We start from the raw sequence: 223,575 nt of genomic DNA, 5'->3' as shown, positions 1-223,575 counted from the left end.
TGCCAAGGGACTGTCAGTGCCACTAATGCCTGTTGAGATGTTTCTGTGGAAAGGTTTGATGGATCTTCAAAAAAGGTCCAAAGTTTGTCCTAAAGCTTGCACTAACATAGTCTTTGGCTTCTCTGAACAGTGCTGGATTTAGTTCTGTGTAATGCTCTGCTTTTGATTTCATTACCACCGTAGCAACACGATGTAAATACAGACTAGAAAAGTTATTAACTGCTAAAATGACAAGGGAAAAAAAATCCCTCTCTCCAGTGCAAGTGTTCCTCCTGGATCTTCCAGACTGGATTGGACTACCTGCAGACTGAGAAGGTAGACTGCTAAATGTACCTGACCTTGCCATATAACTTGAAGTTGAGCGGGAAGTTGTTCAAATGTATCTGAACACGCTCCATGCTTTCACATGCTGCAGTGTGCTAATGAATGCTACCACACTGTACCCAGGGGGCTAAAGGGCCCTGAGCCCAGGCATGCAAGAGCTATTAGGAGATATACAGTAGCTCCTCTTCTAATGTGTAGACAATATTCATTTGTCAAAGAAGTCTTTTCCTGTCTAATGGGAAATTACCACCAGCAGTGCAGACAAAGGATATTTATTTTCTCCAATTGTGTCAGTCTGAGGGTCTGTCTGTCTTTCAGGAATAATTGAAGTCTGTGTGTAGCTCAGAAATCTCATTGTGCTCTGCAGTCTCGGTAAGCAGTGATTATAATTTCCTGTGACTCATACACAGGGAAATTCTATCACTGAAGGGGCTTCTGTGAAACGGGGCAGCATTCCCTGCCATCTTAACTGAAGAAGGGGGCACTTCAATTTCAGGTTTTTCTGGTAAGAACCCGTGTCCTTTCAGCAGAAAAGGGAAAGAGACCCCTTGCCAGCATACCACTGGCACAGGCTGTTAGCCTCTCTGTCTCAGTGCTTCTGAATTTGTCAGGAGGACTTCTGACAGCTAAAACCAGGTTACTGAGGTTCACTTTGAATGTTAGAGGGGAAATGCTAGCTTTGCTTGAGTCTGTTGGATATTTTCTGTTGGCTTTTCACACAGCCAGTGTTCTTCTGTTTGTGTGTGTATAAATCTACATCTCAAGATGCCATTCACACACACAAACATCTACACCTACAGACGTGTCAATCCATCTCCTTGTATTCTTCCCCTGCAGCTGAATGCGTAACAAAAATGTGAGACTGGGACATGAGTAGATGAGAAGACAGAATAATGTTAACCACAAGCGAACTTCATGGGCTTTGACTTTTTTTTTTCCCACTTCTTTTTTTCCCCCTTACATGATCTGTTATAACCTTTGTTCCCAGACCAGGAGAGAGGTGATAGCAGCAAGCTCTGCTGCCGCAGCTCAGTCATACTGGAGATCTCTGACTACTGCAAAGAGTGACCTGCTGCTGATTTTCAAGTCAGGAAGAGAAAACATTTCTCCCAAAGCCATGGCTGCAGTCTGGGTGCTGTGATGTGAGTATGCAGTGGGGCTGAAGGGCACAAGAGTGCTCTCCCAGGAAAAGACGGTGATTAGCTGGGGCAGGCTGTGCATCATGTCGTAGAGAGGGAGACCCAAAGGCTGCAGCACCAGCTGTGCTCACAGTGTTTGTGTTTGGCAGTGCCCAGGGATTTAGGTGATCAGATTAGAGCAGGCTGGTGAGCATGAACTGCAGTTTCTGTTACCAAGTGAAAATATCTTCTGTGTCACAGGGGAGGGGTAAATAGTTCAAGATGGGAAAAAATATTGCAGGACTGGTGTGCCTGTGAGTGGTGGGCAAATGTTGCATCTGCCTGGCCAGGCCAGCTGGAAGTTTGATTGTTTGGCTCATTGTTGGGAATAAGTCAGCATTAAGCTCTCTGAATAGCCAAAAGGGCAAAGAGCAGAGAAGTGAGATTATCCTCCTTGCTCTGCAGCCGGGCTAGAGCTTGCCGAGGGCTCTGGTTTGCTTTTCTGTGCATCAGCGTTTGTTGCCGAGGCCCCACAGCCCTGTGAAGTTTGCTCAGCTACTTATTGTCACAGCTTCACACAAAATCCCTGAGCCCTGTAATGGATGGATTTTCATCTGGAAAAAGAAAAAGCAATGCAGAGAAGCTGTCTAACCATGTCATAGCCTTTGTCACTGACCCTCAGGCTCAGCCTCACGCTGGAGGCCTGTCCAAAATCCCTGGCATCCTCAATGCTTTATTCACTGCTGCTGTTCAGGCTCTGGGCTGCCTTCCAGCCCCACTACACTGCTGTATTTCCCCAGCTAGAAGATGCTAGTCATACAGGAAGGTTTCTTGGTGCTAGAAAAGGAGTGTGGTGGTCCCAGCACATCTTTCCTGTCGCTGCGCAAGGCCAAGGTCATCCTTGCCACTGAGCCAGGCTCCCAGAGGGGAGAAGGATGTAGAAGGGACCTGCAGCTTCCCTGGATGTCCCTTTGGCTCCCAGAGCTGACATGTTCCTGGCCATTGTCTGCAGCTCAGGCATGACTGCACATAGCTGCAGCTGGGTCTTGGGGTTGGACTAGATGATCTGTTGAGGTCCCTTTCAGCCCCTAACAATCTGTGATTCTGTGGCTTGGTCTGGGCTGTGTTGATACAGCTTGCAGTACTGGTGACAATGGAGAAGCAGATGCTAACTCCTGCTGAAGCAGAGGTAAAGAGCCAAATTAGGAACTGCTTTGCATCCTGAAGACAGAGGAGAGGTATGTTTGATCATACAAGAGCTTGAGTGTTCCTTCAGATTCCCATGTCTCCCTGAAGAAGCACGGCTGCCAGCTGAGCTTTGTACATGACCTCATATACATCCAGTGGATAAAACACACCCCACATACTGAACATTTGCATATGTTACACATCTTTTGTTCCACTTGGGTGGCCTTCTTCTCTCCTTCCCCCTTCCTCTCGCCCCATTACTCACCCACGCAGCTCCCCTCATGCTATTCTAGACGTGTCACTTCTGAGGGACTACACACCCCAGTTCTGTGGAGAGTGGGGGCTCTGTTAATTGTCAAATGTTGAGTGGGTAATTATCAATGGATGACTAATTGGAAGCAAGAGGGAATAAAATAGGTATTACTTAGCTTCTGCTCTTAATTAAGAGGATGCATAATGCTGTGGGGAAAAATCTTAACAAATGGCAGGAGGGATTTTTGTCATTATGCAAGCTTTAATTAGAAGCATTGCACAAGCTAACATCCTGGTACTGTTTTCTTTCCTTCCAGGTGCCCTCTCCAGGGTGTGACTGAAAAATGCCAAAGCAAGGTAAAAAAGGAAAAAACAAAAAACAAAGTAAGTGGGAAATATTTTTTGTAGAGATGTGCCTAGCAAGACATGGAGGAAAGCCCCAGCTTCAGGCACAGCACAAAAGCAACAAGGGGCAACCCAAACGCTGAGAGCCAGAGTGAGAGCGCTCTGTGTGTGTTGTGCTGAGGCAGACGGGATTAAATACTCATTGCAGTGTCTCCAGGTTAATTCACAGCACCAGTGTTAAAGCAGAGTAACATGACAGCTCTTTATTTGAACACTAAATCATCTGGAAGCAAAACCACTCCTGATTTAGTTTGCTGAATATATAGATGTGGTAGGCAATACAAGAAGTACATTCAATACTCACATTCCCTGCCTAACCAAAAAAAGGAAATATTACAACTCCTGAAGGATTGGGAATAATTTAGTGTTAAAAAAAAAAGTCCATGTTAGTTGCCTTGCCAATGAAAACACTCATCCTGCACTTGAATATTTATCTGTACTTTCTAGGGAGGGCCCAAAAGGATGTGTCACACTCTGCTTGTAAATAATGTACATACGAGATAGAAAGTCTAATGAGTTCAGAGCGTGATATAGCTTTCAGTCAAGTCAGTAAACATAAATAAATAGAAGAAAAAAGAAAACAAAAGAAAGCAATGAGGATGGCCTGAGTTTGGGGGCCAGAAAAGGCTTTTGAAATGCTGAAATAAATCTGGATGGGTCAGACCGTCATGGGGTTTCTCTGGGAGGCAGGTAAGCTCAGGATGCAGGGTGTCACTACACTGCCACTGATACAATTGTATTTACTGTCGGGCTTGAGAATGCACACTGCTCCCAGCTGCTTGAGTTTTCCATCCAGAGATGTGAGCAGTGATTCCCTGACAAGAGAACAGAAGTGCCTGGCTCACAGCTGCACCTCCTGGCCATGAAAAGGGGCTGGCAGAGCAGCGGGCACCCTGCGAGGGCCTGTGCCAGGGAAGGAATGCTCCCGCCTCCGCCCCAGTGGCAGAGGAAGGAGAAGTGGTGGCACTGCCCAATGCAAGGAGCTCGGGGATGGTTTAGATGTCCCTGCACATAAGGACTGGTCGATCAGATGCTGTGGCAGCAAGTGGCGGCAGCCCATGGATGCCTGAAAGATGAAGAGCCATGCACAAGCTGCAGCCGAGTCAGACTCCTCCTAGGGTTAAACTGAGAGAATGTAGGCTAAAGATCAGGCAGAGCTTCTTGGCAGGGAGACACAATGAGTGGGAGGTCAGGAAAGCGGTGTCGGCTGGGGGGGACAGCTCTGACCAGCGGGCACAGCAGGGACCAGGCTGTGGAGCCTGGCACTGTGGCCGTGTACCAGCTGGTGTGGCTTACTGGGGCTCTTCAAACCCCACCGTGCCCCCCATCAGCAACGTGTTGCTCAGCTGTCAGGAGCTGTGCGGCTACCCAAGGGTTTCAATGTGTGGGAACAGCCAGCTTCTGCTCCTTGAGGGCGCAGAGAGAAAGCTGGAGCTGTCTAGAAGTCTAACCTAAAAAGAAAGGGGGAAAAAAAAGAAAGAAACAGACAGGAAATCCTTTTTTTGTTCTTTATATAGTTCTTATAACCACCATGTGATTGGGTTCAGTAGCCTGAATCACAGCTGGTTAAGCATTTGGCAGCGAGTGACCGAGGACTGAAAGGGAATGGTGATTTGCCGGTGAGGCGCACCGGTGAGGAATCAGCCTGGGCTTCTCCCACGGCCAGCTGTGCGCCATGCCGCTCCAGAGGCAGCCCCGCTTTTCCTCGGCCGCCCCGCTTTTCCTCGGCAGCCCTGCTTCCTCTGCAGCCCCGCTTTTCCTCGGCCGCCCCGCTTTTCCTCGGCCGCCCCGCTTTTCCTCGGCCGCCCCGCTTTTCCTCGGCCGCCCCGCTTTTCCTCGGCAGCCCCGCTTTTCCTCGGCCGCCCTGCTTCCTCGGCCGCCCCGCTTTTCCTCGGCAGCCCTGCTTCCTCGGCAGCCCTGCTTCCTCGGCCGCCCCGCTTTTCCTCGGCCGCCCCGCTTCCTCGGGGAGAGGCAGCCCGCCGCCACACCAGGCGCTCCGAGAGAGTTTTGGGCGTCCGAGTGTCACTCCCCCGCCGAGGCTCTCCCGCCACCGCCAAGCCGTGCCGAGCCTCTTCCACTTCCTGCTGCCGAGCCAGTTCTGCCGCTTACCTGGGAGAGGCCGGGAGGGTGTCGTAAAAGCAGGCGAAGGGCGGCGAGGAAGCAGAGCCGGGGAGCGGCGGGGCGGGCGGGAGGCCCAGCAGCCCTCCCGCTGTGCTCGGCCCCCCTCAGCCCGCAAGGTAAGCGCTGTCAGAGATGCTGCCGGTCTCGGTCCCTGCTTGTAATTAGCTCTTGACCCACTTCTGGCTCTCAGGGGCTGGGTTTTGTTGGGGCTTTTTTGCTTCCTTGCTCCCTTTCTCCTCTTCTCTCGTCTAACGAGAGCCTGAGTTTCGCAGATGGTTACAACATGTTTTAGCCATTTCGCTGCAGTTTTGTTGGTTGTTGTTTTTTTTCCTCTTAAAGTCGGGAGGGTTTGGGGGTAAACAGAGGGAAGGGACAGGCCTGGTGTCGAAATGTTGGCCTGCTGGCTTTACGGAGCGGGGCCTGGCAGCCAGGCCCCAGCCCGCCCCGGCCCTGCGCCACTGGGCAAGCTCAAGGTGCTCTGCTGGCCCACGGCTATTCTCTACCCGCTTTCCTCTCTCTCCCCTTCTTTCCCCTCTTCCCCCTCTTCTCTCTCCTCTCTTTTCCCTTCCTCTCTTCTCTCTCCTCTCTTTTCCCTTCCTCTCTTCTCTCTCCTCTCTTTTCCCTTCCTCTTTCCTCTCTTCTCTCTCTCCTCTCTTTTTCCCTCCTCTTTTCTCTCTTCTCTCTTTTCCCCTTCTCTCTTCTCCTTTTCTCTCTTTTTTCCCCTCCTCTTTTCTCTCTCCTCTCTTTTCCCCTCCTCTTTCCCCTCTTCTCTCTCCTCTCTTTTCCCCTCCTCTCTTCTCTCTCCCCTCTTTTCCCCTCCTCTCTTCTCTCTCCCCTCTTTTCCCCTCCTCTCTTCTCTCTCCCCTCTTTTCCCCTCCTCTCTTCTCTCTCCCCTCTTTTCCCCTCCTCTCTTCTCTCTCCCCTCTTTTCCCCTCCTCTCTTCTCTCTCCCCTCTTTTCCCCTCCTCTCTTCTCTCTCCCCTCTTTTCCCCTCCTCTCTTCTCTCTCCCCTCTTTTCCCCTCCTCTCTTCTCTCTCCCCTCTTTTCCCCTCCTCTCTTCTCTCTCCCCTCTTTTCCCCTCCTCTCTTCTCTCTCCCCTCTTTTCCCCTCCTCTCTTCTCTCTCCCCTCTTTTCCCCTCCTCTCTTCTCTCTCCCCTCTTTTCCCCTCCTCTCTTCTCTCTCCCCTCTTTTCCCCTCCTCTCTTCTCTCTCCCCTCTTTTCCCCTCCTCTCTTCTCTCTCCCCTCTTTTCCCCTCCTCTCTTCTCTCTCCCCTCTTTTCCCCTCCTCTCTTCTCTCCAGTTTCCCCTGGAACAGGGAGAAGCAGTTGACAAGCCTGCAGAAAGCAGGACCATAGACCCCTTTTGTGCCATCCTCCATGACATTGGTATGGAAACAGAGCAAGGCAGTAGTGTTTCTTCTTAATTAGGATAAAATCAGCTGTATAAACCCCACTGCCATTTCCCTGGTTGTTTCAAGACATGGTTTTTGTGGGATTAGCGTTGGTTGGGCAGCTACAATGGCAGATCTGGGCTTGGTGGTCCTTGGCTACTACCAGTGCACACCAGAGCAGAAATTCATGTTTGCTGCAGGCCCAGGTGGGTTCAGAGCCTGGTCTGGCTATGTTCATACTATCTGAGGCAGGCAGCAGTGCCTAGCTACCACCAGACAGGGCTGTGAGCCCCACAGTAGGTGACATTGAAGACAAGAGTGCAGGCAGCAGGGCTGTTTCACCAGCTGCTGGCAAGCATCCACCAACTGTGCTGCTGCCTGTGGTGCCATCAGCCTCTGAGGCTGGCCTTGCTCTTGCTGAGCACCAGCAATGTCTTGAAGCATGATGTTGGTCTTTTTTTGTGGGGTTGGGTTATCTTTTTGTCTTTCTAAGGCCAGAAACATGGTTCTGGTGTTTTTGTGTGCCAGTGCCCTCCACTGTGGCTTTTAAAGTGTAGCAAAGGCTACATATCTGAAAGATAAATACATTCCTGCATGTCTGATGAAAGCAAGTGATCAAAGCTGCTCTTACACCAGCTGAGGAAGATGAATCAGGTCCCCGAGGCTTCCCTGTGCCCTTCCACCACCCACACACCCTGCAGCCCTTGCCCTGCAGAACAGGGAGAGCAGTTAGGGACAAGGGATACTTCAGCCCTGTGAAATGCTGCAGGTTCTCCCTTACTGGGAAGTGAAGGCTTCAACATAAGGCAGGACGCCATGGGAAAGCAGGCTAGGGAGATTCACTCCTTTCAGGGTTGTCCCCCCATCCAGTCACACTCAGCTAGCCCAGATTTTGTGCCAGGATTTTTCCATGTCCTGGGGCTGTGGGATCTTGCAGTTTGTGGGTTATTCAGTGCCTGTGAGAGTTTTGTCAGCATCAGAAGTGGGTGGGAAGTAATTTCTGGAAAGCAAACATGCTTTTAAGGTTATCTGAGATCATTGCAGGCATTTTCATATTCCACAGATATCTGCAAAGTGACAGGGAATGCTGCCTGTGTGTGAGATGCCTCTTTGGATCCTACTTGAAGGTGTTGCTCTTCCAGTTTCTTACTACTTGTTGCCTAGCATTCCAATTACATGAGTACTGAAGTCTACACTGAAGAGGCAAAAAATATCAGGTCTACACTGGCCTTTGCAGCATGGGTTGTCCAGTGAAGCAATATTAGTGCTGTAAAATGTGCCATGCAGGGAGGATGGAAGGATGTTCTCCTGGCTCATGTAGTCCTTCATGCCATGGCTGCAGAATAATGTAAGATCAGCTATATGGTCAGTGTGGAAGAGGAGCATTGCTTCTGTGTTCTTTTACTTCTTTTTTTCCAAAAGCCATAAAAATATTCCCTGCCCTAGAGGGCTTAAGATGTGAGTTAGGAAGGTGGCACATTGCTCCAGTCTTCTCTCTGGAAGATACCCAAGGGAGAGGCTAAGTGCCCACGGTGACAGCAGCCAAAATTCTTTGTGGTGAAGTGTGAAACTCTGGAGTTGGTATTTCCTTGGCTGTGTTTATTTAGGTTGTAGACTCAAAACAGTTCCCACATTTGCACTTGCTCTTCCAGGATTCATCTCTGACAGCTTTTTTTGAGGCAAGTTGTGTCTAGTGTTTGTGTAGAGAAAGCTGCACTTAAGGCAAGTGTATTTATGTACTTTTATCTGACCCCACGGCAACAGCATTTGTTGCAACCTCAAGCTGTACATCTGTCTCCATTTAGTCACTTCTGCCATTCAGTGACCTCCTGAGGAGGGGAGTTGGGAAAAGGAAAAGTGACCTGTGGGTTGAAATGGAGACAGCTTTGATAAAATAATGATAATAAACACCCCACTGCCCCCTAACATTAATACAAAGGACACAAAGTTCTGCTCAGCCCAGGTAGCGATGGGGAGCCGTGCCCTTCCCAGCAGTGGATGCTGGATGTTGAGCACCACTCCTAGCAAAAGCAAGACTGACAGCAAACAGGAGAGCTGACCCTGGGAGCAGTATCAGGGGCAAGACCCTCCAGGGATAGTGACCACTGAGGTGAAGAGATCATGCCCAGTAAATGTAAATGTATAGTGAGTGTGATGTTTATGGTATGGAATACTTCTGCTGGCCAGCTTGGGTCAGCTGCCCTGGCTTTAGCACCTGGCTAGCTCAAATCTGCTGAAGACCGTGATCACTATGGAGACCTGCATACCATGGCTGTCCAGGAACAAAAGCAAAGTGTCTTATTAACTTTGTTCTTACCAGCTCAGGTGCTGCAGTGTTCTCAAAAAACCCACAGCTTTCTTCAACAGAATTCTGATTCAGTGATTCTCCCCCAGCAAAACCACAACAACATCCTTGTGGCAGACTGCACACTCTGCATCCGCTGGCTCCCATCCTGCAGACGGATATCAGCAGTACCAAAGACCTTAAAGGACTCAAGCAAAGTTCTGTCCTCACCCCTTGTGATCTCCCCTTAATCTATACCCTGTGCCATTTCAGAAGTGCCATGACCAGTGAATAAAAACCCCTTCCCTTGTGTGTTGTGCACCAAGGAAGGTGAGTTTCTTTCTCATGCTAGCATTTCCTTTTCTAGCAGTGTAGGCAAATACAAATTCAATTCAAAGAGCCAAGACATCTTACCCCTTTCTGGAAGTGACAGGGAGCACAGCTGTGCCTGCATTGCAGAGTCTCTCTTCTGTTTCTTCATGACAGAAGTTTCCTAATCAAAAACAGATAGATGGTTCAGTGTGGTTTGGGGCAGTGCATCCTGACAAGTCTTTGTGCTGGGAAGCAGATGAAATACCTGATGGATTTTGCAATTAGCCACAAGAAAACTGCACATATGAGCCCAAGCCCAACACCTTTCCTCTCTCTGGCCAGACCCTGACCTTTCTTGGACAGTTTTTAGGGAACTTTAGGCCTTGCTTCAAATTTGAGTGCTGAAGTCTAGCTCCACTAATCTGCATAAGAATTTCTTCTTCATTTATGCTCTTCCTGCAGCTTCCCAGGAGCAGCCATCACCAGCAGCTGCCAACTGTAAGCAGGAAGGCTGGGCAGGCTCCCTCCCAGCTCCCAGGCAGGAGCCCTGGAAGAACTTCTCCAGGTGTGGGAAGCCTCACAAGGGAGCAGGGATGGTTTTTTTCCCAGGAGCCTGGGTCACTGAGCACCCACATGGGAAGGTTATTTGCTGAATTAATGCACATTGAAGCACTGGATGCATGAGCAGAAGAAGGAGGAGAAGGAGAAAGGGTGATTTGAGGAGTTGCCTCAACATTTTTGAGAGCAGCCCAGGCCTGACTGCTCTGTCCCTTTAGGAAGGGCCTCTTCACTTTATTACATGCAAGGGCTCCAGCTGGTTATCAGTAATCTCTGCATAGTCATAGGTGCAGGGGGGATATTAACTTCATGAAGCTTTCTGGCAGTATCATGATCTGACTTGAAGCTGCAGTGCCTTTGGAAATTACATTGGGCACAGCCTGTGCTCTCCAGCAGTCTCTGTGCCAGAAAGGGGATCAGGCTACAGGTTTTGGAGGATGTTTCAATATGCTAAAGCATTCCTTTACCCTCATGCTTCGATGTGGGAGACCTAAGCTGTTCTGCCCTACACATAACTATGCTTGCAGGGTAAGCTAACCAGAAAAGTCCAAGGAAACTTTGCAGCATAAGGCAACACAGAATACCAGGATAATGGCCTCAGTGTTGGGTCTTTTTCCAAAAGCTGAGGCTCTTCAGCAGAGCAGAAACAACATCCTGAAGCACTGCTGTTGGAAGAGGTTTCTGAATCATCTGTAAAATGTCCAGCAGCGTGGGGATTTCTCTCGGGAATTCCCATCCACATACCATTGCCAGCATTGCTCAGAAAGTGTTCAGCGTGTCCTGGGCTTCATTTATTCTCAGGGCCATCTCTACAGACAGAGCACTGCTGTTGTAACAGCTTCTATCTCCAACTCGAGCTACTGAGGGAGGAGGAGGATGAGGTCGTTTTTCCTCCTTTCTAACCAGGTGTCTGTTTTCACCACTGAAGCCCTCAGCCCCTCCATGTCTCCTACCTTGGCTCCACAGGGATTGTGCATGGGTATCAAAGCTCAGCTGTCCTGCAACAGAGTCTAAGCAAAACCATATTTAAAAACACTAGAAGTTTTGCAGGTAAAACCAGCAGTGATGGAATCAGATCTCCCTTCTGTCTGACCACATTAGTTTTACTGAGATACTTGAAGTGATTGTTGTTGTACTGTTTAGCTCCTATTGCACAGGAAGGAAATAAGGCTGTCATTTAAATCTTAAGTTGATGTGAGAGATAGAGAGGCATTTATACTCACAGAGGGCTAAGCTAATAGGAAAGACATCTTTAAACTTCTCCATTTGAAGAGTTTAGTAGCTGATCATTTGCAGTACAGTTCAACAAAGCCATAATATCTCCTCCCAAAGGCAGAGTGAATACACTACATAACAAACTTGAAGGAAACAAGTTCTTTTCTGCCCATGTTATGCCTTTCATTAGCTTCACTCAGCCTGTGCATGATCCTTTTCACAGAGAGTCAGAGGTTAACAATGGAACTGGAAAAAAAAAAGACCAAAAGCTTCAGAGGTTGTAGGCTCCAAAGGGATTTGGTAATCTTTAAATCCCATCTGACACCCAGTCCAAAAATCTCCTGAAGTCAATAGAGAGATTCCCTCCACTGAACTCTGGACTGTGTTCTTGCTTTCTCCACAGAAATTTCTTCTTGGCATGGTGCTAAACTAAAGGCTGTTGAATATAGAGGATCAGAACTCAAAGTTGTCCTGGTTTCAGTTGAGAGAGGGTTCATTTTATTCCTAGTAGCTGGTACAGTGCTGTGGTTTGGATTTGGGGGAGAGTAATGTTGATAACACACTGCTGGTTTAGTTGTTGCTAAGTAGCCTTTATCCTAAGTTAAGGATGTTCCAGTTTCCCAGGCTCTGCCAATAAGCAGGTGGAGAAGAAGCTGGGAGGAAGCACTGCCAGGCCAGCTGACCCAAACTAGCCAAAGGGATATGCCATGCCATAGGATGTCATGCTCAGAACATAAACTGGGAGAAATCGGCCAGGACAGGTCGATCACCGCTCAGGCATCAGTCAGCGAGTGGTGAGCAACTGCATCGTGTGTCACTTGTCCTGTTCTTGGGTTTTCTCTCTCTCTTTTCATCACATTCCTCTCCATTGCCATTATTATAATGGTTTTTTAAATGATTGTTATAGTTTAGTTGTTGTACTCTTCTCAATCCATGAGTTACACTCTGGTTTTGGGTTGTCCCCATTCTCTTAGGCGTGGGCAGTGAGCCAGCAGCTGCTGATTGGGGTTAAACCATGACAGAAGTACTTTGTAGCTTTTTTGCCCTGGCTACTTCAGAGACCATCACGGAAGTGTCTTAGTGTATGAAGCATTGCAAGTTTGTTTCTGAAAAGTCATGTCTGGGTGTTTGCCCAGGATTACATCCAGTGAGAGGGGTGCTCAGGTAATGTGTGTGGCTCATGAGGTGGAGCTGTGCCCCATGGCTGAACTTGTACTTTGTGATCACCAGGGTGAATTTAACAAAAGGAACTAGTTCTCTGGAGATGCTCAGTAGGTGGAATAAGAGTTTACAATATGATGGGTGCAGCTCAAGTGTGTGTTGTTCATCTTACAAGCGACTGGATGGAGATGTCCACAAGTTGAAACATGCCTGAGAAGTCAGTTCAAGGCCAGATGATCCTAGGGTCAGGTTTATAAAACTGTTGAGAGGAGCAAAAGGCAGATGCCATGCAGGGAGTTTGACACCTGATCTTCACAGGCACTTCTGAGTCTGGCAGGGGACCACTCAGCGGCTTTACAGCCCAATTCCTGTCACTCTGACTTGCACTGTGCAGTCCCAGTGAGTCACTGTCATGGGGCAGCCGTCATTTAAACTGCCACCTGACCAAAGGTCTTGGGGAAATGACACTGCCAGCACCACACAGGACAGCATGGCACGAGTCCCAGCCATGGCCCTGAGCTGATGGTGAGAGCTCAGGGTTTTCCCTTTCCCATCACACCAGTTATGGCTGTCAGAGCACCATGACTCAGCAAGCAGAGCTGGCCCTAGTGATGTGGCATAGAGGAAAAAGGATGCAAACCACAGGGAGAGATGTGTGAGGGTGCTGAGCTGACTGTCAGCATTTCCACGCTGGGAGCTTGTATGGGAGGGAGCTGGCTTGGCAGCAGCCCCAGCGCTCTCACGCAGGAGGCTGCAGCTGTCAGAGCACTCTGGGTGGGTGCATCCAATAGCTGTGCTCAGGACTTGCCTACGTGGGGAAATTTCCCCCTTATCCCCCTGCAGTTATCCCAGGATAAATCTCCCTGTGGACATGCTTGTTATAACGTGAGATACATACAAATGTTTGGTAAGTCTTCTGCAGAGATGAGTTTTTAAGTTACACAGAGGAGATTTATGTTGCAGCTCAGCAGCACAGCACAGTGTTTTATCCTGCTTCCCAGCAAATAAGTCGAGGTTACACCCAGAATTTTCTATGCCAGAGGTACTTTCAGGGGCAAATATGTATCCTTTTTTTCTGATCAGCAGAAATGTAAAGCCTCAGCCTTGCCCTACAGCACAGGGCACATCATTTGCTTTTACAGAGTTGCTGTGGGATACAGGGTAAAGGTTGTGGCACTGCCTTATACTTCCCTGTGATCCTATTCAAGTGGTTTTTAATTACTGTGGTCATTGTTCTTCATTTGAGCTTTCTGTTGAAGATGCTGTGGCTTAAGTTGGGAGAAATCCTTAGACTGCTAAAATCTCCCCAAACTTTCTTTACCAAGCTTTCAAGGCAGATTCTGTTGCCAAACATAATTCCCATCACTTGAGTGCTTAGTGCATTCTTTGATAGCTCTCCTACTTGGGATTTTAGCTCCTCCAATGTGATAGAAGGAAAATAGCTGGGGAAATGGAGCATTGGGCTTGTTTCTCTGTACTCAACAGTAACAGACTCAGATTTGCTGGGAGCAAGCTAATCAGCACCCCTGTATGAGGGTGAAGATGGCTGCACTTCCTGAAGCCCACTCAGCATTCACCCACCACTGCTGCTGTCATTCTGAGTGAAGCTGGAGCAGAGGCATCCATCACCAGGGATCATTTGGCTGGACCAAATGTACTGACAGCACGCCCAAAATAAAGTGATAATTTTGATGTCCTGATGGGAGGGAAAAAAATCTCCAAACAGTAACTAACATCTCTAAATTGTCTTTTAATTTTCAGTCTTTTGAAACAACAGCAGCCATGTGGTAATGGGCTGGATGAAGTGGTTTGATAAAATCAGCAGCAACGCTTCGGAGACAAGCTGTAGAGTGGAAATTACTCAGCTAGGTGTGTGGTGAAGTCCAGATCCAAGGCATCAGTATGAAGCTGATTAGTATTAGAAGGTCCAGAGTGAACTAATTGCAAGTGATTGTATTCCCTGGCATGTGCCTGAGCCAAACCTCCAGACCTAAGCAGTCTGCCCTTTTGACAGGTGCAGAAATTACCTCTGAAAGACAGTTCATGTGCTCTTACCACCTTGAGAGACAGTTCATGTGCTTTTCCCTGCTCCAGCCTCAGCAGGAACAGTTGAGTTCCAGAAACCCCATAAAAGCCTCTGGTTTGCACAATGCAGTTTCCAGAACTCTGACCAGTATTTCTTTTCCAGTCTCTCAGATGGAGTTATTTTAGGGTTATTGCCTGTGTGAAACTGTACCACGTTCACAAGAGTCCTTTCTCTTGTTTTCCAGTTTGCTGGGAAATCCTGGCCTTGCAGTAAGGCAGCTGACTCTTGTTTCCAGTGTGACTTCAAAACTTGGAAATGGCCTCTGTCTCAGGTTAGTCCAAACTGTAACTCTGTGCTAACCTTCTACTTTCTTGCCTCACCAAAATTCAGCCAGATTTTTCTGGCTGTTTTCTTGCTTCTTGCTTTGTACAAAACCCTGAAATTCTCGAGAAACCTGTTCCTCGGTCCTCCAGCTCACAGTCACTGAGGGATGGCTGACAGCAGGTATTTCTCTGTAGTGCTGTCCCCCTGAGTATTTCTTCTCCCACTTCTTCAGGCACTTCTGTGGGTCGAAGCATACCAGTAGAAGTGGATGAATCCATGCCGTGGTCCCCATTTCCTGAGCATGTCTTGGAAAAGGATTTGCCGCCTTCTGGAGATGATACTGAGGATGAGGAGTCCCAGAGACCATATGTCACAGGGATGCCTCAGCCTGTGGCTGATCCATCATGCCTCTGCAGAGCACCAGCCCATCATCAGTCAGCACCATCAGTAGAGCCAGACAGCAGCTTGTGGTCAAGATATACCAATCCTGATGGAGATGGACACTTCTGTCCCCCTGGTGAATCAACAGCTGGAGTAGTTCCCTCCGAGATGCATGCTGTAGCAGTGGACAGAGCAGACGTGCAGCCAAGATCACAGCTTTCAGCTGACACCGAGCACAACTCCAGTAAATCAGAGCAGAGCTTGTCTGATGCCCCTGAGGTCTCTGTGGAGGAGAGCTGCCAAGGGAGTACACAGTCACAGCAACCCTCAGGAAGCTGCCACCTGGCAGAACTGGGGAAGGCGGACATGGGGTGTGACTCCCAGTCACAAGATGTCATGGGCATCAGGCATCTGGAGCCTCCCTTACCACTGGTGTCTGTGCTGAACTCCCAGGACCTGCCAGGACCACTGATCTCCAGGGAGTTCTTAGGACCTGAGCAGCAGCAGTGCCCTATGTGCCAGCGCTTGCCCCATCCCAACGCCCCCTCGCAAGCCCATGGCTGCTTTGGGCACCGCTGCCCGGTGGAGCAGCCCCTCCAGGGTCCGTGTGAGTAGCACTGCTCAGCCCACAGGGGTATCCCAGCCACCATTCACCAAGCTAATGTTTTCTTACTGTACTCCATGGCAGTGCACTGCATGCAATTATTAACCTTTTTACCTGCTGTGTGTTCTGTATTTCCATGTTTTGGGGTTCTGTAGCCAGACTCTCTGGTGCAGAACCACTGAGCCAGATCAAGAGTTCCAAAGCTCACAGCTCCTCATCAATTGAAGGCTAATAATTTTGCCTAGAAACTAGCCTTTGTCAGTCATGCTGAGCAGACACAGCCTTCTCCCTGCTGTTATTTCATATTCTAGTCATTTCCTTCCTCCTTGCATCAGTCATTCAGCAGCCTCCTATACCAAGCTAATTCCTGTTGTTTTCATAAGCTTTCCTTGCTCCCGCTTGGGTCCCCAAAGTGCAGAATTTCCTGCTGAATCAGGATGGGAGGTTACCCTTGATGTTTGTCAATAGTAGCTCCCAGCATTGTGCCCAAACTGACCCATGTGTTCTATTTCTGTGTGAAAAGAGCCACCACATCCATCATCCTCATATATTTTTTTCCCCTGTTGTCAGCTCCAAATGAAAGCTCATTACTTAAAATGGAGCCCTCTCAGCTGCTGGTGATTGTATCACTGAGCACTGGTGTGACTCTATCAATATGGGTGTTTTGGCTCTTGGAGACTACACAGTTTACAGCCTGCTGCTAATTAGTATTCCTTTGCAGTCTCTGAGATTTTTATCTCTTATGAAGTGAGCTTTGAACATTCAACAGCAATATCATTGTTTTAATATAATTCATATTGCATTAGACTCATGAGACCCTGACCTGTTTTGGGCTGGCTTTGTAATAAAAAGCCAGTTCTGATAACCCTTTTTGTTGTTTTCTTAACCTTCTCTTGACTCCACTGCATTTATATGATGTCTGTTTGAGGAGTTTTGTCCTTCCAGCAATGTGCTCTGATTAGGTATGTAAGGGAGAGGGGGTTCCCAAGCCTCAGTTTGCACCTCTGATCTTGGGACTTTGTAAAGGGGAAGGGGCTGCAGATTAACTTTCGTCAGTGTCCACAGCTGAACTCTTGCAAAACATCCTCTGGTTTTCTTTCTGTACCTTCTCCTTTCAGTTCAGCTTGAAGCAGACAAAGGCCTAGTTGCACAACACCCCTCAGTGTTTACCTCCATTTACCTCCTCCACATGCAGGCATCGTGAGAAGTAGGACGTTTACTGAATGAGGCCATTTTGTTTTCAAGCAGGAACTCTGAAAAGGCTTTCTTTAGAAAAATCACTACCATTTCAACCATATCCAGAGGGCAAAAAGAATGAAATAAACTCAGATGGCTGGAGCAGACTTGGGCAGGGCCAAGAGGCTGGCAACAGCACTTCTGTTTCTCACATGGCCGGTACAGCCTAAATCACCTCCTGACAGCTCCTTGTGCTTCAGATAATCGTTGGGCAGTGGCAACCCACAACAAAGCTCTGCAGATTGTGTGTTGCAACATGCCTCACCCAGCAAATAGCAACTGTGCCCATAGGCTCTGAGCTGGCTCTGGACACCTGCTATTTGAGATGCATCAACAGAAGTGCTTCTGAAGTGAAAGAACTGCTTGCAGCAGTGCTGTGCGCCATGGGACTGCTGGCTGCTGGGGTGTGCAGACACCAAGGCTTGGCTGTGTCGTGTTTCTGTGCATCCACCAAAATCCTGCAGCATCAGACAGATCCAAAGGAAGCTGGTGAAGCACTGGCCTAAAAACCTGGAGACCAAACTGATCTCCCACAGCCCTGCCACCTTCCCTTCTCATGTTTGCAGATGTCACCAAGTTATGCAGGAGTGCTGATTTACTTGAAGCTAGGGACACTCTGTAGAGTGACCTGCACAGGCTGGATTGATGGATCAAGGCCACTTATATGAGGTTCAACAAAGCCAAGGGCCAGGTCCCACAACAACCCTATGCAATGCTACAGGCTTGGGGCACAGTGGCTGGAAAGCTGCCCAGTAGAAAAGGGACAGGGAGTGTTCATCAATAGCTGACTAAATATGAGGCAGCAGCATGTTCAGGGAGCCAAGAAGGCCAACAGCATTCTGGCCTGTAGCTGAAATAGTGTGGCCAGCAGAAGGAGGGAAGCAATTGTTCCACTGTACTTGGTACTGGTGAGGCCACACTTCAAATACTGGGTTCAGTTTTGGGCCCTTCACTAGAAGAAACAAGTTGAGGTGCTGGAGCATGTCCAGAGGGGCAATGAAGCTGGTGAGGAGTCTAGAGAAGCATTGTGAGAAGAGACTGAGGAAACTGGGGTTGTTCAGTCTGAAGAAAAGGAGGTTGAGGAGAGATCTCCTCACTCTCTGCAGCTACCTGAGAGGGGATTTTAGCCAGGAGAGGGTTGGTCTTTTCTATCACAGTATAACTAAGGTTGGAAGAGGCCTCGAGGATCATCGAGTCCAACCTATCAACACAGACCCCATGACTACACCATGGCACCAAGTGCCACATCCAATTCCCTCTTGAACACCTCCAGGGACGGTGACTCCACCACCTCCCTGGGCAGCACATCCCAATGATGAACGACTCGCTCGGTGAAGAACTTTCTCCTCACCTCGAGTCTAAACCTCCCCTGGCGCAGCTTAAGACTGTGTCCTCTTGTTCTGGTGCTGGTTGTCTGGGAGAAGAGACCAACCCCCACCTGGCTACAACCACCTTTCAGGTAGTTGTAGAGGGCAATGAGGTCACCCCTGAGCCTTCTCTTCTCCAGGCTAAGCAACCCCAGCTCCCTCAGCCTCTCCTCACAGGGCTGTGCTCAAGGCCTCTCCCCAGCCTTGTTGCCCTTCTCTGGACACCTCCAAGTGTCTCGATGTCCTTCTCCCAAGGAACAAGTGATAGGATAAGAAGAGGTTGCCTTAAGGTTCACCAGGGGAGGTTTAGACTGGATATTAAGAAAAAAACTTTCACTGGAAAGGTTGTAAAACATTAGAACAGGCTGCCTGAGGAGGTGATGGAGGCATCACTCCTGGAGGTATTTAAAAGGTGTATAGATGTGATGCTGAGGGACCTGCTGTAGTGGTGACTTGGTAGTGCTAGGTTAATGGTAGGACTTGATGATCTTGAAGACCTCTTCCAACCAAGATGATTGTGTGACTCTTTGACGTTGCCCAGTCACAGTTTCATCAGGAATCTCTTTGCAGTTGCTTGGTTGGGGATGGTTTTTTAAGTGTCGTCTCCTGTAATTGGACTTTTTCATTAGAGCTTTGTGTCCCCTCTCTTCTAAAAAACAAAAAATGAGCCCTCATGGCTGCTAGGGGAGGGAAAGCATGACCCCAAAATAGCTTAAAGGATTAAAAAAAAACTTCTAGGGGTGGAGGAGGGAGAGTGTTTGAGTACTGCAGCTTTCAGAACGCCATAATCATGCAGTGCTAATAAGCCCTGCCAGGCTGGACTTTGATCTGCACACAGCAGCTTGAAAGTGCACAGAGCTGCTGCCTAATGAAAACTGCAGGCAGAAAGACTGAAAAAAATGGTGGTGGTGGGAAATTCCTTTTCCCTGTTTGGGAAACAAGCAGCTTACCATGCTTTCCCTTTCAGTTTATGCCAACAGTTCCCCTGCACGTTAGTTATCCAGCAGCATTCGGTGTGCGCGGCTTTGCAGAATTACTTGAGCAAAATTGTGGCTTTGGGCTTCCCCTGCAGCCTCCTGGATAGCAACAGGAGCAGCAGCAAGGCCTTAAAAGGTCACTTAGGCAGAAAATTCATACAGGGTGAAGCAGCAAACCAAGAGATTCTCTTATCTCTTTTTCATTTACAATAATCACAGCCTGTTTAGCCTCAGCGTTGCAAACTGATTTGTTCCAGGACTTTGCATCTCCTTTCGTGAGAGCACTGAGATGATTCATTTTCACAAGTTATTGCCAAAAAGAAACTTTAAAAGGGGGGGGATTACAAAATAAAGCAGCTGAAAACACTGAGGTGTGGTAAGTGCAGGGACAAAGCAGCCCTGAGTGTTTAACTGTTGTGCTAACAGCCCAGCCCAGACTGGGAACCTGAGCCTCACCATATGTGAATGGGAAATAGGAAACTTCAGATTGTAGACCCTTCCTTAATCTGGGTCTGAGATACCTGCAAATGCCTCCAAACTGCTCAGTTTCCCAAGACATGAAGGGAGGACGTGCCTGGGAAGGAATAAACACAAATGAAGGCAAAAAAGTCTTGGCTGGAACGTTAAGTTGCTGTCTTTTGTTTTCTCACCCTCGCAGATGGCAGAGCTGCTTACCAGCGCTTCGCACACGTATCACAGCCGCTTCCTCCTGCGCCTGGGCCTTGCATCCGAGTTGTCCGCCCGGCCCAGCAAGTCATCCCCAACTACTCAAACTTTCCTCCTCCCAAGGGCACTGCAGAGCGACCGCCCCAGAGGATGTGCTCCTCCCCTGGGCCTCCTCGCTTCCCGTAAGTGTGCCTCGAGGGCTGGGTTGTGTGTGCTGGGAGCTCTGATTTTGCTGGACTTTCAACCAGCAGCTGTGATACTTTGCGGCATGAGTGTGCCCAGGCTGCAGGGGTGCCTGCAAGATGCTGGGTAGTTGTCTTTATTTGCTGTTTCACACTCAGCAGAGGCCTGACCTTACCCTAGAGAACTTCAAAGCTGGATACTCGATATGTTGTTACTGCACACCCTGAAACGTGTGCCTTAAGGAAGTTAAACACTTGAAGGTTAAAGGGATGAGGGCTTGAAAAATATCTCAGTTGAAACCTTAGAGCTTTGCTGAAGAGCAGAGGTCAATTTGGCAGTTCACTGCAGGCTTCAGCTTTATGCTGCACCAGCCTGGGACGCCTCAATCATTGGCTTCCACTGATTTCCTTCTTATCTCTTCTGCAGTGCAGAGAAAAAGGGAGAAAATCTGGTCTGTCACTGCTATCTCTCCCTACATTGCAGTTTGTAGCCTGTTCTCTGCTGTTTCATCTAGTAATAAACCATGTCTAGCACTTCTCAGCCCAGGCTTTTTGACTAGATTTCCCATCTTAATTTACTAGGCATTAGATCTGCCTCCTTATAAGGACGTTATGGACAGATAGGCAATACTGTCTGTTCAGGGCTTTCTCTGGACTCAGCTACCTGAAGACAAATCAAAGCTTCAGGTATTGAGGACATCTGAAACCAGGCCATTTTTATTTAAGTTCCACCATGCTTTCAGAGGTGCTGAACTCCCAGGCATCTGTGTTTGAAAATGTCCACTTCCATGACATGCTCCTGGCAGAAAACTGGGAGAATAGGTGGGAGAAAAAAGGGTGGATGACCAAAAAGCCACACTGCTCTGGCCTGTGAGGAGTTAGGGTCTGTGACAGAAAAGTGTCAGTGAGATGAGGCAGTACCAGCAGCAGAGATTGTTGCACTCAGGAGTTTGTATGAGTTTGTGGGGGTTGGGCTCTTCTCCCAGGCAACCAGCACCAGAACAAGAGGACACAGTCTCAAGCTGCACCAGGGGAGGTTTAGGCTGGATGCTAGGAAGAAGTTCTGCATAGAGGGAGTGATTGCCCATTGGAATGTGCTGCCTGGGGAGGTGGTGGAGTTGCCATCACTGGAGGTGTTTAGGAGGAGACTGGATGGGGTGCTTGGTGCCACGGTTTAGTCGATTAGGTGGTGTTGGGTGATGGGTTGGACACAATGATCTCGAAGGTCTCTTCCAACCTGGTTTATTCTATTCCAAAATGGAAAAGTACTACTTTGCAACAGTAACATTTCCAAAAAGACTCCTAATAAGTAGTGTATTTGTTAGATAAGGTGAAGTGTTGGGAAGATCATAGTTTCATTCAGGGTTGGAAGGGACCACAAGGATCATCTAGTTCCAACCCCCCTGCCATGGGCAGGGACACCCCACACTAGATCAGGCTGGACAGAGCCTCAGCCAGCCTGGTCTTAAACACCTCCAGATCTGTAAATTGACCCCAGGGTAATTTATTGGGTTTTTTTTGGCTGCTGCTGAGGTATTTGTTGCTCTTCTTGCTACTTTTCTTCTGCTAAAAGAAATGCAGACTATGTGAGGTCTGTCCTGCGGCTGCGTGGCTGGTGTTTCCATGCTGATTCCAGGAACAGCAGTTATGTGCTGGTAATATTTGCCTATAGAGTATTTTGTAACAGAAAACATCTGTACCAAAATGAGTAAACCAAATCTTAATGTGACAACAGAAAGCATGCTGTGACCAGCCTGTCATCATTCATTTAAGGAAGGCGAAGGCAAAGGGGAAAAAAAATGGAGTGGGCTTGATTGACTAAACATCACAGCTCTGTGGGGAACAGCTCTTAGGGAAACCTAACACTTGACCAACAGATTCAGCCCAGCAGACTCAAAGCACACCTCACATAAAAAGCTCTACAGATTCCCCTTCCTATTGGCTTGAACTATGAAGGCAAAGTGGAGTAGGACAAGAACAGCTAAACTTGCTAGAATCATCACATTCTCTCCCTTTGTTGCAATGGAGAAGACATTAGGCAAGGTTATTGTAGAGCTCCCTGACAGGAGAAACCCTCCCTGGGTCTGCTCTTGCTGGTCAAGTAAATTGACTTTGTTCTCTTCAGCCAAACTCTTGAGTTTTGTCCAAAACTGGAGACACTCCAACCTGTGCCAGAGCTGGAGTAGCCTCATACACACATTTGTCCTAATCCCATCCCCACCTTATGCTGTGCCTCCAAAGCTGCACAGAAACCTTCTGAGAGTATCTAAGGCACCAGGAAGCACCCTTTAGATAATAGGAAGATGTCACCCAAGTGCCACCCTGCTCCCACACATGCCTAAGAAGCTCCACAACAGGGCATTATTTCTCTCCCAGAAACAGCCTTTGCCTCTGCTGATGGCAAACTGAAGAGCTTTCAGCTCTGAGCTGTATTTACTTCCTCTGGCTAATGTGCTTCTGCAATCAACTGCTGCTTGTGGCAGGTGGTCACCAAGGTATCTGCTCAAAAGATGCTGTAATAACTAAGTAGGAATGTCAAGCCAAGGCAAGAGCCTTACCTAGTTAATATGCAGATGAAGTTCTTAGTGTGTAGTTATAAAGCAATCTCAATTTCACCTGGAAAGAAATCATTTCTAAGCCCTGACTTGCTTTGCTTTGTAGAAACCAACTCTACAACCAGCTACCTGATGGTCAGATGCCCCCCCAGGCCTGTGGCCCAGATGAAGCATGCTGTTGTCCTGACAATTTTCCTTCTCCAGCTGCTGTCCCGAGACCTCTCAGTAACCCTGCAGCTAAGGGAACTCTGAGAACCAGCAATTTGCCCGAGGAGTTGCGTAAGTGGTTGGCAAATTTGTTCTGCGCAAGATTTTACAGCACAGCCTGACAGCTTTAGGTGGGAAAGCTCTGGGGGTGGGAAGGCAAGAGGAAAGACACAAAGGCAACAAGAAAAGAAAACACTGAGTGTTGCCACATCTGTAGGGTAGGAGTGTTTGTGTTTGGTGGGAGGGAACCATTCCCCTGAATCCTGCAAACATAATTGTCATTAATGGCTTGTTGGTTTGTTTACAAAAAGTAAATACCATCTAGAGTGTTTTCATGGCTTCTTGCTAAACAAGATGTCCCTTTGAGGCAGGAGGCACTGAAGCTTACAGTAAAAGACTAATAACAAACAAAGCCTTAGGGATAAAGCACTTCTGCCTGTCTCAGACCAGACAAAGATGTTGAGTCTTGACCTCAGTTTCTCCTTGACGTGCCGAGTGGAGAGCACTTTAGGCTGGGAGCCCACACTGAGGGCTGAGGGCAGCACAGGCACTGACTGAGGTGCTTCTCCTGCCACCAGCCCCTGACATTAGGTTTCAGCAAACTGGCTTCCTCCTAGCTGTGCTGGCTAGCAGGTGAGGTATACCATAGCTAAGAACTCTCCACATCTCTCCTGAAGTTTTGATTTTTCCTTTGTTCTTCATTTTGTGAATCACCTTTCAAATCCAGACAGCTGCATCTCTCTGGCCTGGGGACAGACTCTTGGATAGACTCTGTTTTATCAATTAGTGTGTCCTAGATACAGGAATTGCTGTGTAAAATTGTGTCATTTGTGACACATGCACAGCTGGATTTGATTAAGCAGCTGCTTTTCCCTTTCCTTGCTAACTAAACAATCCCTTTAGTTAGTTTCTTTAATTAGTAAGAAAACTCCTGCCACGATGGCAAGGACAGCTGAAGATGTTGGTGTCATCTGCCACCCATCCTGCCTGCACAAGGGGTTAATGCTGCTGTAGGGTGAGGCAGTAGAGCACCAGTAAGGGCTCCTGCAGCCCTCAGTCAGATCAGTGAGGTGTGGGGGAAAGCTGTGCTGGTTACAGCCAGTGCCAGTGGCAGGAGCTCTGGGTGAGGGCCCAACCTCCTGTATGCCAAAGAGTTGAGGAAGAAGCAGCTGTGGCAGCAGGGCAGGGTGAGCAGAAGCTGAAGTTACCCTCTACAGCTTCCACAGCAATACTTGCCAGCAGCAAGGCAGTAGAGGCTTAGATTTAGAACAAGGTTTCTGTACAGGGGGTTGAGTTCAGCACCAAGCCACAGCACCATCCACATCCTCTTTGGAAGTAATCCAAAGAGGCACAGGTGAGCAGAACTCCCTGGTGGGAAAGGAGGGTTGTGAGAAGCCTCACCTTCTGAATGTTGCATTTTAATGCATCACATCTTCATATGGACTCTCCTAGGCAAGGTCTTCATAACCTACTCGGTGGATGCAGCAGTGGAGGTTATGAAATTTGTGAATTTCCTGCTTGTAAATGGATTTCAAACTGCTGTAAGTATTCCTCCTGGAACAAAATTGCTTTAACCAGGGTAGGAAAGTGAAGCTTTTCTAAAGAGCAGAGGCCAGACACTGTCCATTTAAATGTTCTTCTGTTTATCATCACCTTTTGCAGGTTAAAAGCTACAACTAAAATGAACTAGCCTTGCCTTTAAAAGTTATGACTTAAATGATCTACCTTTTTGTTCCTCATACTATTCAAAGCATAAAATTGGGTTAATGTGTTTTAGTAATGACCCTGGAAAACTTCATTTTGTGGCACCAGATAGCAGATGGGCAATAGCATGAGGTTGTGTGAGCTATTCCATTAACATTGTCTCTCATCTGAGCAGTAATGTCAATATTATAAGAAAGGTCACATTCATTTTCACCCCATCCCAGCTTTCTTTCCTGCAATGCCATTACACTGTTAGTTCTCCACATGGCACTACCTGTCTGCTAAAAAATGCTCTACAATCAGTGTATTTCACCCAGTTTCATGAAACAGCCCATCTCAGGTTTTCATTGGCTTTCTTGCACTGGTAAATGGGATTCTAAAATCTCTGGCCTGAAAAGGTCTGTGTCCTACTGTCTAATCCCATAAACCATCCAGCTTTTCATTTAACTTCCCCTGGGTTTGCTTCATCATAATAGCCCCAAGGGAACCATCCCCAGAGGCTCTAGGAGTCAGTGTTCATCAGAATCTTGATTCACATTTTCTTATTTCAAGTGCTTGTGCTTTCTGACCCCTCAGCCTTCACTCTTTGGCTTCAGTTCAGGAAAGCATTTAAGCAAGTGGCTATCATTAAAGTGAACAAGGCTCACTGGGGGGCTTTGCACATGCTTATTTATTTTCATGAATCAAAAGATTTCTTCCAGATACTGTAATTGTACTTCTCTCCAGCAGTTCTGTATTATGCCCAATTCATGTGAAAGCTTTGGGCACCACAGAGGTAGGGATTAGAAGGCTCATTAACAGCACCTTTGCTGGACAGGCAAATCTTGGAGACTGATGCAGAATAATAAATGCAGCAAAATAGCCCCAGAGTGAGGGAACAAATATGCTCTGTGCTTTCAAAGGACTTGAGAGCAGAGCATGATTCTTCTGTCAAAAGCTTGGAGAAGTTAATATTTACTCCATGGATTGCCGGTTGCTGGGCTTACTGAATGTGCAGGGAAGTGAGTGGTGTTGCTTGTATCCAGCCCTATGAAGTGCTCCACCCACCTCTCTGCTGCTGCAAAGTCTGGGTGTGCAGTGTCAGTGACCTGGCTGACTTCCAACCACACAGCCTGACAGCTGAGTTCAGTGTGAAGCTAAAACTTGACACTGCTCAGTATCCACCTTTGCAGCCAGACAAGAGTGGACGTTTGTAGCCATGCAGATGAAGAAGGTGGGCAGCCACTTTGCAGACTTTGCCTGTTTGCTCTTTGTGGGCATGGGTTGTTCCTGGTTCCACTGAGGAAAGAATGATGTGGGAACTGGGGAGACAGGATGGCAGGCCAGCTGAACAGGAGCCCAGCAGTGTGCCTACAGCACCCCTACTCCACCTGCCAGCAGTGCCTCTCCACCTTGACCAGGCTGCAGGGGAAGTTGTGTCCCTTTCCTAAGGGAATTAGGCATGCACATTAGGAACTGAGGAGCAGTGCAGGTGCCTTTGCAGTGCCACCACATGGGAGGAAAGATGAAAGGATGCTCACCACAGCCCCTCTCTCTTTTGCAGATTGACATCTTTGAGGATGCAGTGCGTGGTATTGACATCATTAAGTGGATGGAGCGCTACCTAGGTGATGTATGTAAAGGCAACTTCACTTCTTCATGGCAGAGGTGACCTGAGGAAAGTGGTGGAGTTATTCTAACAGCAATAGGAGCAGAATCAAAATTCAAGACCGTGCTGTTGTCTTCCATATCCCTCTAGAAATGACAGAGGCCTAGCAAGAGAGAGCATAGGGAAATCTCACTCACCTCTATCTTCTGGTCCCAAAGCTTTTTCTTTAAGCAATGAAGTGCTAATCTGGCATTCCTGCCAAATTCTGATGGGGGCTGTTACATTCATCCTGGAGCTGCCATTGGACAAGTTGTTGCTCCATCTCATTTTTAAATAGTGTGCTTGGTTAAAGCTTTATCTGTATTGCATAGTAGTGGCTCATGTTCATTGTAGCTTTTACATTGGTGCCTAGAATGCTGCGGGGTTCTTCTGGAGAAACCATCCTGTATGCAAACTGGTATTCTGTTAGTCAAATAATGGATTTGCTCTCATCACCTTGTATCTCTCTAAGCAGTTAAATAGAGATTTATGTTGCTGCCAGTGCAGTCCCTTGCAGCTTACTCTAAAGTTTAGCTGAGCATAGCAGCTCAGCTGGACAGAAACTGGAGATTCTGTTGCTCAACACATGCCCTCATGGGGGAAGCCAGGTGAATTTGCCAAGAACATCATCATCATCACTTCAAATACAGACTGGCAGATCACCTTTGGGTGCACAGTCAGTAGGAGAGACCAGTATGTGCAAAGAGCAACCCCCTGCCACCACATGAAGCTCCTTCTCTGTCTACCTCCCCCAGAAACGTTTGGTTTCCTCCACTGTCTGTAGAGGCAGTTTCTAAATTCAAAACCCTTACACATGTGAGGAAGAAGGGGCTGCTTGGACACAGGCAGGGGGATGTGTGCAACTGGCCATGGCTCTGCAAACCCTCAACATCTGTAAGTGCTTACATGCATGTCAGGCACAAGCAAAAGTAATTCTGGAGTATGTTAAGTCTGTGTAAGGGATAATGGCTCCTTACCGTATTTGACCCTGTGGTGGGGCAAGTTCCCTTGATACTGCACAGAAGGAAAGAGTTAATTAGGTGCCAGGCTGACTATGAGCCACAGGCTTGGAAGCCTTACGTAGCCTGATGTGATAGGGATGAAAGACAGGCCCTAGGTAAACACAAGCAGGAGGCTTTCATCTGCTGAGCCTCTTCACTGCCCCACCATTAAGGATCAGACATTTCCCAGATATGAAGGATGGCCCCTCTGTGGAAACCTGAGCTCACTGGGGGGCTGGGATTAAACAGGTCACAGGTAGAATCCAGCCTGTCCCAGAAAGTCAAGGAGCATTTCCTTCTGCCCGGTGCAGCAAGATGGGACAAAGCTTCTAGGTACCCTTAAATCTGCCCCAAGCCATTTGCAGCAGCCCCTCCTCTCTGCACAGCCCCCCACTCCTCTGCACAGCCCTCCCCCTCTGCACACTTTGCCACTAGGATCAGCAAGAAAAATCCTTACTGTTGCCAAGAGCCCCAGATGTAGCTTCCATAGACCCCTGCCTTTGGTGGCTTTATGTATGAAAAGCCCTAGATGGATAAATGGATGCACTTTTGCATAAGCTGTTGGAAAACATTTAGGTCTGAATTTGAAGCTCAAACTTTCCTCTGTGTGTACATAGCCACACTGATAAAAAGTAGCTTTTTATTACAGGGATTCCAACTGTAAACTGGTAGCTGCTGATACATCTCTTGACATTTAGATTTTCCTATATTATGAGATCTTGAGAAATAATGAGGAGGATGAGTTCCCCTGTATTTCCTGCCAGAATGAATGAGACCCTCTGGTGTTTGCCAAGAACAGAAAGATCACTTAAAACACAAACTGGCAGCTTTCCGACCTGCCTCTCCCAAACGCGCTGGGTTTCATCGAAGTGCTTTTCTCCCCGACAGAAGAGCGTGATGATAATCATAGCAATCAGCCCAAAGTACAAACAGGATGTGGAAGGGGCTGAATCCCAGCTGGACAAGGATGAACACGGCTTACATACCAAATACATCCACAGGATGGTAAGCGAGGCCGTGCGTTTGCCGCTTGACAAAGGCTCCGTCTCTCTCCCTCGCAAGACAAATCGGTCTCCAAATGGCAGGTTCTTTGCTTTGTTTGCCCTAATCCCCACAGTTAAACACCCGCTCTGGAATTCATTAATCCTCCCTCTCATCAGCTCCCTATGCTCATTAACATCTGCTAAGAGGTTCAAGGAAGAAAAATCCTATTCAACATGCTCATCTTATTCTCCATGTTCTTCATTGTTCAGTGGGGTTTTCCCTCCTTCACCTTCTCGAGCCTTTGTTGCCCTGTCCTGCACTCTTATCCAGCAGTGCCTGACCTTCCTCCCTATGAGCCAGCCCCTATTGCTTCAGCCATCCTGTAACTGAGGTCTTTTCTGGGGCAGCAGTAAGGCTGACTGGAAGGTGGAGGTGTAAAATGAAGGCCAGAGCTGCACGGGGGGGGCTCCTGTGGAGTGCAGGGTAGCAGGGGACCAGCAGGGGTCACAGATGCCCATCTCTGCAGTCTACCACAGGATGGATATTTAGCCCAGAAGGGCCCACAGAGCCATGAAATTCTTCCTTTCTCCCTCAGTTGGCAGTTTGCTGTCTGTCTCAGTCTATAACCCATCTGATTCCCCAGTTTGATCCTGCAGTCAGACTTCTCAGAAGCTGTCGCCAATAGCTGGGCTCTCAGCAGTTGTTTACTGTCCTTACCATCCCTGGGGTGCCTGTGTTCAGGGACACAGTGGACAGGCCAGGTCCCAGCTCGGACACGGGTCACAGACTGGTTCCTAGCTGGGACACAGAGCTGGCCTCCAGCTGAAATCTTTCACCCTGTTGGAGACTTGAAGAGGGGCCTTAGTCAAGTCAAGCTTCATCAGTGGCAGTCAGAGTTCATGGATTGCAGCTAAACCCACAGTTATTTCACACCACAGAACTAAATGTTCAAGAAACGCTGACAGATCTTTCCTGTACCCTTTCTTTAGCAATGAAGAATCAGATTAAGTGGCCAAACACAACAGTACTGAGTCCACCAGCAACAGATCAGATCACTTAAGAGAAGAGCAGTTTAAGTAAGCAGCAAACGTTTTTGTGCATAGGATTCAGGTGCACACAGAGACAAATGAGTTTGTCCTGACAATAAACCAGGCAATCTGTTCTATTCTAGATGCAGATTGAGTTTATACAGCAAGGAAGCATGAACTTCAGATTCATCCCTGTGCTCTTCCCAAATGCCAGAAAGGTGAGATACATGCATGCACATATTCTTGTTGCATCATTAAGCACATAGTACTTTGATCACAGTGCACCAGATGAAATCTCAACCCCCAACCCCTCAATTTCTTGCTTCTTAGCATCCCAGTAGTAATATTCCAAAGCTGCACTTTACATGAAGAGTTTTGTAAGTTTATGTACATCCAGATAAAAACCATTTCCCCCACAATATAAATCAGTGCTTAAATCTATTGCTGCTGCTGAATGTACAACTAAAACTGAAATTGTCTTGAGCATTGGAGGAATTTAAATAGGGAGAAACAACCTATCCAGCCAGCATGCTTTTTATATTAACCCTTTTCTAATCTTGTCCAGATGGGATGCTGATGAGTGAGATGAGAGAGATTTATGACTGATGTGAAGTGAGGATCTGGAAGAGGGTGGCTTGAGAATATAAAAATAAAGAGGATGATAAATATTAAAGTACTAGGCTGTTGCTTGAACTTTGATGAGCCCATCAAAGGCAAGCTAAGATGATTTTTTATTTTTAGGACTTGCAATTTCATCTGCTCTCTGTATTGGTTTTGAAGATTCATTAGAGAATAAGTAATGCAACAGATTCCCCTTGCTTCTTCCTCACTCTGAAAGAATCTCTTGGATTTATCCAAGGCCAAAACACTTAAATGCTTCAGTACCAGTTGAGAATTGCACTCTTCCCCACATGTGGAACGGATGCATTGCATTCATGTTCACTTTTCGAGGCTAGATGCTCTGTGCACTGTTGGGTAGCTGTCATTTTACCCCCAGGTACAGCTGCATGTTAGAAGGTTATGGAAATATTCTTTGTGTTTCTTTGGATGCTCAAATTTTGGAACATGAGTTCAAAATTAAACATTATCAATGATTGTAGGGCTGTGAGGTCCCAGGAGGTTCCACTCCTTGTGGATTGGAGTGTGACAAAAGGCACCCATCTAATATAACCTTGGTGGTCCCAGCTTCATTGTGTTCATGGGAATTAGCCAACCCCTTTGAAAAGCTGCATCTTCCCTAGGATGCAGGAAGTGGCAGGGGTTTGACCCTGCTAATCAGGAGATGCAGTAAGTAGCCTCTCCACAAGCTCAGCAGTGGCTTCAACCTCCTGCTCAGCAGGTGGTCAGAGGACACCACGCTTGGCAAAGGAGGGTGCAAGGGGAGGGGAGACAAGGCTACCAGGATGAGAAGTGCTATTTCCCTATTGATTCTCCTCTGAAGGTTGGGCATGTTGTGTGGATCCTTCAGCAGCTACTAAGGTGGTGGCCTTTCCCTGGCAGGGGCACTGAAATGTCTCCCTTCTCTTCCCAGTGTTTATTTTCACAAGCCTTTAGATGCCTGTCAGTGAGATCAGACTCCCTTTGAAACATGGTGAAATTAGCCAACCTGATGGCAGAAGAGAGAGGCAGGCAAGCTGTGAGATCACACAGAGTTCATTTATTTAGGAACCCAAATACCATTCCGAAGCCAAATCAAAATGTGCCTAGAAGAGACAAAACGAAACCTTGCTTGGTAGGGTCTGATGGAATCTGCAAGGTTCTGGTAGAGATTCAGGAGGATTTACAGGATTTTGATGGGGTTTTTCCCCCTTATTTTTCAGGAACATGTGCCCACCTGGCTGCAGAACACTCACATTTACAACTGGCCAAAGAATAAGAAGAACATCCTTCTGAGGCTGCTGAGGGAGGAGGAGTACATCGCCCCTCCAGTCGGACCTTTACCAACGCTCCAGGTTGTGCCGTTATGAAGGCTGTTACTTAAAGTGCACCACAAGTTGTTGTTAAGGGGTTGTTCTTGGCAGGGAGACAGCACTCTTCCAGATGGCTCTTTTTGATGACAGAAGACACTCTTTCTGCTGAAGCAATTGGTTGTCTTGGGTAACTCAGGCTTGGCTTGTAACCTCTACCATGTTCAACATCTATTTCTGAAGCTGATGGGGTCCAGAGCACTCTTCTCTAGATTTATAAATAAGCTGCAAATGACAAGACTGCCCAGTTTCATTTGAACATCTGGTCTTAACATGCTCCTTTATCAGTCCACACAGCAAACAAAATACCAGAAATGATGTTGCAATAAGTGTAAAATAAAAATGGCATCCTCCTTTTTGCTCAGGGCTTCTCTATAAAGATATTCCTGCTTTGGATAGCATTAGCAAACAGCCAATCTGTATATACACCAGTAAATACATTTGCCTTTTGTAAGGCAATCTTACAGACTGCATCAGCTTTGGGGTTTGCTGGGAACAATGGAGAAATGGTAACTGCCTGTTGGGTAATGCAAGTTTTCCTTGGCCTGTCTTGCACAAAGACACTTTCTTCAATTAGAGTACTTTCAAATCTGAAACCTCTGGAGTTCCATTTCTTTGCAGCTTGCCCCAGTGGGTATGGGTGTGCTGGCAGCACCATGGAACACTACAGGATATTCTAGAGCAGGCCTTTAGCTTCATCACTGCTCCTCAGCCCTTCTTAAAAATGGGGACAATTGGCATTTGGAAAGCCAGCAGCTGCTGAGAGGAATAACACTGACTCCTACGACTTGTGTGCAGTATGGAACAGTACAATCATCGGAGACGCTGGAGAGCCACGGGGTGCTGGCAACCAGGGAGGCTCAGTGACATCACCAGTGCTACAAGTTGAACAGTTTTTTTTTTGCAGAGCACTTAAGTACAACTCTGGTGAGGATTCTTTTTTTGTAAAACTGCCTTAACCTTACTGAAGTAACAGTGGAGCCTTTGGCTTAAAATTCTGCCATGCCAGCAGCAAGGCTCCGTCAGACTGTGTTGGGCAGTGCTGCTTTTTGCTGCCTGGGGGGAAGGGATGACAAAATGCAAAACTAAACTTCCAATTAAGAAATCAGCTTTCTAGTTTATGGTGACAACCCTACCATCAGGACAGAAATCCTTCTTAAAAGCTCATCAAAATGAGGACAAAGAGTGGGGTAAAGGTACCTGTGTCGACCTGCTAGAAGGTAGGGAAGCTTTACAGTGGGATCTGGACAGGTTAGGTCAATGAGCCAAGGCTCATTGCATGAAGTTCAACAAGGCCAAGGGCCAGATCCTCCACCTGGGTTACAATAACCCCACAGCAAGCTACAGACTTGGAAAGCTGCAACTTGGAGAAGGACCTGGGGATGTTGGTTAACAGTCAACTGAATATGAGTCAGCAATGTGCCCAGGTGGCCAAGAAAGCCAGTGGCATCCTGGCTTGGATTAGAAACACAGTGGCCAGCAGAAACAGAGAGGTGATCATCCCCCTGTGCTCAGCATGTCCAGACAATGGCAAAGAGACTGCTGAAGGGCCTGGAGCACCTGGCCTATGAGGAGTGTCTGAGGGAGCTCCCAGATGGGACTGTCAGGGGGCTGAGAGCTTTTGGGGTGCACAGTCTGGGCAAAGCTGGAGGAGAGGCATCTGTAGGGAATGAGGCTGTGTCAGTTTTGCTGCTTGCAAAGCAGCATATTAGGGAATGCAGTTAAGCATTCAGAATGATTAGCAAGGCTGGGTAGTAAATTCCTTTCATCATTTTGGCTGTCATCCTAAAATATGTGCTCTAGATTTACCACAGATTTGCTTGGTTTGGGCCAAGGAATTTCATTAAGTAACTCCTGCATCATGTGCTACACAAGGTTGCATTAAATGGTCCAGTGATCATTTCTATTCTTCTGTTTCAGTGGTCCTTTGCTGAAAAACAATGCTAGCAGAGCCAGGGAGAGAAACTGAGCACTGGTATGTAGGAAGTACAGAGAGCTCAATCTCTTGAACTGCTGGGACATTCTTTTTCCTTTTTATTTTTTAATTGAAAAACAATTCCCAGGATTCATTGATCTTTACATTAGTCAGAGCATCCTACAAGGACAGAAACCATGATGGGAAGAATGTGAGTAATGAGCTAGCAGCCTAGTGAATCATTTCCCCTAAAGCTTTGTATTTGTAGAGAGACAGATGGTGGGAGCTGTGAAGAGGGAGAGGGAGGGGAAAAGCCTTTTTTTCTTTGCAAACAACAAAAGTAGGGATAGAGGACAGTGGGGAAAAAATGAAATAATCAGCAGGTAAGGGAGGAGAGGCTGAGGGTACAGTGCCTGTTTCAAACCTGACATCTTAGTGCTCAAAGGGCTTAGAGTGATGGGAAGATACAGGAAGGGAATTACAGAAAACAAGAGCTTTATGGCCAAGAGGAGAAAAAATTTACCAAGAGCAGCCCTAAAATACATTTGTAGATGAACTCTTGAGTCAGTTATTAACTTAATGTGTCAATAATGGGAAGTAGCTGAAAGTATGCAAGTCTCTCTCCCACGGGCTGGCAGGTACCCAGAGAGGCAGAAGGCTTCACTTGAAGAGTTGAGGTGGCACTGGGGGTGTCTTTTCCAGCACCTGTACGTGGCAAAGGGGTGTGTGGGAGAGGAAATGCACTGTTCCCAACCTGGAAAATAATCAGGAAACAAGAGAGTCACATACTCAACACTGAGAAGAGTGCAGCATTGAGATAAAGAGGGAGAGATCACTGAGAAAAAGTCTGCTTTGCAGGCTTGCCAAAGCTCAGATGATATTAATACATCTAAAGATTTCTTTATTATTACTTTATTTTATGCAAGTCATCTGTGTGACAAAAATATGGTTGTAAAGTTTTTATCACAGTTAAGCTCCAGCAAGGGAAGTGTGCAGCAGCTCTACTACAAAGTTAATCCAATAAAGCCTTGCACACAAGACATGAAATGCTGCCCTAAGAGCTCATTTTCTCCTGGTAGGCTCTTAACTGCCATAATTTGCTGCCATTTAAGAAAGTAAAGCAGCAGACATCCCTGCAGCCTCTCTGGGGCCAGCAGCAAGGCAGATAAGGAAGCTGGCTCGTTAGAGCAGCCCCACCAAAGGGCACCTTGCTAGGAGCATGGCTTTCCCTTGTCTCCAGCCAGGAACTGGGCTGCAGGTACTGGACATCTGGGCATCTTCATAACTGCATCAGTCCAGGCAGCAAGCCTCAGCAGCTGCTCAGGGGAGCTCCACAACGACATGCACTAATGGAGGATGAGCAGCAACTTCTGGGCTGTGGGAGAGGAGGCACTGGCAAAGTTGAAGGAGCTGCCTGGTCTTACAAGGTAATGGAGGGGGAGAAGAGGGAACCATGTGGCCTCAAAGTGCAAAAGATCTACTGTGCTAACAAAGGAGAACACAGCTCGGGGACTTTCCTCACCCTCAGCATGCTGAGCAGGTGCATGTTATCTTCCAAAGCAAACATCTCTCTTGTCATACTGTGGCTTTAATTTAACAGGTTGCCCACACCTGCAGGTCTGCTGCTGTTCAACAGGTGTTGGGAAACAGATCCTGCCCAGAAGGTCATAACCTTCCCCCTCCACCACCCTCTGTCACAACACTGCTGCAGGAAAGCACTCTCTTAATACTGTGTTTCCAGTACCAATGGGCTGCTGCTCCTTCTCCCCAGTCCCCAGCACAGCTCTCCTGAAGCTTAAGGTCTGCATGCAGCACATCAGCATCCGTGGAAATCACTGTGGTGTTCCTCCTTGAGCTGTGCCGGTGGCTGCTCACACAGGTCCCTGCAGCCAGCACGAACCTCGCTGGTACATGAACATCTCACAGAAGCCACCTGCAAAGCCCCCTCTGAGGCACTAGACCTTCAGACAGCAACCTCTCCTCCCAGATCCTCTGATGCTGTTGTAATTGGTGGAGGAGGAACATCTGTGTTTGTGCAGTATTTGTATTAAACCAATTACTGCTGACAGCGAGAGGGCTTCTCTGGCCCATGGCAGAAGCACATCTGGAGCAAGCAGAGGCATCCATCACATGCTTGCACTGAGCTACAGCTCAGATGGACACTGGATGCTGCTGCCCATGCAGACAAAGCCAAACAATGGCCCAAGATACCAGCCTGGAGGAGGAGGCAGCAGAGCAGCAGCCTCTCCAATGCCAGCTCCAGATTAATCCAGGGATAAACTGGAAGAGCTCAGCCTCGCTCCAGCTTTTGCCTCAGCCTGATCATGGAGCTGTGCACAGACCACCAGCTGTGTGTGTCCCTGTCTGCAGCCAAGATCACTTGTAAACAAACAAAAAAGCATCTAAACCAAAGTGTCCCAGCCTGGCCAGACCTGCCAGCTAGGCTCCATGTCAAGGGCTGGCTGCTGTAGATGGGACCACACAAACGAGACCACACTTCAGCCCCGCCGTGGCTCTGGGCACCGCTGGGCAGGTCTGAGTGAACTGGGAGCTATGCCACCAAAAGCAAAGGCAGGGGCGTTGGAAATATTTCTTCTTCATTGAAAGGCAGCAAGGACCTCTCCAGTTTGCAGAGGGGTAGAGGACAAGTGGCTGCTTGCCCACCTAACCCTCAGGTCAGGGGAGCTTTGCAGCAGCTTCTGCAGCCGCCAAGCCCTTGGGGCTAATGGATGGATCCAGGGAGTCTCAGGTGAAACACAGCAAATCCCTGCAGGGCTGGCTGCTGTGGGCAAAGGGCTGGCCCAGATCCTGCTAGGGAGTAAGTGACTTTTCAGTACCCAGCTTGCAGGTTGGACAGATGAAGTCCTCTCTGTTGTATTGTACTAGTCTTTGAGGGGGTGAGAGGGAGAAGATGCACAGTGGGAAAGCCCCAGTGAACCACAGCAGTGTGGGGTTTCTGGGGCGGCAGGAGAAGGTACTGTGATGGCAGACACTGGACACAAAACCCCAGTGTTAAAAAGAGTTAATTAAAATTTACTTTCAAAAATCATGGCCAGCACCACCTGCAGTGAACTCCTCCTGGCACAGTCTCATTCTTTGGAGTTTCCCATATATTCTTTTTCCTAAAGGATTGTATTCTGGAAATATTATCTTAGAGGCTTTCTACAGAGCTGCCTTCCTTGACTTGGGCTGACAACCCCTACACCACGTCTGTTCTGTTTCTCATCAGCTGCCTCCAGTGAAAATCTGCTAAATGAGATGCTTTGTGACTGGCACATTCAGCACTGCAAAGCTCTCCTGTGCCAGCCTCAGGACTTCCAGCAAGCAGCAGGTGCTGCAGCCCACTCTCAAAAAGCCTGCAGTCTTCAAAGGAAGCAATGTGGTGAGAAAAATTTCTGAACAGGTAAGACTGCTGGGGATTTTGCTGACTGGCCCAGGAGCAGTGAGTGCATTCTTTCATCCCTAGGTGTACACAACATCCATTTGCACTGCAAAGTCATTTGGAAAACAGAAGTTTTATTCTTCACTCTTGCTAGGCTGCCCAGAGAGGTTGTGGAGCCTCTGTCTCTGGAGGCCTTCAAACACTGATGAGCATATTCTGTGTGATTTTACTCTGGATATTCCTGCTCTAGCAGAGGGGCTGGAAAGGATGATCTTCAGAGGTCCCTTCCACCCACCTCCATGCTGGGATTCTGTGATACTGCTGCGTTGCTGCAGAGAGCAGAAAGTTACCAACTCCCTCTGCTCCACTCCCTGTAGCTAAGCAGATGAAGTGATAGCACACTGGCCGCTTAGGTGAAGTTTTGGGAGCCTTAATGATTGAAGTACTATGTGCATACAAACAACATTGAGTTTTATGGGTCCATTCTCCTCACAGCCTTACAAGGGAGGGACTTTCTTTCTTGAAGCACTGTCTGTGTAGCAGCTGAAACAGCAGAAAGTCAGCAGTCAGACTGTCCCAAAGGAGAGATGGAGGAGGGCCCTTTAAATATGCACAATAGAAACTGAGCAGACAGACAGGGAGTATGATAAAGAAGTGAGAAAGGGGAAGGGAACTCTGCTGTAATAAAACTGGATGAAGCAGCAAAACTAACCAGCTGCAATAGGTTCTTTTTTCTTCTTGGCTTCATGCTGTATTTTAAAAGAGCTAAAATAATTTAGTATTTACTTCTTTAAGGAAGAGGAAAAATTACAGCAAACCAGCATTTTCCTCCCAAGTTTTTGTGCCCTGTTTTAAGTCATTAGTTGGAAGCCAACCTCCTAAAGCAGCATATTCCCTCCTGAGCCTTACCTGTTTGGTACATTGGTGCACCAGCAATTAAGAGGCTGCTGGCTGCATCACAAGAAGACAGCCAGGTACAAAACACATGGGAAACAAGTCTCCTGTAGCACCACAAATGAAAGCTGCCCATCTCCAATGCTCACATCTGCTGAGTGATGCAGTGCAGACTCCTTGCTCACTCCAGGCTGGAGTTAATTACTCACAGGAGTAATTAACAGGATGAATTTTAAAGTTCTAGGCTGGAGGGACTTTGGCATTGCAGAGACAGGTTTCACCATTCCCCCAAAGCACTACCTGGACACTGGCATGGATTTTGTGACCTGTTTCACTGAAGTTGCACTGGGGAAAAGCATCATCCCCATCAAACCAGCTAGGGAGCTTTTGTTTCCATTGTCCCTATTTGTCAGTCCTGCAAACTTTCCTGTTCTTGGTGTCTTGCAGAGCAGCTTGTCTTGAAGTGCCCAATGCTCCTTGTTTATGTGGAGCCCCACATCAGGCTTAGCCTGTGCATCCCTGCACAAGGTCAACACTTGGTCTGGTGTGACCTTCACACAAGCTTGGGAGGTGCAAGAAGAGGTGCAGCTGAGTGGTGCTATTTCATGGAGACTGAGTGGTGCTTGGGAAGATTATCCAGGGCATGTCTATATTAGGACTGGTCTGTGATGGCACCCAAACTGGTCTGCAGCAGACAGCAAGAAGGTAAGCCTTTACAGGACTCTGTGAAATAGCATCAGTGAGAAAATCTAGTGAAGGGCAGAAGACCTGGTGTCACCTTGCTTGTGACTGAGCTCAGTAAAATGAATGCCTTCAAGGAGGCAAAGTAGCCCCTGACCTGCTCCCTGTGACCAGAACAGTTCCTAGGAAGGTCCCAGGGAAATACACTTTATCCCACCAGACATACAGCTGCTAAACAGCAGCATGTCTGTGAGCTCCTAGCTCATCAGATAGGGCTCAGCATCTCAGCACACACTGGAGTTTAGCAGGCTTTCAAGGCATTTTGCATCAGCCCAGGTAGTGGCTCTTCTGCTGTTTTGCAGTACATGTGTTATTGCCCAGCTAAAAGCATGGTTTCAGTTCTGATTTCTCTTTTTTTTCCTCACTGCTTGCATTAGCAAACCTCCAATTAACAGAAGCAAATGATTTCTCACCTGCCTCTGTACTTTGTATTAGAGTCAGCTACTTAGATTGCTGCCTGTGCCTAAGGCTGGAAAGCAGAAAGCTGTTCTTCTGGAGAGCTCACAGTGTGACTCTATCTGGGATCTGGGTGGCCAACTAAAATCCATTGCAAATTATCTGTTGCTTCTTTGTAAGCCCTGCTTCCTTTCTTTACATCTGAATTTGGGCTGGGGATAATGAACTTCCTGTATCATGGACCAGGGCACAAGGAAACGCTTTGTACGCTCACCGAGGAAGAGGGTATCAGTGAGTAGCTTATAAGGCAGCTCTGAAGGGTCTTGTTAAAATGACTTTATTCTCCCAGTTTCAGTGGTTTGATTAAGTGGATCATGTGATAAACACTTATAATGAACTTCTTCAGATGCTGCCAGGGGAAATCCAGCAGATAAAATGCTGAATCCCACGACATTGCCTCTCTGCATAACAAACTGGTTACAAAGATGGAAAAAAATCGTGCAGTTCACTGGCTGCCTCCACTCAGGACAGCACAGCAGTGTTCTGCAATGTTCTTTCTGCTGCCCCACATCAAAATATCCTTGCTACTAAATCCAGTTCAAACCAGTGCAGCTTTCCTCCTGCAGCTCAGCAGGCAGATCGCAGCTAAATGTAACCACTTGTGAGCAAGCCTGGGCATGCTTCTGAGTGATTCCTTTCTTATTGAAGAAAACAAAGTAATACAAACAAACAGAACCTCAACCAAACAAAAACTGAGCATGAAGGCAGGAGCAACAGATGCTACTTTGATTTGTTTAAAAAATAAAAGTCTAACTCAACCCAAATCACCAGAGGGTAAACCACACTTCACTGGTGCCAGGGAAAGGTCAAACAGCAGCCCTTGTTCAACCCTTGTGCTTTCACCAATGCCCACAGGACCAGTGACCAGGGTAAGATGCCAGTATCTGCTGTGCCAGTATCTGCTGTGAGCCAAGAGCAGACTGGAATAGCTGCAAAGGCTCTGCTACACAGAAGAGGGCCAGGAGCTCTGCCAGCACTCAGGTGTCAGGGGAGAAGTGGCAGCTGTTTCAGCTGGGTATGGTTCTGCTGTCAGTGAGCATGTGGAGAGACACACAAGTGCTGGGCTTAAGCAATGTAACTGGTTTTACTTGGGACCCTTCATTCAGTCCATGGGGTTTGGGGCATGGGTAATGCCTTTCCTTTTAGCTGTTTACTGACCCTGCATTTCCTTGAGCCTAGGTTCCAGACCTCACGGAGTTGTAGCTGAGGTGGCAGAAGCTGCAAAGCCAGATCGGGTGTGCCTGTCCCCAGGCTGCCTCACTCCATGTCATCCTGGTGAGTAATCAGCTCTTTAGGGTCACTGGGTGAAGCATCTTAAAAGGAATTACTTTGGGAGTTCATATGTCAGGAGAAACAAGAGGGTAAAGGGTGATAAACAGCATGTCACCTCGGCAGCTCTGTCCTGCACATCTGACAACTGTCAATGACACCTGGTGGAACCAAACTGGCAGTGCTCCTTGCTCCATCACACCTACAGCCCTTGCATTTCCCTCCTGTTCTGCAGACATACTGCACAGGGCAAGAGTGCCCAGTCTGGCACAGATGTGCAGTCACTTGAGCATCACCACCAGGAAGCCTGTGTGGCCACAAGGCTGCTTTTGCACAACACTTTGGAGAATGCTCTTGGTTATGGCTGGCAGCTCACTGTGCTGCTCCCTTCACAGAATCCTATTACAAAGGTCTATTGTAAGGCTGATACTTAACTCTGTAGCAGCTGAATTGCTTCAGTGACTAACAAGCAACATTTCTTTCCAACTTACTGATCTTCACTGTGTCTCCTCCTTCTACAGGGCAAAGCAGGTAAAGGCTGGTTGTGCTTTAAACCACAGATCACAGAATGGCTTAGATTAGAAGGGACCTTAAAGGTCATCTGCTCCAACTTCCTTGCCATGGGCTAGGATGCCTCTCAACTAGCCCAGGCTGCTCAAGGCCTCATCCAGCCTGGCCTTGAACACCTCCAGAGAGGGGGCATCCACAACCTCCCTGGATAACCCATTCCAGAGTCTCACCACTCTCATACTGAAGAAATTCTTCCTAAGGCGTAGTCTAAACCTACTTTCCCTCAGCTTAAAACCACTCCCTGTTGTCCTGTCACAGGATGCTAACCTAGCCACTGTCTAGTCTGGAATTTTGGAGTGGATCAATTTTTGAGTATCATTCTGTAGGTGCTTTTTTACTAGCTTCACTCTTGGATGTCTTCAACACTGTCCACAGATTTCTTGTGTAGGCCTGTCCCCAGGGATGGAAAACTTGGTGTATATAACTCCGAAGTAAAGCTGATGAGATATGAGCAAGAAAAAAGCATAGCATACTTCTGGGAATCACTCCAGGAAAATAAATATGCAAGATGGCACATCACCCTACACAAAGCTGGCAAAGGTAAAATAACATTTGGGGTTGATCATTGCAGAAAATCAAATAATTCTGTGTTCATATGTACATGCTGGTCTGCCACTGAGACAAAAGGGCAAAGGTAAGGCTGGAGTTTGCCTCACAAGAGAACAAACCTGCTGGGAACAGTTGTAGCTTTATTTAACTAAACTGGGAGATCAAGTCTGAATGTGATCCCTGCCTTTCAGGAGGCCTATGAATTCTCCAGAAATTAGCACCATTGTTTATTTCCTGTCTCTGTGGCTCAGGACTCTTTTCATGGCATGTGCTTGCCTTTCAGAGCCTCAGTGCTGGGTATAGCTTTCCCTCAGTCATCACAATGCACAGCTCTGAAGTAGCATTAAACATGGTGAAGAATGGGACAGAAACAATTGCCTTGCTTTCCTACAGTGGGTTTGAATGAACACACCCTCCCATTTCCATCTGTGCTCTGCTGTGCTTTTCTTTCCTGAGAGCAGGATATGACATTTGCTGGCATTGACTCTTTCATCAGAACTTATTCTTTATCCCTCCTTCTGCTCTGCTCTCACTTTCCCAGTCTTCTCTGCATTTTGGTATAGTCTCCTGAATCCTTGCTTTTCTATCAGGCTGTCCACTCTCCAGTTCTGCACTGTCCACTCCCCAGTTCTGCACTGTCCACTCCCCAGTTCTGCACTGTCCACTCTCCACTCTCCAATTCTGCACTGTCAGAACAAGAGGACACAGTCTCAAGCTGTGCCATGGGAGCTTCAGACTGGATGTTAGGAAGAAATTCACAGTATCACAGTATCACCAAGGTTGGAAGATACCTTAAATATCATCAAGTCCAACCTGAATTCTACACAGAGAGAGTGATTGCCCATTGGAATGTGCTGCCTGGGGAGGTGGTGGAGTCACCATCATTGGAGGTGTTTAGGAGGAGACTTGATAGGGTGCTTGGTTATTCTATTCTATTCCCCAGTTTTGCTCTATCCAGTCCCCAGTACTGCACTATCCAGTCCCCAGTTTTGCTTACTGTTGTTGTTTATGAGAGAGTGAAAAGTTCCAGCCACTGGTATATAAAGTCTGACAACCCTGTGATTGCACTGAAGTGCTCATTATTTAAAGGATGAATTGGCAGAAGATACATCCTGCAACTACACAGACTGTAGACAGGTGCTACCTGAGCTTTGCTTGGCTGTGATTTGGAAATGCACAGAATTCTTCAAGAGCAAGTGTGATGTGGCCTTGCCAATTTTTGTTTCATCATGGGTTGGTCCATATTTTTGCTTTTAGAGATGAAGGCTTTACTCTTGTCTTAGAACTGTTTGATGTTTGTTGGTAATTTTGTTTGGGTTCTTAACTGCTGTACGTGACAGCAGAACTGCACACTGCTGTGCAGGCACAGCTTTAAAGCCAGCTATTTAATGATGCCATTAGAATGTTGTACAATTTGGAGTTTAAGAATAATAGCTTAAATTGTAATAGCTTAGACTGTTGCAAATGTGTTTTGTTCAGGTATTCTTACTTGTTGGCTTGTGGGTGGGTTTTAAATAGCTTTTATCCTTTGTAGGATTGAGTATGCCTGTGCTATCAGACAGTGCTGCTTTCACTGCACAAAGAGCCTGTAGGAAAAGCTTTTCATGCCTCTGATCAAATGAAATGGGACTTCCAATATAGCACCAGTAGTTGAAGGAGAGGAATATGTGCATGTCATAGAATCATAGAATGGTCCAGGCTGGAAGGGACCTCCAAAAACAGCCAGCAAGGACATCCCCAACTAGACCAGGTCACCCAGGGCCCTGGAGAACCTCACTTTGAATATCTCCAGGGAAGGGGCCTCAGCCACCTCCCTGGGCAACCTGTTCCAGTGTTTCACCACCCTCATAGTTAGACATTTACTTATCACAGTATATCACAGTATCACAGTATCACTAAGGTTGGAAGAGACCTCGAGGATCATCAAGTCCAACCTATCAACACAGACCTCATGACTAGACCATGGCACCAAGTGCCACGTCCAGTCTCCTCTTGAACACCTCCAGGGATGGGGACTCCACCACCTCCCTGGGCAGCACATTCCAACGACGAACGACTCTCTCTGTGAAGAACTTTCTCCTCACCTCAAGCCTAAACTTCCCCTGATGCAGCTTGAGACTGTGTCCTCTTGTTCTGGTGCTGGTTGCCTGGGACAAGAGACCAACCCCCTCCTGGCTACAACCACCTTTCAGGTAGCTGTAGAGAGCAATGAGGTCACCCCTGAGCCTCCTCTTCTCCAGGCTAAACAATCCCAGCTCCCTCAGCCTCTCTTCTAGGGCTTGTGCTCAAGGCCTCTCCCCAGCCTTGTTGCCCTTCTCTGGACATGTTCAAGTGTCTCTTATGGGGCTGTGGGGCCTGGCATTCCATTATACAGCACATGTAAGCCTTGAGGTTCCTTGCAATCTTAATTTGGGCAGCAGCACACTCGGTGCACCTTATGTGGATGAGAAACCCAAGTGTGCAGGAGTACAATGACAGAAAATGTGAGCTGTGTAGGATGTGTTCATGTCTAGCACTGCTCAGTTACTGGCAGGTAACACATTTTCTGTTCTCCCCCTAGCAGTTATCTGTATGCAATATACATATATCTGTGTTTCCACCATGCACTACTCAGTACAATCAGTTGCTTCCACGGCTGACTCAGATCCTTGGGAGGCTGCAGCTGGAGCAATGCTTTATGTTGTAACTCATCAAGAGTTGTTAATGTAGTCTGTGTAACATCTGTTGAATTGGGAAGACAGAGCTGCAGGTCGATGCTCTGTCAATGTCTAAGACAAATAATTTTCTTGGTGAAATTGCCAGCACAGATGCTGCTCTGACAGCACATGATCTAAGGGTTTACCTGGAACTGCCATGACAACCTTCAAACAGACTTGCAGTACAGTATGTAACCAGGTAGAAAGAGTCAAGGGAATACCCTAAAGCACGTCACCTTTGTAGTTCACAGGGTACCTGTTACACCCCAAGTGTGGAGACATGACTGTCTTCAGGAACATGTGGTTTGAGGGAAGAACACAGAAAGATGAATTCTATGTAGTTCACATGGAGCTCTGTCACTGTCATTGGTAGGAGGATGCCATTAAGTGCTCAGCTGTACTCCCTCACTCTTGTCACTGAAGTGATGGCCTCCAGGAAGTCATCCATTTGTGTCAGGGATAGGGACTGCTGGGAGATGAGGAGCCAGACCCAGGTTCCAGTCTGAGGTGGCAAAACAGCCACCCAGAGTGCAGGCTAAGAGAGGGACCAAGCTTAAGTACAGACTATCAAACCATTCCTCTGTTCAGTGGCTCCAAATGCAGGAAGTGGGTAGGTTCTGCAGAACTTCTATTCAGGGTATTTGGAAGCCAGGACTCTTTTGACAAGTTGAGATCACAAAGATTAATTTTGCTGTGTTTTACTTGGTTTTGCCAAGCAATCTGGGAATTAGAAGGATTGGCAGGTAAGCACAAAGGGAAACAGCTATCCCTGGAACATAGAAGTCATTGTCTTGTTGACCTCTGCTGTGAATATGTCCATTCAGAGAGCTCTGTTTTGAGAAGACTCCTTCAAATGTTTCTGATTTCCTGTCTGTGTTTTGAAGAGGAGTGACTGCTGAAATCTTTCACCCAACTATTCTGCAGACTAAGCACAGCACACACACACACATACACACACAAAAGGAAGATTTTGTGCAAGTGCTGTAATTTAATGTCTCCCTGGCACAGAGAGTAAATGCCACATTCTCACACCGGTGACACTGAGCCCTGCAAAATCGCCAACAATGATGATAGCTTTTCTTGGTTTAGGTATTTGCCCACTGGAAACTGGTTTGAGGGTTTGAATTAACTGTGAAGAGGCCATCTAGAAAGTATCAGATGACAATAACTTTCTGTCATGACTCGTGTGGGGTCAAGATCTAATCTGTAAGCTGTGAGTCACCCATTTCCTACAGGAAATCCATCCTTGCTACTCTCACAGAACAGCAACCACCTATTCTGCACTGAAATATTTGTCTGCTTTCTAGTGTTTCAGTCCAGCAAGCCTAATTTCCCTGGATTTAAGGCCTTTTCAGAGTAAAGTGAGAGGTAAGTGTCCTGTGGCTTGAGGAAGTCAAAGGGAAATTCAGTGTCTGATTCAAAAGCAGGTCTGACAAGGTGCAAACTGATGGCTTCCTGTAGCTCTGTGTCTCCCAATAAGAAAAGAAAATATTGAGGAACTAATTGATTTATATTTTTGAAATATGCTTTTAATGAAAGAGTCAGCTCATCTTCCTGCTTGACTTGTAGGAAATTGAGTGATGTGGTTTGGGTTTGGTTTTAGATCTTCAGTATTTGGAAGCTCCATCTTCCAGGGGAAATGAGACCACCACAGCTCTGCCTACGCTGTGGTGGAACAGAAAGTCCTTTGCACCAGAAGTAAGCCTGATGTATTCTGTCCCGTCTCTCCCCAGGCTCTGTCTGCTCCAGACACATGATGACAGCAAGGACCAGCTGCAGACCACTTGTGAACATTAGCACGCTGGTGCTACCCACCAAGCTCAGCCAGGTACCCAGATGCCAGCGTGCTCTGAGGAGGAGGTGGTGTGCCCCTATCTGGGGTGAGTCCTGTATGCTTGCAGTATAAAATGGGGGTTAAATGTGGATTTTCAGCCAGGTTTCAGGTCAGCTTTCATTGGAGTACAGATGAAGGTCTTAAGCAATTATGTAAACATAGTAATTCTGCACATCTAGAAGCCTTATGACAATTGCAATTGTGCCTGAGAATGCCAACGTGGACCTTGCTGTCTTGCATTTGGTGAGAGGAGGTTTTGTTTTCCTGACCAATGTAGCACACAACAACCTCAGCTCCAACACAAACATCAGGCTAGCATAAAAGTTAAGCAGAATCTGTTATTTACAGTTTTCAAAGGCACATCTAAATCCCTGTGTTCTGAGTGCTAAACTCCTATCCCCCTGCATATGTTGTTTGTTTTATTAGGCTAGATGTGAATGAAAAGAACAGCTGTGACCTCCCCTTGTACTTTGAAAGGGCCCTGACAAAAAAAAAAAAGTAATAAATAAGCAAATCCTCTTTAAGGGAAAAAAAAATAAATCTTAATTGAAATGAATTCATTCTGCATGTGTGAGGACCCACAGAATCATTCAATGTTTTCATTACATTCAAAGTTAATTGTGAAAAGGCAGATAAAGGAGAATTCCACATCTGTTCATACTCAGTTTTGGAGTTATCTCTTCACATTGCAGTTATGCTGCCTAGCTCACCACCACTTCTTCTAGCTTAAAGTCAGGATCTCAGGTAGTGATAGGACTAGGGGGAATGGAATGAAGCTAGAGGTGGGGAGATTCAGGCTAGATGTGAGGAGGAGGTTCTTCAGCATGAGAGTGGTGAAACCCTGGAATGGGTTGTCCAGGGAGGTGGTCGAGGCCCCGTCCCTGGAGGTGTTTAAGAGCAGGCTGGATGAGGCTCTGGCCAGGCTGATCTAGTGTGGGATGTCCCTGCCCATGGCAGGGGGGTTGGAACTAGATGATCCTTGTGGTCCCTTCCAACCCTGAATGAAACTATGAAACTATAAAGTCAGGCTCATCCAAGCCCCTACCTGGCCTGAAACTGTGAGTCAAAGTAGTGCCATCTCCCCTTTGTACAGCTTGCAGTTGCCTAAAATATGCTATTAAAATGATTTTGCTCTTTCCATGTGTCATTTTAACAAGCCTTTGTTGAATTGGGTGTGATTTCTTAAGCACAAGCATTAAGCTGCTCTAACTATTTAGCTTATTCCCATAGAATTCACTAAAATGAGTGTCTCTGCACTGCAGGCTTTTACTTCTTTTCTTTTCTTTCTATGTTGCTTTTATGACACCAAATGATTTGTTCCAAATGTACAAAACCTGGGTGTGCATAGCCCATGGTTAAACAAATGCAAAGCCCTAGACAGACTTAGGAACAAATTTAGCCTAAGTTAGTAAATGAACTGATTCATCACTTGAAGTTTTGAATGTGCCCAAACCCCAATGAGAGACACATCTCAGTGTTCAGCACTCACACCAATTACTGGTTGCCACAATTTCTCTCTGCCTCCTGGACTCCATGCACTCCTTTACCCCCAGGAAATTCAGCTTGGCATGATTCCTTAAGGTGTTTCCTCCAAGGTTTTTTTCTTGGGTACTGAATCTCCCTGTGGAAGTTTCTCCAAACCTTCCTGGAATGTGGCATATTCTCTTATAGGTGTAGAGTTGTCCACAGGATGTCCTGGACTCTTGCAACTCAGCATCAGCTTTTTGGGCTTCTCAGCTCAAAGGCCTCTTCTTGACAAGGGCTCAAAGTAAGTCAGCATAGTCTCTGTGTTGTATTTTTCTTAGACATCTTCTGAAGGATTTCATGTGCAGTTCAGTCTCTTTTGGTGTAATCATGAAAAAAACAATCTGAGTGGCCTTCATGGCTATTTGAGAATAGATCTCTGTTCTTAAGACACAAGTAATGAGGATACAACAATAACAAAACAACCAAAAATAGGCCTCTGAACTCAGCTGGAGGAGGCTGCTGCCTCTCCATTAACACGATGGTGTTGATCAGTTTGCCTTTCTGTGAGGCAGCTGCTCACAGCTTCTGCTAAGCTGTGCACTCAGCATAGGAGGTGGAAGAGAGCTGTGGGTGCTGGGATAGCAGTTTGGAAACAGGGAATATTGTGGTTCATATTATGGGTGAGGAGGGAGGGAAGAAAGGAAAATGCAACCAAACAACTGATTCGTGACTCACTGTTGCTGTGTATTTTATTTGCCTTGTTCTTGGCCCATGCAAGTTTGATGATCTCTGCCTTTTGGACTTCTTCCACATACTCCCACTGCTGTCTAAGCTTTCCCATGTGTCAAATGACCCAGATGTTTCTCCTCCACTGACTGTTTTCCAGTGTGACTGAGCTACTTCTGTGGTCAGCAGGCAAGCAGTACATCAGCAGAGTGCATTTCCAGTTACACATTCTTGTGGCTCATGGAAAACTAAAAAGTGATGAAAATACTTTTAACACTTAGGTAGTAGAAGAGTTTGATTGGGTGTCTACTGAGGGTTTTTTGATTTTCATATGCAATCATAGAGAAAGTTGGGAATGTCCCTGCTTACTGCAGGGGGGCTTGGACTACATGACCTTTAAAGGTCTCTTCCAACCCAGTGCATTCTATGATTCTGTGATAAAGATGATGAAATTAGATGATTAATCACTGAAGTCTGTTACAAAATCTCTCACTTTTAAGACTGGAGTAACAGAACATTTGTTCCTGCTTGCTGTAGCACTGCCTGAAGATATACAGGAACAGGCAAAGAAAGCAAGCAGAGCATAGCTGTGGCTGGCTGTGCTCATGTAATCCAAATATTTAATAGCTAAATGTTCCTAACAATAAATAAGCAATAATAATCTATTCTTTATCAAAGGACATATTTGAACTCCCTGGGCAAGTTTTGGCTTGAGCTTAGAGGCATGTGGTAGTTGGAGGGAAAGACACAAATACAAGATAAACATGGTCTGAGTTATTTTACCAACAGTGTGGGGGGGAGGGGGCAGGAATGACCTACCCTGTTCTGTACTTTGTTCTGGAAACAAGCAGAGTAACTTCCCTCAAAGCATACAGGGAGATCCTCGAGGTCATTTCCAACCTTAGTTATACTGTGATCCTGTAACTGCACAGCCTGTGCCAAGGCAGCTGAGCCCAGGGTGCCCACTGGAGTCACGTAATGCCAGCAGGCAGGGAGCTCAGCGCCCGCAGCAGCGATAAGAATGTGCTTATCCAGCCAGGGGGAAAGTGCAGTAAATCTCCCTCTGTCATCTTCCCCCATGTTCTTCAAACACAGTTACATAAATCCAACCCACGTTTCCCTCTTGCTCTGTGGCAAATATAATCCTCTCTCCCATAATGATAACAATAATGAAAATAATAATCTGAAAGAACACGTTAAATAATTTGCAGGGATGATGAACAGTTCTGCTGGCTGGTAAAAACCTGGTCAGGGCAGCTAGGGTATGATGGCTTTTTAGGAGCAGGATAAAGTTTGATTCCCTGTAACTGAGTGTCCTCAGTTGAACCTACCAGCCCTTTGCTGTGAGAGGATTATAACTCACACTGCAGTTGGATCAGCCCTAATTTCTATTTTTAGTGCAGATCTTGCTCCTTATTTAGTCCTGATTACACAGCCAGAACTGCATTCTCAGCAGCTCAGTGAAAAGCCTGCCTGTTCCATTTTATAACTTTTCCAGACAAAAAGATGGGAAGCCTGTAGCCTTCCAAACAGTCTTATTTTAGGAGCTTGCAAGACGATACCATCCAAAACCCAAAGGCCACATGAATCCCTGCTGAAGTACTATTGATTTTCCTGGAGTTTTACACAGCAAAAATTTGGCTGCTCCTAAGTTAACCAGGATATGTTAAAAAACAGACAAACAAAACCCCAAAACAAACCAGCAACCCCCAACCCCCTCAAAAAAAAACCCCTTCCTCACCCTAAATACTTGAAAAGGTATTAATTGAAAGAGTAATGTGCATCTGGATCAGATTCTCCAGAAACCATTTCATCCTCCTTGGATTCATAGTTCAGAAATTCAATTCATTGAGGCAACTATTAGCAACAAAACCAAACCAAACCAAACAAACAGATCCCAACAAAAAAATCACAAGAGAAAAAATGGCAAACGTTGGGTTTAAAGCATCTCTTAGCAGGGATGACCACACTGAAGTCATTTTCTGCCACTCAATTAAAACCAGAAGAACATTGTTGGGTTTGAGCAGAGTTTTCCCACAACAGCAAGGAGTTGCTGTAATTCTATCAGAGCGACTGGAAAGCTTCACCTTCCCTGCTAGATTTTGTTTCTGGAACATCTCCTTAGTCATACATACTTAGTCAATTATATTCCCATGCACTGCAATTAAGTGCATGACTAAACCCCCAGATTAAGATGATCAAGGCCACTGTGAGGCTGTAAACACAATATATAAAATACCTCCACTGACAACACCACATGTAAATGAAGTAGGTTGTCAGTAATTAACTTTATTCTCATGTGTGAGGACATTTTGCATCTTCCCATACAGTGACATTACAGATCCCTCCAAATGGGTCCTTTCTTCCTAACACAGCAGAGTCATAGCCTCTCATGCACAGCTCTCTTCTTAGATATAATGTAAACCCTTGCTCTCCCACCCTGCCATAAATCACTGAGGAATTGTTATGCTGGTCAGGCAGTGATCACTGAATTCAGCCATCCTTGTTGTACGTGTGAGGATACCCAGCACTTCCCCTGCAGTGGGCAGATTGATTGCAGACAGACATTTCCCTCGACAGCCCCTGGGTGCAGGCCATTGACTGGTCCTTTTCTGCCACACTGGGAAGACAAAGGCAGATTTAAAAGAAAATTAACTGGAGGAGTAAAGAATTAAAATCAGCGAAGGGAAGGATGGACTAATACATTCTCATTGTAAATGAAGTAATTTAATTAGCCCTCAGTCAAACACTGGACAAATTACAAAGCCAGTATAAAACAGAAGGGCCATTAAAATTATGTATTCAGCAGGTCTGAATTTGCATATCCTGTGGTCCCCAAATATCCTATTAAACCTGTGAAAATGGAAGGTGTTCTAAACACATGAAGTCAAATTCTCTATCTCGATTTAAATGGCATATGCTTGAGAGACAGAAGTTGAATGCCTCAAGAAGTACTCAAGATCAGTATCTCAAAGGCAGAAGGTTAGAAACTGCAAGGGCTGGAAGCAATTAACCGAAAACAAAAGACCCAAGTACTTGAAAGCCTATCCATCCTAGTTGCTATCAGGAGCATTGTACTCTAGTAGCCTACATGCAGACTAGTGCAATGTGGGTATTTGGGATACGGAGTGGCTTGGCTGTGCTTCTCAAGGTGACAACACAGAAAGGTGAAAGGCTAAAATATTTAGAAAACATAATTAAAAACTATTGGCAGAGAGGTGCCAGTGCTTGTATTAGGGCAATGGAATCATAGCATCATAGTATCAGTCAGGGTCGGAAGGGACCACAAGGATCATCTAGTTCCAACCCCCCTGCCATGGGCTGGGACACCCCACACTAGATCGGGCTGGCCAGAGCCTCGTCCAGCCTGGGCTTAAACACCTCCAGGGACAGGGCCTCGACCACCTCCCTGGACAACCCATTCCAGGGCTTCACCACTCTCATGGTGAAGAACCTCCTCCTCACATCTAGCCTGAATCTCCCCACCTCCAGCTTCATTCCATTCCCCCTAGTCCTACCACTACCTGAGATCCTGAGAAGTCCTTCCCCAGCCTTCCTGTAGCCCCCTTCAGATACTGGAAGGCCACAATTAGGTCACCTGGGAGCCTTCTCTTCTGCAGACTGAACAGCCCCAACTCCTTCAGTCTGTCCTCATAGGAGAGGTGCTCCAGCCCTCTGATCATCCTCGTGGCCCTTCTCTGGACACCTTCCAGCACCTCCACATCCTTCTTGTAATAGGGGCTCCAGAACTGGAGGCAGTACTCCAGGTGGGGTCTCACCAGAGCTGAGCAGAGGGGGAGAATCACCTCCCTTGCCCTGCTGGCCACACTTCTCCTGATGCAGCCCAGGATCTGATTGGCTTTGCGGGCTGCAAGTGCACATTGAGAGCTCCTGTTGAGCTTCTTGTCCACCAGCACCCCCAAGTCTCTCTCCTCAGGGCTGCTTTCCAGCCAGTTACTGCCCAGCCTGTATTTGTGCCTGGGATTGCCTTGACCCAGATGCAGGGGACTGTAGATTAGGAAGAAAGGTTTAAGTGTGACCATTCTGACACAAAGGTATTTAAGAACAGAGCTCTAGTCTCCAAGAGCCATGAAGGCCACTCAGATTTTTTTTTCATGATCACACCAAAAGAGGCCAAGCTGCACACAAATTCCTTCAGAAAATGTAAGATAGCTTCCTTTCAGCCACTGCCAAGAAAGGGCTTCTGAGCTGATACATGGCAGGGAAAGCTGATGCTGAGCAGCAAGAGTCCAAGACTTGCAAGACTATAAGAGAATCTGCCCTGTTCTAGGAAGGTTTGGATAAATCTGCCACAGGAAGACTCTGTATCTAGGAACAAAACTTAGAGGAAACACCTTAAGGAATCTCTAGCAAGCCCATGGCATGGACTTTCTTATGGAGCACCATAGTAGAGTACAAAACAAATATCATTTTCCCCACAACTACACTCTGGACATATTTTTTAGTACTAAAAGTGACTGCTGAATCCATTTGGGTGAAATAGTGATCCAAGTGTATACAGCTTTGTTTGTAAGTCAGCACTACAAAGGGTACCACAATAAATGAGATGAGTATTTGGTGTCTGATGTAATAACTATTTCTGTATTGTTGCTTTGGGGTGACCAGTCCTGTGGCTTGAGTTAGGAAATGTGCATAACATTAAAATCAATTATTCAAGTGCCATTTCAAATCAGAATGAAGTAGGTCACTTAGAAGTCAGCTTTGATGGGCAGTTTTGCTGTTGGGTTTTGTGTGGGGTTTTTTTTCCAATGAGAGCACGAATCTGTTCCCTCAGCATCACTTAATCACTGGTAACTTTCATGAAGAGCAAATAAAAGGCCTCTTTTATTTATCCATTATGTTCCTAAGAGGTGAGAACAGCTTGATGCAAATGAAAATCATTAAAGCATTCTGCACTACCATTAACTGTCTGAATATCTGTCTATGCAAATGCTGCACATAACCCAGTGAAACTGCAGCCTCATGACCTTCTGCATTGAAAATCTATGCCTTATGACTCTCTTAACTCAATAGTTAAAATACTCTCTGTGATGTGCCTTTGTGTGAGTGCTTGGTTTGTGCAGGCATGGAAATATACATGTTTCAGTTTCAGATCCCCCTTCACCCTGCCTGGGCAACAGAGAGATCCGATCTGGAACAGGGCTGCAGGATGAATAACAAGCTGAAATGGGACTGCCCAGACCTGATTCTGTGTGCAAATACACCCATAACTTCACTCAGGTGAGTAGTTCCATTTATGACACGATGAACAATAATGCAAAAGGGGTTTGTAGTGTTGCAGCTCTGATTAAATATAAACCCTACTGCCCTTTCCTTGGAACTCTGTCCTTTGTGTAGCCATTTGTGCCCGTGCAAACAGTGTACAGAACACTGCTGTTCTCACTAAGCACCATGCCACCCAGATGATGAAGATGGATGAATGTGTGGAGCTAGAGAGTTTAGTCTTCCAACAGCAGCACCTAGCAACAGAAATGCATCAGGACTCCTGCATTCTTAATAGTTTTAGGCAGAGGCACACTCCTGAAAGCTCAGACAGCAGGTTGCAGAAGGCCCTTCAGTCTTTCTCTCTCCTTGGTGAAATTTAGGTCAGTCATTGGGCACAAATGTACAGCTTGCTGCCTAAGAGCTTTTCTAGAACTAAATCTGGGCAGGGCTTAAGAAGATCTCCCCCTTCTTTGGGACACCTTTGTTCCACACTCTTACCTAGTAGCAGAGTGGTTAGGACATTGCATCATTCAGTAGCAGCTGGAGATTCAATAGTGGATTAGATTCCAGGCTTTCCATTGCTTGAGGAACACCAAACAAGCCTTCCCTGGCTTTAGGAGTGTCCCTATCAGCAGATCATAGAATCACAGAATGTACTCCACTGGAAGAGACCTTTAAAGGTCATTTAGTCCACCACCCCTGCAGTAAGCAGGGACATCCCCGGGTGGTTGCATGTGAAGCATCTCTTACACTCAGCTTGGGGTTTTGCCATTCAGTGCTGAGGAACAGGAAGACTTAAGAGGCCAGAAAGAATGAGGAAGCTTCCATCTCCTAGGTCTGCTTTTGTTTTTTCTTTAAACAAGAATTAGATAGCTTGTACATACAGCACTGAGTGCTGGGACTAGGGACTTTTAAGCAGAGCCTTATTACTCCTTTATTTGGATGCTGTGGAAAGTAATTAATGTGTTTGAAGGGCTTAGATAAGAAAGCAGTAGAACTGAATTCCCCTAAAGGTCTTGTTCTGATGTTAGCAGACTGGCACATTTGAAAAACCTTATCTGCTGCTCTGCCCCTTCTGTTTAGCAAAATGGTAGCAAGGAACAAGCTGAGCACAGGGCTGCTCATCACCCAGGCTGCTAAGCTGCTGGCATGCTGTGTCACAGTTGAGGCCCACCACAAGGGGTACCATCTGAAACAGTGCTCCCACCCTGCTCAGGGGACAGCATTTGGAGGCAGAGAGACACAGGGATCTTCCTAGTCCTTTTTTATTTCACAGTGTTAGAGGTAGCATGGTGTAGGGTAGGGAACATTACAAAGAAGCAAAGAGGAAATTACAAATTCCACTGCCACAGTACAGTTCATGCCAAATAACGTTGACACTTTAAGCCTTTGAAGGAGCAGCCTGATCATTTCATACATGATTACATTAAAATAAGCTTTAAAATGTTGGGGTTTATTAGAAATACAGAAATAAAAGACTCCAGCAACAGTACAACATTTACAGAAGCAGTGTGTCCCTACCATGTCCCTTCCTCTCCTCTTCTGTCAGACCATCAGCAGTAAAGGATGTTTCCAGGTAGGCCACTTTATCCCTTTCAGCAACTACTGCTTTATTTTCTCTTCATCTAAGTGAATTTTACTTCTAAACAGGAATCTTTAATTTAAAAAATGCTAATACTTTCAAAGTGTGATAAAAGATAAAGCTGCTCCAGATCAGCATGGGGAAAAAAACTTGATTTCTTTTGTTTAAACCACACCACTTCTGATGTACTGCAGGCAAAAAGCAATGCTGTGCCAGTCAGGAAAAGAGGAAGCTAGGGAACCGATTAGTAATCTCCTGCTGGAGCAGTGGAGGGAAACTCAGGCTCCTGGCAGCAAAACCTTTGTCACAAAACTGCTTTTAAAAGTTGCAAGTAGAACACGTGGTAGAACCATAAAATTGTCAGGGTTGGAAGGGACCTCAGAGATCATCCAGTTCCAACCCCCCTGCGATGGGCAGGGACACCTCACGCTAGATCACGTTGCTCAGAGCCACATCCAGCCTGCCCTTAAAAACCTTGCTCTTCAAACACGTGATTTTTTTTCTCCAGTAACAGCTAAGAAAAGGTAAAGACATTCTGAAAATAAATTTTCTTACCAGGTAAATAGATATTAAACCAAACCCAAACCAAACCAAGCCACCAGCTTAGGGTGATTTTAAAAGTTTCTTCATTACAGTACAAAAAAATAGAGTCTGATTTTTAATGTGTACCTAAAGAGGCACCCAGAATAGCCTTCAAAACTGTTCCCTTGCCATAAGGGGCTGAAGAAAACCAAGCAGGGGGTGCTGGAAAGGTGGTGTTTAATGAAAGACATGCACGGTTTGCTCAAAGCACAAGGTCTTGGCACCGACCATTCCTGTTTCAAGTGCCCAATCCTGATGCCTTGTTTCAGAATGCTATGGCTTTGCACATAAGCCCACAACTACATTTGATTTACTGACTGATTCTCTTCTGTTTCCTTTTAAAGATAAAGAATGTGTTTAAGGCTGAGTGTGAGAATGTGATCACTTCTTGGAAGGCTCTCTTCCCTCTCTGAACAATCTGAAACTCTCTCAAAGTTATTTTTGCAGCGTACCAATTTCCTATTTCCCCCTGCTTATTAGTGTTTTCACTCAGCAATAATTTTCTTGGACAAAAGCATGGTCCTAATGTGAACACATTGCCTGATTATTAGAAGAGGAAGGGGGAGAAGTGAGGGGGAAGGAAAATTAAGGGGGGGGGGGGGAGAGAAAGGGAAAAAAGGTGGGGGGGGAAAGGAGGAGGGGAAAAAAAGAAGTCAAAAGCCTAAATCCTGTCCTCAGAAAAAGATCTACACAAATAGGTTTGTAACAGAGTACCAACAAAGAGACTAATTTAGGTTTGACTTTCATACCTGGAAGCACTGTATCCTGGAACAGGAAGGTAAGCTTCTCTACACAGAGCTGTAAGGTAAGTTTCTCTACACAGAGCTGTAGGGCAGACTGTAGAACATTTTATTTGTGGACAACCAACCAAGTCCTTCAAGTCTCTAGGGAGACCAAACATTAATCCCCTGAAGAAATGAATTCTGCCCTACACATGGAGGTCATGTAGGTCTATCTGGATATAAACCACAAAGTCTTCACCCACACTCCTTACAACCATGCCTGGAATCTGCCAATGACTTTGAGGCAGAAAAATCTCTGCAAATTGGATGGAATTCACATAAAAATAACAGAAATTCTTTGGGAGCTGGAAGAACTCAAAAGGAAATGCTACAAACCTAAGCAAGTGTTAGCTCACTTGCTCACAAGCTAAGTGAGTAGGAAGTTCAAAATGCTTTTGTCCTAGCATTCAGTTTGTCCTGTAGAATTAGTTCAAAGGAACAAACCCCAGACAGCATCTGAGCCCCATATGGCCACTTCCTTATTCCCTCACCCAGTGGGATAGGGGAGAGAATCAGGACAGTAAAAGTGGGGAAAATCCTGGGTTGAGGTAAAAACAGTTTAACAGGTAAAGCAACAGCTGCATGCACAGCAAGGCTAAAGAAGGAATTCCTTCTCCACTTCCCATCAGCAGGCAGGTGCTCAGCCATCTCCAGGAAAGCAGGGCTCCATCAGGTCTAGTGGTGACTTGGGAGGATAAATGGCATCACTCTGAATGTCCCTCCCCTTCCTCCTTCTTCCCATAGCCTTATATGCTGAGCATGACATCATAAGGCATGAAAAATCCCTCTGGTCATCTGGGGTCAGCTGTCCCAGCTGTGTCCCCTGCTAGCTTCTCCTGCATCCCCAGTCTGCTCACTGGTGGGGCCATGTGAGAAGCAGCAGAGGCCTTGACTGTGTGTCAGCACTGCTCAGTAATAACCAAAACATCCCTGAATTATCAACACTATTTACAGCACAAATCCAAAACATAGCCCCATACCAGCTACTGTGAAGAAAATTACCTCTACCCCAGTCAAAACCAACACAATATTCAAGCTTGATTATTTTCATGCAAATAGATGGCTGGCTAATGGAGAACAGCTGCTGCTTAGCAACTGGAGGAAGAGGGAGAGAGTGACTTGCTTTGTAACAGACATACTGGATGAAACATGAGAGAGAGAACACTCAGTTTGGAGGTGCCAGGGAAAATGTGTGGTCATGCTCTCTAACCATGATGTTTCCTTTTGCAGTTATGGCAGCATTTTCAGGAAACAAAGGCTAGACTACAAGAGGATGTAGGTATAGTAGGTGCATACATGTGTGCACAAACAAGGCAAACAAGTGTTAAAAGCAGACCCTGACACACAGGGTAGGAAATCCAGACACGGGTTTTGTGTCTGTCATCTGCTGTGAGGATTGAACCGAGTCAGACTTCAGCAATTTAAACTACTGATCAACTTAAGCTATCAGAGCCAAGACTGCTGCAAGAACTTTTCTCTCTTTCTTCCTGCTACTTAGACTCAGCCCTTGCACCGCCTCCTCCATTGTGTAAGCACAGGCTTTCACACATCTACACAAATGAGGCAGGCCAGGGACCTGATGTAGGTCAAAACTCACCCCTGTTATTCAGTTGGATCACTTTTCCCTGGATCAGTTTCCAAATCCAGTTTGTAATGCAGCTATTCAAATTTCTTGCACTAAGAGGAGGAGGGCAGGTGACCTCCTGTGACAGTGCTGACTCAAACCTTTCCTGAAAATATATCCTTACCTTGGTTTCACCCTTGCAGACTAACTGGCTGCAAGAAGAATACAAAAGCAGAAGTGTGCTCTAAGAAATGAAGGGGAAACTGGTTACAGCTCAGAAAGCATGTGAGTCCCATCGAAATGTCTGCACTACCACTTGGATCAAGCTGTTTACATCGAAAAGGAAAGTCCCCTTCCCCTCCCCCCCCCCCCCCAGATAACATTCAACAGTTTCAGAAATCAATACCTCAAACGAACAGCAAAGTGGCTCTAGGTTAGGTATCAACTGTTCCTGTCTCAGTCCTGCTGCCTACACTCTTCTGGTGCAGGGAATTGCTTTCTCTCCAGCAGTACTGCTAGATGCAAACTTGCATCTATATACCTCACACCTCTGTATACCTCACACTCATTTAGAAGGCAGAAGTCTCCAGTTGCTTATATGTCTTGGATTATATACCAGCCTGGCTGGGGTGCAGCCACATCATGTTCTGCTGCCCACGCTTATGACAACAGAGTATTGTAGTGGATTGGCATCCCCTAGCACAGAAGTGGACTGCTGCTGTTGTACTATCTTTAACTCATGCAGGAAGGGGCACCAGAGTACATCTGTCAGTGTTCAAAGACATGAAGCCATCGGTGAAACAAACAGCAGTGGCAAGATACACTTTGCTCAGGAAGCAAAGATGATTGTGTGAACAGAAAAACAACAGAGCATGGAATGGAGCAGGAAAGGAACAGAGAAGTGTCCCTACCAAAGTCCTATGGAAATGAGGTAAAGGTGTCAGTTAAGCAACAGTACAAAACGTACTGAGAGATTTGTTAACGTGCTTCATCAGTAACCTCCTAGTGATTTATTAGCCTTTGTGACATTCATAAGAGCATTCTTGGAGTTCCAAAGGTTTTCCAAACATTAGCCTTGCAAATGTAAATAACTGTCAAACAATTAAAAGCTGTAGCTCAGCTATTCTTTTGATACAGCATTTTCAACCCTGTTCCAAGTACTTACTTCTGTCACACAAGATTTCTTGAGGGCTAGGTGGGCTTTACTACCTTTTTTTTTTCCCCTCTCGCATAAAAATGAGTGTAAGGAGGAAAACAGATGTGGGCTAGAGAAAATAAACAGCTTTACAAAGAAAGAGTAGGAAACCAGTTACCCTTGAGTAGACAGGCAAGCTTCCTGTTCATTACAATGAAAAAATGAAGGGTAGCAACTGCCTGACCTGTCTTTTGTTCAAATCTAAACCCAAAACATATGTAAGCAAAATGTGAAACACGTGTTTTACATATTGGACTTTTGTCAGGTTTTATAGATGTGTTCATTTGTCTCCTATCAGCCAGTCTTGCACGCATATGCAACAATATCATTCTGAGTACACGCAAGAAGATTTGGCCTTTTCAGAGGCTGATCTTCCCCACTGCCAACTCTTTCCATGTTTTATGTGTGTTGTCCCCCCACCGAATCCTCGGCTTGGAGACAAAGAGACTGCAACAGGTCTCCCAACTCAAGGTTTTCGTTACAATTTTAAGTGCAAACCTACAGGAGAGAGCTGGAAAAGGGGAAATAAGCTCTCCTAGAGGACCATGTAAGTGACTACTGAACTCTCGACAATTTCACATGAATGAATGGTGGGGAGCAGGGTTCCTCCTTCCCAGGACTCGCTTCCTGCCCGTTCAGGCGGGTCTCTGCGGGTCTGTCGCCTACTTCTACGGGGTTCAAAAAGCAGGGAGCTGGAGGGTGCCGCTCCTCAGCCGCAGAAGGTCCGAGGTTGCGGTCTCACGGCCGCGCTCCCTCATCCCCGCCGGGTAACGGCGCGGGGCAGCCCCCAGCCCGACCTTTATTCTCGGCTCGCAGGAAGGCAACGGGCGGCGGAGGGAGGGCGGGAGGAGAAACACGTCGGCCAGTGGCCGTGGCGGGAGGAGCGCGGCGGTGGGGCACGTTGGGAAGCGGGAGGAAGGCGCTGAGGCGAGGTAGAGCGGCAGCAGCCAGGCTGCGAGCGAGCCGCCATCCCTGCCCGCCGCCGCTCCGCCGCAGCGCGCCCGACAACGGCACCAACCGGCACCGCCCTTCTGCAGGCCCCGCCCGCCCACCGTGTGCAGGGACCGTGACCACCGCAGAGGGCGCAGGCTGCGGCGGGAGCGCCGCCTGAACGGGGCCGCTGCGGCCCCGCGAGGAACGGCGGCGGGAGGTTTCTGTGTCTCCCTCCTCTCCCCGCATCCTGCCGTTCCCAGTATTTTCAATCTTTTGTTAGCCCCCGCAGCGTGCGGAGCCTCACCTTCCTGGAGCTCGGCGGCTCGGCATGCAAAATGGCTGCCAACAGAGTTTAACCCCATCCTGCCCCAACAGCGCTCCCTTCCCGCCCCGACCCCGTCCCATCCGCGGCTCGGGATTCCGCAGCCTCACCCCCAGCCCGCTCGGCCGATCGCCGATTCACCGAGCACCCCCGCCTCGCTCCCGCAGCTGCGGAGAGGACGTTAGGCACCGGAGAGTTTTCCCCCACTCCCACGTACGCTCGCGGACGGTCTGACGCGCCCGCCCGAAAGGCGGCGGGGGTGCGCACTGGGGAGCCGGAGCTCCCCTGCTCGTTATCCTCCCCAGGCACACGGCCCGTCCACCTCCCCGTTCCCGTAATGGTTGCGTCCGTGACATCATCATCATGGCAACAACAGCTGCAGCCCGGAGCCGGGGAGCTGCCGCCGCCGCCGCCGAGGTGTCCGTGGTGTTGCGGGGGGGCGACGGGCCCGCGCTCGCGCTGCCCGTGAGGCGCTCGCGGCCGGCGGGACTCTGAAAGGCCCGCGGGAAGCCCCGGACGAGCGCGCGCGCTGCCGTCGCGCACGCGCCCGGGGGAGCCGCCGCCGCCGCAGCAGGAGGCGGCGGGAGAGCGGGGACGAGCGCCTCTGTGTGCGCGCGCCGGCGGGGCGTGCACGCGCGCGGGGCAGGCGGGCGAGGAGAGGCAGGCGGGGGGCTGCGCTCGCGCGCTCGCTCGCTGCGGCGGGGGAGGGGGCGGGGGTGGGAGCCGTGCGGGCTCCGCGCTCGCTCGCTCCCTCAGTGTGTGCCTCGGCGGCGGCCAACAACATGTTCTCAGTGCGGATCGTGACTGCCGACTACTACATGGGCAGCCCGCTGCCCGGCCTGGACCCCTGCCAGTCCCACTTCCGAGAGGCCCCGACCAGGCGGGTGCCCGTCGTGAGAGTCTTCGGCGCCACCCCTGCAGGTAAGGGACCCCCGTCGCCGCCGCCCCCCCTAAGCCCCCCCCCGTCGCCGACGGCCGGGTGGGGACGGCCCCGCTGCAGCGCGGGTCCTGTGGCGGTGGGCCCGTCGCCGGGCTCCCCTCACCCGGGCGGAGGTAGCGGCAGCTCCTGCTCTTTGTGGCTGGGTCGCGCCCCCCCCCCTCCCCGCCCGCCGCAGCGGCGCGTCTCACCTGCCAGCGGCGGCTACGAGGGAGCGCGCCGGGCCCAGCCGACCCCCGGCGCCGCGGGGCGGCGGCGGCCGGAGAAGAGGGTACCTGCCCCGGGTGTCCCTGCGGGGGAGCCCGGCAGCAGCTGCCGCCGCGGGCGGAGATGTGCTGTCCCGCCGCGCACCCCACCCGTTCTCCTGGCCGGCGGTGGATCGGGGGCCCCGGGGCCGGGCCGCAGGTGCGGGCCGGGGCGGAGGGCCCGCGGCTGCCGGGGCTTTGTGCGCGGCGCGGCCGGCGCTGGGGCTGCCCCGAGCCAGCGGCGGCGGCTGTGCAAACAGTGGGGATCGCCCCGCGCTCCCACAGCATAACGGGCAGGAGAACATCTTGCGGGCAGGGGGTGAAGGCGATGCACCGGGAGGTGTGTTTCTGCGGGCACATAGCCACAGGGTGGGCGTGCGAGAGGAAACCTTTGAACGTAGTCGCAAGTGAGACTTCTGCAGTACTTGTAAAGTGGGGGGGTTATGTTGATCCTACGCTAGCGTGGTACGAATCGCGTACAACGGTAGGCACTGGTGCTGCACTGCAGAAGGGAACGTCCTAACCGCTGGCCACATGTTGCCCCCTGAGACTCGCTAATGTCACATCCCACTTCTTCACTGCCTCTTCTCTGTGGACTTAGGCTTTTATCCTTCCCACCTCCCAACTGTGTTTCTGACCATCAGGACAAACCACCGAACGTTTGATATTTAAGAAAATGAATATTTATTGAAGTTTATTAAATATTACTTGGGGGGAGGGAAAGCCCTGTTCTTTGAGACGTTGGACGTGTTAAGCATGATTTGTTTGTGATCCCTTTATGCTTATGTTGTGTAATGCTGACCTTGGGGAATTAAGGTATTTCTGCATGTTTTATTGTCTTACATGTTGAAAACGAGATATTTGTGTGTGCATTAAATGTTAGGCAAGACAGAAAACACATAATAAAAATGGAACCTTTCCCTTCACCCACTAGAGCAGATTTTGGGGGTTTTGGTGGTGGTTTATTATTATTATTAGTATTGGTTTTATTTAATTTAGACTTATCTATCTGTTCCCTGTTCAGGCACAGAGGAATGTGAGATTGTAGAGCCATTGTGATCTGATGCATCTACAGCTCCAGATTATGAAGGGGATGAGTGGGATTAATAGATAAAAACGTTGAAATAGAGGCACCTATTTTATTGTAGTTCTAATTTTGCATACAAAGGGAGATATTATGTAATAATATTTATGTAATGGCAGGAGTAACGATTTCATTATTAAAAAATGCAGAGCCTGAGGTTGTCTGGCAGGTAGCAGGCTCTCTGTGTGTGCGTGTGGTTAACTCATTAAGGCTTATTTGCCTTTTAAGAAGATGTTTAGGGCTGTGCCATATCATGAATGTGGCATCACAAAGTAAACAGTGAAGTAGTTTAGCTGTCCAGCTATTAGGAACGCAGTAGGAAATCCCTGGCTTCCCAAACCATAAACTTTAATATTAGTTTGCATAATAGAGGTGTTTCTAATTTGTCTTGGTTAGAGAAGACACCTCTCTGTAGTCTGCGAAGGAAGTGTGACTTGACTATCTTCTCTTTATTTTCTTATTCAACTTTTTTATGGGTTTTTTCCCCCCTTCTGCACCTTTAGTGATGTTTGATAGTGAGCTTCAAGAGCAACTTCTTGCATATTTGCATTGTTTTTTGTTTTTTAAGGAGACACATAATGCTGTCTCTTTTCAGAGGTGCTGGAACTAAGCAGTCGCTGTCAGAAGTGACATGTGACTTAAGTGAGAGGGCTGTCCAGTTATTTACTTGAGAGAAGGGCTATCCAGTTATTTACTTGAGAGAAGGGCTATCCAGTTATTTACTTGAGAGAAGAAATATGAAATGAAATTTGATGCAATCACATCTACACTGACATTTTGTTTGAGTGAAACCAACTTCTGGCATACTCCATAGGACAATGCAGTGTACTTGCCGTTTGGCCTACAGGCTGTTTGACGCTTGTGTTCACTTGAGTTGGTCTGGATAAGAGTGACCCTTTCTCATGGGCTTTATCATGTCTATCTTGCCTCAGGGAAAGGTATTTGGTTACCATGCTGAAAGCATGACAGCAAACCACTATCTCTGCATAGGCTGTTTCACCTCTGGCATGATTAAGTCTGCATGAATGTGAGCGTGTTTAAAGCAGTGTGTCCATGCTGTGCAGCTAATTGGGAGTCAGGTTCAGAACAGACTCCAAATTCCACCTGCTGAGTGAAGGGGGATTGATTGGTATGTGGAAGTGGCTTCTGCAGATGTTCAGAAAGCCAGACGTCTAGCAGCATTTTGTCTTGTGTCTAGTGTCAGCTATGGACTTTGGTTCTGAAGGCACCTCTTTCTGCCTCCTCTTCTGCTCAGTGAGGTATATGAAGGACAAGGACTGGCAGCGTTCTTATCTTCGAGGGCTTTTGTGTAATCGTGTGCTCAACAAGCCATTTGTAAAGGTTTGCTGATAGAATCTATAAAATTAAAGCGGTTTGTCATATGGTGGTTGGGGGAGGTAAAACCCAGGCTTTTGATTTGAAACAATGGGAGGATGAATAGCTAGGATGGACTGTGTTTGCAATGACATTTGATAACGTCTTTTGAAGAAAAAAATCCCACTGCATTTGGCAAGACTACACAAGCCATCTCTTGATGTCCTACATCTTGGCATAATAAAAGCTTGAAAGGGAGGGAATGAAAATTTTGAAGAAGGACAAAATCCACCTATGATTTTCTGTTGTTCTATGAAATACCAAGAATAACATTCTGGGTACAATAGCAAGAGGTGAAGGGAAGCACTACTGGAATTTGTGTTTGAATGCATCTTAGCTGCTTGAGCCATTCGATTCCATTTTAGCTGTTTGGTGCTTGAAGCAGACTGACATGTCTGTTGACATAGTGACTTGGACAGAAGTACAATGTCAGAAATGCTGCAGCACTGCCATGGTGGTAATACAGTGAAAGCAGTGTTTAATTCATACTGTGTTGTGTAAAATCATAGATACTATTTGGTGCAGTAGTCAGAGTTGTGCACTATTGCTGCTTGTAGTTAAAACAGTAGGGTTTCATTCACTAGGTAACGTGCAACGATGAAATCCAGTTGCATTATCTTCTTTTTTGCTTCTTTCAGTATTTTTGGCTAGTTAGCTAAGTGCTTTTAATAAATTTTAAAAAACTCAAGAATTTCAAGGCCTGTTTATTCAAGTGAAATCATAATGAACATTGAACTTTCTGTTTTCCTCTGGCCTTTTGTTTAATTGGTCGTTCTCGGATTTTCAGTCTTGTTGCTGGGCTCTCGTGTGCGAAGCTGTCAAAGTGTTGATTTGTTTTCACCCCAGCTTTTGGCCATTTCCAGCTCTTGGAGGCTTTCCTCAAGATGTCAGTGACCACTTCAAAGTATGTGAATGCTCAGGTGGGTCTTTCTGCCAGGTCTAGTCTGCAGGAAGAAGAGGGAACCAAGCTGTAAATCCGTTCATGAAGAAATCGGAGATGAGATGTCACGTAAGCAGAGGCATTAACAAACAAGCTGAGTGTGCCAAATTATCACTTCACTTAACGAGGCTGAGTGCAAATGGCTGAGGACACTAAACATAGACAAGATACTTGTTGGTATATTATAATGAGTATTGTAAAATGAATGGTTGAAACAGTTAAAAAGCTCAGAATCCTGATTTGAGTGTAATTTGAGGCTGGTACTTGTAATAAGTTTTACAGAAAGAGGTCCACATTTTAAAATTGCTTTTGAAGTGGGCTAGGCTCAGAAATGTGTGTTCAATCACCAGGAGGGCCTTTGGAGAAGACAGGTTAAGAATTTACCTAAGCCAAAGCAATGTGTAATGTGAGGAATATTATAACTGCTGTCCTCAGCTGCCACTTTGTATATTTGTCTCTTTCTGAAGGGTTTTGTATTTTACATTATGAAGTCACTGATCCAAGAATGAATCTTACTTCAGGGCAGCACAAAAACTCAGCTAAAGAAGAGTATGTTTTGAAGTTACCCTTGCATGCTTTTGATTAGGAGTTTTGCTGAGGCTCCATGTAGTTTAGAGTAGGGGTTTACAGTCAGGAAAGTCTGAATGCATTCCAGGTATACATCTACATTTGGTGGGTTCACTTCTTGTTTGTCTCAGAGGGGAAAAAAGCAGTCAAATGCTCCAGCTCAAATCTGGCTCCCTTCCAGCAGCAGTAGCTCTGGTATGACTCAGTGAGGGGGCCTGCTTATCTTCTTTCTTCTGTTCTTCCCTCCCCTTTCCCCCTTCATTGACCTGGCTAGGCTGGATATCTGATCCCATCCCAGTGGCTTTTTCTCCTCCACTGCTGCTCACTTCAGAAGGAATGAGCTCATTGCAGGAAGTTGCTGCTTTCTACCCTCAGGTCTTGATTAACTTTTTTTCTCCCTTCATTTTCACTACCATTTCAGAGGCTGTTCCACAGTGGTCATTCCCCATAGCTTCCTCTGTTCATTATCCCAGTGTTCACAGCCTAGCATCATTCCAGTTGCTGCCTTTCCTCAGAAGTGGGCATTTCCTCTCATTAACAGGCCTCACGGTTAGGGTATGAGGATGCAAAACAGGATACAGCCATCGTGGTGGGGCTTATGCCTCTGCCTTTCCTTGCATACAGTGTACAGCTCGTGATGAGGAGCTGTTCTGTGGGCTACAGCATGGCTTAGAAGATACTCAGCATTGTACAGTGTCATTCCACTCCCAGCACACCGTTGCCACATCTTGTACTTCTGAAGAGCTGTTTGAAAAACAGCCTGGTGTCCATTTGTTTCTCTTTTCTTCAGTTTCTGTGAGAGGTGAACAGAGCTGGAGGAGGATGAGGATTGTTCTGAGATTGTTTTCAGTGTTTGAATTTTATCAATGATTGATTGGAGGCTGTTAGGCTGTAACATACCTGGTTGTTAAAAGGATGTGTTTTCTGCTGCATTGTGGGGTTTTAGTGGTTCATTTGTTATTAGTTATTTTGTGGCTTTTTGTGAGGAACCTTCTCCCTTTTTTGAGGCATTTGTTACTATTTTGTGTAGATTGCCTGCTGAGTTGTTTGAGCAATGAGAAGCTGCCTGAATAAACTGCTAGATTGTTCTCTGCTGGCATGAAACTCATTAAGTAGCAAATGTAGTACCCATGTATATACAGCTTGCTTTCATTCTATTTCTTTAATAAACCTTAAGATGGTGTGATAAAATCAATGTTGTAACTAGACTCCAGATATTGGTTTCATACCCATTCTTCTGTCTGCTGCTGCAGAGTACCTCTTGGTCAAGTCACTGAAGATATTTGTGCTTTTGTAATTCAGTTAAAAAATTGGTCAGTATAACTTGACACTATGTGCTTAGAACTCCATCAGCTGAAGACCTAACAGTGTTTCACAAAATAGCTGCATCTATATTGAGCCTAATATGTAGCTTGGGACTGATTTCTAATCATCAGTGCCCCTGGAAGTAGACTAACAACTTATCTATCTCAGCTACTACTTCTGTTGCATACTTCTTAAGGATGTTTTTTGGCTGCTTGTTGAAATGTCTTCTTTTTCAGTGTGTAAAATGAACCTCCTCAAAATAACACACTGGTCTGAAAATAGTTGTCTCTCTTATTTTTACCAGAGTAGCACATGCATATCACAACTGAGGTTGGCAGGATTAGACGGTGTGTAAACACTCAGGGAGAAACAGCTCCTGCTTAGTATTTTTTGCAGTCTGAGCAGACAAGATAAATCTCTGAAAGAAGGAGCAGGTGTGGTAACACCACGCTATCCGTTTCTTCTCAGTCTCCTTTCAGAGTTGCAGTATTGATCATTTAATACCCTGTTCTGCTAACTGTTGTCATTACCCTGTTTTTGTCCTTTACCCTTGATTGACTTGATTGACCTCTGTGTGCAGTGGGCCTCGTGAGAAGGATGGTAATGACGATGGAAATGTAACCAGTTGGAAGGAGGCGGCATGAACGTTCGCACTGGAAGATTTACAGTAGATGTTTGATCTCATAAGGGAAGCAGCTGAAATTGTTCAGAATGATTGAACAGGGTCACTGGAGATTCAGTCTCATGTTAAGGGAGATTAGCTGTGCAAAATTTCAGGACAATTATCAGTCACATTTTATTTATTTATCTTTTTTAATGAAACATTCTCTCTCTCCAGCTATTTCAAAGCTAGCTTCTGAAAAGCCAGCATCATCTCCTCATCAGCTGTCATCACTGGATGCTGACAACTGATGAACTTGCTTCTTCCTCTCTGTCTGCCATGTCATGTGCTCTGTCCCTGTGTGCTACAATGGTTGGCATTTTCAAAGTTCCTGTACATATCTCCTCTATGTTACATTTATTCTGTGGGGGGAAATTGTTTCACTGTCTATTGGGTTGCTATCTCACATTTCAGGAACACGTTGACAGGCAGCAAGGTATACCCATGTAAAGAAAAGATTGGATTTTCTTAGGGTCCCACATCAAATCAATAGCAGGACTGTTGTTTCTGTGCTGCTGCACTATCCAATAATAAATGAATATAAACAATAAAAGAAAAATCCTTTATATGTTAGCCAAAGCTATAGCTGTAGTGACAAGCAAGACCTAGGCTTTATTAGCAAGATGCAGGGACTGGTTGCAAAGATCTGTTGAGAAATCTATAGAGTTAGCACTGTTAATCATGATTCCTATATGTGTCTTGGAAAAAACAGTAACTTGGAGGAATCCAGTGGAGCAATTAAGTCTATGAGATTACAAACAGACAGTATATTTCTGCCTGTGATACAGTTACTCTAGGACTGAGAGCAGAGCCCAGAATATACAAGAATCTTAACAAATACCATGAAGTTTGTACTGGGTACAGAAACTGACTGAAATGCCAGTGTTTGCGTGGGCCTCCCTCATCCATGTTTGTTAAGGTTCTTTCCTTTCAAGAGCTGCTTTTTATTACAGATAATTTATAAGGTATGTAGACGTTTATGGGGCTTTTGGCAGGACATTTAGATAAAACATCACACTTGTTAGCTGGACTGGGCCACACGGCTTATTAGCGACCCATTTGATGTCTGTATGTTCCGGTGTTTCTGTGATCAGCTTGTGGATAGCCATTTCAGGTAACTGTTACCCCCTCTCCAGTGTATGCAGTCTGTCATAGTGACTGCATGCTTAGGAGTTCATGTTATGTGACCTTGGTGTACCTCTGCATGCCTTCTCAGAGTCTTGAGATGTGGAGTCACCCTCCTTGGAGATACTCCAAAGCTGTACATGGTCCTAGACAGGTGGCCCTGCTTGAGCAGAGGGCTTAGACCAGGTGACTTCCAGAGGTCATTTCCAACCTCAGCCATTCTTTGATTACTGATATTACTCTTGTCAGCAGTGAATATCCAGGTGCTCTCTACAACCTGTTCATGTGTCCAGGTGAACACAGTGGCATCCAAATGGTGTGGAGAGCTTGCCAGGTAGCTGCCTTTCAGTTGATTACACTGCAGCTGTGTAAGTTACTGGAAGGTTTTGGTGGTGTTAGGGAAAATTTAGATTTAGAAAGAAAAAACAAAAGAATGTTCACTGCACAGACTGTGCTAGGTTGGGTTTATCCCTCAGTAACAGGTTCTCTCCCTAAAAATTACAGAGAAAGCAAGAGCAGCCACTGCTTATTTACATTCAAGTTGTGCCTCTTGCACTGTTTGCTGACTAAACCAGTGTTTCTGCAGCCAGGCTGTATGTCCCATTTTAGGTGCAATATCAACATGTGGTGCTCAGTGGGGATATTGCAAGGGCTGTGGAATGTTGCACATAATCCATAATACTTGGCATTACTCCTTGGGGGAGATTTACAATACAAGTTTTCTGAGTTTTGTATAATGAGATGTATAATGAGTCTTTCATTTTGTGTTTGAAACTACCTAGGTGGGTTTCTGTATAGCACAGATCTTATTAAGCAGTGGGAATTGGAAGCTGGTTCAGTCCTCAGCTCTGCAGATATTGCCTTCAGATCAGTAATGAACCATTTTTTATTGCTGCCACCCCTATTATATTTATTATCCAGATGAAGAGGTAATTTTCTGGAGTTCTTGATATAGCAGCTTTTATATTTCCTTCTAAAATGTTACCTATTTAACCTAGCTAAAATGTTAAAGACTTCGATGGCAGGCGAGTCTTTCTTCACGTTCTTGTGTGCTTCTATCCATTGGCCATTAAGCAAATGGGTTTGTGGCATTCACATTTGTAAGCAGTGAAACCTATTTTACTGTCTGCAGAAAATTAGAAGAGATTATGGGCAGTTTCTTATGTTGAGGGAAAATTAATCTCTTTTTATAAATCCTAAGTACCAAATATTTTCATTTGTGAGCTTTGTGGACCTGAGGCTTAATCGTCTTTACTGTTAGACCTAAATAATAGCAATAAAAACAAACTCACCGTTCTGCTACATTATCTCTGTCAGTTACCTACCACAGAAGTATGGGTTTACTCCCAGGTTAATGTTGAAGTTGTAAGGGACCGCTGGTCAAGGTCCTACAGACTGCCAGCACACAGCCCTCTAATATATCCTTATACACTCATCCAGATTTTGTAATCTGCAAACTTGCTGAGGGTGCACCTGTCCAGTGGCCAGGTCTTTAACAAGGATCTTAAACAATGCTGGCCTCAATGCTGACCTCTGGAGTGCACCACAGATGACTGGCTTCTGTGTTCCCTTCTTGCAAGGATGCTTCTTCTCTGTTCAGTTTCATTTCATGGAGAAGAGGAGGCTCAGGGGTGACCTCATTGCCCTCTACAACTATCTGAAAGGTGATTGTAGCCGGGAAGGGGTTGGTCTCTTCTCCCAGGCAACCAGCACCAGAACAAGGGGACACAGTCTCAAGCTGTGCCAGGAGAGGTTTAGACTCGAGGCGAGGAGAAAGTTCTTCACCGAGCGAGTCGTTCGTCATGGGAATGTGCTGCCCAGGGAGGTGGTGGAGTCACCGTCCCTGGAGGTGTTCAAGAGGGGATTGGACGTGGCACTTGGTGCCATGGTCTAGTCATGGGGTCTGTGTTGATAGGTCACAGGATCCTCGAGGATCCTCAAGGTCCTTTCCAACCTTAGTTATGCTGTGATACTGTGATTTTTCTCCCTTTTGCAGAAGAGTCAAATTTGGTTTAGAGCTTTCCAGTGTGTGCCTCGTTGTCAGCTCTATGGTTTTTTTCACATGGCATCCTCTGAGCTGGAAGCATGTGTACTTCATTTAATTTCTGCTTACAGCAAGGTTGGTTTTGTAGCATGTATAAAACTTCTGTGTAGATACCTCGGGTACAGTATGGCTGTGTAAGAAGCCCTGGGTCTGTATTTTCTGGGCTTTGGTGGTATGTTTTACCTTTCCAGAAAATGTAGGGATGATGTAAAATAACTGAATATAAGTCATCATTTGACTGAAAAGGTGTTTTGTATCAAAAATAGAGTTTAAAATTGCCCCATGTTTTCCTTGATTAAGAAAATTGGCATATGCTGTGCATAAAATAGTTTAACTTGCCCTGGTAATTCAGCCCATTCCTCAGTGTGAGGTTTTCTAATGTATGGTTCTTAAGGAATTTCTGTCTTTACATGTATGTTTATAAACCATCTCTTTCCATGCAGATATTAATTTAGTGTCTTTACAGTCTAGATTCCTGTTTCAAGTCTGATGCATGAAAAAAGAACCCTTAACCAACCAAAAAACCACCAGCGAAACCTTGAGGTGTGGAGCTTAGAATAGATGGGAAGAACAGAGTAAAGTTCTGCTAAGCGTTTACAGATTGTGCCAGCATGTCAGCTTTTGGGGAGCTTGTGTTCTTATGCCAGCACTTGGAAGCCTAATCAAGGAAATAAATAGTCATTTTCAACCACTGCTGTATTAAAGATGAAAGACTCAAGAACAGAAACCAGTTGTTTCAGGCGATATGCAGATAATGGTGGATAGTCCTCACTCCAAAACAAATATGCTCTGTATGAAAGGAGCGCTAAAAGGTGTAGAAAGAGCGGTATGTTACGAAAACAGATGGCATGGCAATATTGTTAGTCATGATCTTGAAGTGGAATTTTGTAGGAGGGATTGTCTGAATGGAAAAACAGGAGATGGGGAGGATGTGTTGAAAGGAAGAATGGGAATGGAAAGGAATATGTAGAGCATGTGAGGTGAGCTGGGGAGGGGGGGATTGGAGGAAGGAGAGTACTGAGAGCCAGGACTGCAAAAAATATTGATGTGGGAGTTGCCACAACAGGGACCAGTTATCTAAGGCTGGTCCCTTTTGGTTTCACTTTTTTTGACTCATGGGCCTGATTCATCCCCTGGAATTTCTTATCTCCAGACTTGTGGCTGGAAGTAGATGAGGTGTTATGTGAGGTTTATTGCTCTGTGCAGTGGGAGAAGAGAGAAAGAAAACAAAGTCCCTCCAGCTGAGAGGTATAGAACATAGTGGAGAACTACAGTATTCTCATGAGCACTGTGCTGTCTGTAAGCACATTTTGTGTTGTCTGCTTTAATGAAAATTCATAAAATGAATTCTGAATATCTGGTGTTCATTTTCACAATGTATCAGTAGAAATAAACCAAAACCAGCCCCACTTGACTCTGCAGTATGCTGTATGCATATGAAAATACATCTTTTGCTGACAGGGTAGGATAGGTGCATAATGCAGATGCATATGTGGCAGAGTTAAAAACAGAACAAAACCCAAACAGAGTGAGAAACAGATCACATCTTCAACTGATCATCTTCTCCTTAGTTGTAAATGGGCTTTCTGTAGCCTGCTTGTTTGTCATGTTCTTCAGCTGCTTCCATAAAAACCTCACTTGTTTTGTGCAAGCTTGATTTGTTGAAAGAAGACCTTAGCAACATCTTCTTTCCAAGTTGTTAGTCTTTGGCTTTTTTTCGGAATGCCATTCTCTTATGGAAACCACTAGCAAGGCAGTGTTGTAATGTTACTAATAAACTGGCTTCTGTAGTCATCTGACTCACAGTAAACCATTGAATTTCACTGGATGCCTAAAGTCTATGGTTTTTAAAGGATGAGTGATTGCTTTTTTCACACATAGTGCCCAGCTGACCAGGAATTTGGTATTTTGAAAGCAGAGCACTGATGGTGAGGGGCTGAAGCTTAGGCATTTTGGAGATAAAATGGTGGTGGAAAAATAACAATAGATAGAGTGGAGATGGCCAGAGAGTAAAAAGCTGGCCTAGGAGAAAACCTGAAGACCAAGACTGCACTGAAATGCTTTTGTTATCTGCAGATATATAATTTGGTATACAAGGCTCAGGAGAAGCACAAATAAAGTTTAGAACTGAGCAGTACAGAACTTGGCTGTTTTTACGGCTGCTCTGCAGCAGCCACCAGTTGAAACTTAAAACTTGATCATATAGTACATGCCTCTAAGATACACTGATGAGTTTTCAAAACCAGTAGCTTGAATTTTTCTTTCATACTTAGTTAATTTTGACTGTTTTGTGGGGTACAGTATTGAACAGGAGTTTCTTAGACTGAGAGTTTGATGCAGAAATCATTGCATGGCATAGATGTTGTTTTCTGAAGCCACCTGATTTCATTTGGCTTATGTTTGGACAAATACACAGTGTAGTTACTCATTAGTGCTTTTACACTAGGAATTCACTTAGAGCTGTGAGGAAGGGGAAAGAAGGGAAAAGACTGATGCAATATATCTGCTGAGATGAGGAGGTTTTTGCAGGGGAGGTTAGGGTTTGGTTTATGACGATAGACTCTGTGTTATCTTCAAAGAATTGGGTTTTGTTAGCACTGTGTAATTGAAGTTTTAACTGCTCTGGAGCTGAAAATTTACTGTTTCAGAGTATTTTGTGAGCTGCCTATTGATGCTGTAGAGGAACTAAGGAAGGGTTGTCCCTGGGTTGTCCAGGGAGGTGGTTGGGGCACCGTCCCTGGAGGTGTTTAAGACCAGGCTGAATGAGGCTCTGGCCAGCCTGATCTAGTGTGAGGTGTCCGTGCCCATGGCAGGGGGGTTGGAACTAGATGATCCTTGTGGTCCCTTCCAACCCTGAATGATACTATGATACTAAGGGTAGATAATTTCCTACCAGTTGTGTGTTCTGAAACTCTGCAGAAGAATTCTGCTGTTTAGGTTCATCAGGAGTAGAACAAGACACTGCTGGTACTGGAGTACATTCACGTGAGGATTGCAAATAGACACACAAGTGAAGATAAGAGGGAAAAAAACCACCCTGGGGAATTCAGTCTATTCCATCTGAATCCCCGAAGGAGTGTCAACTTTGTTCCATCCAAACATGATTAAAATGGTTTCTTCATTTCTTCAAATATGTCATGGTCTGTTAGTGCTGGACTTTAAGAAGGACATTGAGACACTTGAACGTGTCCAGAGAAGGGCAACAAGGCTGGGGAGAGGCCTTGAGCACAGCCCTGTGAGGAGAGGCTGAGGGAGCTGGGGTTGTTTAGCCTGGAGAAGAGGAGGCTCAGGGGTGACCTCATTGCCCTCTACAACTACCTGAAAGGTGGTTGTAGCCAGGAAGGGGTTGGTCTCTTCTCCCAGGCAACCAGCACCAGAACAAGGGGACACAGTCTCAAGCTGCGCCAGGGGAGGTTTAGACTCGAGGTGAGGAGAAAGTTCTTCACTGAGGGAGTCATTTGTCATTGGAACGGGCTGCCCAGGGAGGTGGTGGAGTCACCATCCCTGGAGGTGTTCAAGAGGAGATTGGACGTGGCACTTGGTGCCATGGTCTAGTCATGGGGTCTGTGTTGATAGGTTGGACTCGATGATCCTCGAGGTCTCTTCCAACCTTAGTTATACTGTGATACTGTGACTTAGATGTACCCTGCTGTTCAGAGTACAAGTCTTCAGGATCTGTAAATGGTATGTTTCATTTGTTTGGTGTGGATTTGTTAGGGTAATAATAAAATGTTTTGGAAATGATGGTTTAAAAATCAGTTAAAAATGACTCTTGTAATTAAGGGCAACAGTGTCATCGTGTGTAAGAGGAATGACTTCCAGTCAATTTCTGTAGAAGTGATGCCAGTTCTTGCTTTTTGGAGTTTATTTTCAAAACACCATTAAAATAGGTTATTGTCACTTCTACCAGCCAACATGCCTCATTATCAGTTACAGTATCTGAAGGGGGCCTACAGGAAGGCTGGGGAAGGACTTCTCAGGATCTCAGGTAGTGATAGGACTAGGGGGAATGGAATGAAGCTGGAGTTGGGGAGATTCAGGCTGGATGTGAGGATAAGGTTCTTCACCATGAGAGTGGTGGAATGAGAGCCCTTGAATGGGTTGTCCAGGGAGGTGGTTGAGGCCCCATCCCTGGAGGTGTTTAAGCCCAGGCTAGACGAGGCTCTGGCCAGGCTGATCTAGTGTGGGGTGTCCCTGCCCATGGCAGGGGGTTAAAACTAGATGATCCTTGTGGTCCCTTCCAACCCTGAATGATCCTATGATACTTCTTGGGTAGTTTTTCCTACAAAACTTAGGAGTGCTGGTACTTTGTGGTTGTCATCGTGGTAGAGAACTGGACCTTAATTGTAACTCCACCAATTCTTTCCAGTGTTTCAGCTGAGGCATAAACCATCAAAGTCTAGTCAGGACTATTGATAAAATGCTATTCAACTATTACTATTTTTTTAAGTACAATTTTTCTTTCGTCTTTGTAGTGCTTGTATTCTCTAGATTGTAAAAGAAATGAGAGAACTAAATGTGGTTCTACACAATGTCTTTAAAAAATCACTGTATGAAAGAAACTCAGATTACATATTGCAAAGCACAGCAGCTGCTTTACAGCATCTGAGTACAATGATTGCTTGGAACACAGTGCTTTGCAATAAACAGTCTCTAATTTGAGTGTTCAATGTATTGTGATTATTAATGCAAAGGAACTTTATATTCTCTGATGTTATTGTTTGCAAGGATTGAAAATGAAAGAAAAGAGCATAAGCTTTTGCCTGTGAGGAAGCAGTCCGGGTTTTAACCTGTTGGGTTGTGGTTTCTTTCTATTTTTGATTAGTTTTCAGCTGACCAACAGAATTCATCACCATGATACATTACACACTTAACAAGGAGAAAAGTGTTTTTTCATCAACCTATGTTCTAGCAGCTGCCAACATTTAGAACAAGGAAATGTCGAAGTTGATATTGGAGGCCAGCCATGTAAGAGGATAAGGCGCCAACTGCATGAAGTGCTGTTTTTCTGGCAGATAGCTTCTGTGTACACTCATCCCTAACTCAGAAGTAAATCTGATCTGAGGCAGTTTCTTGCTTTTGTGAGTTAGTTCATCTCTGAATTCCCAAAGCACAGGCCACATCTGTGGTGAAAATTGTTCTTCAGCTGTTTCTGTAGTTGCACAGTGAGGTCAAGAATGGGGTTGTTTTTTTTACCTTCAGGAACTTCAGTCATACTTTAATATAAGCTCAGTTGTAACTGGACATGGCTGTCTCTCATTGCCCAGCTGCATGCTGAACTATTCAGCTTTAAAAAGGCTTCTAAAAATCGTTGCTTCTGAGGCTTAGTGGTATCTCCCCTCTGGCCCAATCATAGGCCAAAGGCTTTCCTCCAAAGAGGATTTGGTAGAATTGTTGTTGTTTCGTATTAGATTTGCTCAAGCAGTTAAGAAATCTGGTTTTAAAATGAAATTAAAAAAGCAGACATTTTCTGCTGTTAGTTCACTACATCTAATGTGATCAAAATGGAGTGATCTTTTCCAAACATGAAATAAACTGATATAAAAAGGGATTGTGGGTGCAACTAAAACCCAGGATTTCCATTGCGTGAAAGGTGAAAAGAAGTGAGAAATGCAGGAGAAGATAATGATTGCAGTTATTACTTAGACATGGATTGCAGTTGTTCCAGTGAGGAGGCAAATATTTGTGTTCTGTTGTTGTCTGTTAGCAGATATCTTGATCCCTAGCTATTGAACAGTAGCTGCCACAGTTAACAGGGTTAAAGTGTCCAAACTGTCACAAGTTCCAGTTTTCATTAACTCACCATTTCTGCAGGACATTGGTTATTAGACCTTCCTTTGCTGTAAGACAATTTCTTAAGGTTTGAGACATTTATTAAAATTTCAAGGGACAGTTCTTCAGCTGTGTGCAAGGAAGTTTGTGAGTAGATGACCTGGCTAATCTGGTTCCATACCATCAAAAGACTTCTCAGGATGTCAGGTAGTGATAGGACTAGGGGGAATGGATTGAAGCTGGAGGGGGGGAGATTCAGACTGGATGTGAGGAGGAGGTTCTTCACCATGAGAGTGGTGAAGCCCTGGAATGGGTTGTCCAGGGAGGCGGTTGAGGCCCCATCCCTGGAGGTGTTTAAGACCAGGCTGGACGAGGCTCTGGCCAGCCTGATCTAGTGTGGGGTGTCCCTGCCCATGGCAGGGGGGTTGGAACTAGCTGATCCTTGTGGTCCCTTCCAACCCTGAATGATACTATGACACTATGATACAATATTCACAGTTCCTATAAAATCAATTTCCTGTATTTTTGGCTACCTCCAGGCATGGCAGCCTTAGAGTAGTTTTTTAATAGAAGCAGGCTACAAATGTTTGTGTTTGGAAACAGTAATTGGAGTGTTTCATTTTTCTAATGCATAAGTGTCTAGAGTAGTTACTTATTTGCAGGAGAGGATAAGCAGAGCCCACAATCTAATTTGCAATTTTCATATGAGGTTAAGTTTTTCGTTCTTCATGACAGTAATTTTTAAGTGATTGCTGTTTTTCACGATGTCATAACTTGCATCCCCTACAACTCCCCAGTTCATATCCTAAACAGAATTTTGTGCATCAAGATCTGAAAAGCTGATAATAGCAAGATGAATCAAAAGATCTGCCATATCCAACCATAGTATCATAGTATCATTATGGGTTGGAAGGGACCACAAGGATCATCTAGTTCCAACCCCCCTGCCATGGGCAGGGACACCCCACACTAGATCAGCCTGGCCAGAGCCTCATCCAGCCTGGTCTTAAACACCCCCAGGGACGGGGCCTCGACCACCTCCCTGGACAACCCATTCCAGGGTTTCACCACTCTCATGGTGAAGAACCTCCTCCTCACATCTAGCCTGAATCTCCCCACCTCCAGCTTCATTCCATTCCCCCTAGTCCTATCACTACCTGACATCCTGAGCAGTCCCTCCCCAGCCTTCCTGTAGGCCCCCTTCAGATACTGGAAGGCCACAATTAGGTCACTTTGGAGCCTTCTCTTCTGCGGACTGAACAGCCCCAACTCCTTCAGTCTGTCCTCATAGGAGAGGTGCTCCAGCCCTCTGATCATCCAACCACTGCCCTTTTAAGCAGTATCTCTGTTGTTTGGTCTTTCCTTTGTGCTTTTACTAATTGGAGTTATTTTAAATTGGATTAAACCCTTGCAAGAGAATAATTTATTCAAGTTGGCCTTTCAAGATTATGTTCAGATGGAATGCTGAGCATCAGGTGCAGAACCTTTGCAAAGACATTTGGCTTTTCTTTCTCTTAATTCTACTCCTGCAAAGAATTATTTGTGAGTGTTTATTACATATGTAGTGCTGTCTGAATGCCATCTATGCAGTTAGTGAATTTATACTTCAAATAAAGTGATTCTGAATTTGGTATTGCAGATGTAGAATCAAGACTGAGGGATTGAATGACTTCTATAAGGTCATGAGGGGTTTGAAGTTGGAATTATCCTCCTTTCCTTGCCTTCAGGTGATTTAATCACAAGACCATCATTTAACATAATGATATGCCCCAGTGCCTCTAAGAATTCCTCACCAGATACAAGCCTTTGTGCACTAATAATGTCTGCAGCTTTGTACAGCTAAACTAATGAGCAATAGAGTCGAAACAGACATTGCAGAATATGTATTGAGAAGTCATAAAAGGAAAGGTGGTATCAAAAGGTCATGTGTTTAGAGGTGCTAAAGATGGCTGTGTTCATCAATTCCAGCTTATTGTATTCAAGCTCCTGCTTTTTTCATCACATTTTAGGTAAGATTTTGAGTATTCTGTACTGGTAAATTATCTCAGAGATTCACAGCGTGGCATTTTGTTTCCCAAAGATTAAAGTTTTGACAGTGCTGTGCCTTCTAATGTTTTTGAGTCATGTTCAGATGCAAGCCTGCCTACGTGCTAGTGCACTTCCACTTTCTGAAGCAATTGTTTGAAAGATAGTCCCTGACACAGTTTGGCTCATACAGTTCTTCCTTGAGAAAAAAAAACCTGGACTGGGAAACTTGGCAGACTGTCATATTGGAAAATAATAAACACCCTTCTGCCAGGAGTGCTTGAATTTGTTACAGTCATCTGGTCTGGACTAGTAGCTGCTTGGAGCTCTATGAATAGCAACAGTAGGGGCAGAGGAGCAGAGTTTCTACCGGCGTAGGGTGGAAATTGCCTGCATTAGGAACGGTGTGGCCAGCAGGAGCAGGGAGGTCATTGTGCCCCTGGACTCTGCTTTGGGTAGGCCGCACCTTGAGTACTGTGTCCAGTTCTGGGCCCCTCAGTTTAGGAAGGACATCGAAACACTTGAACGTGTCCAGAGAAGGGCAACAAGGCTGGGGAGAGGCCTTGAGCACAAGCCCTGTGAGGAGAGGCTGAGGGAGCTGGGATTGTTTAGCCTGGAGAAGAGGAGGCTCAGGGGTGACCTCATTGCCCTCTACAACTACCTGAAAGGTGGTTGTAGCCAGGAAGGGGTTGGTCTCTTCTCCCAGGCAACCAGCAGCAGAACAAGGGGACACAGTCTCAAGCTGTGCCAGGGGAGGTTTAGACTCGAGGTGAGGAGAAAGTCCTTCACTGAGAGAGTCATTAGCCGTTGGAATGTGCTGCCCAGGGAGGTGGTGGAGTCCCCATCCCTGGAGGTGTTCAAGAGGGGATTGGATGTGGCACTTGGTGCCATGGTTTAGTCATGAGGTCTGTGTTGATAGGTTGGACTCGAGGTCTCTTCCAACCTTAGTTATACTGTGATACTGTGAAATGATTCTTACTTAGAAATCTGCCTTTGTCATGAAAGAGTCAGAAACACAGGTTTGTTTTTCCTCTGAAGGTGTTTTTCTGAAGAAATTAATACAACCTCCTACCAAACAATTCAAAATTTGCTGGAGCATTCATTTTAGAGCAGGACACTACAGAAACACCTCATTGACACTGATGAATGATTCTCTGACCAAAGACATGGCAGATATAAATACCCATGGCAGAATATAAATACCCTTACCTGTGTTTTTAGATCTCAAGGTCATTTGCTGGTTTTGATGGCAATTCTTTTCTGCTTTTCCTAGAAATAAGGGAAATCCTTGTCCCTTACATGACTAGAGACAGGGATTTAATAGTGGTCTTAATAGTTGGTTTCTCTTTGGAGTCGGGCAAGACTTACTGTTACTTTCTCTGAATGTGAGGTTTTCAGGTTGTTTTCCCAGTCCATAAGCATCACTGTTAATACTAAGACAAAGCAGACGCCCGTGTGAGAAGTTCCTGCTGGTCTGTGCTTTGGTCTTGACACACTTTGTGTTTATTTCACATTCGATGTATTCAAGTCAGTTAACTGGAGGTACATGGATGAACAAAACCAGTACTGAAGACACAGAATCACTGAGTGATGTTTGTGAAGAAACTGCTCCTCTGACCAACCTGTTCCAGTGCCTCACCACCCTCACAGTGAAGAATTTCATTGTTCTATGTAGTTTAAATCTACCCTCTTTCTGTTTGAAACCACTATCCCTCCTCCTATCACTGCTCTCTGATGGTGTCCCTCCCTTCCCTGTAGGGTCTCCCTGGAGCATCCTCACCTCCAGGCTGAATGACCCCAGACAGAAAGGATTTGTTTGAAAGTTACTCAGTGGAAACAATCTGAGTTTATGGCTGTCTCCTAATATAACCCTGTGAAGAAGGGGAGGGGGGAAATAAACAGAAATTAGTAGTTTTGTGGTCCTGAGTTGCTGAGGGGGTTTTTAGTATCCATTTTGTGAGAATCAGATGGTACTGCCCACCACTTTCAGTGATTTAAGGCTCAGGGCTGGGTTGATTATATGTTAATTTACATTAATCAGTCTTCCAAAATACGATTAATGAATAGCACTGAAGTATAATTTGTGCCTCCCTAAAAGTATAAGGGTGACAGTTAAGTATTTTGATAAAGGACCACAATTTCAACTGGGTGCTAACAGTGCAGCTCTCAAGTTGTGCATGCTTGCATACTGCAGCTGTTGAACTCGAGCATTGCAGACATCTAAGAACTCTCAGAGCTTGAGGGGAGACATACTTATTAAGTCAGTAGGTGTTTAAATCTTCAATCATGGAACAAAGGCAGACAGCCAACATTTAGTAAGATTTGCATGGTTCAGATTAAGTTAGTTCTGATTGTTGGTATTTAATGGCTTGCTTAGCATGCAGAATATCCCTCCAGCAGGTTTACATTTGTCAGGTTTGGTGATTTGCAAGCTAAGAAAGGAAAAAATAATAATCTGAGTTGGATGATGGTCTTTTAGTCCTGGAGGTAAATCTTGGAATGCAAACATTGCAAGTGAAGAGCTGAAGTGTCTCTTATTTGGATGAACACACCTGCATTCTGTAACTACCTTACATAGATCTATGCTAAAATACATGTAGATACAGATGGTTTTTTAATGTACAATGTATCTTGTGTTCATTTGGAATGTTCCTGAGCTCTGTGATACAAATATTCATGCATGCTTTTGCCCATATGTTTTTGCTATTGTTATTGATGCCTTTTTTTTATGGTTTTATTCTTTTACTGTGTGTTTTATTGCAGCTTTATTGTCCTTTAGCCATGTGCCATGAAGTGTAAGCATGCTAGCTCCTTCTGGCCTGGTGCACAACAATCTTCATTCAAACTGTAATAAAACTAATGAAAGTAATTTATTGAGAGTAGAGGGCACAGAGTAGCTGCTTGGTGGGGTTTATTTTCTTTGTTTTTCAGTGCTCACTGCAATGTACCAAATTCAAGGTAGATGTTTTCTGCTAACATGGAACATGACACCTGATACTCTCTGCTTTCATTTGATTTGAGTTAGGTGGTTGCAGAGTAAGAGGTGAAGTATGGAGTTTTTAAGGTTTTAGAAACGTTAAATACCTTTGGGGTTTGCATCCCTTGCAGGAGTATAAATATTTCACATGAGAAGCTCCTGGTTATAATGTTTGCAATCAACAATTTCAGTGCACGGTGACCGTGTGATTCATTTGTACCAATGCTGTATCATGTGGATGGAATGCAAAGGAGCCAGAGAATTGCAGACAGCTAAATAGTGAATCAGTCATACATAGTTCTGTAAATCACTCGATGGAGTTTGAGTATTCAAAGTGGGATGTTGTCTGTAAGAATAAATAACATCAGCAGTGTCCACCGTGTAGAAAGCATTTTGGGTCATTGCAGACCAGCAGCTGACTTGAGTATCACGGTGGTGCTGAAAGAGCTAATGTCATGTTTGGTTACATTAATAATAGAATGCTGAGAAGGTTGAAGGTAGTATTTGTGAAGCAGATGTGACAAGCAGTGTGTCCTACTACTGCACTACTGTATTTGAAATTATGCTGAAAAGATGTAGAAGGCTCAGAAGAGAGCTCAGATGTTTTTTTTCCTACCCTAGAGGTTGTTACCAATTTGTTTTTGTTAGATTGTATCAGGAGCTTGTGAAGAAGTGATGGAAGTTCTGGTCAAGTGAAGAGAAGAATGGAAAGGAAAAAATACCTTCAATTTCAGCTAGTCAAATTCAAACAACAGCTCAAACAGATATTTAAAGCAAAGAGGAGTTTTTAGAGAGGGGAGTTTTAAGGGATTTTGCCTGTAAAAGGGAAGTGGTAGCCTCCTCCCCTCCTGAAGCTAGACATGAATCTTTCTTGAATGACTGCTTTTGTCATACGAGCTACTGGATGGCCAGGTTAACTTCCAGGTCTGTAATATCCTGGAATGAGGATAAATTGGCCAAATCCTCCCCCATAAACTTACAACAAAACCCCAAACTCAAACTATTAATTGTAGATCCATGGCATCAGCATGATGCATCAGTGCAGGGTTGCCCTAGGTGGTAAGTGCTGCTTCTAGGTGAGTTTCACTAATGTGGAGTACTAACCATAGGCTTCTGAGGTAGAAAGATAGGAGTTCCAGTTCCCCATTTGACTCCTTGCATTACCTTGGAGCAACTGGCTTGTGCTGATCTGAGCTATATGTAAACAGCTGAGCCCAAGATCTGTATCGTGGAGCTCATGAGAGAGCTCAGTAACTCTGCAGCACCACTCTGATGGTGTTACCCTGTAGTAACAGCTTTGCAAACTGTCATGGCAGGAGCAGCTGATATGCTGTAAATTTATGTGCTAGTTCAACCTGCTCTAGCTTGTGCCATGTGCTCATGCTTCCAGGAATGACAGGCAAAACATCATGCTGTACTTTCAAAGCACTTGAGCAGTCAGTAGTATGTCATTACCTGGTGTCACTGTAGGCACTGTCACAGTGGAACCAGAATTTGAAGCTAATGTAACTTTCCTAGGAGGTGTTTTTGGGTAATCAGGGTTGGGATTACTGTCACAGAGGGGGGAAGCCTGCATTATCTTCCAAAAGCAGATATTGAATGCACAGTTTGAGTAAACTTTAGTGGAAGGAATCAGTTTTTGAGATGGTCTTGTCCCTGGAAGTGCATCTAATTAATAAGTCAGCATGTGCAGGGTTGGATTCTTCTAACTGCTTGTGACCTGAGAGAAGATGCCAGTACAGTGTAGCTCAGAGCATAAAGAGTAAGCAGCTTCTATGTTTTTTATGTTTTTTTTCTCAGCACCTCTCTTCTTTTTTCCCATAGTGGCAGGAGACTTGTTTCACTGTTAAATTCATATAAACAGCACAGTTCTGCTGACAATTAAACACGTGAAAATAAAGGGACTTCTTTTGTCCCAGGGGACAACCGGTGCAGAAACATCTTTATGGAGGGAACAGTAGCATAAAGTGTATAATGCAAGTTTTGGATTCAAGTACACATAGTGAATTGAGCCAAGATAGGGAATTGCAAATAAAGAGCATCACAGGGTGCATGGGCCCTAAAACAGCAGGTAGGTCACTAGACAGATCCTGTTGTTTATACATGGTGTGGTAACTGCATAAAGAGTGGGGTTTATGCCTTGTGTCTGCTCACTTTTGCCAGATTCTGCTTTTGCTCAAATAATTGCCTTGGGACTAGGAAGGTTTTAAAAATTACTTGGGCTGTATTAGCTCCATCTGAACTTAGACAATCCTTTATTAGATGTGTTTGCAGTAGAAAGGAAAAAAAAAACCCAAAAGTGATGTTTATCATGTACACTAGAGGCTTGTCTGCATGCTTTTTTTATAAGCAAGGAGCTGCCAATTAGAATGGTGAGCTTTCCCCTCCCCCCCCAACTAGAATAAAGAGACTTTAGAAAATAGCATGTTTTGTAATACACATCCCTAGAGCTATATATCTTCCAGTTGAGTGCAGATGTTAATTATTAGTTGGTTAACCTCAAATTTCTCTGGAGCAAAAATGTAAGCCTGGTCACATGGCAGGCCACAGTGTTGATTGCTATCATCAGTACTTCTTAAAAGTCTTCTTAACGAGCGCCTGACTTCTTTTCGGAGTGTTTAAGTACACTGGCATTCTTTTGCATGCCTGCCTACAGCTCATGGTGGAGGTGTCTCGAATCCTCTGTTGGAGGAATTGCAGTCAGATTGCATTTGTTTCACTTTTGTGAAGGGGTTTGATAAATCCTAATTCTGACGCTGAGTAAAAAGTGTGCTGTACTGTCCCTGGGGAGGCACTCCTCCATTTGTGCAGGTATTGGTGAGCTGAGCCAAGCCTTTTGTGCTGTGATTTCTTTGAGAGATTTCATGCATGTTTGTTTTAATTATATAGCTCTTGATTTATGAAGGACATTACCAAAGCTGGCACTGGTTCACTTGTGGGGGGGGGATGTGTTTAATTCTTATTCTGTATGACACTTTGTTGTGTTTGCATTCCCTCAATGTTTTTTTAATCAGCTCAGGAGTCACGGCTGCTTTCTGACCAGCAGGTGTTAAGTAATTCTGTCTGAAAGTGGCACACCTGAAATTCTACTGGCTTTGTTCATGCTTGGAATATTGTGATCTTACAGCCTTAAAGCAAAGATGTAATTTCACTTGGTGTATTTATTCTGTCTGTGTTGTCCGATAAATAGCTGCAAAGGAGTGCCTGGAGAAGAGGAGACTCAGGGGTGACCTTATTGCTCTCTACAACTACCTGAAGGGAGGTTGTAGACAGGCGGATGATGGTCTCTTCTCCCAGGCACCCAGCACCAGAACAAGAGGACACAGTCTCAAGCTGCACCAGGGGAGGTTCAGGTTGAATGTTAGGAAGAAGTTCTATACAGAGAGAGTGATTGCCCATTGGAATGGGCTGCCCAGGGAGGTGGTGGAGTCGCCGTCATTGGAGGTGTTCAGAAGGAGACTTGATGGGGTGCTTGGTGCCATGGGTTAGTTGTTTGGGTGGGTTGGATTGGTTGATGGGTTGGACACGATGATCTTGAAGGTCTCTTCCAACCTGGTTTGGTTTATTCTAAATAAAGGTTTATTCTAAAAAAAGGAGTGGAAGCCTTACTGTTGCATGTCTTGATTATGAACAAAACCCCTTTGAAAACAGCAACAAAAAAAGGCAGAAATGTGAGTTTCCCCATTTAATAGCCACTGTCCTAACTGTGATCCAGTTACAGGAATGTTGGTGTAATTGCTCTGCTTTTAGAAACAATTTACTTTACACTCTGGTTTAATTAGTGTTTTTGCTCCACATGGAGCTCCAGTCATGTTGTTTACAAGTGATAAGAGTAATAGGAGTTGTGTCTTGAAAATGTAGAACAAATTCCTTTCTTTTTTATTGGGCTTTGCAACTTGCTTTGTCAATCTCGTTTGCCAAAAGGATTGTAAAACACTGGCTGGCCAGCTTGTTTTGAAAGTAAGGAACATCTAGAGATTGTTATTGTCTTTAAAACCACTTGAAATGCTTTTAAGAGTTTTCTGTCAATAGCTAATGAAAGGCTGCCCTCAACAAAGACTGTTTGCTCGAATATTTTATGGCAGTTGGTTAACTGGCATTCTAGTATTTCATTGTATTTGCAGAGAACACTGCTCTTTATCTCCCTTTGGTAAAATCGTGGAGGGGGCACAATGTGAAAGCTATATGGGTGTGCATCCTGACTAACTGTTCCTTCCCACTCGTAAGAATGTGTCAGCACAGGATTGGTTTCCCTTTCTTTCAGAGTAGGGAGCCCTTAGGTTATGGTTTTGAGCGCTGTGTGTTCTATTAGCCAACATCGGTGCTGTACGAAGCAAGAGCTGCACACAACTGCCCTGTGCAGCTTTTCCTCCATGTGTGCTGGCACAGTAAAACGCAGTTATGGTGAACTTGGGGAACACATTGAAAGGGTAATCTCTTTTGCAGGAAGAATTTTTAGCCAGATCAATGTTCCAGCTCAGTTCCTAGTGCACATGTCCTAAGTCTTGTTGTGCAGTCTCAAAAGAGAAATGGAGGATGGGAGAAAGATGAGATGATCTAAACAGCTTGGTTTTCACCTGATTTTGTCTCTGCAGCTGAATTGCTTTTTCTGAAGAATGGTCTTTCTATGTCAGGTTTTCTAATGGTAATTCATGGTTGCTTAGTTCTGTATTTCCTGGTAATATGTTACTGCTTCCTGTAGAAGTTTTATGACTTACCAGCCACCATGAACTTCAGTAAATGGGTGCTTGCAGCTTGAACACATCCAGTTTTTAGCTGTCTCAAGCTCTTCATTATTCAGTGTCTTGCTGTCAATTGGCTTGGATCTTTGTACATTTTGGAAAAAGCTGTGGACTGGTAGTGAAAATTAAACATCTTTTGTGACAACTCATCAGAGCTAGGAGGAGTTTGTCACATTCCTGTCACTTTTAATAACGTTCTAGTCTTGATCTTAAAATTTCAAGGTCAAATGTGAGGAATGCTTTCTTGGGCTAGGGTGGTTAAAAAGTGTTAAAACATACTGCTGTCATTGGTTTGGGAAAAGGGCCAAGTGGGGGTAGAGAGGAGTCAGATCTGAACAGAGCAAGGCGGAGGGGAGGACTGGTATTAAGTAGTCCCTCAGAGCATTTGTTGGGGTAGCTTGTAAGATAGATTGCTAGCTGGTGTTTTTTTCTCCTCTTGTTCTTTTCAATTATATATGAGGGAGAGCTTTTGTTTTCAGTGCAGAAAGGTGGTCAATTAGAGTTGTGCTGTGCACAGACTTCCAACAGTTTAAAATGTAGCAGCCAGTGAGATGACCCTGTAAAATAGGGATATCTGGCCTGGCTGGTATTACATCAGTGACAAGTACTCTGAGTAACACTTGAAAACATTTCTTAAAGAATGCAGGCATTGTGACAAAGACCTTGTCCTTGGAAGTGAAGCATCCAGTCAGTTTTTATAGCCACTCTGAAGCTTATTGAGTAAGTACAAGGCAACCACAAGAGATGAGCTGCACAAGGCAAGCAGTCTGTGGATACATGCTTCTGTAAAGTGCTCAAATGTTTAATATATTATTTTTTTCTGCAGCACTGAGACAGAAAAGGATCTTGCAGTTCTAATTGTGTGAAGAACCAGAACAGTGTGTATGTTATCAATTAGTGACTGTAACAAGCCTAAGATAAGAGTGCTACAAAGACTGGGCATTCTTTGCAGAAAGGCAGGCTAGAGCAGGCAAAAAGCCATGAAACACTTCCAAGGACTGCCAAGAGACAGCAGACTTTAGTGAAGATGAGATGGATGGATGCCTAATTCAAGATGAGGAAGTGAAGTAGCATGTCACAAAAGAAACTGAAATAGGAAGTAAAATACTTAATACTGCTGCAGAATGTGCCGAACAGAATAGTAACACCAGCTGTATTACTGAAAGAGCATTCATTTACATATTTTGTGGTATATAAAAGAACAGGAGAAGGCAGAAAAAGATCACATTTGAAGGGTGACAGATGCTGTGCCTGCATTTAGCATCTTTTGACTTCAGTGGATGCTAAGGTCTTCGTTTACCTGGACTGGGAGCAAAAAACCTGCTCGTTAGTAACCCTATCTGAGGGTGTGGCAGAGATGCTAACCATTAAGGGTCTGATGCACTACCAACTGAGCCACCTGAGGGGGCTGATCTGGAGACTATATTCACAGTAGTAGGCAAAAAAAAAATAATACAAGGCTAAACTATTTTAAAAAGCTAAAATAGAAATTCTGTCAAAATAACTGTGGATAAATCTGTGGGGAAAGACTGTGTCTGAAAAGAAGCTGGTTCCATTCACTTTTGGTTTCAAAGACTAGTTTTTCTCATCTAAGATTCTTACTCTCCCATGCCTTTTGACAAACAGGCTATCTAGTATTTTGGCAAACAGAATTGAGGTAGTGCAATAGCAGTGCTGGAGCACTGATTGCTGTGTGCCACGCTGTTGTACTACTGTAAAGGAGGCAAACATCTTCCATCAGAACAAAAAGGCACTGAAGCATGCTGTAATCTGAGTTAGATTTTCCCAACACTGCTCTTGCTTCTGCTGTTTAAAATGGTTGTTCTTGAACTTGCACAGTCCCTCTCAAGAGTTAATGCTGAATGGCTGTTGAAGTGTTATTGAACAACTGTTCAACTGGAGGGATGAAATTAAAAATGATCCGAGGGAAAAGGCAGTGGTAAGGTTGCTTCTTGTCCCTGTGTGATGCAAACGATAGAGTTGCTTGGGATTTACAATTTTGTTAGATGAATCAGGGTTCAGACCACCAGCCTTCAAGAACACAGCTTCTGTAAATCATCTGTGGAGCTGCTGCCTCTATAAACAGCTCTAGAGAACTGAATTTATTTGGTTTAGTCCATAGCAAACCGAAGGCTGCTGTATCAGCTGAAAATCATTTCCCTTGTGTAGCTGATTGAAGGGTCCTATCATGAGAAGCCTTAGGAAGAAAATCTGGCATAAGGATGTGAGGTATGTACTATCTCAATTTACAGCCTCTTTTTGAAAAGCATTTTGTCACCCTTGCTGCTTTCTGTAGCTTCTTTTTCCCCCACTTGCAAATGTCTCAAACTCTGCCCCTCTGTGCATAGCCTTTCTTGGAAGGCTCAGGAGCAGGCATGTCTTTCACTGATAGGTTTTTAGGTAGCATTATCCTTTACAACAAACCTTTCTCCCACATTTTCAGTTATTGCATGGATAGAACCAGTGGTCAGTATTTATACCATTACATTATTTAATGTAAGTTATGGTATTGTAAATAATTTATGGCAAGCTTGTGGTTAAATGTGTTAACATTGCATTGAAATGTTTTATTACTTCAGAGATGGGGGCTGTGTGTTGGTTTTTATTGAGTTACTGTGTGTAGGCTGTACCTTCTACTCTGAGTGTTTAAAACAGAGACTTGGAGCTGCAACACTGTAAGGGAAACCCTTCTGGTGGGGGTAGATCACCAAGTGGCAAGTGTAGGTCTGCTAAGATTTGTTTTACTTTGTTACCTTTTCCAAACCTTTTGAAATCGTTTATAGGATCTAGAGGGATGGTTCTTGCTAAGCTTTGTGTGCTGGGTTAGACATGGCTGAGACAAATTTTCCCCCCAGCTGTTTACTTGCACCACACCCCCCACCCCATCTTGTAAGGCAGGGGGATAAAGTAGGAAAACCAGAACCAGTAAAGCAATAGCTTAAGATAACAACAGGGGAATTGTTTGCCAATTACTATCATAGGCAAAAGAAATTCTACTTAGAGAAAACTAATTTATTGCCAATTAAAATCGATTCAGATCATGAGAAGCTCAAAAACTTGAAACAATACACTTTTTCTTCCCCTCTCCCAGGTTCAGCTTCATTCCTTCTCTCCAGACTCCCCAAACCACGTACCCTACCCCTACCCTGCAAGGTTACATGAAGGATGACAGAGGGGTTGCAGTCAGTACATAAGAAAATCTCTCAGCCGCTCCTTCCACCTCACATCTTTCTCCTGCTCTGGTGTGGGCTCCCCACGAGCTGCAGTTCCTTCAGGAATATCCTTATGCTCTGCTGGGGGATCCTCCATGGGCTGCAGGGAATATCTGCTCCACTGTAGGCTCTTCCATGAGCTGCAGGGGAGGGCTAGCTACTCGGCCATGGAGCTGTTTCCCCTCCTCCTCTTTTCTCTGACTTTGGTGTTCCCTTTCTTAAGCGGTTTCCCAGGCGTGCCCCCAGCTTGGCTGAAGAGCTCAGCTGTGCTCTGTGGTGGGTCTGTTGGAGCCGGCTGTGTCTCTCAGAGGGCAGCCCCAGCCTTTTCCCTCAGCAGCCACCCCTACCGCCCTTCTCTGCCAAAAGCATGCCGTGTAAATCCTGAACACAAAGTTACTGAGATGTTAAGAACACAGTTTATTTTCTGTGTTGTGAAGTTCTGTTCCAATGTATTACTGTTGCATACCTTCTAGCCCTTTCCAAAGCTTAGAGAGCAATTTAGAAGGTGTCTGAAGCAAGGAGGTGCTCCCTAAGTACTCCCTGCTTGTCCAAAAATGATACATTTAGAACATAAAAGACGTTCAGATCATCTTTAATGACATTAAAGGGTATGTGTGATGAGGAGTAGCAAGTGTCATGAATGAGTTTATGGGTATCCTCAGAGCAGTGCTTGTTTCTGTGTAGCATGTCCTCTAGCTAGAGGAATAGGTTAACAACAGTTACCTGCAAGTGGGAGATCTTCATGCAAAAGCAACACCAAAAAATGTCAAGAAGTATTCATAGTTTGCACTGCTTGAAAAGTAGGGGAAGGGAAAACAAACAGAAGGAAATGGAAACCAAAGGCTGTGTCACTGCTCACTCCCCCTTTGTGTTACTGTTCTGTCTTTTTCAGGATGTGGCAAAGTAGTTACCATTAGTTTATTTGGGACTAGTAAATATACTCTTCACTGTTTGACCATGCTTTGAGCAGTGTGGTCCAATATAGTCTGCATCTGTTGGATTCATGTGGCAGCTTTTCTTACTGGAAGAGCAGCTTGGCCTGTGTCACCAGCCAAAAGCATGGTGTGACAGCTAGAATCTGGAGCTGGGGTCAGCTGCATTTTCCACCTTCGTGTGTTTTGGTTCACTTTGGTTCACAAAATTTTTGATGCTCATTCAAGAAATATTGTGGATAGTGTCCAGCTGCTTAGGTGAGTAATCTGTCAACAGAGGAAGCAAGAACAGCATTTTTTATATGGTCTGTTTTGTATACAGGTGTTTAGACCTCCTCTTCTGTGCCTACTTGTTCCTTCTAAGGAAAGAATAAAATACTGTTGCCACCTCTCATAACTCACAGGTCACTAAGCTTCTGAAGAATGTTTTACATGCAGCTCATCTTTGATATTTGAGGTGCTTAACTTCTTTGGTCTCCTTGGTCTCTTTTATTTCAGGACTCATATACTTTTAAATTGTTTTGCAACTTTCCTAGCTCTAGTTTGGCTGCATAACAGCACATTTCATGAGGCATATTTTCACAGAATCATCAACAAGGTTGGAAAAGATCCCAGAGATCAAGTCCAATCTATCACCCAACACCTCATGACTAACTAAAGCATGGCTTCAAGTGCCATGTCCAGTGCCCTCTTGAACACCTCCAGGGATGGTGACTCCACCACCTCCCTCGACAGCACATTCCAATGGCAAACAACTCTTTCTGTGAAGAACTTTCTCCTCATCTCGAGCCTAAACTTCCCCTGCTGCAGCTTGAGACTGTGTCCTCTTGTTCTGGTGCTGGTTGCCTGGGAGAAGAGGTATATTTTTCCTTTAGTCTCCACTATGGATTCAATTATTTTTGCTTGGTGATAGCTGTAGATAATAGCAATTTGTTCCTTTTACTTAAATAATGGAAGCAAAATAAATCTGTCCTTCACACGAGCAGGGTAAGACTTGTAGTAATAAGGATTGTAAATAAAAATAGCAGTATAACCAAGTATGATGGTAAATGAGTCAGTACTACCAAAGATCAAAGTGAGTAGCTGTATAAAGCCATGTAACTTGACAGCTGCTGGCCTAATAGGAGTCTTAGATCAACAGTAGCTTGTTTGCTTTCTTGGCAGAATGGAAAATGAAAAGCAGCTCAGTGTGTATGTTTTATAAGATTTCCCTGGAGTTAGGTGGTAATTTGACTCTTTGGTCTCTTGAAAGCTGTAGTCTTTTTCATGGGTTCTTTGCACACAGAGTGCAAGAGAAGGAGACAGAATGAAACAGAAGTAAGCCTTCTTCATAGCTGTACTTTTAGTCAACAGTAAAATATCATTTCAGTTCAGCAAGAATTGTTAATCAGGTGCTAGCTATAAAAGCATTAATTGTTGTATAAAAGAATTCATTGTCTTGCATGACTTGAATTTAAGTCCAATAAGTTTAGACTGTCTCCTTTATTCTATTTATTCCTGTGCTTTGCAGTTTTATTTTCTGGAGGAACAGAAATTAACAATAAATCAGAAGAGTTTGGCAACCATTAAAGCAAAGTGGTTTTTAAAGTGTTAGCAAAAAGAGCAGGAGTTCACAGCTATCTGTATAAAAAGGAAAGAAAAGAAAACAGTAAATGCAGAACTGATTTTGACTGGCAAGTTATGGGGAGCAAACACTTGGCTATATGAAATTCCTGGGGGACAGACCTGTGTATTTGCCAGGAGTTTTTCGTCTGTAGCTCCAATATGTTAAGCAAAACAAAAATACACCAATCAGTTGAATACAGAAACTGTAGAGGCATAAACAAGTGTTGGATTTCTCTTAATTATATTGGAGCAGGGGAAAATATCCTTTATTTCAGAATGAGTCAAGTACAGCCATAATGAAACACTCAGATTTGGTGGTAGACTCAGTACAGAAAATAAATGGCCTGCTGCTACTGCAGGGATCGATATTCTCTCGGTTCACATGCTACCAATAAATGAATTCTGCATTAGAGGGGTAGAGGTTTTCCTGCCATATAATGCACTTACTGTTCTTTATTTTGCCATTAAAAAATCCCCTCTACTTCATAGTTTCCTTTTCTTTAGTTTCCCCTTTTTCTTAAGGAAAATGTAAATGTAAAATGTATTTGAAGTACATAATATCGAAGTGAGACATTTCTTCTCCTGAAATAGTTTAAAAGCATGGGCAGAACTCATCATAAATGATGACCTCAACATTATGAATATGCATGTAGTTTACATTTAAACATTGTTGAAGAGACCTGATGGAGGTGATTTATAGGAAGAATGAAATTCTCCTTGGAAAAATGGACTTGTACCCCCATCCTTTGAGCAATCTCTCTCATTCCTAGATGTTAGATGAAGGTCTGGTAAATATTTGAAGAAGGAAGAATACATCTGAGCCCTAGTATAAAAAAAAACCAACTGTTGTTTATAGTATTTGAAAGCATGCATTCCACAGGTGTAAACATCTGCAGGCAGTCCCAGTTCTGAAACTCTGCTCTTGCTGTGCTTTAATGGACTTAGAGCTCTCATCACTGGGTGGCCAGCAGTGTTGCATTGATAAGGGTACCAAAGAGTCTAAGTTGTTCAGGCAAGGCCCATCTGCTGGGAGACAACCTCATTTTGACAGGGTGGACTTCTGGAAGTCATTTCATTGGTCTTATGGACCAGTGAAGTCATGTTGCCTCTTTGTAATATCTATTTCCTGGTCAATGAAAGCACTGTCTTACTGTTTTGCTCTCTTCATACAGGGAGTTTATCCAAACAATGCAAGATGATTGCTTTGCCCTTCATTAGGGTTCAGTGGGGGTTGATCAGCAACATGCACTTAGAGTGGCTTTCTGTGAAACTTTTTCGTTGCCCAGTGAGAAGTCATGAGAGATTTGGCAGGCTAGAAGGGTGGCCAGCATGATCTAATGTTAGTTTAAGCAGTGAATGCAAGTTCTGTTGTATTGTGTCAAAGAAAGAACAGAGAACACACACTAAACCCTAAGATGCATAGTAGGTTTGAGACATCCCAGTCCACATCGGGGTGCCTTGTCTGAAGCAGAAGCTCAAGCCATGGTCCAGCAGAATGGTTTTCATGGTGTGTTCTTTTGTTCTGTAGTTATTGCAGACTTGTGAAAGCTAATGCTGGGAAATAAGTGTGGTAGCAATCTGCAGTCCAGTTTTACAAAGCTGAAAACCACCTGTTTTTTTTTTCCATATCCCAAATGAGGTCTTAAGTAGAATATTGCAGGGTCTTGGGGATGCTCTGAATGTTCCTTTCCATTTCTGAGAGGTTGTGTGTTCATCCCAGTGAGGAATGGGCAGGCTTTGATGTTGCAAAGTTTTCACAAAGGCTGAGAAGCCATTAACCATCCAGCACTGAATATGTGATATTATGACAAAAAAACTGATGACTTGCAAATCCTGCTGTTCCCCAGGAGCAATGCTGTGTGTGTCGTGTAACCACATTTGTTCTGTGTTGCTTTTGTCAATGAATCAAATGTGAGAACTGCTCTAAATCAGTACCTTCTGTTTGCAATACCCCTGAACTTGTTTCGTAAGTTTATCCTCCTGTCTGCAGAGCCTGCAGATACCCTGAAAGTAAATCATTAGAAAGTAAGTGTTTACCTCTTCTTTTTAGGTCAGAAGACCTGTCTCCACCTCCACGGTATCTTCCCTTACCTCTATGTACCATACGATGGTTTTGGACAGCGTCCAGAGTACTATCTTCGTCAAGTGGCGTTCAGCATTGACAGAGCACTTAATGTGGCTTTAGGCAACCCATCTTCTAATGTTCAGCATGTTTTCAAAGTGTCATTAGTATCTGGAATGTAAGTATGACTCACTCAGATTATTTTTTTTGTTAGCTGGAAATGCTTTTGCCTGAACAGCTACTAAATAACTTCTCACTTGCTTTCCTTTCAACATAATCAATGGTTTTCCCCCCAAACTCTTGACACAACCATTCTTTCCTAAGCTTGGATCCTAATCATTTTTCCAAATCTGTTCCTCTTGGCTTTTTCTGTCTCTGCTGTTACAGCAGAACTTTCCAGCCTGATCTAGTGTGAGGTGTCCCAGATCATGTTTATCCATCTCATTCTCCAAGCAGCACAGGCTACCAAGTGGAGGCTTTTAAAACTAATTTATTTATCTGTCAAGGTGACTGTTGTGTTTTATTTGCTGTAGCTTTCTGCTGCTGCTGGACCTATATGCTATTATTGAATGTTAATGTATTAAGGCTTCCCTTAATCAATTCTTATTTAACTTGCATAACTAAGGACTGAAAAACATGTTCAAATCACAGTGAATGATGGGAAGCTGTCCTGGAGGAACGCTGTTAGTCTATACATGCATTGAATGTTTCATCTTGGAAACAATGTAAATGCTCATCTTCAGGACTGTACAGCACTATGTTTAAAAAGTTAGGGCTTTTTCTTGCACTTTTGAAATACATTCTTCCTAACTGTTAAGTTTAGGAAGATATTCTTTCTGTTCCCATCCAGTTTTAGTGGTATTTTCTAGACACTGCTAGGAAGGTGGCTGCAATAACTTCACTTTCGGTCAGAAATTTCTGATCTGTTTATACAGTAACAGGGAGGGTAAAACACCAATGTCTCCATGGTGAGAAACCTCTATTTTTCTTTAAATCTTGGAGATTATCTTGGAGATTGCCCTGTAATAAAGTTGTTTGCTAAACCTGTGTAAATTTAACATAAGATTTTTGTTGCATTAGTTTCCAAACATAGTGGAGGGCCAGGACTCAAAAAGAGGCACGATACACTGTCCTTGTGCATTGTGAAGTTAACATAGGTGTTCACATCTAACCTTTGAGGTGTTGTCACTCTTGCTCTCCCTGCTGCCATGTCAGTGCTGAATTACTACTTTTTTAAGTAGCTTTTAATTTACATGCCTGCAGCATGAGTCTTTATAACCCAATGTTCCTAACCTGTCATTAGGTTTATACTGTCTCTATGAGGACGAGGTTGATTCACTGTACAAGTCTGATCTTCTTCTTTGGAGCTTAACAGCTTTCAATTTGTTTGTTTCAATTTAGCCCAGTTTTAACATAAACTTAGTTAAAACAATTCTGTCTAGCTTTTGGAGCTATTAAATGTGTCCATATTGAAGCATATTAAGGCTAGCAGCATAAATGCTGAAATCGTGCACACAGCTCTGCAGAGTTTGCAATTAATTTACAACTGCAGTCCCTCTTACTACTGAACTTCATGTTTTTTCACTTGGCAGGTAAGCATCCCAGTTGCATGTTTTCAATAATCTTTTTGGTAAAGAGTTTTTATTTTGTCAAGGCAACATTTATGGGCATGTTTTCCTGAATTTCTGCTCACGTTGGTTGTGATTACTGCAAGCTGTAGACTGCTTGCATGTTCTCAACGTGCTGAATTATGGCCTGTTTCCTTAACATGCTGTTTTACAAGCATGGTAGATTAGATTAGAATTCTAGATGCTGAAAAGTCAGTAATTCAGTCAAGTAATACCAGAATTAATGCTGCCTGTTCAACCTCAGTTTAGTCTTGACATATTAATTATGCTATGTATTCTTTAATTGCATTCTCAAATCCTATTTTCTTCAGGATTCATGCCTCATTTAGTGCACAAGATGATTAGTAATCACTGAAAAGGGGCAGCTCTTCAGTCTTTCAAGCTATTCTCCTTGTTTGGTTATTTATATTCCACATCCAGTATTCACTCATTTACACCTGACCTGCAGAATTGATGTCCCTAAGGACTTGTTTCACCATTTATCAGGAAGGCTGAATGCTGGTTTTGAAGCAATCCAGCATGAGTAAATGTATTAAAAGTACTGTTACGATGGTGTGAGAAACAATGTTGAGCTCAAAATGCTTTCTCATTCTTATTTGTTTAGACACTTTGCCATGCAAAGGATCTGTTCTTTTTTAGCTCTATATAGCAATGCAGTGCTCCCCTTTGGCCTGACGTGGGAATTTTCATTGTCCTGAATAGGCAGTTTATCTTCTGACCTTTTTTCCCCCCATTTATTTTAATACTCTTTATAGTAAAACATGGTTGACTAAATGCCACAGAACATCTGACTTGCTGTTGCTTTTATTTGTTCTTCTCCAGGCCTTTTTATGGTTACCATGAAAAGGAGAGACAGTTTATGAAGATTTATCTTTACAATCCTGCAATGGTGAAAAGGTAAGGGTGTGGTGATAGGAAATTCTGGCTGATTTCCTTGTATCTCGAGGTAAAAAGTCAATTTTGAAGCAAGATTCACCTGCATCTTACCAAAGTCAAAGCAATAAAATTGTTATCCAAATTTGTCCCAACATAGTTTTGCTTTAAACCCAGCAATTTTCTTAGAATCTTTTCCAGGCAGGAGTATGTTAGGAAAGAGAGACCAAAATATGCTTAACCTTTAGCTATCTTGCATTAACTGTAGTTATTGTAACACTTGGACAAATTTGCATCAGTTTATTTTTCCTATAACTCTTAAAGAAAGCAATGCAGTGCTCTTCCATACATTATGAAGCAGATTTTGGTGCCTTTCACCTTTTTTAATGCCAGCACTGATGATTTAATTTTAAAATACACTTGGGGAACTGAACATTTTTGTTACAGTTTCTCTATTTCTCAATAGAGTAATGCTCTGTGAAATGAAAACACAGTTGGTCTCAGTCTTGCTGTCCCAGTAGTTGCAATAAATTCAGGAATCAATAAGGAGGCATTCTTTCTCAAGCATAAACTGAAATCCCTTGAGTGTGTAGGATTGCCTGTCGTGACTGGTTAAAGATCTAATCCATGATGGTAGGATAGGATTGTCTGGGTTTTGTTCTAGGCTGGTAAACTTTTGCATGATTTTAGATTTCAGTCTAAATGTGATCTGTGTGCATACGTGATGTGACAGTCTCCAGCTTTGGAGCTTTGGGTGTTTGAATTACAACTATCCAGATGAGGACTGACACTTCACATCAATTATTCCTTTAATTCCTCTGCACAAAACTTTGTTGCAGTTAGAACTGCTTAGTGCTTTGCTTTGATTTATAGCCATAGCTTTTTACTTGAGATAAACCTACCTCATAAATTCCTAGTTATCCAAACACCTGCAGTTATTTTTTCATGTGTGGATGTTTCAAAGAGCAGATTTGTCACACTTCCAGGAAGTTGCTGAAATACTGCTGCTCTGTATACCATGTACCTTTAAAACCACACAGGACACCTTCATGTGTACATCAAGGAGAAGTAGAAAGGCTTTCCAAGTTATTCCTAGTGTGTAGACAAACAGCTTCCACAGCTACTCTGTAGAAAGATTTCCATAGACTATAGTGTTTTGGGGTCAGTACATGGTATGATGATTTTTCAGAGACTTAAATGAAACACTCAAATACTGAATCATTGTTAGCAGAGGTCATTTTTGCAGGCTAGTTATTGTGAAAACACAATTCTTCAGTTAAAATGTGATGAAGACAAAATGTGAGTTTCTTTTTTCATTTCAATTAAATCAGTTCTCTGTGTTGTTGCACTAGAATAATTCGTGGTTTATGTCCTAATCTGTCTTGAATTTTAGAGTATGTGAGCTTCTGCAAGGTGGAGCCATAATGAACAAATCTTACCAGCCTCATGAAGCCCATATTCCCTACCTCCTTCAACTCTTTATAGACTACAACTTATATGGAATGAATTTAATAAACCTGGCTGCTGTCAAATTCAGAAAGGCAAGGAGAAAAAGTAAGGTGTTTATTTCTTAAACCCAAATAATATGGCTAAAAACTGCTGTTTGGAGCAAAGTGTCTCTAGCTGTCAGACTTCTGCTGTAGGTTGTGGCTGGCTGGCTATTGTGTGTTATTTCCTTGTAGTTTCAAGTCATGGCCAATCATTCTGCTTTGCTGACAAATGATGTTTTAGTCAAAACACTTCTGTTTGCATTACAGCCATTTGCTCTTTAACAGCCATTTGTATCTTTAACAAATGCAGAAGTGTTTGCTGTTGTTGAAAGGTAAACTCAATACAAGAACACCTGCTAGTGTTTGACACCAACATTACCGACAAAATCAAGGCTGGTCTTTCACACACAAGTGGCAGACTGAGTAATTTTCAAGGTCTTCTCCCAATCCACCTACCCCCAACTCAGTTCCTGGGATTTTTGTGTTTCTTGTGCCACATCCTGTGTACATTGTAGTTTCCTTCCTCTGAAGAGTGAAGGGCCAAGAGGAGACCACAAGGGAGGTAGTAAATCTTCAGAGGGAACTTCTGCAGCTTCCTTACCCTGCAGCCTCCAGGCAGCCTTAGTTGGTGTTTCCTTTCTTTGTAGGGCAGACAACAGCTGCTTTCATTGTGGATTTCCACTTACTGCTGCTGCCACTGCATCTGGAATGTACAGTGTATTCTCTTTTAGCTCACAGATAAAGGGAAGTGTGAAGCAGAAATTAGTGTTTTCTTTGGCTTCTGATTTCCATTGGGGTCTGACCTGAGGAGCCAGACGCTTGGGAACTCAAGTTTACACCAGGCTGCATGCTTTGCTTTGGAACTCACACAAATAGGACAAGATAGAATTGAAGTTAAGATATGACTAGAGCACAGCAAACACAAGTCTGATCATGTCAGTGTGAGAATATTTTTTTACATGTAGCCACATGTTAGAAAGAAAGCTAAGTCATTTAAATGATAGCATAGCTATCACACTGTGTTACTTATTCCTTAGGAGCATTTGGACTGGTGGCACTAAATAATAAATGCAATTGTATGGTAATAGGTGTAAAGAATATTGCTGCATAAATGAATTCATTTCCCCTTCTATTTTTTTCTTTCCAGGTGATATATCAGGTGTGAGTAAATGCCATAGAATTCATTTGTCAGAAAATTCAAACAGTGTGTCTTTCATTGAATGGGAAGAAGATGAAATACCAAGGTCAGCATGCCACATTTTATATTAACAAAGAAAAAAATAAGCTAATGGCACAGAAATGATCATTATTTAGTTTCTTTATATGCTTTTGGTCATCTGACTCTTTCTGGCTTATGTTTGTAAAGATCTAGGTGGGAGATACCCATAGGAATGTATGTGGCAAATTCAGCTTTCTGGTGATTGAAAGATGTGCTTCTAGCTAATGACTTCTGATGCAAAGCTAATCAGTTCAGTCATTGTAGACAATACTTGCACATCACTTAACAGATTCTGGCTTTGTAATCACCTGTAACTAATATGAGTAGTGTGCTGTCAGAGCATTCCAATTTATCCACTTCAAATAGTAACTACCAAAGAATCTCAGCTTAGGACTTTCACGTCTCTCTCCTGTGCTCATCCCTTTTGCTGGACATTTCCTAGTCTACAGCTTGTAATTTGTAATAGCTTTACCTCTCCAAGAGAAGGAATGTTGGGATATTGGGAACCAGTGGGGGAGAGAAGCAGGTGTTGTCTGGTTCTGCCTCAATTGGTATAGTTTACCTACAGCAAGATCATTGCACTCTTGCTTTTTTCATTCCAAGTGATAACCTTCCATTTGGAAACCCTTACAAGTTCACATAGGGTCTTGCATCCCAGTTGTAAATTCCATCCTGTTTCTGTTCTACTTTCAAGTTGTCCTGCTTTTGTTTTATGATATTATGACCTGGCTATGTATCCAGTGTATCTACCAGCTTGCCTTATCAATGTATTTCATTAGTACCCTCCTGCATTTCCTGCTAATAGTATTCATGAGGGGTGAGGTATATTCAGTCCCAGAAACTGGGCTATATTCAGTTCTATGAATTTTCTATCAACCCTCATCCTTTTTCTAGATAACTACTAGGAATTTCACCTTTTTTCTAGCTCCCCAAATGCTTTAATAATTTAGGAACTAATTTGCATCTCCTTCAGCTGAAATTGTTCCTCATTTGATACTGTGGCAAACATTCCTTTGTCTAGAAAACAAATTGTTTTCTTAAAGGTGTTGGAGCATGGCTGTCACACACTCTGTAGGATGCAGTTGCCACTGCAGAGTAACAAACCTAAACTCTTCTCCACTCCTGATTTTACTCTGTTACATATCCACACAAAATTAATTGCCTGTCATCATTTCTTCTGGGTTATTTATGGCAGGCCTCAACTTAAAAGAGTGCAAGTGTTTTTATTTAACCATGTGATTCTTAAAAACAAATGTGTGGTTTTAAAGAAAAATTAAATGGGTTCCTCTTTGGAGAGAAAATTCAAAGTAGAAAGCTCAGAGCTTTGTTGTTTTATCTACCAAACAAGTCAGGGAGAGATTCCTGGTCATTTCCATGTCATTGAGCAACCAAAAATACTAAAATCAGAAACTCCTCTGATAGCAGTGAGCACTGGGTATTGTGGTGCCTTTTCACTTGCTCCCAAGACCCCTTGAATTTCATGAAGGGTGCAGACAAAATGTTTGTAGCCCCCTCCCTCATTCTCATTTCCCAGGGATCCTGCAGTCCTTTCTTACTGTGTGATCACAATGCAAGTTTCAGCTTGCCTGCTGTCGCTTGCTGTGCAGGCAGGCTCTGTTTGAATGCTTTGATGAGTGCAAGCACCCAAAATACATGATATGAAAAGTATGCATTTTGATCACATTACAGGCTTGTTGCTCAGCTGATGGTGTGATTGGGAAGGGAGGGAAGCAATGGTGTTGAATTGTCCTTAAAGTGTGCATTAGGGCATGGGCAGTCTGCTTCTGCTAAAGGACTGAGCTGGTTTGGTTCAGGAGTTCTGTGATCTGCTCTCTTAATTCTTTACAGTAACTCTGACAGTGCTCAGTACATGACAAATGCTTCACAGCCTCCACCAGACTGCTTTTGGACATTCAGAATAAAGAACCATCCTACTCTGCCTTCTTTTCATGCATTTACATATGGAGTGACAAATGCATTGCCTGTATCAATGCAGCCACAAAATGTGCTATCACAAATGTAAAAGGATGGCTACCAAGGAATGATTCTGGCAAATGTTGGTTTCTCTGTGTGTAAAATATATGCCTTTAAAATGTGAAAGTGACAGCCAGCTCCTGGAATTGGCTTTCAGGATGCTTGTTCATTTTTTCCTCACACTCCATTAAAAATGCAATTGCTGAGATTTCTGTTTTGTTTCTCAGTTTCAGACTGTGTCTAACACGGGATTTTCCTTTCTAATAAAAATTCCACTATCATAATGTGGTACAAGGAGAGGGCAAAGATGAGTCTCGAGTCTTGAAAGCTGAGTCTGCTGTATATAGGTTGAGGTTATCAGAGTAAACCCTATCAGCCTTAACTAGGGCAATGTTTCTTCCCCCAGAAGTCATGCATGAGCTGAGCAGTTGAACTTTGTGTTACTGTGGTGTATAGAAAGAATCACTGACCAAATAACTAGATCTCCTTTCAGTGCTTTCTGTCTGTTCCCAAGTGCCAGTAAATGGATACTCATTCTGCTACTGGTTTAATTCCTGCTTCCATTTCTAACACGATCAGTTTCCATCTTGTCCAGTTCTTTGCCCCCATAGACTCCTCAAAATTAGTTGACTGATAGCAACAGGTGGAAGGCCACTGACCTCAACAGATCTGAAAAGGCACAGCAGGAAGATGATCAGTTTATTCTACAACAAACTTGAAGCTGTTTGTGGTATTTTAGGTCTTTACCAAGCCAGTCAGCCTTCGTTCTGCTCGTGCTTGGGATGCTAATACTCTGTTTGTATTCACCAGGCTACCCCTAATCTTCCTTTAAAAAAAAAAGATAATCTGAAAAGTGAAACATTTTTTGCTTCAGTTCTCTTAGCTGGAAATGTTAAAATGTGTTGCACTGCTCTGACCTGTGAAGGAGAGAAAAAAATTGTTGCTGCCATGTTTTCTGGGCACAAGATCCTGCGAAGGCAGATGGTGCCGAGCGTTCTATAGAGCTTCTCATCCTCTGTCTGAGGAAGAGAGCACTGTTGTAACTGCTGTGGGATTTAGAACTGTGTACTGCTGCTTCCTCTTCTCCCCACAAAAGAAAAAGCTCATCCCTTTAACTTGAAGATACAGATGTATTTTGTAATCATATTCAGATGTGACCATTAATTTAAGGACTTGCAGGTAAGGATGAGAACTGGTAATTCTGTGTTGAGGTACTCCCCTCTCTTCCCTAGAGGGATCTAGTCCTTAGACTAGATGTTAGCCTGGTTGGAAAACAGTGACGATGAGTGTTTCAGAACCAACACACTGATAAAATTAACCTAAGGTATTTATATTGTCACAGCTCTTTAATGTTGAAAGATGTTGAACCACAAAGTACCTGTGAATTGGAGGTGGATGCAGTAGCTGCTGACATTTTAAATCAACTGGATATTGAAGGTGAAGTGTTAATAACTTTGCATGTGAAATGTTTGGGGACAAGGAACTGCATTGTCATCTTTATTTTCAGGCTCAATTTAGTTAAGCCTCAATCCAGATGTCATTGATAGCAGAAGGTTTATCTAGTTTATAAAGTTTTTAAAGTTTATAAAGTTTTTAAATACATAAATATTAATGACCTCTGAAAGGCAATGGGTTGTAAGAATAGCTTATTATCAGAGCAGTAGAAAGAGACTTTTGCTAGAGTGTAATAGAGCATTTCAGACCTCTAAGGAGAGCAAGTGAAATACCAGCATCGAGCATGCATGTGTATGTACAGGCATCTGCACACACATATCACTGTGTGATACTGTGATACACACACACAACTGCTTGGGGAGAAGACCAGCAAAAGCCACAGGTGTAGATAAGAAACAGGAGCTCTAGATAACAAATGAAGTTACTCCTTAACTTTACATAATCATAGAATCAATAAGGTTGGAAAAGACCTCAAAGATCATTGAGTCCAACCTGTCACCCAAGACCTCATGGCTGCTAAGTAATACTGAGCTGTAGAGTAAAGCAAGAAGTGCAATGAAAAAAATAGCAGGTTAGAATGACAAAAGAGATGAAGAGGAGTGCCTGCCAGAATCTAATCTGGGGGAAAGAATGCTTCATCACATTGATGAATTCATGTGTTATTGCATATTTCAGCCCAGATTGGCAGGCACCCTGGTTTGCAAGCTATATGGGAAGATGAAAAGCAACGACGGAGACAGAAATGTGAATCCTCTCAGATTAAGTCACCTGAGTCACAAGGTAAAAAAAATAGTAATAAAGTGGTGCAGCTGTTTATTGAAGGCTTTGAATGAGAAGCAAGCAGGAGATAGAAGTTAAATCAATGTATTAAGTTTGAGGGCTTTTTAGATACACTGTTTTTTTCAGTCCCAAGCTTACTAATTGCCCAGTATGTGTATTCCACTTCTAAAAGCCGTGCCTCAAATAATCATGATTCAGCTTAGCTGCAAAGCATTCTAGGCAGAATGGGTGATAATGACAGTTAAGATTGCATGCTTTATGATGGAAAACATTTCAATGTTTAAATACTGGCAGTATTTCAGTCTCTCTTCTCCTGAAGCTCTCTATGATCGTTTCTGCACAAGGAAGGGCAGCTCCTTTGAATTTCTGTGGGTTTATAGCTAAGGTGGTGTTAGGTGAAAATTCTAAAAGGATCCATAAACCCCTGTAAAATTACAGAATCACAGTATCACTTAGGTTGGAAAGGACCTCGAGGATCATCGAGTCCAACCTATCAACACAGACCCCATGCCTAGACCATGGCACCAAGTGCCACGTCCAGTCTCCCCTTGAACACCTCCAGGGTCGATGACTCCACCACCTCCCTGGGCAACCCGTTCCAATGACGAATGACTCGCTCAGTGAAGAACTTCCTCCTCACCTCGAGTCTAAACCTCCCCTGCACAGGGAAGACAATGCTCTGCAAATTAATTGCATAATGAACAGAGCTGTCCTCTGCAGAACCTAGGCCATGTTTCTTTTACCATCTCAATGATATTGGTCAAGTAAGCCAGAGGATTGCAGGAGGAGAGAAGCAGGTTCCTGCCTAAGGCTGCTTTCTGACCATGGGGTTTTTTCCTGTGTTTCTGTGTGGTATTATTCAGGCTGCATAACCCAGCCTTTTCAGAGCTGTTCACTGATTGTTCTTTTCCTGGATGCTCACCTTGGTGTAATTGTGACATGATTTGTAAATGCTGTTGATACTTGGCAGCTGCAGATGAGACGAATGGGAGCACGTGAAGTGTTTGAAAGTGTTTAAATACACTCGAACAATCAGCCCTCCAATTTGGCACTTAAAATTAGCAGACACTTCCACTTTGAGCCAGTTCCTAATAGAATTAGTCATTGTAGCTGCTCTCTGTGTTGAGAGGTCAAAGTAAAACTGTATAACAAATGTTTTTCAAATTTTAAAGACCGTGGATTTGTACCAGCAACAGAGAGTGAAAAATTTTTTCAGAAGAGACTTAAAGAAATCCTCAAGCAAAATGACTTCTCTGTGTAAGTGTTTAGACATTTGCCATAAGCTGTAGTATTCTATGGAATCCTTAAATATGCATTTAAAAATTGGTTTTCAATTAACTAGAACGTTGTCAGGATCATTGGACTACAGTAATGGATCAGAGGAGTTCTCTGCTGAGCTAACACTACATTCTGAGGTACTTTCTCCTGAAGCCTTTCAGTGTACTCCAGCTAATATGGTAGAAGTGCATAAAGATAAAAAGATGAGCAAAGGTGAGTGTTTTTAATAGCATCATTGTTTAGGTGTAAGTCTAAATAGTCTAACTTTGGCTGTTTACACTCTTAGCAGAAGCAAGTCGAGATCTGATTGTCAGTTGGGGAAAAAGGAAGACTAGTTTTGCTTTTCTTTTCATCATTGTTAGAGTAATCCTCCTTTAAAACAGCCAAATAATGGAAGCCTATTTGAATAGTCAAATTCATTTTGAAGTGGCTTGTTTTCATAATGTATTGATGTCTGGGGCTCTTTGAAGTTTCATCCCTTCTCTTTTTGTTTTTCTTTTAAAGAATCCAGTAGGATGCATACTGATAAAGAAGAGGAAGCACTTATTAATGAAGAAGCAATTTTAAACATTATGGAGAACAGTCAGAGCTTTCAGCCTTTGTCTCAAAGACTGAGTCAGACGACAGTTTTTAGTGAGTATGACTGGGATGTCTTTTCTTCTAGGCTGTTTTATTGATCCACAGTCTTTGTTGTATTCACTTACGTTGCCAGTCATGAAAGAAAGTAGTTTACCTCGGGGACTTTGTCAAGCCGATTGAGACTTCACACACACACCCCCTACCATCATCACCAAAACAGAGCCTTTATCCTCTAGGAGTGGCACCAGGACAGTGCATTTGTGGAGGCACTGTGCTTTATGGTGGCCCTAAGCCTGGCCTCTTGCCAAGGCAGCTCAGGGCAGTCTCTTAGGAGCGTTGCTCCTTCCTTATTCTGCTCCTAGGGTTATAGCACTAAAACTATCAGGAAAAGGAGGAGTTTGACTCTCTGTCCATGATATTCTTGCAGTTACTGCACCTTCCTTATGGTTATAGTAGAGAACGTGCTCCTGGGCTATCTTTAGAAGCTCAGTTGTTAGGGAACACTGGGGGAGAAGTAGGCTGATGATGAGAAGCAAGTTGGAGCAGAGCATGTCACACAATTTATGAATACAAAAGAATGGTTGAAAGCAAGAAAACCCAAGAAATAAAATGTTAAAGAAGGGAAGAAAAAACATGGCAGCAAACAAATCTGAGTGGCATGAGGGGAGAAACAGCTGTAAAATAACACAACAAAAGAACTACTTCAGGAGGAAATAGTTCAGATACTCTAGAGGAGATGAAAAGCACATAGATCATAAACATTAGGAATAATGTGAACATGCACTAAAGGTGGTGCTACAAGGTGCAGCTATCCAAAGCCCATAGCCTCCACTGTGGTGGGAATATGTGCATGGACAAGATACAACGTGGACAACAATATCAGTTTGTGGGTAATGCAATATTCAATCTTTTCTTGCCAAGAAAGGAGGAGTGGATGGAGAGAGATTAAGAGCATTTTTTAAAAGCTGTTTTATTTTGTTATGGAGGTTTTGTAGTCAAGGGTTTGGATTTTATGAGGAGAGTAATTTACGTGGAACTGTCAAACGTGAGTGTTGATTGACCTTCTTTTTGGAGTGAGAAGGTTGTGCTGAGAGGATGAGAAGTGGCTAAAAAAGTACATAGGGTATGGTTTAAGACTATACATTTGTATTGCTCAGCCAAATAGGAGTGTTGAAAAGGTCTGCTTTGCCCAGTGGCTAGGGAATCAAATGGAGAATCCATGACTTCTTTATTTTTTGTCTTTGGATGTTGGGGGTTTATTTTGATGTCTTATCATGGGGCTACTAATTGCTGGTCTCATGTGTGGCCATGAGTAACATGCTGCTTTTTGGGGGCTCTTCTGCTCTTTCATGCCATGGAGTGGTCTCTACTGTGCTTTTGTAGAGTCATAGTGTCACAGGGGCTGTGAAGTGCACTTCTGCTGCTGTGAAACAGAGCAAGGTTTATATTAATGGGAAGTAAAGGAGTTGGAGGTTGGAGTTTAATGGTGGACCTCACAAAGGGCAAAGGAGCCAAGAACAGGAAGCACAACTGAAAGTGGTTTCGTTCAGAATTCTGGCAAAGGGGATGGTTTCCTTTCTGAATCATTGCATGGTGTCTTGTGAAGCCTTTGTAACACACAGAAAATGCCTTCCTCACCGATGCTGAGACCTATTTTATATGATTCTCAGGATCATTGTAAATCATATGATATTTCCTGAGGAAGGAAAGTAGAGGTTGTAGTTCTTCAGCCAGAGGAGAAGGAGAGAGAAGTAACACAGATGCCTGGTAGACTGGAGATCATAAATTGGTTATGAGGTCAGATTAAAGGTAAGCAGGAGGAGAGAAAAAAATGTGATTGGAAGGATGTTTAAGAAATCACAATAAAGACATATGAGGCAAGTGCATGAGTTAATGTAGGTTTGGATCAACAAAAGGAAAGGAAAAAGTAAAATGTAAGCCAAGAGTGAAATCAGGTAAAGGGTCCAACAAAGTGAATGCAGCCATTGAAGTGATGGGAGAGAGAGGGAAGGCAGTGATGCTGCAGAAGCTGACATTCATGGTGAAATACAGCAGGAGAATGAGGCTTGGCTGGGTGCAAGGAGGCAATAGTAGGGTGGAGAGAGAGAGGTGCTTCCTGTCAGTCTACTACAGTCAGGAGAGGAGGGCAGAGCCAAAAAAGAATTGCTGATAAAGGGCTAGAAAAGATAAGAAATCATAGAAGTTGAAAACATAAGGTAGGAAAAGAGCTTTGTTTCTGTGGCCTGCCTCGCTTTAGGCAATAATGAACTAGGAGGTGTTAAAATGTCGATTTGTTAGTGCTGGTGCGGTTGGGGTTTTGTTGGTAGACCATAAGTAGTCATTCACAAGTAAAACAGACTATAGATTTTACTTGTATGGGCTTTTTCTGCAGTGAACAGTAGTGCTGATGAGGCCATGATTGATTTGTTGGCCGGATTGGAGAATGATGGATTTCAGATGGGATATCACAAAACCCTCTCTCAGCATCGCTCTCTCGGAAGCTGTCGAAATTCTCAGAACAGTGATGATGAAGAAAACGAGCCACAGTGTGAGAAAGAAGAGATGGAACTCAGCTTGTTAATGTCCCAAAGGTGGGACAGTAGCATTGAAGAGCCTGGGCTAAAAAGAAGGTATGTATGTGACTTTCTTTGGTGAATATGTTCTTTTCTGCCAGATCTTTCCTCCCTGCCCAGCTATGTGCTACGAATCCAGTGAGCTGTAGAGTGGCCTCTGTTGACAGCATTAAAAAAGATCTCTGCAGATCTTGGAATAAAATACAGGTGTTGAGATGATACTGTGATTCATCAGTTCTATACAGAAGATTAAATGCTTAGCTTTGGCTAGACCTAAACTTCTAGTTTGCTGTGTGAGGGAAAACCTGAGTAGGTTTTTTGGCCTCTAAGTCCACATACAAAAGGCTTTAGTTGTAACCTCCTTTTAAGTTGCCACCTTGGCTGCAGCACACGTGTTAAGGTGTGTCTTGTAGATCTCTGGTGCCTGTAACTTTTACTGAATGAATATTTTAGAAGTATTGTTGTGAAGACTGACCCTGAAGCCTGAGCAAAGCACTTGTTTGTTTCCATGCTCAAAGCTTAAATCAACCCATGAATGTTGCTCGCTCTGCTGGATTGCCAAAGGTCAGCTGCCAGGATTCTTGGAACACCTTCTCAGGTTGTAATGACCTTTTGTACAGATGTACTGACAGGCTCTGAAAGAAGCTGTATCCAGTTTCTCTTCACCCCTGCTTTGAGCAGACCTTCTGGTATTTATAATTCTGTTTGAAAGATGAGAGACTTCACAGACTCTCCATTTTTTTCATTTGGGTTTTTCACACCAGCTATCACATCTGTACTGTGGTTTGGAGAGCCAGAGAGGCATAGAAATATTTCATCTTTTCTTTCCTAAAGAAATACAGAAAAGTTGTAACAGAATCAGAAGTTAGATCATTAGTCTCCTAGCTCTAGAGATAATTCATCTCTAAAGCTGCTTTTCCTATTTGACCTTTGGTTTTTCCTTGTTGTTTTTTTTTCCCCCCCTTCACAGTAGTCTGAAAAGTTGGAATTTCCATCTAAAACATTTAACATTAATCATCAGTGTAGTGGTAGTTTCTGTATAAAACCAGCCTGTATCTTGCAGAATTTCTTAGTTCAAGCAGAGCTCTGTATGGGCATGACCACACCTTCTGGAGTCAGGTAGGATCCTGAAGCAATTAACGGCTTTTCTGCAGGAAAGAATGCTGTTTAAAAACTCATCAGACTTGAGGAGCTGGTTCACCAGTAACTCATTCCTATGCACCTACCTCTTCATCCCAGACACAAAGCACTGAGGAGCAGGTGCCTCCACAGGGGTCAGCACCTGTTAGGAGGGAATTAGAAGCTTTGTTTCAGCGTGATGTCTGCAGTATTTGGACTGACTCCAGAAGAGAGCACTGGTGTCTCTGCCTTCTGCTCATGCAGAATGAACCAGATAGAGTCTGATGATGACTCCAGCCTTATTCTGCTCAGGGTCATGCTATCTTTACTGCTTCCTGATGCAGCCTTCCATATCCATATTGAGTATTCACCCATCTTCCATTATCACAACAATTACACTGGGATACTGTGGAGTAACAAGCCTGTACTGACTGGATCATATAGCTTGGGTTTGATTTGTGCTGAACTGGAGAAAAAAGTCCACCAAGGCCTGGCTTGGTTCATGTGTGGTGGCATCATGCTGTGTTGCACAAATTTTCCTGGAGCCTGGACTTGAATGTGGAGAGATCCAAGTTACTATCTGCAGTTGCCTCCAGCTTGGCTGAGTTTACTGAAGCTGACAAAGACTTTCTTCATGCACAGTATGATAGGTGGGAAGTTTGCCTTTGCTTCCCAAAAAGGCACAACCATATAGCACCCTAGCCCTTTAATTCTGAGGTTCCATGTGGTTCCTGGTAGCTTCAAAGAGAAGTATTGTGTCTAAAGCAGTTCTTTCTTTTGCTCTAGGTCAGCTGGCAAGAATATGCACCGAAGTTCAACAGAAGAGGATTCATCTTCAGAGGAAGAAATGGAGTGGAGTGGTAACAATATGCTTCTAACTAATCTCTCTATACCTCAGTTAGATGGAACTGCAGATGAAAATGGTGGTAAGTGAATTTGGAAGGTGAATTACTACCTGGGTCATAGATTGTTTTCAAATCAATTTGCTGATTCTGGAAAGTGCTGATTGTTTTCCATTTGTGTTTCAAGTGGAACAGATTGGGAAGCAGGCCCTTGACATCTTCCTTATAAACATTATTTTAATCTAGGTGCACTCTACAAATTGCCAGAATCTGCTTTGCTTATTCACAGATTTATGGAATGGTTTGGGTTGGAAGGAACCTTAAATATCTAGTTCTAACCCTCCTGCCATGGACAGGGACACCTTCCACTAGAGCAGCATGCTCAAGGCCTTATCCAACCTGGCCTTGAACCCCTCCTGGGAGGGGGCAACCACAGCCTCCCTGTGCAATCTGGTCCAGTGTCTCACCACCCTCACTGTAAAGAATTCCTTTCCAATCTCCAGTCTAAGTCTGCTCTCCTCAAGCTTCAATCCATTCCCTCTTGTCCTATCACTACAAGCCCTTGTAAAAAGTCTGTTCATGGCTTTCTTGTAGCCACCTTTGGGTGCTGGAAGGCTGCTCCTAGGTCTCCCTGCAGCCTTCTTTTCTGCAGGCTGAACAGCCCCATTGTTCTATTAATTACCCAAAAAGGGTCATTGTTTAATTAGTGTTGTGGAAAAGATAGTTACCTTGTCACAAGGGGTATTTTTCTGCTAATCTTTGTAATGAAAATATGGTGTTACAATTAATTATTCTGTAGGATAATTCAGCCAGCTAGGATTTTATTGTGTAAATTGAGGTGGTTCTTTGCTTTGCAGGTACCTGCCACACGTGGTAAAATGCAGTGAGCCTTCTCTAAGCCTATGTTTCATTCAGCAGATTGCACATTCACATCTTGGGGTTGCAGGAGTTAAAATTATGCAGTGGCAAAGCTGATGCAGAAGAAGGCACCTTTTAAAAGCTATAAAAAGCTGAATTAATCTGTAGAGAGAGATCTTGCTGTCTCTTTATAAGCTGCTGTCTTTGATCAAATAAGCCTGGTGAATGGAGAGTACATGTTGAGGTTAGGCAAATGCACAGACATTATTATTTGTTTCATTAGACAATGTACGTATTTTCACACTTTTAATATTCTGTTGAGCAAAACAAAGTAAAGGACCCCCTGTTCAGTATGAGTGTGCAGCACATGCTCCCAGGTCATACAGCATGTTTGGTATCTCCTGTCCCACTTCAACATTTCAGCTGAAGATGTGGACACCTGCACAAGTGGCTGTGTGCCAGGAGCGCTGTGGTAACTGTGTCTTTGCAGACACACAGACTCTTTCAAGTGACTTGGTATTGGGTTTGGTTAGGAGCAAACAGTTCCTGCAAACCAGTTGCTAATTTGTTGCTTAGCACCTGCCTGTCCACACTTAACAGGAGGTTACTGCAGCAGGCGCTGGCCACAGAGCTGTGTGGGAGTGTTGATGCTGGGTATGAACTCTGTTCTAACTAACTGGTGTGAGCTCCTCGCTGAACACCTGAACAGGTGGTGAATTGCTCTGCTTCATGAAGTGCAGCAAGCCACCTATGCCCAGCACACAGGACAGTTAATACAAAGCCCTTACCATCTTTCAATATCATACTTTAGCTGTCTGTGCAGTGATTTTTCTGTGTGGAGAAAGTCACGAAAGCAAGCTCTTTGTCTTTCAGAGCCAATGAGTATGCATACTTCTGAAGGACAAAGCAGGATACAAGCTTTTCTAGAGATCAGTCTGTTTGTATTTAGTTATCTGAAAGTGATTTTAGAAGCTTCCTGTCAGAAAGCCAGCGTGAAATCTTTGGCAATTGTATGCAAGCCTGCCATTTCAGAGTACTGGTGGAATGGCTGAGACACAGATGTACTGATGATTTGATTTTGATAAAGCAGCTCACGTACTCAGGGTCTGCAGTTGTCATGATCACAAATGCAATGTGATTTAGAACGGTTTTGTTTCTTCTTTGGGTGGGGGGGCTTTCAGGAAAATGTCATTAAAATGGTTAATGCCTTAGGGTTTCTTTTGTACAGGAAAGCCAGAGTAAAATTGCTTGTCTTCCATTTCAGACAATCCTTTGAATAATGAAAGTTCTCGAACTCACTCCTCCGTCATTGCAACGAGCAAAATGTCTGTAAAGACCTCAATCTTTCACAAAGATGCTGCTACACTAGAACCCCCATCTTCTGCTAAAATCACTTTTCAGTGTAAACACACAAGTGCCCTTTCTAACCATGTTTTGAATAACGAGGATTTAGTAGAAGACCTCTCGCAACCAAACACAGAAACAAGACCTGAACTTTCAGTCCATTCTCTTACAAAAGAGAGCTCTTACTCAGCAAAGTACCTAACTCCATTCAGCAATAGCACCCATGCAGAAAACTCTCACAAAGACAGTAGCAAGAAAGATACCCTGCCAGTTCCTCCATGTGAGAATAACATTTTTGAGTATGAAGATGATATTTCATCAGTGAACAGACAGATACCCAGTAGGAAGTATACCAACATCAGAAAGGCTGACAAGGATGTTTCTTTTATGCACATGGGCCGCCACATTGGCGACAGCATGTTGAATAAAAACTTATTTAACTTTTCTGACTTGAGCCACTCCAAAGGTAAGATGTCCTCTGAAGCCAGTGAAAAATCCAGCAGTGCAAGTGTAAATACTTTTTTTCCAGCAACAGTTACAGAAAATTGTGAGCTGATGTCTTGTTCAGGAGGCAGTCGAACTGTGGTGCATTCACTGGAGAACAGCACTGGTGAAGGTGGCCTTAATAAGCTTAAAATTAGGTATGAAGAATTTCAGGAGCATAAGGCAGAAAAGCCAAGCCTCAGTCAACAAGCAGCACATTACATGTTCTTCCCTAGCGTTGTCCTTTCTAATTGCCTCAGTCGACCGCAGAAGTTAGCTCCTGTGACCTACAAATTACAGCAAGGCAACAAACAGTCCAGGTTGAAGCTGAATAAAAAGAAACATAGTTTTATCCATCACCAGGAGCCTGCGAGTGTCAGTGATGCTGCACCAGTGAAGGAAAGCTGCTATACACAAGGTAATGCTTGTAACAACTTCCCCGATAAGGACAGCGCTTTACCTAGTGACTTAGTTCCGGTTCCTCTGGAGGCTTTTGAAAACAAAATGCCTGCAAGTACAGCTAATTACCCTGACTGCCAGTTTGCAGATGGATCCCTTGAACCCGAGCAGTCCTTTGGACTGTGTGGGAATAAATACACGCTGCGAACGAAACGGAAGGTGAATTACGAGACCGAAGACAGTGACTCGAGCTTTGTCGCGCACAACTCCAAAACTAATCTACCTCAAGCCATGGAAAGTGGTGAAAGTTTGGATGGGTCTCAGAAGTCTCGAAAGCGTAGGAAACTTTCCAAGAAGTTGCCACCTGTTATAATTAAATACATTATCATCAATAGATTTAGAGGAAGAAAAAATATGCTCGTTAAACTAGGGAAAGTAGATTCTAGTGAGGAAAGAGTAGTACTCACCGAGGAAAAGATGAACTTATATAAAAAGCTTGCACCTTTGAAGGACTTTTGGCCAAAAGTTCCTGACTCTCCTGCAACCAAATATCCTATTTATCCACTGACACCAAAGAAAAGTCACAAAAGGAAAGCAAAACATAAGTCGACCAAGAAAAAAGCTGGAAAACCACAAAAGACAGGGACTAAAAATATTAGAAGGACTTTATCTTTCCGAAGGAGGACTCATACAATTCTTTCGCCTCCTTTGCCATCCTACAACGCCGAAGCTGAAGACTGTGACTACAACTATAGCGACGTTATGTCTAAGTTAGGTTTCCTTTCTGAGAGAAGCACAAGCCCGATAAACACATCTCCACCTCGCTGCTGGTCTCCCACTGATCCAAAAGCAGAAGAAATTTTGACTAACCTGGACAGAGAAACTTTATTTAGTAGGGGGCCCAATATGTACAACAGCAAGACTGTTAACTCCAGCGCAGGAAAAAGTAGTCGAGCGAAAACTCAGGTCAAGAAATGTAAAAAGAAATTTGCTAGTCCCACTGTGTCCACCAAGAAAAAGAAAAATATGAGTCAGGCTGAGAAGCCAGCAGATGATGGGAAGAAGAAACCTAGAACAAAACAAAGACAAAAAGCAGCTGAAAAAGCACCTTCCAGAAAGCGTGTCGTGTTTAAAGATGAAAAGGGAAACGGCCACTCTGCTGCAGAAGTGAAGTTGGTGCTGAAACATCAAGATCTGCCTGAGATTTCTTACAACTCTGTCAACTTGCAGCCACTTCATAACCAGAAAGAAAGTCCTCTGCCTGGCTATTCAGCAGGATATCTGCCATCAGCACAGCTCCCTTCAGCAGCTGGTGCCCAAGGGAATTCGTCAGGCTGTTTTCATTCCTTGATGGAAATTGATAAGCCTGTAGATGCACAGTGTTTACCTGTCCCACGAGAAGACCCTCATTCATCTTTTGCATCTGCTCCTGCGGCGGCTGGAAGGGAAATGCCAAAAATGAGCTCTCAAAAGCCCAGGACTCAAGGTTCTATATTTAGGATGAAAGATTCTGCTCTCATTCAAAACGTGTTTGATCCATCTAGTCATTCAACTCAGGTAGCACAGAATGCACGCATCCCTAAAGATAAGACTTGTGCAAAAGCAGAAGAGATCAAAAATCTGCAAAACAAATGCCTGCCACCAGCTGGGAAATTAACTGAAGCTCGTGACTCTTTGGACACAGTAAAGATGGATCAGTTACACGCCACTAACTACTTGCATTGTAAAGACAGTAATCAGCAGCAGATTTTTTGTTTACCAGAGGCATCCAAGCATTCTGATCCATGTTCTTCCATTCCAAAGTCATCTGAGGAAAGCTCTGGGCCGCTTCAGTTGCCTAAGAACTGTTTTGTAACGTCTTTGAAGAGTCCGGTGAAGCAGCTGAATTGGGATCAAAACCAGAGAGGATTTATTTTGGATATGGCACATTTTAAACCTGAAGCAGTGAAGCAGAGGTCTGTGCCAGAAACGACCATGCAGCCCAAACCCATCTCCCAGTATAAAAACAGGACTATAGTAGCCCCATCAGCATTCAGTGAAGGACAGTCTGGCCTAGCTGTTTTGAAGGAGCTGCTCCAGAAGAGGCAGCAGAAAGCTCAGAACGCAAGCGTTACCCAGGAACTGCTGCCAGCTAAAACACAGCTGAGCGGCGCACCATCCCCTCTTGAGCAGAACAAAGCAATCAAGAGGGCAAGGTCAGTCACCTCACCAAGAAAATCTCGTGTTCCTAGGAATGCAAAACCGAAAGAGAAAGCACCAAAACTTTCCAAAAAGGAGTCCTTGAGCCAGCAGTTCGCTAGTCGCCTTGATCACTCCCTGTCTGATGACAGCCCCATTTTCTTTTCAGACCCTGGTTTTGAAAGCTGCTACTCTCTTGAGGACAGCTTGTCCCCAGACCACAACTACAACTTTGATATCAATGCTATAGGGCAAACTGGGTTTTGCAGTTTTTATTCCGCAAGCCAGTTTGTCCCAGCAGATCAAAACTTGCCCCAGAAGTTCTTGAGTGACGCAGTTCAGGATCTGGGCTCTGGACAGGCAGCAGAAACTGACTTCCTGTGTCATAGTGACCAAAAATCTGAGGAAGAGAAGCAGCATTCTTCAAGCACAAGTAAATGGATACGGTCTGGTGCCCTGAGCCCTGAGCTCTTTGAGAAAGCCTCCCTGGATAACAACGAGAACCACTGCCATAGCCAGCGGAGGAAGAACGTTCATCCTTCGACCACTAGGTCCGGTTCTGTTGATGCCTCCTGTACACAAGAGACTGAAGTCTGTTTAAATGAAAAATACAAACTGAACAGAAATACAGTCAGTAAAGAGAGATTTCTTAACCTTCCTCAGCCAACCAGCTCAGACTGGATTCAAAGCCACATTAGAAAAGAAACCACTTTTGAACCCTGTCAACCACTTGATTCAGTTAATACCTCTTTTACGTCCATACTGTCGTCTCCTGATGGTGAACTTATAGATGCAGCTTCTGAGGACTTAGAGTTGTATGTTTCAAGAAACAATGAGGCATTAACTCCAACTCCAGATAGTTCCCCAAGATCAACCAGCTCTCCCTCCCAGTCAAAGAATGGAAGTTTTACCCCTCGTACCGCTCACATTCTGAAGCCTCTCATGTCCCCACCCAGTCGTGAAGAAATCATGGCAACTTTGCTGGATCATGATCTTGCAGAGACAATTTATCAGGAGCCATTTTGCAGCAACCCTTCAGATGCTCCAGAAAAGCCAAGGTACTGTGTTAAATGCATTTCTGTCTACATATGCTTGTGGTTATATTAAATTTAATTGACTTTTGTGAACAGTTGTCTGCTGTTAGGTGGCACAGGTGCATGAAAGATCCCATACATACATTTGAAGTTGAAAACTACTGTCCTTCCCATGCAAATGCACGTTTCTGTTCATGACACTTCATATTTCTTTATTGCTTCATATTATTGTACTAAGTGGGAGTGTGCCTTCTTGGTTTGTAAGAGAAAGACACTGCCCACAAGGAATTGCATAGTGAGAAAAGTAGTTAGCAAGGCTCTGCTTGTATATCATCCTGAGTGCTGCCTGCAGTGCAGTTTAGAGCGAAAAGAAAGTAGAACTCAAACTATTTTCTTCACAGGGAGATTGGAGGTCGGCTTCTCACAGTGGAAACAAGACTTCCAAATGACCTGCTTGAGTTTGAGGGGGACTTCTCGTTAGAAGGCCTGCGGCTCTGGAAGACTGCTTTTTCAGCCATGACAGAAAGCCCTAGACCAGGATCTCCTCCTCGTTACGGTCACTCCGCTGCTAATAAAAGAGAAAGTAATAGCCATAAAACTAGTGAAGACAAAAAAATAGTCATAATGCCATGCAAGTGTGCTCCAAGCCAACAGCAAGTTCAGATATGGCTTCATGCCAAAGAAGAGTATGAACAGTTCAAGAAATTGCCTAAGAATCATCCTGCTGAGCTGGCAAAGGCAGCTGAGAATTTCAGCTCTGCAGCATTGTCTGAAGAGAAAGCTACAGAAGTAGCAAAAGCAGCTAAAAATGTGAGTTTATCTAGTCCAGAAGATGAAAGACCCATTGTGCCTACAAAGAACTCTCCTGCTTCTGTGGCAGAACCTACAAAAGCACAAACCAAGGAAACCTGTGATAAGTCTATAAGCACTATAGGAACTTTTGTAAGTACTAAAAATGACACAGACTCTAATAGAATTCCACCTGACAGCAAGACTCTTGTTACTCCAACACTAGAACATGATAAGGAGGAAGAGGAGGAAGATTACTATGTCAATTACAGTTCACCGGACTCTCCAGTGCTTCCTCCTTGGCAGCAAGTAGCATCTCCAGATCCCAAGCAGTCCAACTTAGAAGACACAGAGTGGAAAAGTCAGGATGTTATTTTTTCTTCTGTGGAAGGAAATGACACAGTACCTGCTGGAAGTGCACAAAAGTCTCCATCCACCCAGGAGGACATTAGGACAGCCTTTGACACCTCTCCATTTCCCGTGAATGAAGATCCTGGGAACTCGGGGTCGGTTTGCCTGCATAGCACACCCATTGTGCAGAGCAAACATCAAGATGGAATACCTGAAGTTCTTGGGTTTACTCCTTTATCCACAGGTAAATCTATTCAGTGATTCTAATGGTGCACACTCCCACAAAAAAGATCACAGTATCACACTGTCACAGTATAACTAAGGTTGGAAGAGACCTCGAGGATCATCGAGTCCAACCTATCAACACAGACCCCATGACTAGACCATGGCACCAAGTGCCATGTCCAATCCCCTCTTGAACACCTCCAGGGATGGTGACTCCACCACCTCCCTGGGCAGCACATTCCAATGATGAATGACTCGCTCGGTGAAGAGCTTTCTCCTCACCTCGAGTCTAAACCTCCCCTGGCACAGCTTGAGACTGTGTCCTCTTGTTCTGGTGCTGGTTGTCTGGGAGAAGAGACCATATCTGCATGTGGCATTACATTTTAGTACGTAATGAGAAGTTACTGCTCCACAAAAATACATTTAAAAGGAGTTTTGGAAAGGGAAAGGCCTGGGCATTATTGTTAAAATAACTGTTGAATGGTGAAAAACAAATCCAGGAGCAGAGCAGCTTTTTGCTTCTTGATGATCTCTTGAGTAACTTGAGGTGCTGGTTAAAAACTTAATTTAAAAGCCTAGCTTATTTTGGGGGGGTTGAAATCTTGTTGGTTATGTTATCATAGTATCAGTCAGGGTTGGAATGGACCACAAGGATCATCCAGTTCCAACCCCCCTGCCATGGGCAGGGACACCCCACACTAGATCAGCCTGGCCAGAGCCTCATCCAGCCTGGGCTTAAACACCTCCAGGGACAGGGCCTCAACCACCTCCCTGGACAACCCATTCCAGGGCTTCACCACTCTCATGGGGAAGAACTTCCTCCTTACTCCAGCCTGAATCTCTCCAGCTTCATTCCATTCCCCCTAGTCCTATCACTACCTGAGATCCTTAGAAGTCCCTCTGCAGCCTTCCTGTAGGCCCCCTTCAGATACTGGAAGGCCACAATGAGGTCACGTCAGAGCCTTCTCTTCTCCAGACTGAACAGCCCCAACTCCCTCAATTTGTCCTCAGGTTGCTTGTAGTGTTGCATTTGCCCAAGCCCAATCTCAGTGCAGAGTGTGAATAACATTGCAGTGTTGAGGAGGATAATCATGGGAGGTTTGGTAACTTGCTGGGCCTTGTACTGTACATTCCTAAATGTTCATAAATACCCAAGTGCAAGAGTGATGCTTTGGATGGGACAGAAGATGAAGGGGGCTCTATAAAACTTTATGTAGCTAATATTTTTGATAATGTCAACTAAATGCCTCTGGCTGCTTCTAGAATGTTTTAATATTTAGACAGTGTTAGTGAGGCTAAGCAGTGTTGTCCTCATACCTATTTTCAGAGCCAAAAGCACAGAAACTGAGCCACAAGAGGGGAAGTAACACTGATGGTCTTCGAAGAGTCCTTCTAACCACACAAATGAAGGTAAATTTAGAGTTTATGTACAGATGGATTTCTAGTTTCATTCCATGTGCCACACAGACATTTCCATTCCCCTTTCCTGTGTTGTTTTGTTCCTTTGCTGTTAAGATCTTGAAAATGCATCTAAAATGATAGGGTGCAATTGGTGTACAATCAATGTGCAATCAAAGTGAGGAAGAAGAGATCAGTTTAATTTGCAAGGGGGAAAAGTTAGATGTTGAGAGTATGTCCTGGGTTTTAGGGTAGTGAGATGCTAATGAAATGCTAAGGAGACACTGTGTAAGGATGTTGTTTTGCTCTTTTAGCTAGAGACTCCTTTTTAAGGTCTCTTGTGATTCCCCTGTTTCATATCTCTGTGTCTCTGTGTTTGTTGTAATATTTTTCTGACAATGTTCTAAGCATTTTCTGAAAATAACATAGGCAGATGGCACTGCTCTGCTGTCAGAGCAGGAAAAGCAGCATGTTTTCCCTAAACTGCTTCTGCTCCCCGTGTTGGAAACAGAATGGTGTGCTAGGTGCATTACCAAAATGACCAAGAGTCTGACACTCACTCAGTTCAAGCGAGTACCTAAGAGCACCCTTAGTTCAGACCCTTGAAAAGTAGACTCATAGAATGGCTTAGGTTGGAAGGGACCTCAGAACTCATCCACTTGAACCTCCCCACCGTGGGCAAGGACACCTCTCAACTAGACTCGGCTGTTCAAGGCCTCATCCAACATGGTCTTGAGCACCCCCAGGGAGGAGGCATCCACACCCTCCCTGGACAACCTGTTCCAGAGTCTTAGCACCCTCATACTGAAGATCTTCTTCCTAAGATCCAGTCTAAACCTGCCCTCCCTCAGCTTCAAACCATTCCCCCTTGTTCTGTCTCTAGACACCCTTATGAAAAGGCCCTCTCCAGCCTTCCTGTAGGATCCTTTCAGGCAGTTCTAAGGTCCACTCAGAGTCTTCTCCAGGCCAAACACCCCCAGCTCCCTCAGCCTATCCTCATAGCAAAGGTGCTTCGGCCCTTGGATCATCTTTGTGGCCCTCCTCTGGACTCGATCCAACAGCTCTGTGTCTGTATGCTGGGAACACCAGAACTGTTCAAGGTAGTGTCTGAAAGTGAGAGTTTAGGTGAACTGTCACTTGAGAGAATAGAGATTTGCAGCTTGCCATCTCCTGAGGCTTCTAAGAAAGCCAACATGTGTGGTTTCTGGGAGGTTTTGTATTTCAGTTGGGCTTTTTCAGTATTCCAAACTACCTCTTGCTTTCCTATGAAGTTTCATTACAATGATTCCTAGAAGTCAGAAATACACAAGTGGTAACTTTAGCATTTGCATTTTCATTGATAAATTTGTTTTAAATGCTGCCTGGAGTTTCTTTAACCTTTGCCCCTTTGTGTTTTTTTTTCCCCCCTCACCAATAAGAATCAATTTGCTGCTCTGAGTGCTCCAAAGAAAGAGTCTTCTGAGATTGAAGGCCCATCTTTAAACAACACTTATGGTTTTAAAGTCAGTGTGGAAAACCTGCAGGAAGCCAAATCTTTACATGAGGTAACTGACTGCTGTGTCTCACTTTATAAAAGGACAGTTTCTCAGGGCACTTCTAGAATGGCAACATCTTAAAGTCTTCTCCTCCTTGGGTCACTGCCTGGCATAAAATGAGTCATTGTGTGATGTCTGCAGCTTTAAGTAGTTGCTCTGTTAGTTTCAGCTTGATCTCCAAGTGCCTTTATTTAGTAGCATTGGACTAAACTTCACAGTATTCTTGCTGAGAAGGTGGTGAAGCTTCCTTCAAAAAACAAGCATGAGGAAGGTCAGAAGGAAGGAATGGCAAGTTTTGTATAAAAACCATTACTGGAAAAACTAATTGACCATAACTTCCATGAATTGTTTCCTCAAACAAGGCATCTGGCATCATTCAGTCTAGCCCTCCTGGTATCTCTGCTTGTTACCTTCTGAACCTGTTGGCTGGCTTCTACTGCATTTTACAAAATGTGACATATCTCAAAGAGGGTTTCCACATATTTCCTGTAGGTCAGTAGGAAGAGAGATCAGAATTGGTGCTGGAGAAAGGGATGCAATGTGAATACAGTTCTACTGTGTTTGCCTGCTAGCTGGCCAGCCAGCATGTCTGTGCTCCCAGATAGTCACCACATCTGTAGCTTGAAATTAGCTGTGGGCCAATTCACAGAGGAAATGGGGAGACAGCAGTTTTATGTGCTGAGTAGGTGACACAGGAGAGGCCACAAGAAACTGATGATTTTGTGGGTAGTGGAAATGGAGCTTGATAGTAAAACTTCATTTCAGTGATGAGTGTAGTTATTTAGGATGTAAATGGAGCAGGAATCAGACTGGCCCCAGGGCAGCTTGCACGCTCAGAAATATTGTTGCTTTTCCCTTGTAATCTCTGCAGTTTGCCCATTAGTCCACATTATCAACAGCATTATGCAAGACAAGAGCAACAACATAGCACTCAAACCACATTAAATGCTGCAGTATTTATTGCAGAGCCAGACTTGTGCACTATATAGGAGTTAGCATTGTCTTAATGGAAACCAGTCTGCAAAAAGCTGTAGCAGCATGATGCTGAGTTTATTAATGCAAGTGAAAAGAAAGTTATGTATTATCCATGTCACCCTGTAAGTGACTTTGTTTTCATGCTTGTTTGCATGTTTTGGGCAGGGGATGGAAAGGAAAATCAAGACCCACAGTGATTTCCAACAGTGGAAGCTTAATTCAGGTCAATACCAAAGCTGCTGGAAAACACTGCAGGAATTTACAACTGTTGGAACATTTCTGTTTGTTTGTCTTTTCTGCCTTTGGTAGAAGAAGATAGTACTCAGAAATTAAATATTGATTTTTAAATAATTGAGTATAAAAATGTATTAAGTGATAGATCTTTCTGGTAAGGGGTGCTCAGAGGTGCATGTTTAATCACTTGTATTACTTGTCATGTGTGCTCTCCCAGTTGCAGTGTAGCATGACCATACCAATGCCTGCAGTGCACTCATTTGCACTAATAATCTCTTCTTACATCTTTTGAAGCAAGCTCCTAGACATGCTGACTTACTCTGTGTGTTTGTTGGTAGGTCCAACACCTTACCCTCATCAGTATGGAATTACACGCTCGGACCAGACGAGATTTGGAACCAGACCCAGAGTTTGATCCCATCTGTGCTGTATTCTATTGCATCTCATCAGACACAGCGCTGCCAAACACTGAGAAAAGAGAAATCACTGGTGCTATAGTGGTGGATAGCGACAGGACACCCTCAAGCCAAGGTTCTTATCTCTTTTTCTCTTAACACATTTTACAGAAATGCTTATTTCATAGTAATCAAACAGTAGCAAGCAAAATAGCATCGAGTAATATTACTACTTAGCTCCTTTAACTTTGTCTTGTTGACTGTTGGATGAATGGCCATATTAAACAGAGAGAGAGAGAGAGAGTTTTCCTGCTTATATCTTCCAAAGAACTATTGCATGAGCTGTAAACCACAGATAACAGCCACGTGTGCACAACGCCTGTGTTTGCCTTCTGGTGGACAAGCTCCTGCAGTATTCTCAAAGTATAAAGAGGAAAACCAGCCTTTAGTCTCCTGCTCCAGTTGCTGGATAGCTACAAGTAGAAAATGTTAAAAGCAAGACAGTATGTTTTGATATTTTACTTAAGGGTTATTTTTGTGGTTTTATCTGATCCTTTTAGGATCTAAACAGGGGCCCTTATTCTATTGTACCTTTTTGGCTTTGTTTAGACCAGTGATACTCAACCTGTGGCTCTAGAGCCGGATGTGGCTCTTCATGGCCCTACAGGCGGCTCTCGCAATGTAGGCATCTGATCGGCGCTCCACTCTATCAGGCAGCGCGGGGAGCACTGAGCAAATGGACCAGCAGTGTGGGAGTCGCTGAAGTTCCCCCTCCCATAGGGGGAAAGAAAAGGAGCTGCTGGGATCCCCCCACAGGTAAGAGTAGAGATCACCTCCCACCCAGCAGCTGTGGGGCAGCACGGGGGAAAAACTCGCCCTTTTGCCCCTTCCAACCCCTCTACCCCACTCCTTCCTAGCAGCCAGAAGGGGTCGAAGACAGAACGCTGCTGGGAGAGAGGATGCTGATGTGTCATGTCGTGATGTATCAATATGTGATGATGCTGAGGCAGCATCATCACACATTGAAGTGTCATGATGGGAAAAAAAAAAGGAAAAAAGGAAAGAAAAAAAAAATCACACTGTTGACAATATCAACCTGATTTTTATGGTGCTCTACAACTCCATTTAATAAAGAAGTGGCTCTCCAGCTGTTAAAGGTTGAGTACCACTGGTTTAGGCTAGTAAAAACAAAACAAAACCAACCAAAACCAAAAAGTCCTCTTCCTTTCAGGGTTTCTTTGGTGTTGTGAATGTGTCTTAAACCACAAAATACTGTCTAAAATTTTAAGTCTGGACAAAAACCTACCCAAAAGCAATTTAGCATTAAGGCAGCAGCTTCTTCCTTTACCAGTTTCTTCTTCAAAGTGTGGTAGATCTTTTAGCATGTTAAGCTAAGTTCTTTTTCTCAGTGAAGCTTACTCTGGTATTAGATGCTTGTTACTATCTTACAAAAAAATACCTCCATTACTTTCCTAAGTGAGATTTTTTTCCATAGTGTAGCTACTACAGCTCCCTAGGTGTGTGCCACTGATAAATGAGGAAGAAAAAGCTCTCTGTCAAGAGGTCCAATAGTACTTTGAAAAACCAATGGTGCTGATCTGGTTTTGTTAGCAAAATAAGATGGTGTTTTGAAATGTTACTGTGACATTCCTTGCTTTAATTGATGTGTGCTGTCAGTATTTTCTTGGTTAGAACTCTTTGAGTTCCATGTGGAGTGATTTGACATTGAGATACACCTTTTTTTTTAACCCCTTTTTGTAGTATTCTTGCTTTGTGAGTTACAGCATTCAGTTTAACATTTCTTCCTGAAAGCACACTGTTTAACATGTGTCAAAGTGGAATGCCTTTTTATACACTCCAGATTGTTGCCTTAATCAGAGATGATACTATCTGTTGTATAGAGGGAATGAAGAGACAGGAATATGTCTTGCATATTATTCATTTAAAGAGGGTTTTTAATATGGCAAGCAAATGCTGAGTTCCTGCAGGCATACCAATTTAGCTATTATTCACACATTAGCAGTGTAGACACTCTTAATGTGGATTAAGTGAGCAGCTGTTTGTGTTCTTCCAGTTCTATTAGTAACTTAGCAGTGTTTTGGAGAAGTGTATACTGAAAAGGAACTCTTCCATGTGATGTATCATTTTAATTCTTCTGAGCATTTTGCAAGCACTGCATTAAGCTAGCAGTTCAAACAGCTCTCTTGCACGGCGACATTGTGGGAGCTGGTTTATGGTCCTTTAAGATTTCTTAGTCCAAACAAAAACCATTTTCTCATAGCTGGACTTTTGTACATGTAAAATGGTGACATTTCTCTTGAATCACTTCTGTTTATACCACTGTGGTAAGGATTTTACAGAGTGGAAAGAATAAGCTTTTCAACCCAAGAGGAACAAAATAAGCCCACGGAACTTAGCTGTGATCATAATTAGTGTTAAAGCGAAGCGTAGTTTGTGTTCTGTGCTTGTTGTATTCTAAAGTGACACTGTAGACTTGAAGTCATGGAAGTCCTTCTGAATTGTAATGATTTCTTTTACTTTATTTTCCAGGGTGCAGAGACCAAGCCCCCTTGCTCACCAGATCTGGAGTTACAGGACTAGAAGTCAGTTACGCTACTGATGAAAGAGCTCTTTTCCAGGAAGTAGTGAATATTGTGAAAAGGTAGCATATCTGTACGTTCTGCTTCTATCTTTCAGGCTTGGGACAGCAGATGTAGTTCCTTCAAACCTTTGCCAGTCTCTCGACTGCTGATGTTGTTGTTGTTGCTGTTGTTTCCCTTGAAGGCTTATTGCTCGAGTGGACGAGCCTGGTGGTCTCTCAAATAAAAACACTTTCTGCTTTTCCTTTTCCCTGACAGCAAGAGCGCTCAGATCCTCTTAAGCAACTGAGTTACACTCTTGAAACTAATCAGCCATATGAGTAATCTTCTTTAACATCCAACCTTGCCTGTTAATCCCAGAATTCATGACACATCTCTCACTGCAACTGACAATAGTAGACCTTGACAGTGCTGAAAGCTACAGAAAACCCCTCAGATGGGAAGAGTTTTTCTAGGGAGTCTGAGACGAGGCAGGAGAAAAAGCCCTGTGTGGCTCTAAACATGCTGTGCACAAATTGAAATAACCTCTTGCTGAAAAATCAATTTCCTTCACTGGTTTTGTCTTCTCTGAATGGCAGTCCCTTGCTCCATCAGGCTTGGAAAACTGCTGGTTTTCCTTCATCTCCACCAAGTCTGGGAAGCCTGTTTGGTAGGCTCTCTCTCAGCTGTTGAGTAGGTGGAACCACAGATGTCTCTCCAGGCCCTACTGTCAGAGGTGCAAAGCTGTAAAATTGCAAGGAAAAATAAACAGATTTAAACTGTGAGTCACCCTGCTGGAATAGAGGCACAAGAGAAAAATGTGTACTAGGCAGAGTACATTTGCAATTCTTTCTCTCTCCAACCAGAAAACCTCTGATGAGAAAGACATTGACCAACCCCATGAAGCCAGAATACAAAAAGAGTTGCTGAATGCAACCAGCACAGGGTGGGTCCTGACAGAGCAGCAGATTCCTGTTCAGAGAAGACAAAATTCAGGTAAGGAACACGATTTTATTTTTCTCTTTCTTGGAAATCTAGTGCTCCATCAAGCTTAGGGAAAATCACTCAGAATGAGAAGCTGTCAATGAGTGAAGAAATCTCCACCAGTTTTGTGGAAGTTTGCAAAGTGACAGCACATAAAGAGCATGGGACAGGGAACTCAGTAGTTAGACTAGATGATTCATCACTGAAGAACAGAAGCCTCAGTCTGTACCCCCTGAAGTCATTACAGAATGAAAGAGGCATACAGTTTCTGTACTGCTTCAAGTGGAATGTCCCAGTCACCAGGTTGCTGGCTGAGAAATCTCTTCTTAAGAGATCTTGTCTTCCTGTGCTGTGCTAGCATGTCCTTTTGACACAACAACTTCATCTTCAAAGACTGAGCTAGTTAACTTGTGCTCCTGAAAGATAAAAGATGTGATCTGTTAATGGAGACAGGGACTGCTGTCATCTTAGTCTCCTTCTCTCTCCCCTCCATGCAGTATCACCTGAGGCATCAGCCTTGCGCTGAACTCTCAACAAGTATGTTTTAAAAAGCTTGGACCACATCTACAGTTTGCTGCTCTTTTCCTCCCTTTATTTTCTGTAGCCTAGTGGAAGGGAGTCAGATAGTTTGCTGGAGTACATGCTCTGTATTTATCAAGCACACAACCTGTCTCTAGACCCCAAGGAGGTTTAACTGAAGGAAAAGTATGGTAAAAGTGCTTGATTAAAAGGTAGTGTGCTGCAAAAGTCCTCAATGGGAAATGATCAAGCCAAGAAGCTGTAATGGAAACTTTCAGCAGCAGGAACTGTTTTTCAAACAGTCTTCTGTTGCAGCTTTCAGTGTTACCTTTTCCAGCACAAGCTGGATCCTCTAGTGCACTTAATAGCAGGCCTGATACCTCAGAGAAAGGAAACAATCAAGCCATGTTTTAGAAGCATTACCACTTGGAGTGCATGGAACCAGACTCAAAGTCACCTTAATTTATCAGCAGGTGACCTTATCAATATCTTTTATACTGATCTATCAGGTTAGAGGATAATAGGTTCTTCTGACCAAGTAGCATGCCCAGCAGGACTGCAGCTTGCTTTTGGTTCATGTTCTTGGCCTCTGGCTGCTGGAGGGAAGAATGGAGGAGTGAAATTCCAGATTCCTATCAGAGTGAGCAACAGGATGTCTGTTCAGTCTTGATAGTCAGCACCAGGAACAGAATTCTCAACTTGAAGTGCTGAACAGAGGGTACCTCAGCTGCGGGAGGAATTGTCTTTTGCAGTCCAGCTGAAGAATTCTTCTTCCCATTTCTAGCCATTCTCTTAGCAGCTGGCCTCAGTCTTGCTCTTATTTCATGTATGTAAGAGTGTGGAACATACTCGTTTCTCCTTCCAGCCTTCCACTTTTCTGTTGAAGCCTTTGGATTTCATTCTGTTCTGAAGATAAGAAATGGTTGATTCTGTCACTTTTGTCAGTAGATGGAAACTGGAGGGGCACAGCAGAGAATTCTTGACCAGCACACAGATGAGGGAAGGCTGATTCCTGGGAAATGTATCACTTCCTACAACACTTGTAGCTCATCAGTCTCTTCTTTCCATCAGAACTCTGCACATGTTTTGTCTTTGAACCCACAGTGTCTACACACATGGTCTTTATCAACGTGCTGGTTGATACTGAAGCACAGAGGGATAAATTAGTGAGGTTTTAATGCTTTGGTGATGTTTTATTCTTGGGCTGCACTGCCAGCCTTTTGCCATTAAAGAGTGAATCCCAAATCTAACCTTTAACAACAAAGTTACACTGTTACATGGTCACTGAAGAGGAGTGTGGCTCCAGAAAGCTCACTGGAATTGATGAGCTGAAGTTGGATTTAGTTGCACCTTCACTGTGGAGTTGTTCAGTGTGTGCTAGGTCTGAATGACCCCAGTTAGATCTACATAAGTTTCCACTTAGACATCCATAAAGTAAAGTAAATAGCAGGTTAAGTGTTGTTCTGTAAAATTAGTGACTGTTGTCTCCAATTAGCTCAGGGTAGTTGACAAATGAGAATAAGCCATCTTGAGGTCTGTAGACCAGAAGAGGAGGTTGTTTCTCTGGAATTGTGATCTGTGATTTCATCTAAGCTGAAAACAAGTAGATGTATCTAAATAGTGAGGAAAATAAGCACTTTTCTTTCTAGATTATCATTGAGAGTGATTCAGCTGTGAAATGGAAGTACTTAGGAGAGTGAATACCAAAATCTGTGTAGAGACAGCTGAAAGAAAGCCCCTAATTGTAAAGGGAATTGGAGTATTCTCTTTAATTCTGAAAGGTATTGAAATACTGAGCTGCTTGAAGGTTGAGAGGCAGGAAACAGTTTGAAAGGAAGAGCTATAGAGGTGAGTTTGAAGGAGGGAGGGAAGAATAAACAACATGGACTTGTAACACAGAAAAGCATAACTGAAGTGGTGCTTAGTACTCTGACAACAATCTTAGAGTTGCAAGGAAGCTTCACCTACCTAGGTCCCATTTTCCCTTCTTTGGTAAGCTGTCCTTGACTGCAAAGAAGATAGGACTTCAGCTCAAACTGGCATAGAGCAGCTGAGAGACAGCCTCCTTCCCATCCTGGGCAGGCAGTGTGGATTATCTACAAGCACAGAGGCCAAGTTGTAGGCTCTTTAGAGTTGTTGTAGGGCAAATTATTTCTTTCCATGAAATGGAGCCCATCCCTGCATTCTTGTCCTGAAGGATTCTGGCATGCTTCCTGAAGAGCCTTCTTGGTACACCCCCTCTATTGTAAGGTGTCAACTGCAATGAGTAGGAAGAATCTGTCTACTTGGAAAAGTAAACCAGAACCAGATCTCTGTCTGAACCTAAAGGCAGCAAATATGGATCAAACACTCTCACGTAGCTGCCTAAACCAGTCACACCAAAGCACAGGCAAGCTGGCTGTTGGAGGAGGAGGAAGGGAGAGCTACGAGAATGCTTGTTTTGGAGATTTAAAAAGACAGGAAAACTAGGGATGTCCAAGCCTGATGGAGCAGTGGATTCCCATGAAAGAGAAATTAAATGTCTGGACCTCTCCTAAGCTTTTAAGGCAAATTTTGCCACCCTTCTGTGTACTGCATAGCAAAAAAGGACTGGTCCTGCAGGCATGAGAGGAAGAGAATTTGGGGAACTCATGTGGGAATGCACAGTCCCCATCTCTGTGACATGCAGAGGATATGGAAACAGGACAGGCTTGAAGCAAGCAGTAGATTCACTGCTGTTTGAGACTCCCCAGCCACCCACAGATCCCTCTCCCCATGGAAGAGCTTTCTGATGAAAGCACAAAACTATAATGCAAAGTTCTAAGATTGGGTTTTTCTTTTCCTTAAAGATTTCAGAGCTAAACCATTTGTAACTCAATGAGTTGTTAATGCTTAACATTTGAATGTTTTATATCATGCTTTTCTTGCAAGGTATGATGTTAATCAGGTTTTGGTATTGAAAACAATGCATTATGTTTGTCCTGCAAATGCCCTAGCAGCATAGAGAGATGTGTTCATCTAACCTTCTTTCCCCAGGTGTGACCTTCTCCTTCCCAGTGTTTTCCTGTAGAAATCTTTATTTGATATCCTGCACTGTCCAAAGCATGCTAGAAAAACGTGTTCAGAGGTTTCAGTTATCTGTTTGAGTCACTGAGTATCCCACTGCAGTGCACAGTCACTGGCTTTCTCTGCATCATAAGTGTGGCCTAATGTCTTTTACTATTTCCCCCTCCCCACTATTTCCCTTACAATTTAGCTGGAAGAAAAATAGCAGTCAGAAAAACCAGGCACATAATAGAAGGGAAGGCATAACTGGGAGCTTTAGTGTTCATTCACAAAATTATCAAATGAGAAAGAGGAAGAGATGGCATAACAGCACACAGGCCTTAGCCAGACAGGAAGATAATTGCATCTCTTCTCTGCAGCATGTATGAGGTGAATGCTAATGCTGTCGTCTTTAAATCCTGCCAGTGTAAATGCTGCTTTTCATCTTTGCAGAGGGACTGGCAACAGCATGCAAAGCAGTATCAGTGCCCATCCTTTCAACAAAAGAGCACTGTCTTGGCAGGCACACCTCTAATTCCTGTTGTATTAGTTCTAGCCAGCAGCTCTCAAATATCAGCATTACAACCTGGGAGTTTCTTGCAGGTGTAGAAGCTGCTCTCATTACCACTTCTTTTGATAGAACAGCTTAAACTGGTGATGAAGAGAACTGAATGGGATATGCAAAAATTGTGAAAAGGGAGGGGGAAAGATGTTAAACTCATCCTCTCCCTAGCTCCCAGCCTGTCATCTCTGTGGTACCACATGAAAGGGGAGGGAGAGAGTGAGAGAGAGACAGACTTCAGTTGAGCTCCCATCAGCTAAACCTTAGGTTTACCTGTTCATTTTCCCATTTGAAATGATGTCACCTTTGAGCTGCAGGCATCTCTTCTCTAACAGCCCAGGGAATACCACAGGAAGTCTCAGCAAATGACACACTCTTCCATGGGCACACCGTGGGACTGGGCTGCGGGAGAGGGCACTTCTGCTGCATTAATGGAGGCAGAGTTATCAGCAAGGGAATCAGCAAGAAACAGCAGAGCCTCTGGTTAGGTGCCAGAAACCTGATAGGTCTGTTAAAGCAGTTGCATAAGGCCAGCCCTCTGTGTGCTGTAGTGCAGGAGTTTGGCATCCCAGGAGTTGCTCAGCAGAAATTTAATCTTAGATTTTTCCTTCAGAGGTAATTCAGAGAGGCACCTAACCAGAAAGGTATTTTGATCACAAACTTGAGGAAATACCTAAGCAGCCCTAAGTTCATGAATACTAATTATAGTCCTTTGTGCACATGGCTTGTGAATGCACAGAGCTATACACACAAAACACATCTGTGTGTAACTGGCTGCAGTATCTGAGCAGTGTGTTCTGTGCTTTCATGCTTCCAGAAGAATACTGCTTGGATCCAGTTTTAAATATGGGGAACTAAGGGGCTGTGTTCACAGGGAATTTACAGTAGGGCTTGAATTTGCCATTCATTGGCTACCCTACCTTGATTTTCCATGTAGATAGGTTTGTATGAGAGCTGCCTGACTGAAACTTAGACATCTGTATTTCATTGTCAGTGTCTTAAGCAGTTGCTCACATTACCTTGTATATTACAAGAAAGGAAAAACCAGGATCCCATTCTGTAAGAGGTGGCTAAAACATGAGGAATAGTTCATCCAAAGAGGCCTTTTTTCTTCTAAGACAAAGAGATCAGCTTAGAGAACTTGATATGACAAAACTAGTTGAAATGATACCCTCCCTTTAAATGCTTGTGCAGTGTCTACTTGAGAAGGACAAGCAAAGCAACACCCTGTAGAGTGATACCCTCTGACTCAGTAGTGTGTTATTGTGGGTGATCCCTGATGGCTGCACAAGCAAGAGCAGGTTCCAAACTAGCACACTGCTGTTATTTTTTCATTTGGGTGAGAGCTTTCCAAAAGTAAATGGAAAAAATACTCATTTGACATTAACATCAGATAGGAACACAGCCCCCAACTGCAAAGTGCTTGCTCTTTCACTTTCTCTGGAATGCTGGAAATCTTACTTTGGAATCTTTTACTTTAGCCAAAAATGGTGTCAAACCCATTTCTTCACAGGTGGAAGTAGGTGGTGAAGGGGATTTGTGCACCTTTTGCTGGCTGGCACAAAAGCTCCAATTGTAATAGACAGTTGCCTTTTCCCTTTGGGGGAGAAGTGTGGAGAAGCTCTCTTCTGGAGCTGTTCTCAGAGCAGTCAGTCACTTCAGAGTGAGCTGTCATCTGCCTTTGGCTGGGACACACAAGCAAGCAAGGCACTTCCACAATGAAGTCTGAAGTTTCAGTTGTAATATCTGTGGTACAACTTGAACTTAGGATTCAGGGAAAGGGTATTTCCCTATATCCAACAGTCAGGAAGTGTTGGCAACTTTGAATACATTAAAGGATGCAAAAAGTACAGAGATGCTATTCATAAGCCCTGGGCCTCTGCATACTTCTCCCATAAACCAAGGTCTACAAGCCTGCATCCTGTTGTGGGGTTGGGCATACTGTGGTGCCTGTTGTCCAGTCCCCTGCCTCCTGACAGCTGTGCTTTTATCCTTCAGTTGTATTGAATACTGCCTGCTAGAACTCAAAAACCCCTCCCCAGTGAAACTTCCTTCCCTATTTTGCTATAAGAATAACAGGTATCTGGTGTTACTTTGGCCAGGCTCTGTCCAGCCCAAGAAAATCATTCTTAGGCTCTTCATCAAGTGATCAGATAATGACTTCTGGTTTTAATTGTGCCTACTCAAAAGGCAGTGGTACAGGCTGCTTGGAGCTGACTCCTGCCTGTGCATAGCCCTTGGGGCCACCTTGTTTGCCCATCTCCCTAGTCCACTCTTTTCTGAGCCTCACTGGAAGATGGATGTGACTGGGTTAGAAGACAGTTCTGACTTTTTTTTTTGTCATACCTGAGCCAGTCAAATTTTCCACCTGGCATGAAATAAAGCATGAACTGAGTTTTTCTGGTGCTCCCTCTGGAAGGACAGTTATCCTAAAGGAAGAGGTGTTTAGATAGACCTGGGGGGTACAGTTGCTTTTCTCCATAGTTCAGTTTTGACAGTTCTCACTCAGCTGCAAATGACAGCAAGTCACCATTTGGGACCAGAAGTGTCCTCTGGTTATTGGAAGCTGCACTGCAGGGTGCCTGGTGCATTGTTGTTCACCAGCTGTTCAAGGAGCCTAGTAGCAAATTCTGTTTCATAAAGGGAAATAATGCAACAAAGTTGGAGGACAGGGCTGTGTTTCCTTGCACACCTGTCCTGTGCCAGTAGCTGGGTTTGTGCTCAGTTACAGCCTGCTCCCATCGATAAAACCTGCCTAGACTAAGTTTGTCCTTTGTCTGCAAAGACTGAAACAATAGATGTGTGTTTGAAAACAAGGTTCTTCCCCCATGGAAATACTCCTCCTGCCTTCCTTTTATTTTCAGTTGAATGTTACTAAAAAGCCTAAAATGTCTGTTTGAAATACTGTCTCCTGGCCCAGATGCTTCTCTCATAGAACCTCATTGTGACTGCTGCTCTTTTAATCTCAACATGATTAGAGTGAAATCCTGTTTATATTCTGCTCATGGAGAATATTGTCTTAAATAATGCAAAACTCATTTTCCTTTCCCCCCCCTTCTCTAGATATGACCCAGACATTTTGTTAGGCTATGAAGTCCAGATGCATTCCTGGGGTTATCTCTTGCAGAGGGCTGCTGCACTTAATGTTGATTTATGCCAGATGATTTCTCGTGTGCCAGGTAAGTTATTGTCTAGGGTTTCAGTTCAAGTCCAATAGAAACAAGTTGAAACCTATGAATAAATTAAAGGAAATAAATGCAGATGTGCCTCTGTATTTCACAGTCAGGCCTCTTCCCCTCTAATTATGAAGTGCCACATGAGATAGGTTCAGTTCTTGTGAAGGAAGCCAGGGTTGTAGCCGTTAACATCTTTGAATGTAAGGTTCAAATGGGCATGCAGGACATAGGCATGGCCTCCACAGCTCTGGTGTTCATAGCATAGATGCTCTTCTGCCAAACAGTAGATGCACTGCAGGTTCCTGGGAACTAATGTTACTGTAAGGTAAGTACTTGTTCTTTGTGACTGAACTGCAGGAGAAAGATAAGGAGATGTTCACCCTGGTGTCAGAAGTGTGGCCCTGCACACATGACCATAAACATACAAGTGGTGTGATCTCTGTTGCTTTGTGGCCTCCTTGCCCATTGTTCTGATTCCACCCACATTCCTTTTGCTTTTCCAACCCCTGTGCTTCATAGTTCCATCCCTTCTTCACATGCCATACTTTCACAACAGGTTGTGCTCCTTCAAGCAGTAGGCTCCTCTTTCCTCCTACTGAAATAAAGGTGGAAGGTACTTTTCTTTCCCTTCCCTGTGATTTCAACTAAACAGAGAGCAAGCTGGGCTCTCTCTGGTTTTGCTTTATTGGCTGAGTCTGGTGCTGCCTCTGCCATTTAGAATTGAACTATTGATAAGTCATTAGGACACACCACGAGAGAAGTGAGTACTGTGCCTGTAGCATTTTGTGTGCGTGCACTGTGGCCTCCTGTTTCCTCCTTTGCATCACAGCTCAAAGTTAAGAAGTGGCTAATAGAGAATGAGAGGAGGCTTCTCTTCATTTCATCTCATGCACATGAAAAATAGGAAGAATGTCTCATTCTGCTGCTGAACAGCTTCATTTCCCAAGAGGCCTGTGTGGTTGTGGTGAGATGCTCCCCACACCAGCTGTAGAGCACTCCCTGTGTTTGTCATTTTGCAGTGTTCACCGTGTGCAGTCTCTTGCTCATCAGGCAACGGGTCTCCTGTGAGCACAGCATGCTGCTTTGCCTGTCCTTACCAGCAAGATACGAAGTGAACTTTGGAAACATGGGGAATCACTTAAGTGAAAAAGAGAAGTAGGATGACATTGCAGAAAGCAGAACTAAATTATGAGTTTCTGAGCCAAATACACACCAAAAAAAGTACTGAGGGGGAAAAATGTGTGAAGGTCCTCATTTTTGCAGGAGAGTCATCATGTGAAAATGAAGAGAACCAGAAGGGCCTTCTTTCTGTCCAAACATGAGAAATGGAAGGCTTTCTCCTTTAAAATCTGAAGGAGGTTAAAAAAGACAGTGCAAGGGTTTTTTAAAGCATATAAAAGGTCTGCTGAATTTGGTCACAGTTCTGTGATTTATTGATAAATGAGAGAGAGGTTTTCTTAACCATCTTTTGATGGCTGTGAGACACATTAGAGAGATCAGCATCCAAAGTTAGTCAGCATTATGTTGTTTCAGAGCAGTTCTGCAGAATTGCAGGCCATTTTTACTGCTGTCTTCAAGGGTAGAAGTGCTTCACATCTGTCTGAGGAACTGATTGCTCACTTCTGATCATTACTGCAAAGCATTGTGTATCCACACTTCCATACCCTCTGTCCAAAATACTTTCCATTGGAATCATAGAATGCATCTGGGTTGGAAGGGACCCTTGAAGGTCATCTAATCCAACCCTCCTGCAGTAAGCAGGGATATCCCAAACCACATCAGGTTGCTCAGAGCCCCATCAAGCCTGACCTTGACTGTCTCTAGGACCTGAGCAACCTGTTCCAGTGTTTGACCACTCTCACAGCAAATAACTTCTTCCTAATGTCTCATCTAAATCTGCTCTAGTTTAAAACCATTGCCCCTTGTCCTATTGCTACATGGAATCAATAGGGTACTGTGCAGGAGTACCTGATAAATGGGTCATGGTAGAGTATACAACCAAGAGTTGAGAAATGTGTATGGGAAATGGGGGAAATGGCCTCAAAGTGCTTTCCTTTCCATTGAACTAGTAAGAGGGAACAAGAGTGGAGGATTAAACAGTGCAGTGTTTGCACAGATTCATATATTCATTGAATGGTTTGGGTTGGAAAGAACCTCAAAGATCATTTAGTTCCAACCCCTGCTGCCATGGGCAGGGACACCTTCCATAGACCAGGCTGCTAAGGCCTTATCCAGGCTGGCCTGGAACACCTCCAGGGAGGGACATCCATGACCTCCCTGGGCAACCTGTCCCAATGTCTCGCCACCCTCACTAAAGAATTCTTTCTAATCCCCAGTCTAAACTGGGCCTCCTCAGGCTTCAGTCAGTTCCCTCTTGTCCTACCACAGCTGTAAAAGACTGGAAGACTGGGAAACAAAAAAATCTTTGGCAATCAGTAACACTCTTGATGAAGTCTTATTTTCAGAGAGAGCTCCTGACTGCCAGATCCCTTATCTAAATCCATTCTCTCTTCATGTCTTTAGATGAAAAGAAAGAGAACAGATTTGCAGCTGAGCTGGATGAATATGGGTCGGACACAATGAGTGAAATCAACATTGTGGGTCGGATTATGCTAAATATTTGGAGAATGATGAGAAACGAGGTAAAGTTTTCAAAAGGCTGATGGATTTCCTGCAGGGATTGTAATGGCTGCAGACTCTGTTGGCAATTGCATGGAGCTTTTGGTCCCTTGTTTCTACACCCACTCAAACAGAGCAGTCTGCCACCTCTTGAGAGTGGATTTTGCTATCACTGAGGCCCTTTTCCTTCAGTAAGGTTTCACTTCTTTGTGGGTTTTGAGAACCTGGTACAGCAGTTTGGTTTGTATGCTGCTTGTACTAAACTAAAGACTTCTTTTAAGCTGTCAAACTTCTTGCTTTGCTGTTTATGACTTCATATTTAGTACTCAGATGGTTTAAGCTTTTCAGATCTTGTTCTGATCAGATTCAGACCTGATCTACTGCATTGTGTATATCCTTTTCACTTGATGAGGGATAGTTTTTCCTGACTTGCAAACAGTTAGGGAATTCTAAGGCACAGAATTATTGAGGCTGCAAGAGAGCTCTAAGATCATCAAGTCCAGCCTATGATTTCTGTTTCACTAATCCTTTAGGGCAGTAAGGAAAACAGGATACAGCTTGACACTGAGCTATGCCTTAAGAGGAGCTGACTACAACGCGTTCTGTGTCTCTCTGTAGAACACCTAAGTTGGTTTACCTTTTTAACAAAGACTGCTACTAAAAAGTTAGTCAATGTGGGTGTTGCAGTTAAGAAGGTAGGGATTTGACTGTGGAAGACACCATGCCTGTTAACCCCTGCTGCTGTGCTTTCTCTAGGTGACCCTAACGAATTACACGTTTGAAAACGTGGGCTTTCACGTTCTTCACCAGCGCTTCCCCTTGTTCACCTTCCGAGTTCTCTCTGATTGGTTTGATAATAAGGCAGATGTCTACAGGTAATGATCAGCTGCTAATCCCTTTTTGTTCTTTTTCAGGCCAAATTCTTAACTTTGGGTAGGTGTAAGCTAAAGTCAACAGAAGAAATGCTCATTTTAGCTCAGGTACTTGAACAGTGTATGTGCAGCGACGTGATCTTACTTACTCTGCTGTTGTGTAGTTACACCCTCAGTGCTTCATCTTGGTGTATTTCTCTGTTTGAACTCCACCCCCCCAAAGAAAATCATTTAAGGTTTTAACTTGTCTGAATAGATGTACTACTTTGAAGTTCTGCAAGATCTTCATTCTGTGTTTACTAGTCATCAGGAGGACCTCTATAATGAACTGTCAGGTGTCTGCATGGCTGTAAAACAGCACAAAACAGCATGCAGGATGTTAAAACCGTAACTACAGCTGCCTAAAAATACCTTTCTATGGCACATGTCACACTGGGCCTCACTCTTCCTTGGAGTGATTTGGTGGTGTGTGGTATGAACAGTTCCTAAAGCCAAGTACTGATCAGAACACTCATGGCATGCATAGCATGTCTGTAAAGGTTACCTTGCAGCCCGGTGGCAACTTGGTTTGGTGTTGAAATCACATTCATGTTCATCTGAGATCAGTATTCCCAGTACAGGGGGATGTTGCCACAAAAGTCCTCTAGGTTCCAAACCCCATGTAAACAGATGAGGAGAAACTTGGATTTCTGTTCATTAGGGCAGTAAGGTAAACACAGGATACAGCTCGAGATTGAGCTCCTCCTTAAGAGGAGTTTGCTGTAACACCTTCTGTGTCTCTCTGTGGAACACCTAAGTTTGTCTGCCACATTTTTGAGGGAACCATATGCAGACGTTGTAGGGGAAATCTGATTTGCCAGTTTGTAACAAGCTATCAGTAAGGTACTTTGTTTCTTCCTTGACAGAAAGAGCAGCACTCTCCTGGTTGTTTCTAATGAGGTGTGTGCTTTCACAGGTGGAAAATGGTTGATCATTATGTTACCCGGGTCCGTGGCAACCTGCAGCTGTTAGACAAACTGGATTTGATCGACAGAACCAGTGAAATGGCAAGGCTCTTTGGCATTCAGTTCTTACATGTACTGACAAGAGGCTCCCAGGTAAGATTTAGTTTTCCTTGCACTTCACAAAAGTCTTTACAAAGTGCCTTAATTCTTCAGCAGCTCTTCAATCAGTCTGTGTATTCTTAAGGTCACAGCAGACTGGTTTGGGTAATGACATTGAAAGGTTGGAGAAAGGCAATTCAAAAGCAGTGATAATGAATTGGTTAGGTGCAGAGATTAAAAATACCTGTGGAAAACAGAGTGCCCCAGATGTAATCACACCAGTGAGTTTCTTCTGATGACTTTTGGGAGCAGCTCTTTTTTTTTTCTCCTTGAGCTGGTATTTTTCACTCTGAGATGGTTTGAAAATAAATGCTTTTTAAAACACTAAGGAATGGATTTGAGCATGTTTGAGGAAGATGAGGTGGTTTTCTTCCAGGGCAGACAAAGCTGCATCAAATCTAAGTGACATTTCCTGTGCAGCAGGCCTCTGGGTGAGATTTGATGATAAGGCAAGAAGGGCTCTGGCTTTAAGTAGTACATGTGTTGTGCAAGATGTGCATGGGTCTCTCATTTTGGTACTGGCATCAGAGGAAGAGAGCAGGACAGAGATTTATGCTACTCTTTCTCTGAGACCCCAGCAATCTCCAGCAATACCAAAGGCTTTTCTTACCCAGGTGCTGCATGACTAGACTAAGCAGGCTGTCTTCATGGCTTCACATGAGCCCTCAACAGCACCTGAAGTGAGAGACAGCTACTCCCACACTCCCACATGTGTCTGCTCTTCTGCTGTCACCTTCTTCCCTGCCATAATTCTTATTTCCTACTACCTTTCTGGTTTCATTTGCATGTATTTGAGGGGACCAGGACTGAGTTATTTTTCATTCCAACTTCTGTGGACAAAAGGACAACTTCAAAACTGAATTTCCTAAGCAGGCCAGCATTGTCTGGAGGCCGCTGAGAAACAGGAGTGTCTGAAGCTGCAGTGCCTTAACAATTCAACCCAATTTTAAAGCATTGTCACTTGTTTGCCATTAACTCTGTTGCCTGTGTCATCTCTTGACCCAATACAGGTTCTGGCTGATCTTGTTGCTGGTACTGGTTCTGGTTTTATTTCCTTTAGGGGAGTCTGGGGGGGAATGGCACCAGCAGCAGAACCATGGTGAGGCTGAAGGGGTATTTGCCAGATTAGCCTCTTGATGTGGTTTCCCATGCCATCAGAGAAGTACTGCTGTTGGAGCAAGGGAAGAGAAATGCACAGTTAGGGACAGGGAGGATGGGACTGGCACACTGCCAGTGTAAATCTGCTTAAACTGTCATGATGGTAGCCTGCAAAGACTGTTCTGCCTGTCATCTTCCCAAATGGCCATGAGTGGGAGTAAGCAGCAGAAACATGCTGCATTTTCTCTCCTGACTGTTCTTTTCTCTTTCCTTCTGTGCACGTATGGTTTGTCTCCATCGAAGCTTTCTGGGTCACAAAAATGGCAACTGCAACAATTCCAAATCACCTCAAATGTTTATTTTTTACCACTCCAAAAATACTTCCTACCTTTCAGACAGTCCTTGTTTCCTGAGCTGAAAAATATGCTAAAAGGCAGCATTACCACTGGCTCTCTATTTATGGGTTTATGTCTCTTATTTTGACAAGGCCTTTCCTAAAGGTGACTTTTTTTTCCCCTCTTATTTTGTTAAGCTATCTTGAACATCCTGTAGTAGACTAAACAAATAACAGGAGATGCACATAGGCACACAGATTATCAGTCAGAACACAGATCCTAGAACACAGTATCATAGAGTGGTTTAGGTTGGAAGGGAACTGAAAAATAATCGAGTTCCACCCCCACTGCCATGGGCAGGGACACCTCCCACCAGCCCAGGTTGCTCAAGGCCTCATCCAGCCTGGCCTTGAACGCCTCCAGGGAGGGGACATCCACAGCCTCCCCGGGAAACCTGCGCCAGTGTCTCACCATAAATCTGAAGTCAAATGACATATTCAGGACCTGCAGGAGGACATCCTGTGAGGGCTGGGCTTGGGGCATAGGAAGTTCCATCTAAACATGAGGAACAACTTTACTTTGAGAGCGGTGAAGCACTGGAACAGGCTGCCCAGGTGGAGTCGCCATCTCTGCAATCATTCAGAGACCACCTGGACGCTGTCCTGTGCAACCTGCTGTAGGTGAACCTGCTCTAGCAGAGGGGTTGGAGTAGATGATCTGCAGCGGTCCCTCCCAGCCCCCAGCACGCTGTGATGCTGCGCAGCTGCTTGTTTTGGAAAGCCAGCTGGCTGCACTCCCCCTTTCAGAAGGGCCAGTGTGCATCTGCAGAGTTTGAGCACTGCTCGTGACACTGTCCTGCCTGTGCCCCCCGCAGTACCGCGTGGAGTCCATGATGCTGCGCGTGGCCAAGCCGATGAACTACATCGCCGTGACCCCCAGCGTGCAGCAGCGAGCGCAGATGAAGGCCCTGCAGTGCGTGCCCTTGATCATGGAGCCCGAGTCTCGCTTCTACAGCAACGCTGTGCTGGTGCTGGATTTCCAGTCCTTGTATCCTTCCATTGTCATTGCCTACAACTACTGCTTTTCAACCTGCCTGGGACACGTTGAAAACTTAGGAAAGTAAGTTGTGCCTCTTTCCTCACACACCTTCCCTCTCTAGAGGCTTTTAGCCCTAGGTACTGAGAACCTTTCTGTGGTGGGTTGACATTACCCCCCCCCAACAGAAAATTGCCAGACCAGCTCAGTTGGGAAGCAAATGAGGCTGTATTTACAAGCAAAACTACAATCTAAAATACAGGATGTGATGAATGTATACCTGAGATTGGAACTGCCATTCTCTCCTTCCTGGCATGATCATCATTTCAACATGAGTTGATGCTTTTGCTTGATTGGACTGTGAGTGAATGAGTTGTCTTCACCTTGGATTTTTCTGTTTGTCAGGTATGATGCATTCAAATTTGGCTGCACCTCTCTCAGAGTGCCTCCTGATTTGCTTTACCAGATCAGGCATGACATCACGGTGTCACCCAGCGGAGTAGCTTTTGTCAAGGTAATGAGACTAGTGCTCTGTGACAGGCATCCTCACTTCCTGTTGGCACACTAGCTTAAGATCAAATTGTTAGTGTGGTTTATATTTTGCTGCAGTAAAAGGAGACAGAAGAGGGGAGCTTCAGCCTCTCATTTGCCTTTTTTTGTTGTTTTTCATCTTTGTCAGAGTGCTGAACCTGTGGCAGCTCAGGAACTAAAATGTCAGCTTTGTGCTTTCATTTGCACTGAAGGCTTTATATCATCTATAATTAAACTGTATTTTACTTGTGCAGTTTGGGGATCAAACAGTAATTATCTCTGTGTAACGATTTGCTGTTCCCCTGCCTGTACAGCAGAATGTTTTCCTAGAGAAAGAGTCATGGCTTGGGAGATGGAACTCCCTGACTTGCTTTCTATTGTTCTCATTTTGTGTTATGTGTACTGCAGGCTGATTTGTAATGAATTAATAATTATGGCCTGGAGCTCTCACACATAACCAGTTCTGTCACCAGCATACATACATGTAATGTAAAACCAAAACTGCAGAACTGAAAAGAGACATCAATACTCCTTTAGTACTTAACATCTTGTGACTGAACAGTTAAATACTCAAGTCCCCTTTCAGTTAATAAGGTTATCTAAACATTGCATTAGCAGGCTTGATGAAAACAAAGAACAAAAAGCACTCTGCCCAGCCCTTAAGAGTTTTCCCTGAGCTTCAGGTTGCTCTTAATACTTGTGGGAAGAGCCAAGCCATCGGTGCCTGGGGCATCTTGCTAATTAATTTGTCTTCTTAACAGTGATTATCTAACAGTTCTCGTTTTTGCTTTTGCTGCTGACTGTTTAGGTTGGGCTTTTGAGCATCATTTTTGTCTTTGTTCTCTTTCTGGCAGCCTTCAGTAAGGAAGGGTGTGCTGCCAAGAATGCTAGAGGAGATCTTGAAGACCAGGATAATGGTGAAGCAGTCAATGAAGGCTTACAAGCATGACAAGGCTATAACTCGAATGCTTGACGCTCGTCAGCTGGGGCTCAAATTTATAGCTAACTTCACATTTGGTTATACTGCTGCTAATTTTTCTGGAAGAATGCCATGCACTGAGGTAAGGGCTGCAGAGAAACTGTGGGCAAGCCATGCTTAATAGAGTATAGTCACAGTATTGTTACTGGAGACACATGTAATGTGAATACCTTCTTAAAGGCTGCTTTTATTTGCAGTCCTGAACATCACAGCAAGCTGGGGATTTATTTCTGACCCTCTGAAAAAATGAAAATGGGTCATTATTGTTCTTCTGCCCATAAGGGAGCAGTTGAAGTCAGCATTTGAAGTCAGCATCTCTGCCCAACCCCCTCCAAAGGTAGATTAGATTGCAATTCTAACAGTGGAACTAGAATAAAACATTGCAGCTGTTTCGTAGTTTTCACACAAGGAGGAATCAGCAGACTCAGAACCCTGGAGAAAATCATCCTAAGTCATTTTGTCTTCCCCTTTCCACTTCCAATATGCCTAAAAATGTTCAAACCAAGTTTTTCCTTTAATTCTTAACACTTTTTGATTGTTCTTCCTTTACTTCTTGTAAGCAACCTCTCTAGTTAATTGTATGCATGTAAACCATGAAGTACAGCACATTGCCTCAGTAGACTGACTTTCATAGCTCAAGTAAGGCTAGGCTGTGTTTACTGAGAGCTAGTACTGAGTCTGGCAGCAGAATAAAGGTTTGTCTCAGTTTAACCTTCATTTTTGCAGGTTGGAGACAGCATTGTCCACAAAGCCAGAGAAACGTTGGAGCGTGCTATAAAACTGGTGAATGAGACCAAGAAATGGGGTGCTCACGTGGTGTATGGTGACACTGACAGGTAATCAGCCATGCTCTGCTTCTCTCAGGGGTGTAAAGCCATAGCAGTTCTTCACAGACACAGCTTTCTTCCATCCCAACACTGGGAATGTGTGGTACTGAAGAGCATGCAGACCCACCTTGGGATGTGGTTTCCTCTCTTTCAGAATATGCAAAGTCAAGAACATTTCTTGTCTTGGAGTGACTCTTAGGACTCTAAGAAAGCCTTTTGAGTGAGGGTTTCCTTGCTTTTGGGAAGTGGAACAGAAAGGGGGGACAAGTCCTATTTTTTTCAGGTGTTAATGTAAGTTATTTCTCAGAGGCAGGGGGAGTTGCCTGTTTCTGATGCAAATTTGCTTTGGAAAACACATTCTGCATTGGTAGGGAGAGGAAGGCACTCCTCTAAGCTTCAGGAGTGGCTACAATGCAGAACATACAAAGATACATCATAGAAATACCTCCCCTTCCTCACTCAGTCTATCATCTAAAGGACAGCCATGCTCTAGGATGTGTCTGTCTCTGCTGCTAGACTTGGGTAATTTTTCAGCCACAGGAGTCAAAGCTTCTCTGGCTGACTTTCCTTAAAGACTTCTGAGGGCAGTGATTTCAGCCAGATCTGATGGAAGACTTGACAGGGGAAGGTTATGCTGGAGGTGAGGAGAAAGTTCTTCACAGAGAGGGTTGTTGGCTGTTGGAGTGTGCTGCCCAGGGAGGTGGAGTCACTGTCCCTGGAGATGTTCAAGAGGGGATTGGATGTGGCACTTGGAGCCGTGGTTTAGTTAGTCATGAGGTGTTGGGTGATAGGTTGGACTTGATGGCCTCTGAGGTCTTTTCCAACCTTATTGATTCTGTGGCTCTATGATTCCAGAGATACTATGTTAATAGCTTCACCAGAGGGAAAAACAAAGACACTGTTGGAGAAAGGAAGTAAAATTCTATTGTTGCCCACAGTGGGGGAAAAAGGTGTGTAGCCAGAGCTCCTCACAGTTCAGTCCTGGGAACTCAAGTCTTGCAGTTCCTGGAAGCTGTCACGTTCCCTGCCGCACCAGAGTCATGCTGTTCATTGTGCCTCTGGCACTTCTCATCTTGTACCGAGTTAGATACTGAAGTTTCTTAGCTTTTTGGCTTTTCCAGATGAAGTAAGGGGACAGAATTGCTAACAACATCTCTGCTTTGCCACCAGGAAGCTATAGCTTAAAAGTTCCAGGGACTGTGCTGAACAAGATTGGTGCTCATTTCCTGTCTGATCTCTTGCAGCATGTTTGTACTCTTGAAAGGAGCCACCAAGGAGCAGTCTTTTAAGATCGGCCAAGAAATTGCTGAAGCTGTAACAGCAACAAACCCCAAACCTGTTAAACTGAAGTTTGAAAAGGTAAAAGGAAAATATTTTGCTTCAAGTGTGTTGGGTGAAAACATTTTCCTGGCTTGCATAAGGATGTACCAGAGGGGCGTGCTGCACTGGTTCTGCAGGTGTACTCTAAGCTCCTTAATGCCTCGGGGACCTTGTCAAGAGCAGCACTGCACCATCCATAACAAACTGAAGTATTTCTACCTTCACAAAAGGCTGCCTGGTGGCCTGTTGTGCTTGGCAGCAGCAGGCAATTTGCAATTCCTGTCTCATCAGTATTTTGGAAGTGTCTCCCTCCGTTCTGTATTCCATACATGCAGTCAAAGCAATGTGTGCAGCTTGGTAGAGAAAATGTATAACATTCCTTGATGTGATTCCAGTGCATCAATTACAAGCTTGATATTTATTCTTCAGCCAGCCTTGGCACAGGATATGCCCACGTGACACACATACACAGAGAGTAAAACACCCTAAAATCCATTCAGTAGGCTTTTGGAAGAAGAATTTATGGCAGTCAGCCTTCAGAAGAGCAAGGCACGGTGATACTGATCTCTGTGGACATTTCTCACTAGAAAGTCATTAGCAGTCGGTTCAGGTGCTGTGCTTGTTTTCTAAGGACATACCTGGCTCAACAGGTTCCATTAGCATCTGTGAGCAGATGGCCACTTTCCTCAGAAAATACAGCAGAAAGCCATTGGCAAAAACAGAATGGGTGTGGAAGGCAGGGCAGCTTTTCCTTGCTGGGCGCTGTACAAGGCCCTTCCCACTCTGAGGCAATTCTGTGTTGTTAAGCTGAAGGGACTGAAAAACAATGAGGTGCCAGGAGATACTTGAGATGTGTGTATTTCACTTCGAGTGCCCTCATCCACCTAGGGGTCAGAATAGTGAGTAGGCTCCTAGGGTAGCTTCCTGGCACAGCCTCACTCAAAGCTGAAATGGAACAGCTATGTGCAGGACCTTCATCTACCTGAGGTACTCTGAACTCGCTGCTCCCTCTTCCATGAGAGCCAGGAATGTGTGCTGTTATCCTGGTCATACCACAAAGAAATCATTCTCCATTCTGCCTGTTAAAACTGGTTAAGGAATAGTGACACTGAGGAATACACTAAGAGATTGGAGAAACAAGCAAAAGAGACCAAGGCCCTAAAAAGCTGTTCATGAGGAAACCATTCCCCAGGCACAGGCATTTTAAAAGCATGCTTTGCCCACTTCATCTCATAATTAGGTGAGGTTTGAAAACAGAAAGTTGAAAGCCACAACTTGTGCTGGGAAAGTTACCTTCTCTGATGTTTGGAGTTGCTTTCTTTCCAAGAACGAGAGATACAGAGTTACACTGAAAGTGCTGAGAGATGCAGTCCAGAAAAGTAAGGGTATTGGAAACAAATTACACCCTGTGTCACTTCTCATCTGAGCTTCAGGTTGAGGTTGCTTAGCCTCTACAGCTAGATGAAACAAAGTAATTTTAGAAGGGAACACCACTGAATCCCAACTTCCTCGGGCATTCTTCAGCAGTGCTTTGATCTAGTTTATTTGGTGTCATGAGGATTGTGTTTTTAAAGCAGAAAAACCCAGGCAGGTATCACAAAAGAACCAACAAAGCAAAATACTCCTTAGGAAATCCTCTGTGTTCAGAGCCACCTTGTATTGCCAACACATGCCAGATGGAGCTACCTTCTTTCTAACCATTCCAGGTCTACCTGCCATGTGTCCTGCAAACTAAGAAGAGGTATGTGGGTTACATGTATGAAACACTGGACCAGAAGGACCCAGTATTTGACGCCAAGGGCATCGAGACAGTCCGAAGGGACTCCTGTCCTGCTGTTTCCAAGGTAAGGTACTCCTGGATTTCCTCCTGAATGAAATTAGAGCATTCTGTTATTGCATGTTTCCCTTTCTCAGCATTTCCAGTCCTTGTGAGTTGTCTGAGGCCATTGAAAAAGAATCCATTGAAGACCTTGCCCAGCATTACGAGCACCTGCACTGTCCCTCTGAACTGCTGTCCTTCAGCCCCTAAACCCCTCTAAAAAGCACTCAGCCCCCATGTAAGTTCTCTAGAAGACCATTCTTGATCCAGTTCATTGGAAGTAAGTATTACTCCAGGATGAGTGAGGCATGCTTATGTGTCTCCTAAACAGCTCAAATCTAGTTGAGCTAAGAATTACTTTAAAATGAACTTCCTTGCCTGTTTATTTTAGGCTCTCTATTAGGGGGTTGAAAAACAGAAGTTTCTTAGGTCACAACACATTTTGTGCCAGTAAGAAAGGTAACCACTTAAGAGGATTTACTTCCCTTTTTAGTCCAAATTCTTTTGTTTGCTGAGGTAGTCAGAAAGTCTTGGCAAAACATTTTAGATGATGAGAAGAAGACATCTTCATACTCTGGAAAACCTCTGTGACTGCTGAAACAGTGCCAGAGTGTGGATGTGTCAAAGGGAGGAGGATGTTGTCCAGTAGTGTGTTCATGAAGGTCTCTGAGTGGAAGAGAATGCAACTTGCTGTCCTGTTAACATTCTGGTTCACAACTGGTACTTCTTCTAAGTGGTGCATTAATGTTTCCATGCAAGTCACTGAATCAGGTGGAATTAATGTGTCTTTCCTGTTAGTTAACTACACCTCTCCTCTTTCTCACCTCTCTCCTTTGGTTCTGAAGATACTTGAGTGTTCTATCAAGCTGCTATTCGAAACACGGGACATAAGTCAGATCAAACAGTATGTTCAGAATCAATGCATGAAGTTACTGGAGGGAAAAGCCAGCATGCAAGACTTTATCTTTGCAAAAGAGTACAGAGGGAGCTCAGCTTACAGACCTGGATCGTGTGTTCCAGCCCTGGAGATCACCAGGTAACGAGATAAAGAAGTGCTAACTGTACACAGCTTTTGCTCTTGACTTTTGGACTGACAGGTTATGGGTGGCAGTGAGATATCTCCAGATACTGTTGCAGCAGCTGCCTCCTTTCTCCTGAGTGTGAAAAGAGATAAGGCATCACACAGCCGTTGTGCAATCCTGGCAAGAGCCACACGTGTTCAAGAGTCAGGTCTCTAGGCAGGACACTGTAGCAGTGTGTTCACTGCTATTATGCTTTGGGCTTGACTCTCCAGCATTGTCCCTCACTCATGGGTGTTACAGACATAAGACTGGCAGTAGTGCTGTCCCTCAGTGCTGTGACATACAGCACCAGGCCTGATTTTCCTTTTCTGGAAGTACTTTACCCCAAGTCAGTCTTTCATCTGTTGTTGTTCACCAATGAGACATAAGGTGAGCTGGCACATTTTGCCACCTTGCTCAACATAAAAGGTCTTTAAAAAAGGCATCCAAGTAAAATAGAATCCAAGCCCTGGATTGCTGCCTGCAGAGCATATCTTTAGTGCTCGTCTTCCAAGGTCTAGCCCTTGGGACAAAGATAAACCAGCTTGGTCCTGTGCTTCATAATAGACACAGACCTCAGCTGCCTTGAGAGCTACTGATACAGTCAAGCAAGTGAAATAATGCTGCCTCTGTCGCTGGATGCACTCTAAAGGCTGTTTTCAAACAGGAGGATGCTGGCCTACGACCGTCGCTCTGAGCCGCGGGTGGGGGAGCGAGTGCCCTACGTCATCGTGTACGGCATGCCCGGGCTGCCCCTCATACAGCTGGTCAGGAGGCCCATCGAGGTCCTGCAGGACCCCAACCTGAGGCTCAACGCTACCTACTACATCACCAAACAGATCCTCCCACCGCTGGCTAGGGTGTTCTCACTCATTGGCATAGATGTCTTCAGCTGGTACCATGAGCTGCCAAGGGTAAGTGAAACCAGCAGGGTACAAATGTGGTGCCTCTGTGTTCCGTGGGGGTTGGTCCTGACTGAGTGAGGTTTGTGTGAGGCAGCAGCAAAGGTTATTTTACAAGGCAGTGTTTGATGCCCAGCCATGCAGACCTACTCTCTTCAGAGTGATGTGATCCACTCAGTGCCCTGCAGCCTGGGTGGCACTGTCACACTCCTTTAACCAAAGCAGGCTGTGGATGCTCCCTGGCAGCTCATCACCTCTTGCTTTTTGTCACAGATTCAAAAGGCTGCCTCAGCTGCCCAGAGCGAGCTGGAAGGACGCAAAGGCACAATCTCCCAGTACTTCACGACCTTACACTGTCCTGTGTGTGATGAACTGACCCAGTATGGGATCTGCAATAAATGCAGGAGCCAGCCACAGCACGTGGCAGTGATTCTCAACCAAGAAATCCGAGAGCTGGAGCGCAAGCAAGAGCAGCTGGTCAAGGTATGGTGAAAGCATTGTCGGGTGTCTGTCAGTCAAAGGCAGGGGCTGAGGCTTCAACGCAGCAGAAATGGGAATTAAACCCCTTGGAGCTTGTTTGCTTTGCCTGTTGCTGTGGAGGGCAGCACAGCAGCTGGTACTCTCCTTAGCTTTGAGTAAACCTGAAGGCAAAGGAGGGGATCAGAACAGGAGAAGCTTTTCTCTTCCTTTTTTCAGGAGCACCTTCCATGGTTTGCTGAGGCCTTTTCAGAATGACAGTGCTGGGGAGCTGTAACATGCTAAGAAATCATCCCTTTTTTGCATTAAAATAACTGAAGCACGTTTGTCCCAGCTAATGACTCTAGGTGTGGTTTAGCTTGGGGGGTTTGTCACCTTTCCTCTCCACAGGACTTTTCCAAGATGATTTTTGTCTCTTGAGCCAGGAGTCAGTTAAGAGGGTAGCTGACTCTGCTCACAAATATATTACAGCACTGATTTGCTCTGTTGCTAGAAAACCATTCTCTAAGTCACTGTTCTTAAATATTGTGTTGCTGGGGTGTGGGCTTCTCTTTCTTGCTGTGCTTTGCAGTGCTTGCTCTGCTCTGCATTGGCAGTCAAGGAAGGTGATGCATGGTTTGCAGCTTCCCTGGGGTACTTTGAACTACTCACAGTGCTTTTGTTCTGGAGTAAATCACAGCTTGGCAGGTTGGTGCAGCCCCAGAGAAGGATCAGTGGGTTTGATCAGGACATTCTCTTGTCCCTGCAACACACAGTAGGTTGGCAAAGCCTGGGATCACCTTCTAGTCAGTGTTTGGTGACTCAGCCCCTCAGCAAGAGCGTTGAAGGTGCACAGATCCTTTACAGCTGAAATTTTTGCTCCTCCCAGAGTATAAACCTGCTGGAGCCAGCAGAAAACTGATTAGAACAGTTGTTTGTCCATTATTTTTAAATGCACTTTAAAAGTACATGCCACAGATGAAGGCCATGGACTTCTCCCCTCTGCACAAACTGAACTTTAAGTGTCTTGAGTACTTTGGACTTGGCAGTGCTGGATTATCAGTTGGACTTGATGGTCTTAGAGATCTATGGTTCTGTGATTCCATCAGTACCATTTAGTTTCATCCCTTGCATTCAAACCAGCCACAGCCTCTTTCAAAAGAACTAAGGCAGACATTTCTGAGGTTCTTCTGGTGGCTACAAACCCTTTAAATCCTGTTGCTTTTGGTCACAGGTGCTGGTCAGAGGGGCTGCCTGTGGGACTTGGCTGAGAGGGGCAGCTCCAGCTTTGAGTTTCTGGTCTGATGCAGGTCTGGCTGATAGGGTCACTGGTGCCCAAGTCATTTTAACATGGAAAGAACTCATTTTAAAAGCCAAGGACATGAACAATTTCTAAGTTTTTGGAAAAGGCAGATCCTGGAGAGGATTAAAAATCAGAGAGCAAAGCAGAGGCCTTTAGTTTTCTCAAGGAAGAAGCTGCCTTGGGAAAATCTGTGCCTGCTGTGCTATTTTATTGTCAGGTACCTCATGCTGAAAGCAGTTTCAAGCAGCATTTACTTAACAGAGTTCTGTGACCAAGAGCAGCAGATCCTGCATGCCCTGTGTATATTTATCTTCCCTGGGATTGACTTGGAAAGCAAAACTCTTAATTGAAGCTTATCCTGAATCAGGAGTAGTTTGAGCAAGTCCCTTTGCTGTGCAGAGTAGCAGTTTGTCTTTTTTCTGTAGGAAACTTTGATAGAGGGGAGGTTCAGCAGCAGCAGAGAACTGCCCCACTTAAAGCCACGCAGCTCACCTGGCTTTCCCAAGGGAATTTAATCAGCATGATGGGACCCAAGCTGTGCAGGCTTTGCCCAGTGTGTGGGTGGGCAACGCCCACCACTCAGGCACTGGCAGCAGGAACAGAGCTCCTCTGGCTCCCTCCATGCTGGGGAAGGGCTTGGTGCTAGCAGTGCTGCCCTGGGCACTCTGCTTGGGTGCAGCTTCCATTAACCTGTTTTGCTTCTCCCCTGCCACCAGATATGCAAGAACTGCACAGGCTGCTTCGACCGACAGATCCAGTGTGTGTCCCTCAACTGCCCAGTGCTTTTCAAGCTCTCCAGAGTCAGCAGAGAACTGTCAAAGGCGCCGTACCTTCGCCAGCTACTTGACCAGTTTTAAATGCTCTGTGTTACAGGATTCCAGGTGCTAATTTTTTCCCTTCAGTGTTTACCACACTAAGACTATTGTGCATGGTGCTTTTTTCAAGTCTCATCTAGTCCAGGATTTCCATGTTAACTGTGGGGTTTATCATCTGAAGAACAAGGGCCGCTCACCCTAACCGCGTTACGCAAACCCTCCGCCACCTATCGGTCTAGGAGTAGCTCACTTTCGAAGATGTACAAATTTCTGCTCTCTCTCTCTCTCTCCCCCCCTCTGTCTCTCCCATGTTTCTAACATCCTGTTTTCTAATGCTGATGTTGAAATAGCTCTGTGTGACATCTTGTAAATCCATTTCCAAGTAGAAGTCAAGTCAGGTTTACTTCCTGGAGGAAGGAGCACTGCAAACCTCTGGAAAGGCTAAGCCCCTTGGTGTGTGTTCTGGACCCGTCGGTGTCAAGCCCTGTGACTCTTCCCTGCTCTCCAGTCATCCACTTTATAATTTTGTCTGCGGACTCTTTTGTAAATACACTTTTTTACTTTTCAAACAACTGAGTAAAAATAAGAATAATAATAATTGATGATGATGCTGATGATGCTGATGACGTGCAATGACTTTTATACAGATAATTTTAAAGTGGGTTGGTATAATCTCCTCCTGAGTTCGGCTCGACTCCAAGTAGGTTGTTCCTTTGAGCAGACTGTGCAAGCAGTAGTACCATGTGTAGCATTTTGAACCCTTATTTTCTACAGATTGCTGTCTTGCTTTAGCTATTAATGGGGCATTGTGAGGAACTGTGCAAAGACATTTTTGTTACAAACCTGTGGGACTGTTGCAATACTTTAAAATATAAAATTTTATTCAGTTTTGGGTTTGGTTTTTGGGTTTGGTTTGGTTTGGTTTTTTTTGGCTTGTTTTTGTATAGACATTTCTATTGCTTCTAAATATGCTTAAAATATTTTCTTTCCTTATGTACTGTACAGTTAAATCTTATTTGCCACCATCTTGACAAAATGTGTATTTAGAATATTTGTATAACTGTATAAAAATGGAGAAGGAATTATGTGGTCAGTGCATTGTTTTCTAAACTGGAAATCATTTTGTTTTAGAAGTTAATAATGGAAACCATATTAAAAGTTGAATAAAATGATATGGTAAAAAGGAGCCAGGTGGTCTGTGTCGCCCCTCAGCTGCAGGCACCTTTGCTTCCCCCCTCTGGCACGCACACACTAACACACGAGTCAGCTCAGCTCAGGGAAGAGTTAAGAATCCACGATTCTGTTTCCAGCTTAAGCTCTGGGATCTAAAACCTATCAATTCTCAGAGGCCTTCACCAAATTAGGATACACTTCCAGGTCTCCATTAGCCAAAACAAGAGTCAGTCTGAATTTAAGAAGGTCACAATAGCTTTGAAAAATAGAACAAAGCTTTATTTTCATTAAGGAACCTGAGTGCCTTCTCTAGCTCACAATTTCTTACATTCAAGTACAAGTCAGTCTGAAATGTCAAATGATACAGTACCGTGGAAACCCCCACTGAGCAGAGTAAACACAAACAGACCAGCCCCAGACTGTGATGTAAACTAAAACAAACATCCAACCATCAAGGCACAAACCTCTGCCTCCTCTCACAGCCATCAGGTACAGGATAAAGTGCAAACACCAGGCTGGGGTCTGAGCGTGTGGCACCACCTAGCACGGAGCAGTGCTTCAGCTCTCACCAAAACCACTCCAGGCCAGGGCCTGCAAGAGCTCACCTTACCTTAATGCTGCAGGGACTGGGCAAGTGCTCCTCATCACCTCAGGCCCGGCTTGATGGCCAACAACAGGATTCTGAGTAACTCAGGTGTCTCAGCTGTGGACTGCAGTGCTTGTGCTCAACACAGAGATGACTTCTCTAGCATAAGCAAGGCAATGCTAAAGTAATAAGAGGTGACATCAGGTAAGCTCAACCCTAACACATCGCTCTCGGTGTTTAAGCTTGCTGGAGGATCTATAACTTAAAAGGCACTGTAAAGAGATCCTAATTTTATAATCTAGATGCCAAGAAGCAGTTTACTTGGGGAAGATATTTAAACATGTAAAAACCAACATTGTCTGAAAACAAGTACTGTGGAACACCAAGAGCTAGGAAAGCTGCAGCCTCTGAACAGGAAGGATGTCCAGAACTGTTGTGAGCTGGACTCAGTGCTGGAGATGTCCTAGATCTCTTTTAATCTCTAAACACTCCATTGTCATTAAAGGCAGCCCTTGCTACTAAAAACTTGTTCCTGTTGGCCCCTAAAAGCAAGTTTAGTGTTTCCAGTTTAAGGCCAGAACTAAGACCTCACTTACTCAGCAGTTAGATGTTCCCAAGGCCTCCAGGATCCTCCTGGGTAAGCCATGATTCTGCACAGCTCAAGGTATGAGTACCCCTGCTCTTTGCATCCTTTACCTTCTGGACATGGCTGCACTCACCTTGGCACTCCCAATGGCTGTTGCTCCATTCCTACTACTCAGCCTCCTGCTTTTAAGGGGGAAAACAAGGATGAAGTCAAATGGCTTGCTGCAGGAATTAATGCAGTAAAAAGCCTTCAGTCTTAGTTTTGCACAGTATTGTTACATTTGCTAGAACAGAAACACTAACTGTGTACACACACAGCAAGCAGGTAAGGTTCAAAGAGATTAGCACACACTTCCCAATGTGGCTTTCATTTGGTTTTCTGGCTCTCACTACTCACTTATGCAAGACATGTTGGCTGACCTTGTGTGCAGGACATTCCAACCTGGAATTACATTCCAAGAATCAGCAGATGAACTGGAGATTATTTAAAGTCTTCCTGGTTGCCAGGTGTGGTTCTTAAACCAATTTTCTGCTGGCAACACCATCTCTGCTTTGAGGAAACTGTTTGACATCACTCTCAGTTCAGGTAAAGCCTTTGGCCTGCTGCAGGGAGCTACTACAGAACCATTTCCCTGTCTTTCCTTGCTTGCCCTGCACCAAACACAGCTTCTCCCAAACTGATCTTGTGACCTGCCCTGAGGGGGCTGGGGAGCTCCTGCAGAATTAGAGCAGAAGCTGCTGTCACTCCCCATCACCAGCAGGATCCGTCCTTGCCCTCAGGCAACACCCCCCCACTGCAGTTAACTGCAGCATGCAGGGGGAGAAAGGGGAACAAGAAAGCTGAGGCAAAGCAGCCCTCAGCTGTGCCTGTGCCACACCACACCCTCTGCTGTCACAGCAAACCAACCACATCAGGCTGCAGGGACTTGGCTCCTGTCACACCCACCTGGGCCAGGATTTGGCCTGACACGTGAAACACCTTCACCATTCCATCAGGCAGAGAACCCTCCTGCAGCAAGTGAAATGAGGCCAGGTTTAAAGTGCAGGCTCCTGCACTGGAAAAGATGCCACAGAAGTGCAGATGGGAAAGTAGAATAGGGCAAAACCACACTGGCTTTGAAGTGCCAACAGCAGAGAGAGGGCTCAGAGGGAGGCTCTTCAAGGTGATGAGATCCAAAAAGATGATGCATTTTCACTACAAGTTGATTCCTGCTTCTTACTAACTCCTCAGAAGAAAGGAAAGAGCTGTAAGGTTCTGTGTTGCTCACTCAGGACAAGGGGGGAAAAAAAAACCAACACCACCCCACCCCCCAGTGCAAACACTGTGCTAGAAAATCCGAACTGCTTCACAAGGGAAACACCAATGAAAGTGCAAAGTGAAAACCCCACAGGGGCACATTCTGAGCACACAGCCTTACAAATGGAAAAAGTACTTAAGCTACAAAGTACCAGTAATTAAAATCACAAACAGGTGAGAGTGCTCTGCTTTGTCACCACTCTTTAACTGGTAAGTCAGAGCTAAGCATTAAAGCAGATTAACACCACCCATTGCCTACCCTTTCCCACACATCGCTTTTAACTGACCCAAAGGCAGGGCTGCAGCAGGGCTCCACCACACTTCTCTTCCTTTTTTTTCCCCCCTGACTGACAGCCATGGGGCATCACCTGAAAGCTGAGTTGATTTCCTGATTCACATCTCACAAACTTTCAAGGCAGCAGAAACATTGCCCTGTCACGAGATAAGAGAGCTCAGCCTCACAGATAAGAGGTTTCTCTCCTCCTTCGTGAGGAGGTAGTGGAGTCACCACCCCTGGAGGTGCTCACAAAGGGACTGGACGTGGCACTTGAAGCTACAGTTTAGTTAGTGGTGGGGTGTTGGGTGATAGGTTGGACTTGATCTCTGAGGTCTTTTCCAACCTGGTTGACTCTATGACATTTTGTGACAAAGCACCTCTGAACTGCACCCTCCAGCCGCTGCAAGAACCGAGTGCTCTGAGCAGCCCCCTCCTTTCCTAGGTACTTATTGCAGCAGCTATGAGTTAAATGCGGCCTCACATGGAGAAAACATCTCCTGTTCTGATCTTCAGAGCAGCCCAGGCATTCTGGCAGCGTCATGGCTTGAGCTGGATCAAGGTTACCTCACTCACACCTGTCCCTGTCATCGAGGACTCTGCCACTCACCAACACACCGCTGCAGATTGGCAATGAAAGGGGAGAGGGCTGGACAGAGGCAGAACTGAGCATGCCAAGCTCTGTGCCACCGAAGAAAGATTCAGAAGTCACTTAAGAACACCACAGTCCTACTGCATCGTCAAAGAGTCAGTCAGCTCTGACTTCAATCATGCTGCTCCTGGTCAGCATCCTCCTCTTGAGTCCCCGCGGAGCCATCAGCAACTGCAGGGGGAGTGTGCAACACACTGTCCAGAGAGGAACGCAGAGACACCTCAGCTGGTGAGTCCCCAGGTCTCTTCTGGGAGGTCTCTGCCACAGAGTCTCTCAGGCTCTTGTTCATTTCTATCGTCTCAAAGTCTGCTTCGTTCCACTCTGCCACATCCTCCTCATCCTCTTCGTCCTCGTTAGGCGAACTCGAGACTGACAACAGAGCCTTGCAGACCTCGCCCTCGTTCACCTCTTTGCGCTCACTCTTCGGGGGACACTTGGCCAATCTGTACATCAGAGGGAAGAGCAGGACGGTCATGGCAGAGGTGCCCAGGGCGGTGTACATCACCACGGGCACGTGGTGAAACCTGCCCTGCAGGTAGCCAACCACGGCCGGGATGCACATCTCGCCCAGCGAGGCGCCGACGACGAAGAACGAAGCTGCCTTGCCCTGCACCACTGTGTACTGCTCGACCCAGGAGATGCCGCTGGGGAAGACGGTGGCCATGGAGGCGCCGTAGATGGCGGTCCCCAGCCAGAGCGCGGCCCGGCGGCCGGCAAAGAACACCAAGCAGAAGGAGGAGACGGCAGAGCCCATGAGGCTCAGCACGATCATGGTGCCAGGGTACAGGCAAGTGGCACAGAAGATGGCCAAGGCTCTGCAGACCGCAAAGGCTCCCCAGAAGACGGAGTTCAGAGTGGCCGCTTCGCTGTCTTTCATCTCGGCAAAGACCTTGGCATAGGTGAATATGTAAGAGCCGTAGGTGACCTCTGCTCCCACGTAGAAGAGGAAGAAGAAGAAGAGGAGGCCAAGAAGAGCGTAGTGGTACCTGGCGTACACCTTCTTCTGCACAGAGGCCTGGGACTTCTCCTGAGCGGAGCTGGCCTTCGAGTACAGGACAAGAAAGAACACAGAAACTGCCAGCAGATAGGTGCCTATGACAATATAGGACCACAGAAAGTCTGCACTGAGGTGGTGCTGCGGCGCTGGTGCAGCTGTGGCAGCTGGGGCTGTCGGCACAGGCCTCAGGACAGACTGGTTTGCCTGCTCCGCCACGGGAGGGCCTGTCGAGTCGGAGCTCCCCAAGGCCATTTTAGCCAGGAGGGGAGCCAAAAATGCTCCCACGGCGAAGCTGAAGTGCAAGGCCTGCATGTGGGGCCCAGACTCTGCTCCCCACGTGCCGAGTATCAGCACGTTGCCACCTGCAGAGCAGAGAGAGGAGTCATCAGTCATTTCAGTCTGACACCAGATCACAGGAGGTTAGAGGTTGGAAGGGACCTCCAAAAGTCATCAACCCCCTCTGCCACAGCAGGACCACAGAATCCAGCACAGGTCACACAGGAACACATCCAGATGGGCCTGGAAAGGCTCCAGAGAAGGAGACTCCACAACCTCCCTGGGCAGCCTGTTCCAGAGCTCTGTGACCCTCACAGTGAAGAAGTTCCTCCTCATGCTGAGGTGGAACCTCCTGTGCTGGAGTTTACATCCATTGCCCCTTATCCTATCCCAGGGTGCAACTGAGCAGATCCTGTCCCTGTCTCGACCCTCAGATATTTATAAACATTTATTAAATCCCCTCTCAATCTTTTCTTCTCCAATGTGGTTTGAAGGAGACAAACCAAACCATCACCCCTACCACTGACTCCACTGGCAACACCACCAGCTTGAGCAAATGACATGTGCAGAACTGCAGGTCACTGAAATTCTGCCTGTCAGCACCTCAAACCCCCACCATCACTTGAGCTTTAGGAGTGCACTCACAGCAGGCAGAGCAAGGAGCTGGCAGTGCTATCATCCAGCAGCAATAGTCATACTTAACTGCTGCACCAGGGGAGGCTTAGGCAGGACGTGAGGAAAAATTTCTTCATCCAAAGGAGTTGTGAAGCCCTGGAACAGGCTGCCCAGGGAAGTGGTGAAGTCCCCATCCCTGGAGGTATTTAAAAGATGCTTAGGTGTGTTGAGGTTCAGTGGTGGGCCTGGCACTGCTGGCTTCATGGTTGGCCTCAATCTTACCTTGCAACCAAAACCATTCTACAGTTCTAACATGAGAGCCTGCAGCATTTCCCAGCCCCCCTGCAAAAGGGCAAAAGTAACTGCTGCTCCTTTCTGTAAGGGTTAAAGTCAACCACATGCAACACCAAGACTCCATGGCCTCATTAAACAGCATCCCAGGAAACATCAAACTTCAGCTGTCTCTGATGGTCTGGGACTACCCCAATTGACTTCACAAAAGCAGAAAGGGTCACAGCAATACCCCTGCAAAGGCCAAACTACAGCACCCTCAGATCGACAAGGATGCCAGAAAATAGCAACTCAGAGAATCACCTTTAAGTATTCCCTGAGAAGAGCACAGGAAAATAACAGCAATCAAATTCCTCTGCTGCAGCTCAGTGGCTTCTGCCTCTTGGCACTAACTCTTCCAAACAAACACAGTCACACTCTCCTGCTCCCTCTTAGTTTCTCCTCCTGCTGCTCCTGCTCAGGCTGGGAAGCCTCCCTGTCTAAAAGGTCTGACTTCCAAGCAGCACACCCAGCCACTGAAGGCATTTTCACAGCCAGACAATATTTCTAACCAAGTGCCATGGATCATGATCCTACAAGAGGCAGCAAATACACCTCTGTACTCAGGCCACTGAGCACAACCTATTCCATGCCAAGCCTTTTTTTTTTACTACTGGATCCTACCTCACTCCTTTTAGTGTTCTCAGAGCTCCCTCAAACTCTGCAGAGCCAGGGCAGAGAGCTCACATAGGCAGCCATCACTCCTCTGTGGTGCCCACCAGCCCAGCCACCAAAAGCAGGCCCTGGCTGGGACACTTCCAGAGCTGTCTGGGTAGCTTGCCTAACTCCTTAGCCAGTCCTTTCTCAAGAAGCTGTCTGAAGCTGCTCAGCAGTACCTTGCCAGCTAGTGAGTAACTACAGGCTCCCTCAGTAAGCCAGGAAGGTCAGGACACAACTGGGACATCACTGGAGAGGTGCCAGGCAAGTGACTGCCTGCTGCAGGCTCACCACCACCTTCTGCAGCAGCACCAGAGCACTCTAACTGTTCTGGGTTGCTCCCTGATGCCCACTTGCAAGTATGCCAGTGTCACCCACTCACCTCTAAGCAGGCTTTGATCTTTGGCCCTGGCCTCACCTCCTGACCCAAGCTACCTGCCACAGCCAGCCACCACTAACTCACCCTAAGCCATGCCCAAAGAAATCACTCCTGTGGGAAGTTCTTTCCCCTAGGTCTGGTATAAATGACCTTTCCACCAACCTCACCTCCAGACACCTGCTCTGCAGCCTCACTGGTACATCCATCTCCAGTAAGAAGCCTCTACCAAGAAAGTGATTTTGAACAGCTTTCCAGCAGAAGTGTTTTGGGTTATTTTCCAGGCCATCCACAGCAGGCACATGCCACAGAGTTACAGCTTGGAGAACAGAATCAATCTGTATTCCCAGACACCTAAGTGAGGCTGGCCAAGGGCTGCCAATATCCCTTACTCAGGGAGATGGATGCCATGGTGCTGCTGCAAGTGAGCTCTGGCAGCAAATGTCTGCTGTGAATCCCCCAATGGCTCCTAGCCAGCTGCAGGGAGGCAACTCTCCAAACAGCAGCTGTGAGAGTCTCTCAAACAGCAGGGCTTGCTCAGGACTAACTTAGCCCCAGCTGGCACCAGTGAAGCACAACCCCATCAGCTCCCTGTGGGTGAATAATGTGAAGGAAAGGCTGCTTAAAGCAAATGGAACACTGTTTACACCTGCTCACTGAAATGCAAATTGGTCTTCTCCAGGCAGCAAAAGACACCCAGCTCCACAGGCCCCAGGAGAAGGTCTGCTACAGAGACACAAACAGTGGAAGTCCCAGGAGCAGAATGATCCAAGAATCCCAGCCAGGTAAGACAGCTCCCCTCTATAAATTCAAACTGTGCCATGTGAAATACCAGCAGCTGCCTGAAGGTTCCAATTAGCTCATGAAGGAAGTATCTGAGTGTCTGGTCCTTACCTGTGTCCAGAACTCCCATGGCAGCTCCAATAACTGACATGAAGGCAGTCAGCAGCAGGGCTTCCTTACACCAGGGTATGGCAAAAAGACCAGCTGTGGTCCCAAACATGGATAATGCTGGGAAAGAAAACACAAACCTCAGTTTCTACAGCTCCTGTTTACACCACAGAAAAAGCAGGAAGCACAAATACTCTGAGAATTATGAGTTACAGATGATCCTAACAGGATGCCACCCAACCACTTCAATTCCTAATTGGCAGAAGCAGTTACAAGTTCAGCTGAATCAGTTTTCACTCAGAACAAAAGGGATTTCATCAGGAAAACTCTGGTCTGCTAAAGCTCCCTTGGCCAAGGGAGTAGCATCTGCTGCTAGAAGCCTTCTGCAGACTTTTGACAAAGCAGTGCTGCTTCTGCACATGGCTGATCAAGAATGTTACTCCACCATGAAAGAAGCAAACCACTGTCACAGAATCCTGGAATGGCTTAGGTTGGAAGGGAGCTCAGAGATCATCTCCTCCAACCTCCCTTACCACAGGCAAGGACACCTCTCAACCAGGCCTCATCCAGCCTGGCTATGAACACCCCCAGGGAGGAGGCATTGACAACCCCTCTGGGCAACCTACCACCAAGCCATTTCCCAGGCATTGCTGACAGACAGCTATCCCCTGTGACACCTCAGGAAAAGCAGCAAATACCAAGCTGTCTGCAGTTAACACTCACTTCCACAGCTGCACTATGGAAAGTAAAGTCTCAAATGCCAGACACAGACAACTTCAACTTAGCAGATGCACAAGGAAGCCAAAAGAAAGCAATTTCACAGGTGCCCTCAAGGAGAGGAATGGAGAACAGAGAGGAGACCAAAGACAGACATCTTAGAACAAGAACAAATAAGAACTGATCCAGGAAGATGAAGACAAGAAGAAGGGGAAAGGAGGAAAGAAGAGAGACATTTTATGATGGTCCTCAGGGGAGGCACAGTTCTGTCTGAATCTCTCCGAGAACAAGTACAGGAAGGACAAGAGTGAACCCTGATACCTGGTTCAGTCCCTGAAGTACAGGATGAAGGCACATAACTGCCATTACTGCACTGGAAAGGGAACAAAACAGAAGACAAGACTTCTGCTGTCACAGGTGAGCTCTGGGAACCTCCAACCGAACGAGACACTAACACAGCTCTAAAGAGAGCATTTCATGGCTGGATGCTGAGTGTGGCTCTTGGCAACCTGACAGCCAAGGAGCACAACTCTGCCAGGATGAAGGCAGCCCTGTGCCCCTACCTGAGAGTTTCCATGTGTCCACAAACTGCTAAGATGATCTTCCAGTGATAAAGCATTTTCAAAGCTAGGCAGCAACTGAGTAGCAAGCTTCCCCCATCACAAGTATTTAATGTTTTCCCACTGCCAGTAAGTTCTAATTTGGTTAAGGCCCTCCAGCCAAAACCCCAGCACTTCTCTCCAGCACACGAAGCTGATGAGCCTCAGGAAAGGGCAGGGCTCTACAAAGCTCTCCCCACAGAGCTGTGCCCCAGCAGGGCTGCAGGAAGTTTCTCTGTGAAGCCAGAAGAGTCTCCTCCGGTTGTGCACTTCAGTGACACTACAGAAGCTTGCAGGTTCCAGAGTGATCTATACCAAGCATGCTACTCACTACCAACCAAAACAAACCAAACAGCCCTACTTGCTTTTATTGCCTAACCAAAGGCACTTTTCAGTCAATTCAAACAGATTCTATGAGCTCAAGCCCAGTTACGGTGACCAACGAGGCCACCTCCCGGGGCACACCGCTGCACAGCAGCCTCTGGGCTTCACATGCTGCCAGCAAGAATAAACCTTTATTCTTTTATTTAGAATAAACCAAACCAGGTTGGAAGAGACCTTCAAGATCACTGTGTCCAACCCATCACCCAATCCAACCCACCCAAACAGCTAACCCATGGCACCAAGCACCCCATCAAGTCTCCTCCTGAACACCTCCAATGACGGCGACTCCACCACCTCCTTGGGCAGCCCATTCCAATAGGCAATCACTCTCTCTGTATAGAACTTCTTCTTAACATCCAGCCTGAACCTCCCCTGGCACAGCCCGAGACTGTGTCCTCTTGTTCTGGTGCTGGGTGCCTGGGAGAAGAGACCAACCTCTGCCTGTCTACAACCTCCCTTCAGGTAGTTGTAGAGAGTGATAAGGTCACCCCTGAGTCTCCTCTTCTCCAGGCTGAGCAAGCCCAGCACCCGGCCCGGCCCGGCCCGGCCCGGCGCACCGCCACGGCGAGCGGCCAGCACGAGCGCGGAGCACCGCCGCCGCGAGCCGCCCGCCCGAGCGCGGAGCCACCGCGAGCGGCCAGCACGAGCGCGGAGCCACCGCGAGCGGCCAGCACGAGCGCGGAGCCACCGCGAGCGGCCAGCACGAGCGCGGAGCCACCGCGAGCGGCCAGCACGAGCGCGGAGCCACCGCGAGCCGCCCGCCCGAGCGCGGAGCACCGCCGCCGCGAGCCGCCCGCCCGAGCGCGGCGCCCTCCCCGCTGCAGCCCCCCGGGGTCCCCGCAGCTCAGCACCACATAAACAAGCTCTTCGGCTGCAGGAGCCGAGGAGGCGCAGCCCCGGGCAGCTGCTGTCAGAGCCTTTTCCCCGGCGGGCGCTCGGCCCGGCACTCACCGATGAGGAGATGTGCGTTCATGCAGTCGAACAGCACGCCGCCGAGCACCGAGCCGCCCAGGTAGCCCAGGGACCGGCCCACGAAGATGAAGTAGATGTCGCTGACGTTCTTGCGGACGTTGGCGGCCAGATTGTCGAAGGTTGGCCCCAGCACCGCGATGCTCAGCCCCTGGAACACAGTTGGCAGTGGGGTGACCTCGCCCGCCACATCCCCCGCCTGCCCCAGCGGGGAAGAAGCCGCAGCTACCGGGCAGCTCCCGCCCGCTCCCTGCACTCACCAGCCCCAGGAAGGCCGCGCACAGGGCGGCGGAGATGCACCACCGCAGCGCGGCCCCCTCCCCGCTGCAGCGCCAGCTGCTGCCCACCACGGCCACCTCATCGGGCCGAAAGGGCTCCGCCGCATCTCCGGCGGCGGCACCGACGAACCGGACTTGCCTCCTCTGCTCAGCGCCGGCCATGGCGGCGTGCGCGGCTGAGGCGCGCCAGGCCCCGCCCGGCGGCGGCGGAGCGGCAGGGGCGGGCCCGGGCCCGCCAGGAAGGTGGAGGCGGGCGGGCTCCGCGCGCGGCAGCGCCAGGCTGAAGGGGCGCGTGAGGCTGATGGGCTGGGAGCCGCGGAGCGAGCTCGGGGCAGAACTGCGCCCGGCAGCGGGAGAAGCGCCCTGATAAACAGAACTCTCTTATCACACAACTCGTGCTATAGGACCTTTGAGACACAGAATCGCTCAGTTGCTCCCAGCTTCTGCGATAAAGGCCAGCCCTTAGCCCAAGGCCACCATGGCCATTAAACCATGTCCCAAAAGAGCATGGCTGCACCTTTTTGAACACCTCAGGGAAGGTGACTCCACCTCCCTGGGCAGCCCGGGCCAATGCATGACCACTCCTCCATTAAAGACATTTTTCCTACTTCCCCTGATGCAACTTGAGGCTATTTCATCTCATTCTATCACATCTTAGCATAAAAGATCTTTGTCTTCTACCTTGCTTGGGCCATGTCAAACTTAAAGCTTGCCAAGACAACCAGAGGAGCCAGCTCTGCCCTTAGCTCAGATGAAACCACTTTTTCTTGTGTACATTTCCACTGCTTGCTCTGAGCAGATTGCAGGCTGCTCAAAACACTTCATTACTGCTGTTGGGCAGAGAGCTGCTACTCTCTGTAACAAAGGCTTAAAAATGCAAATATAAGGAAGGTTAAAAAGGAAGTCTCACCACAGAAGGATAATTCCAAAGCTGGATTTTGTTTTGCTTTCCACGTTGTTCAGAACAGAAAGCGTGCTAAGAAGAGAATAGACATTGCATGCAGATTGCAGCATGCCTGCTCCTGGCAGAAGTGAGCATGTGTGTATGCAGCTTTTCTGTAAGCTTGATATTAAAACCCCAGAGTGGAAAACAGAGGGGATGAAATTTTCAGGCACATGTAACCCTGGAAGTCAGTGGTTCAGGCTTATAAATCATGGGTCTTAAAATGGATCATCGGTGCAATCAGAATAAGATTAGTTGTGCCACATGTGTTAATTTAGGAGTAAGCGTGGTGGGGACATTCCAGTCCCAGCACAGTGGTAACAAAACCTGTAATGACAAAAGCCTGCAGATGAGATTCAGTAATTACCAGAAAATAACAAAATTACTTTATAAAAAGTGACAAAGGAGGTGGTTGGGGCCCCGTCCCTGGGGGTGTTTAAGCCCAGGCTGGATGAGGCTCTGGCCAGCCTGATCTAGTGTGAGGTGTCCCTGCCCATGGCAGGGGGGTTGGAACTAGATGATCCTTGTGGTCCCTTCCAACCCTGACTGATTCTATGATACTAAGTTTTACAGCAGGACAAGACTTAAAATGATGCAAGCAGCAACAAATGGGGCACTTGGAGAACTACCATCTTTATTCTGAGCAATTTGAGACTGATCACAGTTACTTTAGCACCATGGAAAAAAAAATACCAACCATCAGACATTCATTTCTTACCCTTCTAACAAAGCAGAATTTCAAAGACTGGAGTTAAGGCTAGCAAAAACCAGGTCTCTTGATATCAAAAACATACAAAATAGGATGTCTATAAAGATACTTCAACATGTCTGTTATCAGTATTGGCACACGTTTTAGTATAAAATCACTCTTAGCATACATGGTTCTGAAACATTAAAAAATGGTGACACTATATATATATATATATATATAAGGCATGCTGAAAACATGCCAACATTTACATGAGTAGAAACTCACTGGCTGGCTGAACTGCAGTGCTGCTGTGTACTTCTTCCTCAGCTGTCTCCCACACTCCAGTGCTACAGTTCCTGTAGTTAGATGCAGAATGTGTCTACACCCTGCTCAAAATACATGGTATTTATAAATACCTACACACACACTCTTCTATCAGAGCTGACCCTCTGAGAGAAGAGTTAAGATCCCTAAAAGTCAGCTTCCAGAACACTTCCTGCTCCCCAGAAAGGATTCTGGGCCCCAGGCAAGGCAACACCTCTGCTCCCTGCTCCAGGAGGACAGCTGAGCCCCTCCACATGGGCTCCCCACAGCAAGCAGGGAGCTGCCCCGTGCCAGCACTATGAGAACCCAGCAGCTTAAGCTAACCCATAAGGATGACCCTAGGGATGGTACCATTGACTCCCATCCTTAGATACTTCCTTTGGGGCTTCAAGGAAGCATCTCCTGTCCCTTTGGCAAAGAAATAGAGCAGGTAATTTTTGTTTTGAAAAGGTAGTGTCTGTGTTTTAGGTCATAAGCATGTGATCAAAGCATTCATCTAGTCTGTGAGAAAACTGCCTTCAGCCCTCTTGTGAGCTGACTCAACCTCACACTCCCCACTTCACAACAGCTTGCCTAGCCTGTCAGGCTATGGCTATGCAAAGTTTAATGCAGGGAAGATGTTTGGGAAGAGAAGGCTGAAAATTACTATCATGGATGGTATGCATCAGCTCTGCCAATCCAGTGTCTCCAAAGGGAAGGGGGGAATGGATATGCCCAGACCTTGCGCATCAAAACCCCCAAAAAAGTTACCTACCTCATCTGATACCACATATACCCTGAAGGATGGCCACAGAATGGCTGTTATTTGACCTGAGTGAGCAGTTTTGGAAGATCCCTAAATGGTTACCAAAAATAAACTTTTAAAAGCGTTAATGCTGAACATTTCTTCTGAAGCTTCCCCTGCGGAGAACATTAGGCTCTCTAGAACAAAGACTCTCTTTCTAGAATGACAGAGCAATGTCTGCTCAAAAGGACATTGCTTCTTTAGATGTCCTATCACATACTCTGCTCTCAAGAGGGACACATCTCAATGATTTAAAAGAGTTTTATTCAACTAAGCAATATTGTAACTTCAGAATCTCTCTCCTCCCCACCCCAAGATTACATCTGGCATTAATTAGGTCAAGTCTCTCAAGAGCAGGTTTTTCACAACTAAGAGTTAAATTATCACAAATGCTTATTTGCATCTACTCAAACTGAACATTAGGTGACTTTCTCTCTCCTAGCTTTCAGAAGGGCAACCTTTCCTGCATTCTGCAGCTAAGTAGTTGCTATTTGGCTTTGGGGCTTTGTGTTTTGGTTTCTCTCTTTTAAAGGGAGACAGCTTACCTTGTTTATAAAACATCAGGGCATACAGAACCCTGTAGATCTCAAGTTACCCAATGCTTAGGTAGCCTCACTGCTAGCAATCTGAACTTCACTTTCATTTTCAATGCATCTCACCAAGCTTTAGGACATAATCCAATAAAGAGAACTTTTTTCAACACACACACACACACACCTGGATAAAGCCAACAGTAAAGATGCTAACAGAATTCTTAAGCATTCATTTACTTTTAGACAGTTCTGTTTGTCTGCTTTCCAATGTTAGCATTGCTGTGAAACAAGCCCTGGCAGCAGAAATAGGTTCCTAATACCAAAATCATCGCACCAGCAGAGCTCCCTTACCCTTACCTCTGCTTCCCTCTGCTCTGACATCCCCTTCACTAGCTGGTTCAATGAGAGCAGGCCACTCCTGAAAAGTTACTCACTCCTCACACCCTCCTCCTGGGGCCTCTGGGTTTCTTTTGGGGTTTTTTAATGCCATCTTTCATATCTGTGAGCATAATTTACATTTCTAGTTACTCAAATACGAAAGTTCAGATTTTTATGTGCAGAAACATTTTGGAAAGGCATGGCAATAATTAGTCCATGCTACTGTTACACTATTTCTGTATCATTTCTAAAGGGGAGTTATTTTATATGCTCTCCCAGAGAATTTATAGAGGTACAGAGCAGCCAGTCAGGAAGATGCCACAATCACATCAAGACACCTGGTCACCGTGATTTCAAACTGCACCAGTGCTAAACAGCAGCCTTGGTTTTGGCTAAACACTCAGAACTGAAGCACATGAAATGTCAGATCTGTGATGAACACCCATTTCTCAAAGCACACACTTACTCAACACCTTTTGCATTGCCCAAGTAAAGATAATACTGATCAGCAACTCCTACAGAAATACTCCAGACAAGAGCAGCACAGGCTGGTGTTTGTAATGAAGGCAGCACTTTGTGGTTGTTTTAATTAACACCACCATGGATTTAAGTTACATTTGTAGAGGTACTTATGAGGTGCAGAAGCACAAGTCCTGGTGAACCTAAAGGGACCCCTGTTTTACACATTGGTTGGTTGGAGTTCTTTTCCCCACCTCCATGTCCCTTCCATACACTAACATTTTAAACCTCACTCATGTAAAGCAAGGATTGAAATTCTGCAATACAAAAGAGAAAGGCATAGACTTTGGCCTCCAGTAATCAGGATGCTTTGCATGATTATGTTTTAAGGACTTTCAGTCAATAGGTGTAAACATTCTATGCTATAATATTGCTAATATGTTTGATATCACACGTGCACATGGGCTGAGCAATTTGCTACAACTCCAGACAAAGGAAAATAAAGAAGACAACAAAAATTACCCTTTTAAAGCAGTATGCCTCCATGGGTTTTGTACAGAAGTATTGTCACTAATTAAGCAAATGCACTTGAAAGTGCATTTTGTCTTCAGATCACATTTAGTTTGCTCTCAGCTATGTCAATCCTAAAGGAAAGCAGAATTATTGGCATTGAATGGACTTGAAAGAAAGAATTATTCAGCACTCCACAGCATTGCTCATCCATACCCACAAATAAACAATGTGCTCAGAAGTGTTTCATGATAAACTGAAAAGCAGCCTTTTCATCCCAAATGCTTTCAAATACTTCTCAGAGAGAGGCTTTCAGAAACACCTGCTTGACAAACAGTGCATAACACCCAAGAATATGCAATGAATGGAGCCAGGTGGTTGGCATCTTAGGCAAGAGATAGGACATGCAAAGACATTTCTTGGTTTGAATAGAATTGAACACAGCTATAAAGACCTGTAATATACCTGCATGGTCACTTAGTGCAAAAATACTTCATTGCTGAATGGCATTTTAATAGCTTGTGTATTCCCATGTTAAAAAACAACTTATTGCACTTAGAATGTATCCTTTAAAGCTGTCTTGGTTTCAAGAATAATAACAAAAAAAGAACCTAGACAAATACAACAGAGTAGTTTGCAACTTAGTCTAACTCACAATACTGCTCCAAAGTGTTACTGTCAGTACAGTTTCCAAGCTATTAGCTAATTCTGAGGTCTAGCTGAAAAAGAAATGTACACAAAGACATCAATAGCATTGCCTTCACCTCATTTAAGCAGCTCTCCACAACCTATCATTCAGCAGCTTTACACCCGAAGGTGTGCACTCACAGCTTAGTTTGCTCACACTTGTGCCCATCCCAAACGTCATCCTGAATGTTCTCTCTTTTGGCTACTGTGAAAAGGTGAATGCAAAGCAGGTGAATGTTTTAAGCAAACTGAGCAGGCTGGGGTAACCAGAGAAAATAAAACAGGTGTTTAATAATTTAGCTTTCTAATGCAAACTGATTTCAGCAAGAGTTCAGGGGATCCAAAAGACGAATATCCCTGTTCCTGATATAGAATTGTAAAACACTGTAAAAGAGCAGGAGGAGCTTCAACACACAAATCAGTCAGAAGAGCTACTACATTTTTCCAGTCTAAACACCTACAGGTGGTGCCTGTGATTGAAGAATCCTGGGTCAGTGAAGCAAACACATCCACACTTCCAGAAAGAGGTTCTGATGAGTTAGAGGAATACTCTCTCCACACACAGCATCACCACACACGTACACACCAATGCTACAAAACTTCAAATACTCGGAACACGTGGCTGGGAATCAAACTCAACAGCTCATCCAAAACCAAAAAGAAGTCCAATGGTATAAAAGACTCTTAGAGCAGTTCTGCAATTTGAGCAACAGTCCATGATCTCTTCAGCATCACAGAGCATCTTCCAAAAGATACAATTCTGCCTTCTGTAGAAGAAGGTTGGGCTGGTATGGAGAAAAGAAAGCATCAAAAGCCAGATTCCATCTCTTTGACTGACTTGGCTGTAGTGTCTGACACCAAAGTGCTTTCATTGTCCAGCATTTTCTCAGTAGTTTCTCCATCAAGAGGTTTGGCTCTTTCTTTTAACTTCTGCCTTTCATGGACCCAGGGGATAAAACACAATATAGCTCCACCAATGATGGGAGGGACACCCGCCAGGTAGAAGGCTACGTCATAGGTGCCCAGGTGATCACGCAGCAAACCTGGGAAGACAAGAAAGTTACACCTGATGAACAACAAGGCCTCAGAAATCTGCAGAAAACAAGTCTTCTCTTGGGCTTCTGAAACTTCACAGCTGGCACAGGTTATTATAACCACTCATCCAACTGCCTGATGGCCAGAGCTGTGTATGTATGGGCAGAAAGGTATTCCAGAGCTGACTTGACTCCAAGTATCAAAGAACTCTGTCACATCTCAGCTGCTGAGCTACCACCCATCATTAAGAACAAGCATCACATTTCCTCTTTGAAAGTTGCTCATGTCAGCTTCCCCAGCACTTGAATCTTGCAATGAGTTGGAGAAATTATTCCTGTTTTGGTAACAGCTGTCTTTGATCAAGATGCCTCTTACTCTAGATACACTGCATTGCTGGGAGCCTCTTATTAGAGGTGTTTTGCAGCAGTTTCCTCTGGTTGCTCTCTCAAAACTCCTCCCAGTTATCAAATTCTACTTGAGTATTGGTAGCTGTGGTAGCATACCCAGATCAAGACCACCAGGTTGTTCTAGCATTAATGTTTTGTTCTTTACAACGCTGCACAGTTCAGTTACACCTCACTACATATCCTTCAGTAGCACTCACAAGACCTTAGGGTACATTGCTATTTAAAAATCAGTGGTAAGGATTATAGCTTAAGCTCTTTCCATGTTCCAAAGGACTTCCAGTTTTCATCTTCAAACCCTGTCCTTTGTCAGTCCCCCAAAGAATGAAAAGAGCCGATGTCCTCACTTATAAGAAGCATTGGAAGTGACAGGAGCTTTCATCCTATCTTTTCTGCATGAGCAGAGTCCAATTTCACATTCTAGTTTGGGGTCCTCTTCTAACAAAACCAACATAGATGCTGTCACCTCAACAGCATGGAAAGTGTCAGGTCCTCAACCCAACTGGAAATGTTTCTTTTAGGCATGTTTTAGATCTGTTAAAGCAAGATTGAAGCAAACTTCCCAGAACACAGCACATGAGTAGCCCACAAACAGCAGTGATATTCACCATGCATTCTGGAGCATGCACCAAGATACTCTCAAATGTAGGGCACTGCATACAGTTTAGGAATGGAAAATAGGGCCAAAGAGACATGAAAGCACAGAAATATCTTTACAGCCACAGACCATATCTAGACTTACCTGCAATGGGTGGACCAACTGTCATAGGTACTGACATGAGTCCCAGTAGAAACCCTATGGCCTGGGAGACATCTTCAGCCCCAACAAGCTCAAAGGCAATAGGAGCCATAATGCAAATGAAGCACCCATCAAACAGGCCCATGAAGAGACATACAGCAATGAGACCTCCAAAGACATGGCACAGTGGAATCATCATCGACATCAGGCCAATAAAGAAGAATGAAGCCACCTAAACATGACCAAGAAAAATACAAACCCAAGTTGCATCAAACCAGCAAAGCTCAAGGGAACAGATGAGCTTTCATGAGTTTCCAGTGATTTAAACTCTCTGCCTGTATTTACCATCAAAGCAGCCTCCATGGATTACCATCAGCAGTCACATACCAGATTAAACCAATGCTTCACTGTCAAAAGAAACTCAAATTCCCATTTGAAAATGCATCTGTAATCAACTATCCTGCAGTGACTAAGATCATTTCTTACGCACTCATGTTTTGAAGGGTTACTCTCTGCTCTTCACAAGTGCAAGCCACAAAACAGAGGTGGCATCTGAAAGTCTCACTTCATTTTTTCCACATAAGGGTATCTTGCTATATTCCTGTAACCAGGCATAAAGATTTTGCATTATAACCTTTGTTGTAAATTAAAGGACTTTGTCTTTCAGCAGAATTAAGTGAATATTCATTTTCCCTGCAGAAATGCTGGTTTACACCAGAAGAGCTGAAGGTGCTGGGTCACAGCTTCACAAAATTTATTAAAGCTATGTGAAACCAACAGTACTCAGAAGCATTCTACTTCATGCCCTGAAAGTCCACGGTTTTCATTTCCAAAGGGCTGTAGTAGAAAATGAAGAATTACAGAATAAAGACTGCAGGATTAAAGGCAAAACAAAACATCATAGCTTCCCTGCAAGTGTGGTGTTTGTAATTTGTGTAATCTCAAAGCTGCCTTTTCACTTTATCTTAATATTGGCACTTCCTGAGCGTGTAACAATAGGCATCAAATCAATGCAAACGAATGAGATACAGCCCCGGTCTGCCACCAGGGAATCTACATTGCTGTAGCTATGGCAACAAGTCCTCCATCCTCAGAAAGGTGGCCCCTGGCCAAGTTCCCCAGGCTGCAGTGCAGACAGCAGCCAGCAGATGTCGCTGCGTGTTCAGCTCAAGACACCACCGCAGCGCCCAGGGCTTGGGAACAGGCAAGAGCTAAAGCTGCTGCACAAACTCCACGCTAACACTGCTGCTTCCTCAAAAAACACCGTATCATTTGTAAACATGAAAGGGAAAACGTGTCTGTCCTCCTTCATCCTCAAGATTCAGCATTTCTGGAAGCTGTGCCTCTGCAAGAATTCCCTCTCAGTCAACAAAAATCTCAGCTAAGCACCTCTGATACTCCCACAGCTTTACCTGTGTGCACTATGCACAGGACACACTTGACACCAAGTTGTCAGCAAAAACCAGGAAAAGAGATCCAAAACAATCTTTAAACAGAAGAACACAGATGCAGAAAGGTTCATTTTGCTTATTATGAAATGATGCATATCACAGAAAGTAGAACCCACAGAATGCCTAAAGGTTCTCACTCACAGGCTAATGATTAATAATTTGTTTCCCAGCAGGTAGGAGAACTTCTTTTTATCATTAGAAACAAAATAAAAATCAGAGATTCATGAACTTTGCACCAAAGGCTCCTAGCATCAAAAACCATACATGGAGAGTTTCCTGCAGTTCAGAAATTCCTCCATCCTGCATCTCCACTTTGCTGACTTAACAGGACCTGCAACCAAAGCCTTCAGGATATTGTTTGTATACTCCTGCAGAGCAGTGTGAAGACATACCTGCAAATAAACTTTCTTTGCACCAGGAATATAATCTGCAACTCTGCCAAAGATCAATCTGCCAACTCCTGAAGTAATGCCCAGACACAGCAGAAGCACTTCTTCTGGCACGCCGTCACCAAATCTGTCTTTCACATGCTTCATCTGTTTAAAGAGAGGGTAGAGAAAACAAACTGCCTTCAGAATTAGAAGGAAAATAAACCTTAGAAAACTTGAGGTAGGTAGAGGTAATCTGCAAATCTCAGACTTACAAATATGGTTACAAATGGTCAAGCAACTTACTCTGCTTTTACAGATTTCTGAGGAAGTTTTGGACTGGCTCATCACTATTCAGCACATTTGGGGTTGGGTTGGTTTGGTTTTTCACTGGTTGGGTTTCTTTGGAGGCTTTTTTGTGTTATGGGAGGGTTGGGGGTTTTTTTTGGTTCAGTTGGGGTTAATTTTTTTCCCATATCAATCATGGAGACCAGAAATTACCCATAAGAAAGATTGTCCCTGGAGGCATTCAAGAGGAGATTGGACGTGGCACTTGGTGCCATGGTCTAGTCATGAGGTCTGTGGTGACAGGTTGGACTCGAGGATCCTCAAGGTCTCCTCCAACCTTAGTTATACTGTGATTTGTTTGCACAATCAGTTTTCAAATCACCCTTGGCAATACCAAGCAGGGCAAAGTGGGCATTAGAAAGGTGCAGAAATAATCTGCGTGGCCCTGTTCCCTGGATAAGAAACCAAAGACTCAGAGGTGTGAAGAAACAAATAGAAGAAACTGACTTGAAGTAGTAAAAACGTTTGAGAGACAAGGTGACCACAGGCTGACAGTCCTGGACAGCAAAAGCTGCACCCCAACTGTTACTAACTCTGGTTATGTGACATCACTGCAAATGAAAGAATCCTTCATGTCCCATCCATAAAATGGAGATGTTCAGTTTTAGTGACCACTTCACAGCAAGCCAGTCGAGACCCTTTCCTGGCAGAGTGTTAATATAGAAGCAGAGACCTCTTTTCCAGCACAGAAAGGATTTGCTGAGTGACAGTGATTTTCAGTACAAAATCAGCTGGAGTTTTGTTTTGAAGACAAATTTGGGAACAGTGAAGAAGTTTTTCCTCTGGTATGATATTTAAACATAAAAGATAAGTTGTTCTATTAATTCCCTTTCCAAAGGTGAGAAAAGCTGACAGTTTTCCCACTCCTACCTTGATGTGCCTGTCAACACCTGCTGGCCAAGCCAGCCAGAAAAGCCAAGAAGTTTCCTGCCATTCTTGCCACCTGTTCCACTTCTGTTTCTGCAGCCTCCAGCTTGTTTAATTAGCAGACCTGATTTATCCATTCCCCAGAGGCTTTTCAAAAGGTGAGATAAAGCTCTGCCTCTGGATAACTATTAACCCTGCATCTGCAACTGAGTCACAGATTTCTCAGAGCAGCACTCTTTGGTGGAGGGTGAAATGCTGTCTGCCTTGAGATCACTGCGGGAAAACACGGGGTTCATCAGCTCCTCAAGTCAGAGAGTAACTGCTACTCATCTTTGCCTTCAAATATGTAAATTGGGTTGTTGGCCTTTTTAGCTTTCACTCCCTTGAAGCACACCATAATCTCAGAGAGCTTCCAGCTTGGTACAAGGAGAAACATTCTCCAAGAGGGCAGCAGGCAGTGATGCAGGCTGCCCAGAGAGCTTGTTCAGAAGCCTTCCTTGGATGTTTTCCAAACTTAAGTGCACAAAGGCCTGAGCAGCATGGTCTGATCTCAGGGCTGACCCTCTGATCCTTAACAGCATATTTGATCTTTAGTGATACAGTCACTAAAGAAGCTGTAAGTAACAACAGCATTAACTGAATAGCTCAAAATCCAGTGAGCCAGGATTCAGTCAGTCCTGTAAGTGCTAACTCATGGACCAACAGACCTTCATTAAAATGCATCATCTAGGGTAAATGCTTCACCAAAGTTCATAGTTTTAGCTGATAGAACTACTCAAAGACTCCATGACAGGCAATGACTACTTCTGAACCTTCTCAAACAGTATCTCATGCATGCTTTTGGTGTTGCAGAGCTAGACAGGCTGTGATTTGATGACTCTTAAGGCATTGCCTACAGCAATCAGACACATGAAAGGCCCAAGCATTTCCCTCATGTTTCACCTGTTCTCGCTAATTTCTCTAGGCAGCTCTTCACTCCTAAGAGCTGTGACCATGCTGAACTGCAGGCCTGATCTCTCCAGCAAAGGTCTACAGACAACCAGGACAAGATCTGAGACTAGCATGGCTTCTTTACTACTTTAAATTGTTATCTTTATACAAGCCAATTTTCCAAACTAAGCCACAGTCACTGAACAGCAAAACTGAACACATTCTACCAGCATTACCAGAGTAATGCACAAGGCAGATCTTTCTCTCCTATTGAGACTAGAAGAAAGATTAGCCACTTGGTAGTGGCTGGGATGCTTTCAGGTTAGCTTTGGCTAACCTCTCTCCAGCCAACTAGACCCATATTTCACCAAGACCTTTCACTCATTGCACACACAGTTGAGCAATACTCCTGCACTGAATCAGAGATATGGCTATCAGGGCAGAGCTCTAGCTCCTTTCTTCCAGACACAAAGAACCTGAATGCAAAAGAAGTGGTAATGAACCAATTCTGCCAATTGCCTTCCTCCTGTGCATATTCCATTGTGGGAATTCCTAATCAAGTCAAGCTTTAGCTGTGAGAGTTACCTTTAAGAGCATATGCAAAATGAGTACAATTCCAGAGATGGAAGTAGGCAACTAACAGAAAATTCACACTGGAGAAACCAAAACAATGGTTGCTAACCAGTAAAGAGGTTTTCTGCTCGAGAGTCACAAAGGCTAGTAATTTTTAAAGCAATTAAGCCAGCCCTCAGGTCTAGAGAGAATGAACACCAATTGGTAGGCCTGAAAGATGTGCAGGGAATAGTGTAAAAAGCAAGCTGGAGACTGAGAAAAGCCTGAAGCACGGGGGGCAGACACCCTGCACTGCATCACAAAACAGTCCATGACTTCCACTCTTTCCCTTTTTCCACTTCATTTCACCTCTCAGGATATTTTCAGGTCTTATCTTCCTCTAGTAGTTTCTTCAAGTGTCAGAGACTGGATCCCAATGCAGTGACAAGAGACAACAAATGAACAGGCACAGAATCAGTGGTGGATGAGTGTGGCTTAGGCAGCAGCATTAAGATAGATAAGGCAGACGTGGTGGAGGAAGCTCACAGTGGCTGAGAACATGGATGAGGAATAAAGCCAGGGATATGCAAGAACTGAAGTTTTTACATACATATGAGGGCTGAGAGTTAAACTGTTCAGTAGTTTACCCTTTGAAGTACTTCTAAAAATGATTCATATTTGTACCTACAATCCACAGCTTAGTGTTAGTTCTATCCATTCCTTGTGGTCTAAAGCAGTGTTTCTTGGCCCTATCTTACTCTCAAAACTCAACTAGCCACTGTGTCCAAAATGAAGCCAGAGTTGCTGATAGCAGCTAATCACATTAACCTGCATTTCCAGAATAACAGCAGGAAAGGAAACAAACCCAGAACTGCTCACAAACACCTAACAGGTATCATCATAAGCTACAGATCAAACTGTGATAAAACAACCCTAAATTCTCTCTAATGCATGGCAGGCAGCAAACCCTGATGGAGAAGGACAGATGTTGCACATCCTGACCTTGGCCAGGGTTTTGAGATTCTCAGTTCTCATGAAGCAGTTTGGAATATGTGACTTAAATGGAACAATTGTAAGGACAGATGCTGAGATGTCTGGACAAGCTACTTTTGATTAGCAAGTCATTTCAAAGTTGAATGTGTCAAGGCTCCATAGAAATCTGAGCAGATTTCCCACTGTTTACAAATATCACTACTGCTATGGACAGTGAAACAGAACATGGACTCATTCAAGTTGCAAACTACATCAAATGAGCACTTCAGGCACTAAAGACAAAAGACTGGAATTAAAAATGATCTTGACAAGCTGGCATCTCAGCCAAGTGTGAAATAATGATTAATTTTCATGAAAACATTCTGAGGTAGGTATCTAAAACACGGCCCATGAGGTAAGTGAGAGGGATGCACACGTGATGGAAGAACGGTCTGGCAACAGCTCTTTACGAAAGGAACTGAAGGCTTAGCAGATCAAACCTCAGCGTGTTCTAATAATGTCATCATACTGCAGATGTCATGCACCATCAATTCAAGGCATGTGACCTTCACAGACTGCTCAGCACCAGTAAGGCCTCAGCTGAATTAGCTCTTCTATTTGGTCATTACTCTCTGTTAAAGACTTGGGCCATGCATGCAGAAACCAACAGAAAGATCTGGCTGTGGGCAGAAATTTGTTAAGCATGGCTTATGAAAATAACTAACTACTTGGAGAGGCCCTTTCCCAAAGTCTGCACTCAACTGGGTAAACTGGATCAAGTACTGGCATACCTCCAGTCTTACTTTCTGAGGCTCATGAAGTGACTTGATGTCTCAGTGTAGTCACAAACACTTCCTGGGTGTTGTAGCATGAACACTTCTTTTAGCTGGTAAAACCCTGATGCATATTTGATTAAAAGTAACCTTCTGACTGAAGAAAGCCATTTCCTGACATCACCACTCATGTCAATTTTGGAATTAATTCTTCTCAAAGCATTGTGGCATTTGCTAATGTCATAAAGTGTTATCAGGTACTCATGTAACTCAACCTAAGCATACTACGTGACATTCTGATTAAGAGGCTGGGGAATAGCAAATCAATGGATTAAGATATCCCATACAAATACCCAAAGCAACAAGAAAACACTTGATTGACCACTGATGATTAAGAGTGTATGCACTGGACTCATTAAAAGAGTGCTTTGGCTGATTGTTGTAAATAGAATTTGAGATGGATTTTCAAAGTGGCTAACAGAAGTGAAGCAACTAAACCTATTATCCTCTCTATAATTGCTATAAGCTTATAATATGGATTACTTCAATGTATTAAAACTTTACTTCAGTCAGCTACTCTACATCCAGTTTATTTCTTTAAGTTGAGGAAGAAATCTCTTGCACTACTCTGTCTACTGGGGCTGTCTTGACCTTGACTTCTAAACAAATCAAGGTCAAACCTCCTCAGCCTAGAAATAAGAATACTGAAGCTGCCTAACAGCATATGCTGCTTTGTCCAGAAATGAGAGCAAAAACATGCAAAGAATGGTTAGTAGTTACAGTTACTTCAATTAACTACCTCTTTTCCTTCCTTATTTGTGCCGAAATTAGACATTGATAGAAATATTACAAAAGCCTTATAGAAAGCATCTCTTTAGCTTCTGATAACTGAGCTCAAGGCTGAAGGTAAACTCACAGTGAACTATATGGGAGGACAAGTGGAACTATGTATTAACCAATTAAAGGAAGTTGTAGGTGCTGTTATCACTTCCCTTTTTCCATTATAATACGGCAAGCAAGACCTTTATTACAACACTGTTAGCTACAGCATTTACTTGACACAAAAGGAAGGCTTCTCCCTGACCTTAAGCTGTCTGCCTTAGCCAGGCTGCCTGACTGGTAGGGGAAAAAAAGAAAGTATGAAGTAAGGAACAATTTGCTGCTTCTCCCAGCACCACCTCCAGTGTCAGCAGTGGACAATCCAGCCAAGAAAATATACTGCCATTGAGGAGTGCTGGGAAAGAAACAGGTGCACAAGGTAATTACAGAAGTGGATAAAGAGGGAAAATTTCACTGACCTGGGCAGTCAAACTGCAGCAGATGTTGTGATCTGAAGGGAGATAAATGCAAAGATTAGAAAAGCAAGTAAAGCACAGGGAGCCACTGAAGGTTTGGGGTCTCAGGCAGCTGCTTAATAATTGCATTAGGCCTTTGCAAAGTCAGTGCCTTGTTAGTTTTCTGTTGGAGACAGAAATATAGTAGATAAAGCAGATGAGAAAGGTAACAGTGCTAACATTGACAGCTGTATCTACAGTTCTAACTACTTCAGATTATCTACAGGGAAGAGAAATCTGTTTGACAGTTATCTGTTAGTACTGGACAACTGAAAAGACACTACCCTAGCACCACAAAACAGACTAAACAGCAGATTCTGGGAAACAAAAGATGTAGCAGACTTCAGACAGATGACTGATGTGAGAGGTCTGAAGAAAGGAACAGGTTTCTTGAAGAGCAGCTCATACAAGCAAGTGAATGGAGGGATGGAGACCAGTGTTTTCCACTGAGTAAGAAATGCCAAGCATACCAGCCAGGTATTAAACATTATTTTATACAACACTTCAAAAGTAGCAAATTCATGACATAGTAGAAGTGGTTCACAACACAGAGAGCACTTACCTTATGAGGACTGGTATGCACTTTACTGTGGGTAGTGTACGTAGGGGTTTTGTTTAACTTTAGAGACTTGGTTACTAGAGTCCATACAGCACACAACACACTACATCGTGCTTTGCTCTGACAAAGGACAGCACGTATCAGTGCTGCTGTTTGTCTCCACTGGGGAATCCAGGACTTGGAGGGAGGAGAGAGGTGCAGGATTAGGACTGCACACACAAAGCACAAGTTGAAGAGTTCCTTACTGCAAGGTATGGAACTCTTCTATGGCTCCTTGAACAGATACAGGTCTCACTACAGATAACACAAAGCAGCTACCACTGTGCAGAGATGACAGCAAGCTGAATGCTGGTGTCTCAAATGAGTCTAATCTAGCGATGTCACACCTAATTTAGGGAACACACCAGTAGGGGAGGCTTGAAGAGTTAAAAAAATACTTGTGAGTAAAGCAACCTACACTAGATTCTATGGTCCTGCTCTAGCAAGAGGGTCGGACTTGATCTCCAGAGGTTCCTTCCAACCCCTAACATCCTGTGATCCTATTATGGCTGATGAACAGGGTGGTTTTAGGCAGAACATCAACTACTGCAGAGGAGTCATCCTGACCCCCCTGCAGCTTGTCCCAATATAGACCTGCTGGAGAACCTTGGGTGCTTTCTACACCCTTCAGGTTTTCCAGCATAATTCTCCTTGATGACCCAAAGCTTTTGCTTGGGGAGGGTGCAGTGTGCAAGTGGAAAACTTTTCTGAATGGGCAGAATAAAGAGACTGTTTTGTCCTCAATAAGGGAGGCCTTTCAGAAAGTGAGCATACACAAGTGAATGCAAAGTGAACACAACTTTGCAAAGTACCCAGCAAGAATTTCAAATTATTTCCTAGAAAAAAGAAAAAAATAAAACAACTGTGGCTGCAGAGAGCCTTCTGGAGCTTGGCTCTTCGTTTCTCCAAGCTGATTGCACAGGAAGACAGTTTTTACTGGCACATGTTCTAGGGGGCCAAGGTTCAGGCATTGAATCTGCACAGCAGAATCTGGTCCCTTAAAAAACAAGGCATAACAACTGATGCAGAGTGAAAAAATGGATGGAGACAATGGAAGAGACTAAATCTTGTCTCTCTCTTGATGTGAATTAACAAAGACAAAAGTCACCTTTGCTGCTCACCCAGACAATAGCTGCCAAGGGAGGGGAGAGTGAGCAGACACTACTGGGTAATGACTCTCTGGAATCTGCATACACCAGATTATCTCTACCCATCAGCTACCCAGGAAAGGGAGGATGGTGAGAAGGACAATGGATTCACCACCTGGATACATACCTAAAAACAAACTGTTGACAAAAACTGAGCAAAAGACCTGAGCAATGCCTGCCCAGGAGAAGGAAATACAAGAAGAGAAAAGGACAGACACAGGGGAAAAGGCATCACCATGTAGCCTGGAAGCAGCAAACCAGGAAAAATCCTCTCTCCATGTCCTAAGTTCCACCTGCTGCAACTCCTGGAGCTGAAGAGGCTGTGCTCAGTACTTGGACTTTGGGATTCTCCCTCCCCTCCTCCAGCAGAGGACAGCACAGCCAACAAGGATGACATCTCCAAGCCAAAGCAGCAACACCATTTCTCCACAGACCCAAACCATCTTGGGGGATGTGGTAATAAAACTCCTTTCCTCTTCTCTCTCCTCCTCTTCTCCCCCTCCATTTTTCCCCCCTCTCTCCCCCTTCTTCTGTTCCATCCACTTTACTCTGTTAATAAATAGCCTGACTGTTGATCTTTTGGCCTCCTTTGTGCCTCTAATTTCATAACCCGGGAATATTCAAAAGAATTGAGTCTCTTTCCCTCTCCAGGCTGAGACAGATGAGTCAAAACAGCTGGCTGATAAAGGACAGAGCTGAAGGACAGACCATCCTGGTTCAGTTTAAGAAGGCAGTCCAAGGTGATAAAATAGTTGTAGAACAGTTAAACCACAATGAAGGATCTTGCATACTACAAAGGGGAAAAGGAGAACACCACATCTAGCAACACAAATCTGTATTGTCTATAATCCAGATCAACAAATTCCCCTGGGTTGTTTTTTTTCCCCCCCCACTTCAGAAACAAATGAAAGAATTTCCTTATCTAAAGATCAGGAACAATATGGATGCTCCAGCAAAAGATAAGGCTGGTAGACAGCAAGACAGCACCATCTCTTTGTCCAAGGACAGACTATGTGGGCACAGCACCAGACTCATCAAATTCAGAGTAACAGACACAGAAGATCTGGAGACAGACTAAGCCACACAGCAGGCAAATATTTATCTGAGCTGCCCCATTGTGTGATGCAGCAGAGAAAATGAGTTTGTTTCTATGCATTAGAAAATCTCTCCTATCAACTACTTGAGAGATTCCAGCCATCTCCATGTCCCTCTTGGGAATAAAAGTGGGTTAGGATAACAAATATTTTGAGTGATGTTCAGCTTCTGAGAAGACTGCCTGCATGATTTAGCCTTTAAGTGCCCATCATCTCTTCTGATAAGCTGTATCTGAGACACATTACTCTAAAACATCCCTCCACAGCAGGAGGACTGTGACCTTCCTTCTCTTATCAGACAAGATACAATTGCAGCATTGCTCATTGCTATCTTTAAACCCAGAGACTGCCTAGAGAAGATTCATGAGCTCTGAATTCCCCAACCCTGTACTTTCTGCAGATGTTGGTGGGTGATTTCCTCTTGTAAGATGTAGTATTGGAAAGGCAGCTGAAAGACCACAGAAGGCAATGAAAAGAACACAAACTGAACAGGAAGGACTATGCAGGTGCAAAAGGCCAAGATGACCAGGTATGCTGGGTAATGCTGACTCAAGTGCTCAAAATGGGTCAAGTGGCCTCCCAAGGAAACACAGCAAGGTACTCAACCTGTCACAGCTGTCTGTGGAGTGAGCAGAGCAGAGGATTAGTGGCCTGGTAAGAATGCTTGTCATTGCTGGCACTTCTTCCCAGCCATTCCTAGAATCTATAAAAAGAAAAGGGAGCTACACCAATTACCTCTTGCAACATACCCTGTGGGGAGCAAGGAAACTCCTCTGAATTCTTCCAAACTGTACTTCTGGGTTTGATAGAGCAAAACACAGAACACATGCACTCCACAGCTACAGCTGGCCAAGAATCTCTACACATGCAAGCAGGTAACCATCATGGAATATGACCACAGCTAAGCATCAAAAGGGAAAGTCAGTTGTAGTGTAAAACAAGGAAAATGCAGCAAATCAGGGTGCTAAATATTTAAGTCTGTTTTTCCTGAAGTCTTAAGGCTACAGTGGTATGATGACCTCAGCAGCACTCAAAGACCCTGCCTGGGAGCTTAGGAGCTCCTTTTCCATGCAAAGCCAGTGGACAGCAGCTGTAGTGAAGTGACTGGAGCACACCAAGAAAGCAGCCTCCAGCTACCATTGACACAAGAGATGACACAAGCAGGGTCAAGAGAACACTGGGGCAGAAACCAGCTTTCCAGGTGGCAAAAAGGCAACTTGAGAAGTACAGGAACCAGGCCTGAGGACTAAGGGGATAGTCACAGGCATGAGGCTGTGTAGTAATCTCCTCATAGGGCACCTGCAGCCAGCACCCCATTCTAGTGGTCTGGTTCTTGTCAAGCAGCCCTAACTGTGGGGAAATTAATAACCTTAGCATAAGGAAAGCTGTCATTGTCCAAGCATCATCTCCCTGTTCCAGCAGCACTACTATTTTTCAGATGCAGTAGGAACAACAATATCTTTCCTTTCCAAAAGCTGGGGAACATAATCTGATTTAGTAAACGTGCCAGCAAAATGTTATTTTTCATACAGCCCTTGACTTATCTGGAAGTACATACTGCTATGTACTCCTGGAAGTACCCAAACTGTGGGGTTTTATCAGAAGCAGACAAAACTGGATAAAAGTCCAGAGCTATCTACTGGAGCTGGGGTATCTGTGTTGAAGGGCAGAACCCATGCTGATCCTTCATAAACACTGATCCATTCACTGTCTCAAATACAGATCCACATGAGACACTCCTCAAAATCTTAAATTCTAGCTGCACTTTGGAATAGTTGTATAGTGCTATCAAAGATTATATCAGGAACAGCTTTGATCAAGTCCTCTTCCTGGATTGGAGCTCTGTTTTGCAATCAGAACTTGTGCCAATCTGATAAAGGGGGGGAAAAAAAGAAAGCACTCAACAGGAGTGAAAGCACACCATGGAAAGAAAAAGTTACACAGAGGGGTTTGTTCTCTGCAACTCAGCCAGGAGCTTTAGTCCCATCTGGAAACATGAAGCATTCATACAAGCCTCTGGGTAAGAGAATTGCCTAATAAATGTATTTGAGGGGTTCTGTGTGACTGCTTCTATAGGAGGAGTTAGCATCAGGTGTCACACTGGCTTAGCCAGCTGATTGTACAGTTCTTTGCAACAGTCTAATTCCAGGTGTTACAGAACAAGGTCTACATGGAACTAGCCATGGATAAAAGTGAGTTCACAGCTGCTCAAATACAAAGCAGTCCCCACCCTTAGGCAATAGTTTAAAACAAGCATCTGATGCAGTCAGTAAACTAACCAAGATACTGGCAGGAAGCAGTGACACCCCTTGCTGTACTGCAGACAAACCTGTGAGCTTTTAAGGAGTTGAAGATAACAGAATTCAAGACCTTTATTATCGTTCATCTCACTGTTCTGTTATGAATGAACAATAAATTAATAAGATCCTTCTGTTTCATAGTGGGTAGTAGTCATACTAGTCCATGCTCTATCAAATACTCTTGATTGTGGTTTAAATACAGCATCCCACTGCAGGCTGTTGGCTTTTTGCTCCTTTCAGTTCAGAGCCTTCTGGTTTGCCCCACTGCAGTTTAGACAGCAGCACCAGGAAGCTGTGTGAAAATAATTCAGCGTTTAAGCACCTAGTGCAGCGAGAGCCAGCCAGCCAAATCTCCTGGCTGCATCAGAATTTCTTAGATTAACTGTACTGGAGGAAAAAAGAATTCTGCTAAGGAAGCATTCACTTTATCACATGTATGAGAAATGGCTGCTGGGCAGCTGGCCCATCAGAAGCTAAAGCTCTATCAGTTACTGCAGAAAGCAATAAACACCAGCTGAGAACTGGCAGCTAGCAGCACAGGTTGACAGGATCGAGTCGTTAGTACTTTAGTGGGAAACTACAAAGCCCAAGTTTGAGACACAAAACACTCCAGTACTTTGATAAACTGCAGAACAGTCCAAATATACTCTTGAAATGCTTTTTAACAAACATCACCTCAATTTTAGGGGGGGGGGGGCGGATTTAAAATCAGCAGTTTTATTTGTTGACTGTTGTTTAATCCTTCCATTATTCCTCTGAAATGCATGAGGATCATTGGCAATGTATGCAGCCAACTACTAACATCTCCCTGGATAGTGGGGAACACTTTTCAAAGGTCTGTTTTCATGGTTGAAGTATTTTACCAAGAAGGAGGATCAACTAATATTTCTGATTAGAGCCCTCTTCTAATCCCAGGCATCCAAATCAGGTTTGTTGCTCTCCCCCAAACAACTCGTGTTTCCAGGGGTGCTTCCTACCGCAGATCACCACCTTAGTCCACAGCACAAAGGGAGATAGCTGCAGGGTTTAAAGTGTGATACATAAAGAAACACACACTTACCAAGTGAACATAAGGCACAAAGTATCCAAACAGTGCAGCTGGGATCCCAAAAGCCCAGATCCTGTAGCTGAGAACTTTGAAGACAGAGAAATTGCAAATCTTCTTTTCAGAAGGGAATCTGAACTTCCCCTTCTTTCCCTCCTCCTTGGCTTTGGCACTGGGAACAAGTGGTTTGTAGGTGAAGCCAGCCAGGAACAGAACAAACATGAGGATGCACAGGACCCTCAAGGTGTTGAAGAGGCCAACAGAGTCGATCAGAACCCTCAGGAGGAAGGGCAGTGACACAGTGAACAAGCTGCTGCCCGCGGTGACGATGCCGTTCACCAGGCCAAGGCGTTTCTTGAAGTACTGACCCAGAATGACCAAGGATGGCTGGTAGGCAAAGGAGCAGCCACAGGCAAATAAGACTCCATAGGTGAAATAGAGAGGTTCAATGGTGCTATGTCAAAAGAAGGGAAGAGAAAAAAGAAAATGAGTGCTCAGTACTATGCTGCATGCTCACACTCACCTACCAGATGCAAGGCAGAGTCAGTGAATGGACATGTTTACAGAAATGAGTTAAGAATTACTCAGGACAGTGCTGCTGATCTTATAGCATTAGTCTTCTGCTGAAAACATTATGCACAACAGTTCCTGCTAAAGAGGGAGTGCAATTATAATGTTCTATCTGAGGAGGGTTAAGTACTTTTGAAGATGAAAGTACCACTCAGGGTTACAAGTCACAGCTGGAAAGAAAAGCAAATAAAGCAAGGTTTATAATGTTATATAGTCAACTGCTGACAGGATCAGCATTACCTCTACACTGTAACATTGACAAAATCATTTAAAGACTAGAATTGCTTACCTTACAAAAGAACTTGCAAGGAGTCCAGTGAACCCCACTGCAGCTCCAACAACAGCTACTTTCCGGCAGCCAAACAAGTCTGTGAATATGCTGACTATGGGAGAACAGAAGAAAACCATCCCCATGGAAAGAGAGCTCACCCATGCTGCAAAAGAGAAGACAACAGCTGTTCAGAAAAGCAAGAGCTTAAAACTCTCACTATTTTAGTTCAGAATCCTACAGAACACATGAGTAACAATGGGGAAAGAATTCTTTTTAAACTATTGAGATGAATTTTAAACAGTTGCCTGACATGGTAAGAAGCTTGACCAATTCACATGAGCAATTGATTCAGACTTTATCAGCCTAAGGAATGCTGGCTTTGGGGCTTCTTAAACCAAAACCAAAGACAGCATAAAACCACCATCACCACAATTATTCCTTCAGTAACTAACCCAGTATTCAAACTGACCTCCAGCCCATTAAAGATATCTTCAAGGCTCCATATATCCACTCCAACATCAGTTAGCACATTTCACTTGAAATCTAGACATCAGTGACCAAACATTTGCTAAAACATTTCACAGACTGACTTAATTACACAGATCTAGATTATACTGACCATTGGTTGCTTGTGTACTCATTATTACAGGCCTTTATATCATAGTATGCACAGGAAAAATAAGAGCTTGCTTTAAACTCCAGCTAGCACAATCATTTCCATATACAACAGGAAAATATCACTGCATCTGATACTGCTCCAGCAATACACACAGTGTTAGAGCTGTACTTTGTTGACAAATGAGCCTTCAGATCAGCAAGGTTCAATTGAGCATACTAAAGATTCAGCCACAATTGCCTCTTTTTTTTTGTTCCAACTGTACAAAAATATCTCTGAAAAGAAAAAACCTTGGGTAGAAAAGAATTTGATGCAAAGCAGAAGTGAGCTTTCTGCTTGGCTTCATGCAGGTGTTCAGAACCACAGCTTTTGCCTGCTATCATCTAATCAGTCTTTCAAACATGCATTACTGGTGTCACACCCAACAGTTCTCCCAGGGCATGAAGGTAAACCAAGCTGCTGTAGCACAACCCCCAATGCATAGATATTCTAAAGGGTAAGTGTCCCCATCCATTTGGAAAGGAATGTTGTTTAAACCTTTCCTAAAGGCACAGTGAGGTAAGCAATCATGGTTCAGTAATATGGGCAAAGAAAATTACCTGGGGGGGGAATGTATATACAAGTATGCAATTAAACCCAAAAGACTTACTAAAGAATATTACACCAAGACTTAAAAGCAGTACTGTAAACATGAGCCAGCAGTGTGCCCAGGTGGCCAAGAAGGCCAATGGCATCCTGGCCTGCATTAGGAATAGTGCAGCCAGCAGGAGCAGGGAAGTCATTGTGCCCCTGTACTCTGCATTGGTTAGGCCACACCTTGAGTCCTGTGTCCAGTTCTGGGTCCCTCAGTTTAGGAAGGATACTGAGACACTTGAACGTGTCCAGAGAAGGGCAACGAGGCTGGTGAGAGGCCTCGAGCACAGCCCTGTGAGGAGAGGCTGAGGGAGCTGGGGTTGCTTAGTCTGGAGAAGAGGGGAGGCTCAGGGGTGACCTCATTGCTCTCTACAATTACCTGAAAGGTGGTCTCTATCAACCAGCACCAGAACAAGAGGACAGAGTCTCAAACTGTGCCAGGGGAAGTTTAGGCTCAAGGTGATGAGAAAGTTCTTCACAGAGAGAGTCATTCATCTTTGGAATGTGCTGCCCAGGGCGGTGGTGGAGGTGTTCAAGAGGGGATTGGACGTGGCACTTGGTGCCATGGTCTAGTCATGAGGTCTGTGGTGACAGGTTGGACTCATAGTTTCATAGTTTCATTCAGGGTTGGAAGGGACCACAAGGATCAGCTAGTTCCAACCCCCCTGCCATGGGCAGGGACACCCCACACTAGATCAGCCTGGCCAGAGCTCGATGATCTTTGAGGTCTCTTCCAACCTTAGTGATACTGTGACACTGTTAAAGCCCCAAGCAGCCTACCCATTGAAGACCCCACTGTGCGAGGCGCTAGAAGTAAAACAAACAAGCAGAAAAAACAAACCTGTTCCTTCAAAGAGTTCACAATGGAAATGAAAGACAAAAGAAAAAAGAACAGCTGGCTGGAGAAAAACAAATGACAGCAGAAGAAATGAAACCTCCATTTTACAAGCAGCAATGACCTCAATGAAACATGAAACAACTGTTTGGGGAAAGAGGTGTTACTGGACTGTGAGCAAGTGAAAAATGGAATGGGTTTTCAAGGCACAATCTGAAGAAGAGCGAAGTGTTTCTTTGGGCAATTCCTGTGTAGAACTAACCCAGATGTTCCTGACATTTGATGTCATTTAATGCCACATGCATGCATGGTTCCAGAAGTTTACTGCATTCATCCTTGGTGAAGGAATCCAGCACCCAAAAGTATCAAGACAAACAGAAGAGCACAGGTAAACTGTTCATTTCCCTCAGGTAAAAAACAAACACCTCTTGCTGCAGTACCTTGACCCTAACAAAGAAACTGATGGCTATAAAAATACATTCAAATAGATAAAAGCAATTTCCAGTTTCATTTCACTCCAAGAAGTTTTTAAGCACTCTGACACGTTTTTTTGCTCAGTCTGCAGAAAGTACAGAGAATTGTTGTCACACTTTCAAAACACAAAATTACAACTGTCCCAAATCAGATGAAAAATTACAAATGCAGCTTGCCAGAATAATGAGAGCTCTCCAGAGCAGTTATTACATATTAATTAAAACATTTCTCCTCCAGGCTGTTGGCTGCATTCCTAGCCACAAGCTGGCTATCTTCCAGAGCTGCTAATTCAGATACTAATACAGCACCTAATTGCTACATAACTGCATTCATATTCATACACAAAACATTCTGATTGCCACAGAAGAGGAGCTATTTCTACCTTAAGGATCTGAACCTCCCTTAAGGCACTGGAACTTAAGAATGAACTCTTCAAAACATGCAATTGCAGAACAACCAATTCCCAAGCTTCCCTAGAAGATGGAACAGAAGTTATCCTTCAGCTAGAGAAAGCGGGGGGAAAAATCATTACAGAATCAGAATAGGGCTTAGGTTGGAAGGGACCTCATCTGCTCCAACCTCTCTGCCATGGGCAGGGATGCTTTTCAACTGGACTCCGCTCAAGGCCTCATCCAACCTGGCCTTGAACACCCCAAGGGAGGAAGCATCCACAACCTCCCTGGGCAGCCTGTTCCAGAGTCTCAGCACCCTTGTAGTGAAGAACTTCCAAACTTCCACCTAAGATCCTGTCTAACTGTACTCTCCCTCAGCTTCAAACCATTCCCCTTTGTCCTATCACCACACATCCCTATGGAAAGTCCCTTTGCAGCCTTCCTGTTGGATCCCTTCAGGTATTGGAAGGCAGCTCTAAGGTCACTCCAGAGCCTTCTCTTCTCAGGGCTGAAAAAAACCAGCTCCCTCAGCCTTTGTGGCCCTCCTTTAGACTCACCCCAACACCTCTGTCTCCTTTTTTCCAACTGTCTTGGTTTATTGTTGTTGCCTGTGCCCAGAAGCACAGGGTTACCCTTTGCCTAAGGCACTCCAGATACATCCTCTTTTATCCATTACCTACTTTTCTTTCTCCAGGGAACAGCTAGGAATTTCCAAGAGAAGGAATTGTTCAACGCATGTTAGGAAACTAACAGATCATCATCACATAGCAAGCATCCAAATATCCTCCCATATCCTGAGAGCCTCTGTAGGTCAGCCTCCTGGAAAATGCCAAGCCTATTTTTATCCAGCCTAGCACTACTCAAAACCAACATCCAATTCCTCGTGCTACATGTCTTGCTTCACACACATCTGTGAAAAACCTTTTCAGGGCCTGCTCAGTAGCTTCTTATGAAATCTGAGGAATTTCATCAATTGTGGGTGCAAGAGGGAAAGCAACTGTGTTTCCACAGAACAGTTCCCTTTACTGGGCAAGCCACAGATCACAGAGCAGAAAGCCAGTAGAAAAGGAAAGCAGATGTTGAACTGCAGGTCTTGACACATTTAGAACTCCTGCTGTCAAAGAAGTGCACTGCTTGCTCTGTTCAAGAGAGATCTGCTGGTCCCATTAGACAAAGTGTGTGTTTAAGGACTAAAAATAAATTCATGACATAATGTTGCCACAGGAAGTATCCCATACTCTGAACTCAGGTTACATGACTACAGCTTTCAGTTTGCTTATTTCAAGTTCACAGTCTGCAGATGTCTGAGCTAGGCTCTCCCAGAAGAGCAATACTACCCAAAGAAAAAATTAACCCCCAATTTAAAGTTCTAAAGTATTATAGGCAAAGAGTTTAGCACAATGGAATTCCATCTCTTTTGGACACCAAAGCTATCTTGAACTGACTTTTAAGAATCAGAATCATCTATGAAGGATCTAATCAGATTTCTACAACACATAAAAGGTCATGGCCAACACACAAAGGTTTATGGACCACAGATTAGTGGAAGTCTCTGACAGGAATAAAAGAGAGCTTCCCCCCCTGCTTCCTTCTAATTTTTTGTGGCTGAAGAACAAAGCTGATTGAATAATCTCACTAGTGAAAGATACTGGCAATTATAATGAGCCAGAAAGCAAGCACTGTGTATGATCCACTAGATCCTAACAGAGAATTCCTTGAGCAGACACCCTGCTTCCATATCACAAACATGAAAGCCTGACCTCTGGTTTTGGTAGACATTAAGTCATTATCAGACAGCCTGAAGTAGTTAATTCTGATGCTGTGTTTAAGCATCTATTCAACACTCCTGCCTCCTGAGAGTCCAGCAAGCTACTTCAGGTGTGTATGTGCCATTTTCATCTTGATGCAGCAAGGGGGAAAGCAGCAGAAACTTGCCAATGGGCTGTAAAATCAGCAAAATAAGCTGATACAGGAGGAGTAAGGAACAAAACCAACCATGATATCAAGTCAGAACAGCCACTGATTTATTCCAAGGCTTCATACACTGCAAATGTTCTCCACAAGGCTTTTTACACCATAAAAGGGTGACAGATGAAAGGCCAAGTGCCAGAAGAGATTCACAAATATCCTTAACACAGTGACCTTCCCCAATCCTGCCACTTACAAAAACAAGACTAGACTAGTTTCACCCTCTGCCTTTGTAAGTAATGACAACACAACATCACAATGTCTACTGAAGTCAAGTGCTTGCAAGCATGAATAGCAGGAAAACAGAGATGTCAGAAAAACAAGTATTGATGCACTGACAAAACATCCTGAGTTGCTGCAGCTAGCTGATTGCTGAGGTGCCACCTCCTTCACATGGCCTCCAGCACTAGCTTAGGGGTTTGAGGTGTTTTGTTTGTTTGTTGTTTTGGTTTGGGGGTTTTGTTTGGTTGGGGTTTTTTTGGGAGGTGTTTGGAGTTTTTTGTTTGGGTTTTTTGCTTGTTGGTTCTCCCTTAAACAAATAAACCACACAGTAACAGTGAGTCCAAAGCAAATATCATAGGAAACAGATGATTACCTTTTCTCCCAACTATAAGGCAAAAAATAGGAGCCTGAACCAGTTAAAGAAAAAGTAAAAGCTGTTTGCCTACAAGAACATTTTCTAGTAGACAGACTGCAGATCTATGGAGTTAAAGTCAGAGGAAAATAAACATGAAACAATGCCCAAAAGTAAGAAGTGCAGCTAGGCAAAATATTGCTGGTAGAGATTATAAGTATTCAGCCTTCAGGAACCTTGAAGGGAAGGCTGGAGTCAATCATTAACAGAAATACACATGCATTTGGATTTCATGGCAAACTGAGCTTGACCTTTGACACTTGAAGTCTAAAAATGCTGTGGTAGGGAGAATAAACAAGGAACAAATCGATAAGAAATGGCTGTAATCACTTGTTTTTCCTTTTGGGAGTCATACAAGAATGTTTTCTGCTGACTGTCCAAGACAGTTTTCAAAGCACAAGGTAACCACATTTTAAACTAACACTAAAAAAAAAAACCCTGAATTTCAGATCTCCTCCCCAGGCATGCTTTTATCTTCCCTTCCCTCCCCTCTCCCCCAAATGCACACTGGTTTCTTCATTTGTTTTTAATCCCCAACAGATGACCACCAAGGATCACCATTCTATTTTGATTTCAGATGAGTAATGTTGAATAGAAGAAAGTGTTAGCTTCAAAGATGACAGAAAGGTTTAATCCCAACCACTCTCACCACTGTTTTGACACATTCCGGACATCTGCAACCAAGCACCTTGTGCAATGGTCTCATGTTTTAGATCTATGACACAGACTAGACCTCAAGACCCAAATTCTTCTTTAATGGCACCATTGGTCTTCTTCCTTTACTGGTCATCTTCCTCTCCCTTACCTCACTGCATTGGGAAGAGAACTGCAAATCAAGGTCACACTTCAGACAGCACAAGCATACACTCCACTCCTACAGCATCAGGAGTTCTAAGACCACCAGGATGAAGCCAAACCAAGACAAGATAAATCTTGCTTCACAAGAAAGTTTGGTAGACTAGTCGAAGTTCAGGAGTGTAGTTTACCATCAAACAGTTCACAGACTAACCCTGACTTTTCACATGCAAAGATCTTTCTGAATCTATCAGAGCTGGCTAAGAGACCCCATCACATCTCAGTAACTTCAGTAGCATCCTGAGGACAAATTATAACAGTTTGTATCGAGAGACTGTATTAGACATGGAGGAAATTGGAATATCTGACAAGGAAGTGCTGAGAGGCCCTGGGCTGTTTAGCCTGGAGAAGAGCAGACTGGCAGGGCATCTTCTCCATGCATATAAATATCTACAGGGTGGGTGTCAAGAGGATGGGGGCAGACTTTTCAGTGGTGCCTGGTGATAGGACAATGGGCACAAACTAGAACACAAAGTTCCATCTAAACACAAGGAAAAGCATCTTTACTTCGAGGGTGGCAGAGCACTGGAACAGACTGCCCAGGGAGGTTGTGGAGTTTCTCTTTCTCTCAACCTTGAGCACAGGTCACTTTCCCTGTACAACCTAATCCAGGTGGTCCTGGTTTAGCAGGGGTTTGGACTAAGTAATCCCCAAAGGTCCCTTCCCACACCTACCATTCTGTGCATTCTCCAGTTCCTCTCCAATGTTCCTCTTCTCTTCTATAGAAGCCTACAATGGGCTTTAAATCCATGCTTTCAAGGCTCAAACTGTTACCTAGAAGATCTAATGGTACAAGCCACTGTTTCCAACCATTTACCCCAAAACAGTTATTGTAGGTAAACAGCTCCATTTTCAGCAAGTGACAGTTTATTTATCATAGAGAAGGGGAAAAAAAGAGTCACTAACCAAGCCCAAAATACTACTACAAAGAACAAACAAAATAAAAGACCAAGTGATTCCAGGGCACCAAAGTGTCTGCTTTGAAACAGGATATTTTGATCCAAAAACATACAAACATTCAGAGGCACATGTCTTCGTTTAGCATTACAAGCACAAACACTGAACTACCCAGAAAAACCTCTGCCTTTGGAACTCTAACATTGTCTTGTGCTGTAAGTGATGTGGAAAGCTAGTTGGACTTTAACAAGAAGGAATCTTCAGGTAAAGTGAGATGACGTAAGAAGTTTCTGTGTCTACCTTCCAGAAAGAATGCACTTTTTCACTCCTATATTTACATATAAATTGCAGTCTCATCACAAATACTCTGCCAGAAGGAAATACAAGTCCAGAAGTGGACACTGGGTGACACTATGAATTAAGTGTTGCTTTCACAAGATGAGGAAAAAAGGGAAGTCATAGGCCTTTCCTTTTACCCATGTCTCCCATTCTCCTCACTTTCCAGAAGACTTCAGCAACAGGGGTATCATAATTTTTTTGCCCAGCAGCAAACAAATCCTTCCAGAAGATTAACAGGAAGGAATCATTTGCATGGAAAGACTGATAAGAGTCAAAAAAAGCAAAAGCATGAATGGCAGGGTAATTCCCCATGTCAGCATGTGCCCTTTATATCACTTACACACATGTGACTCAGCTTGTGCCCTCTCTAACCCTTGTAACCAAGTCAACCAGCCACTGCAACTCTTGACCTTGCCGTTCTACTTCATCTCCTTTCAATGCCTATATCCCTGGGACAATAGACTATTCCTCATCGACTTAGTGCCCAACTATTCAGGCAGTTATCTACCTGACTTCCGGCAGTCGGGGTGCCCAGGTTGCCATACACCAAGGAAACCTGAACAGAAGGCTGATTTTGCACACACAAAGCAATTTTATCTTACATATGCAGCTGATAAACCCTCAGGAATGACTTGCTGCATATGTAGTATTTCTCAGCTGCAGCTGAAACAAATCAGTCTGAGAGATGCAGGGCATGTGAACTACAGCCTGAAGTACTTCTTGATAAAGATCCCACTCTTACCAAAAAACCCCAATGGGTTCAGTGAGGATTTTGCTGTACTCTTGGGGTGGGGAATCAGAAATCCAAAGCTTTGATTCATACAATGAGAAGATACAACAGCACAAAACTCTGAGCCAATCATACTGCTGGCTCCTTTCCTCCCCCGTTTTTCACCAATACCTTTGGCTCTCCAAGCTTCTGGGCAGCTGTATTAAAAAGACTCTTTGTACCCACCATGAGCAAATAGACACAGGCACACACTGTCTAGTATAAATTCTCTGAAGCCTTGGATTAAAACATTGTTTATTACTTCCTTAAGGTATGAAAGTACTTCTCTCATATGAGAAACTGTAACATTTGCTCAAGACTCAAGAAAACTGCTGGAATCAATCACCTTCAAATATCTGACGAGGGATGGAAGACTTCAGTGAGTTTCAATGCCTTGCTCCTTAATGGTTCACCAGAGACTGTATCTTAATATTTGTTGAAAAGAAGCCTGAATCCACCACTCTGCACAGCAATTACAACAGTCTTGCTCAAGATGTGCAAATCTGAAACACATTCCTGCAGTGACTCAGATATTTATTGTGTCAATGACAAGAACTGCACACCACAGAGGCTTTGGGGTTTTTTTTTACAGTTACACTGCATAATAGCACATTATAGAAGAGTGTAGCAGGTAGCAAGAAAAGAAAAAGCACTCAAGTGTCTGTGCTGAAGGATCAATCTTCATCCATTAGCACTGCACTCTAATTCCTTACAATAGAGTCTGAGCATTTTAAATGTATTTTTGTTTTATCAGGTTGCAATCTAAGCACCAAGCACTTGGCTCCCAGCATTTCTACAGCCCTGTTTACTTGAATGCTATTCCCAGAGCAGTAACCCCACTAGATCCATCAAAGAACTACAGCAATGATTTGCCATCTTAGTCAGATCTTAGCTCCAAATAAGTAAACTGTTACTCCCTATTTCTAATTTTAAGGGAAAGGAAGAGAAGGACTAAGAATAGTATTAAGCCTAACAAAAATGCTACTGCAACAAACAGCAGCTGTCTGTCCTGGGTGAAGTGTGGATATATAATAAAGTGCACAAAATAATGGCAATACCATTATTCACACATCTAGTGACATGTGTGAATAATGATATTAACATTAATAAGTAATAGTAATGTGCATATAATACATATCCACACTTCACAAAGGATAGGCATACTACATGTATAGATATTTTTGGTCTGAGCTCCTTGCTCTCACAGTGACTTAAACCACCTAAGACACAGAGCTACTTCCACCGACAAAAATAACAGCATCCCAAAAAAATGCAGAAAACAGAACAAGGAAAACTGCAAGAACCTGAACTGAGTTCTGTTGCTCATGGAGTACAAGGCTTGCTGCAGTGATCCCTTCTCTTAACTGGTATCAGGCTCTTTCATCAGGCTCCATTTGCACAGCGTTGGGTTATCCAGCAGATGATCATCTGCACACCCACAAAGGGGCACAGCCAGTGGTGGGGGAGATACCAAGCAACATCCTGCACTGGGTCCTCCCTGGCTCATAGCGGGAGCATTCAGCCCTGATGGCATCAGGAGTGCCCAGAGGAGCAGAGGGGCAAAGGCAGATGGGAAGTCCAGCTGCAGGCTCAGGAGGACACCCCCTGTCTGGTCCTCCACAGGCTGAGGCCCCAGTGCCCAGGTGTGACAGAATGAGTCAGTGCCAGGGCCCTTTCAGAACTAAGTGGGATCAGTGCCCTGGGGCACCTCATAAAAAAGCACTTCAGGATCACAGTACTTATAGAACAATCCATAACACCCACCCACATTTAATCCAGGCATTAAAGGATCACATACTACCCTTAGTACAGGACATTTGAAGTCTGACTCTGTATTTCCCACTATTGGATTGTGGTAAAGATTTGGTTGTAAGAGCAATTCCTTCTAAGTAGCATATAACACTAGTTTATTGGGGGGAAAAAAACTGGATACAGTAATTTAAATGCCAAACCACTCCAAATTTAACATTCTTTTAAAGCTCCAATTTAATTAATTCTCTCCCTGGGTACTCCTGGCTTACAAGCCTCACCATTTAAAGAGCAATTCAGACAATTCCATACAGTGATGCTGCATTTTAATACATTCTTAGACAGTAACTTACATGTGGTGCCTTCCATTTAAGCTAGACAACACAACATCTCATCACTTGCATCCTTCAGTCATTTCTTAGGATCCCATACTCAACCCAATGAAACTGGCAAAAAATAAGGCTTGTGAAGAAAATGAGTGGAAAGCTTGTTAAAAACAAACCAAAAGGGGAACTAATTAGGACAGGAATTTGATCTACTAAATTATTCTGCATGAATAATGATCAGCTTGTCAAAATTCATAGTGTTTGCTCATGAAGCTCACAGCTGGAAACAGCAGGGATATTTCAGGTCAGGAATGAGGTTCTTTGGCTAAAGCCACACAAAGAAGTTTGCATAGCTCCTGCCAACACCATGCTTAGCTTGAGGCAATGCTTTTACTTTCAAGGGCCCTGAAGTAACTCAATTTAAAAAGGGGGGGAGGGGGGGAAGGAAAACATTTACTAACATTTGCAATAGTGAAAACCAAGGATTCTGGCAGTTCTATGACCAGTTTACTCTCAAGAATATTGCAGACTTGATATAAGAAATTACACAAGCTTGAAAATGAAGAAATTCAGAAGAGAAGTTAAGTATTTATCTTCCTTTGGTAGGTGCAACTAGAAACACCCCCTTAGAAGACAAGAGTACTGATTCATTTCTTCCCCATAGTCAAGATGGCTGCTGTAAAAAAGGGTCATTCCTGCTCTCATAAAGCCTCCAAGGAAGACATGAGAGTTTCTCCCCTGATCCTCACCCTTGAGGAGTAGCTTCACAAAATCCTGCCAAGACAAACAGATTATGCTGTACACTTCAGTACTGGTGACCAGAGAAATCATAAGTTTTCCTGACAGTCAGAACTAAGCATCCTCTAGGTGCAGGCTAGCAGGTACTTCATAACAAAGCCTCACCTTTAATAGGTTTGATGTATCATAGTATCAGTCAGGGTTGGAAGGGACCACAAGGATCATCTAGTTCCAACACCACTGCCATGGGCAGGGACACCTCACACTAGATCAGCCTGGCCAGAGCCTCATCCAGCCTGGGCTTAAACACCTCCAGGGACAGGGCCTCAACCACCTCCCTGGACAACCCATTCCAGGGCTTCACCACTCCCATGGGGAAGAACCTCCTCCTCACCTCCAGCCTGAATCTCCCCACCTCCAGCTTCATTCCATTCCCCCTAGTCCTATCACTACCTGACATCCTGAGCAGTCCCTCCCCAGCCTTCCTGTAGGCCCCCTTCAGATACTGGAAGGCCACAATTAGGTCACCTCAGAGCCTTCTCAAAAGTACTACTAAAAACCCCAAAGATGGGTAGGAAAAACCCAAACACAGCATTTTGCATGGCAGAAATACAACTAGGAATTGCTTTACAAACTTATCCTGTGGAAGAACAAAGGCACTTCAGTACATTATTTGAGAAATCATATACAAGTATGTTTTCTGCATTGTTTAATAAAGTAGAATAAAACTTGCACTTAGAAGTCAAAGTTACCTTACTTAAAAGCTTTTCCTTTTTTAAGGAGGCTTTTCTTCTCCCTCACCTCAGTTTTACTCTAGAAAGCACTAAAGCAGAAGTATTTCTGCACCTTCTGAGGCAAGGCCACCTCCAAGCAGATAAATACCATGAGCTCCTGCACATCTAAAAGCAGCTTTAAATACTTACCATTCATCAAGCAATTATGAATCATGTGATTAAATCTTCTGAATACAAAGGATATATAAAACAAACCAACCCAGAGTTTGCTGAGAATTAGCTGGGTATGGTGAAGCAACACACCATTCCAGCTAAGCCTAAGGTTAATTGTTTAGAACATCTTACAGCTTTGAAATGATTCATCCATCACAAAAGACTCTTAGAAAAACAAATTTTCCACTGGATGAAAGGAAAAGCCCACAGAAGTATGAAAAAAAGAAGGCTGCAAGAAGAGGTCAAATTAGCATACACAGAGCAGCTACCAGCAACACCCAGAAGAAGATATCCACATTGAGTCCATTTGGTGTTTGGTAACCTTAACATCACCTGGAAAAGGGAGAAAGGCTGAAAGAACAAAACTCTTAAATGACTGCAGCTGAAGGGTGGCTCTTTGGCTGGTTGGTATTTTTGAGAGCAGGTTTTGTTTTGGGGTGTTTTGGTTTAGAGAAACAACAAGCCATCTGGGTTTAGAGTGTTCAAGAAAGGTATAAAACAATTCTAATCAACTCCAAACTAGCAATAAAAAAAGGCACTAGGAAATAAATGGATCAGCAGTCCAGGAAAGCAAAACACTAAAGTACTCAAATTCATGGACAACACTGGGGGGGGAAAAATGACGTGGTTTCATCTGCTCTGCTTCTGATAAGCTGTGCCCAGTGCACCACCTGTAACTAGTGAAAAATGCAAATAAGCTGTTTCTGCTTGCACATGACAACTGCATGGGCATGGCACAAAGGACCCATACATAGTAAAACATTCCTCTGCACTTCCTACCAGCCTATTCAAGCAACTTTGGAATAAAACTAATGTATTACTCTAATCCATATTGATAACAAAGTGTCCAGGGTGGAAGGAGTACAAGTGCTTGCTATAACTTGCTTCTGGAGAGGGAAACATGCTAACATCCCCTCTGCCTCGGTGTGCTAAGGGCAGCTGTAAAACAGAGCTGCTGAACTGAGGGTATGACCATGGGAAAGTGGTTGCAAAAGCGTAACTAGATCTGCTTCCAAGGTTGATGGCATAGCTCTAACTAGAATGCATTGGTGATTGTGAATTGTGCTTTAGTGCATAGAGTTAGAGAAGTATTTGACTTCTTGATGTACAAATTTAATCAGATCAAGCCTGTGAAGACTAAGGAATAGAGAAGAAAAAAAATCTGAAAGTGGCATAAGAGAAGTTTACAGCAGTATTAACATGGAATTTTGTGACAGCTCTTAAGCCAAGCATGACTTAGTGAGATCACTGTCTTTAATTAACAATAGTGTCCTTATGTGGCAAGTCTGCTATATCCTGATGTTTTGACAGTAGTTAAATGGAAGGAGATTAAGTAAAGGCTACTTTCAATTGGGAAAGTTTCAAGCAGGGATTCCACGATGAAAAGATTCTCAGGGTAAGACCATCAGGTCTTGTTGACAGGCAGAGATATACTGCATGGAACAATTGCTTCCAATCAGAGTATTTCATCTCAGTTAACCAGGGCTTTGTTTTCCCTCTGCCAGAATCCCTGTGGAATTTTCATCAAAGATGTAATGTAATAAGCATTCTAATACACAGTGTAAGAAAAGCAGAAGGCATCTTTTCTGTTATTTGTGAAGAGCAGCTGCTGCATAGGACTTTGACAGAGGCAAACAGAGGTATACAGCCTGAAAAAACAAAGATTAGAAAGAAGAAGGCATAAACTGCCCAGAGCAATGAGATACAGTAACTGCCAGGGCAGAAACACCCAGGAACCCCTTACATTTCTTAGTTATCCTACAAAGTGTTGGGAAAAGAGTTAGCAGGCATTGTATTCTGATCAAGTAAGTTTTTAGGCAGATTTGAGGCTTGCTTATCTGATTATTTTGGGCCCCTGAATGTTTCCAGATGTATGTGTGGGGGAGGAAGTCTGCTCCTAGACAAAGTAAACCGCTCCTGCGAGGTCAAAGCAGTAAGGGTGGCTTAAGGCTGCAGGGTAGGAGCTATGAATAACGACTTACTGCATTCTCTTTCGGGCTGCTCTCCAAAGATAAAGGATTGATGCTCAGCAGTGACAAAGAACCTGACTTTCAAATGCCAATACCCTAAAGGGAAATGACAAATCCACACTGTTATCAATTACAGAAAGGAATTTGAAAGCTAACCTGCCAAAATTACGTGAAATAAAGGTGAACAGGGAACATTTCATGCAGGGTGTAAGCAAACAGGGAATATTTCATGCAGGGTGTAAGTGAACAGGGCAGACTCCCTAAATCTAAGTGGCACACCCTTTCCTCTACATCCAAACTACAGGACCAGCCCCAAATGGGTTAAGTAAGTTACTTCAAGCCCCAAATGGCTTGGTCATTCAAGCGAGTAATATGTATTGTATCTTATTCCATGTACATCCTAACTCTGTATTGCCAGAAACACGGACAAAATTCCAGTCTCCATCTTAAAACTTCAGTTGATAAATTACAGTGAAACTCATACAAGCAAAGATAAAATCTGAACTGAAATTTCAGCTTGTGTTCAGTTGTGGTTAACCTTTGTGAACAGTTCACTAGCTCTGACAGTTCTATAAACTTACAGCACTAAATTTCTTTAAGAGCTAAGATCTCCTGCTCAGCAAGCAATTATCCAAAGATTAGTGCCTGGTAATTCATTTATTCCCTTCAATGAGCAGAAATAATGGGAATTGGGTTTCTGTGACTTTAAGCAGCTCATGCTCAGTTACTACCAGATGCTCAAAGTCATCACAATGAATCAGAGCAGGAAAACACGTTAATTGGATTAAATGCTACTTTTGCATTTCCCTCTTCCCAGTCAAAAGCAGAGAACATTTCCTCATTTAATGAGGAGCATAAAAAGTAAATGTAATAGGAATAATAGCAAAAGGAGTAAAGTAACAGAAGAATAATTGCCCTTCCCTGCATTTGTCTAGTTTGAGAGCTCAGAAAAGCGAACTTGCTGGCACCTCAGCTACAAAAGAAGCCAGTTCTTTGCACTGGTAATTTGTATCTGTAAGGTAGCGAGAGCTGATACATCAGCAAGTCAGAGACCTTACCTCCTGCTGAAGATCAGCAACAGCTGTCTAGATAATATTCTTCCTTCAGGGAAGAGGGAACCATTTCAGAAAGCACAGATGCTCTTCTAATGTATCAGCACTGACCTTTCTAGGTGCTGCTCATATACAGACAATAAATGTTAAGAAAATAGAAGTGGTCCTTCACCAGTGCCACTGATTGCCTACACCTGCTTAAGCTAAAACCAAGCAAACTACTCCAATAATCTATTTTCACAGCAATTGACCTGCTTTCAGAGACTCCAAAAGCATTACAGAACAAACAAACAAACAGTAGAGTGCTCAAATAAAACCTAAACATAAACCAGAAACATTTTCATGTTGAATATATACTGAGCATATGTACAAGTGAGCACCAATGTGACCATCAGCAGGAGCTCTACATCGAAATGAGCACACTCAGGTTCAGTTTTCCTATTGTCATTCTACCTAACCTGTCATACCAACTTAAAGCATCTACAAGTGATGTGGGAAGAGGTTGTTTTCAGATAGCTTTGGAAGGCTATAGGGAAGATTTGCCTTTGCTCAAATTAGAGAAAGCTGTGTTTTGACTCTGAGGGGAATGTAAACACCTTGTAAGTGAAGGAGAGAAACTAGGCAGAATGTGGCTGGATGTGTTAACATATTGTTTTGTTATTTTAACCTACTGTATGCCTTCATTACATGTATGCCAGTAGAGAGTGACCAGTTGAGATGTGACACATGTGCCTTCTGATAGGCTATATAACATAATAAACATCTTTGCCTGCTTACATCTGGAAGCATTGCTCGAGGTGAATCTACCTACCATCCATATGAAAATCTAACAAATGACAACTTGTAGCTGGATTCTTTCAGGCTTCATTTGCTACAATGTTTTCTTAAGTGTATCCTTTAGACTAAGAAAACACTACCCCAAGGCTTTCACTTGTATTTGCTTATATCCAGCTAAGTCCTAGTCAGATAATTTACTTTTTAGGTAGTTTCCTCCCCAAAATGCCTCCGACCTTCATGAGAATGAACACATGACCAAATATCTCAAACAGCACATTAGGAAAGCAAACACCTCCCTTTAAGAATAAAATAGAAATAAAGCTGCCTGGCAGGTACCAACAGGCATTTCCCAGATGGTTTGGCAAAGCGCTCTGCCCTGCCATGGCAGCTTTCAGAGGAGCAGGGCAATGCTTCCGAGAGGAATCAATTTTCAGTGTCCAGCTCCTATCAGGTGTAGGGCTCAGTGTGAATTCCCTCTGAGACAGGACACACCTGACTGGTACTCTCTGGCCTCTAGCACCAGGGGATCTAATCTGCAAGATCAAAACTGGAAACAGAAAGGTTAGAGGCAAAAAGCACACTGGGCAACTATATCTTGCCTCTGAGAGCACGCTTTAGAAGTCTACCAATGCTGGCTGGTGAACATGAAACACCTTAAAGCATTCACACTGATTTCTGTCTCCTGTAACTTTGCACATCACATCACACCGCTGGCCACGATCGTGCCTGGAAAAGCTGCCAAATGGCTGAAGAGAAGACAGCAGCTACAATTACAGTCCAACTGTTGGGAGCTAGAGATGCATTCAAGCATTGCAGCTACAAAATTAATCTACCTTTACTTCTGAGACAGAATCACACAACAGCATTGGCCACAAACTTGACATGGGCCTGTTTCCTTCATGCACATGAACAGAGCAATCAGACACTGAAGCTCACATACAGTGCCACAGAGAAAACACTCCAGCAAATACAACTAAATTAGCAGCTACATACAGCATCAGAGCATCAAACACTTCCGTGGTACAGAAAACAATGTCCCAATCTTATCAGCTTCTGATAAACCTTCAAGAGGAAAGATAACCTTGACAATAAAACACCTAAGGATCCGCCTAACCCGGTTTGTGAATGTGATTATTGCACCTCAGAACACACCAAACCCTCCAACCATCACAATTGCTTCAACAGTCCCACAGTGACCCAGATAGAAACAGGAAAAAGAAAGGCAAGGAGGGGAACAACTATATATAGTTTACCTATTTATGATTTTAGCACATGCCAGAAATAACTGCTAGAGGGGAGGGGAAAATGCAACTACAATGCTTCAAACTGAGACTCCTTAAACTGGAGACAAGCTTGAGAACAGACTAGCTGCAAAATCCTATAGCACTGTTTTCTATCACAGAACATTTGTGATACCTTCAACTTCCTCAACTGAAATCCATCCCAGAATTTCAAAAGCCCTGTGTCTAACAGTGTCCATGCTACTTTTGTGCAGTTCTACTCCAGCTTCCCAGCAAGCTATCCAATGCTGTTCCTGTCCCCTCACACACACCTTCAAGGGTCAGCGATTTCACTGCATGAAACTAAACGTTCATTAAACTGCTGCACTATGAACAAAAGACTTGGATATTTACAGAGGTGTAAAAGGCTGTTAATGCTCCATGCTTCCATCTGTTAGAAATGGGGTTACTCTGATAGGATTAGAAAATACATCTCCAGCTTGCACATCTTATTTAAGCTTCCAGACAACTCCCCAGTGTTGATTTAATTCTCTAGATCACCGCCCGCATCCAGCAGTGTCAGAAATCATAAACTGAGAGCTCTAATTTTCTTTCAAGTTTGCACTGCAATTTGGGGTTTGGAAGAGCCTAAGCATTTCAAAGGTAGGAAATTACTTGAAGGTATAAAAGAACAAAAGGCTGTTTAAAATTAGCTTTAAATTATGTGCCAAAATCATTAAATCTTTCTTTAAAGTACATACACATCACGTACTTGACAGCTTCAGGGGGCCACAGGCTGTATTTTCATAAGTTAATTGCAGGAGAACCCAAAAGGCATCATGTACACTACACACTCAAGATGGGGAAAAACATTACCTAGCAACACTACACTGACTTTCTGGTAAGGCTGCTACTGAGCCATGACACATACCACTGACACATGTCCAAAATGCACACCATAGTTCTAGTTCTCAATTTCCACCTCGCTTGCTTTGAGGTTAATAGTATCTTTAGGTAAAGTACCATTAATTACCACACCTTCTTTCCTCTCCAACTGCATAATACAGCAGCTGATGTCATCAACTAGTTCAAACCACTTTGAAACTACTGTAATTAGGGCTAAACATGGAGCAAACTGACAAGGATCACCTATGTAACCCACTGAGATTATTCCAATCCCAGCATGTTTAATTATAACACAGGATCAGGTTACTGCCTAAGTAAGCCCTGGCTGTGTGGCCCAAGAACACTCAGTACTTCTGGCCCTTGATAGAAGATAGAGGCCTCCTTGGGCAAATCAAATTGGTTTGTTTTACCCCAATGTGCTTGCTAGACAGCTGACTGTTCTGTACACTACTCAGCTGCCCTCCAGATGCCAATGGAGAGCAAACCAAGGAGCTCCTTAAGAGGCATCTGGCTAGTACATGCCTGGGTATAGAAAACAAGTCACAATAGCCCAGGGACAACAGGGGGCCTGGAATGCCAGTTCCAGATAGCAGAGACAAGCCTCCACGGTAAGGCCCATCTCAACCTTCACTGAGGATCACTTTTAATGAACACCAACCTTCTCTTTTCTCCTCAAATCCCATGGCTCTTAAGCATTCAATGCAACACAGTAAGAGCTCAAACTAGGACGCCTCTACTTGGAAGGATCCCTTTTGGTGCTGTAGTTAACAATGGGGGTGAAGGGAGGTTTGCAGAAGAACAGCTTTCCTGTCTCGTACACAAGAACCCTGTCCTTGGTCACGGTATAAACTTGCAACTATCAAAGCTGTGTTTTGGTTCCAAGAGACAACACTTCTCACTCCTTCTCGACTGCACAATCAGGAAGCTTAAGAGCAGGGTTTGTTTAGCACCTTCTACCACATTACCATACTGCTTTATCTTTGCCCACAGTTCCAGCAGTGACAGTTAAAATGGCAACCGTTTTTGATCTGTCAGTTGTGGTGTCAACACACTTTTCTGCAATGAGCCAGAGAGATTTCTTGGGTCCTTACCCCATGTATTTTCTCCTTGGAACCTTTTTATGGAAGCTTTGTTTTTTTTAATGGCTGAAAACCCAGACCATGAGCTAGAAGATAATCTTTACTGCCCACTTTACAAGTCATTTCCCACAGAATAGCAGCTAGATACCAAGGGAAGTAATAGCTAGCACATTTACAATCACTTATTCCTCATACATACACATGGCCTAAAAATGCAAAAGAAAAACCTATTTTGAGGCACTCTAAACAAAGTGTAGCTCTACTGAACAAAGCACAGCACAGAAGATAGCCAAATGAATTCACTGCTTCTGCTTATTACAGCAGAGGCAACAAGAAAGCTGCTTTACAACTTGCAATCAGATTGCAGCCACGCTATCTAAGGCAGACCACGTTCCATGGGATCACACACATGCTGCTGATAACAGCAAGAGGCTGGCCTCAGCATCCCAGCAATTCCTTCCTCTGTGGGAACCAGCACTGATGATTTTTAAATTGGTCCCATCCTTGCTGAAGGGCTCCGACTCTAACTTAGTTAGAGCAAGTCATTCCTCTCCAGTTCCCATGAAAATTAATGGCAAGATACAAAACAGAGCTATTATTGCAATAAATTAGATTTCTGGAAGTAAAACAGATAATGTTAGATCACAAGGGAATGTTTTCTCAGGGAATTAGCCTTTCTGTACATATTTACTGAAGGTTAAATTGAAGTGGTCTAAGGCTGCACTAGCTGTGTGTTCACAAAAGAGATAAGTTCGTGGCAGATATGTGAAAGGAGCTGCATTATTCCTCCTGCCACAGTGAGTATTCTAAAATAAAAGTTATATTATCAGGGCTACATTAACTTGGATGCAAGCAATCAGCAGATCTCCCTCCTTGCAGTTCAGGGAGCTGAAGCAATTTTAAATTGGGAAATTACTTTCTGAGCATTATAGACCAATGGTTATTGAAAATCCTTACTTCCCTTAGCAACACACAGCAATGCAAGTTAGAATCTTATGAACACTCCTCTCAGGCCAAAGCACAAGTTCTGAGGTCCAGGATTCTATTAAAAGCTTTTACTCATAATTCAGACCAAGAAACCTTTCCCTTCCCTGTGATGATCCTATTTTTTTTCCCCTAAATCTTTGTGTCTTAAAAATCCAGAGTAAGATTTATAAAGGTATTTCTCAAAACTCAGCTGAAAGAAGTGAGTTTGGTTTGGCTTGGGTGGGGTTAGGGGTTCTTCAGTGAGCAGAACATCCTCGCTCCATCATGCTTAGGCAAGAATAGAACAGAATAGAACAGAATAGAACAGAATAGAACAGAATAGAACAGAATAGAACAGAATAGAACAGAATAGAACAGAATAGAACAGAATAGAACAGAATAGAACAGAATAGAACAGAATAGAACAGAATAGAACAGAATAGAACAGAATAGAACAGAATAGAACAGAATAGAACAGAATAGAACAGAATAGAACAGAATAGAACAGAATAGGTTGGAAGAGACCTTCAAGACCATCGTGTCCAACCTATCATCCAACACCACCCAACCAACTAAACCATGCAAGGGTTTTAGGGCTTTGTTTAAACACACCTTTTGTTTAAAAGGTTAGAAAGTGTCAAGAATTCCAATTACAACACTTTGGTAACATTTAACAAACTAAAGATGCTTTCATGTGACTGATCGAACACTCCCACAGGTTTTGTAAGTATTCATAAAGTAATCCATCCATCTAGAAACGATAGACTGAAATACAGATCAGGATAGTTCCCAACCTTATAACAATTCTACAGCTAAACCTGAACTGCTACTCAGTCCTTCAGTTAAGATTATCTGCATGTGGCTCTTCAGAGAGTAAATATCTAGGTGAAATTTAGAAAACACTAAATTTGACGTGACTGTTGAAACCTCCTCACATTATGAAAGGGGCTGACCTCAAGCACAGCTCCACCAGCAAGCTGAAGCAGTCAGCAGCTTGCACAGCAACCAGCCAGCAGCAAGGCATACCAAAGAGGACTAGCAGCTCTTCTCAGAGCAGCAACGCTTGCTCAGCAGTGGCAGTGCCACAGGGCACAGTCCCAGCAACAACTGGAGCAACTGTCCCTGTCACACCTTAGGTCCCAACCCAGACTGTAATCCTGAGGAAGGATGCATCTGAGCAGGGCTGGAGCTCTGCACTGAGGCAGCAGATTCCACACTACTTGGCTGTAAGAGGTGCGCTGTGGTGTGCACATGTTACCAAGTGAGTTCAGTGTGGGATAACAGTGCAGCACCAGAGACAGCAAGAAAGAGATTGGCTTATCTTCTCCGAGACCCTGAAGCTTCAAGAGTCTGAGCCACCAACTATGCTGAAGAAGCAGGTAGTCTGCTTATTACTGAGAGTCCAGCAAAGAGCTGCAAACATGATTACAGAATTGGAACACTTGACATAGGATGAGAGGCTGAGAGAGGTGGGGATGGTGAGGCTCAAGAAGAAAAAGCCAAGGGGAAAGGGAATTTAAGTGTACATAAATATCTGAGGAGAGGAAGTAAAACGAAAACTGAGACAAACTCTTCTCAGTGGCATTCTGAGAAGACCCAAACTGAAATACAGGGAATTCCATTTAAATGTAAGAGAAAGCTTTTGTACTGTGAGGGCAGTTGAACAGTGGCACAGGGCACCCAGAGAGGCTGGAGTCTCCATCCTCACAGATGTGCAAAATCAACTGGGCAAAGTCCTAAGCAGCCTGCTCTAGTAGACTGCTCCAAGCAAAGAGGCTACCACCTTAACCATTTTTATTGTCTTTAATAAAATTAACTCAGCTGGTGAGTTAACTCAAAGTGGCTAAAAGAGTAAGTAGACAAACTTTAACAGTTTAACAGACTATTACATTTCTTCTTTAAAAACTCATAACTGAATAAAAGGAAGAGACAAATAATATTTAAACTTCAAGTTGGTCTTTAACAGCCCTCCTTTCAAGAGGCTAAAGAAATCAGACCATGGGAAAAGAGACAGAAAATTATCAAGAGACTTGAAGTGTCTGGAGACAGAGCAAATTAAGTTAAAAGATGAAATCATCTTTATGGATAGGCAAGCAGAACTAAGCACTGGTATGTCTTGCTAAGTCTAAGAGGAGGCTTTATGAATAAACATGCTTTGCTAACTTCCTCTTTAGACAGCGGTTACTTAGGCAAGCTCAAAAACCAGGAAGGGATTTGAGGAGCCTCAAGAATGGTAGCCAGGATAGATGAATAAGACAACGTCAAACAGACTACAGGGAGCAATTATACAAAGTTGCAGAGTAAGGAGCAGTGCACACTGGAAAACATCAGTCAACTAAACTCCACTGAATGCAGCTAATACTTAAAAAAAAAACCAGGAAGAAAGGCATTGAATTATGTAAATAATGCAAATGAGCTAGCACAGTGTCACAGCACATCATGCCACACACCACGAAAAGGCAAAGCCTCATTTGGAGTATGACACCCAGCACCTTTCTTCTCCTTGTTATAGAAGGGTTTAGATGCATCAGAGATAACAAATAACATTAACTGAGAGTACACAAAAAAATAAACCACCCACAACATTCTACAGGGAACAAAGCTGTTAAAACTTGAAAGATCTACCCAAGGGAAAGACAGAGCCACACTCATGGAAATGCACAGAGACACCAGTCCCAAGCCACTTTGAAAGCAAGGTGGCAGATGACAGACCAGCAAGCTATCGAGATAAACTATACTCAAAATGAGTAACTGTTTCTTCTGCTACTTGGAAATCAAACCAAGTTTGAGTCTTCTGCCATCTGCAGAACAGTATAACCACATGATACTGCTGCTTGCTTGCATTAGAAATGAAATCATTCAACGACTGTCCCACACCCATTCTTTTTCTCTGCAGTGTGGCAGCTAATCTATCAGTGTTCAGTAGAAGACACACTGCATGCAATTTGCCATGTCTGATCATAACTCCCCTGGATAAGCTGAATGGTGTTATCAGCATTTGTTTAGCTCATTTCACTCTTGGTCCTACCTTCGAGATAAAAATCAGCAGACAAACAGCTTCTAGGCAATGATGTTCAACATTAAGGAGCAACACGTTCTGTTTAAAGCTGCTGCTTAGCCTTTCTAGCATCCAGCCTCATTAGTGCACTTTCAAGCACTAAAAGGAAGGGCATCTTTCTACCTGCTGCTCTGCTATTTACAGGAGACACTTTGATATCTGCAATCCTCCTTCACACACACAAGTCATCTAGTCAAGGCAGCTGGTATGGTATTTCCCCCCAACTTAAACCCATTAGGATTTGAGAAAGCACGAGGAGTGTCTTCTGCCTTACCCAAACCACAGTACATTGACAGAGCAAAACAAAACAAAACAAAAACACAGCTGTAGCTTGTTCATTAATTAAAAAAAGGCAATACAGGAGGTGCTGGCTACATCTGGGACCAGGACTCTACCTGCTCTTCTAAGCAGAACTCGAAACAAGTAGACTCTAAAGTCAGGTTCCATATTTCTCCCCCCTCCCCTCCCACCTTCTGCAGTTGGGTGAATTTTCAAAAACATGGGTGGAGTAAATCACAATCTCATCTCACAAGCACCAGTGGTGCAGTTACTCCTCTGGAAGGCAAGAGATAGTCACTTCAAGTCTCCTCTTGCTACTTTGACTACTCCACTACTGCCTAAAAGCCAGTTTATTTATTTCTTAGGAACAAGATGACTACTCTGAGAGATTGTTACTAGAGAAGGAGATCCTGAAGAAAGGTAATTACAACTCTGTGCCATGAACAGAGAGAGAATCAACTACTCAAGTTTTTCTGCATTTCTGACTGGCCACTGGCAGTCTAACCAACTTAAAATCACTTCTCAAAGAGAACTCTGCATAAAACAAATATAGGCTCTCCTTCAATGGATACTTGTGTCTAGAGTGCTTTAGTCAGTAATAGCAGAGGGGATATTTAATTGTGATAGTACTGTTACATCTTCAGAGTTCAGCAAACATCAATAACTTAACTGGTGAGTTTTGGGATACTGGTTACAGCAGTAGATCTCCATGTAGAAATGCTGCTTTGGCCATCTGTTTAGCCTGTTCTTGCCATATTTTAAGTGCTTGCCATATCCTGCTGTAAATTAATTATTTAGACTAATCATTAGGCTAGCGGGGGAGGCGGAACAAAGCTTACTGGGACCAAGGATGTTTATTTTCTCCCCTTAACACACAATGAAAGATGCTCAAACGCACTGCTGGGGAAGGAGCACACCTGCTCCTCTCCCTGCAGCTTCCCCCCACGATGTATCGGCAGCGCGCTGCCACAGGCCCTGCCTCTGGAGTACGGCTGTGACCCCAAACCTTCCCAGGGAAAAGAGAGGAGCTTCCCCTGACCTCGATGAAACGAATGTTTCCGAGTCCCTCGGACCTGCCGCAAGTGCTCTGGCCCCTGTGACTGTAGGCTCACTGCCTGCGGACAGCGCCGGGACGGGCATCAGCAGCCCGCCGGGCACGCCACGGGCCGGCCCCCCCAGCCCCGCGGGGCACAGCCACTGACAGCCGGAGCGCCTGCTCCGCTGCCAGCCAGGGCCACCGGCCGCTGCACCTTCTCCACCCGGGCTGGAGACTGTGAAGGCTCGAGGCGCAACGGTCTGGAAGCCACCCCGACCCCTTCCCTCGCCATCTCTCACCTGTTTTGAATGCCATCTGCTTGTCCTTGCTGCCGCCGAAGAGCTCGAGCATGGAGACGAAGAGGACTCCGCACGAGTTCTGGATGCCGAAGACGGCGCCGTTGCACCACATGGCGGCCAGCATCACCATCCAGCCCCAGCCGCCCTCAGGGGGCTCAGGCGCCGCGCTCCCAGCGCAGCCCGCGCTCCCGGGGGCCTCCGTCACCGCCCGTGGCTGGGCTTCGTTCGCACCGCTCGGCGCAGCCGGATCGTCGCTGCCGGGGCACCAGTCGCTGCCATTCTCTCTCCGCGGCTCCACTACTACCACGGCCGCCGCCGGTGGGTCGGGCAGGGGGGCGTCGGCGCTGTCCCCCGCGCCCTGCGGCGCCAGCTGCTCGCTCACCGGCGCCATCCTCAGCCGTGTGCCGAAGCGGGCGCAAGACCCTCCTGCCCGCGCTGCCCGCTGGCGACCCCGCAGCCCCGGCCCTCCTCAGCCACTGACCGCGCGAGCCGCGGACATCCCGCGGCGCTCCGCCTGCCTCCGCGCGAGCCGCTTCCCGCCGCCGCCGCTCGATTTTAAAAGGGGGGCTCCCGTGGGGGCGTCAGCGGCACGAGGGCTTTTCCTCCGCGCCGATTGGCTGAGGGCAAGGAGGCGGGGGGGGCCACGCGCGGCTTCGCCTCCCTTCCCTTACTCTCTCTTTCTCTCTCTCCCCCCGCCCCGCCAGACTGGCTCTTCGGCGGCGGGGGTGGGGCAGGACCGCGGCGTGTCAGCGGCTGCGATAAGCGCTGGTGCCGCCGCCCCTGTCTCTCTAGGAAGAAAGAGGAAAAGGGGGGGTTGCGAGGCTGGAAGTCAACAGTTAACGGCCGCCGCGCTGGGCTGGCGGCGAGCGCCTCAAGTCTGTACTCACAGGTACCGCACGCTCGGCGAGGAGAGCGGTAAACAAACCCCTGGCCCCGCTCCCAGACCGACTTAGTTCCCCAGAAGGCAGGGCAGTTACACCCAGCTGTGTCCTGCTGCGGCTACTTTCTCGGCAGCCGTGAAACTGATCGGAAAGTCTGAACCTCCTTCCCCGGCTGCTTGCTAACAACAACCAAGTAAAGAAATAAACACCCCCGAAACGCTACGCGAAGAGCGCCGCTCCGCGCCCCCCCCGCTCCTCCCCGCTCGCGTACGCTGACACCCCTTGCTCTCCGCTCACGGCTATTGCTCGGTCCTGCCTGGCTCTCGATGCGTCCCGGGGAGCCTTTGCCATCGCCCACGCTTCCCCTGGGCGGAAGGGTCCGTGCCCGGGCTCAGGTACAGAGCCGCCCCTCTCCAGGGCCCCCGGGGCATCCACTGCCCCAGGGAGCAGCAGTCCGGGACGGCTTCCACCTCCCCTTCAGCCACCCTAGCACTTTCTCACTAGTGACCGTGGAGAAAGCGTTTGTCCTCAATCGTTGCCGTTTGGGGTTTTTTGTTGGTGTGGTTTGGGGTTTTTTTTGCAATGAAGGAAGATAAAATACTGCCCTTGCACACCTCTTGAAATGTTTTCCATTTGCACTGAGACATCAACTCCTGACCTTTCCACAGCCAGCAAAGTAGGAGGATGGGGAAAGCTGAGGTCAGGAGTGTTGAATGACAAGCCTGTTGACTGCTGATCTTGCTTCCAAACTCTCAGCCTCACATCTGTTCGTGCGTTTGGCAGCCACTTACGTTTTAAGCAGTTTGGGGCCTGATGAAGAAGAGCAGCTTCTTGAAAGGAAATAAGCAGATTAAATCGGGATACTTTGTCCTTCCCCCGGAGACCTGGGGGGTTCAAAGTAGCCTCTTGCATTCTGACACCATCTCCATTTTTTCCCTCAGAACCTGGGCTGCTACTGCTACATCAATCGCACAATCCAACTCCCCCACCTGCCTGTTTCTCCACTTCTGATCCTCGAATCACCCTCTCTCTCCCACCTACCTGTGGCCACATGGGGAAACAAAACTCAGTCTAGAATAAAGCACAGACTCTTAAGACCATGCCTCATTCAGGACAGGTTACTCAGTCACTCTTCACATGAAAAGTAGTAGCTAAAGAAAGAAAACCATATAATGACATCATGAAAGCCCGTCTGATAATGCACACTGCAGAGGTGTCAGGTTTAACAAGGCCTGGCTTTTAGAATTAATTGACTTCCAGGTTGTTAATTTTGCTTGTTTAGTATCCAATTTGTTTTAAAATAAGTTCCTGGTGGTTATTTTTCAATAAAGAAAGGTTTACACATACATTTGTGATAATCACTAAGTGTCTTTTATGGAGGCACTCATCCTGCTGCACGCTCCCTTTGTCTTGTTTACCCATGCCCACCTAAGTTAAACATACCAGCACTTCACATACACACACAACAGCGGTAGGACACAGGGAAAAAACATAAAGCCCCTTAACAAAACACAACAACAAAGCTGTGTGAAATACATAATAGTTGTCAAAGCAAAGAGAGGACTTTTGGCTGGTCACTGAAAAACACATCTGTTCCCCCCAAGGAGCAACTCTCAATGCCTCTGAAAAGCCCCAAGTCTATCATAAACTTAAATATGCTCAGGATGTTTCATAAGCAATTTAACATGTGAAAGTTAACACTTCACATTTTCCAGCAAGCCTTTGTCTGGAGGCTGTTGCCCAAGCATATTGAGCTTTCTTACACTAAACCAAGCTTTGCTCACCACAATATAACATTTTTGAACGGTGAACCTTTTTCGGAACTAGATTCAATCTTCGTTACATTTGCCAGCAATGATTAACTTCATTAAACTTCTGGGTGCATAGGAATAAACAAGGGCAAAATCCAAGACTGGATCTTAGTCTGGCTGATGAGAAGGGGCTCAGTCCTGCAAGCACTTAAGCAGGTGTCTAACTGATTCCTCAGATTATTTCAACTCTCTTCCTGAATGGAGGGGCCTATGAGCTGTGACAGCCACACCAGCTTGAGAGAGGAACCTGGTTTGGACAGTGTTCAGTTACAGACAGGATTAATTCCTTCTCTGCATGTGAGAGCAAATGGAGCAAAACTAGAAGATTCAGATTGGATGTTAGGAAGAAATTCTTCACCTTAAGGGTGGTGAGACACTGGCACAGGTTGCCCAGGGAGGTGGTAGAAGCCTCATCCCTGGAAGTTTTTAAGGCCAGGATGGATGTGGCTCAGAGCAACCTGATCTAGTGTGAGGTGTCCCTGCCTGTGGCAGAGGGGATGGAACTGGATGATCCCTGAGGCCCCTTCCAACCCTGACAATTCTGTGACTCTCTGTTTTTCCATGCAGTATTTAAGTCCTTATGCACTTTCACTGTTTGCCATCACCACTGTAATGACTCTCCCCTTTTTAAGATAAAGTATATGTTTCTTTAACAAACAAACAAACCAACCACATTGTGAACATATTGTGTGCAACCCTATCTGCAATTCTAGCCAGCACCCTATTAAATATTCACTTGCTCCATCACAACCGAATAGACCAGTACTTCAGTAGCTCTCACATGCAGCATTTTCTCCAACCAGAAGGCATGTTCCCATTGCTAACTACTTTGATAATTACCAGTATGGTTGAATTATGCTCTGAGTGACACCCCAGGGCAGCTTTTTCCATAAACCATTTTATTTGCAGAACATTTCACATTTAGGTAGCATTCTGCAAAGGTAAAGTGGAGAGGATGCCAGGTCTGAAGAGCACGCTTTCAGAAAGTTTTAATTCTGCCTTCTTCTGTTGGCCTGATTAGAATCTTGCACTTTCATCAATGAGCAGGGTGTGCCCACATCATCCAAAAAAAAAATTAGAGGTCTTGAGTAAAACACCTAACTTTGTAACTGATTTGCAAGAAGCAAACCCCAAGAAAAGAGGGCACTGTACGGAGGGCTCATGAGGCTGACACAAAATTGTGTGAGCACTCAGACTCATGCATGCTTTTAACAATTAAACCTTTTTTTTGGTTGTTTGATTTTTCAGCTAGGATTCATCATGCACCTATTCAACAGAAGGATTTGGCCTTAAGTCAGAAAGATGAGATAAACAGGATAACCATTAAAACACAAAAACATATGGTAGCACCAACTGCGTGAAGATCAACATCAGATTAAATCCCATTCAGCAAGCAGTGTTTATGCATCTCTCGGCCAGACAGGATGTTCTGCTGATGTTTCAGACCGGGCTCCAGCTGAGTGGTATGAAGTACAGGGACTACATCTCACTGCTGAAGCAAATGAGTCACATTTTCTAAGATAAAAAGCACAGATTTTCCTTGTTTGCTGTGGGAAGGGCTGGGAGTGTCTAACCTTAGCTTTAGCGTTCGGTAATACCTACAGTAAAAGTTTCTTAAAGTGCTTCATGAACAGCTGGGGAATCTTCTTTTCCTGGTCCTTTCAAAAGAGAAAGAGTGAGCAGAATAAGAGATGGAAACTAAATAGCCTGAATGATGAATTAGTGAAGCTGAGGGTGAGCAACAGGTTTGATTCCCACTTCTAGGTTTATTTCTAAAGATAAATCCAAACTTAGCATTGTCCTCCTTTAGGTCCAGCTAAAGCATGGGTCATGACTCAGGTCTGGCTCCTTTACAAATTAAATTCCAGTTGAGTTTTTCATTCAGTGAAGTGTAGATGGGGCCTGACAGGCTGTTATCTGGGACATAGTTAACTTATCACCGCTGTTATTAAAGGTAGGCAAGTGGAGGGAAGGGGTAGTTCTTAACTGTAAAAGCCCTCTGCCCGCTGCAGATCTCCAGCTGCACAAAGATAGGGTTTTGACAGCAGACTTTTACTGTAGGACTCTTCTAGCCTACCTTGTCACTGCCTCCACTGTGAACATCTGATCAGAGCTGGTCATCTAGGCAGTGTTAGTAGGAGGGACTAGGGAGTTCCAGGGGATAAATTACTTTAAACATTAATATTTATGCTGAGATAAGTGGTATGAAAGCAGCCCTGATAGCTAGCTTAGGTGTTACAAGTGAGAACTCTAGGCACCTAAAATTTGCTGAAATTAATCCCACCCTCAGATATTAAGTTGAAGACTATCTTAAGATAATTTTTATTCAGACCCTAACCATGGAATTTGTTTTGATCCTATTGCTAAATGAGGAAGCATGAAGAACACATTGTCCTAGCATGATCATTCACCTCTTTCTTGGCAGTGAAGTAGCTAACCCTGTTGGCAACATTCTCCTTCAGCTTCAAAGTTAACATCTCTTTCAAATGAGCAGGAACTGCTTCAAGCCATTGTTTTAGGCTGTCCTCAGGCTTGGTTTGATACCATTCTCCAGGTCAGGTATTTTGTATTGCACCCATTATCACGGCATCTAAGCACCTCAAAGTTCCTTCTTTTGTTTACATAGATTGAGTATCTTCCAGACCACCTTTGCAATCTCAAGAACTCAACTTTGTTTTCAACAACAGTTAGGAGCATCAGAGAAGCAAAATGTTTTAGCCAAGAAAACCAGTCCAGCTCTTGTCTAGAAGCAGATTCTGGGTGTCTGCTCAGCTGCAACTCAACTGACTTTTCAGGTTGCAAAAAGACCAGCCAGCAAAGAGCTACCTGCTCCACCAACAGTACCTAGGAAACAAACCCCCAGGAACAGAGGTGACACTAATCTTGCTTGCTTGCTGTTCAAGATGTCTAACTTCTATTTAAGTTCAATCAACTTATTTATTACCATTTTGCTTTTGTCACCTTGAAAGTGCTCCTCTGCTGAAGGCTATAGCAAGGGTTAGCAGGTGTTGGTGGCCCCATTGCCAGATAGGATTTGAAACAGTCAGCATTTTACTTGCTAGATAAGCAAAACTGTGTATCTAAGTGAGTGAATTCAAATATTCAGGCACATGCAAACTGTTAACAAAGTCCTCCATGTAGAAAGTCTACTTGCCTTTGCAAATTGAAGAGATTTGTGTTGGGAGACACAAACACTGAAAGAAAAGAATCTGTCATTTTAAGAGTAGTATAAGGACTGTAAATATATCGAGGAGTCATATTTGCAGCTTGGTCATATTTGCACTGAAACACTTAAACTATACCAGGAGTTATTAAATAAATGATCAATCACTTCACACAGCATGTCACCTTGCAGCTGGCACAGAAATGCTTCGTTTCAGGCTGCTTTTCTACTCACACAGGGTTGCTTTAATACAGGGAAGTGTAACAGAAAGGCAAACTCCTTTCTTTTTTTTGTGTTTTTTTTTATTGCTATGCTAGCTCTACTTCCATTTCTTAACTGTGACCTAAAACCCTGAATTTAGATTTGGGTGCCCACAGGAAAAAAAGATTCCACTTCACTGCAGGTCAATTCAGAACAAAAAATTGCATGCCCTCTCTAGTTCAGTTTTTTCCAGCTGATTGATCATTTAGCCCACAATTCACAGTATCACCAAGGTTGGAAGAGACCTCAAAGATCACCAAGTCCAACCTGTCACCCAAGACGTCATGACTACTAAACCATGGCACCAAGTGCCAGATCCAATCTCCTCTTGAACACCACCAGGGACGGTGACTCCACCACCTCCCTGGGCAGCACATCCCAATGGCCAACAACTCTCTCTGTGAAGAACTTTCTCCTCACCTCCAGCCTAAACTTCCCCTGGCACAGCTTGAGACTGTGTCCTCTTGTTCTGCTGCTGCTTGCCTGGGAGAAGAGACCAACCCCCTCCTGGCTACAACCACCCTTCAGGTAGTTGTAGACAGCAGTAAGGTCTCCCCTGAGCCTCCCCTTCTCCAGGCTAAGCAACCCCAGCTCCCTCAGCCTCTCCTCATAGGGCTGTGCTCAAGGCCTCTCCCCAGCCTTGTTGCCCTTCCCTGGACACGTTCAAGTGTCTCAATGTCCTTCTTAAATTGAGGGACCCAGAACTGGACACAGGACTATCATTGCCTCTCACACTGTTTAGGGTGAGAAAGAGAAGGTGCTGCCCTTGGCTAGCCTCATTCACAAGGCTGCCAAAGAGCTGGGCATTCATAGTGCATCATCTTCCTGAAAGCCAGATGTGCATTGTCCACATTTGGTAGCTCCCAAGTGCTATTTGCACTCCCTCTCAAATAGCTTTCCTGGTAACTGAAGGGATGGAAATAGACTGAAATTCCTGTCTGTGAAACCAAGATTGCATTCCCTAAGATGGATAAAATCAGTAATCTATTTGCTCTGTCATCATAATGACCCTCTTAATTTTTCATTAGCTTTCTTTTAATGATTTAAAAGAAAAGCTAGGAAAAGATTCTGCATTGCTGCAGTATGGGATCACAGAGATGTGACCCAACAGATGCAGGGTACATTGTCAGTCAGAATTATTCAGTATATAAAATGTCTGTTCAGGTGGTGGTGCCTTACCTTTCAGTTGCACTTTAAAGGTGAGTCTCCCCTCCTTCTCTCCCCAAGGTGAGATCAAGGTCATCTTATTTAAGAGTAAATACTCCCTGAGATAGTAATATTTAAAATTAAATGACACTCCACCTACATCATTCTACTAAAAGCCTTCAACTCGTCTAAGCTCTCCAAAAAGCATCTTCTAAACCTTTAAGAAGTTGCCAACTGTTTGAATAACACAGCACACAAAGTACCACCCTTTAAGGGCAAGGCTGTGTGCTCAAATTGGGCCAAATAAGCAATAAGATGATATAAACCCAAGCCAGTCAAACCACATGAATGATTCCTAACCACTGAGGGAGCTGATTTATAGCCATACCCAAAGCAGCAATATCCAAGCTCCAAAATTCCCTTTGCTGGGATTTACTGCAGGACAGGACTACCAGAATGTAGCCATTAATAATGCTGCTAAGTGGGCATGAAAACTGTGTGCTGTTATGTGCAGTTCTTTCATTTGAGGTAAATTGGCTATGGAAAGTAGCATTATTAATCATGAAGTCTTCCAGATTTCTATAGCTAAACATGCCTACTATTCTTCTCAGAATCACAGAACGTTAGAGGTTGGAAAGAGCCTTGAAAGATCATCCAGTCCAAACCCCCCCGCCAGAGCAGCATCACCCTAGGACAGGCCACACAGGAACACATCCAGACAGGTTTTGAATGTCTCCAGAGAGGGAGACTCCACAACCTCCCTGGGCATCCTGTTCCAGTGCTCTGTCACCCTCACAATGAAAAAATGTTTCCTCATGTTTACATGGAACTTCCTATGCCTCAACTTCCACCCATTGCCCCTTGTCCTGCATCACTGAGCAGAGCCTGGCTCCAGCCTCTTGGCACTCACCCTTTACATCTTTATAAACATTAATGAGGACTTTCTTGCTAAGAAAGTCACCACTGATATAAGAAACTGATCTTAAATATAACCCAGGAGCCTTATTTTTGCAGAAGGAATGCTTTGAGGCCTTTTGTGACCCATTTTGTTCCCAGACAACTTGTTCCTACTTTGTAATTCTGCAGCTCCTTTGATCTGAAGGCATTTTGCTAATTGTACTTCTGCAGGATACCTGATGTACTGCCACCAGTCAGTAGAAAAGTAGAAGTTAAAGGAATCCTGGCTTTCTTATACATACCACATGTAGAAGAAAGTTTTTCCATTAATTAGCTTAATAGATCATGGAAAAGGTTGAACAAGAAGAAAAGAACACATTCTGCTATAAGACTGCTCTCATGTGAATTGCTGATGACTAACTACAGGGCTTTAACTTCAGAGCATCCTTCACACAGTGTAATAACTTGCACCAGCCTAAGAAATGGACATAGCAAAAGTGGTGTTAAATCTTCACTTCAGTGCATCCAGCCTCCTGCCTGCCTCTCTCCTTAGGGAAAAATAACATTGCTCTTTATCCAGGGCTGGAAGGGTTGATCCACTCCAATTTCAATACAGTTACCAAAACTGTTACACAAGCTGCAGTTGCCAGATCTTTATAGCTGCCAATACCTCAGCCAAAGTACACAGCATTTGCTGTTTCCAGTGCGACTTTGCAAGGCTATCAGTTGGAAAAAGCAGGTTTCTGGTTGTGCAATGAATCCCAAATGTAGCCAGGAATTAAAAGACATAAACATAAAACCTCAACCTTGCATCTGACTTCAGCTTTCACAGCAGCACTGATCCTCCAGAGTAACTTACAAGGGGATCTGAGTGCCCTTTTTCACTCATTTTGGTTTTCCTGCTGTGCAGGAGCAACGTGAGAGAGCTGGACTTCAGATATTTTCCAGCCAAGGTGTGTGCTTCTTATAAAGGTGAGATATCAGGCTCCTTTTGGGGAGGAATACAGGTATGAGACATTAACTGAAAGCCCTAATTGACCTGGTGGGTTTAAGTCTGTTCTCTGGTTGGACACAGATGTGCTGTGATTGTGTCCAACCTCAACCTCCCATGACGCAGATGGACCTGGTGTTCCTAACTCTGGATTTCTCAAGCAGATTGCCAGGTACAGGTCCCATGTTTAACCCCATCCTTGCCACTGTGAATCCCATCTGTGCTTTACTCTCAAACCAACCCTCCCAATTATTGGGAGAAATTTCTTCTAGGGTGTCAGGTAATGGTAGGACTAGAGGGAATGAAAAAAATATAGAAATGGGGAGGCTCAGATTGGATGTCAGGAAGAAGTCCTTCCCCATGAGGGTGGTGAGAGACTGCAACAGGTTGCCCAGGGAGGTGGTAGAAGCCTCATCCCTGGAGATTTTTAAGGCCAGGCTGGATGTGGCTCTGAGCAACCTGACATAGTGTGAGGGGGGTTGGAACAGGATGATCCTTGAGGTCCCTTCCAGCCCCAACAATTCCATGATCCTATGATTCTGACTGTGCCTTGCTCTTTCCTAATAGCATAGTTTCCTAACAACAGCTTTCAGAAACAACTTTGGTGTTAAAGCAAGGGGCACAGGCTCAATACAGGAATTTCTTACCCATGAGCATGTAAGAGTTACAGGTTTGTTTTTAAACAAACTTTTGAACACAGTGCCTGCAGGCTGCTTAAACTATTCAGCATCAGCAAATCCTGGGCTTCCTTTGAAGCCTGAGGTCAGACAGTCCCTCCAGACTTCCGCTTTGACTGGCCTGTTTGTGGGGCTGCAGATCGTCTCTCTAACTCAAGGCAGCACTTTCTTGTGTGACAATGAGAGGGCTTCTAACCTGGAGCTTCACAGAGCACTAGCTCCTAGCAATAGGAGTAGACCTCACACACTTCAGGTTTGTCTGCAATGGCTAGGGAAAGGACCTTGAGTTAAAAACTGCTGATCACACCATTAGCCCAGGAGTTCATTCTGTCATCTGACTGTATCAGCATGGCTGGGAAGTAAAGCACAGCACTTCAGGCAGTCTGAAATGCTGACTTTTTAGAAGCAAACCAGCCCTTTTTTTTCTTTTGGGCAGGACCCTGAGATCCTCTTCCCACTAATTTTCTTCCTTTGCTCCTTTCAGCTCTCAGTCTCATGTGAGGGCAATGAAACTTTGAGCCACACAAGGCTTGATAAAGCTTGCCTCCAATCCTATCTATGCATCTTGAGGTAAAAAGGTCACCAGAGAATGATTTTAGAATCATTTCCCCACACACCCTACTGAGGACTTCTGTACTCCTTTCTGGCCCTGTCAGCATGATAGCTAGGGACCAAACTGCAATGCCAGCTTGGACCTCCTTCCTCCTCCCCATGCTGGGAGTTACCACTCCTGAGAAGTAGAAACTCACAGCATTCCCTAAATGCCACACTTGGGCTGTCTCTGCAGAGCCATTTCACTGTGACAGTGAGAGAGAAATTCAGGCTAACGTGGCTACATTTGTCCATTAACCATAGTTCCCTCTTGCTGGCTTTTTATATCATCCCTGAAACATTCTCCTTATTCAGCAAAGAACTTCCCTCAAGTTTACATTCTTCTCCTGCAGCAGCCTTCTCTGCTAACCACAAGTTTGTAATTTATTACATAGATTATCCATACCTGCATGCTCTGCTGGCTTCCTCCTTCTGAAATCAAACAGCTCCCCTCTGTAGATCTGTAACAACAATGGCAAACACACACATTAATTTTCCCTTTAATTTCAGCTCCCCATGTGAGTGCACATCGAGGCCTTTTGGTGTGGCAGGAAGCATCCCAGCAACACCGTAGACTTTACATTACTTGTGAGCAGGGAGCAGAAGCTGCTGCCCTGCCTGTTGTGAAGGCATAACAGAGCTCAGTGCTGAGTGAACAGCTCAGAAGAACGTGGAATTGCTTCTCTGCTTCGTGTATAACAGCACTGATCTCACAGATCTGGTATCTGCTCCGTTAGGAGATAGCAGGAAAGCTGAACTCCATGTCCAGAAGCGTTTTTACACTCAACGTAATATTGCAGAAACTCATCTCCTGCGAGCTGGTTTCTCCAAGCTCTGTAGAGGCTGCACAGAGATCTGTCAGAGAGCAGCAATTGCCATCTGCCGGCCACGCAGGGAACGGGCTCCGGCCACAAGCCATCGCTTCTCCTCTCTCTGGCTAAATTTGGAAGTGGATTTGAGCAAAGCAGAGAGTGCAACGTGGGAGCTGAGCCTGTACACTGGGACAGCAGCGTGCCCGAACTTCCCAGTTTCACTCTGGAAAGGGAACTGTAGAGGAGGAGGAGATGGGTTTGGAGGAGCCTTGACATTACTATGGTTTGCTGAGATCTGGAGAGAGACAGCCAAATTGTTGTTGTCTTCTCCTTCAACTTGAGATTTTCATACTTCTAAGTGACAAAAAGAGAATATAGGGCAGGCAAACCCTGTGCTGCTGGGAGAGGGAGGCTTGCTCTCTCTGCAAGTTTCTCTCTCCAGATTAGAGCTGATTAAAGGCAGCAGGGCAGCACCAGAGTGATCCCTGCCCATTCTCACCCCAAATTCAGTGCAGCACAGCAGGCTCACCCCCTGACTCTCCCCTCTCATCTGCTTTTCCCCAGCTGTGACTCTTTATTTCCCATGCCTTTCTGTCTCCAAGCTTATTTTGTCAACCCACCCTAGAGTCACATCACTTCTCACCATCATACATGGACTTGCTCTATCACTCATAGTATTTGCTGGCAGGAGTTCCATAGCTTAATTGCACATGTGAAAAAATGCATCCTTTCATGTGCCACCTGTTTCCAGTAACCTTCCCTGGGCAGTCCCAAATTCACTGTCCCGTCCCATACGAGAACAACCTTTCTCCATCAACCATCTCCACGTCACCCATGAACTCATTTCTCTTTGGGACACTCCCCTTCAGTTGTATCTTTCCTAGGCAGAAGAGCTGACTCAGTCCTTCTTCCTGTAGAAGCCATTCCATGTCTGCTGATTCTCTTTGCCTTCCCCTGAACTAGTTCTGCTACAGCCCATCTCAAGTTAGAGGATGGGGGCTGCAGCACTCTGAGTGTACACAGCAGCAAATGCTTGTAACCCTCTTTCATTTTCCTCCTGCCAATTCTTATTTCCCCATACTAATTCTTCACATTTCCTTTGCTTTTTTGACTGTTAGCAGAGTGACTTTTGCACTCCCTAATAGCATCTCAGGGTCTCCAAGCAGCCACAGTTAGCTCTGAACACTGAGCTCTTAAGCTGATGTCAAGTTTGTTCGTCACTTGTCCACACCAACACTGAATTTGAGTAGCAGTAAAGTGACACCCTCAGGAAAGTCTCCTGAATATCTATGCAGGTGGCACTCATCTTTACACCACCAACCTATCCAACATCAGCAGCAAACTTTGTCACATCATGGCAGCAAACTACAAGCTGTGGAAGTGTTTGAGTACAGCCAGTAACTGGGAAGCCAAACACTGAGAAACACAAATGTGAAGGAAAAAAAATCAAACCCTTCTCTAGGTACATAAAATAAAAGGCTCTGGGATGTTATTATCATTAGAAAGTTCATTAGGGAAATCTTGGACTTATTTTGGCTCTTTTTCTGGCTGTAATAATCCTCTAAACAATAATATCTAACAGGCACATAAAACATTAATCATTATTAAAGGAAAATACAAAAGGAAGTGTTGCCCATGTCAGAACGAGTCATGCAGCAATGCCTTTGATACCACACACAACTCTGCTCTCAGAAAGAACACAACAGCACAAAGGACAAATCAGCAACACCATCTCCAGCTTCTGTGTGGTGAAAAGCACTCAAAGCTGATCAGGACTTGGGAAAGCAAGCTGGGAGGCAAGTGAGGCCTGTAAAGCCATGACTAGCATGAGACTGGTGAAAGGAAATGTTCTTCTGCTAACTCTCAGATAAAAGACCCAAGAATATGATCAGGCTTAAAGTTTAACCCAATAGTTACTATTTCATTCAATGGAGCTGAGTGATGGAACTAATCAATACAAGGTTTAAGAGGTCAGAATTATGTACTTAAACCAAGAGGAAAATCCACCAAAGGAAGAGGCAATAACAACCAAATGCCATGCAGACTGGGCTCAACACTCCTCTGTGGTATGTGATTGCAAGCAAACAGGAGCCCTCAAAGGATGAGGTCTTCAGGCACTTGGGTTTTGCTTTTGGAGAAGCTACCACACTGCAGCAAAGCTATGTTCAGACTCTTGGGGGCCATGTGCTACTTCGGTAGCTCTGTGAGGACTTTTTCTTCACACTGTGTTCTCCACTGTGCTTAGCACAACAGGGTTCTGGGATCCCTCTCAGAGAAACCTGGGTATTACAGCCCTACAACATTATAAGCATCCAAAATTTGTCTTTCTTGAAGGCTGGGCTGTGATTTGGCTAAGATTAGAACAAGAATTAAGACTAATTTCTCCAGCAAGCCTGATAGAAAACAGCCTGTCTCAAGTAAATATAAGGTTGGAAAGTTGTGGTTGGCTGGTTGGTTTGTTTTCACAAGTCTCAGTTGGACCTAAGACTTTCAACCAATGGAACATGATTCATGATGCCTAGGTAGGAATGGTGTGGCTGTCACTGTACAGGGGACCTGCAGAGAGATGTGCAGCTACATGTGAGTGGGGAGAAATAGCTCTGTGAGACTTAGGGGCAAAGGTCTTGGAGATTTAGCTCCAGCTCTCATTTCAGAATTGATGGTGCTGTCACCCCTGCAAAACCTCCACTTTCCAGACAGATTTCAAAAATGGTTTTGCAGATAAGTAACATAGAAGGTTTTATCTCTCCTTTTCCTATCTTCCAAGTCAGATGTCTGGTTCTACATCCAATAAGAAGGGATTTAGAAGACCAGAAAGTTCCTGACTTCAGTCATCTGGCTTTGGCTGTTGCCTTGTCTTAATAGTTTGTCTGTTCCCTCTTAACACTGGTTTGTTTTGCTGACAGCTAGACCCATGGAAACCAGCTCTTTACCTACTAGGTTGAAAAGTTCATCCTGTTCTGCTTTTTAACAGAACAACAAAACTTTCCTGTAAGCTCAGCTCCCAGAATCGATTACAAGCCCACTGTCGCTGGCTCTGACCAAATCCTGGCATCACTTTAATAAACCATACATTTGGACAAGTTTTTTTCCTTCTTCTCTGCTAGCACTTAATGTATTTATTTTTTTCCCCCTCCAGGCATCCTGGTCAAGTAACATAAATCTCCTGCCAAAACTATGAGCCTTTAAAGGAACATGATTTAACTTTGACAGAATCTCATGCATGAGACCATCTTTAGGATAGATTTATCATGTCCTCTGCAGCCCACATGCTGAAAAAGCATTTCATCTTCCACCTTTTCATTCCCTTAACTATACTTCTTTGTTCCCTCCCCCCTAGCAGGGACAGCTTTGTCTATATGCACTTAAACTCTTCAGCCACTGTACCACGTAAACCACAGAACAGATTTCCTTCCAGGAATTGAAAGAAAACTAACTGAGAACCTAATCAGCTCTTACCTCCTGAAAACAGCAACAGAGCTCTGATGGAATTCAGTTGAAATGTAAAGTATTTATCCATAGCTGGAGAAAAGAACTAAATCTGTCTTCAAAAGATTTGAGGCTCATGTTGTGGTAAGCTTTCCAAACCAAGATACCACCAGGCAGCCTTTCTTATCATGCTTGGACTAGAACAAGCACAACTTAATCTGTCATTCAAGTGCACTAAACAAAAGCATTCAGTGCAGCTGAGAAAGGCTTTTTCATGGCCATAGCTCCACAGCATCAGAGGGAAAAGAAGCAAGTCAAAAAATCTTCAACCCTTCCAGCTAAACCATGAGGAGTTTTGTCAGAAGGATACTCCTGATGGAAAGGAGAAGTTTCCTGAACATCATTTTGAAGGTTGCCTTAAACCCAGTCTGAACAGATTTCTTTGTGTGTTGCTAAATGGCAGCACAGATGAACTTGTGTTTCTCCTCCTACTGACCAGGGCTGGGTGGTGCTGATCTTTATTGACTAACTTCAACATTTCTGAGAGGTTTCCCTTGCAAAGAACATTACAAATTGTGAGTGGTTCTACTTGGGTCAACTTTTTCCTGGCCAAGAACTATTGACAGCTGCTCCAGCTCCACCACAGCACAGGCTGTGGCCACAGGAAGGTTCGAGAAAGTCATCAACAGGGACCACACTGACAGGGAACTCCCAGCTTTCACATTTAGCTTTGTTCCCAAAGCAAAAAGGCAGTTAACCTCTGCTGTCACAGCTGCAAAATGGTGATGATCTTCACAGGGAAAGCTGTGATGATGCAACATGTAGGTCCCAAACCCCACTGGTTCCCTTAAGAACAGACTCAGAACCACAGCAAAGCTGAAATTCAGACACCATCTTATAGACACCACTGCAAGCTGCAATACAAGTGCAAGGAGCTCACTCACATCTCCAATCC

At 44.7% G+C, this 223,575-nt stretch overlaps 5 protein-coding genes across 17 annotated transcripts; 3 read left to right on the top strand and 2 right to left on the bottom strand.

Moving 5' to 3' along the window:
* The first annotated feature begins 5,437 nt into the window (after positions 1 to 5,437).
* Positions 5,438 to 33,052, top strand: TRAF3IP2 (TRAF3 interacting protein 2). 7 transcript variants are annotated; one of them, XR_010990030.1, is made up of 10 exons: positions 5,438 to 5,524; positions 14,597 to 14,683; positions 14,909 to 15,664; positions 19,900 to 20,089; positions 22,751 to 22,923; positions 24,304 to 24,392; positions 26,099 to 26,167; positions 28,072 to 28,188; positions 29,157 to 29,243; positions 29,320 to 29,388. XR_010990030.1 is itself a non-coding variant. In XM_068160547.1 (10 exons), exons 2-10 carry the CDS (start codon positions 14,668 to 14,670, stop codon positions 31,160 to 31,162), a joined length of 1,632 nt encoding a protein of 543 aa, XP_068016648.1. In that variant the 5' UTR covers positions 5,438 to 5,524; positions 14,597 to 14,667; the 3' UTR covers positions 31,163 to 33,052. The 7 variants fall into 7 exon arrangements, 4 of the variants coding, with proteins under 4 accessions (XP_068016648.1, XP_068016650.1, XP_068016651.1 ...); XM_068160547.1 differs by lacking the exon at positions 29,157 to 29,243 and adding an exon at positions 31,016 to 33,052 and having other exon boundaries at positions 29,339 to 29,413; XM_068160549.1 differs by lacking the exon at positions 29,157 to 29,243 and adding an exon at positions 31,016 to 33,046 and having other exon boundaries at positions 14,909 to 15,658; positions 29,339 to 29,413.
* Positions 33,053 to 34,390: 1,338 nt separating this feature from the next.
* Positions 34,391 to 58,886, top strand: LOC137452269 (uncharacterized). 7 transcript variants are annotated; one of them, XR_010990034.1, is made up of 8 exons: positions 34,391 to 34,504; positions 36,307 to 36,480; positions 37,801 to 38,058; positions 39,730 to 39,825; positions 40,765 to 40,929; positions 45,368 to 45,514; positions 52,775 to 52,902; positions 57,064 to 58,886. XR_010990034.1 is itself a non-coding variant. In XM_068160552.1 (8 exons), exons 3-8 carry the CDS (start codon positions 38,022 to 38,024, stop codon positions 58,249 to 58,251), a joined length of 636 nt encoding a protein of 211 aa, XP_068016653.1. In that variant the 5' UTR covers positions 34,391 to 34,504; positions 36,307 to 36,480; positions 37,801 to 38,021; the 3' UTR covers positions 58,252 to 58,886. The 7 variants fall into 7 exon arrangements, 5 of the variants coding, with proteins under 5 accessions (XP_068016653.1, XP_068016654.1, XP_068016655.1 ...); XR_010990033.1 differs by having other exon boundaries at positions 52,769 to 52,902; XM_068160552.1 differs by having other exon boundaries at positions 45,368 to 45,462; positions 52,769 to 52,902; positions 58,143 to 58,886.
* A 1,589-nt stretch (positions 58,887 to 60,475) lies between these two features.
* Positions 60,476 to 150,592, top strand: REV3L (REV3 like, DNA directed polymerase zeta catalytic subunit). The gene is made up of 32 exons (XM_068160545.1): positions 60,476 to 60,768; positions 93,445 to 93,634; positions 95,907 to 95,981; positions 97,351 to 97,511; positions 98,595 to 98,691; positions 101,983 to 102,077; positions 102,771 to 102,875; positions 104,048 to 104,132; positions 104,218 to 104,366; positions 104,658 to 104,786; positions 107,125 to 107,362; positions 109,211 to 109,350; positions 111,389 to 115,586; positions 115,964 to 116,946; positions 118,255 to 118,337; positions 119,744 to 119,869; positions 121,408 to 121,600; positions 124,015 to 124,126; positions 132,196 to 132,311; positions 134,832 to 134,950; positions 135,684 to 135,802; positions 136,755 to 136,896; positions 139,210 to 139,454; positions 139,776 to 139,884; positions 140,756 to 140,962; positions 141,607 to 141,716; positions 142,952 to 143,066; positions 144,734 to 144,871; positions 145,692 to 145,882; positions 146,575 to 146,821; positions 147,083 to 147,292; positions 149,285 to 150,592. Exons 1-32 carry the CDS (start codon positions 60,630 to 60,632, stop codon positions 149,423 to 149,425), a joined length of 9,507 nt encoding a protein of 3,168 aa, XP_068016646.1. The 5' UTR covers positions 60,476 to 60,629; the 3' UTR covers positions 149,426 to 150,592.
* A 221-nt stretch (positions 150,593 to 150,813) lies between these two features.
* Positions 150,814 to 161,204, bottom strand: MFSD4B (major facilitator superfamily domain containing 4B). Its single transcript, XM_068160546.1, has 4 exons — positions 161,022 to 161,204; positions 160,744 to 160,912; positions 158,096 to 158,212; positions 150,814 to 155,309 (listed from the first exon to the last, which is right to left on the bottom strand). Exons 1-4 carry the CDS (start codon positions 161,199 to 161,201, stop codon positions 154,063 to 154,065), a joined length of 1,713 nt encoding a protein of 570 aa, XP_068016647.1. The 5' UTR covers positions 161,202 to 161,204; the 3' UTR covers positions 150,814 to 154,062.
* A 1,391-nt stretch (positions 161,205 to 162,595) lies between these two features.
* Positions 162,596 to 208,671, bottom strand: SLC16A10 (solute carrier family 16 member 10). The gene is made up of 6 exons (XM_068160544.1): positions 207,962 to 208,671; positions 183,166 to 183,310; positions 182,322 to 182,760; positions 170,370 to 170,513; positions 168,530 to 168,758; positions 162,596 to 167,391 (listed from the first exon to the last, which is right to left on the bottom strand). Exons 1-6 carry the CDS (start codon positions 208,350 to 208,352, stop codon positions 167,156 to 167,158), a joined length of 1,584 nt encoding a protein of 527 aa, XP_068016645.1. The 5' UTR covers positions 208,353 to 208,671; the 3' UTR covers positions 162,596 to 167,155.
* Between the last annotated feature and the right edge of the window lie 14,904 nt (positions 208,672 to 223,575).

The sequence above is a fragment of the Melanerpes formicivorus genome, unplaced genomic scaffold (assembly GCF_026170545.1).
Source record: "Melanerpes formicivorus ecotype bairdi unplaced genomic scaffold, bMelFor1.0.p_v2 SCAF_50, whole genome shotgun sequence".
Taxonomy (NCBI): domain Eukaryota; kingdom Metazoa; phylum Chordata; class Aves; order Piciformes; family Picidae; genus Melanerpes; species Melanerpes formicivorus.
This window is presented reverse-complemented; position numbering and strand designations above follow the sequence as displayed.

Coding starts and splice junctions, on each gene's coding strand:
- SLC16A10 (XM_068160544.1), bottom strand. CDS start 208,352: ATGGCGCCGGTGAGCGAGCAGCTGGCGCCGCAGGGCGCGGGGGACAGC. Junction 183,311..207,961: donor GCAGATGGCATTCAAAACAG/GTGAGAGATGGC, acceptor TCTCTTTTGCAG/CATGGGTGAGCTCTCTTTCC. Junction 170,514..182,321: donor TTGTGCCTTATGTTCACTTG/GTAAGTGTGTGT, acceptor CTCTTTAAACAG/ATGAAGCATGTGAAAGACAG.
- TRAF3IP2 (XM_068160547.1), top strand. Junction 15,665..19,899: donor GCAGCCCCTCCAGGGTCCGT/GTGAGTAGCACT, acceptor TCACCCTCGCAG/ATGGCAGAGCTGCTTACCAG. Junction 29,414..31,015: donor TCTTCCCAAATGCCAGAAAG/GTGAGATACATG, acceptor CTTATTTTTCAG/GAACATGTGCCCACCTGGCT.
- LOC137452269 (XM_068160552.1), top strand. CDS start 38,022: ATGGCACCCAAACTGGTCTGCAGCAGACAGCAAGAAG. Junction 38,059..39,729: donor CTGCAGCAGACAGCAAGAAG/GTAAGCCTTTAC, acceptor CCTTGAGCCTAG/GTTCCAGACCTCACGGAGTT. Junction 45,463..52,768: donor TACCCACCAAGCTCAGCCAG/GTACCCAGATGC, acceptor TACATGTTTCAG/TTTCAGATCCCCCTTCACCC.
- MFSD4B (XM_068160546.1), bottom strand. CDS start 161,201: ATGGCCGGCGCTGAGCAGAGGAGGCAAGTCCGGTTCGTCGGTGCCGCC. Junction 160,913..161,021: donor GCGCGGCCTTCCTGGGGCTG/GTGAGTGCAGGG, acceptor ACTGTGTTCCAG/GGGCTGAGCATCGCGGTGCT. Junction 155,310..158,095: donor CATGGGAGTTCTGGACACAG/GTAAGGACCAGA, acceptor TCTGCTCTGCAG/GTGGCAACGTGCTGATACTC.
- REV3L (XM_068160545.1), top strand. CDS start 60,630: ATGTTCTCAGTGCGGATCGTGACTGCCGACTACTACATGGGCAGCCCG. Junction 93,635..95,906: donor GTGTCATTAGTATCTGGAAT/GTAAGTATGACT, acceptor GTTCTTCTCCAG/GCCTTTTTATGGTTACCATG. Junction 145,883..146,574: donor CCAGCCCTGGAGATCACCAG/GTAACGAGATAA, acceptor GTTTTCAAACAG/GAGGATGCTGGCCTACGACC.